Raw genomic sequence first — 288,358 nt, forward strand, 5'->3', positions numbered from 1 at the left:
CTGTGACAGCACATATTTCTTGCGTGAAAACCTGTATTTTTGGTAAAGAAACCTGGTTCTGTAGTGCTCAATATGGAGTCTGCAAACAAAGAGGTGAATAAAGGTGGCTGATTGGATTAAGAGGGCTGCTTGCATTTATTCTACCAGACAGAGATACGTGGTATCAGAAAGCAGTTTTCAGCCAAAGATGAAATCCTGATCCTGTGGAAATCAGTGAAGATTTTGCTCTTGAGTTTAATGAGACCAAATTCCTTGTGAAATTTCCAAGGGGATTTTAAATCAATCTATTATATAGTGTGCATTGGAAAGCAAGAATCCCATGTTCTTAAAAAAAAAAAAAAAAGCTGGTGTTTTCAGAACATTTGTCCATTCTCATTCAAAGCAAAAACAAGATTTTTCAATGTGAGGGGAAAAAAGCCTTCTACTCCTTATTGTAACTCATCTCAAAACGGAGTAGGAGCTCCGTATCAGGCTTCCCATGATGAGCATGTGCTCTAACCACAGTGCAATAGCGAAAGTTTCTCACTGTCTTGCCTGTTCAAGGGTTTGGGGTTGGTTTTATTTTTTTTGTTAGCTCCTTGGTTACTTTCAAAGTTGGGAAGAAAAAAAACGTGTGATCTGCCTTGTGGTGGTCGCTAAGTCACCTGCAAGACTGAGGTTCAGGTCCCTGCTGTATCTGAGTCATGCCAAGAACCTGAGCTTTCCCTTCCATTGCCCAAGCGCGTGTTTTACACCCGAGGGCTTTGCCAAGCTCCATATTTTTGTTCTCTCACGGCTTTGCTTTTCCAGCTCTGAATTTGAACTTGGATTTTTGCAAGCACAGTAATTTGGACTTCTGAAAAACAAATATCGTTCCTAAAATGACAGGTGCAAATGAGTTGCCTAAAATAAATCACCCCAGGTTTAACTTCTATTATTCATATTCCTATTTATTAGTATTTACATGTTTTAAAAGGGCACCCAGCCACTTACTGGAGTTGCTTTTTAGATAACCCGAAAGCAAGACTTTGCTCTAACTAAGTTCTTCAATTTGGTCTTTATTAATGCGTAACTCTCTTTAATATTATTATTGCGCTATTTCTTCTCGTTATTGCCTAGCGGAGAGGAGGAGGTAAACAAGCGGGCCTGGTTTTCCAGCTGGTAAATATGTAAGCGGCACGACGGCTTCGAAGCAGAAGGTTTTAAAAGGCAACGGCATCAAACAAATGGCAGTCTGGGGGCACGCTGGAAACGACGTGAGGCAAAAAGAGGCAAAAGAGGGACAAGGCGGGTAATTGCTGCAGCAGTTGTGCTGCCCCGGGGGGAGGCGGGAGGAAGGGGCCGAGGCCCCGCGGTCCCCGGCCCCGGGGCAGCCGCATCCCGGCCCGGCGCGGCCCCGGCTGCCGCCGCGGCGGCTGCGGCGAGAGCTCCCCCTCCTGTTTTTCTCCTTCTCAACACGGTGGGAAACGCATCATGGAACCTCGGATCCCCAAATGTGTGTAAGCACAAGTCTGCGTGCCTTTATGCACGTATAAACACAGATGTGCACCCACGCAAAGAGGGAGAAGGCTGAAGGTAAAAAGGGGGCTCTCCTGGTTTTTTTCCCAAATAACAGCCGCAGACGTTGCAGGCCAAAATAAAGATGTGGCTCTTAACTGGTTTCTCCTAATATTGCTGATAATTTACCTTATTGTTCCCTGCTTGCCAAGGTGTTGCCAGCTCTCCATCAGGTTGCTTAGTAATGCCAGTCACTGTGGAAAACATATGTCTACGCAGCCTTTCACAAGCTAACCTCTTCTCATTTCACCTGTATCCAAGATGAAGCCTTAATAAACAGCAATTTAAATTCAGGTATTTGCTTTGCTGAAGTGTTTAATTAAACAAAGAAATTCATTATATGTGTTCATAGAAAAGTACCGTTATGCTGATTTTTTTTTTTTATTTGACTTGAAGTGGAAATGTTCCTTTGACTTTTTGTACAACAAGCTAAGGTGATAGATTATTTACGCCATCAGAAGCAAATAAATGCACTGAATAATTAAAATATTGGCTCCCGCTCTTTTTTTTTTTTTTTTAAGTATATCCAGCCATTTTCATACACATGGGAAACACGCATGTGGACTTCTCCCTCGCTTCAGTTCCACCCAATCCCCACTTCCACTTTAGTGATGTTATTTCACCCGTACCTTTGAGAAGGGGTACATTCCACTCGTTCCTGAGCTTGGACGAACGCCCGCAGCATTACTCACACACAGTAGTGTCTGTAGATTCCTTTCTGCTGTGGATACTAATCTCAATCCAGAGTTTCCTTAGACGATTCGAGGCTGTTCTGCAAAATGTCAGGAGGTAGCCTCTGCAAAGCAGACACAGTATGGCAGCTGAAATGGGAGTAGTGGCGGCTTTCCAAACACGAAGGTCTGGAAATGTTTGGAGGTATTGTAATATTGATGAATATTTCATTTTTTGTGCTGCTTTAGGGTATCAGTGTCAAATCCGTACAGATTAATGGCAAGATAGAGCCTTAATACTGTTAATGCTCTTCAAAGTTCTGGCAAACATAGAGAAACTTCATTTAACTTATTAAATCATTAGTTAATGATTGCTCTTCTTGCCTGAAACTTTACATAATTTGATAAACAGAAAGAAATGTTAACTTGTTTATCTGGCTCTTTGTTAAATGCTTCTGAGTCTTCGGTTAAAATGCCTTCTTGGTTTTTGTTTCATTTTTCACGTTTCCTACACCAAAAGTAAGCAAGGACAGGTCTTTTCTTGCTTCAGCATCAGAGAACACCCACATCATTAAAAATCAATCAACATTAAACCTTTAAAAAGGTATCAGCAGTGCATTAAAAAACAAATTAGTAAAATATGCCCCGGACACCAGTATTGACTTTGGGGAAAAATCTTTATCATCTGTCTACTGCTACACCCTATCTATCCACTACGGTTATTCAGTGACTGCTGTTACGCTTTCATATTGGACACAATGCCAAAGATTGGGTAGAGGAATATGAAGGACCTGTGGACGAGCAAGAAACTTAAGACACGTTACACCAGACTTGAACTTGGCTGTGACAAACTACGCATCTGCAACCTCGAGACTTCACTATGGTTAAGGACTGTACCTCAGAATGAAACTTGTGAATCTTTTAAAGTTTCGTTTGGTTCAAAACAGTGGTCTACTTGCTCTGTCATGCAGGTTGGTAAAAGCATATACCAAGCCCTACGTTCTTGAGGGCTTCTTGTTTCCTTGCAGCTGACACCCAAAATGCTGACCTCCAAAGGCTACTTTGGAGAAGGTCTGAGGTACCTGAGAGACCCTCCTACTCTCTATGCGTCCAGCCCCTGTTTCTCACATACCTTGAAAGCAGGGAACTGTCAAAGCCAGAAGCAAAACCGGTGAGGGATGGAGACTTGCGCTCGCTGCAGCTGTCCCACAGCTGTAAAGCTCCCTCCGAGGTGAACTGAGAATATTTACAACCAGGGCACACTCATTTCTTCACCTATCGTTTCTCAACACTGACCATTTCCGCCCCTTCCCATTCTTTTACTTCTCCACACAGAAGAAGGCAGGAGAGAGTCTTCTTATTTTCACTTCAATAAATGGGTAAGTCTCCCAGATGCTACAATGACAGGAGGGGAGGGGGAGAGGCTGTGTGGGACTGGGATACAGCAGAAAGTTCTCCCTTCTTTTTAACTTCATTGTTGGTTTTTTTTTTTAATATATCAATTGTGCTGAAACATTCCTGAAAATATTATTACAGTAATCTGCATCACGTTCTTCTTAAAAGGCATCCCTCCTTTCTTTGTCTTTCTGTGAAGAATAAAAGAATTTTTTACAATAAAGATATGGTTTATACATTTTCTCATAATCCTGTATTTCCCCTGTGAGCTTTGTTGCATGATATACTATGTCAGTTTAAGTAACATCTGTCAAGGGATGGAAAACAATTACAGGTTCTTTTCATTCATAAAAGTCATTCTGGAGTTTCTTCATCCTTTATTTTCTTGTCATGCTTTCAAAAACATTACATCATTTTGTCCAAATTACCCCCTGCATTGCATATACAAGATACAGTGGGTTATTCATTTCTTTCCTGGACCCAAAGAAACATGTCAAAGTATCTACAGTGACATATACTAAATGATTTAGACTTGGGTAAAGTTGGGCTTTGACATGTCATTATTTGACAATTACTCTTCTGCTGCAATGCTTGCTTTCCTGCCAGCACCTCACCAGAATCCTACATGACATGTGATTCAATCTCTTGATCTTCTCAGTTATATTTACATGAATTTTACACATCCTGATATATAATGGCAATGCATTCACATCGCTGTGGCTAAAAGTCTGTCAAAAAAACCCCAAACATATCTTAGAAATACATAACAGAAATTTATTCAGGACTAGGATGCGGCATGTATTTTCAGCATAGGAGAATGTTCTTTATTCAGCGAATCAAAGAATAATTGAGATTGGAAAGGACTTCTGGAGATCACACAGTCCAACCTCCCTGCTCAAAGCAGAGTCGGTTGGCTCTGTGTCCAGTCATGTTTTGAATATGTCCAAGGATGGAGACTCCACAGTGCCTCTGGGCGACCTTTTGCAGTGTTTGACCACCTTCACAGTAAAAAGGCTTTTTCTTATGCTTCTTATTTGCTGCAAGGGTGCACTGCTGGCTCATGTTCAGCTTGTTGAATGCCAGGGTCCCCAAGGTCTTCCCTGCAAAGCTGCTTTCTAGCTGGTCCCCCACCTGTATTACTGCAAGCATTATTCCTCTCCAGGTGCAGGACTTGCATTTCTTTGCTGAATGTCATGAGATTCTTGTTGGCCCACTTCTCCTGCAATTTATTCAATTTGCTTTGATTTATAATCTTTTAGGCAATTAGTATAACTATTATCTGGAAAGATTTTGTTTTCCTGAACTGTGTTGCTTTTTCTAATTAAATCATGCATGTAACATTAATGATAATAATCTATGTCTCTTACTGCCATAACCAAAAATAGATTCTGCTCAAATGCAGTCCTGAGAATCCTTCTCTACACAGGTAGGATTGTTTGCCTTAGGACAGGGCTAATGTATGCATCCATCTCCATCCGAGATTCTTGAAGTCACGTGTGTTTATCAATTTCTTTTCACAACACTACCAGTTAAAACAGAATTGACGTGTCCCCACTACTCCCTTTCAGATCACCGGAGGGTGCTGATGAGAGATGGTCACATACAACTTCCATACCACCCAGCTGGCATGGCAAAGGCTTGCCACAGGACTTCAGCTTTGGATAACTTCCAGGAGTCAAGGTTCAAGAACTCGGTGCATATCTCAGTTAGCATGGATTGGAATCCTGCTCCTACCACAGATATACCCCTGCCATGCTGTGGTTTATTTTGAGTATCACTCGAGGTCCCCAGGCACACCATCACTCCTGAAAGCTCAGGCAGCAATTCAGTTGGCTTGCAGAGCCAAGGGTCTGTATTGCTTCCTCTCACCCCTCTGGACAACGTGAGAAATTGCCTCTTGCGTATTGTAAGTGTGTGACAACTAGAGCTTCTTAAGCCCCGGTGTGAGGAGCTGTAGACTGAGGTTTGTTGGCTTTACCTGAACTGTCAACACCAAAACCAGGTCCAAGGCCAACTTCAAAACCTAGCCACCCATATGATTAGTTGGGGTCTTCTTGTCTGCTGTTAACTAATATTACAACTACCAGTTAGTATTACAGCTATTTTGCAGATGAGAAATCATCGGGAGAGAGATAAAGTGACAAAACACATGTACTTGAAGAGTCTCGCAGCCTCAACTAGAACCCAGCTCTTATGTCTTGTAGGACAGTCCTGTCACCATTAGAACATGTAATCTAACTTTCTTGGAAAAAAACGAAATGTGAGCCTCCCTTTGAATCAGCTTGACTTTGAGCTCACTCATGAAACACCAACGACCTTTGAAAGAATACGGCGATGGCACCATTGACAGATTTTGCCTCAGTTGGCTGCAAATAAAGTTATTTGAAATAACTGCCAAAGCTGTAATTTATCAGACTTTTTCACAGATTCCACAAAGGCAAGGAAATTCAAAGTCGAAAGGCTTTCTCCAGGCAGCACATGCCAGGCATTTGTGCATGAATTGCAGGAGGGGAAATGATATGTTTCTTTTAGAGCTGTTGTTGCCATCATGGAAAGCGAACAAGCATCTGTGCTTCGGAAATCAATGGAAGGAAGGTGTTCCGTGAAAGGGAGCATGTGGGAAAGTGGCTTAAAATGGTGAGAGTGTATGAAAGTAGCAGGAGTTCTGAATGCCATTGGGGAGAAGAACTGGAACAAGGCTGACACATAGAAGGGTGGTGAGAAAGCAAAAAGAAATGCAAAGAGGAGTACACTGAAGGAAAAAAAAAGACACTTTTGGCTAGAGAATAGGTCTGAGCAAATTCCAAGAGTGAGAGAGGAACAGAGAAAGAGGAAAAACTGTAGGGCAGATGGAAAGTGTATCTATTGGATGATTGTGCAGGTGAATGTGTAAGTTAAAGTTTTGGTGTGTTTTACTGTGGAAACGGATATAAAGCTGAAAATCAGATGTCCAAGCAGGACTCCTGATACAGCAATGATACACACATTTACACCGCACAAAGTCTGTAAGATGACTGCACTGTAGCGTTTGCCACTGATCCTGAGAAAATGGGAAGATTCACATTTAGTAATATTTAATTCAAGAGGACTGCTTACCTTAAATCACCAGTAGTAAGGGTTGCACCGCCAGTCCTAAGGTTCTTAATTTCACTCTGGGGCTGACGATTTCCTGTGTCACTACACTGTGGAGCTGAATCCAGAATAACAATTTAATACTTGAGTGCCCAGAGCCAGGCAGATGCTTTACCTAAAAGTGTTCTCTTGTGTGCCTGCAGCTCCCCCTGGGAGGTGGTGGGTGCTAAGCACCTCCGAAAACCAGGTCACCGTCACCCGGGATCTCAGAAAGGAACCGAGGTGCCAAAATTTAAGACTACACTTACAAGTAAGTGACATCATCATGGAAGAGTGTGCCTCTGAAGGACTGCCACGCTTTTGGTCATTTGAATTTTGGTTCGTAATAGGCATGCGTTTGTAAATCAGACGCCTGCGTAGCTTGTAACACCCTCCAGAGATGAGGATAAAAGAAAGAGGGATTGAGAGAGAAAAAAGGAAGATGGGGGGAATTAATAAAACAGAAAGGGATGGAGATGTTGTTCAAGGCTTCTTTTAGACTAGCTTGGGCATGCCTCATTGACTCTGAATGCAAACTATTGGTTAGAAGGCTTAAAATAAACATAATGAAGTGGAGTTTATTCCACACAAAACTGTGGAACACATGTCCACAGGATGTTCAGGGGAGCAAAAGTCTGAACAGCTTCAAAGAAAAGCTTAAAAGAGCCAGACTTGGAAGTTCTGGAAAATAGATCCATTTTGGTTTATTAAACATGATAGAGCATCTGGCTGAAGAAGTCTCTAAAGTGCGGTCAGGTGGAAGCTGGGCGGACATGCCACAGGACATACTTCTCCGTACTTGCTCAATTTCTCATTCTCTTCCCTTAAGCATTTCATACTGGCTCTTATCAGAGACAGGGTATACTACCTTAGATGCTCCTTTCATCTGACTTAATACTCTTATATTCTCTTTTGCATTAGTAGCTTATGATTTCCCTTCTATAGCTTACTTAACTGTGTTGGCCTCTATCAGTTGTTCTTCCTCTTGTACAGCGGCAGTAACTCTGACTGCTATAATGTTCAAATTTTAATCATTTTAGAGCATGTACTGAAGTGGCAGGCAAGCATTTTAATTACAGGGATTAAAAGGAGAACAGATGCAAGTGAGTCAAGTGCTAGGTAAAAATAAATGCATCGCCCCTTGTACCCTGAGGGTCATCACTCTTTGTCTCCAATAGATTGACATCAAGATAAATTCAAAAGCAGAGGGAATCATACTGAAAAACTCCTACATTGACTAGAAGGGTTTACATAGACCGGGGGAAAGTATATAGATAGTACAGTATAATATAGATGAATACCTTTGTTTATCTTGGTTTAATTTCCCCAAAGCCATTTAGTCAGTGATAGTCAGAATACGTTATTTTGTTCAGACACAGAATTACAAGGATGGATTCAAATGATTTTGTTTAACTTGAGTTTTCTAACTCAAATTTTAAAACCATTTTCTCTATCATCCAGGTTGGCTTTCATATATCGAGACTTGGTTCCCAGACAGACGTTACTCTCCACCTGGTAGCGAGGCAGCAAGTGGGCACAGAGGGAGAGGAGCCCCTTGGAAAACCATGTCCTCGAGTGTTCTGGGCTTTAAAGTTGATCAGTAAACAGCAAGCCAGTGCCGAGTCTCTGGTGCGGAGTGCTCGTGCGCAGGGAGTGGGTAGTGGCTTTCTTGGGAACTGGATCTTTCAGGCACGCTTCAAAGGGGACTCATAAATAGAACGGTACAGAAACCCAGGTGGAGGTAACAAAGGCACCGGAGCCTTCTGGAAAGTGTACTTCAGAGGAAATGTGCAGCCAGCCTTGGTGGAGAATACATAGCTTCCCGTCTAAGTAAAAAAAGAGAGAAAGACAGAAAAAGGTGTACAGATCTTCTCCCCTCAAACCCAGGATTACTAGCAGAAAGACCATTTAATATTGTGTCTATATTTTAATTATGCATGTGAATAGCAAGCAGCAAAATATAAATAACACTTCATAAATTACACATATTTAGTCCCTGAGAAATAAGCATTTTAACTGAGAAATGCTTCCATTTATTTATTTAAATCCATATAAAACCTGTATGTTGTATATGTTTGCCAGTTTCCTGCTATACTCTGACTTTAATCCCCGAGTTGTATCACTACCTAGTAATTGTGGAATGATTTAGATAGAGTTTTTCAATCTATTTTTCACCTAACATACAAAATCCCATTTTTTTTCTGCTGGACCCTCCCAAATCGCATCATCTTCTGTGCTTTTAAGGGATGCTGAGATGGAACTCACTGGAAAAAAAAATCCATAGAAAATCTATAGATTTGTGGGGCGGGGAGTTTAATAGAGGGCATGTGAGTAAGCCTTTGTTCAGCATGGCTGTCATTTCCTCTTTGCTGCATTTCACTCTTGCCCAGACCATGAACTCCTTAGGCAAGGGACCATCTCCTTTGTTCCGGTTTTGACATGTGTCTGGTTGGAGTTTTTCACTGCTACTGGAGTTCAATTAAATACAAATAATAAATAGTTAATGGGTTGCCAAGCTGCAGAGGTGGGGCTAATCAGCTGAGGCTTCATGGGGTGCTTAATGATGGATTAGGAATGGGGGAACTGATAAAGCTGAATATTTAAAGGCTAATATTGTACAGGATGATGGATGCTTTGTCAGCTTCGATTGCATATGACCAGAACTAACATTGTGCTTATCTTTCTCCTCCTTCTTCTGTAGATTACTCGGCTCCAAAACACTGCTGTTTTGAGAGTCTCCATCCAAATTCCCCTGAGTGGAGCACTGCCCGCCAGAGGAGACGGCCTAAGAGGCTGACTTACAATTGAAATTGGGTTGGGAGGTGAAAAAACAGTGACTCTACAAAGGAGGGGCGTTATCAGCCGTGCATTTGTCTGCTCCTGTTCCTACTCGGCTTGCTGAAATGGAGGGATTTCAATTGATTTTGTTTTCTTTGCAGTGCTGGCTGACGAGCCAGTGAGAAGGGAGCTGTGCTCTGCGACCGTGCGGCACGGCAGGGGCAGGTCCCACTGCCTGCGCAGCGCTGCTGAGAGCTACCAGGAGCTCTGGCTTCTTATCCGTGCTGCGCACCGATCAGCTACTGTATCACTGCGTTTTGTGCGCAGAGTGAAAAGGGTAACATACGCCTACTCATACAAAGGATCCCTATATATCACAGCTATATTTATTTATTTGTTAAATAAAATAATTATGCATTTATTATCTTAACCATCATGTTCTGGTATTGGTAACTCAGTAGGTATATTTAGGCTTAAAAATTAATACCTTTTAGTGCCAAATTCTGTCCAAGGCACGTGACTCCTACTGAAATCAACTGATGCTAAATGATGCTGTTTTTTCAGCGTCTAACTATAGGATCAATACGGCCTTCGTCCTTCTCGGTAGTCTGTCAGCTAGTAGGAAGACAGGCAGCCTTGTAGACAAGACACAGACAACGAGGTCAAAAGAAGTGGATTCTTTTCTCAGTTTGCCTTAGGGGTTTTGCAAAGCCTTGGACAAATCACACAACCTCTGTGTTAAACCTCCTGACTTCCAAAATGGAAGTGATCATAACTGTCTGCTTCCCCAGGATGCTATGGAGTAAATCAGTTCTCTGTACGCAGGGCCGGGGGGAACAACTACCTGGATGCTTTGGAAGGACAGACGTATTTCTGTCAGCTTTCGTTTTTGTAAACAGCCTTAGAGGACACCTAAGCTTTAACGTATTAAAAAATTAAGCAACATCTAGAAGAAGATAAGGTTATATAGGCAGGGTATAGTAAGTATAATATATTAACATTGCTAGTCTCATTCTCCTATGGACATCATTTATTTTGGATAAGGCCAGAGTAACTGTGAAAGATTGAAAGGTCAAATGTTCCCAATCAAACGAGCGCGCTTTGCAATTGTTTTACTTTAAATGGTAGTCAGGAAAATATTTCCACATTTCATTTGTTAGAAAAGATATCCAGAGCTGGCATTAGTGGTGGCTTTGATGCATTCTCTGGTACATTAGTCCAGAGCATGCTGATGTAAACAGAAGTGTCTCTTCACCTTTCGTCTTTGTTCTTCAACTTTGATACTGGCCCCCTGCAGTGGCTTCTTTCTCCTCCTGGGGAGGCTTAACAAAGTCAATTGATAGAGAAAAAAAGAGCTTCATTTTTCGTCTCTACTTATGACTCTAAAGAAATAGACACATCTATTGTACAGTCGCCGAAGCTCTTGAAATAGTGTTCCCCTCTCGAATCCTGAGGGGAAATGAGCCAAGGAGGGGAAAAAACAAACAAAAAAAGCACGCGTTTTTGTCCACAACTTAAAATATTGTAAGTACATCACACTTTTGCTTCTGATAATTCTTTGGAGAGAAAAACTGAGCAACTCTAAATTACAGGCAGTGCAAGCAGCAATGCCTATGGGTAAGCTGGTCCATCATTACCCATTGTAAGACCCTGGCTTTTGATGCCTGTAACTGTCAAATATTAACTAATTTGTAATTATTTTTTCTGCGATTGGTGTGTCAGCCTGAAGCTGATTTTTAAAATAGTTCAGTCAGTTTGCAAAATGAGGTTGGCAAAAAATACGTTTTGCTTGTGTTAAAAAATAGTTGGACTGCATGACTGGGAAACTCTCCTATCTCCATGCTCTAAAACTGAAATTTTGCGAAGGATTTGCCAAGGATTTCATGGGTGGGGAGTGTCTCAGACCGTTTCCATTAAAAAATGTAAATACGGACCTCTGGTCAGAATGGTCTTTCCACATTCCACTGTCTCAAAAGTCCAACAGCAATGGACATCTGCTGTAGGTTTACTGGGAATGGGCAAGGCTTTCCAGCAATGGCTCTTCCCAGCAACAGAGGCCTTTGTGGAGGTGAGTACAAGAACTGAGAAAGGGTTCTGCTATTGCTCCCCACAGTCCCACCCATAAACGTGTATGAAAAGAAGAGCCCATGATTAGGATGCAGGCTGTGCAGACAAGAGGGTGATTGGAACTTAATGAGAAAAAGATGAGGAGGCTGTGACAAGAATGTAAGAACAGTAGCCGGTAGGGATGGTGTGCGGGACTGAGGCGAAGAAGTGAGGAGGTTCTGAGAAAGAAACCATGAACTTGGACCAGGAGGCGAAAATGGACTACTGAAGTAAGACTGTTGTTACACTGCTAAGAGAAGGGAAAGGGATGAAGGCATTGGGCTGGGAGTGAGAGACAGAGGGTCCTTGGGTATTACAGTATAATCTTTTCAAAAGAGTCTCCGTGTTCAAAAAAATAGCTGTGAAACTCACTGACAAAATGTATGCTTTATTTCTCCAGCGATTGCTGCATTTAAAGAACATCAACCTAATGCTGGTGAATCCTGAGGAAACCCTAGTGGCAGTGTGTGGCGTTGTGGATATCCAGGGTCTTGCCCTAGTTCTAAACCATTTGGACTTAGGAGAATTCTATGTAAAGGGGGCAGAGGTGTTCAGTTTCTTAGACTGTAACATAAAGAACAGTGATTTTGAAAAGCTAAAGTCTCACATGTTAGGAGATGGTAGGTTTACTGCCCATAGAACCCTAATTCTCCTCAGTTTATATGTATTATTTTAAGCAGACTTTAATTGCATAATCATGTTAGTTTTTCGCAGAACACTTACCACATTAAGCGCAAGAATGGATATGGCTCAGGAAATGAATCAAGGAACTTGTCACCATTAAAGGATGAGGTGCCTTGGTAGCTCCTCTTAAGTGCATCCCTCCGGCAATTTTCATTAACTTAGCCTTTCTGCACAGAAACATGCCATTGCATGCTGTCATTTTTAGACCGTGTTTATGAGATGAAACTCCCTATTTAGCAACAGTTTGTTCTGTGACGCTAGCTAACTAAACTGACTCAATGGCAGCTCCTTCAAAGCAAAGCTTTATTCTCTCGGAGACAGGCCGCACAGAAAGCAAAGATTTGACACCAGAACCTTAACTCTCCTGTCATCTTTCCAGTTTTTGCAGGTTCTCTCCATTCTAGTTTTTCCCCTCTCCAGTTTGGGAGAGGCCGCTTACGAGATGCCACAGCCATGTCCAGCCCTTATTGACTCCACAGCCAAACCCCCTTCCTTAGGACAGGAGCTTTTACAGTTTTGGTGCCCATTTTGAGTCGTCTCAGGCCTAAGAACAATAAACACCTTGCCATTGTCACTGGAAACAGGTAAGGGTGTTCCTTTTTAGCAGCTTCCCCCTTGACACTTCAAGAGTTCCTGGACTGCACCTTTCTTTGCGATGAAGTTGTTTTCTATTTGCACCTTTTTTTACAGTATGCTTCAATGTAACTCTTTTTAATCACATGGAATAACACAAACAAAATAAAGTGACCTGTATCTTGTATTTGTAAAGATAAGAAATGTAACACCCTCATTTTTCATGTCAATGTTGTCAATGGGACTCTTTTCTCATCAGAGCTCTGCCCTATTTGTTGCAACAAAGCCTGGAAGTTATAGAAGGAACGGATGTAAGTGATTGTAAAGACAGTAGACCATATTCTTGCTGACGCATTTGTGGAATTGAGGAAGTCACTTAAATCCAATTTCTGAAGATGGCCAGTGAATTTTCCTCCTCTGGGGTACAGAAAATCTGTTCTCTGAATTCACAAAAGCTTTGGGTGCAGGTAGCTGCAAAGAGGCATCAGTGACGGCTGTGCTCAGAATAAGCGAAAGACTACATAACATACAGTAAACCACACTCTAGAATGGCAGGACCCAGAAGTCTTCAGCTGGGCACTCAAAATTACTTGTCACTTTTTACATCGTTTGGTTGAAAGTACCTCTCCAGCTCACAAGGAGGCTGTTTGTAAACCCCTCAGCTGCATCACAGCCGAGCACCATAGGACAAACCTACAAGGAAAGGCAGGGCATGCAGTAAATACGGCCTGCTGGTGCCACATCCCGAACAACTACGGGAAAAGACAAAAAAGAATGCCCGTACACTGCAATTATGAAAATGGAAAACATGACTGTGTAGCTAAAGGCTACACGTTGAACACTTTATGTGGGAACTTGAACTCTCTTCCCCGTTGGTCTCTGTATGCAGCACCGGGAGCAGGCAGCGCACATCCCCTTCTGTGGGGCATCCCCAGGCGGCCAAGAGCCTCTGCCCTGGCCAGGCTGGCAAGGCCGGCCCGCACACGCCGCTCTGGCAGCCGGCAAGCACAGCGTGAGGAAGAGAGGCGGCAGCCCTTTACCCAGTGCAAGGGCTAAGGGTGAAGAAAAAGGGGAGAGGGACCCTGTAGGCACCAGAGCCCCTTCCCCAGGAGCCCACCTCCCTCACCCAGGACCCCGCAACCGCGACGCCGCTACTCCTGCCCAACCGCCACAGCCGTCAGGCGCGGAAGCCGGGTGGGAGGGGGAAGGGAGAGCCCTGCCGCCCTCGCTTTACGGCTCGGCGTGTTTTGCGACGCCTAAGATGGCTGCCCCCAGGGCACAATGAGCCCGCTCCGGCCGCCGCCGCGGCGCCCCGGGGGACGCGGGCAGGCAGCGCGGCCGCCGCGGTGTCCCGCCGCCCGGGGCTGAGCTGGCCGCTGACGGCGGGGTGTGGGGAGGTCTTCCGGCCGCAGCGAGCGAGAAGGGGGACTCGTCCACGGCCGCTTGATCTGTGGGGCCCCGCCGGGGCGAGTACCGGGAGAGAGCAGCCGGCGACGGGGGCCTCCCCAGGGCGGCGGGGGGAGGGATGTGGGGCGCCTTGTTGCGGCGCGGGGGCCGCGGCGCCGGCGGCCTCCGGGGTCTGGCGTCGGTCGGCCCCCCCTGGAGCCAGGTGGTGTCGGAGGCCGAGAAGATCGTGGGGTACCCGACGTCCTTCATGAGCCTGCGGTGCCTGCTGAGCGACGAGCTCAGCAACATCGCCATGCAGGTCCGCAAGCTGGTGGGCACCAAGCACCCGCTGCTCGACACCGCCCGGTAAGCACCCGGCCCGCCGGGGAGACGCTGCCCGCCGGCCCGCCCGCCGCCTGGGGTGGCCCGGGGGTGCTGGGGCCTCGGCCCCGGCCTCGGCAGTGGAAACCGCCGGCAGCCCTCGGGAGGCTTGGCAAAACTCGGGGGAAGTTTTGGGCTTCGCTAGTTGTCAGGAGTTGAGGCATGGATCGGTGGCGGTGGTCGGTATCGGCGGTCGGTGGTGCGTCGGCCGTGGCCGGTGCGGTGACGGAGAGCCACCGTGGAAGTGACATAACTGGCGTGTCCCTCGGGAAACCTTGCCTCCAGCCCCGAGGTTTGGTGCGGGCGGGTAGCTCTCCACCCTGGGATCTTCATTTCCTGGCCGCAACAGGTTTTTCCCTTCGGTTATCCTCCGTCATTTGGAAGTTGCTTCGTTGTAACGCCACGTGCGATGAATGAGTTTCCCCGTGCGATGTGCAAAAAAAAATCCCTTGATAACGGAAGAACTATGGCTGTCTCACTAACTGTTACATATTTTTTAATATTAAGGGCTATATTGCGAGGAAACCAGTGGAAAAAAAGGAGGAACTAATCAACTTAAAAGCTCAAAATGACACTGCTCTGAATTGTGTGTTTTGTTACTAAGAGCTTTCGAAAACATTGTCTGTTTTGGAATATCCACTTGGGAGCTGTGAGGTTTTGTATATTGTTGAGATCTTAAGGGTTGCTAAGCTGATTATCCACTCTTTCATTTTTAAGGCAAACTGATGGAAGACTCGCATTCCTGCTAATAAGCAGAAGCTAGGATTGTTGGGCAGTGTTTTCTTTGACTGTAAAACAAGAAGGCAGGGTTTTTTTTAAACAATAAAATGCCAGAGGCTTAACAAAATTTAAAAAAAAAAAAAGAGTGCAATTTTCCAAGGGCATTGGGTTGCGGGTTTGGGTTTTTTTGGAGGGTTTTTTTTGGGGTGGTTTTTGTTTATGGAACTGTGTTTGCTATAACTGCAAATATAGCAATGTTAATAGAACCCAAGTTTAATGTGCACAGTATTTTTGAACAGGTGTAAAACAAAAATTAGCATTTGTTCAAAACAAATGTTCTGCTTTTCTTTTAAAGAATAAAAATTGTAGCTGTGTAGTGGTCCTTGGCAATGCCACAATTATGGTATAATGATATAAAAACAAGATTTGTTTTTCAAGCTCTCTGTCTCTAAATCTGGTTGTCTTGAGTGAACAAAATGAGTACAGGGACAAACATAGCTTTTAAAGAAACATTATTTTGGGGGAGGGAGATTTAGATATTGGCTTTAAGTAGACTTTTCTGGAAGAAACAAATCAACTTGCTAATAAAAATGGAAGATACCTGACTTCAGAAAACACTGGTGGAGGGGATTTTGTTGAATTGTTTATAAATGTAGGTTGTGATATTATGATAAGCTTAGCAAAGATTTTTGTTTTTCTTTTTTAAGAGGGGGGGGACAAGCAGAACATGTTTTTCTGCCTTTGGATACAACTTTAAGGTCAGTTGATGGAATGCAGGGAGTAGGAGGACCAAAGCGCAATGTATTTGGGCTCTTAAGCTTCCACTGCAGTCGTAGAAGTATCACAGAGACCTGCAGTGCTAAAGTTGGGACTTCAGTGTTAGCTTTAGAGAGTCTGTTCAATGTGTAGTGGTTGCTGTTTTATTTGTGAATTAAGTTCAAATACAGTATTTTGAGGCATGGTTGGAGGTTTTGTGGTGGAGCTGTGATGTGTGGGGTTTTTTTGTTGTTGTTTTAAGCGGGCTGCTTTGGGCTTAATTCTGTAAGCCTGTGGCTTGTGGAACACCAGTAGCAATATAATCATGCACAGAGTCAGCAGGATTGAATCCATTAATTTTTTAAATTCATATATGAGTACACTACGAACCTGATGTGTCGTGGTGGAAACAGAAGTCTGTATTTACTGACATAAAACTGAAACCGTGTGCCCTTATTTTGGTTATTCTTATTTGGCTTCACTGGTATTTCCAAAGGCTTCGTTGCAGATGCATTTCCAATGGCCTTGACCTTTGTATTAGAAGAAGAGTTAACTTCCTGCTGACAAGTTTTAGTACACCTGGAGCAATGCACAGATTGTACCTCACCTTGTTTTACGGTATGATTTTACAATAAGGTGGATTTTGACCTTGTTCTTTCTTGGTAATCTTAATAATCTCTTTCTGAAATTTGACTGTTCTATGTTTGACTGTAAATGTGATTGATTTTAGTTATGGGTCTGAAATCTATGCTCTGACTTACCAGAGCTGTTTAGGAAACAGGTCTTGATTTTTCAATAGTAGGTACATGTTTTAAATCTCTGGCTTGTTACCCATTCTTATAAAGTAACATAGGTTTCCTGTTGTGTGTTCAGGCAAATGTTTTAAAGCATGGGTATCTAGAATATGTTCTTTGGTGATTTCTTGAAAAATTTAAATGATTGATATGATCTGCAACTCTAATCTTTCGGACTGTGAGTGCATAAATACTGTATATGTCTATTAAGTACTTCTACACTCAAAGAGATTTTTCTGTTTGTGGGAACATCTGAAAAATCTGTGCAGTAAATGTTTTAATTGCATGTGCTGTTTCTCAAGTCTCTACTAATTTATTTTTGAGATTATAAGTGGTGACAATCAAATTATGATTGCTTGCTGTCATCTCTAAGCGATATTAATTGTCTTTAAGCTTCTTTGGTGGCATTTTGTCATCGGTGTTTTTGCATCTATGCTCCCTTCCTGTCTAAATGCTTTGCTAGCCTTTGAAGTCTTCCTTTGACCATTAGGGGTTTCTTAATCATTGGTAGAAAACCCTCTGCCTTATCTGCGCAGAGTAGGTTCTGAGCCGAGACAGCATAAGACATAACTGTCGCCACACTGAAAGCCTTTAGTGTAACAAGAGTACTGATGAGCATTTTTAACCTTTTGCTGAGCTTTGGGTCACTGGGCCATTGCAACACATAGCCTGTGCTGAGAGCCTTAAAGAAGGCAACTTAAAGATAACTGTCCATGTGAGACAGGACATGTGGAGGAACAGCTGTTGGGGCAGTATACATTGCTCTGATGATCCCATTCGTTTCTTCCTCTCGTTTGGATGCGGTGGCGGCAGCTCCTGGGTGTAAGTGCCTGCCATGAATCAGGACTGCAGCAGGTGTTCTTCGGGGATGATGTGCGACCCTGATACCTCCTACCAAGCCTGTGCCTGGCCAGCAGCTTTAAATCTGTGAGCTATTGCTGACTCTGCTCTTGGGAGGGCAGAGACGGGTAACTGAGTCCTACAGTGAGGGATTTGGGAGTTCTGTAATCCGTGTGGTAAAGTCGAGTTTATCTTTTTCCCCTTTTTTTTTTATTTTTAAGTTTTTGGGTTCTTAAAAGTCGGCCACATCAAGGGAACATCCTCAGTACTAGCTTTGCCAGACTTGTTAGAAAGAGGGCGAGATGTGAGGGAAAGGTTACATTTCATTTTAGAAGGGCTAATGTTTAGTGGTTAACAGATCATTGGAAGTTGGGGTATCTGGATTATATTCACAGCTGTGCTTTTGGCTCTCTGACTAGGACAAGTCACTTAATTTTTCATACTTGCATTTACTTATCTGTAAAATGAATAACATAGCGTCTGTTTTGTGCAGGTGTTACACTTCATTTGTTACAGCCTGTATCAGTCACTGTGATCTTTGAGTGGAAAATGGTGTATAAGCAATATTAATAAAGAATACTTTAAACAAATGCTATCATTAAAATATTCACCTCTAATGGATACTCTGCAAACAAAATTGCAATCTGACTACTGCTGGATCTTTCTGTTTGTAGTCCTGTGAGTCATTGTGTGGTTCTTCAGAGCTTTCAGTCTTTTTTTCCCTGTAAGGAAGTGTTTTCAGCAGCTACTCAAAACTAACATTTAAAATTTTTTGCTCTTCAGGCTTTGTTAGACTAAATGAAATTTTTTTTCAGTGCATGAATGTATAACCTCCGTTTTGGTTGGGAAGCAAACACATCTTCAGTCTTCTCTGTTCTCTTTCCCCATCCTTTCTAGGCTAGCATACATCCTTCTTAACATAGGAAAGAATCTGTAATTGGCACAGCAATCTACTTTTCTCAAATACATAGTGTGAATAACGTTTGCTTGATTATTTAATCTCCCTTGAGAAGGGTCTAGCTTGCTGCAGATTGTAAACAGTAAACGTTATGGCCAATGCATCACTTTTATAATATCGCTAAATGAAATGGAACACTTCATACACGTAAAATTATTATGGGATACCATTTAGCTCTAGCCATTCTGTCATTAGCATGTGGGAGGAATGATGATATTTTAGTTCTGTCAGAATTGTTTGTTGGTGATAAATGCTTAAGTAGACTTAGTTACAGTTTTCCTGGATTATTACAGAAATAAAAAGCCTCGATAGCCCAGATTTTGTTCTGTTGCAGCCCACTCCATGTAGATTTCTAGCCATTTTAAGTACTGAACATAAAATCAATCCAGAGTAGCTTCAAGATTACATGCTTTTTGGTTAAAATGTCCGATAACGTTTGTTTCCTGGTAGTTCTGTTTCTCTGTCAGCTTGAAATGACTTAGTTCAGTAACACTTATCTTGTAACTTCAGATGCATTTGCCCTCCTATGTAGGTGACTGATTTCAGCGTAGACCTAGGGATTTGTCCCAACCTGGTGTTGATGGAATTGTTATGACCAATTTATATTTTGTTTTAACAGAATGCTGACTTTAAAACTATCATTTTTTATAATTGTAAATGCTGTGATTGAGTAAGAGTAGCTTTTTAGCAACTTGTTTCAAATGTTAATTATTTTTTTTTTTCTGGGATAGAAAAATGAAAGTGTCTACTTAATTGGCAGTGGGTAATGTAGTAACTTTCTCCGAAAATAGCCAGCAGCTGGATACTCAAAGTGACAAGCAGAGGGTCTGGTCAGCTTACAGCTTCTAAAACTAAAAATTACTGCAGTCTTTTAAGTTTTACCAAATTGCTTATTCTCTAACGGACCTTGGGGGCACAAAGTCCGTCTCCTGCTGTTGCTGGATCAGAAGTTAAAGCACATTTGCATTCACTAAATTTTATTATTTTTTCAGCCTGCTGTAACACTTAACAAAAAAAAAAAGTAGTAGAGAGATGTGATTTTTTTTTTTTTTTTTTTTTTTATAATCGTGGTCAGAATGCCTGTGAAGTTAGCTATGAGGTAGCGGTTATGTCATTTCCTATGTTTACCGCAAAGATCTCTCGGACTTCGTGGAAGCACTGGCCATCAAAGCTAGCATAGAGAGCACCTGTGCATGAAGTCTCAGTAGCGACGTCAGAAATGTAGAAATATTTTTCCTGCTTAATATGTTTGATACTATTTGCAAAATTACTGAAATACTGGTGGTTATAGGTAGTTTGCCTTTGTCTGGGAAGACTGTTTCCCAAAGAATTCTGTATAGCTGATGGAAACAAGCGTGCTTTTGGGAGAGCACCAGTTGAAGCACTGGTGTTAAATTCTTGCTTTGACTCACCCCATCAGGAAACTTCTCTCTTTCAAGAAAGGCTGGTCTCTCTAAGTTAGGTTTTGTGAATATCTTTCAGTCTGTTTTGATAGACTTGAGTAGTAACTTCAAAAACCTTGTCATATTACATGTCTTACAAATGTTGCTGCTCCCTAGGGCTTTCTGTTACCATGCTCACCATCAAGTAAACCATTCTTAAAACTAAAAAAATAAAACCAAAACAAACCCAACCATTAAAACCAAAAATCAGTTTCTTGTGTGTTTTGGCTGAATGAACTCACAAAGAGTGGAAAAGTTAACTTTGGCAGGTAAAAAGCTATGGAGGAAATTAAACCGTTGTAGGTTGATATATGGACTGAAACTTCCTTCCGTATCTGATTCCTTCCATGTTCTTCCTTGTACGTGTGGCCTTCACTATGGTTTTCAGTTAGCCGCCACTTAATATTGTCTTCTAGAGTGAAGGGGAAGAGAGAATCCATTTTTGTAGGTTACACTCATCCTTTATGCTGTAGTAAGGTGGAACGGGAAGAATAGATGGGTGCTGTTTGTTCTTTCTCCCAAATTTTGTTTTTTGTTTCTCACCCTGTGTAAGTTTCACCAGTGTATGGTTTTTATTATTTTTTTCCACCAGCAATATTACATTCGTATATATAACTGCTCATATCTGTCAGTTATTACTGCTTTTTTGAAGAGCTGTCAGCAGGCTCCAGAAGATGAGAGTTGCAACAGAATTTGTATGCTTGGGCTTGAGGTTCACAGTTCACGTTTAAGGGGCCTTAACTTTCTTTTTTTCTTTTTTTGTAAAACATTACATTTTTGTTGGGTTTGGCAGTGAGAATCTCATTCTTGAAGGTAAAGCTTATTAGCCAGTTGTGTGTGTGTGGAGAGAGATTAAAAAAAACAATTGGGAACCTAAGCTAAAAAAATCTGACATATGTACAATGGTATTCTGAGGGAGATAAGTTGACAGTCTTAAGTTGTAGTGGCCTTCCTGTTTGGCACCTCTGTAAGTGGCCAAACTGTAGTATAGTGATGAAGATGTCCTGAAGGAGTAAAAATGTGTTTACTCATCTTTGGTGCTTTTATTCTCAAAGATTTTTTTTTTTTTTCTCTGTATTAATAAACCCTAGCTCAAGAAGTAAAAGCAGTCATCATCGTGATCATGGGTTTACTACAAATGTTGGTAGAGGCTGAACTGATGAATAAGCAGCTAGTTTTCAGCTGTAGTGGTGCTGAGTTCTTGTCTTGTCAGTCACTGATAGTATTTGTGTGGAAGAATTTATGCAAAGGATGTTTAATTGTATGGTACAATACCCAGTTTTGCTGAATATTTTGCCACCGTAAGCAAAGTAGGATCGAGTAGCAAATTTGCAGTATGGATGTGCAAAAGCTAGGCTGCCAATTAAATTCTCTTGCATTTGAATAATTGTTTTTTGCAGTGATTCTCATTTAAATATCTATGTTGAATCCAGGTTTCTGTGCTTATGAGGAATGTATTATTTCAGCATGTAGGGTGGTCTTAGTAAATGAAGGGTGTTTAGTAGGTGATGATGCTGTTTGGGATTTTCTAAGAGAATTATTTACAGTGAAAACTAATGTGCTGTCCTGATATTGATAATTTCTAGTATGTTTTCTAGGGAATATGAGTCTTAAGATTTCAGCAGAATTTCATGTACAACTCTTTCTGATTAAATGAAAGACCTTGGGATTTCTTAAGCTTGGGTTTCAAGTGTGTGAAAAAGAAACTAAATGTATAATGAACAGATCCAAGTGCCAGTCAGTCTTGAAAGGACGTGTATCATACCTAGAGCAAACTTGGCTCTACTTTAGGCACACAGCAGCCTAAGCATCTTTTTAAAATAAAGGTAATTTTTAAAGTTCACATCTGTTCTTTTCTGCTTTCAAGTACAATTGATTCATAACTCGTGTATATTGAATATCAAGTTTAATGTACCAGCGAGCGACTGTTATGTCAATGTTTGCTTTACACAGGAAAAGAGTACTGAATAAGTGGAAATAGTTTCAAAATAATTCTTTCTGTAACCCAGAAGAGGGTTACTAAATATGCCTTTATATAAAGTGCAAATGAGAACCCATGTCATAGAGTAATCAAAATCCATATTTGGGTCACTGGGAACGGTTTTCAGTCGGCGGATCTGCTATTTGGCTATGATAAGTTAACTTCCTTGCCTTACAAGTATAAGGGAAAATTACTATTCCTAGGGCGTTTACTCTTTCTAAGGTCTATATTTTGTAGCTTGCAAAAAGTGTTCTTTCCTATTCGAGATATTTCCCCCCTCCATCACCTTTTTTGTTGATGCTGCTTCCCAGCTGACTTCTCTTCTTGTTTTGGAGGCCCTGGCAGCGGCAGGAGACCCCATTAACAAGTCACCCCGAGCATTTTCAGAACTCCTCCAAAAACCATGGGTAACATTGTATCCTCTACAGCACTTCGTAAATCTATTCAGGAAAATACAAAATTCACAAAGGACAAAAGTAAGCTGGGGAGTTAGATGTTTCCGTACTTACACTATTGCTTTCTCCTAGGGGTGGCGGACCATTGTCTTAAATTATTAATATCTTTCCTTTACCCCACATCTGAGTGTCTTAGTTTCCCTCCGGGTAGGCAGACTGTCTGCAGTGCTTGCCCTAAAGGAACTACTGCTAGCGACAAACCTGACAGACTATAAAGGAACACCATGAATTTAAAAATTGGATCTATTACAAAAATTAAGTTTAAAATCTGTAGCAGCTGCTTTGCTGTCCTTGAATTGTCCCTGCCAATTCTCTGGCATTGACAATCACTTTAGCTTAATTTTTTTTTCTTCTCTCTTGCTGTGTGAAAGATTCATTGAAGGAAAGAAAAACTGATCATATAGGAAAAACTGGTGAGACTCATTATACATGAGCTTTTATCAAACGCATGCTGTGAACTAGCTATATTTTATGTATAATGATAGGTAGGGCTTAGAAATTTGCCTCAATACCTGGCTTAACTGAGAAACTCTAGGACCTGTTCAGCCTGCTGGAGGTTCTTCAGGTGAGCCACGGTCATCTTTTCTTCAGTTCTCAGCTATTCCTAAAGAAGCATCAGGGGCTCCAGCTTTTGCATTCATCTTTCTCATTTCTCTTCCACTTAAATGACAAGTGATGGTTGTTCCCGTTTTGCTTTCTCGTTCTTCCAGTTCCTTTGTTCAAAATAGCACTAGCTGGTTCTTCTCCGTGGCTGCTCTTCCATCTTGGGGGGGAAAAAAAAAAAAAAAAAAAGAAAAGCCTACAGGTAATCCTCTGTTTCTTAATAGAATGGAAGTGCATAGTAAGTATCTAGTTCTTTTTGTTCCCCTTTTTTCCTTCCCAGCCAGGGAAAGAAGTCATACCTAGGAACTACTGATTCAGATTTATTTTTCTAGTTAAAAAATATGAACAAGCAAACCCTATAGCCTTCACCTCCAATTTGTTTCAAAAAGTACTTCCTTTAGAAGGAACTTTCTTCAAGATGAAGTAGGAATTATTTTTGATTATAGGACTTAAACAGTCCTATAAACATGAATTGGTTGGCTTGGTAGCTGCCACTAAGTATGATCAAAACTAATTCATTTTATAGAATTTGAGCTTTTTTTAAAAAAAAAAAATCATTTCCCCTAACAACTTCCATTATTTTTTTCTAGGTCTTCACCCTCATGGTGCAAACTTGCTGGGCTGACAGCTATCTTTTTCATTAACTGCCTGTTAAGCACACCCCACAAAATAATCATAATCAAAGGGTTAATACATCTGTATGCTGTCACTGGTCCTTGAAATAGCTTACATATTGCACCTTTTTAAAAAAAAAAAAAAAAAGAAAAATTCTGTATTTCTGTCACAAAGTACGTCTGGGTCTGTAACAGGATGTGCTGGTGTAGACCCATCCTGCAAATGCATAGTCCCGATGAAGGCAATTTGAGGGTAATGGTCCGTGCTAACACGCTTTGTGTCTGGTTGTCATTGGAATGATTAGCCAGTAGCAGAAGCACCGTAATTAGTTGATTTGGTAAGACTGCTTTTAATCAAACTTAATAGAAAGTTCAAGTTGTTAAGAGCTCAATGAAATACTTGTTAGGTCAAATACAGAAGGCAAAGCTTTGTGATCAGAAGTGGAAAATCATCTCTCTTTTGCATGTTTGAAAAATGATTGTGCTAGCATATATGTTTGCTAGTGATTATTTTTTTTTCCCAAAGATGCATTGTGTTCATGTTAAATTAGTGTTGAACTTTGAGACTGAATGTGACAGAGCCACTGCATTTTCATAGTATGAAAATTCATATATTTTCATAGGCTAGAAAATGAAGGTTCCTATGATATATCAGTGCAGCCTGTGTGCGTGTTTGTTATACAGGGGAAAGTTTTTTATCCCAGTAACCTTCCTGTCTCTGATTTCCAACTGCTTTTCATTTAATGTGGTTTGTGAAGATGAAGGTATACTGTGTGCATATTTTAAAAGGACTTCAGTGATGTTAATGCTACATTATGAAGTTCATATTTGAGTCATTCTTTTAGAAGTTGACTTCTGAATGTGAATCTGTCTGGTATGACATATTTCAGTAATTAAAAATTAATCTACAGGAAAAACGTCTTTCCCAAACCTGTGTTGCCTTGTGGAGGTGAAGCTGAAGTGTGAAGGGCTGAGAGCAATTCATCATCTGTTCTTGATCCCCAGTTGTTAAAGCCAGAAATACCAGGGAGGGTGTATACTCCATGTTTTATTTTCCACAGGAAGAATTTGTTGCTTTCTGATTATTTGTAAGTTTAGATAGTATGGGAGTCATTGACATGCTCTGCAAGAAATCAGATGTCATCTATCAGTAGGAGTAATAATGCAAAAAGACTGTTTTCAGAAATAAGGCTCAGAAGACTCGAGGAAGCTGGAAGTACGGAGACCTTTGGGGTAATTGTGGGGGAAGCCCTTCTTCCAATACACGTTTATTCAAGGAATGGAAGGCATTAAAGGAGTTTCTACTATTAGAATTTACAGTATATTTTATGTGTCTTTTGACCATAATATAACTTCATAAAACTGAAACAAATAGTCTTGCCAGTTGGAAAGTAGGAAATGAATCCGTGTAATGACTATAATGTGTCGTAGCAACCGAGTTTTAAAATAGTCAAATTCCAAAACAATGTTATAAAAATGACATCAGAGGAAAAAAAGTATTATGTTATGTTACAGCAACAGAAACATAGGCTTTTTTTTTTGTTTGTGAATCACTTGGGATCCTATTGCTGCCTGTGGATTTTGGGGGAGCAGGAGGGGGAAGCTTATGTCCTAACACGTAGTGCATGTTTGGGAGCAGGGGGGAATATATTTTTTGGCCATCCTTGTTCCTGTGACACTTGGAAAGAGCTGAAGTTCTGTTAGGCTTTCCTGTTTTGAATTTTTTTTTTTTTTTTTAATAAAATGCCAACTGAATGTTCATCTTCTCCTTTGCTTTTCTACTTTTAAGTCTTTAGGAGTTCCCTTGAATCTTTTGGGCCTTTTACCAGGGCTTGTCAGAGAACAATTAAGCTTTAGTAGCAGAACATTACGAATGAAACTTCAAGAGGTTGGTGGTTTTTTGTGTTGTTTTTTGTTTGTTTGTTTGTTTGTTTTAAATTAACACGAGCATAGCATTATTGGCAGATGCCAGCCTGCAGTGTGAAGTTTCAGGGCATCCTAGATCAACGGTGAGAGTCGCAGGGGGTGTACGCGCATCCCTCTGCTGCCTCGTGTGTGCGCACCAGGCTCGGAGCCGGGAGGAGCTACCTGGGTGGTGAGGCAGGCTCGCTCTCGACATCTTCTTACCCGAGTGCCAGCCGAGACTAGGGAGATCTATTGTAAGGAATCAGCTTGCGACCACAATGCGTGTCTAATAGCTGTGAATACAAATGGCTCGCAGCATAGCTCTGTGTCGGATTCAAAGTGTGGGCCCAGAAATGGGTTATATCTTGCTGTACTTGCACAGATGTTATGCTTTATAGGATTAGTGTATGCAGTTAGCTCCTCTGAATATGTTTTCGCTTTAGGGCTTTGATTTCTAATTTTGACAGGCCTCATCCTCAGTCCACAGCCATCTTCCTAATAGTTAATTTATCAAAAAAAAATCCTTTTTCAGATAACTGCTAAGAATTAAACATCCATTGCAACCAGAAGTTGAGGTGTCTTCACAACTAGAATCATTCCTCTCTCCTTCCCTCTTCTGTTGTAATTGCCAGGTGACTGACTTGCTAGAAATATCAAGTCTGGATTAATATATTGTCCCTGGGTGGTACTACTGCTTAAGATTACCTTGATGTGCGTGTAGGTATTAAATATTGAAAGCTGTTTTCATGTTCTCGTGTGTTGAAACTCTGTGTAAACAAGTCTTATTTACTGAGGAGTTTGGGAAGCATGTACACACCAGTATGCCTTAGGAAATCTGCCATTTAAGCCTTTGTCCTGATTTTCTCTGGCTATGATAAATGGAGTGGTAGACAAGGAACGATAATAGTGAGTGTTCTTGAGAGGAAGAAGCATTGTCCTGAGAATGTGAAGAAAATCTGTTTAAGCTCATGAATAATTTAAATGCTTACCAACTACTGTCACTAGACCTCATGAAACATTTTTCAATCTGTTTTTCAAAGGAATTTGAAAGCGAAAGTCTCTGATGTTGTATGAAATAGTATCTTTATGCTTAGAAGATTTGTACCCCATGTGTTAAATCTGGAGACAAACAAATATAAGCCCTTCTTATGAATATAATTATTAGGAAAGCAAGAAAATACATTGAAGAAGATTGAAGATGTATTAATACTTTAAATCTACATGGAATGAATGTTGCCATGTTATAGAATGTAATGCAAACATATGAAACCTGTGAATGGCGTTGCTAATTACTGAGAGAGTGTAGCTGTACACTTCACATTTAAAACAACCAACCAACCAACCAAAAAAAAAACCCCACTTTGGGAAGTGATGATGTGCAAGTTTTCTTTGTTTTCCACCTCCAAACGTGTATCGTTAAAGGTAGCAGATGCTCAAACCTTGTATATGTTTGACCCTTGCCTTATGAGTAACTTGGAGAGGTTTTTGCACTTCTGTATCAGGAATGGGAAATCCTTTCCTTCTTTGCTGAGTGCTAAATAAACCTTTCAGAGCTGGTATAGCTCTAGAAAGAGAGTTGGAAGAAGAAAGAGAGCTAGCTCTCTTTTAGCTCTAAATTCCCTATTTATGATTTTTATGAATTCACAAACCATTGAATATTTATTTTTACTACTGGGACACAAAAGGAAGAAATGTGCAGACTTGTTATGGTGAAAGGAAGTGTAACTGTGGGTAGCCTATTGTGTTCCCATACCCGATGTAATTTTATTTCAAAATGGAATTTTGCATTAGATTACCTCAAAAATGTCATCATTTGTTGATACGAATAATTTTAAATTCTTCCCTCCCCTGTGAATGATTAATTATTCTTTCATGAGAGATCTAGATTATTTTAATTCATTACTTCGGGGTTTAAATCTTTAAATTTTAAATTAAGTTACAGGTGAGTTGAGCTCTTCCCTGAGGAGCTTTTACTATGTTAGCAGTGGAGAAGGATAATATTTGCTGCATAATTCTCTAATAGGCTGTTGTATGCTGCTCTGTTGAAGAAGGCTTCTGTTTTGCTTTTGATTTCTGGTTGGTGTCCAGCATTTCAGGGAACAACTTGGACAATTAGAAGATATCACCAGAAACATATTTTCCTGTCAGCTGTGGAACAGAAAGATTAAGACCCATTGAAATATATTGCTTTGGGAAGTTGTTGAGGACTGCAGAAATTTAATGTAAAACTAAATGAGGCACTGATAATCACATATATGAAATTTTTGTAGACAATGGGACAAATACAGAGGCGGGTTTATTGGTGTTAATTTCATATCCTGATTTCTGTAGGTATTCCCCTTGCTTAAACTATTTTTCATGCGTATATATAACTATATACAATTCTAAAAAGGTAACCTTATCAGTTGCTTATGTGCTATGGGGATTGAACCAATGCTTATTTTCCTGTTCTCGAGTATGATTACTTGTTGAAGGTGTGATAAATTTAGGTCACATTTGGCATGCGTTTAAACTGCGCCTGAGACTGATTTATGAAAAAGAGGGAATAGCAAACCTAAATTGTGTGTTTTCCCTTGTGTGGCTATTGCAGCCGAGCTGCAATTTATTTTGTAGTGTCTTAAATTATGATAAAAGATAGATTCATAAAAAAAGTAGGGTAAAGAGTCCTTTAAACCTTTTTTTTTTTTTTTTTTAAGTTAGCTTTCATCATTGTGCCTTTAATTGTGTTAATTACTTCAAAGAATTTTCTTGGAGGCTAGTTGAAGAGCAGAATCAAAGGGGAGGGAAAATTGCCTTAAGCAAAGACTTTTTTGTGAGAACGTTCTTACAGTAACTTACGGGAGAGACATCACTAAAACAGTAACTTTTAAAATCCCCCCCTCCACATGCTTTTTTTCAAATCTTAATATTTTTTATTTCCTAATGATCTTCCAGAATACCATATTTCAGTGCTTACAGCCAATGGTAGAGAGCAAAGTGTTTGTCCTGTAATTAAAATTTTCTCATATATTTTAATTTTGGGTATCTGTTGAGGACAGGATACTAAGTTAAATTAATTTAGTTGTTGAATTTGGTGTGGTCTCTGGGCTACTTCTCCCTCCCCCCCCCCCACCCCAGTATTCAATGGTTAGGGTGCTAGCCTCTCATGTAAGAGGCCCAGATTGGGTTCTTCATTCTGCCTGTGTGACTGTCAGCAAGTCTCTTTTTCTGGGCAAGTATTGGCAACTTTATGTGCGCAGCACCATTTAGGAATGTGTACTCGGAACCCTGGCAGAAGCATATTGACATCCCTGTCTCCTAGTGTACAAACTTTATGTTAGTTCCTTATTTTCCTGAGCTAAACTGGTTATCATAGATTCATAGAATCGTTAAGGTTGGAAAGGACCTCTGAGATCATCGAGTCCAACCTGTTAACCTAACTGCCAGGTCCACCTCTAAACCATGTCCCTAAGCACCACATCCACATGTTTTTTTAAATACTTCCAGGGACCGTGATTGCACCACTTCCCTGGGCAGTCTGTTCAAATGCCTAACCACTCTCTCCTTGAAGAAATTTTTCCTGATATCTAATCTGAATCTCCCCTGGTGCAACTTGAGGCCATTGCCTCTTGTCCTATCACTTGTTACTTGGGAAGAGACCGACCCCCACCTGGCTACAACCTCCTTTCAGGTAGCTGTAGAGAGCAATAAGGTCTCCCCTCAGCCTCTTCTTCTCCAAACTAAACAACCCCAGCTCCCTCAGCTGCTCCTCATAAGACTTGTGCTCCAAACCCTTCACCAGCTTCGTTGCCCTTCTTTGGACATGCTCCAGCACCTCCATGTCCTTCTTGGAGTGAGGGGCCCAAAACTGAACCCAGTACTTGAGGTGGGGCCTCACCAGTGCCGAGTACAGGGGCACTATCACCTCCCTGGTCCTGCTGGCCACACTCTTCCTGATACAAGCCAGGATGCCATTGGCCCTCTTGGCCACCTGGGCACACTGCCAGCTCATGTTCAGGTGGCTGTCAACCAACACCCCCAGGTCCTTTTCTGCCAGGCAGCTCTCCAGCCACTCCTCCCCCAGCCTGTAGCGTTGCATGGGGTTGTTGTGACGCAGGTGCAGGACCCGGCACTTGGCCTTGTTGAATCTCATGCAGTTGGCCCCAGCCCATCGATCCAGCCTGTCCAGGTCCCTCTGTAGGGCCTTCCTACCCTCCAGCAGATCGACACTTCCACCCAGCTTGGTGTCATCTGCAAACTTACTGAGGGTGCACTCAATCCCCTCATCCAGATCATTGATAAAAATATTAAACAGAACCTATGTGCAGGACTCCCGAAAACGCGGTATAGGCAGAGGCAGTGTGAAGAAGATGCTCCTGGATACCTTGAGGTCAGAACACCTGTGCATTCTGCTTCTCACCTCATTGTGCTGTGGACATCCCCCCTAAGGAGGCAAAAAAAGGTGCCCTAGCCTGGGGCCCCTGCTTGCCAGGGTGCAAGAGCTAGAATATTAGCAGAAAAGTTTGTGAGAAATTTAAATGTGGGTAATTGCATTTTGTGAAGTTGCGTATCCTAGGAGGCAAGTGGTTGGAATTCACCCATGAAGTTTTGCAATTGAATTACTTCAGTTTTGTTGTTGTTATTGGTTTGGTTTTTTTGTTTGGGTTTGTTTGGTTTTTTTTTAATATTTTTGCCATCAGCTATTGTGAAGTCCTCCATTCAAACACTACTTGCAGTTAACTCGGAAAATGCTTAATTTTTGTTTTTACTACAAATGATGTACGATTGCTTTGGTTGTTACAAATTCAGTATAACTGTAAATTATTAATATTGAAATACAGTAACAGTTTGTGATGTCAAATAGCAAAAACGTTATTTACAGAAAATGTTGAAATTCATGATGCCAAGTAAATGAGAGCTTATTATTGGCATCCTGTGATACTAAAAAAAAAAAGTCTTTCTTATTTCATATGTAAAGAAAGTTACATGCACCTGATTTATTTATTTTTTGCTTCATGCACAAGTAGTCCTAACACATTTTTACATTGAGGCAGAAAGTAATCTCCAGGTAACAATATTCTGTGCTATTTTAAGGATGTATGCCCTACTGATGATTTTTTAAAGCACGAAATAATGATGACATACCATGCAGAGGTCTTGCTTGCCTGAGGCGAATGGTCTGAATGCACTAGATGCAGACTTCTGTTTGCTGATGAAAGTATTGAAAAGGAGCTGGGTTTTATTGTTTGTGGTTGTTTTTTGTGTTGTTTGGTTGTTTTTTTTTTAAGTGACATTTATCTCTCTTAATTTGATAGTAATTGTACTGCATTCAATTAGCACCTGAAATATTTTACACAGAATAAGAAAAGAAACATAAGGGCTTCTGGGAAAGAGGTTTGGAGCTCAGTTTTGGCAAAAGTAGGGTTCAGTTGATTGCCCTATAATGGCAAGAAGAACGCCAGGCAGTTCAGACGAAGCGTGCCAAGCCAGAGGCAAGGTTTTTCAAGCATAGGATAAGGGTCCTGACGGATTTCCTAGCAAGTGGGGAATAGGAGTGTTACCACTAAATTATTAGAGTAACAGCTAATGAGAGAGAAAGGAGTCAAGAAGGCTGAGAAACCCATGGATTTCAAGAAGGAAAAGTAAGAGGAGTATGTTACAGAAGTCAGATTAAAGAGGAGTCAGGTGGAGTTTGTGCATGCTAAGGGCTGACGACGGTGAGGTTGTTAGAGGTACGTACGAAACGATTCCAGTTTGCATCCAGAGCATTCCAGTGGTTTCAGGAGGTTTTCAGCTGTGTAGTGCTTTTAAAAGCTAAGCACCGTGTATGCTCTTTTCATCACTTTAAATTGAAAACAACAGAAAGATGTAGTTCAGCGGACTAGCAGCTCCCCTTAAGGACAGCAGTTCATGAACTTCATTTGTCTTGCAGCGCATGTTTGTATTGTGCATACGTGGTCTGACAGCCTTTTGTCAGCATCAGTGTATACCTGTCAAGTAAAATTGGAAATACTTAGCATTTTTCACACTAATCTTCAGAGACCATATGATACATAAAGGAATGCAACGTGGCTTTTTTTAATTGAAGAGGTATGTGAATAATATACTAGATGAACTATAGGGAAGGAGAACCTTTACTAATTAAAACTTTGCTGTAATACAGAAGTGATGGTGGTGTCTGAGTGTGCAAATGACAAAGCATTAGCTTATTGCAAATGTATCTGGACACAGGAAGTGCTTTCCTATTCTGTTGGGACTTACAAATATTTAGTGTAATAACTTCCTATTTTGTAGTGAAGTAACTTCAATTTTAGTTTCATGATTTGCTGAGGGATTTAATAGTTTATCTGAAATCTTGTATTGACTCTTGTAACAACTCTTGCAATTTGAATCTCTGGAATAGAGGTATTACAACTCTGCAAAGCTTTTCCTTTGGCAAGGGAAGTTCTCTGAAAAGTTTTACTCCTGTTGGCTTAGTCATTGCATTCTTGCTTCTCAATCGTCTGATTCAAAAGAGCTCTAAGGAGGAGAAAAAAATCTGTAGCAAAATGGGAGAGAGCAAGAAAATCCCTAAGAAATGTGAATCTCCTTTTCCTGGAGGACAAATGAAGGCTGTACTGAAATTGAGGAATATTGTGGAAAATGAGGTTTGTATCAGACTACTGTCTCCGAAATTATAAACCCATATAGTCACCAGAGTTGAGAAATAAATCAAACCAAATCTTTTTTTTTTTTTTTCTTTTCCCAATTTAGTATCAAGAACATTTGTTCTGTATAGGATAAGTACATAAGATATATTTATAATTGCCATATTATTGTTATTTGAGTTTTAATTGCCTGTTTTGGGGAGGAAAATTTTTTAAGGTGGAAGGAAAAAAATCTTTGCACCTACACGAAAATTACTAATACTTCTGCAAACTTCTAAATACTTGTATTTTTAATGATTCAGGGAAAACTACTTGCAGTTAAACAGTTTTATTAACTGAAAATCATCTTTCTGGATCTATTGAATAGTTTAGTTCTGAAAGCATGCAAGCAATCTTTTTGTTTCGGTTGGCTGCTAAGTGCCGCAGTAGGATAGTTTTAACAAGTGTCTTAAGGCTTATTGTGTTGAGTGGCAGAAGCAGAATTGGCCGGAGAGGTCTTGGATTGTGGTTTCACAAGCAGCTGAGTTGCTTTGATGGCTATTGCTGCTGGAGGGGAGAGATCGCGCTCTTCCCTGCTCTTGCCTGTGCAGGTCTACCCCTTCCGTGCATCAGCTACGGTGTTGGTGTGGCCTTTCTGTGAACTACTGTAATTTGTTCCTCCAGGAAAAGAAGAAAAACAGGTGTTCTCTTAATTTTGGATTTGTTTTTTGTTGGGCTAGTCTGATTCACTGGTGGAAGTGGTTTAATGCGTACTCGCTTTCAATGCATGATATTTAGGTTCCTTAGTAGGAAAGGATGTGTTTGTATTTCATAGGCTGTCTAGCCTTGTGAGGTGGCGAATAGGTGTCAAATATGCCTTGAGTATTTTAACAACTAGTTTTGTCTCACCCATAAAAAGAGAAGATTACAGATCTATTTTCTTCTTAAGGATAGCCAAGGTCATGCCCAGTCACCTCTAGGTTTTCTGAAGTTTAAGTTGCCTTAGGAACTAAATGCATTTGAATGCTATTTTTTAAATACCTTGTCTGAAGAACCTCAGATAAGCTGAGATGAGAATGGCTACCCTCCCAGACAGGGTAAGTGGGATGCTTAAAATCTTCCAGCTGTTTGTCAGATACTTAACTCTCTGCTCTGAAACTGCTGTACCATCTGTCTAGCTAAAAAAGGTGCACTGAGCAAGAAGAAAAGCATCTTTCCAATTCAGATGAGTCTACTGCATCCTGTGAGATAATCAAGTCACAGATGATTACGGGAACAGTGAATTTTAAATTTTGTAGGAATAGCTTCATAAAAGACATGAAAGGTGAAGTTTGAATGAATTCAGCTTCTGGATATCTCAAAGGAGCAACATCATACCGTCCTGAGTTTAAAGTCACGTTTTTGTCTGCTACGTGAATTTATTTGTTATGCAACCTTGCATGTAGGTAATAGGTTTTGTTTCCGCTGTAAAATGTGCCATTTTATTTAAATTAATGATATTAGCTATCCATTATTTTACATTATCTATTACAAATGCCTTATATTTGATGAATAAAGATAATTTTTCTCTGAATTTTTTGAAGAGGTCTGAAAGGTGCAGCAGGAGGACAGGGTAAATTTTATAAACTTGAAATAATCAAGTTGCTTAAAAGATGAATTCTACAGTACAATTCAATGAACATGAAATGAAGGAAGTGTAAGAGGCCTCCAACAAGAAAAACATGAAAGAAATTTCATAGCCACTAGTGCCGTCTGCAGCATTACCACTGGAACAGGCAGGGAAAGCAGGGGAGCAGAAATTTGGGTGGCAGTTTGCAGTGTCTGATAAGAAAACAAGAAAGTGTCACCTCCAACAAAACCTGATGAAGAGTGCTTTCTTTGTCATGCTGAGTTTCGTAACAATGTATATGTCCATTTGTTTTCAGCTTGTGAGCGGCATTAGATTTGTTGGGTAGGGAATACACTGCGTTATGAGGTTTCTCCATACATTTTGTTTTTTGCTTCTGCAATAGCAGGTGGCTGAACCAAGCTTGCTTTCTTTAGGCTTCTTGAAAGAAATACCAATTATATAAAATCATACTTCCACTGTGAGCATTTTTGGGATGACTGGCCCTTTGGCCCTGCTTCCTTTTTGAAAGCTGTCTCCTCAGAGAGAGGTAATGGACCCTAAATATTTTCCTAATATTCCTTCCATTGGCATGCATTTAAAGGTGCATCTCAGAAATAATGACGTAAATCTGCAGCTCCCTGGCTAGGTCTGTTTTTTGTGGTATTAGAAAAGAATTATTTTCTCCACAGACCAGCGGGGAAAGCTGAGTGTAGACACACATGCTAGCAGTAGGCAGATGATATATACATGAAAGGATATAAATAATAACCAAGAAGAATCAAAGTTGGGGTTTTGGGAGGGGGGGAGTGTAAGCTGAAACCAAATGCAGGTAAGATGGAGGTGATAATGGTGATGGTATCTGGAAAATTGTTAAGCCTTACGAAGGTGCCATTGGTTAAGACTACATACCCGCTGTTGGCATGTGGCCTCAGCAGTATGTCTGGGAGCATTCCCATCTGCTCTGCGAGAGCTTAGCATTCACAAAGAATGTTTTCTCTTGCCTCTAGCTGACGGGGAAACTCTCCCTTGTCAGAAGCTGACCTGACCTCAATTACTTACCTATTCATCACTTTCCTCCTGACTATTGTAATGTGATGCTCCTGGGCACGAAGCCTGCAGTTCCTCAGAAGCTCCAGCTGGTTTAGGGTCTTGTTGTGTGTCATCTCGGCAGCACTGGCTGCCACAAGTTGAATCTGACTTTCCTCTCTATGTTGACTTTCTGCAGAACAGCAAGTTAAGGTATTGGCCCTTAATTTTTAGGGTACTTGTTGACTGGAGTTCAGGATGCGTGAAAAGCTGCAGGAAGTTGCAAGGGGAAAGCTGTGCCTGCTTGCTGTGCTTTCTGGCATACTGGAGCCCTTTAGGGTGAAAATGGTGTGTGGCAGAAAGTTCTCCGGGACTGGTCTGTCACCAGAGAAGTAGGTCCCTCTGGGACTGAGGACCTCTTCAGCCTGCATTGGGCAGTTTTCTGATAGGTGTCTGTACACAGAAAGTTAACTGTGTAGATTTCTTGAGTATTTTGGACCTGGGACAGTTTACATGTCTATCAGGAGTTAATTTTTGCTATGTCAATGTCTGTATCTGAGCTTGTTGCTGTGGACAACCTTTATAATGAGCATAGGGAAATGAATGTTTCAGAAAGCACAATCTGTGGCATCCTGTGCTGTGTTACTAAAGTAAGTTTGATGGATGTCTTTTTAAGGAGCTATGCAGGAGGAACGTGAATGATGCGTGCTGACAAGTGTTTCAGGTCTACAGGCATCATGACTTCAGCTAAAACTGTGTGAATCTCTAAAATTCACTAGTCACTTTATTTGAAGGAGTCATTGGGCAATGTAGGGAAGTGGATATGGGAGGGAAAGATTTCAAACTGAGATCAGAGGTCCATTGAGGACTTTGTTGCTGCAGAAGTGGAGATCAGACATATGATGGTAAGTCAGGCATACAGGGTTGGTCCTGTAGTTTTGTCTTGTGAAATCCTGAATCAAGAGGGATTGTCTTAATCCCAGCAGAGCAGATTTTTTTTCCCAGATATGTGCATTACCACAGAAGGGACACCAAGACTTGCATAACAGAAGCTGGGTTAGTAAAGCAGCTTCAGTACTGAAAGAGTATCTTTTCTCGTGAGGCTGTTCTGATGATCTTCTGAAGGCGAGAAAGAAGCACTCCAGCAGGACCAGGGATAGGAAGAGGCAAAGGCCTTACTTTGTAAGGACTTTCTTTGTAAGTAAGCTTTTGCTTGTTTTAAAAAAAGAAAAAAGCTGTCGTAGAACTATGGGTGCACGTGATTGAAAGACTATGCCTCTCTGGCCTGATTAACCTAGCATTATGCTTCAGAATTGTAAGAAGCTTGCATTTTCTGAATCAGTTCTTTGCTTGGACCAGACCAAAACTAATGTTCTGAAGTGAATTACTGCTCCTGCAGGCCAACAGAGGAAAGAAAACAGAAAAGCTTAGCTGTATTGTCAGTGCATAGTCTTTGTCAAGATGCACGTTAAACAAGTAGACTGCTGGCCTTGAGTTCTCCTAGGAATGCTAAGCCTTTTTATTCTGTCCTTTTTTTGATGAAAAATAAAATATGGAAGTGAACTTCTGATGTAAATTAGACATTATCAAAAAGCAAAGGTGTGTAGAAATGGTGCTGATGCTAAATGAACAAATTATGGGAGGGTTGCCATTGGGCACTTACTCATTCTGCACATTTGAAAGGCAAGTGTCTGCTCATACGAGAGCATCTGGAATGAGATGTTTCCATACAGAAGCATCAGTCCATTTCTTGTGACAGTAGTATTTTAATCTGCAGGACAATGCTGGCTTTCATTGTAATTTTTGTCCTCTTTATTTTGGTTCCATCTTGGTTTAGAATATTACTGGTGTTTAGAAAGCATGCAGGGATAAAGAAAAGTCTCAAACAGCAGATTATAGTATGTGACATCAGTTCTGCTTCATTAAAAAAAAATTGTCCATTCAAATCTTTTAAAAGTCTAGCAGAAATCGGTATTTATTTGCTGTTGCTTATAAGAACTAAGTAGGAAACATAAACAGTTTGAGATCAGTGGAGCAGTCTGGGCAGAGCAGAAGATGTTTCATTGTTTAGAGGTGGATGCTAAACAAGTGTTGTGTACTGTTCTTCAGCTGAAGGTGTATGTGTATAAGCTCTCTGTCAATAACTGATTTCCAAGGGCCTGTGGAGAAGAGAATAATTCCATTAGTCAAGTTCTTGTAATGAAAACATACAGTACTTTTGGCCCAAGTTCTCCTCTGATGTGAGTGATTTTCTTCAAAAAGAATTTGCCTATGAATGCATGCACACCGAAAAGCGAAGGTTAGCATTAGCATGAAAGAGTAAAAGCAGATGCCAAAGTGATCCTCGATTAGAAGCGCTTTCCTCTTTTTTTTGCATGTTTTAAGTTTTTTCGTGTTTTTTTTATGTGTTAAGTGACATGATTAGTCCTTCACAATGACACAGTGGGGAAGGTTTTCGGTGCAGCCTGCAAGAGTGCAACAATGAGTGCCTGTTCGCAGTGAGAATGGCATAGTGAAATCCTCAGGCGCCGTGCTGAACGTCTGTCACATCATGTCAGTTATTAAGATATGAACCTACTGGGCAAACCAAAGAGCAAAACTTAAAACACTTCTCAGGATAGTATTTTTACAGCTATTGGAAACTTTTATATTAGCAGGGCACCAAATTTATGTTCAGGTATTTGTGTGAATGTTTTTCTTTCTATGTCCCTTTATATGCAAGAACTTCAGAGCTCTACTGTAGAAGTTATTAGGACCAATAATTAGTTTTGTAAGTTAGCTATACATATATAGTCATGACTTGTTCTGTACTGTGCTTGGATTGTAATGAATAAAGTGGAATTTAAAAAAATCCATACAGTAGGGTGCTTGTGCCCTTGCAGCTTAAGTAGTCAACATTTTGATATTTCTATTCAAAAGCAAGAACATAGAGGGAGATAGAAGATTTTACTCTTTAACTCTTCTGAGATAATTTGACAAAAAAACAATTATTCTTCCTTTGATGGCAGTGAAAGAGCCTGCCTGGACTGTGCAAACTTTGGGTTCAGGGTTTTGGTTTCATCTCCTACCTTCTTTGAGGCTTTTCTCCCTTCTTTGTCTTTTCTTGTTAAAGAAAGAACTAACTAGCTGAGGCCTTTTTTTTTTTTTTTTGTGTTATTTTAACTCTATTCATGGCTGCAGGAATCCTGCTGGTAGTGAAAGACCTGAAACTGAATTTGTTTTTCTAGTATAGGGCAACTGTCCAGACACAAAGCTTTCACTGGGCTAAAGAGGGAAGCACCAAGTGGAAGATTGCTCTGTGGCCAGGAATCAAGAAAAGCCCTGGAGCCAGAGGGAACAGGGAGCTATCCCTGTATGGATTCCCTGTTAAAATGTAAATTAAGGCACTCCGGTTTCCTCTTACTTTCTCTAGAGCCCTCCAAGAAACCCTGTACCTTGGAATTGTGGCCTGGTGGGATGGGGTTTTGCTGCCTTTTTGAGAAAAGAGATCACTTCCACCTGAAGCCAAGTGCCTTATGCAGAGGAGGAATCGATTCTGTTAGGACACCTTTTAATCTGTCTCATCACTTTTTTTTCCTCTCTCTCTCTCCTTCAGTTCATCTTCCCTTCTTTCTGCAGCACTTCCCATTGTTCAAGAGTTGCATGTTGTTCAAAAGGTTTGTGCAACAGCTTTCCAAAAGGAAAAAGTGAAGAGCTCTGACTGGGAGCAGAGGAGAGATTCCTGGTTGTGGACTACTGTGCTTGGAAACTCCAAAGACATCTATGGATCTGTATAGATTAAAACACTTATAAAATGGACTTTTGGATCTAGTAGAGTTGAAGGATGCTTTTATGGGGAAATTTCTGTTCTATGTAAGTAACTGGATCTTTCTAAGCTTTCATGAAATTAATTTGGGTGTTAATTTTGGTGCAGGTTGTAGAAATATCTCACTTTAAATGGTAATCTACACTTAGAAAAATGGTGTCATTTTTGTGTCCCACTTAATAATAAAAAAGTTAAAATCCTGCATGAGGAGAGGTGAGTAAATATTAAACACAGACCCACAGTGGCCCTTACAGTGAAAATTCTGTAAATTCCTTCTGTGATTTTATCGCATATTTAGCTGCACAATAGTGTCTTTTTTCTTGGGACCACAAAAGCAAAACCGTGTGCTAAATTTTCAGGATCTGTCTTTTGTATTGCTAGTGGTAGCATACTGTAACTGTACAACATTATCTCAACACATGTAATTGAGTCTTAAAACCAGAATTGTTTATTATGGGTTTGCAGTCGGGTTACTGCTCATAAGATGAGCTCTGAACACTGAATAATGTGCATTCACGTAGCCCAAAGCAAATGCAAAATAATGCAATGTAGCTTGACCTTTTCTCATTGCAGGTTAACCTGAGTCTAATTATCTTGGATTTGCCTCAGGCTAAGAGTGGACAGGAATCACAGCTTGGCTGAGTAGTAACTTCTTAACTCTTAGTAACTTGCTGTTGTGTTTACATCCTGTGCTACTGAGGAGGAGGCAAGGAATTCGGGGAACAAAGGAGGACAAATGAAAAGTGCTTGTAGCAGCAGTGGTAATAGCCAGCTAGAAATCTTAACTGAAGTTCAGGCCCTGTCTACTAGGTGTTGTGCTATAGAGTCTTCAGTAACTTATGGTCCAAACAGCTTTAGGACCAATCCCAAAAATAAAAAGGGATCAGTAACTTTGTATCAGCAGCACTGTTGTTTTTTCTTTTTTTTTCTTTTTTTTTTCTTTTAGACATTGTGAGAAAATGAAGCTGAATTGTAAATGTGCAATGTTGAAGCTTATAAAAGTGTCTAAAGTGACGTTTTTAAGTTCTGATTTTGTTTGGCTTTGCGATATTGGGGAAACTACATCTTAAGTATCACAAGTTTAAACTTACATAATTTTTATTAACAATTATGAAAGTAGTTTCATTTCATAAGTCTTCACCGACTCCAAATGAGGCCACTGAAGTGGCGAAAGTCAATCATCTCCTGTGCCTCCAGGTTTAAAAGTAAAACTGGATATTTTTTTATTCTAAAGAGATCCTTGGTTTTTCTGTATTTTGTCTAATTATGCCCTGTAAATTCATAATTTTGGTACTTTTCTCTGAAAGTACCCTAGATAGGGTTAATGAAGTAAGCTCTCAGTCATGTGATGAGGTAGCTGTGCGCTATCAGAACTTTCCCTTTCAAAATGCCGGTAGGAGCTTTTTTCTTTTTTGAATGGTAAGTGCTTTCCTTGCTGTGTGTTCTGCAGTGAGATCTTGGTCGTCACAGCTTGAGACAGCTTATGCTATCAAGTCACTTCCAGAAGTTAATAAAAATTTTTGAAGGTCATATTTGTACCAGTATAGCTGAAAACCAGGAATTTCACTACATCGTTGCAATTAATGTGTAAGGTCATGAAACTGAGAAATACATGACTACATTCTGAATTTGCGAAGTGCCATATAGCTCAGCATGAAATTCTGTTTCACAAGTTATCAAAAAAGTTCACTGTGTAAAGCTTAAAAACCCACACTTACAAATATCTTTAGTTAAGCCAGTGATGGTATGTGCCAGGTATTCTCAATGTGTTTATGTCTTTATTTTGAGTGTGGTTCAAAATCTCCAACACTTCAGTCTAGTTTTTGTAGCTAGGAATACATATACCAAATAAGCAGCTTCCAAATGGGAATGGATTTATGCCATAGTTTTTCATGTAGCCATAGCAAAATGAGAAGTGAGGTAGGGAAGTCTTGACTGATGAATTGGACTTCAAAACTATCTTAGCAGGCTTGCCATGAATTATTTGAAAATGCTGTGTATCTCTGGACACACGAGACTTTTCATAACATGATATGGACAATTTAATGTTATACTTGCCGTGCATGCAGCAGCTACAACATCCCTGGGGAATTGTTGAAAAGATTCAGAAAAACATTCTAGCTTTATTTTGAAGAAACAGTAGCCTTTTTTTCTTGTTAAGAATATGGCCAGCATCCACGTTATCCTGTTTCTTGACTTTGCTTTGAAAAAAATAGTTTTGGTCTGGAAAATGACCAGTTTTACTCTGAAGAAAAATGTTTCTGTAAAACTGTAGGAAAAAGAGTGAAGTCTGAATTACGGTACACTTGCAGTTTTGTTGCATTTTTTTCCTTTTAACTCAAAAAAACAGCCTTCTGTTTTCATTTGAGACAGCTTTACTTGAAAGTATTTTCAGCATCTCTTCAGACTTATGTAGGGTCTATAGTATAGACAGTGTGTGTATATATATATATATATACTGTATAAATAGTATAAGCCCATTCATTGATACTTACAATAATAATTTTGAGCCAAATTCTGCTCATGCTTTTTGATATCAGGAAAAACTTCTATTGTACTTTGCAATTGACATAGCAATGTACAGTACATCTAGTAATAGGCAATATTTTGCCGTTGACGTAGGAGACAGAAGGATCAGCCTATTGATCACTTAAATGAAAAACTAACCTATTCACAACCCTTGCTCCCTACGTAAAACTAACACACTAGACCATGTGCATGTTTTGTTGGTGGTGGATTTTTGGTGTTTTTTTTTTTAAATAGGAACCTACCTAGCAATGGTGCTTTTTCTATGCACAGAATTGACTGGCGCAACTGTAGCACAAGAAGTTATTCCGGAATAGGGTGTAGACTCTCTTACAGAATCGAAGTGGCTTTATTCCAGAACAATTGTGGCCCTTTCTGAACAGTGCAATTATTTAAAATTGCTTTCTTAAGTGGCGTTCGCCTATAGTTGCTCTCATGAGTAGTTTAAAGACTTGTAGCAGTGGTCCCCAAGCAGCATCTTGTGAACAACATCTTGCTTATGTGATTCTTTGTAGCCCTGGGAAAGAAGAAGTCAAAACTGAAGCTGCCACTGCTATATTGACATGGAGAGCAAGTTACTGTGATAACACTTTGCAGGCCAGCTTGCTGAACATTTTCCCTGGGTCAGCAAATGTTTTGTATCACTGCTCTCTAGCTATTGCTGATAAACTTCATCCTTAATTTCCTCTGTTTTCTTGTAAGAGAGAAAACAGTTGTCATCTTTTCAGTTGATGCCTGGCCGATGCTCAGGATGTGGTATGTAGTTCCCTACACCTAACTGAATTTATCCTTTCTGCATATGCTTGGGTATAAGAAGCCTTGATGAATGGTGGAGTCTGTGAATAGGGTTCAGGCCTCTTGAGGAGGAAAGCAAGGAAAGCCAGTGAACATCAGCTGTGCCCACTGGTAATGGATATTTTGTTCTTGCCCTGAAAGAAATCTATTTGTATGACTCCTTGAACAGTGCAGTAGACCACCTCATCCCACATGTCACTGGTAGTGCTTAAGGACACACTTAACTGCTGCCCAGTCTCTAAAGTTTTAATTATTTTGCACAGAAATGGCTTTGCTGATCACTGACCTGCAGTAGCATGTAGCATTCGCCAAATCATTGGATATTCATAACCCTCAGGTTTAGATGAGGACGCATTTCTAGAGGCATTCAAAATGATTAAATGGCTATGAAATCATGCGAGAGCTTAGTGCCTATAGTGCTTATATCTGTCCATAACTTTGTGAAGGGTTATTCAGCTGGCCGGTGGTGGTATACCAGGAGTGAACGACCCAGCACTGTGGTAACTCTGATCCTCTTTCTTCAGCAGAACCCAGCACAATGAGATAAAAACAGTTATTCGCCTGCACTGGGCGCTCCAAGGATAGCTTCTGAGCTCTCCCAGAATAATGTGCTTCTTGGAGAGATATGTGAAAAATGGAAACCAAATATTGTTAGATGAAGTATTCTTGCTCTGGATCTTCTGGGACTTCCATTCCAGTGGAGATTTAGGGAAGTTTTGCAGTTTTGTTGTTCCTAGATAATAGCAAAAACATCTGTTAAAAGATCCTTCCACTGAAAGAATATTATAACCATCATCTTTCACTAACCTTAATAGCCAGTGGGGAAAACCTACCTCTAAGTCAGTTGAAAGCAAGGTATATTAATTGGAAAAGGAAAATAAAGCTTTTATTAAGCTAAGTTTTACCCTAAAATGTAACAGATGCCAGGGACTGAGTGTACTAAAATACAGAATTTTCTGTTGGTTTCATGTGAGAGGTACAAGAAGTAGGGATGGACCTCAGTCAATTATATCCCAGGGTTACTAAAAGAAAAGAATGCAATTTTAAGAGTTAATTAACATTTTTGCCTTTCACTGTTTTCCAGTGTGCAATGTTTTTTTTCCTTCCCTACATGCTCGATGGAATCATTTTGACCGTAAAACTTAATTGGCTTAATGCAGTTTGGCATGACTGTCACCTTTTCTGAGATGAGATAGGAGATTGCCTCTTCAGTGCTGCTTCTGCAGCCAACCTCCTCCTCCTTCGTTTCCAGCTTGTGCGGAGCTGGGCTGTTTCTGGGGAAGGAGTTGGTGATTAATCCACCTACATGTAACCTCTGCCACAAGAGCAGCAGCTTCATTGGGTGCTGTGGCCTGTGGCACAGCCGCCAGCCTAGCTCTGTCCTTTCTTTTTGCTTTCCTTTCAGTCCTGCCCCCCTCCTTGGGCTATAAGAGCAAGGACAGGAGCTTTAGCATGTGCGTAATAATGTAATAGCAGCACGGTGCAGGCAGAAGAAGGGGAGGCTGTGAGCCAGCGCTGCTGCAGGATGCACTGGAGAAAGGTCAGTGATGGAGTAGCCCAGAGCTGTAGTCCAACCACAGAAGCTGCCAAGATTGCGTTTTGCGAGGGCCTCCAAAAAGTCTCTATAGCCTAGATTAAGAAGTTGTTAACCTTAAACTATATTGTATTCTTTCGTAGGGATTGAGGATAGTGGTGATGGAAAACAGTTCTAACTTCTGAAATAAAACAATAATAACAATTTAAAAAAATCAATTAAACACTGAGTCACATTCCCCAGAACAACAGCTTCTTGGTGTTGATGGCAATACTACCTTGGATTACACGGCAGACCTGTATGTTCCATTGTGTACATGATGCTGCATTAGCTGTAATTCTTTTATTAGGTGAAGATTGTGCTGGGAGAGATCTAATTTGAATTGCTGTGTGCTTTACTATGTATCATTTACAAGGACAGTATCTTGGTGATGTCTGGTTAAAGAAGTCGTTCTTCTCCCTTCTCCTCTATCTCACCCTTCAAGAAAACTCTATGCAAAAACTGTTTGTTTAAAAGAACGAGTAAATAGTAAGATACAGGGCTGGACCTTCAACATTCAGGAAATGCTGATGTTGTGTTTGTAGTCTTGTGTATATTCTTGGAATAGTCATGGTGCCCTCTTAGATGAAAAAATAAAATGCAACAGATGTTTTTGGTTTTCTTTTTAGCTGCAGACTAATAGTAGGATTGTAGCAGATCCCCAAGAATAAGAGAGTGTACCAGAGGCACCAAGCCCGTGCAATTGACATAAGAGCTAATTTTCTTTTATTAGTGGTACTTTATCCTTTAGTTAAATCAGTCCTGGAAAGAAGTACAATCATACAGGCTTCATCACTTTGTTAGAGTTACAGGATGCAGCTACTCTCTCTGCAAAATTGGAAGGAAATACAAGGTTGGCAAGGGAGTATTTGTTCCCATCTCTGTTCACCTCGTAAGTTACATTGAAAACTTCTCTAAAAAGAGAGATAATTCTAAGAGACTGTCAGAATAACTTTATTTGCCCAGTCCTAGAACTGGGAAGTTAGTATTCACTGCAAACCATTATCACATGAAATTGATGGAAGATCATGACTCAAAGGAACAATGAAAGTCCCAAGACAAGTCCTTTTTGTATTAGACATTGTATATTTACTACAGTGGTTTTAATAAGAGAATATAATGCAAGGGTAAAACTCTATTCTGAGTGTTTATGTTCATAGCTACTATTATATTTGAATATAACAAGCATAATCTATGTAGATATAAAAGTGCTGCATAATTTCTATGTGAGGAAAGAGGGAAATTATTTGAAAAGAAAGACTTTGTGCTGTTTTATAAATTGTTGGCTTGAAGTAATTTAAGTCAACAGAGTCTGACATTTCGATAACTTTGGATATACCTGTAATTACAGATTATGTATGTTACTTGTCATTTATACTAGCTAACTTGGATTTTCTGCTTGATGCACTGTCTCAAATACTCCTCTTCTTCAGAGCTAAATTGAAGTGTTAAAAATTCCTAAGTCTTTGTTTTTGTGGATTTTGAAGATACGTTTGGTAAATTTGGCGCAGCATCATTGACTGACAAAAAAGAATTTAGATGTTCCATGTTTAGGTGTTATATAAATGCTATTATACACTTCTTGTATTATTTTACAGAAAGAATGTTTTAAAATGGTGGTTTGATTCTTCTGCAAGCATAATAGGCTTGATAAGACTGGAACACCAGTACTACAAAGTCATTGTCACACATGGTAGTAAGAACTTGCACGTATAAGTTAAAGACAGTGGGATATTGGGCTTATCTTAATATGGAGTCTTTGAAAGAGGGATTGTCCTAATACCTGAATGTGCACTGGAACCCTGGTGAAGTGCAGTATATTCTAGTAAATCTAATATTAAAGTTAGCAGATGAAACACCAAGAATTAGCATGTCTGTCCTCCCTTTATTGCCTGGAAGAAGCATTTCCATTAAATCATGACATTGTCGTTCACGTCTCTAGATTGCATTAGCAATGTCCTCTGACACAGTCACCAAAATTCTATCTAACATGAAGACTGAATACACTGTTTTTAGTCTTTTATCAAAACAGGCTCCGTGGAGTCAATTCTAAAAAGGTCAATAAGGGGAGCTAATTAAACTTTACTTGTTGGGTGTATGCACCAGGATTGACATTTTCTATATACAGTCTATTAACATTTACAAGTTCTTATTTTTAGATTTCTGACTTATCTATAACTTTCAGATGCGCCCTTGACAGTTGAATTATTTTCAGTCATTAAATCTAGAGAACCAGAATCCGATTACTTAAAGACTACAGACTTTGATTTGATCTGAAGTTCTGCTCAGTGAATATAACGAGTAACTACTGTTGTCATTTAGTTACATGCGTCGTTCTAGATCCTGCCATAGTGTTAGTGCCCTCAGAAGTTGCTGTGTTTTCAAAGCAGTGACTTCAGTATGTGAAGAGAAAGGACTTATCGTGAATGAGTGTTTCTGTATGTATTTGCAGTCGTTGAGAATGTGAAATACTTCTGCTTATGGACATCATTCTCTGTATGTTTGTTCTGTGTAAGTTAATGAAACCATATAGTCTTCTCTGTGAGATAACAGGCTATCAGTAATTTGAAGTTTATTCTCTATCCAAGATGGGCAAAACTGCGGCTCTCTCCAAAGATGTTATTGTTGGAAGTTATCCTGTTTATTGAGAAGCGTCATCGTGGTACTATCATTCTGTTTTGTAGCACTGGTCAGTAGAAGTGTATTTCTGTAGAGAGGGCAGTGGTCTTCCAAAAGCGTGCAGATCCAAAAAGTGGACCTGAAGGATTGCATTTGATTTTTATCTGCTTCCCTCTCTTCCTAGTCCTGAAAGAATAGGAACTCTGATTCACAACTGATTTCAAAGTTTGGGGGTTTGAGGTTTGGTTTATGTTTTGGTTTTGTTTTGTTTTTTTTTTTCTTGTGGCCTGCTGGTAAGAGCCTGCCCTCCTTGAGGTTATAATGTGGTGAAGGAGGAAGTAAGTTGGGGAGCTTGTTGAGGCTGAGGAGGGCACTGCCTGCTCTCTGGTCTGCTCTTGCAAGTCTGCTTTCGGAGTGGAGCCCGTTCGGAGTGAGCATGTGTGCAAAGAACCTGTCGTGTTCTTTCAGGTTCTAAAATTTGTGAAAGTTAGGGAGGATGGTAAGCATAAAATCCAGAAGGAATTTTTCTGTCAAGGTATCAGTCTATAATTAAAGTTGTACTTCAGTACCTTTTAGTGTTTTGGGGGCTGAACTGAAAGCTTGCCTAGCAGGTTGGACAGAAAAGTCTGCCTAAGCATCAGTATATGTTGATGGCCTTTTTTCATCACTGGCTTTTGTAGGTTTATCTGAAGAATTATCCATGTTATAAAAACCAGCGTGTGTGTTTTGGGTGTGTTTTTCCTTCTGAGAGACTGAATAACGTTTGTGGCAGGAGGTGGTAGATCCACAATTGTCTTTCCACATAGACACCTCTCCTGAGGTTCAGCTATTAAGGAACAGTGTAGATGGGCAGGAGTGCATATACAGATGTCTTTTTCCGAATTATGTCTTGCCTCTGGGTCAGACTGTTCATTGTGTCTGGAGATTTTTGTACAATTTCTACTTTCTTCCAACAGAGTGAAGTGTTTTCAGTTTCCTCACAGCAGGGTTGCATGTCTCTGCAGAAATTTGTCATGAGAGGGAGGACCTTTATGATTTTTATTTTTTCTTGAGAAATGAGTAGCCAAAATAGAATAAAACATAGAAACAGATACTGGTTTTTAGGGGAGAATCCAATTTCTTTGTTTTCTGCCTTTTCTTTATTTCTGATCACTGACACTTCACCACAAAATACTAACCACATTTCATTTTAGAAACCTCAGGATCCACTGTGGCTGGCCTCATCGGCAGAAAGGAGACATCTGAGCACAAACACAGAGGCACCAAAAGGTTCTAGCATTCTAGCTGGCTACCTCGTAGTCTGGTGAAGAGAGAAAATGAAATCTTTGAAATTTTTTTGGAATGGCATCTAACAACGCTGAAAGCGGTATTTGCCAACTGGCAAAAGCAAAGTTGATAGGTAAAGAAAATTGTTGAGAACACTGTGTATTATAATTGTAGTGGTACTGTTTTGTTTTTTTTTTTTAAAGCTCTAATATATAATTCGAGTGACATGCTTCTTAGATATCCGTACATTTTTCATTTACATTTTGACATTTAAATTTACATCGTTTTATGATCCTGTAATTTTACAGCTCATCTTACATACGCTTTTTTCAATGGCAAATTGAAATCACAGATGAAGTGCGCTTAACTTGAGTAAAGAAGAAAAAAATGTTTAGTGGGATGGGGAAAAAAAAAAGTTGTAGCACACAAACATATTCCTTGGCTGCAAGCTTGTATGTGCAAATTAGGCTCACTTATGAGAGCGACCTTTTTCTTTTTTTCTTGTGCTAACAAATCCCAAGGAAAGTGCATATGGTTCCTCAAAGTATTAAAATGTGTCCCGCTGTTGGCATGGTAGGGAACACAGTTTGTAATACTCAAGAACTTGCCAGCAAACTGCAGTAAAAATATAACTGGACTATTGGATTTTTGGTGAACATTTAGCAAGTTTGCTAGAAGTACTTTGACTGTGATCCAAGGTTAAGTTCTATCCTTCAGATGTAAGATGATATAGGAGGGGAAAAAAAAAAAATCTTTGTTTAACTCTTGTCATGCTCTATCTCTTAGTTTTTTTAAAATGTGTTACTTTTGTAAATCGTGTATCTTGGAAGCATTTTCTGCTGAAATATTCGCCCTAATGTTTGTCTTCTGAAAGAAACTTAATAATTACACATCTATATATTAGAGATAATAAACAGCACCATTATATGCAGTGTAATGGTGAGAAAATTTTATTTGAATGCATGGTAGTGTTTTGACCAAAGATAGCCAAACAGAAGAATAGAACAGGCTGGCACTCATCATAAATTTAAAATCTTGAGTAATGCTTAATGTTTTTTCCCCAGACTGAAATTGTATAGGGAGTATTTCATTCATCATATCAGGCTTAAGCTCCTCAATTAATCGAATGATTTTATGTGTAAGTAGTACAAAATGGCTATGTCTAAAATCTAATAGAATGATGTAGAAGTCGAAGTGAGAGTTTCAAGGCTGTTCAGTTGTGCTGAGATGGTAGTGCTCTCCTCAGATTCATTCAGATTTACTTACAGGAACATTTGTAGTTGCGTGTCATAAGCAGAATGTAGTTAGCATCATTGTAATGATTAATCAAGTCACGGCACATCAGGCAATGTGTATATTGAATTTTGTCTTTTCCACTGTCTCATGTGAACTAAGTTAAGTCAGGCATAGTTGGTGTTTAGCTAAAGTAACAGCTGGAGAACTGGTGGAGGGAAAACCAGTGTTAACAGGTAACTTGTTAAATTGTTTCTGCAAGTCAGCACTCTACTAATATTGACAAAGTATCATTTGGGAAAACTGTTTCACAGAAGCTGCTGAATTTGGAGTGAAAGCTTAAAAAGATCCTGAAATCTGAGATTTGATTTTTGTATAATTTTTTCTGCAGATGAGACGTAGCACTGCCAGTTCTGTGCAATAGTTGTTGCAGGTTTTCTGGAGCATTTTTGGTTTTTCAGAAGGTGGTGGTGATTTGTCTGAACCACTTTTTTTTTTTTTTTTTTTTTCTTAAGGTCTTGCTTTAGTTTTTTGAGTGTATTGCTAGAGGTAATCCTGAAATGGTATTTGTATTTAATTCCAGAGGTGGCTTATATAACAGAACAAAACAAAACAAACAAACAAAAAAAGGAATACTAGAAATCATAGTCTTTTTTTGATAATTGTATTTGCTGATCTTAATTTTTTTTCTGAAATGTCAGTACACTTGAGAGAATAAAAAGCCTGGGAGTTGTCATAGTTTTCAGTGAGTTATATCTTTACGTGGGTTTCTTTTCCCATTGACAATAGTAACAGTTTGCTTTTGGTATAATGAAAGAATATTTGAAATAAATGTAGAATTACTTTCAGAAGCATTTGACATCTTTTGTCAGTAGGGTGTTGTTGGTTTGGATAACATTGCATTGTATGGCTGCAGGCCATGTTGATCTTCATTCCAGACAAATTAGAAACCTTTTCTTTTTTTTAGGATAAAGTTGAATTGTAGTTTATGTGAATGAAAGTATTTATTAAGCAGAAATATTCTTTCAGATCTTTAAAGAAGAAATAGGTATTCTTCAAAATAAGCTGGACTTTCTGTAGCAATTTGAGTTCATGTTTTGCATGTAACACAAATTCTATCATGATTTGCCTAAGATGAAGGTACTGCTGAAAATGTCAATCCTATTCTGAGTTACTGTCTAATGGAAACTTAGTGTTGTGAGCTACGTGGCAAGATGTGTGCCAGGTTAGAAAAAAATATCAGGTACACTTGGATAATCTAAATAGTTTTATAAATAATGTAAAAAAAATAGTTATCTTTCTGCATGTCAGAGCTAAAGGTTTCTCTCTCTTCACTCCCACTCCACTTTGTATCAGCAAAGGTTTAATATCAGTGCTGTATTCCTTTGTCAGAGCCTGGCATTTCTTTTTTATTTGCCTCTGTATCTCTTGGAGGCAAGGTCAGATCAGTGACTTAAATTTCCTTCCTTGTGACTCCTAAGTCTGGGGTAGGTTTGCTTCTGGCAGCTTCACCTTGAGCTCTCTTCAGTTTTCCCTAGGTGGTGGACCTCAAAAAAATCTTTATTTTCAGATTGCCTGAAGAAGATTCCTCTATTTTCACCTTTCCTGTTACAATGTTTGTCTTGGAAATTTTTCCAAGGTTGCCTGACTGGTATAGTGAATAACAGTTTTCCTTGTATGTAGGCACCTGAAGTGGTAGATACACTTCTTTAAAGCAAATTGACAAGTCTGGCATGTCATTCATTTTCCATTTTTCTTTTCATTCTTGCTTCTGCTCCAAGAATGACATTTCTAGTAAGGTGCCCTCCTTTTTGGCAGTTCTGGAGTGGTTCTTTTTTCCCCTCTGTTAGCAGTGCTGCTTTCCACTTGTTTGCCATGCAGTTGAGGTCACTCTGGTGGGGAGGATCGAGGTTCTTGCTTCATATTCCAGCATTGCTTCATCTTGCCAGGTTTTTCTCATGGACTCCAGTAATTCCTACAGACTGTGTTCGTTAACTTTGCCCTCCAGACTCAGGCACCAGGCAGTCCAGGAAAAATTGAGGTGGTCAATACCACCAACGCCTTTCCTGAATAACTACGTAACTTTAGTACAGAAGCTCCATCTCTCCTCTATTTGTGTTGGTGTACTGTTTTGAAATTGTGGTCCATCTTTTTGTATTATGTCTTATGTAAATAAAACAGTCAGTGTGAGGGCTGTGTAGTCTTATGTTACGCATGAAGCCTAGAATCCTTTTTAATGATACAAAACATGTTTTTGCCTTTCACTCCCCATCCCATTCCAAATTTGGTGGTGTTCTGCATACTTATCAAACTGAAGTTCAGGCCCTTCATACAACGCTTGTTCTGGTTTGCCACCCGTTTTAAAAGGGCTCTGACAAATTGAAGTCTCATTTATCTGGAATGCTAGTTAAAGGTTTTAACCCTACCTGTGTACCTCCGGCCATCTTTGTAGCTTTAGTTGCATTTTCTGATCGTTCTTAAATGTATTTTTTCTTGTGCAAAAAGAGAGGCCACACTTAATGCAGTCCTATTAATTTTAAAGTCCAAATAATTTATTCTTTCAGTCTCTGTCAGCTGTAGAAATTTCAGGTTTTTCAAAAATAATCCTTAAAACATTTGGACAAAAATAAATAGGTAAGCCATAGGTGGTGAAATAGAGGATGAAAGAAAAAGCTTATACTCAAACTCAATAGTCCTCCTGTTTAGGATGGTTTTACCAATTCACTCTGAAACTGCTATCCCCATGCAGTTGTAACACAGATACCTGTGTTGTGCTTATTCAAAGAAGAATGAGATTAAATATTCTGTTGTCTTTATTCCCTCCCATCGACTGTTTATGCACATTGATTCCCTGAGCTTTCTCTCCTGGAGGCTAAACAGCTCTCTCAACCTTTCCCCTATGAGAAACATTCCAATCCCATAATCATCTTTGTGGCCACTCACACCAGTGTATCTATGTCTGCTGTACTGGGGACCCCAGACGTGGTCTCACCAGTGCTGAGGAGAGGGGAAGGATCACCTCCCTCAACCTGCTGGCAATGCTCTGCCTAATCCTGCCCAGGCGGCTGCTGGCCGCCTTTGCTGCAAGGGCACATTTGCTGGCTCATGTTCATCTTGGTGTTCACTGGGACCCCTTCTTTGCAAAGCTGTTTGGTCCTCTACCTATACTGGTGCCTGGGGTTATTCCTCCCCAGGTGCAGGACTTTGCATCTCCCTTAGTGGGACTTCCTGAGATTTCTGTTTGATCACTTATCCAACCTGTCTGCATCCCTCTGAATGGCAGAACCACCCTCTGGTGTATTAGTCACTCATCCCAGGTTTGTATCGTCTGCAAACTCGCTGAAGGTGCACTCTGTCCCATCATCCAGGCCATTAATGAAGATATTAAACAATATTAGCCCCAATATCAATCTCTGGGGTACACCAGTAATGACTAACCTACAGCTGGACTTCATGCAGCTGATCACAACCCTTTGAACACAGCCATTCAGCTGGTTTCCAATCCACCTCATTGTCCACTTATTTGTATTTCATCAGTTTATCTATGGGGATGTTATGGGAGACAGTGTTGAAAGTCTTGTTAAAGCTGAGACAAACAGTATCTGCTGCTCTCCCCTCATTCACTGACTTAGTCATCTCACTGTAGAAGGCTATCAGGTTGGTCAGGCATGATTTCCCCTTCATAATCCATGCTGACTACTGCTGATCATCGTCTTGTCCCTCGTGTTTTCAAAATTGTTTCCAGGGTTACTTGCTCCATTATTTTCACAGGGATTGAATCTGACCAGCCCGCAGTCTCTCAGCTTCTTCCCTGCCCTTCTTGAGGGTAGGAGTGACACTTGCTTTCTGCCAGTCCTTGGGAACCTCCCCTGACCACCATGACTTTTTAAAGATTATGGAGTGACCTGGCAATGATATCAGGTAGTTTCTTCAGCACTTATCGATGTGTCCCATTTACTTGTATTGGGTTTGCATGGCAAGGTTTTGGTGGCGGGGGGGACGACGACAATGACGACCCTGTGACCCTGTGGGAAACCCACGCTGGAGCAGGCTTCTGGCAGGACCTGTGGACCTGTGGGGAGAGGAGCCCACGCTGGAGCAGATTTGCTGGCAGGGCTTGTGACCCTGTGGGGGACCCATGCTGGAACAGGCTGTTCCTGAAGGACTGCACCCCGTGGAAGGGACCCATGCTGGAGCAGTTCGTGAAGAACTGCAGCCTGTAGGAAGGACTCATGTTGGAGAAGTTCATGGAGGACTGTCTCCCGTGGGAGGGACCCCACACTGGAGCAGGGGAAGAGTGTGAGGAGCCCTTCCCTGAGGAGGGAGGAGCGACAGAAACGTGTGATGAACTGACCGCAACCCCCATTCCCCATCCCCCTGAGCCTCTGGGAGCGAGAAGGTAGAGAAGTCAGGAGTAAAGTTAAGCCTGGGAAGAAGGGAGGTGTGGGGTGTTTTTAAGATTTGCTTTTATTTCTCATTATCCTACTCTGATTTGGTTGGCAATAAATTAAATTAATTTTCCCCAAGTCGAGTCTGTTTTACCTGTGACAGTGATTGCTGCTGAGTGATCTCCCTGCCCTTATCTCGACCCACGAGCCTTTCATTATATTTTCTCTCCCCTGTCCAGCTGAGGAGGGGAGTGATAGAGTGACTTTGGTGGGCACCTGGCGTCCAGCCAGGGTCCACCCACCACACTTGTGCATGTGTGATTTGTTTAAATGTTCCCTAACCTCATCCTCCTCCACCTGATATTGATCAAGTTTATATATCAAACATAAAGATTAACACTGGATTTATCTTATGGTGGAGCTAAATCACCTGGAGCATGGAAATGGTGGGTTTTGGTGTAGCCAGCAGGTGAACAACAATATCCTAAAATGACAAAAGTGTATTGGGATTGCTGGAATGTTGATCCCGGCAGTGGGCAGTGGCTTGATGCTGAAGGCAAAGTCAACAACAGGGACTTCTTGCCATCTGAATGTGGACTTCTGACTGGGCTTGTGCCACCAAACCGAGCTAGGAATTATATGCTAAGTAGTATTAGGTATATACAGTTTAAGCACTATTGGAAACTGTTGGGATTTTGGCAGAACGGACCCTACCGTTAAATTGTACTTGTGTATCGTTTGCCTGGTATCAAACAGATAAATATAAAACTAGCAACACAAAAATTGTGTGTGATTATCTGTCTGTTGAACTTGTTGCTTAATGCAGTCCCATTTGATGCGCAGGAAGATTTCTCATCCATACCCTAGCACATTTCTGGCTGCTCTGTGCATATTGAATGCTTGTTATCCTCTTGATCTTTGCCAAACATATTCACATCTTTAGTAGTTCACACTTTTCCTAAATGTATTATTGGTTGTTTTATGAAGTTGAGTGGGTTTTTAGAGCTTTGGGTTGTGTGGGGATTTTTGTGAATCTCAAGCTTATCAGTGATAACTGCTGTGATATTGGTAGCAGATTGCATAGGAGCAAACCTGGAAATTTGTATTTCGGGTAAAGAAAAGATAACTTTTTAGGTATTACATTTGTCCTTGAGGTGCTACTGCTTATCGGAAAAACCATTAGGCATTACAAATTCTCCATTGTTTATTTTTGTTAACTGTTTTGTGGGGATTTATGTGCAAGCACTGATTGAAACTGGAAAATGGCATGCATTTCAGTGGGAGCTGGATCAGAATTACTGATATTTTGAATAGTTTGATAATAAAGTAATTCGTAATCTTGTTAGAATAGAGGTGATACTTTGATCTAAAGTGTGTAATTTGGACTCCTGATGTGCAGTCAGTAAACCCGATGGGAGTTTTGCTTCTGCCTTTCTTCTACTTTATTTTTTTTTTCCAGTTTATGGCATGAAACCTATTAGCTAAACCACTGGAGGAGTAAGTTGAATGCAATGGCAAGAATCTATGCTAGCTTGTACTGCTAGTAGTTAGTGCTTCAAACTTTTCCAGGGACGTACCAAATCAAATGCTGTACCAAGTCAAATTCTCTTGATACTTCCAGCCATCTATAAAACAAGAACACTTGCACATGTTGTAACATAGCTACAGTTGAAAGATTAAAATGCGACAAATTGCCTGCAAGAATAACCTCTGCTTGTTATGACTTGACGAAGGTGAGTTTACAGTTTGCTACATCTTCTCTGAATAATTCCAAATGTAATACAACAAAAACGTAATTCTAAAGCACACTTCTATATCAGTGGGTGTAAATGTAGTCACATTTCTATTTCCTGTCGAATTCATTATTTTAATCCATGTCAGATTCATATTTGTGGTAGTAATGTACCCTGCACGGCAAGTGCTGAGAAAACATTTATAAAAAGCTTTGCCAAAGAAATCTGACTATATAGACTACAGTGACTTTACTGTTGAGAATCTTCATGTGTTTATGGAAAAAAAGGTACTAGTTAAGCATGTCTGATTTGTAGATTTTGTTGCTCAAATACCCAAGTTACTTAATAACTCTAATACATGAGATAGAGTAGTACAGCAGTTCTATTGATATGCTGGCAAAGAAGCAAACATGACCGGTCTTTACCATCTGTTTATAATGCTATATAAAGAAGACCTTACTGGTTGCCATGGAAACCAGCATTTCCAAAACCACAAGTGTTTGCTTAAAATCTCAAGCCTTCTAAAGTCTTGTCTTTTCTGAGGGAAAAAGAATAGAAAATCTCTAAAGTTTTCCAGTGATGTTTTTTTTTTTCCCCAACAGTTGCTTCACTGTAAAACGCTTTCAGCATTTTTGTGCTCTATCTCGTTTCATGACTTTATAAATTCAAAGCATGCCGCTGGTAACTTAATGAGCTTATTTGATGCTTAGCAATTGTCCAAGAAAAGGGAGCAGATATTTGTTGTGGTTTGTGTTTATAAAAGGAGGTTTTCCTGTTCAGACAAACTTGCCTGATTGTGACATTGACACAGTGGAGTGAAAACTATGGAATTTGGGTGGAGGTCACATTGAAAATACTTCTTACCTGAGTAAAAGCCCAGATTCATCTTAATTATCAGTGTCAGCCACCTGGGTCTCACTGAGAAGAGACTCTCTAGAATCAGTAACCTAGAGAAAAACATCAAAATGAAGATTATACTGATTAAGAGTTATGGTCTAGGTTTGTCTGTATTCTCCACTGTTGGCTTAAAATTGATTTTTTTACTTGAAATAAACCCTTGAAAGGCCCTCGGTGTACAGTATTTGGAAGTATATACATTTGTCATAGTGTCTGGAAGTATTTATATTTCTTCCCATTTGTGACTGTAGGTACATATTGCTGCCTTGCATTCTGTCCTAATTCTCTACTGTGTTTTAAGGTGGTTTTTTTCCCCCACTAGTTTATGAAAGGCTTCTGCTGTGTATGCCACTTAACTTCAGTAGGTAGTGACAAATCTGTAGAGTCTTTAGAAGAGGTGCTGCATTTGGACTAATGGCGGTGGTTGATTTTCAACCACTTAAACCAATTTCTATCCCTTTTTTTTTAAAAGGGAGATTTGTATTTACATGACTCTCAGTGTGTATTTGACTTAAGCTACTTACTTTAAGTGAAAACAATCCATTGAAGCACAGAACTTGGAACCTCTTTTTCACTACTTGTAAAGAGCCTTCAGTGTTTTTAAGGAATAAATATTTGCAATAAATTAATCTGAATAATGCTGAAGATCATTTAAGCTGTTACTTAAATATTGTTGGATACAGAAGGTTAAAAGAACTTTCTAGGGCATTCTGTAATGACAATACATATCCTAACATTTTTGCCTTTTTATGTTTCATCCATTTGTAAAACATGCTGTGAGCATTTTCAGTGCGAGATAATGGCCAGGAGTTGACCTATTTCATTGTTGCATTTCCCTGGTAGGGTTGTTTAATGCAAAATACATTTTTATGACAGGCTGTACAATTACAATATTGCTGAAGTGACACTGGACCTCCAGAGGTGTCTGAATTCATTAGCCTTGTGAAGCTAATCATATTTCTGTCATTCACAGAACTCTTCAAAAATATTTGTATTGCTTTCACTTAGCAGAATATTCCTGCGTCTGAGAAAGCCTGTTTTCAGAAAGGTAGTCTTGTGCTTGAGTAGACCTGTTGATATTGGTCAACAGTGGGGTGCTAGACCTCCCACAAAGTTTAAATAAAGTAAATATTGGTGGAGAAATCAGACACAGAAAAATTAGGCTTCTGTCTAAGTATTTGTGGTTAGAAAAATAAGGGTGCCAGACCTGCAAGCTACTGCTGGTCAGAGTAATTGCACTCAGACAGTAACTGCATTTTTTGGTATTAGCTTGCCTGTTATCCACATCACATTCCAAGATCAAGTCAAACACTGACCAGGAAAAACAGCAGAGGCTGGCAGTTGGTTTAAAAATACAGTTTGGTGGTTTGTTTTCTGTGTGGTGTCTTTAGTGTCATCCTTAAGGTAGTCCTTTTTGCCCTGCCGCTACTGCTTGTAAGATCTGATGGGTGGAGGGTAGAATTATTAAAAAAAAAAAAAAAAAAAAAAAAAAAATTCTGAATAATCAATATCTTTGAGATAAATGTCTGATTGTAGCTGCCCTTTATTTTTTATAGTGGGTTTTTTCCGTGTCCATAGTAGGCTGTTTTCAGATCTTAAATGACCTGAAACCAGCCCTTTTGAAACTTTTTAGTTTCAAATTCTTGCTGTTGATCTTCAGTCAAGTGAAAAAGTTGGTGGTCCCCTTCTCTGACCAAGCACAACTTGTTCCTCTTCATCCTCAGCTGGTCATAAGTTTTGCAGTTTTTTTCTTTCAAGAATTTGAAGGCTGTATTGCTTTTTAGGAGCTGTAAATTCTCAACGACAATGAACTGCAAGTAACCAAGGCCAAGTATCAGTATTTGCTTTGCACCTGCCCAAAAACCTGTAGTTTCTTAAACTTCATCTTTACGGTAAGACTTGATTTTTGTGGGATCTTGCCCATTTGAAACTCCACAACTTTATTTAACGTTCTGACTTTTATAGTTTCCTAGAAGGGTCCATCTTTTGTGATTGTTGCTGTGTTTAAAAGGTTGTTGAAATTTTCTTCTTGAAAGTACTACAGTATGTGGGATATATACTAAAGTCTGAAGAAATAGGTACATGTGGCAACTCCAGAAAGAGATCAGTCTCTCTTCTGATCTTGAAGGGTGCTCTGACTTTTCCTAGAAATCCGTCAAAAAGTTATGTCTTAAGACTTTCTCTTGTGATAAATTAGTTCTGGGAACGATGCAGTTGACCTCAAGTTCTGTGTGCCTCCTGCCATTCTAAGCATAGTTTTCTACACTCCCAGTCCCTGCGAAGATCACATTTAATAAGCAATGGAGTGATGAAACTTTGCATGGAATTTTTCACCTTTAGTTAAGAAATGTTTCTCTTTGTAAGCAAAATCCTGTGAGAACTGAGCAGCTATTTTCTGCTCTCATGGAGTCACTCAAGTTGGTAAGGACCTTAGGAGCTCTCCTGCAGAAGCTTCCTGTTCTAGAAGGTATGCTCCTGCAACCTTCTTCCAAGATAAAGCAACTAAGATATTCTTTGTTATGTTTCTATGCGGTTTGTGAAGAATATATTTAATATTTTTAAGACACACCTTAGGTGAATTTCTGGGTTGAATACTTGAATACCTAAATTTTATACAAGCCGTATTTTAAGTGTATGTTGAGTGGTCTTTAGTCACTCTCTCCAGATGAGTAGGTGTCTGAGACTTCATAAGTGCAAAAAAGTTACCTAAATCTATAAAGTTCTTTGCATCCAAAAAACGCTGCAGCTTTTGTGGAACTGAGCATTTTGAGGCCTGTTTTTCACTGAAGGCCGTGGTTGTGATTTGTGAAGTAGTCTTAAGACTAAGAGTAGCCAAATGGAAGCACAGATACAACACTGTCTGTATAAGTTATTCAGCGACTATGCCTATAGAGGTGCAGCTGTGAACCTGTAACTTTCAGGCAAGTGCTTTCTCACCGGGCCACAACCATTCTTCTTTTGCACATGAGCAGGTTACCATCTTGGCTTAGTCTTAACTATCCAAATGTCACACCATGTGGTGGTCAGAGTTATTCAAAAGTTGCTTTGTATCATAAGTGAAGGCCACAGTACTTCTAAATTGCCTTTTTTTATTATTTTTTTTGGCTTTGGTTGAAGAGCCAGTGCAAAGACAGGCCTCTGTCGTCTTCACATCAGAGTCCTGTTTGGTTTTTGTGTGTGAAATCTTGTGTTTCTTTGTGATTGGCTTCACAAAGCTAAGGGGTTGAGATCCCTTGTTTGTTCAGAGGCAGGGAGAGCAGGAGTGCTGTTAGAAAGATCTCCCTTGTAACCTGCTATAAGAGCACCTTCCCGCAAAGTGGGACGGGAACATCAAATCCCCCAAGCCTGGCCTGACCCATTACACAGGTCTGCTCTTACTGGATAAACCCTTTAATTACTAGACAGTTACATAACAGTAATGAGCCCCATCCCCATCACAACCCTGTTTTTTCAGGTAAAGAAATTCCCCCAACGCCCAAACTTATTTTCCTTACGCAAAGAGTTGTTTAGTTGTCCAAGGCCAGGGATAAGTTTCTGAAACGCACGTGTTCTCATCTGCAGCTTCCAGTGGGCTTTGGAGTCGAGATGGCTCGTGGGTTTCAGAGCATCCCTCCTTCTATCATTTCCTATCAGTTGGATGTTTAATTTGAATCCTATTTTTAAATTCTATTCTCCCCATGTGAAGTAAGTTTGTCTTCTCCTTGTCTTCTTCCTCCCCCTGCTGAACTGTGCTCAAAACGAGTGTCGTGACAAGGCTGATCCCCCTGTACAGGTCTGGCCGTGGATGTTGGAGTGGACCAGGGTTTTTAATGTGTTTTGAAGATACGTGTGCAGAAGGGTATTTAATATATACATGAAACTTGAGTAACAGGTGAAAATAAGTTGCTATAGACTGCCATTAGCATACACCCAATATATGAAACTGAATGCTCTGAGTATTTACATGTATGTATGTTTGAGTGTAATCATACAGTCATATGGTGAATCCTATGATTTGGATAAGTGCATCTATAATACAGCGGTTCAACATCCATTTAAAAAATGAGTATGTCAGAGAGTTTTCTCTTATTTACTTCTGACAAGTCATTAATAAAGCAAATAGGATAAAAGCCCTGAGGCTGGTAGAACTCTTGCATTTCTAATAAAGAAGCCGACGATCTTGCTGAATAGCTCCATGCCTTACCTCTAGCACTAGAGATAGAATTGTCAGTTTTATAATTAATTTTGAAAAAGTGTGGTGGTTTTTTTTTTTCAAATGTACCTGCACCTGTAACCATGAATGCATCCTGATAACCCTTCTATATTGAGCAAAATAGATGTTACTTTCCCGAGATGTTACAGATTTAAAACTGTTTATATTGTCACATCTGGGATTGTCAGTTTGAATAGAGGGGTTCCTTTTTCAGAACAGTTTGTATTTCAGCCTAAAACTAGCCTGTGTTTTCAATGACATTGTCCTAGGCTTATAAATCTTCATCAGCATAATTGATTTTGGTTGTGTTGCAGACTTTCCCAGCTGCTTTTTATTAGAGCTGTGTGAACAGGTGATTTTTTTTTTTTTTCCTCCTTTTGTTCGACATCTGAAGTGGGAAGGTAGAGGAATGGCTGATCACCACCTCATATCTCTCCCTGTTTTCCTTCCCCTTGTAGCTAAACAGAGCTCATGTATGACCTGAAACAAAACGATAGATCTTGCCAGTGGGACACCTTCAATAAAATGCATGGAAAGGAAGGGCAAAATCGCCAGTGGAGGTGAGGAGGACGGGGATCTGTTCACTTCAGCCCCTACTAGCAGGCCAGTGGCTAGAGCACACGCCTGGGCGGTGGTGGAGGGGCTCCGCTGGCCTGCTGGGATAACTGGTGAAAGGGCTGCAAATCCCGCACCTCTTGTGTCCTTTGGTCATGAGCAGAATATTTGGGAAATACTAAACACATTTGACTAAACATTTAACAAACCCTTTTTGACCCTTCCAAAATACCTTAGCACGTCTGTTTTGATTGAAAGTTTGTTCTGTATTCTTAGTGGTTAAATTTGAACTAGGACTACTACCCATAAGTATGCTCTCTTCTGCTGCACCCACTTGCAGAGTCAGTTGACTTCACAGTTGCCTGTCCTTTTTTTTTTTTTTTTTTTTTTTTAAAAACTCCCATTTGGTACCATGAAATTTCCCCCGTGTCCATCTCTTCCTTGCAGTAACTGTTGTATTTGCCGTATTTTCTCTCTATTGTTTAATTTCAGAGTTTAATGAAAAAAGTGGTAAGAGCATTAGCTGGTTTTGTCTCAAGCAAATAATTTAAAATCTTTGCAGTATTTAAACAAGATTGCCCAAAAATACGAATGGTGCTTGCAATAAATAGTCCATTTTTTTTTTTTTTCAATGAAAGTGTAAATTACTGATGAAGTTAAACCTGACAGTTACTGGAAGTTAATATTTTAACTGCAAAGTCTACTGAAATGGCTGCACATGTGGAGAAATACACAAAGCATTAAGTGAAATGCTCATGTTTGCTTGATTTATTCTCTGCAGCAGACGGACTCTGGTAGTAGGAGGTGTAATTTGCAGCACATTAGCTATTAGCCAGTGTCATTGCTTGAGTGGGTGGTGTGAGTCTCTTGTGCCTGTACACCGCCATACTGCGCATGTGTCAGAGCTAGGCGCTTTTCCCCTGTGCTGTAAGAGGAATTTTTTGTGAACAGTGTTCTGTATTTAAAACGGTGAATCTGCCAGTTTTCAAATGGGTTATTCTGTCACGTGGATAATATCTAGAGTAAATGCCTGCCTTCTCCCCCTCCCCGTGCCAAATTCTCAATGTTTTGTGAAACTGAATTGTAGAAGGGTTTGACTTACCTACCTTTTTTGGTATGCGCTCCCCTGAGGAAGAAGTATGTAATTTGCCAGACACCCAGCCTGTAAGAGCAAGCAAAATTGTGGTAATGTTTCTTTTTTGGGTACCCTGTGCATGTACTTGTGGTGTTCAGCAGAGGTTTTTCCGAAAAAGTCTCAGCTTGACGCATCTTTTTTTGTGGGCACAATTTCACTTGGGTTGCTTTTAGTTCACTTTTTTTCCCTAGAGGCACCTGTCTCCTGCCACATACCCATCAAGACTAATTGCACCATCTGGAAGACTTTTGTGTAGCTGTTACTCGTGCAGAATCTCTCTTGGGAGCTTAATTCAGAATGTGAATGTGACCCCTGAAGCCATGTCAAGTAGCTGCAGTAGTTTCTAGTGCCTAAAGGATGATCACCGTAGGCTTTATTTGTTTCAAGTCTAATGCGGTTTGCTTTACTGTGGATATGCTACATGTCAGGAGCACAACTTCAGTCATGTTTTGAATGGAATTAGACTTTGACTACTGGTTTGGTAATTCATAAAAAATAACATCCAAACCATATGTAACATATAGGCTATATGATTAGGTGTAGAAATGACGGACATGTTGCTCCTTATTATTACACTATTTAATTTTTATGTCCTGTTCTTCCTCCGCCCCACACATCTGCGCTTCTCATTAATAGTCTTCTGCTAAGAATGCAAGGCATTCATTCCTACTGGTGGTGCAACCCCCTGAACAGCTCTGAACACTTGTTTTTGTTACTGCTATGAAACTGTGTGAGTATTTTCAGCACAGGTAACTTTTTGCTTCTGTTCCTCACCTAGTCTGAATCAGGTAAAAGCACTGTAGTGCTTCACTTCTAATGGTGTCTATCTAGGCAGAGGCCTAGTGCTTTATAATCCTGTGGTGAATACCTTTCTCCTCGACTTCTGTAATATCCTGTCCCTTGGCAAGCTGTAGAGCACTGGGCATGAAAAACCAAAGTGTTCCGATTGTTAAAAGTATCATCATAATTTCTTTTTTTTAAGCGTTATTCATTTCTCATGGGATCCTGTATTTAGTAAGGCACTCTGATTTTACCAGCATACATATGTGGAAAAAAGCAATTTTTTCCTAGAACCACTTTTTTCTTTAAAAATGATGGAATTGGAAATAGCGTTGAGGAAGTATATTTGAATGTAATTGCATCATCTGTGTAACTTGTGTGCTTCTGAGTAATGTGGTCAACTGAAGTTCAAGCCAGAAGTACTTACACCACCACAAACAGTTACGAATTCTGTATACAGGAAACATACACACTATATATTATTCATTATATGTATTTTCTGTTTTTTTCCTGGGTAGTTTAATGTTCATTGTGGCTCTGACTTTGGAAATCTATAGAGTTTTAGGTGGTTAACTGTCTTGGCTGCATTCTGTTAACTGTATATTGGAACCTGGTAAGAACAGTTATTTATTTGTGTGCTTGGTGAAGAATAAAGGTATGCAAGTTATAAATTCACAGAATACTGAAGGCAAGCAGCTGTCCCCTCCTTTTTAAAATCCCTCACTACGTGTACCCGGTAAGAAAAACAAAGGTGGACGTTGCGGGACTGCAGCGTGTGCTCTCAGGGAGAGGTCTGAGCTGCACAAGCTTTCCTGGGTTTGAGTGGTTGGGAAGTACCATGGACTGGTTTGCAAAAGAAATCATTGTCTGCTCTGGGAAGTTATATAGTATCTTCCTTTCAGTGATTCTTATGCTGTTCTATTCAGGGATTCGGTTGTTTTTTTAAAGAATCTTTGAGGATGGAAGAAGTGAGAGCTGGTGGCTCTGTGGCATGGTTTCTCCTCAGAAAGTTATGTTTGGATCTCGTGCTAAAATCTGTGCTGAATGTCTTCCACTAAAATAGTGATTACCCATGGTCTCCTAATTTTCAGAAACATTTTAATTGGTTTATTTTAAGATAGCTAGCAAGGTAATGTGTTAATTGCTATTTGCATTTTACTGCTCTGTTAAGAGAGACTAACATTTAATTGCATCATTGCAGATTAAGATTGGTGGCTAGTGCTTGCCTTTGGTGACATTTCAGCTTTGGCTGTAGATGTTTGTTACTCAACTTAGTTGAACCAAATTCTGTTACTGTCTGAGGCCATACACACTTGCTCTCTTTTTTGGAAATTTAGCAAAAGTTGATACCTTCTCTAGCACCACAGCTGCCCGCGTTGCTGAGAGTGTGGGGTGTAGTGCCGCCAGGCTCGCTGCACCTCACCCCTAACTTGTCCTGGGTGCACCACCCTGTTAGTCTACAGGTGAAGCAAGTGGGATCTGGGCATATTAGAAAGGCACAGAACAAAACCCCATGGCCTCATTTGGCTCATTAGACCCCAACAGAGTTAAAAACGTTGTGGGTTGTGGTAGAAAGCCATATGAGCTATACCGGCTTCCTCTTATGTTAATCGTTAGTGGCGATTGTAGGCTGTAGCTGCACTGAGTGTGAGCTCAGGGCTTCTCTGGAGGGGGAAGCGTTGGCCTGGAATCAGTGCAGGTGTCAAGGTCAAGCCCAGTAGCTGTCTAGTACCAGCTACGGGGCAGACCCTCTCATTCTTCTCCTAGAGCTTTTTGAGACATGTATTTTGGGCCATTTCTCCATCGCTGTAGGAAAGGTTGTAAAGACTCAAGAAAAGAAGTCAAATTTTTTTTTTTTTTTTTTTTTGCAGTAGCACAAGAGCTTTCACACAGCAGGGTGCTATTTAGTTTTTTTTTATGTTTATGTGTCTGTGTAAATGAAATGGTACACTAAAGATATTCTTGTGTTGTGAAGTGGTGTAAATGTAATGAAAAAAATCCAAATGAAACTTTAAGTTGCATCCACTGTTTTCTTTATTCAAAAGTACTTCCAAGATCAACATCTTAGATTTTCATTCAGATGTTTTAAAGACAGTTCTGTTTTGATTTCCTTCAGTTGTTAGGGATAAAATTGTACTCTGGAAAAGCAATCTGTGATGTAGTTCTTCATATGATTTATTTAACAAATATTTTAGATGGTATCAGAGATATGGGCTCTTATTTATTGGAAATGAGTTTACAAATTTAATAGCATCTGGAATGTACTATCCTTTCTTCTAGCTATTTACCCTTATTGGTGAACATAGGAAGTAGAAAGCAGCTTGACAAGGACAGGAAGAATACAATTGGAGACATTGCAGTCAAAAAGGAAAGCTAAGCTTGCTTTAAAACAAGTTAATTTCTGAGATGGTGTATCTAAGTGGTCATTTAGAATTGCTTTCAACAGATATGTTTTTGGGGACAGCTTCCTTCTGACCCCAAATTTAAAGGTGCAGCACTTGAAACAGTTCTTTTGTTAAACACAGCCCATCTCTACTTCATTTATCTCTAACTTTTACTTTTACACCTTTCATCAGGTTCTGCAAAGTCTATTCCTAATATACTTAGGCATGTTGTATCTGTTGTGCAATCTGTCTATAACCACTGTGATCTAAACAGTTCTCTTTCAGCTGGTTATGGATTTTGTTGTACCTTTCCTCCTTTCCCTTTCTTCTCTTGACGTACGAGGCTTCTTTTGGCTTTTTTGTACTTCAAACAACAAACTGCAAGCTCTTATGTTCCTGTTACAGTAGATCACATTGAATTATTCTGAAATACTCCTTTCATGACATGACATGAAATGCAGGACATAAGCTGCTCCTTGGAAATAAGCAAGATTTAATCCTGAATACTTGCTTTTCTCTGCAATAGTAGTATTTCAATGTAAGTGTCAAGTAAAGGATGACAAAAAATCATGATTAATAATTGCAGCTTATTTCCACGCAAACGTGAATATTAAAGACTTGAAGAAATGATGGCAGCCTGAGGTCTGAGTCTTTCTTTCCACTTTGGTATGACCAGTGAAAATGGATGGTGAAAACATGCTTTTTTTTTTTTTTCTTTTGCAGGGGTTTTGTGTACGATAGCCGAAATAATTTACAGATGCGAGGTTTGGTCGTATTGCTTATTTCCAAAGCTGCTGGACCCAGCACAGCAGAACTCTCTTTCCAGCACAACATGGTCAGTGGAATTTATTCCAGGTATGTAGTAACTTATTTTAGCAAGATACACCAAGATACGTTTGATGGGCAACTTCATGGTGGTATCCAAGCATCTTAAGTGGCCTGCTCTGCTGTTAAGGAAAATCAGTACTTACCTAATTACAAAACTTTGTTCCTCAGGGTTATTATAAGCTTTCCACGGTGAAAATTATTTCCTACTCTTTGTATAGCTCTTATAATATCCACACCTATATCTTAATTGTGGCTTTTGGGCACAACCAAATTAAAAACATTTGGATCAAGACAGTTATTTGAAAGTTTATGTTGAGAGATACTTGGAATCGAAAAAGTAAGGATGGTATAAAATATTCTTTAATGGAGTATTTTCATTTTTAGTTACTCAGGTGTTACTCGCGTACGCCTACTTACTAGAAATCTCAGAGTCAGATTGCCGGTCTTGTGGAATACCAGTTGGTTTCACTGAGCATGTAAGTTTTGCTATAGTCCCTTTGAAGGGTATTTTCCCATGAAACAGCAGTGTAGAATAAAGTTTTTACCTGCCGCGTGTCACAGCAAAGTTACTGAGCCTACCATTAAGGTTCCTGACGCTGAGATAATTCAGCTTCATCAAGTTCCTAAATATTTTTTTAAGTATTTAAACTAAATTACTTAATACTAGTAACAACAGTAATCAAAAATAGTGGTTGCTCTCCTTTGTATATTTGACGGTTAACTGTTCCACCTAAGTAATAAGTGGTTCTGGTTGAAAAATTGTAAAATTTGAATTTTTTAAATATTTTTGAAAAAGTTGAGTGTTGGTTGGTTGAGGGAACAGACTGTCGTATTTTCAGTTAATTGTGTTTCTGACCACTGTGATGTACTAAATGAAGATACACAAACTTAGTGTGACATGTTTATATCCTGATTTGTTTTAAAAGTGCAGAGACAGCATTGTAAAATTGAAAAGACCAGTCAAATAAAGATGTTAAAATATACATAGTATCTTAAAATAACAGAGAAGGAAAATATGTATGAATGGGTACAGACGGAAATAACAATAAGCAAGAAAAAAGACAAGGCTATAAAAGAGGCTTGTTATGGAGGGCTGTATTGTCCCTTTAGCTGTTTAATTCCATTCTTGTTTTGTTTCGTCCTCAATGTCCCCTTAGGGTTGTAAAATTTTTATATTTATATGCAAATGATGCTGTATGAAAGCATAATTCTAGTTAGTTAATTATGGCACAGGAGGTATTCTAGTTTGTTTTGTAAATGATTAAAAAAGTTTACCTCTAAGTATGCCTCATAAAAGGAGAGAAAAAGCATTATTTTTTGATAAGTAAGTTCTTGAGTATGATGATTCTGACCATGGAGGTAACGTTTGAGCATTTAAAGCTGCCGTTGGGAAGGTGACTAGTGGAAGTATTCATTAAGGAGCAAATAAGACCTTGAATTAATAATGAGCCAGTTGGTGTAAATGGACATCATTGGAACTATGCCAGTTCAACCAGCTGAAAATCTAGCTTAATAATCTAAGTTTGAGCAAGTCAATAGCCATTATATTCAGTTCAGAGTTACAAAGGTACTCCAAAAATGAAGCAGTTTCGAATACGCCCACACAGGTTCACTTAAGGTTCATTACTGTCTGCAAAAGTGATAACTATGGAGTTGTTAATTTAAATGGATTTTCAATGAGACTTTAAGGCTGTAGCATGGTGTAAATACGAGCAAACTGATGCACGCTAGGAGAATGCTGATGCGTTTTTTCATTTTGTGCCATAGTGGCCAGTTCTTGCCCTCCACTGAAGTCACTGTGGGCTTTGCCTGTGACTTTGGACTCCTTTCTTTATTTAACATACTTTTCCAAATACACTCTTAAATGTGAGTCTAATTTCTGATTTTGATTTCTCCATTGTATAAAGCTAAGAGAACAGGCAGCTTGTAAAATTGTGATCTTAAAGGGCTTTTGTGATTGCTTTATGTATTACAAATAGTGTTTTACAAACTGCTTTCTCCTGAGTAAGAACAAAAGGACATCGCTTTCCATTAGTACATTTTTGTCTGCTATCTTGGTTACAGTGTAATTATATATGGTGCGTATATTAGACATACATATCAAAGGCAAAGTATATCCCTCAGTGATATGAAGTGAAGAAATATGCTTAATCCTTTATTGTTCATATATGTCTTCAGCTTTGGAAAATATTTTTTGGAAATAGATTCTTAGAGATTTTCAGCTCAGCTGTAAACTATACAGCTCTTTTTGTTGCCATGCCATATAATTACTTCATCTTTATATATAATATTTTGCTGGAAATATTATTTCTGGCACTGTAATGAGCATCTTCATTGCCTGATACTTACGTGCTGTGAATGTTATATTCTGGACTATTAGCTGGGATATGGTCACTTGATTTTAGGGTACTTAGTAGTGATTAATTAATTGCATTCCTGAAACCCGAGCATGAGCTAAGTTGTTCCAGTACTTGTCAGCGATTGCACCAGCCCAGTCTTTCTTTTCCCACTGTTTGTATTGGAACCAGCTCTTGTGCTCTCTTTAAATATTCAGTCCCACAGTGGATAGCCAGGTTACATCAGTCCGCTCTATCTGGTACTACGCTAAATGTACAATCTGTGACCAGGAAGATGTAAGAGTGTGATAGTTATTTAACTTAGAAAAGCACAAAAAAACATGGCGGACTTTTTTATCCTCGAATCTGGCGTGTTCTGCATAACCTCTTCTCCCTATTTCAGATTCTTGAATCACAATATAAGCAAGCAATACAATAACTATAATTAAAACAGAAAGACACTAAGAGCTGAATTTGGAATAGCAAACATTTTTTTTTTTTATTCTATTCTCCTGTTGTCTAGATTTGTCAATTCATGGTACAATTGACCTAAATGTATAAAAATAGTTTAGCTAGCTGCTTAGCTGGCATCTGTGTTTTTTACTGGTACACAATGGAACAAAACTGATGCCTGCTACCAGAGAGCAATCTTTTCCAGAATAATGAGGATTACAATTTAGGTAGTTACAGGAACAGGGCTAGCGTAGTTATATGGTGCTGCCTCTGGCCAGCATTGCCTCCAGCTTTAGCACTTCATAATTTGCAGGAGACAAGTTCTGCCTGCATTAAGCTGAGGGTGTGGGGGTCATTGTATGCAAGGATATCATAGTAACTGCTGGTTGCCTTATGAGCCATGCTGAAGATAAGGGCGGGTGGGGGGGAAGTGTTATGAAAGTCTGCTTGGCATGCTTTACTCTGTACAGCCACCTCCCTATCATGTTGCCAGCAACCTGACTTTATTCCTGTTGGCAGGGAAAAGAACCTGGCTTTACTTTCAGCTCAGCACCAGTGATCCCAAAAGAGGATGAAGAGGAGAAGCAGCATGATAAACAGCTCTATTTCAGCTGCTGGACAGATTCCTAAAGTTGAAACTTTCTGCTGGTCTCTTAGCCTTTAGGAAAATATTTTCTTGGCTACAGAAGCATTGCAAATGTAATGATGAAGTGCAGTGCTCACTACAGAGTATGCAAGCAGTATCATGTCAGGGTTGATGTCATTGCCTGTACTCAAGCAAAGCATGCATCCTGTATTCCCTTGAAACTCCTTCGTACTCCTGTGCTGAAGAGAAAGCAGAACTCGCATTTCGGTTTAGGCACAATCTAAGTAATGATCATTTATCGTGCTAATAGTATCAGAGAACACCTTAGACCTGACACAGGAGCCTAGGCCTTCATGAGAGCTTCATAAGAGCTTCGAGACGCATTTCCTAACTGGTGATTATACTAGACTCTGACACTCCTCTCTGTTGCCTTTTTTCAGAGCAAAACTCACTTGGGTAGTCAAGTATGCAGCTTACTGTTCTTTTACTTTGCTGCTGGAAGTGAGGTTTCTAATTGAAGCTCCAGGATTGTATGGTTTCTGAACACTTACAGCTTTATGCTTCATAGTTGGAGCTAGATCTTTACAGTTGACGATACCAAGACTGGCTTGGGCCCTCTCACTAAATACCCAAAGGGGTATCTTTTTCTGTTCACATCTGGCACTGCTAGACACTACTGGCTGGAGACTGAGGAATCTCCTTGGATTTATATTGAGTAACGAATTTCTCACATAGCCTCTATGTTGCAGCTTAAAATACAAGTGACACCAAAGAACAAACTTACACCATCTCTTCAGGCCTCAGTATCCTTGGCTCTAATACAGCAAGCTATTTTCTTCTCTCTCATGTTTTGTGTCTTTTTTTTTTTTTTGCCATTAGTGCCAGTTTCAAAAATACCCTCTAGCACTGACATCCATTGAGTCAGCTTTGCAGATTTCCTTGGATGCTTGTCAGCAGTTTAAAAGAAAAAAAAATATCCTTTTTTCAGTCAACTCTGCCTGTACATTCACACTGGTTGATCCTATGGTCATTGACAAGCAAAGACCTTTTTATTCTACCAAACTCAGCAAGTGTGTGTCCGTGTGTGTAGAGTGGAATATAAAAAGTACTATTTCAGATCTGTACTAAAACCTCATAAATCTAGCAAACAGATTGCTGGATTGGTACTATCAATACTGGGCTCTGTCCCTACCTCTTCTCCCTCAAAGTGATGCAGCTGACCTTTAAGGCTCACGAATTCATCTCTTGCAAGATGAACATGCTTTCCTACAAGAAGAAGGTACTCACTGGATGAACTTCTCTCTGAATCAGAATTCTTCCTGCTGCTTGGAAGAGTGGTGGTAATACTGTAGTGACAGTGATCATGAACGTACACTCCTTTTACTAGGTGTTTTAGTAATGATTTTGGAACCAGCATTGATGCTGCTTCCAACAGAAGCCCAATTTAAGTCAAAGTTAGCAGCACCTTGTTATGGTGATGGGTCCTTTGCTCATTGGGTTCCAGTAGTAATTCTTACTAAGTGCCCTGGGTACCCTTTTTTAGAGACACACACACACGGGTCACAGTTCAACACAGATTTCACATGCTCTTTGTCATTGTGGCTATGCCAAAGTCATCTTATTCTCACCTTCTCTAAAGGAACATTCATTTGCAACTTAAAGGTCTCCAAGAAATACCAGATCTTAACCAGAGGGTTCGTTAATCCATTGGTTGCTTTTCCTCTGAAAGTTTCTTCGGTTGCAAAGAAGTCAGGAGCGGGTAGGCGTCATTCTAAGGACCCTAAGAACAGAGGACATACTGCGCTGTCCCTTTGCAGTTCCATCTAGCTTACTCCCAGCTTTTCTTTGCTAGATATGGCAACACAGCTTTGTCTTAACTTCCTTCTCCTGGATTCCAAAGAGCTTTACATCATCTTCAGAGAAAGTTCAACCTTCCATTACCCTCCTTTCAGCGTGAACCAGATGCTGCTGATAGTACATATAGGTTCATAGGATAATTCAAGTTGGAAGGGATCTCAGGAGGTCTGTAGGCCAATCTCCTGCTCAAAGCGGAGTCAGCAATGAGGTCAGACTCATCGTGCTTTCTTCATGAAGGTCAGGTCTTTCAAGAACGTGGTCTTCTTCACAAGGTGATAATCAAAAAGTGTTTTAAACAGATGAGTGAACTTTCTACCCCCTGCCTTTAGCCTCATGCTCTGTGTTTAATGCTGTAGTTAGTGTGGATTCATGAATATGTAGAGGCCACACTGACGTTGGCGTTGTCTAGCTTGTTAGGTGTCTTTAAGGTCATTTGAGAGCTGAAATAGCCAAAAAAGTTTCCATCCCAAGATTTTCAGAATTAGTAATGTGGGTTGTGTCAAGGCCTATTATGAGAACACAAGCGTAAATGTCTTATCTGTCTTAGGGACATGCCACCAAAAGTTGCTACGTATTAGTGGGGATGGTAGGAATCTCTTCCATTTCTCATAGGTGACAGCTTGACATCTGCAGCTCTATCTGTTCTTTCTCCAAAACCCATGCCATGGCAGGCATAAGAGAGGTGATGCTGTGCTTGTTAGAGCAGTCTTTGCCTTTCATGCATATGGTAATTAATCAGGCTGCCTCCAGGGAATTGAAGCTATGTGAATGATGGTCCTTGGACAACTTCAGTCTGTAAAGGTAAATATGGACTAGCGTAGTCAAAAGTGTAGAGGTTATATACTTGTTATGGTATGCTTTTGAGACTTGCATTCTGCACAAATTTACACAAATGGACACTGATTTTTTGACTTTACTACTGCATGTGTCCTGGCCTGCTGTTGAACTGGGATTTTATGGTTGACAGGGATCTGAAATGGCAATACTCCGCTTTGTGTATTTAGTGTAATAGCGTAAGAGGTGTGAGCACACCTTCTCTGGAAATTGAGAAAATGTAAAAGGAGTTCGAGTGATAAACTTCGAGTGATAAACAGAATAAATACTCCATGAGGATGTACACCTTGGGCTCTGCATTCCCTGACAGCTTCAATTACTGGCAAGTAGCCTCTGTCCTGTCCTTGTGAATGCGACCAAACAGCTGAGAGATGATAATGCTGTTCTTGACTCAGAAGAGTGCCACATCTCCAATTGGAGTAGGTGACTACAATAGCAAAGGGCTACCTTCTGGTTTAGGAACAGGTAAACGTTATTCTGGCAAAGGAGGTCTTTTACTGTGTAAGCTGTATCTTCACTTGCTCAGCTCACCAGTAAAGTTTTGCCAGCAAATTGTTTCTGCTGTAGACAATCTTAAGGATATTTGTAATTTTTAATAATTGTTTAAATGCTTTCCAACTGAAATGTGAGTGTCTCCACATAAATTTATATTCGATTAATTAATAGTTCTACACAAAGAAATCAGATAGTCTCTCTTTAAAAGGAAGAAAGGAAAATGCAAATCCATTACAAAGCCTCTTGGCTAATAAGCCATGGCAAACATGAGTAAATTTTGGTGAAGGTGAGATTAATTGTATTGTTACAGTGTAGGTGACACTTAGAGGTTGCCTTGACCTTTTTGCTACTAAATTTTGTAAAAGCCTTCTTTCATCTTCAGACTTTGCCCTTCTTTCAGTTTCTGTACGCTGAACTGTATAGTGTATTCACTTGGGAGATTGGATTTGACTGTTTTTTACCTTCATATTTTGAAGTAAATAAATGATGCCTAACTTTATTATGGACTCCTGTCATGTGAAGAGTACTTCTGTATTTGTCAGAAGTTTGTTTTTGTTTTTGGTTTTTTTCCCCGTTACTACTTGTCTGAGTTTACTAGTAATGGAAAACTAAATTAGATTTACCCTGACCTGGTACAATGCAGAGGGAGTGGCTGTGAACCAGAGTTTGGGAGACTTCATGCTGCATTGCACCTATTGCCACCAATGATGTAAATCATGATAGAACATGTTTAAACAAAATAAGAAGCAAGAAATAAGAAAGATGTAGTAAGACCAATAGTGTATGTAGGAACTCAAAACAGGCAGAGCTTTTTTCTTTTGTCTGGTGTGAGTATTCAAACTGGGAGTTTTAGTGCAGAGTAGCTGTTGCACTTTAAATTCACACTGGCTTATTGCACACAAGCCCTGGGTCTCAGCTGCAGATATTGCAGAGATTAATCTTATTAATGGAACTGCTAATTGGTGTTTGACTTCTAATTATAGTAACAATAGGCCATAACAATCAATCCTCACCTTTACTGGGGCACATTAGGACTCTTTATCATAAAAATTATTTCCTTTGGGACTTACTGTTCTTATTCCTATCTTCTGGAAGGCTGGCTTTCAGCGAAGGTGCAGTATCCCAACTAGCATGTACTTCGAAAGCTTAGCTAATTGACTGGTAGAGAAAGTGCATGGTCCTAAAATATTCGATATCTAAGTACATTAAGAAGTACGATGCTTTTGACAAAATTATTTGTTTGAAAGATAATGGGAAAAGTATCTCATAATATGAGCAGTGGTGTCTTTTATAATCTTTAAGAAAGGTATAATTTTGTTTCCCAATCCTTGGTAGCTTTCCCTTAGCTTTTAGTGTGAGGAAATCTAAGCGATTATTCTAAATTATTCTATTTAGGTTTTGCTCTCCAGGATAAATCCTGTGAGATTCTTCCTCTCATTTACAAGGCGAGTCTCAGGAGATGAAAAGCACATACAACTTGATTACATATCCCTATTGATCATCTTCAACCCACAACAATAAAAATCAACTCCAAATACAAATCTAACAATATTACTAATTCATTACAACCACTACTTTTCTTCATTAACTTTTTATTGTTTTCAGCATACACAGCATGTGCAAATACAGCAATTATGTGTTGAATAAGAAAAGGTCCTCTCCATACGCCGTAGAATAAATCAGAAGGCACTGCATTAAAGCTAATCAAAGACTGTGCGAGATACGGACTCAAACCTTGTTCAAAATAAGGCTGCTTAGCCCTAGACAGCTGAACAAGGTAAACTCAGTGTGTATATTACAAAGGGGTTTTGTTTTTTAAAAAGGAAGTAATTTTCAGTATCACAAAGCAGTGTAGGGATGGCTTACCTTGGAGAAACCACACCGCTGCCTGCTGTCTGTCTGTCCAGCCCACCCTTTTCCTGGAGCTTCCTCCTCCCACTGCTTGTGAAGTGGGTACTGGACTGCCACGATGTGCAGCATAGCATACAAAACCAGAGCAGCACTGATGAAATTCTGCAGTGGGTCAGGAGCAGCTGTGGCAGCAACAAAGTCCTGCCTTCACCCTGGTGGGAGCTTTTCAAGGAAAGGCCAGCTGACCTGTGGGTAACCAGACCTAGTACAGCCTTCCTGGGCATGACAGATCCATGTACCAGAGCACTTTGCCAGCACTGTTCTTTGGTGGTTTGCTGTAAAATCTTTCCCTATCAACAAATTTCTGCTTGAGAACTTTCACATTAAAGGAGGAAAAAAAAAAAAAAAAAAAAAAAAAAAAAAAAGAAATAGTATTTGCGAAGAGAAATTTCCAGCCATCACTTAAGTGCAATCCAGTGCTGTGATGAAAGCACCCAGCATCTCTGGGGACTGCTTATCCCTCAGAACTATGATGTCAATATGACCAATTGCTTCACAGCAAGTTCTTAAGTAACTGTGTTTATGTAATTTATTTGTCCTACAGTCCCAAAATATCTCCCATGCTTTCCCATCTGCTGAAGTACCAGCTGTCCTCTTCCCAGGCACAACCTATTAACTTCTCCCTTGACAAATTTTACAATGCAATTATGCAGTTTCAATACAAATTTCTGCAATACTTGGAAAATTGTAGCAATATGAAGTATTACAAGGCTTACTGTACCAATTAATTTATTTTCTTAATATGATTCAGTCAGTACTATGATATAATGTAACTGAAGATATTACAAAATTTTTCATCTGCTGGGGTGGAGTTGAGGAGGTCGTCTTCATTACACTCCACAAGTATATGTATATAAAAAATATGTACTGATCTTCAGCATATTTTGATAGGTATGGGGACTGTGTTGTTTCTGTGGTGGTAACAGATTGGTTTAGGGTTGAGCATAAATAAGAGTGGGCCTGACTGCTAATGAATGATGCCCTCCTAGCTCAGAAGGTATCTTTTTTTGCTTAGAGTTCATGAGACTGTGTAAAGACTATACAACATCCATTCCCTTCCACTTGAAATAATGGCATGTTCTGGACTCTGATCCTGTTATATATTAAGTGAATGAATATTTCTTATCACTTATCTAGCCTTTAACTTTAAGTAGATTATTGTGTGGAGTTCGACAGCTCTGAGATGCTTCTCAAGCAAACAATAAAAAAAAAAAGCAGCATATTATTGCAGGTGGTGTAGACAGGGCATTGTGTTGCTGGACAGAGAAGCTTGGTTATTTGTGATATATTCCAATATAAAGGTGGGCATGTGAGTACATACAGAAAGCAAGTAGATAAGAGAAATACAAGGAAAGAGAGAGAAGTTACCACTTGTAGTGCTATAGCCAGGATTGTTCAAGGTAATAAGAAATTTTCTTTGGCATGAAAAACAGGAAGAGAGGCAAGAGAAGATTGCCTAAGAACCTTTCATGTGGGTGGTTTTATTGTTGTTATTGTGTTGTTTTGTTTTCTTTTTGAAGGTGGGCAGAAAGGGTTCCGAGTTGAATTCTGGTATAAAAATGTCAAATCAAGAATTCCTTATTTCAGAAAATGAATTTTCTTCAGGGGGTGACAGCTGGATTGGGAAAAACAAATTTTTATACTGACTCCTTTTTAGGTAGACGTTGACTGTGAAATGAAAGTGCATGCTGACATCTTCATATGGTAGATCTTCATCTTTACAAGCAAAGTGTTTTTTTATTTGATGCAGTAGTGGAAGAGAAATTACTAAGGAACAATAGCAAGAATTAACCTGATGGAAGTGACTCATTAATAAAAATGAATCATCTTTGCAGAAATATTTTCAATGGGCATGAGATGATGTTTCAGTAAGACTGGAATTCAAATTGGAATGGAGAACGTTAGTCCTTGTTATGTTGCACTTTGGCTATTAGGTTAAGAGGAAAGTTAAATTGTTACTTAGGTTAATAAAAGGTATGGATGGATTGCAAGACTAGCAAGTCCAGTTTTGGGGATAATGGTTGCATTCGAAGTTACTAGAAATATGTATGATGAGAGTGATCAGTGATTTGAGAAGAGGAATAAGGAGTTAGAGAATTAGGGATAAAGATTTCAAGAATATGAATACAACATGGTATTCTAACCATGTTGTATTTGAGAAGGTGCTTAGGCAGTCAAAAGAGAAATCAGGAAGATGATGTTTGTTTCTAGAGTTTGCAGCAATTGGGAACTTCTGATCAGCACTGACAGCGTGATTATGGAGCATGTTCAGTGCATGTGAGATTTTGGGAGCTCGATTGCCCAACTCTTGAAGTCCATTAAAGTATTTGCAGTTGTAGTTTTTAATTTTTCCGAAGACTCGGCCAAATTTGTGTAAATTTTTGTGGAAAGAAAAGATGCAGCCAAATAAATTATGCATCTAATATTTCTAGAAAGGGAAGAAATGTAAGAAAGTTTCAGATACTTACTGTACAGTATTTCTGATTTCTTTCTCGTAATTGTTACGTTTCACCAAAACAATGTTCTGTGGAAAGCTTACTTGAGTCTCTTATAGCTGAAATGTCATTCTGGCTTCTGATATCCATGCAACAAAAGCAGTAGAAAAAGTTCAGCTAAATGCATGTGCTGTTCCAGTCAGCAAATTGAATTTTAGCAAAACTACAGCAGTGGCTGCAATCAATAAATGATCCTATTTTGTGGACTCAGGTAGGAATTCTGCAGAAATTTTGTTCTTGGAGGTGGTTTATTAGCATATAGCTCTCTCTCCACCATCACTCACTTGGGGTTAATGTTCCTTGAATTGGTTGATGTCATTTTTACCCCTTATTAAAATGTGTAGATTGAATCATTCTGGGATGAAAGGACCAAAACATGAAAACATGAGGTTTTCAGATACCTTATAGAACTGCTGTAAATAAGGTAAAAATAGATGGAAATTATGCCAATGGTATAATAGTAGGTAGAGTTTTTTCATCAAAAGACACATTTTCTCAATGTCACGCGATACTCCATTTGCATAAAATATATACTAATAATAATGATAAAACTTTGCAGACATCAACAGCCCCAAATGCTTGTTACTATGCTGATGTGGTCCCAGAAGCAGCAGTCGGTGCCTTGCTCCAAAAGGTTTATTATCCTTTCCCTGCTGGCAATTCTGTCAACACACCTGGTGTAAGGGGCAAGGTCTCAGAGAAGTCTGCTGTCTCCCTTTAGCTATTAGTCTCATTCCTTGTACATGGCAGGCAATATCCATCTGCTGCATACTTCTGCTTTGTGAAAAGCAAAACCATTCCTATAATAAACCATTTTAATATATGGTATTAATCTCCCTATCCAATTCTGAACATTGAAAGTTCAGGAGGGGAGAGGAGAGCAGGTGTGATAACCATACTTTTAATTGCTGACTAACATAAGTGTAGTTACAGCTGTTCAGAATAGGACAAGTTACCTTCATAGTATGAGGTATCTGTGGCTGTGCAAGCAGTGTATGTTTTGATTTTTTTTTTCCCTCTGTGAGTTGGATATTTATAGGTATTTCAGAATATACAGTATGTTTTATATAAGCATGCTAAAAAAATATTTATATATATATAAAATAAACCCCAACTCTGTCTGGTACGCTGTATTCTGGTGATTCACATTTTATTTTTTAATGCCTTTTTCCTGTGCAGTTAGAAATACGAACAATCTATTCTCTTAACAGTACTGCTCATTTATCAGGTGTTTGTTCCTCACTGCATAAAAAAGGTTACCTTCTTTTCTTTTACATAAAAAGGTTCTGTGTATTTCAAGTGTCATTAGTAGCAGAGCTTTAATGTCAAGGTTACTGCACCTTAACTTTCAGCTACATTGAATACAATTATAGACAAACTCTTCAGAGATATTTCAGAGAAACACTTGGAGTGATAAGTCATGCTGGTGCTCTCTGCATAGTTGACAGTACACAGTAATGGGAATTTCTGTTATGTTGGTTCAAAGAGTCTCCCATAGTCATTGCAAATAAGATGATAGCTGTGCTTCAAAGTCTTGGAGGGCTGAGAAACAACTAATATAAGGTAAGAGAAAGTATGGTCATAAAATTAATTGTTAGTAGTCTGTTTCTTCCATTTACCCGTAAGTGAGACCTTTTATTTCCCTTCCTATCCTTGCAGTTGGTTTTAGTGCAAGTATTTAAATGTTTCAGTTAAATAAAACACAGAATAGTCAAAACGATTTTTAAACCATGATGTGAAATTTGTTATGGAATAGGTGCATCAGATATGATTGGAGGATAGTTGTTGTTGAGGGCTTATAGAGCAAATCTGGGTAATCCTGGAGGGATGGATATCCTGGGTGGTGCCTAGTTGTTCTGTAAGCAGTCTAGCTGGCACATGCTGCCATCATAAGGGAAGGAATCTTAGTCATTTCCATAACAAAATATGTGATTTTCTCCATCATCATGTTCCTTTTGATTTCTGCTTTGGTGACAGCACTGTCATCCAATCCACAAATTAATCCTTTAGATGATACCTCATCTTTTGAATTTTTTTCATCAACATACCTTATTCAGTTCTGAGTTTTACTGTCTTTCCTTTCATTGTGTATCCTACCATCCCATTTTTCCAAGCCCATGCTACAGCAGCTGTTGCCAAAGCTTTTGATCACCTCCTATCTTGTCTTTTTTAGACTTCCGTTTACAATACCTGCAACTTGTTTACTTCAGTAAGCCAAAAAGAAGACCTTTTATGCTAGCTCCATTTTAAACTCTTCTTCTGGCTTGCTCTTCTTCCACCCCATCGGGTTCAAATATCTTACTTTTACCTTCAGGTTTTAAAAACATAGTACTGCTGTTTTAAGGTAACAGTGGTGGTTCTGTTGTTTCTAGACCACTGGTAGTGGTGCAGAGGTGGGCTTGCTTGTGATCAGCTTTCTTGGAATTGGCCACTGGTCTTCCATTTTTAAATCAACATTAGAGAATTTAAACCTACCCTGAATTGTCTGGAAACTTAGCGTGAAAATAACTATATAAAACTTCTGCGTAATGTTTGCTATGTTCTGCTTAGACCTTTAAATTAGCCTGATGACCTTTGGATTTTATAATGAATTAGGGGCTTGTGTTCGTTTCACGTTGCACAGGTTCCATATTTGTTTCATAGCTGCTTGTGTCTGCCTGCAATAATGCCACCTTGTTGGGGTAAGTAGTTTTGTCAGTAATAAAATGAACTGTACAAATGGCAGGTAGTAGAATGAACTTGATGCAAAATATTGTTGTTGACAGAAAACTGTTTACTGTGTTTAGTTATCAGAGTGACTGTTCAGTTATCGTAGACTTGCATTGCCTGGAATTAATGGAGTTCTCAATTTTGTAAGCTTTTTTTTAAGACCCTATTAAATAAGACATGCTTTTTATCTTTCAAACAATTGCAAAACACAGGTAAGATTTGTTGGCTAGTTTAACTAGGAGAAATGATCTAGCTGGGATTCCCAGACTGGAGATGTGCTGTTAACGCTGCTCCTCATTCTTTAGCCACTGACGAAGCATTCACTGAGGATGCAGGATGTCCAGGTATGGGTCCCTAAAGTATTTGAAAGGATGCAAATCCCCAGTACTCCTCTGTCTGAATTTTCAGAAAAATCCTCTTCACACAGGGATATAGGACACCTAGGTCAGGAATGCCCGAGTATGTAATGTTGTTTCCCTCCCAGTAACTTTGTGGAGCAGAAACTGGAGTCCAGGTGTCCCACCTTTCTCTCCCATAATCTCCTGGAGACTAACTGACTTTTTTCACTCTTTTGCCATCTGGCTGAATGAATAATTCAGCATTTTGTGTAAGCGCAGAATAGCTCAGCAGGAGTGGCTGAGGAAGGAGGTCTAAGGACACCCTGGCCTTGTGAGCCGGGTAGCTGCCTGATGCGAGACCCAGATTTCCGAGTGATGCTCTGCATGCTTCAAAAGAGGAGCTTGGAGCTTGGACTGAAAAGCCTGTTCTCTGCAGTCGTGTTGTCAGGTGGCACGTCCAGTGCTCAAGTCCTCCCTCCCCCCCCCCCCCCTCTGTCAGTTTTTTGACTTCCAAATGCTGGCTATCACTTGGAGTTTGGGGGACATCCGCATGTTTTTAAGCGATAAACATATCCTTGCTTGTGCTGACAAATATTCACATTTGCCCCGTTACATCTTTTCACCCATATACCTTCTGTCAACACAGAAAGGCAGGAAAATAAATGTCTCCAACATTCATTTTCTAGCTGGAAGTCAACATACGCAGCTGGGTAGAAAGGTACTTTAAATCATATCTTATAGGTGTTTTCTCAGAGATGGCACTCTAGTTACTTGAGACAACTGTTTTTCCAACCTGCTGTGAAAGATGAGTTGCCTTTTGGACACTTAAATATTTCCGTGCTGTTAAAACAGCAAATTGAAGTGCAGATGAGAAAGTTCAAAGCCAAGACTGAAGGTTCAGTTTCAACTTTTAGTTTTATGACTTTTGGCACTTTGTGTCACAACCTAACTGTTGTTTTCACTTAGTGTTATTAATTAAGTAATATAGAGTTTGCTCATTGAAAATAGGCTATCTTTCTTCATGGCAAATGACAGTGAATTTCATTCTTTTTAGTATCCTGTGTTAGATAATAGTTGAGAGAATAATAGATTCCAGGGACCTTTGATCCACCATTACTGTAAAATAAAAATACAACTTAATTTTTTTCCCTCTGACCATAATGATTTTAACCTTGTGTACTAATTTGAATGGGCTTGTGGGGGCAGAGTCTTAAATGAGACACAAATGAAGGAAAAATTGCTAATGCTGCCGCTGTATATCTAATGAGCACTGTGTAATAAACCATAACCTCTTCAACATTTCTGTGGAAAATGGTGTGATTATTTTGGATGGCTGGCCCTTTGTGTATGGCTCATTACCATCTGGCATAATGTGTATTGATATAGCCTGTAATTGTCAACTCTTATTTGACATGCTGCCTTTAATAAATGTGACTTGCATGGCTAGAACCCCCTAATGGTTATATGGAAAACTGTAATTAAAGAAAATATGTATACTTAGGTAAAATACACACCCTTATATACATAAAATAATTTTGTAGATTGTCTCTGTTTTTCTTGATCTCCTGTTCTTTGTGGGAATACTTGCATGTATTCCCGGGTTAGTACAGCGCCAAATACATTGCATTACCAATGTGGATACCTAAATTTGTGAAGACAGACATGAATCCTGAATGTAGGTTGTTTCCTCCTGCAGGACTTGCTTAAAATGAATTTTGAAATGTTTATTCTCTACTTGCAGTAAGATAGAATTAAACTCAATATACCTGTAGTTCCCAGCCTGCTGGTGGCTTTAGATGCTCCTGTGCTGGGAATGGGAGGTAACCGTAATGGAGAAAGTGGCTCTGCTTTTGATGTGTCTCCTGAATAAGGTGGCCGAAATAAATGCATTCGGAAATCCCAATGCTGAAAGCATCTATACCTCCTTAAAAGAAAATGGGCTGCTGGCCAACGGTAAGTTTTCAGATACAGGGACAGCATTAACTGCTGCCAAATCTGAAGTTGTCTTTTGTTTATTTTCTGAAAAGTTTCCTTCCTTTGGCTTTACAGTTCATGAATACATGAATAACTAAGAGAGATCATTTTGCTAGTCAGATTGGCTTACAATACAAAACAACTTTAATCAGCTCTAATACTTGTGCTTAAGTGGGATTTCATCAGGTGTTGTCTTCAATTTTGTCAGTGTTGGAGAGTCCATCCATTACTCTTTGTAATAGATTTTGGAAAGTGCCTTCACCTGGATCTTATTTTATATTTGATTGATAATCTTGAGTATTTTCTTCTCTTGGATTTGTTTTCTATAGTGTAGATAGTTAAACCTTCTTGAAATGGCTATGACCAAGTCAATCTACAGATTCAGTATCAGTCTTCTCCTTACATTAAACAGATTTAGTTTCTCGCTTTGTGTGTTTTCTGTTACTCTGATTGTTAGTGTAACTCTTCTCTAAACTTTTTCTTGCTTTCCCAAATTCTTCCTGAGTGAAGTCTCCTAGTAATGATTTTTACTGGCGTTGGAAACCCAGGGTTGACAGAAGCACTACTTTTGCTAGTATTCTTCCCTTAAATCATCCATGGATCCTATTAGCCTTTTTGACCACAGTGGTATCCTGTATCTTAGCTGATGATCTGGGATGATCTGTTCCTTCACCCTCATTCCACCCTTTTCCAAACCTTGAGTGTTCTCTTCCCAAAAGAGTCCCTTGGTGTCCTGTATGTATATGGTCTGCTTTCTGTAATTCTAGCTCAGATCTTTTAATTGATCTTTTTTTGCAATGTGTATTTTCACTTGAGTAAAGCATATTGAACCAGCTCAGTTGACTCTGTATTGAGGATGATTCATTCTCTTTGCTGTTTATCAGCTATGTCGTTTCTTTTTTGTTGCCTTCCCTCCTGACTGCAAGTTCTCCGGACCTACTGATTATAAAATCGTAAGCACCACTGCTGTTCATGAGCATTATTATTCACTACTGGGCTAGAAGATATTTATATCTGGTCGTGTAAATATATTGCTTAAAAATATAACAGGCTTTCTAAAATCCCTTGCCTTCGTGTTGTTATGTTTCTGCCAACCCTTACCTAATGGACCAATGCAGTTCTTAAAATTCCTTGTGGCTTTGAGGGTTTTTTAGTATATCCTTTTTAAATTGCCTTTGCTCAGCTTCCTGTCCATCTCTGCATTTTCTCATTCGTTCCTTTATCAGTTTTCTTTCTTGCCCAGTTTCTCTGATTTGCATTTGTTGCTATCAGTTTTCCAGTTTGTTTGAGTTAGAGAGGGAGGGAATTCTAGCTGGTTTGGCTTTGTCGAAGCCATGATTTTTTGGCTTTTTATTTTGTTTTTAATCAGCTTAGTCTTATTAACTGGGGAATTGTGGCTTTTTGGTCATATAGCAAAATATTCTTGGAATAGCTTCTAAAAACTATTCATGTTTTTCTGTTTAATTTATCTAACCGATTCAGTTTGGTTTATCATTGAAAATATCGCTTATGTATAGTATTATATACTTATGAATATTATATGTCATTTTTACAAAGAACGTTTGTATACTGCTATGGTTTTGATTATATTGTTTTCATATCACAAATGGATTGAGATCATGTTCACTTGTACCTAAATTTTTAGTTCTGATATGAACTCTTTGTAGCAAATTAAAATTTTAATAGAGAATTCAAGTTGAATGCAACGTTTTTTGAGCTAGGAAATTTCCTTTTAGAAATTCAAGATAGTGACAATACATTATATTGCCAATATACATTATTCAAAGTGAATTCTCATGTAGTATCTGCATCTTTATTTACATAATGAGAGAAGTAGCTCTTTAAAGAAGTAAACATCTTAGCCTTTGATATGACTTGATATAGTACTTAATATGGTCTACATAGCTGTTAATATAATCTATAGCAGACACCAACTAGAATTTAAGCTTGTCTTTTATTTATTAGAAGTTTAAGTCTTGACAATTGCCTTATAAAAAGACAATATTGCATTTGACAGCTTTACTTCATTTTGGAAATGTGAATCTTCCCATTGGGATAGCCAGTGATTTTAAAATGGGAATTATGGTATGTGATTTTAATAATGCCAAATTTTAATAAATTTGCCAATATGCTTATAAATCAGTTGTTCAAATTTTTGTTACTGATTTCTTAGCATCAGTGTTCAAGTAATCCAGGAAATCTCTTTTTCCAGATATCTTATTAATTTTTTTTTTCTTTACATCTTCAGATGTATACTCTTCTTTTTTCTTTGGTTTGATTTGTTAAGTTAAGCTAGCCAGCCCTCCTTTAAAAAAAAAAAAGGCCACGAAAACTAAACTGTAAAGCCACCTTTTTTAGTAATATTTATGTAAATACTGGCTCATGTCTAGAGTCTACTTTTCTTCCCTAGCAGTGTAGAAAGGGTCTCTTAAGAAAAGGAAAATTAATTGATGTCTCCCTTTTTAACACTTTCTAGTGTGTATGAAATCTGTAATAACTGAAATAGGATGTGAAGCTATTTAAGTTTCTCATATCCTTGTCTATGTGGCTTAAAAAACATAGCTAGGCTTGCCACCACATCTCACGTCTGGTTTGAGCAATGCAAATGTTCTTTTAATACCTGTCCCTTGCAGAATCTCCTTTGCATCCTTCTTGCTATGAAAGCCCCAACATGACAAGGGCTGTCTTTAAGGTGAGTGTTGTCGGGATTCTTACCTTGTCAGCCCAGCCCGCCTGCTCCTGGTCCGTTCACCTAGCTGAATTGTTACTGGTTTTCTGGACCTTACAATGGTGAGATACTTCTTACTGTGCAGGCTTCCTCTTGATGTTCTCTTCTTTATTGGTCCCAGCCTGCATGCCTGTCTCCAAGTCCTGGAAAAATCAGTTTGACTTATTCATGCTGGTGGTATTCTTCTGCTGGCTGCTCTGATTAACACTTTCTTTTTAAACTGAACTTGGGGTAGTGATTCTTACCAGATCTTTGTCTAGATTCTCTCACCTGCTTCCCAGAATTGATGCTTTTGCTTCCAGGCTGGGAATATTTTTCTTTTAGCCTGTGTCCTTTGAAAGGAGAATTGCTGTGATGGTGCCATCCAGCACAAGAAAAATGTGCTGTGCTGTAGCTTGTGATCACTGTTACTTTGGGTGGCCACTGACGCCAAACATAGAAGTAAGCCAGACAGAGCCTTCAGACTCTGAAGTTCACCAGTTAGGGCTTCATTTTGCTGGGAGATGATGATGCAAATGTGGATCGCTTGCAGTTCGGTGCAGGCAGCTGGCTCCAGGGCTTGAGGGCTCCGAGCTACACTGTAATGACACAGTAGTGGCTGCCTTTGCACATCAGTGGCACTAGTTTGGAAACTGATAAATAGTGGTTAAGTTTCACGTTGCTGTCTGGAGTACAAAGGGAGAATTGGTTGTTCTGTAGTAGATGTAAATTAATTATCAGTGAAGTCAAGACTGCCAAACCCCTTCTTCGTAATTCCTGCATTAAAAAAAGGAACAGGAGCCTGACTTCGTGCCCCTTTCCCGCCCTGCTGACCACCCACAATGCTTAGGGAAACTGGCTTGCTGAATTCAGGTGAACGTCTGCCTGCTAAAAATTGGAAAACATTTTCAAACCCTATAGTGGGCTGAGGGAAGAGCCTACTAAGACAAATCAGGGAGAAAAGAAATTAAGCAATATTCAGTGGTGGGGAGAGACAGAATGAAAATGTAAGATCTTTTCAGGAATAAGGAAGGAAAAATACATGAAGGAGTATAGGTAGAAGTTCTACTTCAAAAACTTTGTGAAGCTAGGAAGGGAAGAGATGAAAGAGGTAACATACGTAGCCGGTTTAAAAATAAATTGATTGACAGGAATGCAATTAAACAGCATACTCAATAAACTTGATAGAATTCATGTCTTTCAACTTCATTTATCCCTCAGGTGGAAGATGCCCCTACAGTAGCTTAGTGACCAAGATAGGAGGAACCACAGAAGTTTTAGTCTCTGACCTTGTTAAAGGACAACAGTGGGTAGATATTTTCTGCTGGATAACAGATACATGAGTCATGGTCATGCAGTGAATATTTGGTGCTGTGCTTAAGTCTGCTGCTTTACCCTGAACGTTTTTCCTATCAGTGAAACCACAGCACTTGCCGTACATGTTGACTGGTTTAAACACCTCATCCCCGCCCTTTAATTTCTTGTAACAGAGACTATACACAGAATATGAGAATGAGATTTTCCATCACCATGACGCTATTTGTTACTCACTATACACTGTTCCTTTAGTCATGGTTTTATTAACCATAGCATTGACTTTGACAAGTGAATGGAAAAAAGAACTACAAAAATCGCTGCCCTTCCTTGCTGTGTAACTAAATGGGTTATCTTGGTGCAGCACAATGACCAGACCATACAGGTTGAATCTGAATTTAGTGTGTGCACCTTCTTGTCTTTACAAAAGTTTTTCTTTTTGTTTATTGGTCACAAAAAAAAGTAAAATCAAATACCAAGTTCTGCCTAAATACATTGTCTGTGCTTAAGATTATTACTTTAATTCTTTAGTTAGTGCTTTTTCATATGTAATTTTCCACTGAAGAACTATTTAATTTTTCAGATCATAGGTATATATAGATTATTATAGTTGTCACTAAAGTGGAATTGATGCTGGTATTCTTTAATACATTTATTTTTTTAAAAAATCCTGAATGTAAGGCTATTCATCCAGTTAATCCTTTGTGTTTTGAAGGGAAGCTATTGGGTTGACAGTCACAGAGAAAATGTTCAAGTCTTGGGTGTATACTTTAGTTGCTTTAATTCAAAGGTTCAGTTATAAGAGTTCTTTAAGAATTTTTGATTTATCGATTTTATTGTCTGTGTTCATTGCAGTTAGTTTCATTGCTGAAAATTTTAGAATATGGATTCCAGTGGCTAACGTAAGTCTTTGGTCCGTTTCTGTGAAATATTGTGCCTAATATTAACATTTTAAATTATTAAATGGTTCTTTGCATAACCTATCATCCTTTGAGAGGGCCAGTGTATTTCTGATGGCTAGCCGATAATGAAGGTAAACTGACTCGAGTTTTCTTACTGTTACTGAGAGCTTGAGTTTCCATCACAAATATTGCAGAGGAATATTTAAGCTGAAGTACTCTTTTGTTCACAGCAATACAATTGAGCTATTTAATGTTTCTATTTTATCATATGTTTTGCAAAATGCTATTATTTCTTTTTAGAGTAGGGCTTGAAATTAAAGGACTGAAGTCACTTGTAAGAACTCTTAAAGAGATTGTACTGGCTAATGTTTCATAGCTGCAAGCCTTTAAAGATAACACAAACAGCAAAGACTGTTCAGGATGACAGGAAGGAACACTGCAAAATTAATTTTAAAAGGTTGCATAGGAAATTTGCTATCAAAATCTATTTTATTTCCACAGAATTTTGCCTCAATGTTTTGCCAGTCCCCCTTGCCATTTCATATAGTTTTGTGTGGGCTTTAAAATTTACGTTGAAATCTGCACGAGATGTTCATCTCTGTAATAAGACCACTAGCAATGGTGATACTGTGATGAGGCAGACTCCCAGGCATACAAATAGGAAATTTTAATCCAAAACAAAATTATGAAATACATTTTTTGAGATAGAAGCATATTCACAAAGTTTCTCTGTTAGTTCTTTATTTTTCTCTGTAGATGTGGTGTCTGTATGAGTGTGGGGTTTCTACAATACCTGTATTCCTTACTTTGGTGTCGCAGCAGCAGGATGTTGCAGCTACTGTGTTTGTTTATAAGGGCAGATATAAAAGATTTCTTGAAGTCTGCTCAGCAGTTTTATCAAAGTTCACCAAAACATAGTTGAATGTCAGTGATCTGTGTGAGTTCATTGAGGGAGGGGAGCAAAGAGGAAGAATAGAAATTGCACTTGTTTTTCTTGTTGCAGGATCTAATTGCCTATATAACTTAATTTTGCATTTTTCTAGTATTTTCCTGAAAGCTGGTGTTCCAGAGTCCTAGAGTCAATATAGTTCCAATTGACCTTGCTGAAGAGTTTTTTAATTACTTGTGAAGTTAGTGTTTCCTTTGTACTTTCCAGGATGACATTTGCAGCTTGAGGAGCTTATAACCTAAGGGATACTTTATAGCAAGCATTTTACAGAAATTTAGGTTAGTTACACTGGTACTAAAAGTGCAGAAACAAGGAGGGAAGAGCAGAAAAACAAGAGGCAACTTACATGCTGCTCGCTTTTACATGCCACAGGCAAGAAAAGTCTGTGAATTAAGATATTCATGCAGTAAAGAGTAGGGCGAAAAAAGAAGAGAGCCAAGAACAAGTCTGAGGATCTTAACAAAGACTGGAAGGGCGGGGGGGAAGTATTTGCTGAAGCGGTAGATAGTAATTGACTTGAAAGGCTAATGAGCCAATATGTCTCATTGTCCTGTTTACAGAAACAGAGGTTGTGGAGTCTTCATCCTTGGAGATACTAAAAAGCCGCCTGGACATGGTCCTGGGCAGCTGTGCCTAGGTGCCCCTGCTTGAACAGCAGGGTTGGACCAGATGACCTCCAGAGGTCCCTTCCAACCTCAACTGTTCTGGTATCCTCCTAGTTGAGGAGGGGAGGGGGGGGCTGTGTCTCACAGTTAACTCTGCTTAAATAACGCACCTAACAGCAGAACTTGTGCCTGTTTGACTGTGACCCATCAAAACTTCTTAGTAAGGTCCCCCAGGTGCTGTCCAAGCCTCTGTACCACCCTCTTTGGAACAGTGGTACTGCATGGGGGTTGATTTTTGGAAGGAGAGAAAGAAAAGGAGATTAAGGGATGCATGGAGCTCAAAACAGTGTCGTATCTTGAAACACGATGTCTGTAAGTGGAGTCTCTGGGGCAGTTGGTGGTGGTTTGCAGGGAGTTCTTCCTTCAGTGGCGAAAGCCATGAAAGACGGCTGGAAGCATTTTGGCATTTTGTGAAAAAGCGTTCCTTATTCTTAGCCTGCTTCCACTTAGAGACTTCATGTGTTTTAAAAATGTTGACTATTTTTCTTAGTACTACCTTGCTACGTAAGTAATTCTTGTGGCAACCGCTTCTTTGTTGTGTGAACGTGGGCTCTGGAGTGGGAACAGGATGGAAGCAGGAGGAGTTCATAATCCTGTTGCCCTGTTATTTCCGCTTTTATACTCTGTCGTGTATTGTTTTAAGTCCAGCATTGCATAAACATTTTTTTTTTTCTATTTTGGGATTAGCTGCTTTCAAATACAAAATTATTTAATCACTGAATTGTGCTTCAGATCAAGAAAGCTGCATATAGTATTGCTTTAGCCATTCAATAGTACCTTAATAACAGTAGGGAGGTTTTTTGTTGGATGCTTTACAGAGTCGTGTCAAGAACCCTCCTGTATCCGTAGCAGCACTGTGGACTTCTTAGTTGCACCTGGATATTATGGGGGGTTATCACAAAAAAAAAAAGTAAGAAATCTATTGCCTTGGATTTCTGCAATAGCTTTGTTTCTTATATTTTCAGTTTGCTAGAGAGAAAGGGTGGAAGAGCGGTGTATAAAACCAGAATTGGATGCCGATTATCTGCCTAATATGGTTCTTGTTAGCACAAATAATATGAATACCGTTTGGAGAACAAACGGATTACAGAAAAAGAAATGAAAACATCCAGATCCTGAGCATTTGGAAAGCATGGCACTGATGTATTTGTGTAACCTTTTCATGAAGAGCGATGCTGAAGTCAAAGAGGGGATTTTGATTTCCTTCATTAAAAGCTTATTAAATGAAGAAATAGGACAGTCATTGTTTTGCTTCAATAGTTGGGGGTCACAGAGGCGGGCCTGATCTCCTCAGGATATTAATGCCTGCTTTCAGCTGGGGGAAATGAGCCGTCGCTTGAGTTAGCTGCAGCTTTATGTGCTCGTCACTAGGGATCCCCATATGTCCTGGGATCTGCGGCAGTCGGAAATGGCAAAGCTCGGCAGCAGGGAGCAGAGGGCTCTCATTGCTATTCATAACAGGTAGCTCGGCTCAATCTGCCCAGAGCAAGTCTGTTTAATGTTGATCAGCTGTCCATCTGATAAACCGAATTGATATGGACATTTCCTCCAAGGGCTGCCCTGACAATGACAGCAGAGCATCGGGATGTCTTGTTAGTCTTTTTCTCCAAGCTTGAAATTTTATTAACCCTTTGTTAGAGCCAAGCCAAGTGTGATTACAATACTGTGGCTGTAGGTTGTGCAAGTTTCTCCCTCGCCTCTTGGAAAAACAGCATCAACCTTCAATTTTGTTGTTCACATGGAGAATGGCTAGCTGTTTTGTTTCCAGATTGTTTTTCTCTGCATGGAGCAAAGAATGTCAATTATAAAGGCAGCTGTTAAAGCAGCTTAGGTTTTTTTGTATGACAAAATATGTTGGGAACCTCTGTTTATCGTCTCCCCTCAGCTCATCTACCTTTTGCGTGCCTGCACAGGCTGTGTGGCTCTACTAGCTCTTCTTGCTTGCTAATTGGCACGGATCACTGGCCCCAAACAGTTGCTGCTGAGGCTCTTCACAGGTCAGATATATTTGGGGCAGAAGGTTACTTTAGATAAATATCGTTCGGGGTGGGTGCAACACACCTGCACTGTCCAGAGGAAACAGTATTAATTTACTCAGTACTGTGCCAGTACTGAGGCAGAATCTAACCTGAGCATGTACCAGCAGGTGTATGTGAAGGTATGGAGCAGTTTGGTTAGTCAGTGAATCAGTGCTTGGCCACTGTTGAATAAGCACAGGTAGCACAACATGCCTTTGTACTAGGTTGCAATTTAATTTGAACTTTAAGGCCTTTTAGTCATCTGTCTAGTTGAGGGCATGCATTGCGTTTTTGCTGATACGTGAACTCTCCATGACATAAAGGGAACTGCTTGAGTCAGAAAAGATGTGAATGTGCTGAAGATTTCATAAGAGGGGGGCCTGTGTGTATCTAGGTTTGCAGTGTTCAGAGGATGCTCCGATGCGTTGCTCTATTCCCCCCTCCCCTTGTCCCTGCTCAGTTATTATGTCTGTTCATCGCCCTGTTGTAGTTCTGAGCTAAGGTGACATCTCTGGGCTCCTTGGAGTGACAGTCGCTAACTATCGGGGGCTACGGGGTTGAATTGTGGGAGGAGGGGAGGAGAGGGCTGTGTTAATGACTCTTTTCATGCCTTTTCCAAAAAATGAAAATAAATAGAGGGCAAGCCTCTATGGGATAACCTCTGTGGCAAGCCTCTCACAGGGATTTGAAACCCCGGAATTCGGAATGTAGCACACTGTGTGTTGGAATAAGAAGTGATTTGTAAACCTATCCAAATACAATTGGGTCTGCCCTTTTGCTGGACCATCACCTTTGCTGCTTCTGACTAAAACAACCAGTGACATATCATTAGTACACAGTTTTAAAATGTTCAGCTGTTTCTCCTCTCCCCCCTACGCCCTTCCCTTTTTGTATTATTGAACTGCAAGGTATCCTGTTATTAATTTAACTCTAATTTGAGCAGTCATTGACTGCAGCATTCTTATGGCGTTCGGATCGGCTTGCTCACGACTCCCCTGCTGAGACATCCTTTGTTCCTTCCCATCGGTACTTTCTGCTTGGCGTTTTCTTCATGTCAGTGTCCCTCAAGCTTCTAGAAGACAAAACAAAAAAAGAAAGCACCATGAGGACTGTATTGATTACTTAGGGTTTTTTGTGAAAGAATTCAAACAAAGGACACCGTTCCTCCAAATGGAATCTGTGGTACCCACAGCTTACCTGGAAATACATAGGGGCCTGACGAGATACTTCTCTCTGCTTAACACTTTCCAGTTGTGGCTTCTAGAAGTAAATAGAAGAGCTACACGGTAATTCATAAAATATCTGTTTAGTACATAGCGCGACCTGTGGGTTTTTTCCCCCTAAGAATCTATATTTTTGTTCACAGCATCAAAAATAATTGTACTTTTTCTTTGCTTTCAGTCAACGAAGTCTGGCCGAGATTACGGAACTGATCCACACTGCCTTTTTGGTGCATCGTGGCATAGTAAATATTGGTGAGCTCAAGTCGTGTGATGGCCCGCTGAAGGATATGCAGTTTGGAAATAAAATGGCTGTTTTGAGTGGAGATTTTCTTCTAGCAAATGCTTGCACAAGCCTTGCACAGTTGCAGAATACCAAGGTAAAAAGGAAAAAATTCTTCTACTGTCAGAACAAGTAACTATTAGTGAGTCTTCCAAAGAGAGGTCCTTTAAAAAATCAGCAGTTATGATATGTATGTATATATGGGGCATCCTTAAAAATCAGCATACTTCCATTGTAGCTGTAGATGGATTGACAGGCTGCTGCTGCTGTGAACATGTTTACCACTGTCCTATACAATTACTGCGGTGAGGCCTTTAGTATACATTCTGAAGCAATGTAGCCATAGGTAGTAATGGATGAATGGTTAATTTGGTGAATTTAACGTATACGCAGCGGCATCCTCATGACATGTCGGAGTACAACACCTCTGGCAGACTGCCAGCTGAAGACATGATTGGTTAGTTATTCTGTTTTACCTTGTGCTTTGTGAAAGGTTTGTCTGTCTTAGGGAATTCTTGGGGGAAAAGGCTTCATTTCTTTGTCTATGCAGTGCTCAGGTGACTTTTTAGTCTTAATGAAATTATTTTGTTAGGCATTTGGATGCCCCTGAGTATTGGATTGCCCTATTAACGTGGATGTACTGGCTTCTAAAGGGCAGCTGCAATCCAGATGCTTAGCCAAACTGAAACTTTAGAGGGAAATGTTTTTCATGACAAATGAATTGTATGTATCTTAGAAAATGAGACTGATGGAGACCTTAAGAGATCATCTCTGTATCGGTTCTTCTTTTCCCCAGACAGGATCAGCTACACCAAATCCCTCTTGACACATGTTTTTCTAGCTTGTTCTTAAAACCTCCCATGGTGGAGAGAGATTCCTGGGCATCCCTGTGCCAGTCTAGTGTAATACCTTACTACGTGTATGGCTGAAGAGCTTAGTGTGCCATTCCAGAACAATTCTTCTTTGCAGGGGTACTTTTTATATGTCTGAAGATTGCTGAAGATCATAATGTAAAATCAATGTTTGTCATGCGTGCAGTTGTCAATAATCAACATAGTTTTAATCCTGAACTTAAGGAGTCTATTGTTTTTAGATTCTCATGCTAAAGCTCCTTGTGGTGGTAGTTGAGTATTTCTGTGCTGCTTTGATCATAAGTGTGACAGTTTCTCTCAAAAGTGGTGTCGTTTTGTAACATAGAGCTGAGATTCAGGAGAAGACGCAGAAAATTAGATGTCAATCTGCTGCAATAGTGGGTTAAACTGGTAGTAAGTATTAAAAAAAAAGTTTTAAATAGTGCAAAATTTTAGTCATAACGTAACCAAAATGGGGTGCAATTGATTTTACTGATTACTGTTGACTCGTATCCATTCATTTTTTTTACACTTAGTAAGATTCTCAAGACAGACCAAAGGATTTAATGCTACATCAAATTTTTGTTTCAACGTAAGAGGAAACTTTTATAAAATGTAGCACCTATTACTTTGCATTTAGTACATCATTAAGTATTGCAGCAGCAATGTATAATCCCTGAAGACTTGCCAGGAAACAAGCCTACAGTGAAATGAAGCACAAGTGCAAAGAAATACTTTTTTTTTTTTTTTTTTTTAAGCCATCATTATACTGCATGTCGGAAAATTCTGCCAAAACATTTTAGCACTTTTTTTCATTTTTCTGACATCTAAATACTTTCATAGCTTCTACATACGATAAGTGGGATGCCATTATGGAAACTGATTGACTTAGTAAATTATTCTTTTTCATACGTCTAACCCTACTAGCGAAGTTAGAAAAATTGAAGTACAAGCTATAGAAATCTCTTGACAGGTGCAATGATTTAAACATACTGTATTTATTCTTTTGTAAATGATGAATTTTCAAATCTGGCATCTGTTTTTCAGCAGTGTGAAATAACTGTGACTTTTTTCCTTCATAATGTTTTGTTTTCTTTGATGTACAAAGTAAAAATCACAGTACTGCTTTTTTGCTGGCATTTATTTGGTAGCTCAGCAAACTGGCTAATGAAATGGGCAGCATTGTATTGTACATGGTACTGACCATGGTAGGCTATAACCTCTATAGACATGCATAGCTGTTGTATAGATTAGAATTTAAACTAAAGGGGTTTTTAACATTAACTGAAACCCACTGCTAGCAAGATAATTGTATTGTGCTGTTAAACTCTTGTCTAAGCTTGTGTATGATGCATTTATCTCTGTGCTTCTCTTGGGGCTGACAATTAGATGTGAAATTCTGTAGTTGTAATGAAATGCAGAGCTATTTTATAATTGCCAAGGGTAAAATTAGCAAAGTCAATTATTTTCCCTTAGGCTTTTCCCTGTAGATATTAAAAGGCTGCAAGGTAATTGCCTTAGGTAACACTTTGATTTTTAAATAACATTAAATATAGGAATTGTTGTTGTTAATTCGTAGTAATTTTCCTCTTCTTGCTACTGTTGTAGAATATAACTGTAGTGATGTTAACAAGATTCAAGGCTCAGGGTTTGTTTTTCGTGGGTTTCTTTTAAACTAGTGCTCATACTTCTCATATGCTTGCTAAAGTTACTCAAGAGAAGGGTTTTCAGGTGTTTTGGGTTTGTTTTTTTTTTTAATATCTGAGGTACAAGGACTCAAGATTTCTTGAAATGTCAATTAGGAAGCCTCCTGTAAAATAAATTCTGCTGTTGTGCTATTAAAAAGTGGTCTAAAATTTTGGTTTTTGAACATACACAATAATTCAGAAGAAAGCATTCTCATTTTCTACTTTGTGAAATTGTGAGACATTAATTATGATTACAAAGTTGGTATTGACTGAGGCTTAAAATAAAGTACTGAAGGGCAGATGCAACTGCGTGCTACATTTTTATAGTCATGGCAAAGTTCTACATTTATTCAGATAATAAAAACTTTAACAGTAATTCCTTCAAAAAACTTTTACAGCTACAAAGCATTAGATTGATCAGATCACATGTATTTACAATTCTTTTGTACATTCATGTTAACTTTTTGATCAGCTTCTAGAAACTATCCTCTTTTTTTTTTGTCTACTTTGTATTTTGGATTCTGGCTTTTCTTGGCCTGCTGATTGCGGTGATAAATTGTTGTTGTTTGAAGATAATATAGATATAACCTTGCTTCAGAACTGCATCCTGTAGTAGACTGGACATTGCTAATCCATGGATTTTAGAACAGAATTGAGCCTGAAGTGGAACTGGGTTGGGATATTTTAGTAGTTGGTATATCAGCACTGGGTATAGGAATGGTGAACCTTGGACAAGGAAGGGCATGGTTGGTTTTTGCTACTCAAATAACAACACGGTAATGCCTGGTAATGTGCTGATTTATTGGACTGGTGTGCGTTTACATGGGATGATGGGGTTATTTTGATAGATTTTCTCATTGTGAGGTTGCAGTGTTTTGGTAGGAGGATTGTGGTAAGATACTTGTAAAAGTCATCATAAATATGTAGATGTGGGAGAGATGGAAAGGTAAATGATGTTTACCTAACAAAATAAGGTACCTCCCAACTATCATGTGGGATATGTGACCATATGCAGTTTTAAATAAATAAGTGAATAAATTATTAAGAAGTGTAAAAGGATATATTTAACGGTTGGTTCTTCATTGCCATCTGAAGGTAATACATCTTCAGCATTTGTTGTCTTGCTTTGCCTAGCCAAGGATGTGGGGATGAAACTGCTAACAGCAAGTTTTGTTGCATGGAAGTGCTTCTTTGACTCTGGTAGCAAAAAGTGTTAGTTTTGTCTTTGATTTCTGCTTAAGCAACTTTCACTTCTTGTAATATTTTTAGGGTGGTGTTCAGATGCAAGCATAGCTAAAGTAACAAGCATTAATTGGCATTTTTGTCACCTGTCAGCCAGATACATGATACGGACATTTTAACACAAGTGATGTGTGAATGTTGGCCATGATATTATCAAATAACATGCTTTTTCATGGTATATCACAACTAAGTTGCAAGAAACCTGTTGCAGCATTAAAGCTGGAGCTTCCTAGAACATCTGAATCATCAGTTGCCTTAGGAAACTATAGAGAGGGTGTATAAAAGGTGTAATTGTGACCAGTTTTGATCCTCCCACACTCTGAACACAGCAATACATAAAACTTTGGAAGGATGAAATGATGCATTTTAATGCAATGCCTACTGTAATGTGCTGATGACTAAAGAAAACGATAAAATAATCTGCAAATTCATTGCTTGCAACTCCATAAACTGATAGGCAGGCATCCCTTTGTATAAAAAACCCAAACAAACAACAAACCCACAAAAAACCCAACCAACCAAAACCAAACCAAACCACCAAAAACCATCATATCCAAAACAAAAAAATAAAAATAAAAAATAAATAAAGAAAGAAAGAAAAGCCTAGCCCCAAAACCTGAAATATATGTAATGATAGTGTTCTCTGTAGTTCTTACTGAAATCTTAAGAACGACTCTATTTTTCCCACTCTAATTCAGTGAGCTCCTGTTGGAATGATTTAACTGTTCACAGAAGTGCTTCAAAATCTACAGCCTGAAAGCTTGGAATTGAATTTAAGAATCTTGTCTGTCAATGCAGAGCTCTGCCAGAAGACCACATTATAGAGCATTGTTTTATTAAGCATTATTTGTTTATAAATAAACAGTAGCACAGATGTAGTACTTATATAGTGGATGCATTTCCTTATGTTAAGTTTATGCATTCCTAAAGGCATAAATGTGTTGTTGACAAAATAGGCCTTGTGTTTGCATAAACATCAACAAGTTATTCATGTAAGTCTTCCTAAGTCTTCCTGTTGCAACAATCTGAACGTACACTGTGCTTCATAAAAGAACTGCTTATCTTGAAGTATGGTTTCTACTTCTGTAGCATCAGTTGTGGTCCTGTGGGGAAGGTTTAAGCTTGAACTTGAGCAACTTGGTTTCTTGCTGACTAGTGAAGGATAATGGAGAATATCCCCTTTCTGGAATTACAGTCATGGAATCATTTAGGTTGGAAAAGACCCTTAAGATGATCGGTCCCAACCGTTAACCTAACACTGCCAAGTCCACCACTAAACCATGTCCCTAAGCACTACATCTACACGGTTTTGAATACCTCCAGGGATGGGCACTCGACCACGTTCCAATGCTTGATAACCCTTTCGGTGAAGAAATTTTTCCTAATATCCAATCTAAGCCTGGCACAACTTGAGGCCATTTCTTCTCGTCCTATCACTTGTTACCTGGGAGAAGAGACCGACCCCCACCTCACTACAACCTCCTTTCAGGTAGTTGTAGAGAGCAATAAGGTCTCCCCTCAGCCTCCTCTTCTCCAAACTAAACAACCCCAGCTCCCTCAGCCGCTCCTCATAAGACTTGTGCTCTAGATCCTTCACCAGCTTCGTTGCCCTTCTCTGGACACGCTCCAGCACCTCCATGTCCTTTTTGTAGTGAGGGGCCCAAAACTGAGCACAGTACTCGAGGTGTGGCCTCACCAGTGCTGAGTACAGGGACACTATCGCTTCCCTAGTCCTGCTGGCCACGCTATTTCTGATTCTGCCATTGGCCTTGGCCACCTGGGCACACTGCTGGCTCACAATTCAGCTGGCTATCAACCAACACCCCCAGGTCCTTTTCCGCCAGGCAGCTCTCCAGCCGCTCTTCCCCAAGCCTGTAGCGTTGCAAGGGGTTGTTGTGACCCAAGTGCAGGACCCAGCACTTCGCCTTGTTGAATCTCATGCAGTTGGCCTCAGCCCATCGATCCAGCCTGTCCAGGTCCCTCTGTAGGGCCTTCCTACCCTCAAGCAGAGCAACACTCCTGCCCCAACTTGGTGTCATCTGCAAACTTACTGAGGGTGCACTCCATCCCCTCGTCCAGATCATCAATAAAGATATTAAAGAGAACTGGCCCCAACACTGAGCCCTGGGGAACACCACTTGTGACCGACCACCAACTGGATTTCACTCCATTCACCACCACTCATTGGGCCCAGCCATCCAGACAGTTTTTTTACCCAGTGAAGCATATGCCCGTCCAAGCCATGAACAGCCAGTTTCTCCAGGAGAATGCTGTGGGAAACCATGTCAAAGGCCTTACTAAAGTCCAAGTAGACAACATCCACAGCCTTTCCCTCATCCACTAAGTGGGTCACCTTGTCATAGAAGATCTGGTTAGTGAAGCAGGACCTGCCTTTCATAAACCCATGCTGACTGGGCCTGATCCCCTTGTTGTCCCGTATGTGCCCTGTAATGGCACTCAGGATGATCTGCTCCATAACATTCCTCAGCACTGAGGTCAGGCTGACAGGCCTGTACTTCCCCAGACCCTCCTTCCAGCCCTTCTTGTAGATGGGCATCACATCTGCTAACCTCCAGTCAACTGGAACCTCCCCAGTTATGGCGAGGTTGGTTATGGCAGTTGCTCTTTCGAAGTAAATTGATATTTTTGAGAACTGACAAACAAGTCAGCTAGAATCTACAATTGTAATTTTTAAATGTCTTTTAAGAAAGATAGTACTTGTGTCAGGCTTTTTCTTTTCCTGAAAGATGTCAAGAGAAGAACATAAACTTTTCAAAAAAAGTATTTAAAAAAAAAAGTATTAAAACAGTGAAAAATCATAGATTGGCTAAGGAAATGATTCTGAGGATCCGTGGCAATTTTCTGGCCCTCTCTTCAAAACTGAAAACTTACTCTAAAGAACATGAGGAGTGCATACCAACCAAGAATCCTGTAAGAAGTATCCTTTATAAAAGCATATGTCTTGTTGCCTCTGTAAGGGCAGCCATTAGCAGCCACTGACTTGTAATAGGTCCAAATTAGTGTCCCTCGGAACAGTGCTTTTCAGTTTGTTTGCGGTGAGTAGAACGGCTTCTTGGTAAATGTAGTTGTGAGATGAGTTATTTTGAGAGCAATGGAAGTTATTTTGAAAGACCTATTCTTCATTGTTTTCCTCTGGTAGAAAATCTTAACCATAAGTACCCGCTAAGTATATTTACATTATATCTTGCATAAAATAAACAAAGACCCTTAATCTGAATTTTCCTTCTGAGATTCAGTAGCTATATTGATCAGAGAAGGCAGGATGAAAAGATCATGGAGGAAAGGTGAGAACCAGAAGTAATGTTTGCTCCCAGTTACAGTGTTAATATAGAAAACTGAAGCCCATGATACAACCATTTTCAAATTGTGTGTATATTTTTAACTATTCTTAACTCTTCACCTCTGCTTACTTGTCGCCTTCCTTTTTCTTCCCTGATACAAGCTGCTGTTAGAGATGAGTACCTTAAAAATGGTCAGCTCACAGAGCAGCTAGGTGACACTGAGGCAGGAACTTGGTAAGAAACAGAGATCAGACTGAATTGAGATCCAGGTTATAAAATTTAGTAGTGAAGTTGAGTTCTTGAGAGAAAAAAAAATGAAGAAAAACAACCTTCAAATTTTTTTCTAGGGAGCAGGATAAAGAACTTTTCTGAAGTACATTATCATGTCTGTCTTGCTGTACCTTCCCCTGAGGTTTGATGGTGATGTACTGGACTAGATAGGGAGTAGGGTAATATCTGTAATGCTCAGTATTTTTATTCTGATTTAGTATTTTAGAGTGCCACAGGGGCATGTCTCAAAACCAGACACCACTGAAAAATATAGATAAGTTTAAAGAGCTCTAAACTGATTTATGGAAAAGTACACTTAAGGAACACTGTTTAAATTTAATCTGTAATTGTGGTAATGGGTTAGAAACAGTCTCCTTTTTGATCTGTAAGAGTTCTATTGCAGTGGATGTCGGTTTTGAGATTACACCTGCTTAACTTTGTTTTGATTCCTAATCAGTGCATTCCTCAAATAGGTTTATCCTTTACCTTAGTGGCCTTTTGCACCTGTACTGGTTTTTAAAGCTAATGCTTATGTTAAGCTTTCCTAAAGCTAGACTCCACTGGGGTTAGTATAGGTCTGTATTGAAAGAGTTTATTTTTCTGTGGTTCTTGGCCATAGCAGTGCTGGAAAATTTTATGTTTAGATTTCAGTCTGTTTTCTGTCCTCCCACTTCTGCATGAAAAAATAGTTTTGTTTTGTTTTGTTTTTTTAAAAAAGGGGGGTGGGGGGGAAGAGTGATTTCTGCCACTTCCCTTATGGACATGTGTGACTTGTAACCAGTGCCTTGTAGCAGAATGACTGCTGCAGAACATGGAAGGACTGAGACTCATATCAAAATACGTAGTCATAGGTATCACTGTGAATCATCAAGTCTAAGACTGAAGCTCTTTCCCGAAAATATACTGCAAGAACGTTTTGAAAGCATTGAGGCATGGAGCTATCAAGAACAGAATTGTGAGTGTTTGAGATTCTGTCTCAATGTTACATTGACTGAGCAATTAACAGCCTCAGGAAAAAGTTATCCACTCAGTTCTGATGAATTTTCAATAGAATACTGAAGATATTCATACTGGTTTGCACAAAGTCCATTTAGTGTTCTTGCTTCTGAGTAGTCTTACTAAGAATTTCCTCAATTTGCATCTGAATTTGTCTTCCTTATAGTAGCGATCAGACATGTCTTTCTGCTTCTCTGGTGTGCCCAGCAGACCAAAGTCAATGTTTACTGGTTGAGTTCCTGAACCAAATACCTGTCATCACTCCAGATAAATATTGTCTTCCTCAGTGGTAAAGCACACAGCTACATCTAACACCTGGTTAAGTAGTTCTTTTTCTGATAGAACTACTGTATGGCTTGTTCTAATTAACAGAATGGTCTGGAAAATACTAACATGCTATCTATACATGAAAGAGAGAGGGCTTTTCAGAGATGACTCTTGAGCATCAATGAGGAAGAAAGTGAAAACTCATTTGAAGAAACTGAAGAAAAAGCTGATGTTGAGAGGAAAGTCAGAGGTTATCCAAGATCTCAAGATAATCGCTATACTTGCGAAATGTGTTCTGGATAGTTGGAGTAGCAGTGTCTGTCCCTCTGTTGTTTGCTACCTTAATGTATGACACTGAATTGGCAGCTGTCTAGTGGTGAAGACAAATGGTTTAGGAGTCAAAAATACTTGCAGGCTTTGAGATATATATGCATATCATGTGTGTGTATATATAAAAAATCCATTTTATTGAACGTTAAGGCCAAATTATGGAAGAAAGGTTCTTATTATATTTTTTTAAAAAGGCAAACCCCTCCACTTTTCAAGGAAGAAATTGCCTTTCAAAGATTTGAGGAAAACATTAAAAAGTGGCTATGTTTGATATTTCCTTAACTGTTAACAAGAAACTGTATCCAAGATGTTGATCTCTGCCAGAATATGTAGGAAATGGATATTCAAAAGAAAACAGAATTTATTCTAAGAAATTGAAGTAATGAAAACTTGTGGGTATGTGATGTTTTCTTCTGCATGAGATGCACACTGTGAGAAAGGACTCTCAAGAGCTAGCAGTTCTGCTGCTTCATTCACCACCTATTTAGAATAGGTATTGCTGCTGTCTGGGTTTCTTGAAGCAGAGATGTTGATTACAGCTCTTTCTTTCACAACCATGAATAATCATCATGGGGGAATTCATTGCTAAATAGCTTTAACTCATACACAATATAAAATGAAAATGGATTTTCATAAAGTTGCAGAAGGTGATGTCCTCCACTAGTGATATTTGTGATGCCAGCTTTCATTCTTTTCATAGCTGAAGCAGTGGAAGATCACAAGTTCTGTTTTCTTGGCTTTATTTAAAGTCTGTTTCTTAAACATAATAAGATTCATATTGAGAGTGCGTAGTAGAATAAAAAGCAATCAAATCTGTTTCTGGTGAAATACTGTCTTAACATTATTTCAAACAGCTTTTTTTTTTTTGACTGAGGACTTAATATGTATTAACATTCATTTTTGGGTGGGTGGGATCTTAGGACATATTTGGTTCTAGAGGTGGACTTTCATGACAAGACGGTTAATAAACAATTTTGCAGGACTGGAGATCACGGTGGTTAGTATATAGTCAGCTGTCCACCTGGAGTACAACTTCAACAGAGAATACACTTTTAAGAAGTGAAAATAGATTTTTGTGATGATTCAGTTGCAATTCAAAGCTGTTAGCAATAGTGATAAGAATCTAAAATTTGTCTGTATGGCGTTTCTTAGTCTCCCAAGAACATTAACTATTCGTAGACGGGAAATCTGTTCCCAGTACAATCAGTAAACTTAACCCTTCCCTAGGAGAGTATTTGGCACCAGTTGTAGCCTTGGTTTTATTATTGCAAAGAGGATAAAAGTTATTATTACTGGTGCTGTGGATGTGAGTATGCAAAATCAGCTGTGGTCCTCCTCCATGAGCTGCTAGTATGACAGAATGGTTGAGGTTGGAAGGGACCTCTTGAGATCATCTAGTCCAAACCCCCTGCTCAAGCAGGGTCAGCTAGAGCAGGTTGCCCAGGACCACATCCAGATGGCTTTTGAATATCTCCACAGATGGAGACTTCACAACCCCTTTGGGGAACCTGTTCCATTGCTTGATGCCCTCACAGTAAAGTGTTTTCATATGTCCAGATGGAATTTCATGTTTTAATTTGTGCCCATTTCCTCATCCTGTCAGTGGGCACCACTGAGAAGAATTTGGCTCCCTCTTCATTCCTTCCCAGCAGGTGTTTATACACACTGTACTACTGAGAGGTTAAAAATATATGTCTTGTAAATCGGGTGATAGATTATGTATCCTCCCCTCTTTTTGCACTGCAGTAAAGCTCATCTTTAAAATGAACCTTCCCAGGGTCAAATTTTTAGTAAAACTGCCTTTACATCTGGAGTGCCTTCAGTGCAATAATACAGTATAGTGCATAAAATTATAGCAATTATGTAGATGAGTTAATTGTATTTTTAAACAAAATGCTGAGGTATTTGACATCTTATTGGCTAGCATGAAGATTGAATCTTTGGATAGACTGGAACTGTTGGTTAATATTAGCGTTTTGAAATTCAGCAGCGTTTTGCTTGGAGTCTAGAATCTGATTGCTGCTACTCCTGGTACAGGGGGCTGTTGATTTGCTAGTTTAACAAACATCTGCAGCTTCGTTTAGTTGATTCCATCTGTCAGATGCTAAATGATACTACTTCTGATTCACATTTATTCAGATACCTGCAAGTGGTATTAACTATTTTGTATAGATGGTATAATTTCTGTCAGCTTGGAGCTGATCAGATTTTTTTTTTTTATTCAGTTTAATCCGCAATTGATTTGTGATCATATCCCAGTTCAACAGAGGTCTGCTCCAGCATGACTGGAAATAGTGGTTTATAGCCATGCTCTATGAGGAGGGTTTTGTAGCAACAGAGCCCTGTAGTCACGATACTTTCTTTGTTCACTGTTTTATATAAAAGAAAGATACGCAATGGAATTATCCTGTCCAAAAGGGTCAGGCTGAAGAAATCTCATACTTCTCTAACCTGAGCCACCCATCAGCAGTTGGTTGAGTGCTTCAGTGCAAGGGTCTGCTGCATTGGATGTACTAAGATATAATACACTGTGTAAGGTACCATGTGGAGGCAAAGAAAGGAAAACGATATTTCTTCTGTTGGTTATGTTATCGTTAAGGAAAATGACTGAATTATGCACTAGAAGTCTTTATACTAGTAAAACCCCCTTCTGTGGATAGTGTTGCGTCAGCATAAAAAGGGTAACTTAACACTGTTGAAAATCCTTAAGACAGACTGACCTTAAGGTAGGTATTTGACAATACTAACAATATTCAAATTAACTGCTGCTAATTATTTTGAAGAGGGTTTTTTTTATGTCTAGGAAGTACCTTTTTATCAAGTAGTGGGTTTGGGTGATGTGTTTACATTGCACATTGTATTTTGCTACTAATTCATCATTAACAGTGAGAAAAAAAACATACGTGTGTTTTCCAAGAGCATTTAAAACTTGCTAGAAAGCGAATCACTGTGAGAAGTCCTTTCTGTGTGTTTCAAGTGAGAGAGGGACAGCTTCAGAAAAACAGTGAAGCTCAAGATGATTTCAAATAGTAAATCCAATAGGATCCAATAAACATTACATTAAAAAAAAAAACTGTAGACTGGCACACTTAGGTACCTGTATGACTAATGATGTTTGAGGAGATTACCAGGAAAGAAAATTGAATTCCAGTGTTCTTGGAACTCCTTAGAGTTTTTGCTCCCTTTTTTTAGGTATTATTGAACAATCAAAATCCAATTTCAGCTGTTTACTGAGTTTTGTCTTTAGCTTCCTAGTGTTGCAATGTTTCTGTGTCAAATGCAGGAGAATATTTAATTTTAATAACTTTCTGTGGAATTTAAGTGTGGAAATATTTCCAAAAATTAACACTTGAGGGTGGGGGAGTTAAATGCAAGTTGAAGGAACTTTTATCTGTATATTTAATGTTTCCTGACTCTCTAATTTTCTTCTTTGCATGTATGGAGAAGTCTTACTATGTTTTCAAGCCTACGCATCAGCAGCAAGGAGTAGGGTCTGTCATAGCAGATGTGTGAGGAAAGGATATTGTTTCAAGACCAGCAGCCCAAAGAGACAGAAAGACAAAGACTAAGAAAGGAAGGAATTACTTGTGGTCCGTCTTGAAAGGAATTTGGCAAAGCTAAACAAGTTTGTCAAATAGAAATCGGGAAGGATGAGGAACAAAGATCTATCTATTGCTGTGTTCTTCCTAGTGCTGTTTCCTGTCTTCCTGCAAGAGCTTCATCCTTTCCCTGATGTTCCCCTTGAAAATATCCGGTAGAGTCTGGAGAGAGACTGTATTACTACTCTGAAATAGTGGCCTGTGTAATCAATTCCATTTCAGCTGCTGAATTTAAAATAAAACCACTACACATTGAATGGAGCTCAAATTCATTCCTTTTTTTAAACTAGAAGGAAGAACAGGAAAAAAATGCATATGCAGTGTTATGTTGCAGTGAACTTTAAACAAAATATTTCGAAGACAAGTAAAGGGAACAAAGTGCTTGAGTTGCTAAACTGATGGCAGCAATGTCTACTTTTCATCCAGGGTGTTTAGAAATCTCGTGAAGGATGAGCGGGGCCCAGAATTCATTCTTTTACTGTGTTTGAAGGAGTCTGAATCATATCTTCTAACTTGGAAGAAAGTGTTCCACCAAAACGTCTTACATTCTGTGATTTCCCTGCAGTCCTTCTAGCTTTAAAGTTTCACTTCTAATTAAAATACATGGCTGTTTTTTATAGACAGAGCTGGATTTCCCAGGGCAGTCAACTGCAGGCAAGAACTGGGCTGCTGTACCCATGAGAGTGAACGCATGGCCGTAGTCTGTGTCGTTGTGTGCACTGAATGTTTTGGGAGTTCTGAACCCTGAGTTATCTTATAGATGGGTCCTGAGTAAACTACCTGAAAGATTTAGCCTGAGTTCAGGAAAAGGAGGGAGGAAATTCCATGTGTGGATGGTTGAATGTCCCAACTAATTTTCTGAACCACTAAGAAAATTACTACTGCTTTGTTTTATTTCTTCAATCAATATTTAGAACATCTGAGCTTGAGAAACTAGAGTCAAAGTAAATTTAAAGAACCTTGAAGGGCTAAAGCTGTGCATTTTTGACAAATAAGTTACTATACTAGAAAAAGGCAGATTAAGTTTCACCAAGCTTCTGATCTTCCAAACCTACAGAGCTCTTCTGGCATTGAAACCTAGCACAGGCTTCTGGACTATTTCATATTTGCATAAATCGGAGAGGTCAGAGCGTGGACTCTTATCTTGCTGTGGAATCAGGCATCGCATGCTTGTGTCCAGAATTTACACCATGTCACGCATATAGTCTGCCTAAATAGTAGGAGAGATTTTAGCTTTAATGATCCATGTCTTTTCCCCATGTTCATTGTAAATTGATGGCCTTTGTGTTGACCTTTTAAAAGCAGAAGACATCACATCTCTACAAAAGGTGTTGAAGTAATACCTCCTTAGGAAAAAAAGAAAGAAATCCAAATCCTGGCAGAACTGTTGCAGAACATGTGTTTAAAGGGCGTGAAATTATTTGCATGTGCACTTGTCACCTGCAGGGAACGGGTCATCCCCTGGGCTGCTCCTAGCCCTGCGGACGCTCCGGGGGAGGAGAAAACAGAGTGCTTTGGAAGATGCTGATGCAGAGTGGAAAATGAAAAATAGAGTGGAAGTTTGTTTTCTCTCAATGTGATGTTACTCCTGCTCATCTCGAGTACCTAAGAGGTACCAGGCTTCTCAAAAATGTGTAGAGAAGTGGAAAAATAGTGGGAAGAGAGATTATGAATAGGCTGCCTTTGGTCTCTTTTGAGATGCTGTTGTTTTCAAGAACTAATTCTGGCAGTTGTTTCTTCCCTTTCCCTGTCTTTGCACCTGTGTAAAATGGACCTCAACCTTCAAATGAGAAGAGAAGAAAAGCAGTTGGGAGCATGTGATTTTTTCGTCTACCTTTCCTGCTCTTCAAACTTGCTTATCAGAAGCATCAGCGAGTGGAACAGGGCACTGGTCAGGCAGAAAGGCACTGATGAGAATAGAGATGATTTGGGTACTGTTTTCTGCTCTTCCACTGCCATGCTGCACGATTTTGGAGAAAATCAGTTCCCTGACACTGTTTTCCCCTTATATAAAACAGGAAGGAATAAATTTTACAGGGGATGTTGATTGCTTTCAAATTTTCTGACGAAGAGTGCTGCATAAGAACTAGTCAGTGTATCATTGACTGCATGAATCTGTAATAATTTTTCTTCCTCTATGTCAGTTTGGGATACAGAGGAAAATTACCTGGTTTCCTCGTTTTTCATTGCTTTCCCCAGCACTCAGGACCCCAGGCCACCGATGTTATGCAGCAGATGCTTTTCATAGATCAGATTAAGGGTTGATGAAGTAACAGAGCCTCATGCAAGCATCCTGCTGTGCTCTTGAAACTGGAATTTCATTCCTGGTAGTGATCTGTATGGCCTTGCATTTACCTTAGAAAAATATTATTTAAAAAAAAAAAAAAAAAAAAGGAGATACTTGGAAAGAAGGGAGGTAATATCAATGCTAAATTCTTGCTAACATAGTGTTCAGTATGTCACTAAAGGCCTAATGGTATTTAATAGATGGATTCTTCTAAATAGTGGATGTGTAATTCTCCTAAGATGTTTTACAAACTATAAGAGGAAGAGGTACAATTGTTCACAAATGTTTCACCGAGATTGTTTTTAAGTCAGTTAAAATTGCCTTTGAGAGTAGAGTTGCACTAAAAAGAGAGAGGAGAGATGGAAAAAAGAAACCCCAAAACAGGGTCCTGCTCAGTCTAGAATTTCAGGCGAGAGAGGAAAAGGTCTAGTTATCCAGAGCCAGATGCATTGTTAAAAGTTCATGCTATCACTTTGACATTTAGAGTAGGACTCAGTGTCTTTGTAAATTCCTCTTCGTATTACCAGTGTAGGTCTCTGAGCTCAGACCATTTCACAAACCATAACATTTTTTAGTGAGTGATTGATCTGTATTATGTGTCCTAGCCATCAGAAGAATCTTGGGATGTTGCTTGTATAAACTGTAATACAATCTGATCCTGGGCATTTAGTTACAGACTTTCATAGACCTATTGGCGATACTCAATCCTCCTGGATTTGGTAATAGGGCTTATCTGATACCTCAAAAAAAAAAAAAAAAAAAAGGAGAAAAAAAAAAAGGAGGAAAAAAAAAGCCCCTCATTTTCTCTGTTCCCCACTTAAATAACTCAACACATCTGGCAACACTGTAGGATCATTGTCCTTTCAGTTCCTCTGCAGCTCATATTGCTACAATATTTCTTCGGTATCTAGTTTCCTAAAGGGCAACGTGATTTTTTTTTTTTTTTAGGCTGTTTTTATAGATCTTGCAAATTAACCCATATGCATTGCAAGAAAAAACATGACTTTTAATCAGCACCATTTCTAAAGTTAGCGCTTTCTCTGTGTATATGAATATGTATATGAACCAGTGTTTAAAAAAAAAAAAGAAAACACACAACCTTTCTGCTAGTACTCAAAACTAGCATACGAATGTGTTTTTATTATCAAATAAAGTATGCCTAAATGTTAAAATATCTGTCTGCTAGGGGTTTTATCATTTGACTTCTTGTCTTCAGTTACAAGAATGATAAAAGTTGAAACTAAATCTTTTAATTCAATAAGAACTACATTGAATTTTAGGAAGCAAAAAGAGGAATCAGATATAGACTTATATGCATAGGAAATTAAACATTCAATAAATTAAAACTTTGTGTGTAACTAAAGGGCTAGCCTTAAGGTGTGCTTATTTGAAATGCCTGCATTTAATTTTACAATAAATCTGAGTATTTTGTTCCAATTAAGACAGTTCATGTGCACGACTTTAAATTGTACAGTAGTTCCAGGGAGATCGTGGACTGCTTGTTTTACATTCTGGATCAAGTTCAGATTTTTAGGCTTCGCTTGAATAAAATAAAAAGTCTGAACCCTGAAGATAATACAGATTGATAAATCTGATTTAAACATTCCCGTGTTGCAGACTTTCAGTGTATGTGGTACAGCTGAGCCTCAGGCCATGCACTAAATACATCCACAGTGCATTCCCAGGGCACCCGAATACCAAATGATCACATTTGAAAGGTTACCTTTCTATGGATTCTGACTTTTCTGTATTAGGCATGAAGATTAGAATTTTAACAGCTCCCAATGAGAGGTATTGTGAAGTATTTACTTGGCAGGAAAAAGCCAAAACAAAACAAAGCCCATATGAGATACCGTCTCATATTCATGAACTGGGATTTATTAGTTCCGTGAACGTCCTTGTGAGAATACACTCCATAGTTCACACTTTAGGAAAAAAAAAAAAAGTCTTGTTTTTCATTTATATTAACTCAAAACTTTGATAGAAGAGTTACTGTAGTAGAGGTGTTAGCAGAGAGACAGGATCATGCTTGTGCAGAATATATCCCAGTAAATCTTGCAGTCTTTCACCACTAGCTGTCTGCAAGGAAAGTTATGACCATTTATCTCTCTGGAAATCTGGCAGTAGCTTTGTTAGTAAATTTGGTGACAATTAAAGATGTAAGGCTTTTTTTCCTTTTCTTTTACAGGTTGTGGAACTCATTTCCAGTGCTATTGGTGACTTAGTTCAAGGTATATATTATGAAAACTCAAAATCATCTGAGGTAAGAATTTCAGTAGTTTTACGTACCCAAGAAGTTTGGTGATATTAATGTGTGACTACAGTAAATGTGATGACTTTCTCATCTTTTTAAAAGGAGAAGGGAGAGGGAGGAAGAGAATTAGCTGCAGTCGTAGTGAGCTTCAGCAGTAACATCGTTATGACACCTGTGAACTCTGATGGAAGTTTCTAGAAATGCTCAAAGAGGGACTATTTCATTTCTGTGAGTGCTTAATAAAATAATATTATGTGTCATTACCAGGAACTCTAGACATGTTTTGCTATGGGCTTTCCAAACACGTCCAGAGATTTCTAGTCAAGGTTCTGTTAGAGGCATTTATTATGATGTTGTTGACATCATTAATACTTTAATGTTAAATCTCTCATTTCCAAGCCCAAAGATGTTTACAAAATGCTTTATCCCAAACTTATATCGGGTCCTTTCTTCTTCTGAGTGTTCATCTTCTAATAGTATAAACATGAGTTTTGTCCTGAAGCGGTAGGAGTGTAGCCCTGTACTCTTCTCCACCAAAAGTCACCGTGCACACATTGCAGGAATTGGCATGGGCAAAGACAATGGCTGCCAGCGTTTCACACCAAATAATTTTATATTTCTTCAAGGGCAATTACAGATATACTGTGTTATTGTGTGGCAAGAACTGTAATGAAAAGTGGTCAAATTAGATCTAGGTATTTTTATCTTTACTATAATATTTAAGAAAACTTGTAGAGATACTTCTTGAAGTAAGCTTGGTTCAGCAGGATTTGGAGCAAAAAAGAGTTCTTTCTTTCATTTGCTATGACTGTATCTCAGCACATGCAAAAAATTGGTCATTTAAAGTTGCCATGGCCTCTACAGGTTTTATGATAACAAATTTTCACTGTATGGGAATGAAAAGCACTATGTCTACGTGAATATCTGTCTTGAAATCTACTGAGGTAGATAGATTTACTTACAGTGATGTTGTCTCATGTGCCTAGTTTGCCTCAGAGACCTGAATCTTAAGGTTCAGTAGGTGAAATGGCTTGAAGATTGCAGAAGTATATTAATTCATTTATATTTGTTGTGTATTTAGATTGCAGCTCTGGTTTACTATTGCCGTGTGTTGTAGTACATAGCAAAATTAATACCTTAGTGGAAGCCCTGATCGCATGGCTTACTGCTACAGTAGATACCTGCACCGATGGCTCTGCACCAGCCAAACCACGGTGGGCAAGCGGAGAGCGCTGTCAGCTAACAGCGGCTGGCTCGGGAGGGTGCTGCGGCACCCAGCGACTCCACTGGTCTGTCTCTCCTGCTCTGCAGCTTCAAAGACGTTACTAAAACTAACCTCGTTTAAGCTTATCCCTCTCATTTTGATTGAAACCGGTTAGGCTGGAAGTGATCACGCTGAGGAGCTGAGCTCTTCCCTCGGAGAAAGTGAGAGCCTCTAGCAGGAAAGCAGCCATGGCAGGCTCGGGAGACGCCTGGGGCCGCGGGCTCGCCAAGCGGCACGGGTGCGTGCAGAGGACGACATGCACAGAGCCTCCTCTGGCACCCCTCTCAGGGGGGACCCTGGGTGGAAGCGTGGCAGCAATGCAGCGCTGGGAACTTCGCGGTCCTTCTGCACCTGCTGTGTTTAACCCATGGATAAAAAACAGACTGCAGCCTTTGGGGTTGCTCCCAGATACTGTGCTCAGGGTTATGTGTTAAAATAGATGGCGTCTTTTGAGATTTTTGCAAAGAATGTTTAAAATTTTATTTTCTGTATTCAAGCAGGTTTCTGAATACAAGTAGATCCCAGATATATCATGTTTTAAAAAACAACTACTCTTTTGTGTGTAGAAGTAAAGCTTTACAAGTTCATCTCAGCAATAAAACTGCATTTTATTTTAACCATGGCCCCTGTATAAACGGGAAATGTTGTGGACTCTTTTGGGTTCCTGCCACTGCAGAAGGTCTTAATCTTCTTTTTCTTAGTTTTTCTTTTTCTCTTTTTTTTTCTGTTGTGTTACTGAAGCAGTCCATATCTGTATATTGCAAGGGAAGTGTGAGATAAACTAAGCACAGCTGCATGGTGTTTACCCTCCCCTGGTCCAGTTACAAATAGAAAACACTTATTTTGTTTTCAGTGACTTTTTCTGTCTAAGGAGAGCTGGAAGTAGAGTATACCCTTCCTAAGGGGAACCCAGTTAACTCAAAACACAATTAGGATGGGGCATAATAGATACTGAAAATTACATGACAGTGTCTGAAATTTAGTCTTTGTAATGGGTAGTGCACGGCTTCTGATGAGACCTAGAACAAACAAGCATGTGATCTACTTTTTTTTTTTTTTTGTCTTGTTCTCTGAGAAGTTTGGTTGTGTATGAGATATATGGGATATGTATGAGACATATCCCTGCTGCTTTCCTCGCAGTATTCTTTTGAGGCAGTGTCCCATTTGTGTCCTGAACATCTCTTTAGCAAAGATTGCCAAATGGACTGGATCAGTTGTTGGTCTGTCTTATTTGTATCCTCTCTGCATCTTCCCTCCATCCCTAATTGCAATTTAACTGAAACAAAAATGTGAACTACATTTCCTAGAGGTAAGACAAATGCTTTAGTCTACTCCGCAACTAAATCTCAAATGTCAAACTTTATTTCTTTTTAAGAGTAGGGCATAGGGATGTTAGTAATGGCATTTTCATTGCTGGGAATGTCTTAAATTTGGAAAAGCAGAAGGATATCTTCTCACCTTTTCTTTTTTTTTTCCTTTTTGAGGCAAGAAAACTGTACTTCATATGTTAAATGTCTTTAATGCAGTTGTTATAAAGCTCCTCAGTACCATAAAATAGACTAATTTAGCACAAGGTTGTCTTGAGCTTTGCTAGATGTCTACCTAAATGGTTTTATCTTTTACTTTAGACAAAAATAACTCTGCAAAATTCACCTTTCTCCTCTGAGACCCTAAGTTCATGTTTACCCAAAAAAGAAATGTTTCAGATTGCTTCATTTGGATGACCCAGTAGGAAAACTGAAAGAATCATTTGACCTAACAAGACTGACCTTATTTACTCCTGAAGACATATAATGGATATAATTATTTGACAGCTCTCGCTACCATTTTTTTTTCTCTGTAAACCACATGCAATCCTACAGCCATCCCATTTTAGTACGTTCTGTTTGGTCATTCTTCATCTTGTCTGCATAGTGAGTCATTAGATCTGTGTGAAATGGGGAAAATAAAGATAATATTTAACTTTTCATCTTTATTTGAAGTGACAACCCAAACTACAAAGTGTAGGCTTTGGTTGCAAAGACAGCCTAAAGGTTAGGGCTGCCACTCATGCTCAAAGTAGCAAATAGCTGCTGTGGTTTAAGACATTGCATTAGTGGCTTAAGCTAATATTTTGGACTGTAAGCTGGAGCAGAAAGGGGTGATGTGATAAATCTCTGCAGCTTTGTGTGCTAAATCCCCTCTCAACCCAAAATTCTGTGCGTGAAGGACACTCTTCCTAGTTCCAGTCTGTCTCCCCTAAATCTAGATCTAACTTGGGAGTAAAAATTTGTGCCTTCAGTGAGTGCAAAGATGAAAGTTGTCTAATCTGGCCTTCAGTCATGATCGTGGTATCTATTTTTAACAGAAAAACATTGCCCTGAGTTTCTGTTTCCTACTTTTAGGAGACTGAAGTCTTCTAAAATGTTTGCTAACTCCCAGAATACTGTCGCATTTTTAGAAACCTTCTGTCTTAATATCCTAGATCATTTAACAAATATTAATGAAGAATGTTTTAACATCCCTGTCAGTTCACTGAGCAGGGACAAGAGATACAGGGAAGCTCAAGGTCAAACAGCAGAATGAAGAGCAGGACTTGAGTGTGTTGGCTCTTGTGCTTTACCTGCCAGACCATTCTTGCAATCTTAAAGTATTAGGGACTTCCATGGAAAACTGTTTTGTTGGTGGTTTTTTCCCTCACCTCCAGAATATCTAGCTGATGCTAAAGGTGCATTACCAAAACTCATTTTTAGTGCTAGAATGGGACTGTTACGTAAGACAAGACCATTTCCAACATGTTCCACTGATGGCTAGAAAAGCTGTTAGGTATTTTTGGAATTTTCAGTGCAATTGTGCATAACTAATATGTAAAACAAGTTTTTTAAAAAGAAATACGTTAAAGGCAAGTACTCATTGTACCAAATAGTGAATTAACAGTTATTTGTTTTACACCAATGTAGGGTTTTTTTAATGAAAATAAGTTTATTTTCTGGCCAAGCACAGACTACATCCAGTGAGTTGTACCAGTTCTTCTTTGATGTTTGGTCACCAGTCCTGCTTTCAGGAGTAATGTTTTGGGGTACTGCAGGTGTCCATCAACTGGACTGCTATGAATCTACGTTACAAGTAAAGAATTTGCTTATAAATTTTACCGTAGGAGGTAAATCAAATGTATTTTGAGGCATGTAAACCACCTTTTAGCAGGGCAGCAGAGTCAGCTTTCACTTTTTTTTTAAACAAATGTTTCTGTTGCAAGACAAAAGGGAAGGATAAAATATGGAATTTGAGTAAAGAGCATCTGTGAAAAGAATGGGTAAATGTGTCAGAGGGGAAAAAAAAAGGATAGCTAGAAAGAAGGCCAATGTTATTTGTTTACTGCTTTTGTTCTTTTAAATGCTAAGCTTTTCCAGAGAGGTTTAAAAGTAACAGATGTGGAGAGATATTTAAATTTATTTTAAGTTTTCAAACTTTTTTTTTTTTTTAAATCATGTGTTGCTTTTTTTACAGTGTCACGATAAAAGTATCGGGTAGTCAGTGGCATGCTTTATTGACCCATTTGCAGACACCCTTGTTCCTCCAAAAGCAGTGGAGACGTGTATTAATAGGCCAATAAAACATGCCCTGTCGTGTTAAGCAAGCGGGAATACATCTGTTGAAAGCTTATGTGAACCATGTGCAAGATGTTTTGCAGGGTCTTGCTACTGGTAGAGAGATTCATAGTTGCATTGCATTTTATTTATGTAAAATAGAAGTTCTTGAACTACCTAATTTAAAACTTTAAAATGCTATTTAAAAATATTTCTGTGCGTTTCTGTGGATTATTTGCCCATTGAGAACTGAACTAAAGTTTTATATAAGTGGTTCAGACATTTCGATCATTTTGTGCAACAGCAGATGGCTAAGAAAGAGCTTAACCATGGTATGGAAATAAAATAAAGGCTTCCTTACAAACTATAGCTGAAGTTTTCCATTGAAAAGTCTCTGACTTCTACTCCTTCCTGGCTTTGCAAATGGTTTTGTGCACTTTTAAGACACAGTTTTCATTCATATTTTCCTTAATATGTTTTCAACTGAACTGTGTATAAGCATCTTCTTCGGTGTGACAAATCAGAGTTATTTTAAGTGCCACTTTTGTACTGGGGATCCTTGTTACCATCACTAAGGGCTGCCCTTCTTGATGGTTATGATTGCATATTTTGTCCTGCAATTTCATTTTCTAAAAGTTTTTTGTTTCCTGTTGCCTGAGATGATTGTTTCAAACCCAATTTAAATTATGGAAGTAGCTTAACAAAAAAATCTCAGCTAGCCAATTTCTTTCTAACAAAACAGTGACCGACCTTGCCATTAGTAAAATGGAAGCACCCTCAGCTGTTCTTAATTTCCCATAGGAAATTATGATCGACAGAGCTGGATTCGGATGTTTTCCCTGTACTCCCATGCCAACATTATCCAAACTGTATCTGGAGTTGGCTGCTTTCCTCCAGGGATGGTGAGGGGTTCGGCTCTCATCACCCAGCTTGTGCTACCCAGACAGCATCAGGGTTGGTTGTGAGCTGGACCCATTTCTTGGTGACAGAACTTGTGAATGAGGTCACTCTATAGGCATTAGTTAATGAAATGTCTGAACATTGTCAACTACAGCTAGAATTAATTTGAGTTTAAAAAGGCTGCTAGGAGTCTTCTGGGCCAGCTAATGTCCACTTCTATATTTATCCTTTGAAATATCCACTGCTGACAAAACAAAGCTTACAAAAAAGTGAAAATTGCTCTAAAAGTAATAAGTGCTGTCATGATGTCAGATTTCACAGACTTTGCAATCTAGAACTATTTTCATTTTTCCCTTGATGTTTTAAAATAGTGTTTAGATCTTGTCATACGTACCCTTGTTGTAAGAATGCAGTGTGGTTGGTGGACAGTTTATATATAACATGAGAGTTAAGCTGGGGAAAAAATGGCGTTTGGATTGTTGGAAAACTTTGATGAAGAAAGGTTGTGTCTGCCTCTGCCTTCTTAAGCAGCAGAAGCTTTAGGGGTATGTGGTCATAAGACATTGTGTGATTAACATCAGCTATATTTTGGCTTGCAAGCTCATATGCTAAAGCACATCCATATGGGCATAATGCCTTTTTACAGCTGGCTTCTTTCTGTAACCCAGAGATTCACAATACCTATGTTTTTAAGATTTCAATACCGTATCTTCAAATATGTCTTAAATTTTTGTCTTTTTTTTTAAGTTAGATGTCCATTTTAGATGCTTGAAGTTCCTACATGATGTTCATGTAGTGGACAGTAATTTCTTGTGACATCATTTTCAATCCTGTGATGAAATTCAAACTTGTTTAAGAAGAATATATTTTTGTAACAAATCGTAGACTTAATTTCCTTGTATGCATTGAGTTCCAATGACTGTTTAAGCTTCTTCAGTTCCTGCCGTTGACATTTGATAATGTCCGCATTTCTATTACTGCTCAAAGGCTCCAGTAAGCAAACGTTTTCAACTTACAGGTCTTCTGAAAGATTTTTTAACTTCATAAATTGTTTCAGGGTACCTTTCTAGAATATTTTTGTCTTGGTTGGATTTAAAACAAATAATTATAAAAATCACTGCCAATTTTCAATATCATCCAGCAAATTTTAGTAAATACTGTTTTTTCGCTGAGCAGATTGGTTGTTAAGGAAAAGATTGTGTTGCGTCTTCCAACAGCTCCTGATTTTAAATTTAAAATAAATTGTTCTATATCTGAGTGGAAAAAAAAGACTTGATATATAGGAAACTACTTGAATTAAATGCTCATTTTGACATTTTGCCAGTCATGGGAATTTGCACATGCTGTGGGCTGAGTTAAGATATTAAAACAAAAATACTACAGTAAAATGAAACATGAGGAAAGTTTAGGCTTGACTTTGTAAGTTGTCGTATGCATAATAGCAAACATGTGGTTTCTCTGTTCTTCACTTTCCTTGTATAAGTTAATAGTATGTCTGAAAGCAAAGGCATTTTGATACAGCTCTGTGTTACTTGGCATTGCAGAATTCTCCTACTTTTTCCATTAGTCTCAAATTATCCTCTCCCTTGTAACGCAGCACTTCTGGGTGATATCCATAAGGGAGGAAAATTAGAGCTGAATGGATGGATTCTATTTCATTTGTTACCGATTTCATGACAGATAATACCTTGCTAGAAAACTATAGGGTCACACAGAATTACTTCTTGCTCATTTCTAAGTAATTTAATTGACGTCACTTTGAGGGAAAAGGCTTGTTATATAAGAGGGTTTTTTATGTTACTCTTTTAAAGAATGCCTTTTGGCTTAGAGTCCACTACAGATTTGGCTGAACTGAGAAATTACAAACTTTTTAACATTTATATGCTTGTAATTTTTTCTGTAGCTTCTCATTACTAATTTTAGTTTTTTCTAAGCAAAACATCTTTGGTCTTTTCTGGTTTTGTTTTTTTCCTCTTTAGAGAATACCTAAAGGTATGACAGTAACATGTCTATGTGAGAAAGATTACATCTAGCTTTGAAGACCCATTAGTAAAATAGTGGCATATTGACACCTTGTGAGCCAAAGGAGTTGCAGTTGAATTTGGGCTTGGGGAGGAAGGATTGGATTTGTGTTAATTAAAACACTTTGTGGAAAGTAATCCAAATTAATATTTTGGATACAAAGGATTTTGAGAAGTGTGGAGCATCTCTGACCTTACAGTCAAGGTGATAAAGTTCACTAGAGGCATCACTGAGATCTCTATCAGTCCCCTGGGAAAGTTAATACCTGACATTTCTAGATCACGGTGTTATTTATTTATTTTTGAATACTTTCATTCATGCCTCATCCTTAATATGGGAGTGGAAGAGGTACAAGTCCTCCATCACAGCCCTTCATTTTTCCAATGCAGTTCTATAAGTATTTTTAATACCTTTTGTAATTATTTTTTTCCTGACTACAAAGGAGAAATTGCAGGGACTTCTCAAGTTTGTTTGGGATTGTTTGTTCTTGGTAACTGGCAAGGGGCTGAAGTGCCAATGTACTCTGGGTTTTTTTTGTTGGGTTTGTTGTCTTTTTTCTTTTCTTTTTTTTCTCCCCAGTACCTCAGGAGGAATATAATCGGCTCTTAATGTGTTCAGTGTAATGATACAGTCGTTAAGAAAAGGATCTACATGGAATCTGTTGACAGCTCCACATATTTTGCATTGTTCTTTTTGAGCAGAAAATGAAAATGTTTGTTGAAGCTGCTAGTATATTTATTCTGATACTTTTCTCTAATCTTCCCCAAAAGAATGCCTTTCTGTATTTGGCGCCTTGGCACCAGGAGTTTTGTTACTCACCACATGGCGCATTATCCTGTGCCACACTGTTAACTTCTGCAAGCTGACGCAGCTTCAGTTTTGGTGTTTTCATGTTAGCCTTTGTTTCATTTCCAGGAGAACTGTCTTACAGATGATATCGGCATATCTACATGGAAGGAGCAGGTTTTCCTGTCACATAGTGCCTTGCTGGCAAAGAGCTGCCAGGCTGCAATGGAGCTAGCAAAGCACAGCGCTGAGATTCAGGACATGGCATTTCAATATGGAAAGCACATGTCTATGAGTCATAAGGTACGCCTTTTCCTTTCGTTCTGGGATCTTAAATACAGAAAGACTTGTAAGATGCGTTGCTCTTGAGCTCTGTCGTATACTGCCACTATGCTGTAGACTTTTGCCAGCAGGTCAGTGATGTTGAGAGGTTTGACTGCTGCCTGGTGTAAAGACGTTTGCAGAAACTGCTGGTACGAACATTGCTTATGAACTGGCAAAATTGCATTCTTGGCAATGTAGCTTATTTCATTCAAGGCTCTGTTAACATCCCTCTAGCTCATCTTTCTGTAGCAGCTTGAAACTTTACCTTCTCTGCTCCTACGTTCTTCCTAAAGCCACTGTCCCAGTAGCAGGAGTTGCAGGAGGAGGCATGTGTTGGGTCTCAGCTGCCACCATGCAGAGATTTGTACCAAGAGGCTCAACTGCCTGCAGCAGCGCACAAGGCTGAGGCATGAGCTGCAGTGACTGAAGGACCTGCATATGTTCCCTTCTGAATAATCTGCTGTGGAGGTAACTTCCAGAGGGGGTAGCTGGGGGATAAGGAGGGAGGTCACCAGATATGGACAGGAGCGGCCTACGTCTCTGCAGCAGTAGGATTTCCCAGAGAAGGCCTCTGACCCCCATTAGAAGTCTTTCAGTCCACAGCTAGAGTTAGTCCAAAGGAAAACACACACAGTGTGGAACTCGGATCCTTGGCCCTCTTGTTTTGCCCTAAAGATCTGCTCCTACTGTATTGCACTACTTGCAAGTACAGATGTAGCTTGAGACAGGCAGACAGACCTCTCATCCTTTTCAGTTGAGTTCGTTTAGATGGTTTCTAGTTCCTCCGGGAGAAGGAAGTGGTTTTATAAAGCACAGTTTTACTGCCATAGAAATGCCACTATATGCTATTACTAGGTACAACTCTGCCAGTATATTGCTTCTAGTGCGGACTATAGCCTTAATATTTTGTGTATGCTTTAATATTAATACATTCACCATTGACATATAGTTGTGTATAAAGGATTGCATAATTTTCATAGAAAGCTCCTAGCTATGTAACATTTCCTTTGTCAGGAGGAGGGTCGTATTGTATCAGCTTCCTCGGGTACTGAAAAAAATCCCTTCACAGATTAAAAACTGATATTCTTCCCACCAAAGACTGGATCATTCTTTCCTTTATATTTTTTTCTCCTTCCTGCCACTCACACCTGGCTGTGTCCCATCACTTGCCCAGCTCTGCAAGCCATCCTTTACCCGTTTCTTTGCAGATTCTCTACATGCTTCTCTACCACAACTTTCTGCCACTGCAGTGTTTTCCCCCTCTTCCTCTCCCTTCCCCAAACTTGAAAAAGTGCAGCCAAAGTACAGGTGTCAAAGCAGAAAGTGGCGAGTAGGTATAGGATCAGAATACGGACCTTGATTTGGTGAGTGGGTGGATATGCATAGACTGTTCCTGGGAACTGAAGAAAGATGTTCTTCTCTTTCAGCTACATTCGGACCTTCAGCCATTTGTTAAAGAAAGTTCTAGTGACACCATGGCCTTCAGTTTGAATTCTGCTCCTGCAGTCCTGCATCAGGAATTCCTTGGAAGGGAGGCATGGATTAAACAGATCAGAGAGGTAAATTAAAGCATTGTTTAGAATTTCCTACTTTTGCTATTTGTATCTCTCTTCCTATCTGTACTTTCAATCTGCAAAGAAACTTAGAAACTAACAACAGACAAGACGATATAGAGGTTACCTCTGCTCTCCAATGCTTAACACCTCTCTCTTCCACGCTTTCAAGAGTGGGAAATCTAGGGACCTGACAGTCGAGCTCTGTCAAACTTCTGTGTGTCAGTGTAACGAGCGGATTCATTTGCGTGGAGCATATGTCTGTTCCTCTGCACTACTTGTGCAGTCCCACGTCTTAGCTTAAAGCTACTTTCACTGACAGCTTAAAGCAGAAAACTTTGCATTACAGTGGTTGAAAGGTAGGCACACATTTGCTTCTGCCAACTTGGCTCTGGGAGCAGTAATTTTGGATGGGGGGAAAAGATCTGGGGGACTTGGCTTCCTGACCACTACAAAATATTTGTGACATCTAGCTGGCTGATGTCCTTATTCTCAGTTCTCTTAATTCAGCTATCTTTTCCTCTAACCCTTAGATGAAGAAGACAGTAAGAATAAGATAGCTGTGTGGTGTAGATCTGTTTTACGTACCACGTAGCACTGCAGGGTTCAGGTCCGTGAATAGCTTCCTGGCTGTTGTTGAAACACAAATAGGTAACTGTACAAGACAGCAGGGAGAGAAAGGGAGAGAAACACCAAAAATGGCCAAAATTAAGCATTCTGTTGAGTTCCTGCATCAGTCAGACATGTTTTGTCTGTTTAAACAACTGTGATGAGTATCGTTTGGAAATTCCTGCAGTTCTTATACAGGTTTTTCAGTAGAAAGGCTGCTGCCTTCAGTAAGAAGCTAGCTCTGTGCAAGCATATTAATTCAAGATGTGCTTGCCAACAGCTCCTTTCCTTGCTATTTGAAAGCAGGACTCTTGGGCAGAAGGTGTGGAGTCCAAGCCTCTGCCTAGTTCTGGGTTCATGATGGCCAGGCTGCAGCCTGCCTTCACATACCGCAAGCAAAGAGGCATAGTCTCTTCAGCAGTGAAATTTTGGGAAGCATATGCAGAATCTACAACCTTACAGTGATATGGAGTTGGGGGATCTTAAAGTGAAGCAAACCTTTTGTCATTTTGAAATTAGGGGCTGGTAGTTTATAATGTGTGACAAGGAATTTTGGAATTCTACAATCTCAACACAAGGCTCATATGCGAGTTGAATGTAAATGGATTTGGATGATTGCAGTTGGAGAATAATGGTATTACCACAGCACAGTGTATAAAAGCTTTGAAACAATTTCCCATCTGCAGAATCTAGAGGAAGCTGCAGGACTCCAGGAGTGCCGTCTGTCTGCTTGTTAATTCTCATACCGAAAATGGGCATTATAGAAACAATGAAGCAGTTCTCTCTGAAGGGAGGAGGGGTGGAAAAAGTGACATGCACTATGCAGAAGTATCTACTAACGACTACTTTAGCTCATTACAAAGTGGAATACCTCATCCAGGAGCCTTTATTGGCTTGTGTTGATTTAGAAAGGAAAATTACCTTTCATTAACTAAAGGCTCTTTGAGGTACCATCCATAGTCACATTCACTATGTGGCATTGAGTGTAGGCCAAGCACTCAAACCAGAGGCTTTCTCATGTTGGCAGTACTCATAAGAGTACGCTCATAAGCCACCCTCTTGCGCAGTGTCCTTTGCGTGGTTTAACTGGGCAAAGCACACACCGTGCACTCAGTCCCTGTCAGGCAGAATTTTTCTTAGTAGCTGAGTTTATGACTAGGCATATGGAAATCACGTTATGGACCTTTACTGCTAAGTAATCTGGCTTTCTCCTTTGATTGTTTGCCCATATAAGCATTCATACGATGGACTGAAGGCAGCACCTCCCCTCAGCAGCTTCCTGCTCCTGCAGGAAGGTCTTGGAGTTCAGAGAGCAGAGAGCCCCATTGCACCTAGTAGCCTCCACAGTGGTATACTGCTCAGAAAGCACGTGGCTGGGACTCAGTGCCTGTTGTGCATATCTTAGATGAAAACAGTCTTCAGAGAGGTCATGAAAGATGCCTGAACTGCCGTGCAGTGCCCAGAACTTGTGTGATTGTCTCACCACAGTTCTCTTGTCAGATGTCCGGATGCAGTTGCTGTTCCCAAGGTAGCCTTTGAGTGGAGACAGCCATGTGCACCTTTCTGCTGCTGAGCTGAAGACCTTTTAAAAGTCCCCTTGTCTCTTCATTTGGAAAGAGCAAAACATATCAGATATCCAGGTGTGGAAGGTTGCATCAATGCTAAATATATGTGTTTTAACAAGATTAGATTCTGATTTGGATGAAATTTAGAGACTGCCTTAAAGGGGACTTGGGATGTATATAGGAGGAAGCCTTGTCATAGGAGGAAAAAAATGTGTAGGTATGTGTGTGTGTGTATACATGGAGATAGATAGACAGATATACATGAATGAATGATCCATAAAGACCCGAGCCTCTCCTGTTCTCACTGACCTCACCACCAACACCCTCCACCTTTGTGCATTTAAAACTAAAATGCCCAATGAATTATTTGGTCAAGTGTCTATTTTAAAAGGAGTATGGGTTGGAGTCAAGTCCTGAAATGTTTAAGAAAAAAAATAAAAAACAAATGACCCAACCTTAAATGGTTCCTAGGAGACACTGTGATAGACAGACAAAGAAATGCTTAAATGCTCTTCTTCAGAGAAAGTGTTGTAATAGTTGGTGAATGCAGTCCCACTGAGCTTTTGGAAAGCCCTGTATTCTTAAAACTTAGCAGATAATCCAGGATTATAGGATGGAGGATTTCCTAAAGGTCAAAAGACAGAAGAGTTAGTCACTTATAGTGACTTACAGATACCTCTCACTAGACAAGAGCAAAAATTCTCTGGGTTAAACAGGCATCCAACATCTAAGCAGTGGGGTACAAAAGATCAAAGTCTGAGTGAAGAAATTAAGCGGAATCCCTCAAGAATAGGTCTAGAATCCATCTCAGCTCATAGCATTTGTAATTTGAAAAAGGAATAAGTCAGAAACTAGCACTATCTCATCTAGGCCAAGGTTATCCATGTGCCTTTCACCATATCTTTCTGAGCCTTCTCAGGAGAAGCAGGGCTGGAAGAGAAGCATTTATCAAATGCTTTATCAAGCATTTCTCAAGCACAGGTTTTAGACATGTAAAAGGGACCATCTCATCTGAGAAAGAAAAGTCAATCTTGGAAAACATCCTGAAAACCTGCTCCAAAAGCATTGTCTTAAACCATCCACTTGTGGTCTGCTTATCTGATGCATTTTGAACACTTCCAAATCCCCCCCTGTACTCAGCACTGGTGAGGCCGCACCTCGAGTACTGTGCTCAGTTTTGGGCCCCTCACTACAAAAAGGACATGGAGGTGCTGGAGTGTGTCCAGAGAAGGGCAACGAAACTGGTGAAGGATCTAGAGCACAAGTCTTATGAGGAGTGGCTGAGGGAGCTGGGGTTGTTTAGTTTGGAGAAAAGGAGGCCAAGGGGAGACCTACAACTACCTGAAAGGAGGTTGTAGCAAAGCAGGTGTTGGTCTCTTCTCCCAAGTAACAAGTGATAGGACAAGAGGAAATGGCCTCAAGTTGTGCCAGGCTTAGACTGGATATTAGGAAAAATTTCTTCACCGAAAGGGTTATCAGGCATTGGAACAGGCTGCCCAGGGACGTGGTCGAGTGCCCATCCCTGGAGGTATTCAAAACCATGTAGATGTGGTGCTTAGGGACATGGTTTAGTGGTGGACTTGGCAGTGCTAGGTTAACAGTTGGGACTGATCATCTTAAGGGTCTTTTCCAACCTAAATGATTCTATGATTCTATAGGGGATTCAGGGATCCTTCTTCTTGCAAGGTGAGTTGATTTCATACCACCTCATTTATTAATGAAGAATATCATGGTATTTTTGTCCCTCACTACTGGCACGTGGTGATCTTTGGTGTTCAGGAGGAAGGCTGAGCTGAGTTGGCTGTTCATGTCTCTAATGTGCTGGTGGCAGGATGCTTTTCTTTGAGGGCCCAGAGCCCAAACATTCAGCGGCTGAGCTCCCGAGCCAGGCAGTGAGACCTAGAAAGTTATCCAAGTTTGACAAGAGTGCATACCTTTTGCAAATCAGGCTTAATACCTTTGAGGAAGCTAAACCAGATGCAGAAGTCTGATGTAAAAGGAAAAAAAGATCTGTGTGTCTGAGATCAGGGTCAGTAAAAAGTCAAAGAGCCAAACTACTGTGAGAATAAAAAGAAAGAAAAAAAAAAAAACCCAAAGGTGCAGTTGTAGTAAAGAAGGCTTAGGAAACAGATTAGATAAGGTTGGTGCTTGGAGAAGCACAACTGCCATTGGCTTGCATGCTTGAGAGGAACAGAGCGTGAGAAAGTGTTCTTGCTGTTTGTAATGTGTATTAGACGCAGGAGGAGGCAGGCTGAGCGCGCCTCTTCTGGTACGGCTAAGACTAAAAAGCATCTTCCTCAAACATGTTGGCAAATTCTCCACTGCAGTGTGAATCTGCATATAGGCAATCATTTGTTAAAGGACATATTTCTGGTGTGTTCTGATACACAATATAACTACTAGATACATTTTGAAGATGCCATAAGATCCAACCGGTATCAATAAAAGTTGGCAAATGAAAGAGATGGGAATACACAAATACGGAAGCCGTTATTGGCAGTGGTTTTGCTACTCCCAAATGCTATCAGGCTGTTTTCTTAATATGCATTCCAGAAAAGCTGACTCTAAAGAAGCTTAAAGAGAGTAGTAAAGAGGTTTTGTGGATCAGTCCCCTTTCTCCTTCAGAGAAATCAGTTTTGTTATCTATTGTTTTCCTTCCTGTTCTGCTTGCTTAGTCTCTCGTCATTTTTTTTCTCTATTTTATTTTTCCTCCCTTACAAAAATTAATTTATTTCCCAAATCTGTGCCATCTCGGCAACATCTCTTCAAAGCTGTGCTTGCCGCATAGTGTTCCTCTTCAGTGCAGGCCTCAGCGCTTCTTATGCCAGTTGACCTGCTCCTCTTGGCTGCTCTCTGAAGTCCCCACGGAGGACATGGAGAGGCAGTGGTCCTAATCTACATCTTTTCAGGAGACACATTGCAGAAGAACTGAGGTTTGTGGTCTTCCCTTGTGGAGGCTAGAGGGAAAGAAATAGGTGATTTTTTTATTTATTTTTTTTCCCTCAATGTGCCTGAAAGGAGAAGAGCTGGAGTTGGATGAGGTGATAATGATACAGCTGGATCTGACCTAAGGGAAGGGCTTCAGGCTGGTTAAGCAGGAATGCTCTGGATCTGGCAGAGCACTGCCACTGGGTGAGAAAGACATAGACATCTTCTCTTCTACATTGTCCTGTGACAAAATTGAGGAATGCGGACTATGTACTTTTCTGGGTCCGGGCAAGAAGAAATTTAAAATTTATTCGTACTTCTTTCTGAATGTGTTAGGAGTTATAGGTTGTATGTATCTGCTGCTTAATTAAAGGGCGATGCTGATACTTAAATGCAATTCTAAACCAAAAGCACCTCTAACCTAGGTCTGATAGCACTGACATGGTCCTGACATCCCCTTTTGAGAGCTCTAGACTATTACCTGTATGCAAATCACCACAGATATACAGAGAGTTCCCTTTTAAGAAAATAAATTCTGCTATTGCTGATATGAAGTATAGTTTCGTTCAGAATCTCATGGGAGAGATTAATTAATGCAAACAGCAAGATTTCTTAAGACCAAAACATTTTGGATTCAACAAATGTTTAACTACAAGTCATAATAAAAAAACTAAAAATTACATTGAGTATCTGCAGCTCTCGTCTGAAACAGAACCATGTTGTATAAGCTGGTAACACATTTGGTTGTATTTTAGGTTTTTCCGTATCGGATTCCTAAAGAAAGTTGGTTATGTTTAAAGTAGTAGCTATTTTAACTGCATTCTTTATTCTTGCAACTCTAGTTTGTAGTATGTAATGTCTTATATAAAATCTCTCTTTCTCTTTAAGGCACAAGGAAAAGGAAATATAATGGACTACAAGAAGGTTGGTAAATTACATTTAAATCTCCTTATTATTTTTAATGGTTTTTGTAATATTTTCAAGGATAGTCTTGACAGTTGAGAGAAACTTCCTTATTGAAGTCAGGTTACAGTTTGTGCGTGTGTATATGGAGGGAGAGAGAATGGCTTGTGCAATTTCTTGATTTTAAAAAGCCAGTAATAGTCAGCTGTACTGTAAGTATCAAATGTAGCTATTTAATAATAATATTTGCCGTTATTCATCCCATTTACTTCCCCAAACTTGGTTTTGAAACCAGGCTTCTGATGGCTTTTGCTGTCATCCTTTTCTGCAGCCATTTGCAGGTTAGCTCCCATCAGTGGTCTCTGTATATTGATAGAGTATGCTGTTACTTTTTTTTTTAATCTCACCTTAATGCCATGCCATCTGTTAAAAAATATACGTACACATGTTTTATAATAATTTGTGTTTCTTGCAGTCCCCATTTCAACTTTTAGCTAAGTCACCACTGTATTTGCTACTGGGACTGCTCTATAGTAAAAGCAGGCCTGAACTAACTAGCTTATCTACTGAAAGTAGCTGAAACACCATAAAGCTCTTGGGGAGCTGCAGGAGATGGCGGAGAAGGTTCCCCTGGTTAAATACTGGAGTACAGTGTGCTTGTGGTAGAGACAGAAGACGACGTTGTGTCCCCAGCTCACTCACTGAGCATGAACCTGACTTGGTCCAAGTCTTAAGTAGATCATGAGGGTCCAGTTAGTTATCCCTAGCATCAGTGGGAAATAATATATAAATTATTGAGCCACATGCGTGATTGAGAATTGCTTCTTGAACCGCGGTCTGGAGAGTGTTACAGCTATGACTGATTGCTGCTAGTACAGAAGGCTAACACGCAGGTACAGGTCAGACTTTTATTATAATTATTCTGTATTAAGAAAATTTGTAAATTGGATTATTAAAAAAAGATCTCTGTCCTTCCTTCCTCTTAGGACATAAAAAGGATCTCAGCCTTAGCTTGCTCTTTAATATCATTGTGCTTTTAGTGTTTTTCTACAATAGAAGAAAACTGATACATCGGTGACTTTCTAAATCACCACTGAGAGCACTAAATTTCTTCTTCAAATATATCTGAGTATGTGAGACACTTCTGTGAATGTCTAAGCTAGGCTACTTGCTTTTGTAAGTCCAGAATGGGTTTTCTCCTTTTAATTGTTACAATTGTGGTCCGCCTGATGTCATTTTCATAGTTTAAAGGGGGCGGGGGGGGAGAAAAGGATCTAAAATTGCTTTACTGAATTAAATATTTGTCAGTGTGTTTTGTATTTTGACTGAAATTATTTCATACCTTGGATCCTTCCCATGAAATTTAAAAACTTACAGTGTGCTTAGGCAACTTAGACACTTGAATAAAGGGAAAGCCCTTCAAGTTTTGTATTTTGAGTGATTGACTTCAGCCAGAAAGCACGTGATTTTACTAGTTCCGGGTAATCGTCTCTTATACAAGCACAGATATTATGAGTTTAGTAATGATAGTGAAAAATTCTCCATGGTTTTTGTGAGCTCAAACAATAATCAGCTTTGGTTTTTGTAGAAGTCAGTTTCAAAACTATGATGTCGCATCCCTCTCTTCTACGTTTCTTCATTTAAAAGAAAAGTGGTAATTAGTTACATCCATGCTAAACGAACCCAGTAACCTGTAGCTCACCCTAGCATACTAGCTTGGCCAGCACTTGCACACAGCCAATTAGAAGGCATGTTGTGCAGTACAAATTAGTATTTCTTTTTTGCTCTTTGCTGTGTTGCCTTTATTTCTACATCACTAGAGTCAGTGTTTTGTACATGGCTCAGTCTTTCCTTCTCAGCGCCAAGGTCCCCTCTCATCTTTCTATTCATTGCTAGAATTACGTTAACGTTCCTAATCAAGTTTGGGGCTTGTTTCTCGGAGAGTCTCCAAAATATCTCCTCTTTAATTTTGTAAAAGTGAAGGTCATCAAATCTATCTGTAGAACTTCTGAAAGTTTGTATTATTTTTGTTCTCTTAATTTTTATTATGAACTTCAGTGTGCCACTTAGTTGAGATAAAAATGTTATTCCTTTAGTTGAATTCATAAATATATGTATAAAAAATTGTTAGCTGTTTATCCTGCTTAAGAATATTTTACCTTACTCGCTGTGGCTTTCAATTAACACAATGAATGAAGGTAAATTTGAGAAATTGAGATCTACCCGTTTAACATGCCTCCTTAAAAGGCAAAGGTCTTATTTCAATTTTGAGACTGCTCAAGAATTTTGAGTTGTTCTTTTGATGCATGTTATATTAAAATGGTATCCCTGATTTTTTTCACTGACAAAAAATATCTAGATGGTACTAGTAAATTGAGTGAGGGCTCTGACATAAATATAGACGTGAAATACTTTCTATTAATTTAATTAGGTCTGAGACTGTCATGTCAATAAGGTCACTCTGTTCTGCAAAATTTTTTAGTATTCCTTTTTCTCCCGGCTTTTCTCAGTCTTTTTATCAGAAAGACTTTGATATCACAAAAGGCTTATTTTAAGGCCTGTGTTTCTGAATATATTTTCTCACATTAGTATCTGAATGTTTCGCTTTTGTTTTCGTACACCATCCCACCACATCCAGACAAATTATTGATCCATCATTGTGGTGTTGGAAAGTCTCTTCCAGAGATGAAAAGGTAGTTTCGACTCTGTTTTAGTGGTGTTTCTCACATAACAAAAGAGAAAGTACCAACATATGGCAGGGACAAAATTCATGTATGTCATTGAAAGAGACAGCAACTTTCCTGTCACCCTCATTTGTATGTGGGATTTTGGCAAAAATCTCAAGACTTTTCAAAATCAAAAAGCTTTTATCCATTTTGCATCTACTTTGCATGCAAGAGAAGCTGTGTAATTCTAAAACAACAAACTGAGATTCTCAATTTAACTGTTACTATTTTATAATATTGATTAAAAACTCTCCATTGAAGTCAAGGCCTTGGTGGTGCTTGGCATTATACAGACTTGTTAAATGAGTGTAACAAAGGCACAACCAGCAGCAGAAATGAGTAAGACAGGAATAATTCTTGTTTTCTGGCCAAGGCTCTAGAAAAATTATAAGGTGAGGCTAAATAAAGAAATAAATCCTGTATTTTGCAGCCAATGAGCATGCTACTGCAAGGATTTGTTGTTCTCTTAAATGCAATAGTCAGAAAAGATAAATTAAATCAAGTGAAAGAGGACGTAGCAAAACTTCGGGTTTTTGCTGTAGCCCTGTCCATTTCCTCTGCTGTCTGTTATAGAGGCCCTTCGTCCAAACTGGCATGGGAAACAGGGAACATCAGTATAGTATGCTGTGACATACTTTGTTGGTTTGGATATGAAACACTGTTCATGATGTTAACACAGGGAGCAGATCTTGTTCAGTACTGGAAGTAGCATGAGTCAAGAAGTGGTAGATCCAGCCATTCATACACTGCATGGCACTAATGTCTTGACTTCCCATATGGTAGGAAAGAGAGAAGAAAACCGGGAAAGGTCACATTCGGAAACAAGGAGGTGTCTCAGTGACAGTAGCCTACTGTCATACAACTAATAAATAACAATAACACGGTGCCATCCAGTTGCGTTAGCAAGAGTCGCGTGGCTCCCCTTCCCCAGCTCACCGCTGACTGCCGCGGTTAGTGCATCCATCCTGCTGCAGTGCTGCCTGCAGAGCGGTTTTCCGGTCCCATGGTGTAAATGACAGTGGTCCCATGGTTCTGTTTGTTTAAATGCCAGGGACTCATCATGAGATGTGTCGTTGGACTACAGGCCATAGACTATTCGCTCTCTTGCTCCTGAAATGCAGCAAAGAGTTAGAAACAGAGGGTTGTTGTTTGTAGATGCTTATGACCTGTGGCGGTTTTCCATGAAAATTTGTCTTGTTTGTTTTGGAGCAGCCACTGCCATTAGTTCCTTTTGTTACGTGTATTAAAAAAACAGAATGGTCAGTGATTTAATGAATATAGGTTTTTTTAGATGTGTTAGTAATATTACAAAAGCAGCCAAAACCATTCAGAAGAAGCAGTTTTCTCCTTTGTTGGAATTAACCATATGTGAATTATCAAGGTGTATATCCAGTACCAAAAACCAGTTGCATCTTTGTTTTTAATCAGTGGGTATTTTCCATGGCTTCTTTGGGGTGAGAATCCAGCACAACTTTCGTTTCATTAAAGCAAACAACTATCACATCTCTTAACATAAATATCAAGTTAATTGCTTGTGAATGCTAAGATGACAATTAACAATCACTATTTGCATTAATGCGCTTTAAGAAAGTCATGCTTTTTGGTAAAAAGGCGTCACTTGACTACCATCGTTTAGATTTTAAAGCTCATGGGCCTCGTTAAGTTCATTGTGAAAGACATGGAAAGGCGTAAGGAGGAGGAGTTGGTGTCTCTTCTAAAATATTAAAGGCTCTGTACAATCAATCAGTGTCTCGGGATGACTTGTAATTTTTTGGCAAAGTGTACTACAAGAACTGCGTAGCAGCTGGAGTAGCAGTGTTCTCTGTAAGCAGGCCATCTTTCCTCTGCTGCTGGGCGTGACTCTCTCCAGATTTGGTTTCTTCCTAGGTAAGGTGGTTTTGAGTTTTAAGTAAAAAGAGAATTTTTCTGTTTGTCAGATGAGTAGTACTAACTAACAGAAGTTTCTACAGGGTGTTTATGCCCTTTAAAGATGCATTTCTTTACCTTTTGTATAGAAAAAGTTTCTACGAAAATATTGGATAAACACATCTACTGCTCCAATTTCAAGTGGCGTATCATTCTACATATATAGCCAACAAAGATTTTTAAAAAATAAATATATCTTATGACATTATGAAGTGAGGCATGTAAATTATTGTCCAGCCCATTTTGAAAAGGAAGAGCATAACCCTGTGTCCAGCCACAAAAACTGTAAGAAAGGATGCTGAGACATTCCAAGGTACTTAAAAAACAAAGGAAAAATTTTGCAAAGTTGATCTACTAGCTGTGAAACACGTCAGTGCCTTTTCAAGATAACGTTTCAGCAGTCTAAAACATCAGTGCTTATTGAGCATGGTGTTCCCACAAAAGAGAAAACAAATTTAGAAAAGCTAGTGCAGAACACTGCAAACACTTAGAGCATTATTCAGTCACTCAGCCACAGATCAATTTAAATTTTGTGTTTTGGGGTTTCTTTTTGTTTCAGTGAGTACTGTGCACTTCAGAAATGTAGAATGTTTTGGCTCACTTCAGAGAGAATTCGTGACATTTGAAGATTTCAGTGTATAGGAAATGTAGCTGTTTAGGATCATTCTTCTAAAACAACAAAAAAATTCTGAAGTTACTTGTTGATATCTTATCACTTAAATAATTAATCCTAAACTTGACCATTGGAAAAAAAAAAAAAAATTAAGAATTTCAGTGTTCACATCCTCCCTTTGCACATATATAGTACAGCCAAAATATTCGCCGCCTATTCAGGGAGTTTTCTCCCCGCCCCAAACTTGTTCCCTACAGGTAGAGCTATCTGAAAGGAATCTTCTTTCCTTTGGCTAGGAAATAAGGCAGAAATACCTCAGCAGAGAAGATTTGAAGTTACTTGGCTTTGTACTTGAACACCTGCTTAGTTTTTGTCTCATTTAATGCTTCAGTCTCCAAAATCCAGAGCCCGCAGCTTGCCTCTTTGCTCTCTCGCTGCCCTCAGATGAGCCATTCTGTCCAGCAGCAATCCAGAACAGTTGGTCTGAAAGGGAAGTACTTAGCTGCTGTGGTATGGATGAGAAATTTTCTCTTTGCCTTTTTAAAACAAAGAGACTGGGAAACATAGTACTTTGAACTCTACTTTATTCACAGAATCATACAATAATTTAAGTTGGAAGGGGCCTCTGGGGCATGTCTGGTGCAACCTCTCGCTCAAAGCAGAGGTGGTATGGGTTTGCTCAGTTGAAGTCTTGAGTATCTGCAAGGACAGAGATTTCACAGCCAACCTGAGCAAGCTGTTCCAGTGCTTGATCTCCCTCCCGGTGGAAAAGAATTTCCTTGGGTCTAATCAGCACTGACCATGCTGGAGCCGGTGCCTGTTGCCTCTCATCCATTCCCCATACACATCTGAAAAGAGTCCAGTTCTGACTCTTCTGCCAGTGCCCATGAGGTGCTTGATGCTACAAAGTAGGAGCAGGAATGCAAATTCGCTACAGTTATATACAGTATGACCTAGACAACACCGGTTTTCTTTTCATTATTCACTTGTGCTCTACTGCAGGAAATAAGTCCTTAGTTTTAATGTCTTACTAGCTCATAAGCAGAGACATGGGACACACCAGTATACTCTTGTGGTTTTATGGTGGACTTAGAAGGGTAAGTCAGTGAACAGAGAAGTAAAGTTCTCGTCTGTAACCATCCTTCTCTTCCCACATGTAGGGCCAGAACCATGAATGGACATTGCTCCAAAACTGCCTCTATTTTGTCCAGTAGTTTTTAAAATGAGGCATGGAAGCAGTCCTGAGACCAAGGTCTTGAACTCAGATCCCCCTTTTCATAGTAAGGGGCTGCTGTTCTGGGTTTTGGATCTGTTCTTGGCCCAGTTAACCTCAGAGGGTTGAGCAGAAAATGCCCCCACTCCAACTGTTTGGTGCCCGTGGTTGTCTCCTGAAGGATAGGAAATGGAAGCTTGAAACCAAGGTGCTGATATAGAACTCTCCGTTCCAGTAGGCAATCTCTTTTCCAAGGGGCAATCTTCAAGGAACGATCAGTGGCTTGCTACCATTTATTTGCAGGGCATGCCTAGAGCATGTGGGTGCAGAGGGAGATAGTGGAAAGCAGCCTTAAAGTTGGAAGGGCTCAGAAAGCATCCCTTTCTTCTCCTCTTGGTTTGCTGGTATGAGATGACTGAAGAGAAGGAAATGACGAGAAGGGAAGGAGGAAGGAAGATGGAGAAATAGAGCCCAGTCTCTCCCTCAGCAGTTTGTCCTCCTGTGTGTGTTCAGAGCATTCAGAATGAGAAACCCTCACCACTTCCCTCCTTCCATATCTATTTTCTTTCGCTCTTTCTGTAACTCTTGATCAGAGCCATCCTTCCTTCCAGCCAAAGACTAGGCAATGAGAAGAAATGAAAATAAATTAATTGCAGGTCGAATGGGTGAGGCTGGGCTTAGCGCAGATGGAGCAGGGTGAATGGAGCAAGACTCTTGATGTGCTCTGTTCTCAGTGCTCAGCCAAGCATCTTTTTTCCCAGACTGGGAAGGTAATGATGTTGCTGTTGCTTTTTCTTAGAACAAACCTTCAGACATAAAACTTTGGGGTTCTGAGCTTCATGTGTATCAGGCAAAACTGTCAAGCCTGGTCAATATCTGAATATATTGAGGAAAACAGAAGGTGCTGAAGGAAAACAGTGCTGGTGCGTTGCGGGGGCATCACTTCTCATCTGAGTCTTAACTTGGCTACGCTAATGCAAGACTATTCTTTAAGCTGAATTTAAATAACCAAAACCCAGACGGTGATTTTTTCAGATTCTTGGCACCTTTAGAATGAAGTAGGGCTTTAGTGCCAATGGTCTGAACAAAAGCTTAAAAGTTAAAATGCAGTATTCCAGCATATCTAGCAGTTCAACAGGAGGAAAGTGTGTCGAAGCAATCTGTAGTTTGACTTGTATTCAGTTTTAATTATTGAATGCCACTCTGAAGAAGGTTGTGTTTTAATGATGGATGAAATTGTTCCTACAAGTGGAAATATGTTTGATGCACAAAATGATGCCACGTAAGTAGAGACTTAAAGAGCAGATTCCTTTATTTAGAAGAAATTAATGAGGGAGCTTAATTAAAGTTTATAAAGTAACAAATAAAAGCAGTTCATTTTGCTTTTCTGTTTATTTGCCTCAAAAATTAGCTGCTACTATCCAAATGAAATTAAAAAAATAATGCCTCTAAACTGGATACATAGATTTTTTTTTTTTCTATGTACTTAGTTTGTGAAGCTAATTACATAAAACCATTGAAGCTCAAAAATTGAGACAGAGTGTGAAAGTGTAACTGTAATACAACTAACAGTACAGCTAAAGTCTTAAATTAGGGTTTTTTGCATACAGGAGGGCTATTGAAGCCTGGTTTTCTATGGATTTATATCCTGTATTTCTTTAATAACTATCCCACTACAGGAAGCCCAATTTGTACTCTTTTTTTTTTTTTTTTTTTTTTTTTCCTCTTCTCCCTTTTACAACCCCAACTGAGCTAGAGGTAACATGCAGTCTGGTGAATCTAGATTGGTTTGCCTCAGTGTTTGCCTCAGTTTGAGTTGACCAGATGATTCTGCAAATGGAATATAAAACAGGAAAGTTTTTGAGGACTGTAAATTGTTCATTACATCAGATGATCTCTAACTGAAAAGCTGAGGAAGGAGCTTGCCGTATGAGCAGGTATTTTTCATTTTGACGTTCCTTCAACTTTGCTTGGAAACATTCAGTAGTGGATTAGTCTGATTTTTGTATAGTGATTCCTCTGCGTACAGTTTGACACGAGCTTTGCAATTGTTTTGGCTTCAAGGCACTACGTGTGTCTAAGGGCTTACACAAGACAAGCGTGTAAATGGATTGTGTCCTTGCGTTAGAATTCTCCCCCTTCCCAGATTTTGGTGTTACGAGTAAGTCATAGTACATATACGCAATCATATATGCTTAAGCTAAGCTCCTCTGACCTTTGACGAGTTTGAAGTCTTTTTAGGAGCTATTTTCTTTCCTGTTTACATCTCAATATATACTTACATGAGTGTTACAAGGTATGCCAAACCTTTTTAATGAGCTTTGGCAAATCAGCAGAGTTTGCTTCAAGGTGTGTGGGTTCTACCATCTCGCAAAGTCGTGCCTCAAGGAAGGGGGAAGAAACACCTTTTCACGCTGCTAGCGTACCTCGTCTCACCTATCCCCACCTTTGCTGTAGAGCTGTGGTGATACGGCTGATTCCCATTCGTTAGAAGAGGTGTTGAATTAGCTATGCAATGCATTTCTGCCTCAGGGCAAGTTCCTTTCCAGCGCACAGTGCAGGAAGATTCTAACTGAAGTGGAGAATAAAATTTTTATGAACTGGGACTTGAACACTCAAGTGCTGTAATATGCTTTCAGCTAATTTCATCTTTAAATACAGATAATGAATCCACTTCCGTTTGTATTCGGATAAGAAATGTCATTCGTTCCGTATGAATGCAAGTATCTATATAAAATGGGTGGCTTCTACAATTTGGTCATAGCTTAGATTTTTTTTTTTACGTGATCTAAACTAGATAGATAAGGTTATACTGATGCAAATTAATTGAGGAATTGGGCTGTGTATTGAAGGAAAACATAATTTATAAACCCCTGTATAAGGAGTTAGTCTTAAGTATCTGTGTTCAAGAAAAGCCCTTTTTTTAAAAGCGGATACAGTGATGTAACCCACCTATGAAAGCCAGGTGGGACACATTAAAGATCACGAAATGCTGTCATGCTTTTGGAATAATCAAATCCTCAAGATCCACCTGGTCTTGGTTCTCAGGCTCTGGCATGAGGCATCAGGAGTTGGTCTGGGGACACCTGTATTTTAGGGTGAAAAAACCTAACAGTGTTTCATGACAGTCTCATGATGCTGTTCAGGAAAAAAACAATAATAATAATAAAAAAAGCCCTTAATAAATGTGATTACTGTTTAGGGCTTCAGCTAAATTGAGGTACTGGGAAACAACAACATGTTTTGTTGCACATATTTGTTCGTATTATTTCATAGCAATTTAACCAGTCATTTACCCAAGTTTTTTAGGTGCCAAATCTTGCCAGCAGCTTGCCATGAAATGTCTGTTATTCCATGAAAATATTTTCTTTCTCATATGATGTATCCCCAAACCATTGTCAAATTCCCTAGCCTTACTGAGATTGAATTTGCGTGGATATAGCTCAATACGATAAAGTTTAACACATCCCATTTTACTGACAAAATTTGCTTTTGTCCACTGTAACAAATGTAATCATATGGTGTATAAATAGAAACCTATATTACAAAAGACAAGAGTCCAAGATGTGTCATCCTGTGCCTGTTTCCAAAAACAGGGAATGGAATGGGTGTTCATAAAATCCAGTTTTTGACTGCAGAAAACGAGAGCACGAGTGAGCGGCTGGTCTGCCAGTTCTGCACAAAAGCTCTCAGGCAGTGGCTTAGGTATGAAATGCCCAGATATTTAAAAAAAAAAATTTTTTTTTTTTTAAATTAAGTGTGCCCTTTGGAGAGCCAGCATCTTTCAGGTGATGAAGTAATGGGTGACGTAGTTTAAATTACCCGCAGTTTTGCTGTAGTGGGGAGCCAAAATGGAGCAGCTGAGAGTATTTAAGAGCTTCGTCTGATGGCTTCAGTGCTTGTTTTTGCCTCGGGAAGGGGCGGTGGGAGCCCTGTGCTCTCAGGGATGATTGTGCACACCGGCACCGCCGAAACCCACCCCGTTGTGCCTGTGTTTTCTGACAGCTGCAGGAAGCGATCAAGGCTGGCAAAGGTGTGACTTCTGCCATCGACCTCTGCCGCTGCCACGGAAACAGAGCACTGGCGGCCCTGGAGCGCTTCCCTCCCTCCGAGGCCAGGGCCGCCTTGGCCAACATCGTCTACGCCGTGACCAGGTTTCCCTGACCCGTCGCCCCGGGAGGAGCTGCTCTCCCTCCGCGGGCGGGAGCAACCCGGCAGGAACGCCGCCGACATCCCACACCGCTGGTCACCTCATCGTCCCGTCCCGACAGAGGAACGCGCGCCGGCTGCTGCCACCACCGGCAAAATTCGGGAGGGGGAAGAAAAAAAGGTCACAGGCGGCTTTCGCTTGTTGTGCCAGAAGCACACTTGAGGCTGCACCGGTAGAAATAATTAATGAGTCCTGTTTCCGTGACCTCAGCAAATGGACAGGAAATAAGTCGGTATTGATTGGGCACCGGCGGGGACGGCGCCAGGGTGGAGGCCGGTGGTTTTCCTGCCCGAGGGAGGGATGGAGGGGTGTGAAGATCCAGGTGTCACAAGAAATGTGCTCAAACCTGCCCAGAGAGAGCGAGCTGCCGAAGCCAGGAATTAACATACCTGCTTATCAAGGGGAAGGGCAGTTCGAGGGATTAATGGGGGAAAATCCTCTCTCTGTCTGCATGCAGTCATGTCTCCTCACACTGTTTTTATGTATTCAAATGTAAAATTACCCTGTGCCTAATGCTTTCCGTATTTGAGAAACTTGCTGAGAAAATGTGTCAAGCATGGTAAGTAGGAGCTTTAAAATATTTAATCAAATATTAATTTGGCTCTGTTAAGGAAAGTGACTGCCTGGGTTTTATACTGTGTGTATAAAATATGTTGCTCTGGGTCAAAGAATGAGTTTTTTCCATCTCTCCTGGGGGAGGGAATATCCCTCCCTCAGATCAAGCAGTTTGTTTCAACACAGTCTTACACCAAAGAATTTCCTAGGTTTGTGACACTTGCCTTCATTTAAGCAAAATAAATGTTAATTTGTAAGGCTAGACATCGGCCTTTGGCAGAAAGGAAGAAGCAACGCTCTTCTGTGAGTACAGTCTTTCACCGCGCTGAATAAAATGCAGAAAATACTGGAGAAGTTTTGAACCTCGGCGTGTTGAATTTTAAAGTCCAATTACAGACAGCATATAAGGTGTATCAGAAGCCTGCAATTTGAGACCGTCTCTGTTTTGTTCATAGGAGATGATTTTTGTGGTTTGCATGCATGCAATCTGAGAACGCCGTTGACAAGAAGGCTGAGTTTACATAAATGATCTAGATTGAGACTCAGCTACCTTTCTTCCTTCTGTGGTGTAATTACAGCCCAATCTGGAGACAGCTAGCACAGCAAACAGATTTCATTACATCGCTCACTCAAACACTAAGTGGAGTTATTTCTGTTAAATTCTCTCCTCCCTCCTTCTCCCCCTGCACTCCTTCCCCCTGTCACACAGCTTGTTTGTCATAGACCAGCGTGTTGCATTCCACCGAATGCAAAATATAAATAAAAACTCTGTCCTCTAAAAATACACTGAAAATACATCCTGCATAATGTACATAATAGTCTGTGTAATATATGCCTATATTATACCATAATATTGTATGTATAATAAGCACCCTTGAGACACAATCTTTATATGGGAGCAGCATCTAGAACTCAGGACTCGCTTTGTTCTGGAGAATGGCTTCAACACCAGACCGCTTCTTGCTTGCACTTCTCATGCCTACCCTGGCATTTGCTGTCTTCCCAAGACTCTGGCACTTCTGCCTGAGTTAGCGCTGTTGCTGCAGCAGGAAGGCTGGAGACAGAAGAGGAGCACCAAGAAGCGTGGCCCAGGCAGTGGCAGTCACAGGCATCTGCCTTAGTTAACCACCATACATTTTCACCTGTGATGTTTCCTGAAGTTCTGCTAACGTAAAATATGTGCTTGAAAAAAATACCTAAACTCAACCAGAGTCATGCTTCAGCTTTAGGTGGCTCTGGTTAGGAGCCATACATCGTCTTCTCTTTGTCTTACATCTACGCTAAGGGGTTCATACTGATTTAAGGCTGCAAGAAGCTTGGGTCTGCTGGAGAGATTCTGAGCCATCTCACCTCAGTCACCTCAGTTGTGTGAAAGAAATGTCAAAGGTATTGCAAAACTGTGTAAGTCTGGTTTACTTTGTCATGAAAGTACAATTTTTAATTTGTACTTTTTACTAATAAAGGCAAATCAGCAAAAATTAATGACCTTTTTTTTGTATTTTGTCACCAGAAAGTTCTGATTGCTCTTAAAATATTCTTTAACCCTAATTTAAAAAAAAATTAATTGTCCCTTACCAATATTGTCAAGTAATCTTGTATTTAAGATATTTGCCTGTAATTATTGAGAAATTTTTGTTGTCTTGTTTATTCCAGGTAAACTACAAGCGAAGTATTATACCCCTCTGTCAACCTCTTGGTGCATGAATCACTGCTGTGTGTCGTCATATTCCCCACGCCTTATACAATTTCTGAGCAGTGGTGGAACCTTAAGGCTGTTCTATTTTTATTTCCTTGATTCCTTTTCCCCACCTGCTTCTGTAAGGAGGTCGGGGAGAGGGAGGCCTGTGGTCTGGGGGTGACTGAGGAAGGCACGCGCACCGTTTACTTCAGTCATCCAGCTACGCAACCAGACATACCCATCAGCTGCTCCGCTGAACTTAGCCCAGGTATCGGATTGCTGGACCACTGCACGGGTGCACAAAATACAGGACAAAGTCCCAATTGCTTTTTAAACCAAACTAAATTCATCTCTTACAAAGAGCACAGCTGCAGTGGCTAGAATGGCTGTTTCATAGGTCTGCGATGGAAAGTCATTTAACTGCCAGCCAAGTTATTTCCAGCTCCACGATTGTGATAACACTGTATAGGAAGGTTGTTTGGAACATGAGGTACTTAGAAGAATAGAAATGTTGGCTGGAAGGGACTGCTGAAAGTCATCTAGTCAAATCTCCCATTTGAAGTGGACTGTTGCCAACATGAAGTCTGCTCGTGGGAACCACCAGGGATGGAGCTTCCGCAGGTTCCCCATGCAACCTGTCCCAGTGCTGCTCTACCTTCTTTGTGAAGGAGTTTCCCTGATGTCCAGCGTAAACGGCCCTTCCCGTAGCTGGTGGCCTTTGCCCATTATTTATCACCTGCCACTGCCAAGAATTGTTCCGCTCTGCTGTCTTGCTAATTCCCTATCCTGCAGCTGTGTGCTGCCGTTCGATTGCCCGTTAGCCTCCTCTTACTGCCTGGAGCAGCCCCAGCTCTGCCAGCCTCTCCTGGTGGCCATGTGTGCTAGGCCCTGACTAACAGGGTTGCCCTCCAGTGACCTGCATGACTTTTGTATCATCCCTGTTGGGCTGCGAGCCCAAAACAGGCCAGTTCAGGAGCAGCCTCTCTGGGTACGGTAAGGAGGAGAACAAAAATTTACCCTGATGTACTGGGTCTTGCTGCAATGGAGTTAATTTTCTTCATAGCATCCCATATGGTGCTGTGTTTTGGATTTGTGACCAAAACAGTTGCTAACACACCAATGTTTTAGCGATTGCTCAACAGTGCTTGCACAGCGCCAAGGCTTTCTTTGCTCCTCACTCTGGTGCCCAGCGAGTGGGTTGGGGATGGGCAAGGTGCTGAGAGGGGGCACGACTGGGACAGCTGACCTGAACTGACCACAGAGATATTCCACACCATATAGAGCATGACTTTATGCCGGTTTATTTGTTCCCTTACCCTCTCTGTGTCATGCTCCCTCTCTTGCTGTACATCAAATTTGAGAGCTTATTAAAGGCTGGGTTTGGCTTTTGCAGTTTGCTGTGCCGTGTAGCACTCAGTTGTGTTTTGCCCAGGAGAACTATGATGAAAGCACTGGCCCTGAGCCTAATCTGGTATTTGAGCCCTGCATTGCTGCTGTCCCAGTACTTCGGGAACCATCTCGTGGAGACAATTAACAATTACACCTTTTCCCTCTTTTCTTCTGAGAGCCTGTTTGTGGAGGAAACAAAGAATGGCACCTTCCTCTTCATCTCCTGCAGGGTAGGTGCTTTCCACCTTGTTATAATGACTCTTCAGCATTTTGAACATCCCTGGGTAATCAGAATGCTCACATTGGTGTGTCTCAACAGTCTATTTCCAGGTTTTCCTAAGGCTAACTATTTAGGAATATCACACAGGGATGTGCCCTGAGGCAGCGTGGTCGTGGGTGGCAAGGTGCACGGAAGAATACGGGTGGGGTATCTAGAACAGTTTTCACCTCTGATGGTGTAGGACTTGACCCCCAAACAAGTGTGGGATCCTGACAGAGTGACAGAACAGTTGAGGCAAGGACGCCCTGGCTATGCTAACGGGACACAACTTCTCGCCCTGTGCTGGGCCTGGCCTACGCCTACCGAGCACTGTTCAGCACCCTCGGGGGAGAGGGGGTCTCTGGATCTGAAGACGTACCAATGGGCACCGTGGCTAAGCCAGAGACCCAACTCTCAACTATATCAGTCGCCCCTATAGTCAAGAAGAAACAGTGGAAGCAGAAGTCGGCTCATTCAGTCAGGAAGGAAGAAGCTTCTCCTAAGAGGGAGCCGGAGGAGGAATCAGAGAGGCCGCTCATTGTGCAGCAGAGCAGCCACAAGAACAGGGGGGGAAAGAGACAGAAATCGTAAACGAGTCAGAAACCACCCGCTCCCTATCCTTGCGTAAGCTGCCAGATACACACAAAGATTATAGCTGTCAACCTGGTGAGCTAATTATCAGCTGGTTGCTCCGATGCTGGGATACTGGGGCCAACAGTCAGGAATTAGAGGGCAAGGAAGCCCAGCAGCTAGGATCCCTCACGAGGGACTGGGGCATCAACAAAGGGACTGGAAAAGGGGCAACAAACAGCAGCCTCTGGAGGCAATTCGTGTCAAGCATGAAGGAAAGGTATCCCCTCAAGGAAGATCTTGTAAACTATCGAGGCAAGTGGACAACCATTGACAGTGGTATCCAGTATCTGAGGGAATTAGCAGTGGTAGAGGTGATCTGCAGCAACCTGGACAACAGCCAGGCCTCTAAAGACCCAGATGAAGTCCAGCGCACGTGGTCCACGCGACACAAGTTTGTATGGAGTGCACCGTTGTCGTACGCCAGCACCCTGGTGCTAATGAGTTGGCCAGACATCAAGGCCCCAGCTGTGGGTAGATTGGCCGGCCAGCTCCAGCAACTGAAAGAGAATCTCTCTTCCACCCCGACCCTACAGGCCTGTGTCTCGGCTAGGGAGAGACTGTCCCAACAGTTCCAGCTATTCAAAGACAGCACGTCTTCCTCCTCGCCCATAGCAGCCGTCATCTCGGCTATCAAGTGAGCTGTTCTCTGCTGAGGGGGAAGGGTACCATGGGCACATCTGCATGCCACCCTGTGGTTCGGTCTGCACGACCATGAGGAGGACATGAGGAAGTGGGGTGGGAAACCCACCTTGAAGCTAGAAGCTGGGGTATGTGAATTGCGAGGAAAAACAGCAGCCAAAAAGAGTCCATACAGGAAAACCGCTGCTCCAGTTGCTGTTGAGCAATTCCCCAGACAGAGTAGAAGGGCTGATCCTACTTCTGACCCAAATAAGGGATTTCTGGTTTGCAATTCCGAGAATCAGGTAATGAATACTCTGGCCAGGAATAGAGGGGCCCTGCCTCCGCCAGGTGGAGGAAAGGGACAACCAGGTTTGTTGGACTGCATGGATTTGATGGCCTGGCACACCTGGTCAGCTGGCTGTGCTTCTCCTGATGTAACCCAGCATGTGTCTTGCCGCATTTGCAATGAAGAGTGCACGCGTGGCTCATATTCGACTCAGCATCCAACTTGATGGAAGTTGCTAAAAGACTGAAAAGCTGGTTTTAGTTTAATGGAAACATTAAGGAAGCATTCTCTGGAGTGGCTGGGGAATGCTTCTTGCCCCAAGCGGTGTTAAAGATGCCAGACCAGCCTCCTCAGGGGTAAACCTGCTGGTGAGATCTCTCTGATGCTTTTTCTTCTGAGCAGATAGTGTTTGAATTTTCATAGATGCAAAAGGCTAACTCAAGCAACCGCGTCATGCTTCAGATTTATCAAGGAAGTGGCTTCTGGGTCAGAATCGCTAGCTGTCACTACTCCCATCAACTACTTCCATCTCACAGAAAAGTGAGGCATTAATTTTTTTTTTTTTTATTCTTTGTAGTCTTCAAAGTACTTTTACCTGCACAGTTTCTTATGAAAAATAAAGAGCTAAAGCTTTTCAGTCTCTCAAAGCAGTTCAAAGGAAAGAATATTTCCAGTTCTGGAAGTCATCTTTCTGATGGTCTTTGCATTAAATTATCTTCTTTTTTCCTTTCAGAAACCAATCCCTAAAATGTATTAATTATTTACATAATTAGCATTCACGTCTTTCTCTTTTAGGGTAAGCCTGTTTTTCTAAAGCTAAGAGAAAGTAGCCATTCAGCTAAAATTCTGATAGCAAGTTGGCAAATGCCTTTAAAATACCAAAGAGAGAAAGCGCAACGCTTGCCCTAAGTTGTGGTGGGGAGAAGAGGGTGGCAAACAAGTTGGCAATCGATACACCAGAGCTTCGTGCCATCACCTTTGTCCACCTCTTCAGGCATCTGTACTTGTGCTTGACTCTGCCCGCAGTTCCCGGCGTTGCTGCCAAATTCCCAGCCACCGGCATCAGCCAGAGGAATGCTCTGGCTCCCCCGTGTGTAGGACGTTCGTTCTCTGCCATGCTTGAAGTTCACTTTAATTCCTTCCTATTTCCAAAATGCTTTTGTCAGGGTACATCTCTTGAGGAAAGGGAGCCTTTTTCTCCAAAATAGAAACAGCGACAAGACAACTTACTTACTAAACTGGAAAGCAGTATTGTACCGACGCCACACGCTGAAATTGCAAGTCTGTCTGCAGTAGAAAAGAGGGATCGGATCATACGAGAATATTGCTCTTGGCTAATAGTGACGGACAGGTGTCAGAACTACTATAACAGTAGTTCTCAGATTCATCTGTTTTTTAAGAAATGTATTTATAAAATGCAATTTGAGGCATATTTTGATAGGATTGTATAGGAGAATTGCAATTTTACAGCAATGTTACAAAAAATATGCAGGGACAGGAGTTGGACTCGATGATCCTTTTGGGTCCCTTCCAACTCAGGACATTCTATGATTCTATGATTCTTTACCCTATTCCACTTTGTCTTCCTTCTCCCCTTCCCCCAGCTATCAAGGACTAAAAATATTCTGCTTTATTATTAGAACAATGGTCAACATGTTTAGTTTTAAAATGGTACACAAAAGTATTTTACTTGCACCAAAACCAGTATCTTAAACCCAGACTTTTTTTATGCCTTCGATATTTACAGCAAATGACTTGTGTCAGCTGCAAGGTTCAAATTTTAGCAGTTATGAATGTCAAATAAAAATGAAATGTTATGTAGAAGTAATTAGAAAAATCTAAAACAAGTACTGATAGATTAGATTACTTTTTTTTTTTTTCCTCCAGAAAAACATAAACATCCATTTTAAAAAGCTTTACTGTCCGCAGATGAGCGTGATGCTTTCTATATGTGACCGGCTTCTCCAAAACAGAGCGTGATTAGGAAATGAAGCATTTTTCCCTCTTGGCTAGCTTTGATGAAAGCTCTCCAACTTGCACATTGTGTCTGAACATTTCTTCATTCATAGCATGTGCCCATCGAAAACTGTTTTCTGTTTGCAGCATTTCAGCTGTACTATTTATAAGCTAGTTGAACAATGCTAACTAGAGGCAGTAAAAGGTGTGTATTTCATATGCAAATCACCAGCAATAATTTTCTACAATTACACTTAGTTGCTTGCATCATTATTTTCAGCACCAACATAAAAAAAAATGGGTTTAGCAGGAGAACATTACAGAAAAAATGTCTGTATTAGCACGGCTTATTTTTAATCAAACAATTTTGTTGCTTTTGTCAACCTATGGAAGTTAATATGTTAACATTTTATATCAACGTACAAAAACTATGAATATCCCTGCCACTGCTCAGATGCTGTATGCCCACAAGCTATAGATGGCTTTTAGATGTACATATGCTAAGATAAGATATCTTTGCAGGAAAATAAACAGGGTTTAAACATCTAGTGTTTCTTAAAGACAACTGCTGCTGCTAAAAATGGTCGCATTACTAATGACTGGAAATATTTCTTATATAAACTTTTATGAAAAGTAATTGCTTTCAATCACGTTCTATTGTAGTAATAACGACTAAGCACGAGTGGGTTTTTTCTGTTCTTCTTGTAAACCCAGGTCTCCACACCTATATTTTTTTATTAAAAAATCACTCCAGACTAAATTTTCCAATTTCAAAGGCAAATTTCTTTTCTGTTGGATAAAATGCATTTTTTTAAACATGAGGTTGTTCTCAAAGTCATTACTGTAGGGTGTGACTGGGTTATACTAGATGGGTTGAAGCATCTAGTAGCCATGAAGCAGAGATCCATGTTAATGCAAATTCAGAAGGGAAGGTTCCCCTCCACCCAAAGAGCAAGGTTCAGGAGTAGCTTCCCAGTCGTAGTGAGGGTAAAGACTGAAAAGCGAGAAAATCACTAGCTGCTTCTAAGACAGTGACTTGTTTCTGAAAGGGATCGTATAACGTGATGGCTGTGATAGAAGCAGCTGAGACTCAAAAAAACCTAGAAAGGCTGTTTCAGTTTCAGGTTCTGAAACAGAGAGTATTCCTTCCATAAGCATTTCTACAATCTGAATACTCCTACTTCCAATTAAAAAAAAAGAGAAGTGTTTACATGGAAAAAAAATACAGCAAATCAGCCAGCTGAGTTCTCAAAGAAGCCTAGTTTTCTACATTGCTAACCAAAATCTTATTTTTTTAAATATCGTTGCAAATATTTGAACTTACGTATCTTAATGAGGTATGAGACTACGCCACAGGATATGGAACGGAGTGTTAAGCGCACAAAGAAGCGTGTGCTGTTTGCACTTGATTGGGGGATGTGGATATCTTTGAGAGAAAGGACTTTTCAGGCTATATTTACCTCTTTTGGATGTAGCACAGAATTTTGACAACCAGACCTTTATGGGATAAATGTTTGATCATTCAGAGTTAGTTATGGTGCAGATAATACAATGACTGTGCATTAAGTGAGCATTACTTCTTTTTAAATGCAAAGCTGCGAGATAGCATACAATGGTGCAGTTCTTGGCTGAACTAACATAGAGTAAAGAGAACTGTGATTTCACTGCCAAGAGATTAAACGAGGCTTATGTTTCCAAGAGTGAAATTGCTCAGATTTGTCAGTTTTTAAACAGTTATGGATGCAACTGGTGTATAAGTAAACTGCTGCAGCACAGAAGGAGATTTTAGGTTGCTCACTGGGTTAGCTACTCTATTCTTGAAGCTCCTTTACATTTCTGTTCTACTCCATCCTCCACTGCAGCTTTGATCTGATTTTTATTTTAAGCTTTTATATCAAATTCTCCTTCCTCTGGTGCTCAACTGTTACATATCTGCTGTCTTGCCAGTATGCTCTGGTGCTACTGCAGGCTAGAAAAGGGTTTTTTTTACAATGAATGTTCATTTAATTGAAACTTTTTTTCTGTGAGCTAAACTCTAAGTGTAAGATTTCCAACCCACATGCACTTGGAGATGAACCGGCTTGTTTTTCAAATCCAGAGATGCCGTGTGGATTCTCTATTTTGATATCCTTGATTCAGCAAGCAATACAGTTAGTTACAATTATTTCTTGCCCATCTTCATGAAGTCTAGCTAAATAGCAATTTTGAGAAGTTTCCAAGAGCAGCTATCATTGTACCTAAGAACAAGATGCAGTGTTGTTATAAAATTAAATAGAGTATCATGTAACAATTTTGTTTCCGAGAAAAAAAATAAAACACCTGCAATTATATTAACTGGCACCCTAAACCACTGTTTCCCAACCAGTGTAATATGTTGCTGGCAGAACCCTCCAACACTGCTTGCAGCCATAGGAAGTTTAAAAATATAAATGAAGTTCAGGTGTCTGCCACTGTTCTTTTGTGCCTGGGATATAGCAATGTATGGATATTGCCCGCAGCATGTTACTTGTTCAGTATTGTTGCCTGTGGGCCAACAGAGCTTCTAAATATTACTGTGCAATGTGTCCATACACGTCCTTTCAGTCTGACTGGCAGTGAAGAGCATTAAGGTACGCGAAGTTGGTTATCATGTTGCCTTATTTGCCACTAAATATTTCAGTTTTTATAAACTTTGAATTCCAGACCACGTTTTACTGCAGATCAGATGAGTTATTTGGACTGATTTTTTTAATGGTGCCTTTCAGATTCTCCAGAACTCCTAAAAATCACTTTGGTTTTTAGCTTTAATCCAAGGTGGAAGATTTCAAAACCTGTGTGCTTTCTTTTTTTGGCAAACCTATTCGGTCTCTTTGAAGTTTATTTACATCAAACACACGCCTAAATAATTTAAGGTGAATTCCAAGCTGCCTAATTGAAGTGCCTGCCCAATTTCAGTGAGTCAGCGCCTGGCTCCTGACATGGCACACGCAGTTAGTGTAAGAAGTTCAGCTGGACACCGGCCGCGGGGGCAGGGGCCCAGCCTGCCCGGCTTCCCTCTAGAGGGCAATCCAGCCCATTTGACCCAGCCCATTTGAACCCCAGCGAGCGCGCAGGAATCCGCACTAAATATTAGCCTCCATCCACTCAGCAATCCCCAGGGCCAAGCACCCTTCCAGCGGCAGCTTTCAAACCGCGCTCAGGTAAAGCAATTGTGCCTGTATTCCAGAAGACAGCTGCTGGGCTCTGGGCTGCCTTGCAAGAGGGGGCACCCACCTCTGCCTGCTGGCAACACAGGAATCACTAAAAGTCATCCCGAGAGCAGAAGGAAGCCTGGTTACCTCTGGGGGCTTGTCTTTTGGGGCAAGGGGCTTGTTTTCCTATTAGGGTCTTAACTTAAAACACATACAGGTTGCAAGGAACTGGGTCCGCACACAGCAGCGTACTCACCGCTAAGGCTGTTTCTCATCTGCTTTCGTTCTGGACTCCGTGACTCTTGCGTCTGGCTGCAAGGTGGCCTAGTTTCAAGACGCGTGGCGGAGAAAAGTGATAGACGATGTACTGGTACCATAGCAATACTTTTTACAGAATCAAACTGCCAAAATTCGTTGGTGCCGAAAGTGCTTTTGACATCACATGCTGCATCTCTGCCTACTGAGTGCTGTCGGCTATTGCAAGGATCTACAAGAAAGAAGCCTTGCTGAAGGTTTCGGGTTGGATTCTTGCTTATTCCAAACGTATGCGGCACAGGAAGCAAAAAGACCTCTAAATTTAGGATCATTCTTCTGCTCCGTGTCGTCGTACCAACTTTCAGCATACTGAGCTGTTCTGACTCCCAGCTCGGGGCCTGCCGGGGTGAGGAGCACTGCCAGCTCTGCCGCCTCCCTGCCAGCCGCCGCGGCTCCTCAGGGCTGTCCGGGGGAATCTCTGGCTGACTACATCCTTTGAACTAACACAGAGAGGGCATTCTCCAGGGGGAGGGTCTGGCACCTTACAGTTTCTACGGGTCAACCTCTAAGAAGCCTCCGTAGCCCACCCTTATAAAACTCTGTACAACTGCAAACAGTGCTTTCAGCTTTCCAGGGGCTCTAAACACATTTTTTGTTGGTGGCAGTGGCTGAAGTCTACTTGCCGTTTGGTCAAGTGAGAAACGGCCTGTTGTACTCAAGAGCAATGGTGTTTTTTTCCTAAAGAGTTCTCTTGCTGGAGCACCACAACTCCCCTCCCCGGTGACCTGGAATTTTCCAGAGATTGCCGCAGTGTCACAGAGTGGCTTTTGAGCCAAAGGCATGAAGGGGAAAAAAAACGAACATTTGAATAAATGACTTGTGTAGCGCAAGTTCAAATGGTGAAAAAAATGGGACTTCTCTGGCTGGGAAGCCAATCTAAGCTTGCTACCTGCATTGCCTGGAGACAACTTGACTCGCTCCCTTTTCAATGAATGCTGTTATTGCAACAATATGCTCATGCTTCTTTATGCTTAGCTGAGGCCCTTCAGGTCTCCTCCTGGGCTTGGGTCCCTAGTAGCTACAATGCCTCGGGCCAGCACTATAGAGCAGAAATGAGGTGGAGTTCAAACCGGCAAGTATTTTCTCAAGGGCTCTGAAATTGAGTTTGGGATTCCACTGGCTTGCTCTTGCCGTATGGTTGCCTTTCCTTAATCCCACTAAGTAGAGCATTCAAGTAAAATCCAACTGAGATCTAGCACTACTTAGCAGCTGGGCCAGGTGTTAAAACATGGTACCCTTTAAGTAAACCTTCAATTAGCCTTACAATAAAGGGAGATGGCAAAGCATACTATAAACTTCGGTCTTCATAGTGCTAACAGACTCAGAAAAGTTATTGGGAAGTCCTCCTTATCTCTGAAGAGTGAACGAGTTGCTAACTGCAGAACACTCTTAATAAAATGTATCCTGCCTTCCAGTGATTCATCGGAGGAGTTATAATGCTGGTAGTTCCTGCTTTTAGGGGCTCCTTTAAACAGCTGTCTACTAATAACAATAATAAAAAGAGTAGTCAAAGTTAAAATCAACAAACTATTATCTGTTAGGATTATGCATGGAATATGACACTGTAAACATGCCAAAAGCCCTAAATTCCAAATTCAGAAGAGCAACATAAGTGGAAGAAGGAAATTTTAGAGAACCGCTTCTAAAGGAAGTGCCAAAAATCTGAAATGGTGAGGGTTTTTTATTTTAAGAGCCACTCTTTGTATTGTTCAGTTCTAAGGAAATAGGAAGCATCTAAGAGAGTGCTGTTACTCACGGGGCAGAAGATTTATCTGAGATTTTTTTCCAGTCAGTTATTTCTCAGTTGGCTTGCATGTTTTTATATTTGCTTTTACTAAATAATAAAAAAAAAAAAGTAGACTTCTTATAGTGAAACGTAGTTTCAGAGATAACAAACAAAAGATCGATCTGTTAAATTCCCAGCAGCGCTCAGAGCTCCTGTGTTCTACCTGCACATTCACTTGCCACTTGCCTGGTGTGTACTTGCTACTTCTATTCGATACGTCCTTCATGCTGGAATCCATCATTCTTCCTGGCAGGATCCATCCTCACCTATTTATTTTATAATAAAGTAACACCTTTAACTCATTTCACTCGGGAAAAAGTGAAAATTACAATGTAATTAGAGCACTTGGCTGTGTGCTTTTACTAAAAGGGAAAACGAATCTATTCAATAGGAACGGCAGCACCAGCCGAGTTTATTGTGTAAGTAAAACATTTCACGGAAAGCTGTCAAGTTGGATATGTTGCTCATTCTAGAGTTGTTACATATAGCCAAAAAATGTAACTGCCATAAGCGGTCATAGGTTACAAAACTGGACTTCCCTCTCCCACATTCATAATTTTTTTTTAATCTTCGGGAAACGGTTTGTTTTTCTACAAGCTGTTAGTAGAAAGGGCACGTACAATTTGCCAGACTAATGTAATGTCTTACGCGCTCCTGTCAAATTCAGGGAAGATAAAATCTACAAGGATACTTAATTAAAAAAGAATGCGATCTCTGTTTTATAAATCACTGCTGCCACCCGCCCCCCAAACGTGAAGCAAGAAACGGTCTCTTGTTCAACAACGGTGAAGGAGACAAGCATGAACTGCTTAAGCCTGGATGGGAATTAAACCAACTTACTGAATTAACCTTTTTTACGCATAGGCTTAAGCCTAAGACGCACCAAACGCCAGCCTTTCCTACTTGGCAATAAACACAGAAATCCACGCTGGCGTCCCACAAAGGCAGGCGGCCCTTCCACGGGAGCCGCCCGCCTGCCGCGGCGCGTCCGGCGGTGCCCGCAGCCCCGAGGGAGGCCTGACGGGCCGGGCCAGTGGCCGCGCAGGGGCGGCGGGCGAGTGCCACAGCCCGCTCGCGCGGCAGGCGCTCCTCGCCTTCCCCACGCACCACCCGCGGAGCTGCCCGCGGCCGACGCACGGGCGTTACGGCGTGGGGGCTGGTTTACAGGCTCCACAGCCGGCGCCCAGCGCCGGGCCAGGTGCGGCCGGGGGCTCGGGAGCCGCCGGGCGGCCCCTCCGCCCGCTCGCCCGGTCGGAGCCCGCCGCTGCCTCGGGATGACCCGGCTCGGCTGACCGGGCGCCCCGGCTCCCCCCCGCCCCAGCCCGCCGCGGGGCGGTGGGGCGGCCCGAGCGGCGGCGAGACGCGAGTGGGTGGGTGGCTGGGTGCGGCGCGGCCGCTTCCCTCAGGCCGCGGGGAGGGTAACGGCCGGCGCGCGCGGTCCGTGGCGGTGCCGGGCCGCGCGGCCACGTGCTCGCCGCCCGCCGTCACCGGCCGTGGCCACGCGGCGGGGACCGCCGGTCGCGCGCGGGCACGGCGTTCCCCCGCCCCACGCCGTCCTCCGCGCCTCGCGCCCGGCCGCGGGCAGCGCACGCGCACACCCGCTCCCACCGCCTCCCCGCGTGCACGTGCGCGGCGCCCGGCTGCGGGTGCCGGCGCCGCGGCCACGCGAGACCGCGGAACCACCCGGCCGCGCGAGGCCGGGAGCGCGCTTCCACGCGGCGGCTGCCTGCGGCGAGCGCGCCCCATCCCGGTCCCCGTCGCGGTCCCGGTCCCCGTCACGCCCGGTCGCGTCCCCGAGCTGCGGCCCACGTGCGGCCGTGCCCGCCGCGCCGCCCGCGGGCGCTGGGGGTCGGGGAGGGCGCGTGGCGGGGCGCGTGGCGGGGCGGGCGGCAGTGGGGCCGCCCGCGCGTCCCCGAGTGGGCGGCGGGGCGCGCGCGGCGGGCGCGGGGGCGCGCGGGGTCTCCAGTGGGAACCGCGCGTTCCCGGTGGCAGCGCCGGGGAGGGCGGGGGGTGGGGAGGAGGGGGAGGGGGGAGAGCGGCCTGCTCCTCCCCCCTCCCCTCCCGCCTCTGCCCCTGCCCCGGGGCGGCGGGTGGCGCTGGCCGCGGCGGCTCGGGGCTCAGTGTCCTTGTGCGGAAATGACACACGGTCACGTCACGTCACGCGAGAGCGCAGCGCGCGGACCCTCGCACACAAAGAGCGGGGGGGGAAACGCGGGCACCAGCGGCGGCCGCTCCAGCCCGCCCCCGCCGTCCCGGGGCTGCCGTGGCCCCCGCGCGGAGACGAGGTAAGTCCCGCTGCTGCTGCTGCTGCTGCCGCCGCCGCCGCCGCTGCCGCTCGCCCGGCCGGGCGGCGGGAGGGGGCGCCGCTCCGCGGAGCCCTCGGCGGGGAGCGCCGCCCCGGCGGGTAGGGGAGGAACGGGGAGGGGGGCCGCGCCAGCGAGGGAGCGAGCGGGGGAGCGGGAGGCGCGGGGCCGGCCCCTCCCCCCGGCCGCGGCTCCTGGCCCCGCCGCCACCGCCGCGGGGCGCGGGCCGGCGGGGCGGGGGGCTCTTTGTTCGCCGCTTGGAACGTTGCTATAGCGCTGCGGCCCGGCTGCCTCCGCCCGCGGGGCGGGGGGGGAGGCGAGGGAGCGGGGAGAGTGGAACGGTCACGCCGCCGTCACCTCCAGCCTCACCTTATCCCCGCCCCCCCCCCCCCCCCCCGGCGCCGGCCACATAGATCCGCCCGGGCAGGGTTCGGACCGGAAGCACCAACCGCCGCCGCCGCCGCCGCCGCGGGCTCGTGGGTCTGACCGCAGGAGCGGCCCCGGCCGCCGCGTGCGGGGCGCGCGGGGCGTCCTCGCCGCAGCCCCCGCCTCCGGGCGGGGCCTCCGCCGCTCCCACGTGGCGGCCGCCGCCGCCTCCGCCGCCCCTCGGCGGGGAGCCCCGGCGGTGCGGGGGGCGAAGGGGAGAGCCCGCGGGGCTGCGCGCCCTGCGAAAGCGAGGGCTGGGGCCGCGCCGCAAAAATGGTGGCGGCAGCGTCGAGGGGGGGGGGGGTGGTGGTGGTTCTGCGACGATTCCCGCCGGTTGCCGGTGGGTCGTGCCCCGCGGGGAGCGGAGAAGGCCGCCGCGGGGGGACCGTCCGCCTCTGCCCGGGTGGCCCGCCGCCTCTACCCTACTTTCCCCTGCGGTGTGTCCGCACAGCCTTTTGTAAACAGAAGGGAACAAACTCTGAAGCAGCAGAATGCGAGCCGGCGGCAGGCCAGCGGCCATGTGACGGCTTCCACAGAGCCTTGACGCAGTCCCACAGCTTTTTGGATTGAAGTGCGGGCAGAGTTTGTCGCTGCCACCTATAAAAAAACGGCGTATGCCCGACCCTTGGCGCAGAGACATTTAAACAGGGAAAGAAAAGCCTTTTCCCTGCTTCTGGCTGGTACCTTGTCATCCGATTATAGATTTACGTGAGTGATTGCATCTGATAAAACAAATAGTTGCCAGTATATGTGGATACATTTTCCTTTTCTCTCCTGCTCAATCAAACTCAGCGTTGGACCAACCACGCTTTTTACCTTTGCTAAGTATTTTCATAGCTTAGGTAAGTCCAGTGCATAAAAATAAAGGAGAGTTGAGTGCGGTTTGGAGGAGATTTTAAATTGTCTGTACAAAGTTCAGATGGAAGAGTATTTTAAAATAAAAGCAAAGAATGAGGGCAGAGAGAGTGAAGCATTGAGGAAAACAAAATGTTTCTAATAGACCAGGGGAAGACACCTAATTGAAGCAAAATGAAATTGATGCATTAATGCTGGAAATAAACTAGGTTAGTATTTTGCTGACCAGTGCAAGGTTAAATTGGTGTTTGATAAAGTGCGGGGGACAGGTTGAGAAAACTTCAGCTTTAGGCAACTTGTGGGAAAAGTGAGAAGAGTAGGGTTTTTTTTTATTTTTTTATTTAAACTGCATCCGCAGATGTAACCAAAATGAAATAAAAAAAGATCCAAGTTGAGAACATGCCCCGTAAGTCCTATTGGCAAAATGCCCTTGTTGCAGGCTGGCTTCAGTGGAGACTTGGGGCTTCCTGTCCTCCTCCACAGGGCAGCAGAGGAGGTTTTCAGACTATGTTAAGTATAGGGATTTTATTGTCCGTAAGGGTAGTGCTTCCAACAACATCTGCTGGTTCTTTTAAAAATATTTTTTCATAGCTTTAGAACTTGTTATACATGTATTTATAGTCGGAACATGATTGTAATGTTGGAATACTGTTTTGTAAGGTATTTAATATTTCAAGTGTCAGTACTGGATATCAAGAATAAATTTTACTCAAAAACTCCACTCTTGTGTCACTGGCAGCACCCTGCTATCTCAAAATTGATAGAATAGAAAGCACCTGCCTTGAGTATTCTTTATATTGTCTACTTGCATTTTGCTCATTGTTCAGGTATATGAGGAAACATTCTTATTTCACAGTTTCTTTAAGATGGGTAGTCAATTTTAAATCATTTTTTTTTTTTTTTAAATTAAGGTGGTTTCAGGTATCAGACTTCTTCAACCTGTTACCTTTTCAGGTAACTTCCCAAGCCTTTTCAAAATTTTTGCTCAGAAACATCACAAGTTATAAAGAAACTTGACTAAATACATGCAAAGTATAGTCAGGTGTACAAATCAAACAATACAGATTTCCCCCTCCCTCCCCAATTTCTGTCTGTTTCAGTAGTTTTAGGTGTAATTTGTAACATTAGTAAGTAACGTTGTTTCAGGCAGCATACTGACAGTCACTCTTTCTAGTTATTTGTTTATTCTGAACCTCATACCAATGAGTGTGGTGATGAGGTTTTCAGCAGTAGAAGGATACTTAAATAGAAAATAAAAATATTAAAGATAACACAAAAAAGTCCAGAAAAAAATTACATTGTTTTGGTTTTTGGTTTTTTTTTTGAGAAGGCCTTGTCAAAATTGTGTGATATTTAAAGTCAAATCACTGGCCCATGGAACTGAACAGAAGGCAAACATTGCCTCTAAGAAATACATTTTACAGCTCAATTTTGGAGTGGTATTTATGTGTAATTCAGTTGAATTGAATTTGAGTTGCATTGCTTTTTTACAAACTGGAGGAATCAAATGTACCCTGAGGATAATTGCAATATTGAAATTGTTGAACCCAGTGCCACAGCTAGGATGTAAAAGATGCAGATTAACTTGGCTCCGAAAGCAGAAGCCAGAACTCGCAGTTGTCTAGGTTTGCTTCTCCTGCAGCCCAGCAGGAGAGCTTTCCAAGAGACAGCCTGGAAAGCAACATGCGCCCTGAGCAGGAGGCAGCTCCTGGGCAGCCTGAGCAGAGGCGCCTGCCTTCGGTCCTGTCTCCTCCTGGGACTGCAGGGCTGCGTGTTGAGAACGGGTGTTTGCTCTCGTTACTTCAAAGCGTTATGCAGGAATCGTTCTTCTAAAACCTCACGAGGGACAGCCTTTCACACTGTCACCAGGCAGTTAGAGCAGCCCTCGCTCACCTGCTGCACGCGACGGGACTACTTCCACCTACCCATGCCAGCTTTCAAGACTGTGGGCTTCCCTTGGGAAGCATCGGTCGCTTTCTGTGTTTTATCCAGTGCATGTTCTACGTGAAATACAGACAGAGACCCAGAGACAGGGAGCAGGACCTCAGACACTTGACTGTCTGGTGAGTGTCTAACTACGAGACTGATTAATCATTGTCCCTTGCTGAGGATGAATATATGTACAATAGTTTTGGTTGGCTCTGGGTAAGCTGTACTCTAATTACGTAGCATAATACCATTGCAATTTTGTGATGAAGTCCTGTTACAGGAAGGCATGTGTAAGAGGAGATGCTACTTTTGGCTGTTAAACAGCAGTTCAATGTCCAGATCTTGTAAAATTTAGCCAATGTTACCTCTTTAGAATATCAGCTTTTTTGGTATTCCCATCATTTCCTTAACTTTACTAGGTTACCCATGCTTTAAGAGGAGTGTTGTATCTTTCACTGCATGCTGAAGGCAAAGAAATTGAGCAGCTTGTTCCACACACACTATTAAACACATATTTAATGTTACTAGCAAGCACGTGTATCATAACTTTTGACCAAAATGCAAAGAACAATTCAACTCTTCAGGAGCAAATGACGCTCAACTAGAATATTTTCATTGAAGCCTCTGAGTTTTATATATGAAGCAATGTACCACCATGAGGCTTGAAAAGGGATAAACATCTCCTAGTATACAATGTCTAAACCCCTGTATTTTTAATAACATTCTTATAATCGATGATGAAGAATTAGAGACGTTTCTTCCAACCTACATGAAGATGCTAAAATACTTAGTGGGATAGTGTGCATTCAAGAAGCAGCATCTACATGTTTACCATGTGTTAACGAACTGAACAGTACAGTGTTGTGCAAGCATTTAAATTATAAATAGCAGACTTCTATAAAACTGGTCATGGGCATTCTCATTATATTAGAGTATATTAGTTAAGATAATGATTCATTTACATTTGTAGTTATAATTAACAAGTGTTATGAAATCAGAATTGCTTTCCACGTGTAGCATGTGTGCACTTTTATATTTTTCTGCGTGGTTTTCACACTATTTTTTTTCAGTTGTCAGAACTTACTACATTAGATATGGGAGTTTGAAGAGTGAAGAGTTATTTTCTTAGTTATGAACAGCAGAACAACTATTTTTTTCTGGTGGACTTTATTTGTTTGGTTTTTTAAGTCAGAACTTGAAAGTGATCAATCGGGCTTTCTTTAAGAATCATTGCAAAGACAGAGAACTGCCTTGATCTTACGTTATCAGCAAGATCTTTTTTCTTTGCGTTGTGCTTTTACAGTGGTCACAATCATAAGACAGGTAGGGAAGGCATCCTCCAAGGCTAACACATGAGTAATTGTTAGGTGGTAAATAGGAGGAGGAGAATGCACATCATGGGATGATTTAACTTAGGCTTGTGATTCAATTCTGGTTTATAAATCAATAACTGGGTACACTTTTAAGCTACTTTTAAGTAGCATTATGCATTATACTAGATGATATGAGGCTGAAATATGTTTAGAGTATGATTTGCAATTTGCTCCCTTACTCATAAAATTTTGTGTACCTAAGTGCTTTAAATCCTTAAGGCTTCAGTGCATATTTCGGGTAGGCACATTTTTGATAAATGGATCCCATTTTTTGCTCTATTTGCAAAAGCAGCATCAGGGTGGTAGTTAGCACTAAATGCACAGAGAAACATTCCAAAACCTCGTTTTTAAGGTATTCTTCCGTGCTTTGGAACTCGCAGCATTGCGCTATGCATTGAGCTCCCCTGTTTAGCCACAGGTAATACCCTTTCGGTGTTGAATGTTGTTACCAAAATGGTACAATGATACAATTAAGTATCATAACCTGGTAAGTCTTTTGAATAGAGGCATGTGTCTAAGTGATACCAGTGGAAGTAGGGAGTGTTAAGTCCCTTCATTGATCTGTCTCATTCCTCGTCTAAATCTGATGAGAAGAAGGGAAGGCAGGGTCTGTGGGAAGGGGATTCGGCCAATAGTGACAGCCAAGGTGTGCTGGGACCCCCCTTCTTTCCCTGCCCCTCGTGCTCTGGCCCACCGCTCTTCTTCCCACATGCCCTCCAGCGTGCCATAATATGGTGATTAGATCGCTCTTCTAGGATTTAGGAACCTGAATTCTTGTCCCTGCTGCAAAATCAAGAGCAGGAAAGTTTTAAAAACAAACAAACAAACAAACAAACAAACAAACAAACAAAAAAACCCAACCCCCCCAGGTTTTTTCTGGCTCGCAGATACCTCTTTAAGCATTGTGCCGTTGGTAAGTGAAATACCCTACACTTATTTATGACTGTCCTCTATGAGAGTCCCGAAGTACTGAGCATGTTCTGAAAATGGCTGTTGAATCTTAGCCAGTAGGCCAGATGCAGAGGAGTTCCTAGTGCCGCAGTCCCAGCAGGGCTCAAAAAGTTTTGTGTATGTGGTCCACCAGAAACTTGGTATCTGTAACCACCTACAAGTTTAGCTGGTAGCTGAGTGGGATTTCTGGATCTTGCTGCAAATCATAAGATCGCAAATCATAAGATCACAAATCAAACACACTGAGATTGGTGTCTAGAGTTAGATTGTAATGCATATTCAATTTATTAGGAGTAGCTTAACTTGAAACAGGGGGACACAGTGCTGTATATCACATCTGTTCTCTGCAAATAGGCTCATCGTACATTAGTTTAAAACGAATAGGATCCTTGTTTACATGATTGCAAATCCAGGTATTTTTATTCACTTCTCTTAGAAGAACAAAGCTTTAATCCCTTTAAGGAAACCATCCTTTTTGGTTCATCTTTTTTAACTGTTTCAGAAGTGTCAGGATGCGTGGGTGAGTCTGGAGGGCTGAGCCCAAAGGAATGTTTCTGTCTTTCCAGGTGAGCGCTGGCATCACACAGGCTCCGTTGCATGACACCTAGCAGTGGCTCAGCACAGGTATCTGTACAGTACCAGCACTAGTAGCTATCAAGGCAGTTTAGATGGGAAGGTGAGTACACGCTGAAACGCCAGCAAGGTGTTTATTTTTGAGACCTTGATTATATAGAAGTTATAAACTACATACTGTTTTCAAGAAGACCATTCTCAGTAGATGAAATGTAGGCAGTAAAATCTAACGATTTATTGTTTGCGTTCTGAGGATGGGGTCCATTTATCTCTTCTTTGATTGTTGAATTTGTCCAAGTGCTACACATCTTACTGTTTATCCTACATTAGGTAGGTTTAGCTAATGACTGTACTAGAAGCAGACTGCCATTAATCAAAGGCAGAGTCTCTTGAAGAAAAAGTGAGAGTTCTAGCTATTCGCTTCATTTTTAGTGTTCAGAGGTGTAGGATCCATAATCAGGGTTATAAGAGTTATTCTTTCTGAGTTTTACCCATGTTTTAGCATAAGCATAAAACCCCAATATGTTCATTTACCTAAGGTAGGCCTGTTTTGTTAGGTGTTTCTGAACTGTTCACACATTCTTTGGAATTTGACTTTATACACAAGATAGAAACCAAAGAATCCATAGAAAATGCTTCTAAAATAACTTGGTTCACAAATTAAAATATTTACAAGCAAAATCCTAAAACTTGAAGTTTAAGGTTTATGTTCATATTCTGTAAAGCGTTATTTTTTTGATCAGTTCAGGTGGAAATATAAGAAGTTTCAGCTAAAATTCACACATACGGGTGCTTAGGCTACAGCTCCAATCAGCTTCATTAGGATCAAGATCTGGCTGTTGACGTAGCTGCTGTTGTAGGTGTTTGGTATGTTCTGGAATCCTCCTTCCAGATCCTCTTTTCACCAGAAAATAGGATGTACTGCGGCATCCGTCTGTATCCCAGCGAGATAAAGCTGCCAAGGCTGATTGCTCTGCCAGTCACGGCTGCAGACCCGGGCTCCCAAATTCAGCACAGGGTGTTCACTCCTTCCTAGAACTAGCTAACTGCTGTTCTGTAGATAGCATTGAGTCAGTATTAGGCTAAGGATGATAAATATATTCTGTTTTGAAAAAAGACATATAAGGTAACAATGAAATATGTTTGTATACTCAACATGACAAGGGACAACTGTCAGGTATTTGCTTTACTGGGTGGATTTCTCACTCGATCGCTTTTTGTGCTATTTTGTCCTAAGGTCTTTTAGGTCTTTTTTTACTCCATCTTTATTTATTCTCACAATCTGGGCCAGAATGCTACCTCAAAACAGGTTTTGACACTGCTGCCTCTTCTACGGAGTCAATAATTATTATTCATAAGTACCGATGCACTGCAAACAGTATTTTAAAGAATCTGAAATGTTTTATCTTTAGCAGACTTTAAACAATCGACACAATAATTGCTAACCTTACGTAGACAGGCATACATGCATGGACAAGCTCTCGTGCACACACAGACTTTCCCTCTCCCATGGGCCCTAATTTCATGTGGAAGCGATGGTACAGTTGCTTTGTTGCTATCTCTCTGTCCGCTCACGACTCACTTGTGAGTCCGTTGCTACCCAAATTTGAAGCAAGAGGGTGATGTAAATAGATGATAAGTGAAGTTTAATGAAATGATTGAACCAAGCCAGTGGCTTGCTGGTATGAGAGAGAGAGATTTTAATTCCTTCTTTCCGTCCCAAACCTCGTGCATACTCCTGAGCTGGGCCTGATTACTTGCCTTACCCTTTACCTCTCTGAATTACAAGAAAAGTAACCCAGCAAAGACAGAAGTGAATTGTTTTCTGTCAGTTTATCAAGCTGGAAGAGCTCGCTGAAGGTTAAGGTGGGCACCCATGCTTGACCAAGGGAGCAGGTGGGACTATGAGGCAGGAAATCAGAGGGGCAATTGAATCCTGTCTCTTGACAGAAGCTGTTATATATGCTTCATTTTCTCATAATACCTGAGTTCTTACAAATCTCATAAAGAAGACAGGAAACCAGATAAGGAGAGAGATATTACTAGGGCTCCCAAAAAGGAAGAGGTTGGAGCTCATGCTTTGTTTGGCACCAGAGAGTTCAAATATGAAACCCAGTCTTTCTAGGCCTCATTGATTCTGATGCTGTTTTTGACTATTCACTTTCAATTGTATGCTGGCAGTTTTCAAATTAGAAAAAAAAATCAAAATAAGTAATAACACTTTGTTTCAAATTTGTGAAACAGTGTTTTGACATAATGTTATTTGACTTGAGTTTGGGGTAGCTTTGGTCTTCCTGACGTTGCCTCCTTTAGAAAGTTAACTGTTAACCAGGATATGTGCTTTGCTTTAGTTTTCACTTTTTTCCAGTTTTGAAGAGTGGCTGCTCAGATCCTCATTTGTCTTCTCCTTCCAGTTTGCTTGTATTCTTTCAGAGGAGTTCTCCTAAAGCTTTCTTCCTATTTGAATAGCAGTAATAGCAGGAGTTAGAAGGAAAATATAATTCCCTGTATCCCCTCCTAAATATTGTGTGTCGTTCCGCCCACCGCCACCTCTATAGTTTTCCCTTCTGGCTCTGTGTTTACCATCTTTTAGCATTTTTCTCTGATAGAGCAGTCTAGGATTATCTGGAAAACCATTTTGATTTCCATTACAGAGTATTCTGTAGTGGTATCGTCTGATTTGCTCACTATCACCTCAGGCCCTCACAAAAAAACTGTGTCACACTTCTTGAGCACTGGCTCATGTTGGTCTTGTACCACATCCCTCAGAGCTAAGCCTAGTGCAGTGTGGGAAAGTATAGGAAAGATCTAGGCACTGAGTATCAATGTATCTGGGATATCAGGGCAAAATATGAACCTTTAGTACTATGTTGCTTTTCTTAAGGTCCAGCATAACTTTTTGATGGTGCTGTACCAAGTACACTGTCTTAGGATTTTTCATAAAGAGCTGTAGTGGCTGTGTCTAAATTCATAAATACTGTTGAGTCAGTAAGACCGGGCATTAACCCTCACCAGTGCTTATCAGGTGGTTTAGAAGTTGGCGTGGGCCACTAATTTTCACGCTGTTATGTCTCTACAGAGTTTGCAAAAGTTTAAGTGAAGTGATTATAGTACTGTTAAGATGACATAATTTATATGTGGATCAATTCATAAATGCAAGTCCTGAAATAGGAGATTATGGTGGGTAAAAGGAGTAGATATCTAAGGGGTTTGTAGTAGCTCTACATCCAACCGAGAGAGAGTTTTTCTGGTGACATGATGATGAAGACAATCTCACGTTATCCTCTTGAGGATGCCCTTTACAAGGCTATATATAGGGGCCATGTTGAAGATCAGCACATCAAAGAGTATTTTGGCTTCTAGAGTGGCCCAGTATGAGCTAATCTTATAACTCCATGCATCTTTTGTTTGGGTGTGTGTGTGCTACCCGTTACAGTGCAACCATACAAAATCTTATCCAGAATGGGATCTTATATTTACCGTTAACAGCCATCAGTTACTGACAAAGAAAAATTCATAGCTACACAGCATTCAAGTGTTTACAGAGTTTTTTAACAGTATTTTGAGATTAAAAAAAAAAATTCTGTTCAACACTATTCAGAAGAGAGGTAGAGACTTACCCCCCCCTCCAAAATAGATTCTCTATCTCTTTCTCTCCCCATCTCTCTTTTAAATTTCATTATAATTCCCACTCCTGGGCTGTACGTACACTTTTGATTGATTGGTTTTATTCACTTGCTCCAGCCAGAGAGAAGCCTGTCTTGATTTCAGACCTTGGCTAAAGGGTAGGCAGGAACAGTTGAAAGAAAACTATTTGAAAGAAGAATGTAACTGTGGAAAATGTAAAGTAATAATATTCTGGGGCCAAGTAAACATAATGCTGTGTGTAGATGAACATGAGCAGTGCGTGACAGTTAACCAGTCACTAGCTTACCAGTGTCAGTTTGCAGCTGTGTGCCCTGTAAAGTCACTGAGATCTGATTAGGTTGTTTGCTTTGTAGATCTCCAAAAGATTTAGAATATCTTTTAGGAACGTGTCCACAGATTGATGTTTGCCCCCAGGTAACTTGCAAAATTAGTTTTCAAGGAAACAGAAATACAGCTGTGTTTCATGTGAGAAGTAATGCTAAAATTATGCTAGAATAATACATATATTTGTTTTTCCTTACAAAAAACCTTCTTGCATTATTTCAAGGCTGACAGAAAACAAGTAGTTACTGTAGATCTGCAGATTGCTCTGCTTGAATTGACGCAATCCATATCAAAAGATCAAAGATTTTTAAATGAAAACTTACTCCAGCATGTATATTACAGTTTATGATGAGTTTTCCTTCTGTAATGACTTGGGGTCACCCACAATGACAATCTAAAAACATTTGACTGTAATAAGTAGTAGTGACTTGGTACAGGATGGAGAGTTTAATACAGTTAACTTCCATTTATATACTGCCAAGATACTTTATAGAGAAGGTTAAAATGACTGTTACTTTTCTCCATACCAGAAGAAGACATATAGTTTGAAATGCTTTCCTAGCTGTCATATGTTGTCTGCATGTTGAGAGGTCTATAGACAGTTTGCATGTTGACAGGTCTAGAGATGGCCATGAAATTTACTGAATATAGCTAGTTATTATAAATGTACAGACTGAAAATTATCTGTGGGCTGTTAATGCCCAATGGCTCTAGATTAAAAGGAGTTATAAAACCAGATGTAGATATTTCCTGATTCCAGAAGATGCTGATATTTATTTTTGTATTTTTGTTTTGTTCTTTAGTGAGATAGAAGATGAATTCAGCTGAAATCACTGATGATGATGAAGGTAAAATATTATACTTTGTGTAATTTATGATCAGGCAAAAATACTTGTTGAATTTGTAACCTGATAAAGAATGCACTTGGATCGAGACAAATTACATTAATGTTTTTTAAAAAGCTATTTAAAATACACCATTATCTTTGTTACTCATTATATTTTCTGCTCTACATCCTTCCTCCCCCTCCAAAAAAATCTTCCTACTGTAACTTTATTTGTTTATACTGTAGACTCTTCTCTGGGGAAGAAACTGTCGTTTACTGGATGACTGAATGGTTCCTAGCATAATAAAAACTTGACTTTGGGGTGGCCTCAGCATACACTTATCGTACAAGTCATAAAAAATAATGTTCTTCAAAACACATTTTCATAAATAGAAACAAACCACAAAAGATTATATTAAGGGTGTCATGGTTTTCTGGAGAGAGTGCTTTATCTTTCTAAACCTTCTCTTTTTCCAGTAAAAATTCCTAAAAAAAATGTTGTGAAAGTAGAAACAGAAGACGAAGCTGAAGCTCTAGACTGCTCAGTAACATCCAGATCTGCTGAGAAACACTCACTGGATGGCGCAGTTACTTGCCTACAGGATTCCAACAAACGGAAACAGACCTCACTTGCTTGTGATGGTTCAGGGAGCCAGCAAGATGTCTTAGCCAGTGTGAAGAAAAGACGCTATACACAAGAGGTGACTTCTCTATACATGACTGTGTGATTTTTCTGTTCATATTTCATAGGCTAAATTCCTTGCCGCTATAAGTGAAATGCAAGTCATTTAACTAGATTTGCATTAGTAACGAGTTTGAGGCAAATACGGCTAATCTTAACCCAGTTTGCACACATTACTTGTCTGGGTATTTCTTTAAATAACGTGGGAGCAATCATATCTGTGAAATACAGTTATAGGTTAATTCATTCATGTGAAGTATATTTTTGTTGTTTGTCAGAGAACATAGGAGCAGGTAGTGATTTGGATTAACTAAGCATGACTCTGATTACAGTCCCTCTCATGTCACACAGTCCTTCAGCTGGATCCTCAGTGGTAGAATCAGGGCTGTAATTCTTCCTTCCGTGACACAGATTTTGATGTCAGTGAGACAAGTATAAATTTGTATATTATTTGAAAGGTAAAAATGCAGGGATGCAGAAGACTTCAGCACATCAACAGCAGAATCTATTACAACTGCTGGTGCAGCATCTCACTTGTGACGATCCAGATGTTTGTCCAGCTGGTGAAGGAGATGCCCAGTCTCTTCCGTTATGCTGTTCTAGTGTGTCACCTCTCTAGCAATTGGAGATTTTCATTAATCTTTGCTGAAACTGAGCAAGTGTCTTTTTGTTCTTGTTCTTTTCAGTAGGGAGAGCAGTGATCATCTGTTTCTAGAAAAGTCTTCTGCACATGGGAAAATTGGTGTGATGTTGTCCACCCTCAGCCCTTTCTTTCCAAGACTAAAATTCTGTTTTTTCAGCTCTTCTTCAGGAGTCTCATTATATTTTTGTTGTTCTCTTTAGGATTCCTGAAAGGGTAGTGTCCGGTGTTGGGTAGTCATATCTCTTCTAACACCCTCTAGAGCAGTATAATGACCTCTTGTTCTTCATACTCAGCACTTCATTAAAATAACCTAGATTCAAATTCATCCTCTTTTGAATAACTTCAGGCCCTGGGTTATATTTAGTTTATGACCTACTCTAATGCACATATCCTTTTCTGCTGTTCTGCTACCTAGCCAGTTATTCCGTGTTGTATTTGTGCATTTCATTTCTCCTTTCTAGCCATAGCTCTTCATATTTCTTTTTCTTGACTGTCATCTCTCTGACTTCTTGGGGCTGTTTTTTTTCCCTGAATACCTGTGGTAGGTAGGTTTTAATCTTATTACAGGGTTTCTTTCTTTTCCTTTCTCTTTCTCTTTTTGCAATTTTTTCACTTACATTCAGATTCTTAAAAGAGCTTCATAATGGTCTCTGAACTGTGCTTGCTTTGGATTTTACTGTTTGCTGTTTGCCTTTAATACATTTTTAAATTTAATTTGAAATTAATTATAACTTTGGACTTATGATATCAGAAAGTGACCCAGTAACAATGATGAAAGTTCATTCTTGACTGACCCCAGTGAATCAGCATGTTTAGTTAAATAACCAACCAGAAATAGTCCTCAATCCTAGCAACATTTTTAAAGTTAATTACTTTTCTAGTACCAATATTTTGTTTTAGTTGACTTCATTAACTACTTCTGTTTAAACAGAGGACAAAATGTTAATTAATTTTGAGAATATTGTGCTTGTAGTATATTTTTACTACACATCACATAGGCATCTATGTATGATATAAGCAGAGCTGTATTTTTATGTTATATAACTGTACTATTGGGCTGGTGATTATATTACTAAATGACTTTCTATCAGAAGACATTTAGCTTTTTTTTTAATTCTGATTGTCACTTCATAACCAGAAATTCATTTTCCCTAATTTTCTTTAAAAAGAAGTATAGAAGGTTGTAAGTTTAAAAAATTTGTGTGCAAGACATTTCCAAGTTCTCATGTGTTTGATAGAATATTTTTATGTTTCTTGCTCAAATATTTATTCTTCTTTACTCATATGCTAGAATATTATGCTCTGTATTCTTACAGATATTTAGACTTCATTTATTAAGCATAATAAAGGTCATAAATTAGCTGGACTTTAGCACTGAACAGAGCAATAACTAAACAACTTTTAAAACTTGGCTTAGAGCTTCAAGAGATAATGTGAGAGACTATTTCACGATTACTTATATTGGCCAATGTTTACCAAAATACTGCATTTTGCAAATGTTCAAAGAATGTATATAATATAAAATCTTGCTGTGCAAATGTAGTATAAAAAGCAGCACTATCTTATGTACATTGAGTCTCATAGAACAATATCTTTGCTTATTTTTGATGGTACATTAAAACTGATCAACTTAAATGGGTGTAGTATTATCTGAAATACACTGATGTTTAAAGATCAATGTTACAGAAAACTAATTAAAAATCTTAATTACTAGTTTAATTGGAGAATTTACGAAAAGCCATGTATTTGTGCTGTGGATAGTGCTGTTCCCAGATGGAAACTGTAGAAAGCCAAGATAAAAGCAAAAGGAAAGAAAACGAGCATGCATCTGAAATAAAAAATCCTGAAGTGTAGGCCCAAATGTGTTGTCATCTGTTAGCAGAACACTGGCTATGTGTTTCTGAAATGCAGATAACCAAATCCATCCTGCAATCAGATCCAAACACTGTGAGCTGCGTTAGTGAAAGGGCAGAAGTTCTGCTGCCATCGCAGCAGAGATCTGCTGTAGTTCTTAGCGTGGACACTTCTCCTCCTCCAGAGCACGGCTTCCAAAACTGAGGATGCAAACTTTCACAATACTCACTGTCAAAGTGCAATAAGATACTTAAGACAATGAATTTGTGCTGTTTAATACACATTCTAATATTGCTTTGCCCTGGCTCTGTGTGCGAGGTGCGCATTAGTAGGAGTTACCCCTATATTGCCAAGGTTTATTATATAATTAGTTAGGAAAAAGGTACGGCAGGAGTTCTGATGAGAACTGTCAGGCAGCTGGTGGCCCATGGCAAGCTATTTAGTAGAGAAGGAATTGAATGAATTATACTCTGTATGTGAAGGAATATTTGGAATATTCTCTGTAAACAGGAGTGTTAATGGAAGAAGATGCTAATGCTACTTAGGTAGCAGCTATCACTGTATGTGTAAGAAATGTGTTCTCCAGAATTGCAGTTTTGTTTTGTTCTTTTGATCTAAAAGGGTAAAAGAAATTTATAATTCAGTCTAGGTCTCTGACTGGGGAGCAGAACTACGTTTATTGTCAGGGGAGATTTTCATGACCTGCTTTCAGATGATGTCTATTTCGGAGAGCTCTGTTACCATCTGGAAATACCTCTGTTTCTCCACTGACAAGTATAGGTGGGGTATGATGACTTCATTCCCAGCGTAGGGGCCTACAGTTAGGTGGGAGCAATGTGCCTCTCAGTCTGCTCACAATTCGGTCTCTTGTGTTCTGGTATTTTACAAGTCACAAAAAGCTGATTTAGTTAGGGTATATCATACCACTTGCTGGGGTAAAAGTCACCCTTTAATAGGTGGTGGTGTTACAGGACTCTGGTTCCTCACTGTCCTCAGAGCAAATGTGCTTTAATATGAGTGGGACTGGAGGGACAGTCTTCTAAATGGGACCTGGAAATCGGGTGTCCTAGGCACCGCCACAGCTTGGGATTCTGTGCGCTGTGAAATATATTGCCTTTGCATTATGCTTTCATTTTATCGTCTGTTCATCCACACAGCTTTGGATGTGAAAACACGAGGTTTGCTATGTAGGGCTGTATGATGTGAATGAGAGCAGAACTTGGAAACACAGCTTCAATTTAATTGAGTCTGCTGGTTTCTAAACTTGGAGTGGAAACGAGCTTGTTCTTTCTGAGCCTCTTTTGAGTATACATTGCATTAGAAATTAAAAAGTAATTAGATTCAATTTGTCATTGCAGTAAGCAGATGCCAAGTGTGAGTACACATAGGGACCAGATTAATTTAATGAGGGTTATAGTTCTGTTTCTTCAGAAACAGAAAGGAACCTTAATTCAAGTTCCTCACTGTAGGACGTGGTGGGGTTTTCACTAGAATTTCAAATTGCTTGTGGCTCTAGCTCAGACCTCAAGTCTGCATTCCATTTGTTTTAATACTTGAATGCAAATCCTGTGGTTTTTTTTTTTTTATCTAATTAATGTTCTGTGGAACAAGCCAAGCAAAATGTTTCAGTACAGTCTTCTCTAAAATCTGTGAATGTTTTCTCGTGTTTGAATTCTGTGTGTTGGATTTTGATTCTGTTGTATCTACTTAACTTCCTAAGAATTATTTGCAATATCCATGTGTTTGCAAAAAAACCCAACCCACCCAAGCCTTGTCTATTTGCTATGAGTTGATGAAAATGCTTGCTTCCAATTTCAAGCAATGAGGAAGAGTTAGAAATTATTGAGAACATTAATTCCTTAAGAGCTCATTACTGTTTTTGCTATAAATAATTTAGAAAATTAGAAACCCATGAATCTAAACTTCCCTGCCTTTCAGAAATAAAGAAATCTTAGGCTTCCCTTTTTAAAAAGACAATACCAAGGTACTTTTCACTTTGGTTTTAAGTTTTTATTATTTAAATAGAATACTTATTTAAAATTACAGTCATTCTTAGAACTTGTTTAGGAGTTGTACACTGTTATAAAGATTAAAAAAACCCTGTATAAACCTTTCACATCAGAAAGAAGAGATAAGCATAATTTTGTTGTCTTATAGCCTTTGTGGTATTTTCAAAAGCTAACCTAAAGAGAGTGCTGGAACATTAAATGCAGTTGTTGGAGGCAGTGGCAAGGTCACAGGACGAGGAGTCAGAAAATCTAGATTCTATTCTTGGCTCTGCTGCTGACTTGTTGCCACCCAAATTCTCTACAGCCCAAGATCCTCATATGCAAGGTGAAGCATGATGATACTTAATTTGGGAGAGTATTTAGAGCTCTGTGGGTGAAGAGTACTAAGGATTATTATTGCATTTCTATTCCATGGGGAAAGCCACGAGCCAAAATAAAAAAAATAAAAACCTAAATAATACTATACTGTATTTTTATTTTTCCCAGTGAATTTATTGATTTTGATGTATTTAACACAACTAAGTCCTCTGGAGAAAATTTTACTTTCTATATTTAGGTAACAATGCCTGCTTAAGGGGCACATATTTATAGCTTATATTTTTAAGGCAGTCTTACTAATACAATATTTATTCATTCAAAGGGCCCCCTTTCAAACATGAAGAACAGAGATACTGGCTCACCCACTCAGGTAAATGCAGAGCAGCCAAACAAGAACAAGAATCCTAACGTAACGTGGCTCTGTGAAGAAGAATCCTTCAGTGAAATAACCACTCCATCTTATAAAAAACCTCTCTATGGCATCTCACACAAAATCACAGAGAAGAAGAACCCACCAGGAGCAGAGCAGTTTGCTTCTTATGAGTTGTTTGAAAAAATCAACCCCAGCAGTCCCTCGCATCTTCGGACTTTGAACGACCAACGCAAAAGGGACTCAGCTGCAGCCATTGCCATAACAGCGGCCACCGCAGATTCTGACCCAAATATATATTCTTTGATACAGAAAATGTTTTATACACTTAACACCCTCAATACCAATATGACTCAGCTTCACAGTAAAGTTGACCTGTTGTCTCTGGAGGTTAGCAGAATTAAAAAGCAAGTCAGTCCAGCAGAGTCCGTTGCAGACTTCAAGCCTCCCCCGGAGTACCAGCTGACTTCTGCGGAGCTCAAACAAATCATGGATCAAAGCACGTCAGGCGGAGACCTAGCTTGCCGGTTGCTAGTGCAGCTCTTCCCAGAGCTCTTCAGCGACGATGAGTTCAGCAGAAGCTGCAGTGCATGTGGCTTTCTCAACAAAAGGAAACTTGAATCTCTTCATCTGCAGCTTATCCGTAACTATGTGGAAGTTTGTTATCCTTCTGTGAAGAATACAGCCGTGTGGCAGGTGGAGTGTTTGCCTCAAGTCAATGATTTTTTCAACAGGTTTTGGGCTCAAAGGGAAATGGAAAACAGTCAGCAGAATGGTCAGTCGTCCAGTTTTTATGAGACTGAGCAGGTCGAATCCTCTCATTTTATGGAGGATAAAGAGCAGGAGGAAGCTTTGTCCTTGGACAGGAGTAATGCCATTGCGTCAGATTACATGCTGGATGCTCAGGATCTCAATGAATTTTTAGATGAAGCTTCTTCTCCAGGGGAATTTTCTGTTTTTTTGTTACACAGATTGTTTCCGGAACTCTTCGACCACAGAAAGTTAGCTGAAAGGTACAGCTGCTTTGGAGACTCTGGAAAACAACTGCTGGATCCTCATCGGCTTCAAATAATCCGTAGGTACACTGAAATTTACTTCCCAGATGTGCAAGAAGAAGAAGCCTGGTTGCAGCAGTGTGTTCAGCGACTAAACGATGAGCTTGAAAATACGTACATGGATGGAAGTGAATGTGATCAGATGAGAGATGACTGTTACGATTCTTCTGGTTTACCAGATGATGTATCAATCATAAAAGTGGAAGACAGTTTTGAATACGAAAAACCTGGCAGACGCTCAAAAAAAATTTGGCTTGTACCCATAGACTTTGACAAACTTGACTTTCCCCCTCCCGATTTTGATGTCCCTGTGCCGGACTACCTGTTGAACAAAGAACAGATTAAAAGCATATATGAAAGCAGTCTTTCTATAGGCAACTTTGCCTCTCGATTGCTTGTTCTTTTATTTCCTGAACTGTTTACTCATGAAAACTTACGGAAGCAATACAACTGTAGTGGATCTTTAGGCAAGAAACAGCTCGACCCCACTAGAATTAAATTAATTCGACATTATGTGCAGATACTGTACCCCAGAGCAAAGAATGACAGAGTGTGGACATTGGAGTTTGTTGGGAAGCTTGACGAGAGGTGTCGACGAAGAGACACGGAGCAAAGGCGCACGTACCAACAGCAACGGAAAATCCATGTGCCAGGGCCCGACAGGAGGGAATTTCTCAGCTATGCAATAAACCCTGAGAGGTTTCGAGAGGAATTCGAAGGGCCGCCGCTGCCACCGGAAAGAAGCAGCAAGGATTTTTGCAAGATACCACTTGACGAACTCGTTGTTCCTAATCCAGACTTCCCTGTGCCTTCTCTGTATTTGCTGTCTGATAAGGAGGTAAGAGAGATAGTGCAGCAGAGCCTGTCAGTCGGCAACTTTGCTGCCAGGCTTCTCGTAAGACTCTTTCCCGAACTCTTTACTCCGGAGAATCTCAGACTGCAATACAACCATTCAGGTGCTTGTAACAAAAAACAGCTCGATCCTATCAGACTGAGACTGATCCGTCATTACGTGGAGGCAGTTTACCCTGTGGAGAAAATGGAAGAAGTATGGCATTATGAATGTATACCGAGCATTGATGAAAGATGCCGGCGTCCTAACAGAAAAAAGTGTGATATACTGAAAAAAGCAAAGAAAGCAAAAAAGTGACAGGCTCTTTAAATTCCTAAGACTTTGACCACTAAATTATTGTCAGGATTATGCTTTGGTTTAGACTGAGGGGCCTGTCGGGAGCTGAGGGTGCTCAGCATCTAGGACAGTCACGCACTAAGTTGGTTGCGTTTTAATGTGTGTGTTGCATCTCTGTGGGCACCGCAGCAGTGGGAAGTGGCTTACTACATTTGTACGTGGGTAAAGACCATAAGTCAACGGTGATAGAGCTATCCATGACTCGCTAAGAGCATGATTTTCACTGGTGCAAATACATGTATTGAAACTGTATTACCCCACTCCCCATTTCTGCATCTTCCTTTTTTATCACTTTCTAATAATAAGGAATTTTTTTTTAAATTGTTGTGCTCTTCAGGGGCAGTTTTTCATTATACCCTTATAAACAGGTTTTTTTTAGTTAATTCGGAGTTTGAAATTTAAACTTCATTTAAATTTGAAAGTGCCATGTTCATTGGAAATCATTGGAATATTAGACTTTGCTTCTACAGTAACTGCAGCTTCACATTTGTTTTGTTCTTGATGATACTGAGATACTGAAAATAATAATACCATGTCAAAGAACGGGTCAGAATGGTCTCATTTGCATTTTTGACTGTTACCTAGTTTTTTTATTTCTAAAACCAAGAATTAACTGTTGAAGAATTGAGACGTGAGCGTAGACACAATGTGAACGGTTTGGTGGTTTTTTTACATTGACACCACAAGCTTGATCCTGCCCCTGTGAGGTTTTTTTGTTTTGTCCAGTGTCACTGCTGGCGTGACTGCGGATGGCTCGTCTGATTAAAGCCAGCAGAACAGACCCAAGCCTATACCCGTGGAATGTCTTGCCACTGCCTGCTTGCCAATCTATTTGTGAAATAACAAAGACAACAACAACAACAAAAAGACCCGAAACAAGAACTTAGAAAAATATTAGACCTTACTGTCTCTCAAAATCATGATTCCAAAGGTTTCCAGTATTCATATTGAATTGCATATATAAAAAGTACGTGCCAGGATTGGTTTTGTGATGGAATCCAGTGTTTCAGGGTCCCCACGTATGAGCTGTGGTAATGTAACTTATTCTTTGCGTGAATGCAGCACCGTCTGGATATTTTGGGTGTAGGGATATTGAATTCTCTCACTTTGCCAAATTGATTTAGTGTAATTAGTAGCTGTTTGGAGGCATAACTGTGTGTGTATAACTTAGGTTCATACGGTCAAGTTTGCACCATTAATATGTTTAAGTCTAACAAAGACCACCCAGAACCCAATGTGAATTTGCTGTATGACTTGTCACTGGAGAGTGCTGCTTTAAAACTAGTTTTCCTCTTTTTTTTTTTTTTTTTTTTTCTTTTAATACTGATAGAAATGGTGAGAGAGAGTCACACATGGATTTTTAAGACAGTAAAGACAGCAATCGCTTACTGACCGTCGCTGGAACACCTTGGAGCAACTGTTGATGTTCTCTGTGGTCCTTTTTTGTTTGCTTAAATGGGTCATAGTATCAAATTTTAAGTCACTTCCAGTGTAATTTTCTATTTTAGCATTTGTAAGAAAGTATAAAATACTTGATATTTTTACTTCAGATTTTTAGAATTTGTTGTTCTTAGAGTCATATTGATCCCTTTCTTTTAAAAGCAAAACAAAATGTTTTTTCCTGATGGCAAGAACTAGTAAAAGTATTATGTTAAACCGGGAGTAAATCATAATAGACCGTAGCATTTGCTCATTTTCCCCATATGCTAGCAACATTCTCAAAGAATGTATGAAGAAAGTCATGAATGTACTAAATAATACACTGATACTGTTTATATCCATTTAAATGTTTCCTGTTGGTTTAAATAATAGCAGACCATGCACAAAATGGCTAATATGGCTATAATAAAATGAAAACATTTTACCAAAGATAAAGAACTGATACCACAATGTCTGCATCTTATCTTTCATTTTAGTGCATAAATTTAGCAAATTGAATGTATCGGAAACCAAGACTTTCTCTTGTAATTGTATGCTACCTAGCACCTCTGTGAAATTTTTTTTACATGCACTTTTATGGGAGATATAAAATGACAGAAATTATTAACAGCTGCTTAATTTGTTGTTGCAAATGGCTGGCCAGAAGGTAAGAAATATATTTTCTTATCTTTATGTCATACACGTTTCACCACTTAGTGATGTCGAAGCTCCCAGAAGTATTCCATATATATTAAACTTTTCTACAATTGACAGATGTTACTAGCTAGCATGCAAATTTGAGACATACTGGCTTTTACTGTAGATGTTGACATTACATCAAAAAATCAGTCCATTCATGTTATCTACTAAGTAGTGAAAAAACAGTTTTCACCTTTTAAAATTACGTTTTTGAAAGTGGGTATAGAAAGATTTTCATTGGTGTTTTTTTTTTCTCTTCTGTCTAATTGCTGTGTACATTCCTTTTATCTCATTCTTCACTACCCTTTCATGATTCGTTTGATTGTATGTTTTTATAACTGATATCAAGAAAATACAGACATATGACTAGTGACATCGTTCACTAATGAAAGCTCTGCAGTGCATCTGAAGTACAGCCACTTCATCCAGTTTTGTAAATAAATTAAAGGTATATTATTTTCATACAAGAGGAATGTTGTCTGGTGATTGTTTGAGTACGAGCAGGGATTTTTTTCCTATAAAGTCTGTTACTAAGATCTGAGACAACCTGAGCTAGTCAGACAATACATAGATGAAAATACCCTGGTTTGCTGCAGCCATTTAAAAAGATTTTTCTGTCTTTCCGACTTCTTTTGTTTAAAAGAATAAACTTGTCATTTCGAAAGTGAGGCTATGATAGGAAGATTGCTAGATATTGAAGTACTTGGAACGTACGTAGCCATGCACACACTGACTTCTGTAGATGAATGTTCCTTTCTACCTGCCACGTCAGTAAACCCTGTTAAGGTGAATATCAAGTGTCTCTATCTACTTCTTATAGTTTAAATAGATCAGCTTTGGATAAGCATTGAATAGCCCGCTTCTAACAGCTTTCTAAAAGAAACAGTGTAATATATCATAGCTCTATATTTTTGCATCTTACCCATTTTCTACAAATTAAAAACTTACTTAGAAGCTCTGTAAAAGATGTAAAACAGCACATCAAAAGGGAGATCAAGTATGCGTTCGTTTATTGCCTGTTAACTGTATTCAGCTGACAGAATCAACAAGTTTGCAAATGAGAAAAATCTGTACTTGAAGTCAACCACTTTGTTATGCTAATGCATTACAGCCACCAAAGTGTTCCATGTTCTAGGAAATGTTTGAGACTGGTTTTTCTTATCTTCAAAATGCATTTTTTTAAAAAAATCTGTCATTTGCCTCTTTTCAATTAGTGTTTGATATTTATATTATGTTATAGCAGTGAGAAACAGAGAATTGTGTGCTCAACACTCTACAACGGCACGCCAGGTCTCACTTCATGCTGGAAGGGGCTAACATGAATTCTACAGCCCCAAGAAGGACAGAAAATAATATGCAGGTTTTATTCATGATTTATTTTTATTCAGATTTTGTTTCACTGATTAAAGGGATGTGAAACAGCTGGGAAGTTCAGTGTCTTAAGCTTGCCTGGACTGAGGATGAGGCATAAATTGACAAGTGTTCTTACTTGCAATGCACATTTTATTTGATGGCAGTTAAAATCTATGGGAGAAAAGTGTGGTAGGTTCGTGCCGACGATTTTTCTGAGTAAATCAAACTCCGTCACTGCCATTGCCAAAATTTCTTCACTTCCTCGGTTTGATTTTCTGATTTTTTCCATTGTTACTGCAACTCAGTTGCCACCAACGTAGTCACGTTTTTTCTTTTTCTCAGGAACATGCTAAAAATATCTTTTTAAATGTGCTTGAAGTTGTTTAAAATGAATAGCTGAAGTGATGGTTTAATTCCCTCTCTTAATTCTCTCTTACGATTGTCTTTGCTAAGAAAGATAGAAAAAGAAAGCAATGCCCATTTGTTTGTCTTCATTCTTTCCTACCTACTTTTTTGTCCTAGTAAATATTAAGACAGATAAATTTCTAGTAGTAACAGTGCTTTTGAAATCCTCATTTTACCATCTCCATTATAGAAGTCATTCATCCAAACTTCTCACTGGTAGTGATAGTTCTCATTTCTTACAGAAATTTCTTACAGAACACATAATACTCATCATTATCTGTGTCACAGCTCATATAAATCCTGTTCTGAGAGGTCGTCTCTCCTGCAGCAGAGCGCTGGCTGAAGGAGCTGCCCTGGGTAGGCCAGTCCCAGTGCTGGAAGCAGATGACTCCTAACAAAATCAAGACTCGATCATATTCACAACATTTTCCTTATACCTCATCTGCCTGGCTGGAGACTAGCCCCTATGCTATTATTTTTATCCAGCATATTCCTTTTCATTTTTGTCATTTTCTAGATGTCATCTTGTCATGGTTTTACCCAAGTCAGCAACTAAGCACCTACGCAGCTGCTTGCTCACTCCCCCCCGGTGGGCTGGGGAAGAGAATCGGAAGAGTAAACGTGAGAAAACTCACGGGTTGAGATAAAGACAGTTTAATAGGGAAAGCAAAAGCCGCGCGCACAAGCAAAGCAAAACAGGGCCTTCATTCACTACTTCCCATCGGCAGGCAGGTGTTCAGCCATCCCCAGGAAAGCAGGGCTTCACCACACATAACAGTTACTTGGGAAGACAAACGCCATCACTCCAAATGTCCCCCCCTTCCTTCTTCTTCCCCCAGTTTTCTATGCTGAGCATGACATCATATGGTGTGGAATATCCCTTTGGTCAGTTGGGGTCAGCTGTCCCGGCTGTGTCCACTCCCAACTTCTTGTGCACCCCCAGCCCACTCGCTGGTGGGGTGGGGAGCAGAAAAGGCCTTGACGCTGTGTAAGCACTGCTCAGCAGTAACGAAAACATCCCTGTGTTACCAACACTGTCTTCTTTTCCCCCCCCACCAAAGGCAAACATGAATAGAGCAAACCTGTTCATTTTTTTTGCTAGGTTTTCCTTACCTTCTTTTTAAAAATTTAGCATGACTTCCCAGTCAAAAAATGGGCAAAATCACCGTGTATCCAATCACTAAAATTTGTGTTAATAAATGGAAACAAAATAAATTGTGATTGCTGAAGACTGGAGGAAGATCAGCTAGTTAGTATCTCCCCCGCCCCAAATGTCAAGTAATCATTCCCAAATTCCTCCACAAATTTCATTACGGCAAAACAACTGTTTGTCATTGTTTTCAGAGGCGTTTTGTAGTGGTGTGTGTTAGTGCTCGCTTCTCTGGGAGGCAAAATACTCCTTTAATCGTTACGCTTTCGGGAATGCACCACTCAATTGGGTACCTCATAAGGCAGTGTGTTAGCAAGGTCTACAAATGTTTTCTGTGAAAAGAAACTCCCGAGGTACCTGTCAGCAGTAGGAACAAGTCACTCAACAGGATCACGTCCTACAGTTGAGATTCGATCCCTTGCATAAAACCTAGGAGTTTGGGTTTATGTCATGTAATGCTGTACCTTGTCTTTCTTGCTCCCTAGCTCTCCTTGTTCCAAGAACTAAGAAAACCCAGGGTCTCCTTGAAGTGCTTGTCTATATGTGCATTGAATACGCAAGTGCTGAAAACTGAAGAATTGTTTAGCTTCAGCAGTACTCAGATTTCATGTCTCCCACACACTCTCCTTTTGCATGCTGTCCCCCATGCAGGCCATCGTAGAATGACCACCGCAATTGGCCTGCACAGCCTGTTGCGCACTGTAGTTTGGTGGGTGCTGAAGGTAGACTGCCCTGTTCTGACATGCCATTACAGAAAAAGAACAACCTCAAGAAACAAACCAAACCCAAACCAAACCCCAGAAACACTTTGGTGCTTTTCTGTTCTATGGAAAAAAGAATTGCCTATCATTTTAGGGGGCCAGAGGGGTCAGAGTATCTCTGTGCTGATCTGTAGGCAGCAGAACTCAAACCTCTTCAGGAGTGTCGCTATGTGCCTGCTTTAGTTGCCCAGGCTGACTCTTCTGGCAGACCTGAGTCCAACCCCTGTGTGAGCAATTCCCCGCTATTCCTTCACAGGAGCCTCCCGCGCCCTGCTCCGTAACGCGGGCTGGCCCACGCGCAGCAGATGCTGCAGCGTGTAACGGCGCTCCTGCGGCGGGTGGAACGCGCGAAGCTGTCAGATAATGCTGCGTGCTGCGCCAGCGACAACTGGGTCCTGTCCCCACAGCCTGGCGGTGCCTGCCTCTTACAGGACCGGGCAAAGTCTTCTGGATCAGGTCATCCCTCTGTGCAAGGCCGGCTGTTCTGGGCTCCGTGCCTGACAACCAGCGTAAGGTTGGATTCGTCTGTGGTTAATGCAGAGGTGGCTTGGACGGCAAAGTCATCTGGGCAGCCTCCAGTGAACTGGTCAGCCACTTCTCAAGCCATCCAAACCTCCCTTTCTGACCGCTCAGCAGTATCTCCGCGAGGAAGCCCTTTCGTGTAGTTCCTCCACCACGCAGCCCAAGAATGGCAGATGCCCATGTCCTGGAGCAGGAAATTCGTGACAGCAGTGACAGAAGGGCAGAAGCGGCGATCGCTCACCCAATTCACTCTCCATACCCTGAACTCTGGGCAGGAGGAAAAGCATCGCTGTGTCTCCCACCATTCAGTTCTCAGTGGCCCTGGAGATTTGGTAGCTAACTAGTGGCAGGTTTGCTGTTTTGGGAAGAGATGGTTAGAACTTTTGTTTGACCACTTCTTAATACTTTGCCGTGTCACCTGACCAGACACTTGACCATGTTATCAGCTGGACTCCATCACCTTAAATTCATGGCTGATGAAGGGAAGGTGCACAGCTGATTCCCAGATAAGTTTACATGTGCTTTACATACACACAGTCTGTGTGTGAGCCTACCCTGTCTAAAAGCCCCCTGAAGGTCCAGCAAAAACTATGGCTGTGATCTGCCTGTTCCTACACCTGCCAGAACGCATGCTGGCTCTGCTCGCCCGGCACTCGCGTCAGTCCTTAACCAAGCCTTGCCTTTCTTCAGCTCACAGTCGGAATGTTTAAAGGCTGCAGGGGAATGTTTAAAGGCTGCAGGAACAAGCGCAACCTGCTCAGCGATGCCAGGCCCCAGTAAAAAGGTCTGATCAATAGAGAAGCTTATCCAGGACAGATCAACGTAGTCGAGCGGAACAGCTGCTCACCTTCCTGCTGTCATGGTTTTCCTCTGAGATCACCCTGCCTGTGACTGAAGCTTTCTTTTCTGAAGCCAACGGGTACAGTTCTCCCTCCAACCATTTCAATCCTGAATCCACAGAGGCTGCTCTCACCCATCACGAGACTCCTTAGGAAGTCTGCCTTTCTTTTCCTTTACTTTGCTGATGCCGCTAGTGGATCAACATTTAAAACCTATGAAAGCCTGTTTCCACCTCTGTCTGTCAGTGAAGACCTGGTTTTTGGTGGCAGTCAAAGAATCATAGAATGGTTTGGGTTGGAAGAGACCTTAAAAATCATCTGGTTCCAACCCCCCTGCCACGGGCAGGGACACCTTCCACCAGACCAGGTTGCTCAAACCCCAGCCAACCTGGCCCTGAACACTTCCAGGGATGGGGCACCCACAGCTTCTCTGGGAAACCTCTTCCAGTGCCTCACCACCCTCACTGTAAAAAATTTCTTCCTTATATCCAATCTACATCTACCCTCTTTCACTTTAAAACCATTGCCCCTTGTTCTGTCACTACAGGCCCTCGTAAAAAGCCTCTCCCTGTCATCACTAGGAGTGAGCTAGGTCTTTATTGCAAGCTCTTGTCTACTTTACTTCCCAATAGGCTTTCCCAGAAGTTCAAATCTAAGGTTTTGGCCTAATGTTGTATTCATATTCTGTCCAACTCAAGAAATTACCCTGCCTGTGCTCTTTCTTATGTCAACGGCTTTCAGGGATGCGACTTGGATGCCAGGCAGGTGCTGGCTTTTTTGTTGCTCTTCGTTTTATCTTAGGCAGAACAGACCCTTTCAGAAAGTTCATTTCTTTGCACCTGTACCTTGGCTATCCCCAAGCCCCAAAGCATTCCTGAGGAGTGGGGTCCTATTCCGGCCCTGTAAGCTCTGGCGTGTAAGCTACTACTGCTGGAGGTCACAGGCAATGCGACGGTACATGCTGATAAGCACTTGACAGGTAACGAATGGCTGCTGACCAACAGCTGGGGCTCACAGACATATTCCTCGTAGCACGTCTTTCTGCTCATTTCTCTCAGCATCCCCGGAGATTGCGGGAGCCGCTTAGAATAGCAATGCTGCATGGAATTGGGGAACAGAGGATGCATCTCATCTCTTTATTTCCATTGCACTTGGCGCAAGCTCCAACAAATACAGCAGAGACAGCGATGCCCACAGTGAAGTACAGCCTGCCATGTTCCTCTGGGTGCTTGCTATGCTGAATCCCTTCATTTCTGCAGCATAAGGATCACCAAAATCCCCTAGGAAAGCTTTCCAGGATCATGTCCTCTTAAGAACCAATTTTTTAAAAGGTCACTATGCCTCTAAACCAGTAACTAGACATTTATCTGCATCTTTAAACATCTACACAGTCATAAAAAAAAAAGCCTCAAACAGCACAGATTCGTAGCTATGCCTGAAGCAAGCTAAAACTTATTTTAAATCCCGCACTCAGCTGTGGACAGCAGCAGGTACAGCCTGCTTAAACGCAGTCATTGAGTAGCTGTTGGCAGCTGAGCCCAGCGGCTCCCACATGCTCCTACCCAGGGGAGCACTGTTCCTTCCTCTCACCTCCCAGACATCTTCTGCAGCGGAAATCCAGTCGTCACTTTACCAGAGCTTTTATGTGTACCCGATAGCCTGATGCTTAACCAGAGCGCTAGGTTTGCTTTGTGAGCAACGGTTTCTTGACTGCCCATTCAGATTTCAGGAACACCAAAGAAAAAGGGTCCTGGAATACGCTCCTGCTGCCTCTTCTGGGCTATCTTCTTCCCTCTGGGCTCTCCAGACCAGGCAGGGAGCAGACCATGGACTGGGTGAACAGTAACTACCTGCTCCTACTGGCCAGCTTTCCTGTAGACACACACCTGCATGTGGCTGCCTGAATATATATAAACAGAATAAAAATTCTGTTTGCACTGCCGTTCCATCCAACAAGTTGCTTGTGTTGGGAGAAGGGTATGTTCAACATTACAAGTGTGAGAGGTGACTCCTGAGATGCCTGTCCTAAGCGACAGTATTTTCCTGTAGCAATACAGACATGAGCTTTTCATCACAGTATGGTCTGACCTTTCCTGAGATCTTTACACCACCTAAGTATTAAATACTCTCTTAAATGCCACCCTGAAATGAGTATGTTACAAACTGAGATTTCATTGTCCTCTACACGGTTACTTCAACGGTAAAAATCAGCAGTACGACACGCATCTCCTCACCGATCTGCCTTCTCCAGGAGAGCAGAGTATCGCTGCCATGATTCATTCTCTGTCACCGTGACGTTTCCTGCTTAGAAATACGCAGCTGTGATCAGTATCCTTCTGTATTCTTGGTCTAGCAGCGGTGTATGTAAGCACAGAGTTGGTATTGTTAACCAAGATCAAACGGATAATGAAAAAGGAAGCAATTTTACATAGTTGGGGGTTTTATCCCTATTATCCCTAACTACCTCACGAATCTAGAGAGAAAACTAAGAAAGCAGTTCTGCTTGTTGTGATGTCAGCTTTCATGTAACCTTTCTCATTAACAAAATTAGACAGCAATTAAACAGTGATCAAATTAGTCTTTATTGGTTCATTATTTGTAACATCTGTAAGGAAACTGCCTGGAAATGTAAGGGTTGGATCTTTTATCCCACAGTATCATGAAAGAAAACTAACAGCAAAACGTGACGGGCTTATTGCATGAATATTGATGTACACAGCAGAGGGAGATAACATTCTGAGACAAGCCCTTAAAAAAGGGTACTGTAATTTTGTTTAACCAAAATTCATATTTAACAACAAATATGGTTTTCTGCAAAAATCTTATGCTGCCACATGCAAGCCACTGTTACTTAAGCACATCTTGTTTGGGCACTTTTAAGTTTTTCCAGCGCCTCAAAATTACTTTGTATTTTTCACTTTCAGTTTTGTTAGATACTTTTTTTAAGGCTACCCGCATAACTACAGCAGTTCCTGTTTCTTTATCTTCACCTACTATGAGATCCAGCGTGTCACCAACCTTCACCTGGAAACAGAAAAAGAAGATGAGTGATTATAAACACTCCCTGGGGAAACCAAATCCCCGCAGCCTATGTCCAATTTTAGTTTTGTTCCTTTCTTTCCATTTACTATTCTGTCTCACAGGAGCAGGAGGGCAGGCAATACTAGACCCATTATGGACCCTCTAGCTATGAACTTCTAGGAAAGCCCTGGCAATAAGCAATGAAACGTCTCATGGCCTTCTCTGCCAAGAGCTTTACCCTTCCTGTTCTACAACCGACACCTAACTCTGTGAAAAAGGTGTAATGTAATTTTTTCCTGAAGGGTCTTTCCTGCCAATCTTTTTGTATCAACACAGACAACACACAGCAGCAAAATGCAAAGCTCTCCCTTCTGCCTTTAAAACAGTTTAAAGTGTTTTAAAGAACAGAATCCTGGTCAACTGCTTGTGCTTCTTTCAAAAGTCACAAAAGCAGCATGCCTCTCAAAAACCAGCCTTAACTTTAGGGGATCAGGAATTATAACTTCTCTTCTTATTGCCCTTTGATGACAGTAACCACCACCTGGGAACACCCTCACATAAAGGGTGGGTAGAAGTATGTTTGTCACCGTTCTGCTGAGCTCTGTTGTCAAACAGTATGGCCTGCAACCCTTCCGGCTCTTCTCCTAACCGTGTTCCTGTGTGCTCTGTTACAGGTACAGTAACCTCTCCTGAGCTACCTCAGTTTCAATCCCTTTCCATCATCAAACTTTCTTTAATCATGTGCCTGCTCCACCAAGATTTAATCATTCCTACTCCATCAACCTCACATCTCTCAGCAGTTCCTTCAGCAACTTGCAAAGCTCCGTCCTTGCTGCCACCTGCCTTCTCCTGCCTTTCAGCCTGTTTTTACTCTCTCGTACCACACGGCTCCCGTCTGCCTTAGGGAATAATGTCTTACCCAGGGAACTCATCACACGCACAAAGCTGGAAGTGGTGTTAGCCATGCTATTCATTCACCTTTGCGGAGCGATTTAGTGGTTAGCTTTTCTGACCCAAGTAAAAGGAGGGAGAAGAGGTCATGCCTTAGTTATTTTCTTGTACTGTATTAAAAGATTTAAATTTTAAAAAGTCTTACAGTTCTACTTTTCTTCCATAGTTTTTCTCCATTCAGCCTGAGTTCATTATTGTAGAATGCATCTTCTACTTTACTGAAGAAAAACAAGGTTTTATTGCATTTACAGTGTGCAGCAGACCAAATGCGATTGTTTCTTTGCAGATACAACAGAACAACATTCATGTGCAAGGCACATTTCCACAGCTCTAATTTGCACATAAAGGATACCTTTAAAGGTCAGGACAGACTTGAACTGGAAGTAAAGAAAAAGTCTTTCATATATATGAAATGAAATAATAGAGTACAGTTGCTCTGTGCCACAGGTGCAAGCAAGAAAAAGCCGTTTCTAAAGACCTGTCTCCTGTATACCAAGGAGTAACAGCCCCTGTCCTGCGCCAGCCAGTTTAATAATTTTTAACTGATCAAGTTATACTAATATTCTGTTCTAACAACATTGCAATATAAGGCTTCTGTAGGTTGCGTTAGATCAAACGTTGCGATATGTTTATAGAGTGCAGATTTACCTGGTTGACCTAGTTTGTTAAGTTTATACTTACCCTCACCTATTTCTACAGTCATTAAGTATTATTTTACTCCCTCAATCTCAAGTCAGATCTTTCTCTATTACTTAGTACAGGATTTTGTGGTTTCTTCACTTTAAATAAATAGTAATTGATAGAAAATGCCTCCTCAGCAATCTTAGAAATATTGCAGACAGCAAAAAGCAGAAAACGGGCTGTGTTAAGGGAGATAAGGTAGAACAAACAAGAACACCCATACATCCAAAACGTATTTTTAGACAGTCAAAACAGCTACATCAAAAGAAATCCCAAATACTGAGTTATTCCAGCAATAAAAGGGTATCAAAACTAAACTTTCAGATACATGACATCTTTCTCATCAGCAAGTTGTTTCTTCCATACTTACTTTCTGGCAATGTCTAGACCAGCTTTCATGATCACATCATATCGAAGAGACTGCACTACTTTTTCAAGATCCTTGTAATCTTTTACTACGTTGGGATCATTTTCAAATTCATCTTCCAAATCGCTTTCCTCTTCATCTTCATCCTCTTCTTCCTCTTCTTCTTGTACGGTTTGTCTGTTCCTTTTAGAGCTTTTGTTGCTTTTGTTCCGCAGAGAAAGTACCGAAATATGCTCTGGAGAAAGTCTTAGTGCACAGAGTTTTACTGGGGAAAAGCTGAAACACCTTCTGTAGTTTACGGTGCTTACTTGACAGCTACAGAATATGCTTCTCCTCCACGAGAGATACAGTTTATTAGAGGGGAATTTCTCCCACAGTCCAAACCAGACATTTAGTTTTCTAAAAGTCGTGATGGGGAGTCTGAAGCCAGTCATAGCATACCCCTAAAATAAAACAAACATTCATGTGTAAAAATGAGCAACTGCTTTGACTATTGGAAGGATTTCCACAGGTATGGCGTAAGAGTTACTACAAAAAGATGATTACCTAGTTCCCTATAGAGCAATGCATCATCTAAAAGCACAAGGCTGTACTGGCTTTACGTTCTGCCTTTCTCATACACTGTCCGCCATTACAAAGAGCTAACACACCAGAAAAACAAACACCAAAAACCCCAGTGGGATACTCCGTTCATAATTCCTTTTCTGACGTTTCATATTAACTATCCAAACATATTCGTGGCATTTTCCTCCCTACATCTGAAATACAATTCACAGAAGACACAGAAACAAAGTTAACTATGTCATAAAAAGCATAGGGAGACCTACATTTATCATGACTTAGTCTCAATAAAAGCAGCTTGCTCAACACCGCAAGCAAGTAAACCCAGCAGAGCCGAAAGCTGCTTAACTTTGGTCTCTGCTCAGACCACAACACTCCTGCATGGCAGAATGCTGCACAACGTTCCCCCCCTGTTCCTCCAAACGGCAAACAGCACCATGGCAGAGCTGAGGAGAAATAACACTGCTCCACGTACTGCAACAGGACCGACGCCAGCAAGAACAGCCTCGCGTGCAAGCTCCCCGGCACTGCTCCTTTCTGGAGCCATCTCTAACCCGGGACAAGTAGGTGGAAACACCCCAAAAAAACCCCAGATGTCTTTCGACACTCTTAGAAATTGATTTACAGTCCTTCCTAGCTAGGTGGAGCACTGGCTTTTATTATGGTCTTATACGTGTAGAAACATGTGAGACTTCATGAGACGGGAGCTTGTTTCCCTGCAGCCAAGTGAACTCTGCCGAAATCTGAACGAGGGGTTTTTCTTGTGGTTGGGAAAAAGCCCTGACCAATAAGCGCAATTATTTGCCATACAAAAATAACCCTTGGCTTTTTTTTTTTATTTATTTAAATACGTGAACTTAAAATATGTGACATACAGTTTAAAATTTAGGACGGTGCAATCCTCAGATAAGACTTGCGCCTCTCCTCAGTTCGGGGGCAAATTCCTCGAACAGTTATTTGAACGCGCAAAGAATTATTATTGCTTATTTTTAGTGCTCCACCTTACTTTGCCCGGCGCTGGCCGGCGGGAGCCAGCGGCGGCGGGGCAGCCCCGGGTCCGAAGGGCGGCCCCTTCCCCTCCCGAAGCCCGGACGGGGACAGGCTCCCCCCGCCAAGGCTGCACGCCGCCGGAGGCTGGAAGCCCGCTCAAAAGCACGCAGCCAGGACAACGGCCGCAGATCCCCCGCCCCGGGGTCGGTCCCTGAGCCGCCCCTGGGGCCCTCGGCGGCGGACCCGCCGCGGACGGAGGGCCCGGGGAGCCCCGGCTTGCTCTGGCCGCTGCCCCCAGCGGAGGCCGCGGCGCGCAGGCCTGGCCACCGCCCACCCCCGCCGCCCGGGGGAACCACGCCGGCCCCCGCGACCTTGGTGCCGCGGCGGGGCCCGCCGCTGCCCGCCCCCGCCGGAGGGGAGGCGCGGCGAGGCCCGGGGCGCAGCGGACCGCGGCCGAGGCGCGGTTACCTGCGTCCTCCAGGCGCCTCGGGCCCGGGCCTGCCGCTGCCGTCCCCGCGCCGCCGCTCGCAGGCCGGAGGCGGAGCCGCCTCAGCCCGGGCTCGGCGCCCTCTGCCGGGGCCCGGCGGACCGGCTGCGGGCGGGGGGGTTCCCCGCCCCGGGGCGGGACGGTGAGGGCAGGGAGCGGAGGCGCCTCTCCCTTCCTGCGCCCTCCGTGCCCGCCGGCGCGGGAGGGGTTTGGAGGCGGTTTGGGAGCGGCGGCCGGAGGGAGCTGGGAGGACGGCGGGAGGCGGCGGGCTGAAGCGACTTCCCTGCCGCCCCCTCCTCAGCCCCGGGGCGGGAGGTCGCCGGGGGGAGCTCCCAGCGCCTCCTCCGCCCGTCTGCCCCCCGCCCCCAGATTTGTCCGAGCTGTTTCCCGTTATAATTTCCCCCATCGTTATTTTGTCCAGCGTGCGCTTTCTCCGTGCCGGCTGGTTTTGCCTGTGCGGGAGCGGCAGACGGCGGGTTTGCCCGCGGGGGTGCCTCGGCAGCAGGGCTTTCCCTCCCTCGCCGCCCCTGCTGATCTCCAGATCTCACAGGCAAAGCGCTCGGGAGGAATGATGTTAATGCTCTTAACGTCGTTTTGATTTTACACACCGCTGACTTCCCCTTTGCAATACCTGTTGGGGTATTTTGCCTCTACGAGACCAAGCCTCCTGGACCTCATTGCCAAGGGCCAACCGGTGTTTTCGGCCCCTCGGGCTCTGCCCACATGCCCAAAACAGAAAACGGTGGAAACCTCTCACTGGGGAAATGCCTCCAGCAGATGTTAGAGTTTCCTGACCACAGATTCATTTGAAAGGCTTGGCCACGATGGCAATCTAATCCAAATCCCATTGTGGCCTGGGTTCCCCCGTCCTTATCTTTGTTACTTGCCTTCACATTACGTCTCCCTCTTTCACTCCACATCTCCATTAGCGGTGGTAATCCATAACCCCTTCTCTTTGGAGCTCAGGAACTAGGAGAGGTCCATCCCTCCTTCTGCCTTCTCCCAGCTCTCCCTCTGCCATGCACCAACCGCACCTCTCTTGGTGCTTCTGAATGCTCCGATGGCTCAGCGTTTGGGGAATCCTCTGTGTCCATACAAAATGGGTACGAAATGCAACACCATCAGACTGGCAGCACCTTGCCCTGATGTAAGTGGCTGTACAAGGTTCAGGGTAATTCTGGCAGATGGAAGAGCTCCTTAACTTTGAAGTTCTACTTTAAAACGCCCGTCACCTCACCTGACAGACCAGTCCTCCCTTGGAAAATTATCAGCAAATATGGCAAGTGATATAACTGTGGAGCTACTGCTGCGCAGCAGCTGTGCAATTAGCACAGGCATTACAAGTGATTGCTTAATTTTACATCTGTATAAACTTCATCATAAAACGTTTGAATGAGGAGTTTTTATGTCAGGGATATTTTGTAATGGAGCAGTTCCTTGGCAAAGCTATCTCCCTTCCTTAGAAACCTCCCTGGGAAGGAAGCTATGAACATCTTTATGTCTTTATGGATTTTGAATGTTCCAGTGTCCAGTTCTGTGAGATTCTGACCAATTTCTGTTGGGAATATAGCTGTTAGCTTTTTAGCAGTTTTCCCCCATATGCCTTAAAATATCCATTCATCCTTATTGAGGGAAAAAAAAGTTGGTAAAAGGAACTTTCTTGCATTCATAGCGGCACATAGTGAGTCAGAACAGAAAATGAATGTCTGAACAGGGGGGATTCTCTAAGCAGAAATGCTACCTCCTCTATGGGGGAAAAAACCCACACACAAAACTCAACAAAAAACCCCCAAACCTAGCTTTGCATACACCCCGTTCTTTTCAGAGCTCTTAGAATTTGATTTGTCTCACGTGGGATTAAAGTCATATTCTAACTTTGCTAAGGGTGAAGATAACTGACTCTTAGTAAGCAAAGATGTAAGTATTAGTGCCTTTCTAGGTTAGTCTGGCATTATACATCTTTATTGCACCTTCATATTGAAAGGCAAGGTAAAGAACGTGCCGAAAGTCACTCTGTCTTTCATATTCTTCAAATATGACGATACAGTGGCATCTTACAAAACCAGAAAGTGATCAATTCACCACTCGGTATCCTTTCCTGCAGGTCGTACAGTTTGCAGAAGGTTAATAGTGTGGCACTCAGACAGGTCCCTCTCCAGTCGTAGGGGAAATGTAACTTGGATGTCACAAATAGGCATCATGCATCTGATTTATCTCATCATTGTGCAACACCAAACAGAGACATCACCTCTGTCATGCTTGCTTCTTTTCCTAGTCCAGCTACACGGGTGACCGTTCTAGTTGTACTAGTTAGAAGGTACATCATGCTACTATTATGTCTTGGTCACAAAAGCAGATCCTTACCAAGGTTTTTGTCAGGATTCATTCAGCCCTGGACTGCAGAGGAACTTCAGTGTTGCACGGGTCTCCTTGTCATCAGATTCCCTCCGCGCCACAGAGTAAGAAGGGCCCTGAAAGCCCTCGACTTTAAGATTTGTAGTCCAGTTGTGTGAGGTCTTGGCAACTCCCAGCCTGGGTCACTAAGTGCATTTTTTAATGACCAAAAAGGCAAAAATGAAGTTAATATTCATTAGTCCTACTTCAATTACATCAAACTGTAATTATAACGAAAGCGTTCCGACGGGGTGAAGACCAGTCTGATTTTTCTCTTCTTCCAGTTTACCATTAGATGGCAGTGAATAGCTCCCTCTCACAGCTGCCTCAAGCTCCGGCTGTGCTCTCCAGAGGCTTTGCTCAAACGCAGGCTGGCCACACGTATATCTGACGAGGATGTTCCTTAAGCTTCAGCTTTGGTAAGAAACAGTGATCATTCATGTCCGGCAGATTAGTGGTGGTCTGTGTATCCTTTTGAAGTCTGGGTGAGAAGTTAGTCTGACCAAGATGTATCCTTCTTGCCATGGCTATTCTCATAGAATTGCTTCATTTTTTTCAGTGGAGTCATCTCCTGTCTAGGAAGGATAATTCCTCTCTTGTTTACGGTTTTCACTTTGTGTATTTCAATATACTCCCTATGATATTCACTCATAAGGAGATTAGTCTTTTAGTTTTGACAGATCAGAGAGAAAATTCTTATCAGCTTTTGACCTGTATGTTGGAATCTGTAATCGGGAATTCCCTCCCTAGGCAGTGGCCTAGGGTTTTTTGTTACCTTTATTTTCCTGCAAGGTCAGTGAAGTGACAGTAGTAGACTTGCTGACACTCGTTGCATCTCAAAATACAGGCAAGAGCACCATGTTGCCATTCTAGCCCTGTGAGTAGCTCTGACTAACATTCTGCAATGCACATCTCGCCAGATTACTTGTCACTGCAGATTTGGCTTGCTGGAACCACAGGCCTTGTAAATTATGCTGCTTATTTCAAGGTGTACCGAGAAGGTGACTGGGTGGTGTTCTATGCATATTTATGCAGCCTGGGAAAACACAGTGTCCCCGTGTAAGCATCGCCTTTAAGTTTGTCCATATTCATTTGAATAATGCACTAAAGCTCCCTGGCTGCTAATTCACCTCTTCCAGTGTCACACGTGTTGTAACTGCTTAAATGTTCTTTTTTCTTAGTCCGTAGTCTGGAGGAAATTCCTCTAGCTTGTTACTTGCATCCAGTCTGTGACCAAAAAATCCTACCATCTCTTTCTCTAAAGCCCATCTCTGAAAACTAATCTTTCACGCAGCAGAAGCTCCTTTTCTAGCCCTTCCAGTGTTGCCTTTTCAGTTGGCACGCTGCTCTAAACTGGTTTCCCTTTCTCACACATTTACCTGTATCATCTACTGTGCCATCTTTACTATAAAACATTGTTTTCATTCTCTTTAGGGTACCTTTAATGTCTCCAGCCCCCACGTGCACTGAAACTTGGCTCTGTCTCTCTCTCCTTACCAACTCTTTGCGTTGCCGTTTCATCTCTTGCAATAACAACTGCACGATGAACTTCCGTCCCTTTTTTCTGCAGCCACACTGGCATCCTGCAGAGAGAATCCAGAAGTGAGCGAGATCTCACAAAGCACCTTTGCTTGCAGCCTACTTGTTCCTTGTAAACTCATCTTAGACATCATAGATGGATAATTAGATGAGTAAGGTAAGCTGGATGAGTTTCAAGTATTGTTTTATATTTCTTTAAGTGATGGAGATACAGGCACTTGATAAAGTAACATTCTTTTTTTTTTTTAATCCCCATCCTTTTCACTACCTGACTACTTTGGCTTTTGTCTGCCTATTCTCTTTTACAGTAGAAGGCCACGTTGAGCCATAATGAGAAAGAAAATGGGGGCGGGCAGTGCAGACTGCTGTGACCAGCACTAAAGAAACTGATAAAGGCCACCCTAACAAGTCAAAGCATGGCGACCCACCTAAACCAGAAATACATAGATGCCTTGCCAGTGAAAATCCGTGTTACATCAGTGGTTAAGTAAATGGGAGGAAAACAGTGAGTAACTTCCTTCAGTCAGCCTGGTATTCAATCCAGCTACTCGGAGATTAAAGGCTCCACAGTTTCACTGCTAATTCTTCAACTCCCCAGTGTGATGAGAGGTTTGCAATTAGATTTGTTTGTTTGTTTTTCCCTCACTTTCTTGTTTGCCAGTTGTCTAAAACACAATAATTTTTTGTAGGAAAAGTTAATATACTGTTTCCTAAGCCAGGCTTTCAGACTTTCATTCATTCTGTAGTGAACATGCTCAGGTCCTGCCGGTTTTGGTTGCTGCTCTAGGATTTATCTAGCTACCGCTAACAGCGGGTGGCAAATGCAATAAAAAGGAAAAGCAATCAATTAAGCATTTGTTATTTGAACCTTACTTATTAGCCATAAAACTACACATTTCATGAGCAAATGTTAATCAGTTTTAATTATTTGTTTACTTCTGTGTTTCCTCTGTATTCTCCTCAGATTAATGGCTTTACTATTTAGAATATAATGTTCTCTTCTCTAATTGATAGTAACTAATTCAAGATATACACATGCAAGGCTAACATAATTAATTTCCAATGAGGAAATTTCGATTGTTCCTCCATCTGTGTACAATTAAAGTTTTCTTTTGTTTTAAATTACGTTTTGTGTCAGATTTGCTTTTAAAAGCAGAAAAAAGGCTGTTCAAAGCACTTCAGCTTTGATTGTGGCTAAGGGACAAAGTTGCCTTGATTAGCATTTATAAACATTACTGCTTTAGGAAAGAAAAAATTATCTGCAGGTTTCAATACACCTTTGATATAAAAAAAGAAAGAATATAAATAAGGGTGCAATAGGGAGGGATAGAATGTCAGAATAATCACATTGCTTGGTGTCAAGGCTGTCTCGTCCTTTCGCAGTGTCCAGCTGCAGAGGTATAAAAGATGTGTAAATCACATAGTAGGAAGATCTGGGATGATCTGTCTCCTAGGGAAGTGTGTCCTTGCAACACTTGCTATTAAAACTCTGGATGTTCTCATCACTACATGACCACTCCTTCTCTGCACCTTGCCTAATGATACCCTGTGACAAAGAGTTCACCATCTAAAAGATAGATGAAGCCTTAACACTCTTAGTGATACATGATACATATTTTCTTTCAGCAGTTCATCTTTTAAAATCCTAGACTGGTCCCTTTTTCTATTATGAAATGGGAAGAAGAGCTGATCTGCCTTCTAGAACTTGTCCGTTTACACACCTTTTAATCATATTTGTTCTTATTTTGTCTTCTAAAATGAACAGTTCCAACTTTCTCTGTTTCTGTTTATCATGTTTCTGCATGGTTCATTTTCATTACCCTGTTACCTCTGCCTGTCCCATACTCAAACTAGAAATTACCCAGACAAGGTTACAAAAGAATAAGCCTTTCAGGATGCCATGCAGCAGCCGTGACTAGGAATGAATCCTGAAACTGACTGCTCCGTAAGGCAGCTTCCTTTTTATACAGAGTGTCTTTTTGATAACAGTGGGTAAAAATCTGCCCTGTCTAGTGGCAAAGAGAAGGCAGTAAGTAAAGATAAAAAATAAGCAAACAATAACAAACAAAAAAGGGAATGGAAGAATACTAGATTAAAATTGCAAGATACGGATTTTCAACACTTCTCAAGAGAAGATAAAGACTTCCAGTGTTACCAGAAAAAAATGCTTGGTACTCAGGGCTAAAAACATAGGTCTTGAAATGTGTCAGAGATAGAAGAAATCCCAACAGTTGTAAACTAATGATAATGATTAAACTGACTAATCAGGATGCAGAGATTTTCAGTGAACATTTTTTCATTTGTTTGGAAAGAGGCAGAATGAAGTAGTAGTATAATATCAGGATAACTAACTTTTCATCCACTGGTAAAGAGAGGCAATGCAGAATATCATATCCAATGGGAGAAATCACAGACTTAGAGAGCTAGCGCTCAAGCTAATGGTGAGAAGAACTTGGTTGCGCTAAGTGCAATTAGTAATAAGTCTTATCATAGAAGGAAAATTCAAGGAGATGGTAAAAGTGCTAACATTGCACTATTGTTCAAGAAATGGAGCAAGAGAATCTCAAAATTGCATCAGACCACAAACATTATGAAGCTGCTGCTGCAAAAAAGACAAACAAATTTCGTTCTAAGCTGCATCAACAGAGCTGTTGAATGCTGAACTCTCAGCTTGAGTAGAGCGTGCTACTTTGGCCAACATGATCTAATGAAGACAGATTTGAGAGAGCACAAAAGAAAGCGATAAAAAATGCATAGAAATCCTGTGAAGAAAGGTTGAAGGAACTGAACCTGTTCCTCAAAATAAGGGAAAATATAGTGGCAAACATCTGAGCTAATCATCTATACTCTTTTGATGGTCAGTGAGGAGAGGTAGGCATCTCCAGGATGTGATGAATCTGTTTCAGATGTCTATGTTGAAATGAGATGAATTACATCATAGAAGCACTGATTTCCCTTCATCATCTATCAAGGGTTTCCAGGGAGACTCACTTAGATGTAGACAGCTGCTGTCACGCGACCCTTCCTTCCTCCTCTCAATACAAAGTGCTTGAAATCTTTTCAACTGGTAAACACTTTGTTACAAATCTGGCCATCATTATTATCTATGCGCTTTACTATGGTGATGTAATAAATCATTACTTTAAATTTGCAGCAAGGAAGACTTTGTATTAAGAGAAATATTCTGCAAAGATAGTTTGGCAAAGAAACCGGAGGCCTATGGGCTGTGGAATACCCTTCACTGTTTTTTTCTGAGAATTATGTTTAAACCTGCCTCAAATCAGAAGACGGAGAAAATGACCTTTGATCATTTTTACTTCTTCATTTCTGTAGACCTGTTATCTGACATTATGCCTCATGAGTTGAAGGAAAGCCCTGTCCTGGTTTTGTCCCATACCAGGTAGCATGATCCCAAACACTTCCTGAGCATGATGCAGGGGTTGGCCCAGGCCAGGAACAACGACCTACCAATAGGCAGTTTAGATTCAGCCTCCATTTTCTGGAGTCCAGGAGAGTTTAATAGTATGGACATGGCCAGACATGTCAGTTGGCCTCAAGGCCCAAGAACAGGCTCTGCTACCATTTAATTTGTTTGTATTGATGTCACCCAAGAGTTTGTTTGACTTAGGAGAAAAGTGTGCTCTCAAGCAGATCTGAAGCCACACCTAATTGTGTAAGCTGACAATCATCTCTTGAAGTCTGCCCAGAAGTCAAAAGATCCGTGGGTATTAGGGCAGCAACTCCTAAACATTTCTTCTTGAGACTATTTCTGGAATCACAATTTCACTTCTGCTCAAACTTCCAGGCTTATGATTCCAGGGCTGGAAATCATGGCTTTGTTCACTTCCATAACTATATACCTCTAATTAAGCAGCCCGATGCTTTTTGCCTCAGATCAACATAGAAGGGAAACAGAGGCGCTGATGGAATCCTGGTGTAAGGAGGGTCTGGATCATGGCAGCAAGGCCCATGTCTGAAGACATGCGTAGTTGAATCCAATCAACATTTATTACTAAGTGGAGATTTACAGTACCACCAATCATGCCTTCTGTTAAAAGCTCTACTAACACAAATTTAATATAAACCCTCCACTGGAAGAGGGAATGTAATCCTCAATATCTGTGCCAAGTTCTTACCCAAGATACATGCCAAACAGCTTTGTCCAGTTGTCTAAAATCAGTTTCAACCAGCCAGCTCCCATCAGTTTTTCAATCTTGTTCTGCAATGATAGTGAATGTGCAACTGTAAGTAAGAGTGCTTCAAAAAAGCTGGCAAATTTTGATTACATGGCTGGAGCTTTGATGCTGCTGCAAGATAGGTCCTTTCCACTAAACAAGTAGCAAAACAAGGGCCAGCCTAGCTTATGAAAAGATAGCGTTCCTATATATTAGAAAATATTGACCTGTGAGTTTCTCAAGGCAAAATCCATACGGCAAAAATGGACATCAAAGAAACTTATCACCAGATGATGTCAGCATAGATCAGCATATACAGGCTAGCCGATGCACACTGCAAAGCTGGATTTCTCTCTTCAAAGTTGTCCTTTGAAGCACGGGATCCAATGATTTTCACTGGCAATTGATGCTCCTAAAATATTTAAGTTTAGATGGATCAAGATTGGCAGCTAAAAGGCAAGAGTAAATTAATGGTTAAGTCAAAATTAGTTCTCATGAATTCCACTCAATGCTCTGGCTACACCTATTTTGCTAAAGCTTGTCCAAATTTAAATACATTACTTATATGTCTTGGAGATTACTTCTCTGTTTCCTTTTATAGATGACTAATTTTTTTTCTGCCAGTCATTTTAGCTAATCTTGTTTGCTAATGCATTATACAAAGCAGCACAAGTTTTGCTTCTGATCACTAGATTGAAAATTATGCCCATTGCACAGTCCAATCAACTTAAAAGTCACCAGCGGAATATACAGATGAACTTACATTTAACCCAAAAGATCAAAGTAGTTTTCTCCCTTCTCTTTGTTAAACTTTCTCATCACATATTATGTATCTGACTGGGAGAGGTGCTGAGTACTATTCTGACCTAGAAAAAAATAAAGAAGCAGAACAACAGGGGTTTAACAATAATATTTAACACCATATCTCAGCATCATTAAAGCTTTTAGAATACACTGCTATCAAAGGATGGTTGATTGAGAGAGTATATTGTCTTTTCTGACAGAAAAAATCAGAAGTGCCTTTTGGCCACCAGATAGCAGTGCTTCACTTTGTACAGTTCTCAAATCAATTACAGTGTTTCTTGCCTCGTAGAAAAATCCATATGTTGGGTCCTGGTCTCTGCTCAGATACATCTTTTGCAGACTTCATTATAGACTTCAGCTGAAAAAAGTAAAGATTTTGGAATTAGGAGTGCAGGTGATTTATGTGTTCAGGAGGAATCAAGAATATTGCAGCTTTCCTGAATGGGGAGAGTTGGTTGTAGAAATTTAATGGAGCGTAGGCATTATAATTATAATTTCCAATGACAAAAGTTTCAAAGAAAACCTGGGGCTTAAAATATTTTCAGCGCTTCTCCCTTGCTGCCAGTACATTTCCTTATTTGCATTAGTATTTCAGGAATATTTCAGAAAGGCATGTTTTTTGGCCTCAGAACATAAACTTAACATAGTTTTATTTCAGTAATTTATCATTTCTGCCAAATGTTTTAAAACCTCTGTATTTTTCTTTATTTTTAAATAAAGAAAGGAACAGACTTTATGATATTTTTAGCAAAAAGAAAGATATCCCCATTTACACTGAAACTTGTTAAAATGCCAAAAGCGCAATACACTATATAATAGTAATTAGCAGTTGTATAATGCTGTGTTGGTTCATATCACCTTACAGGAACTGTGTGTCATCCTCATTTTTCACAGACACAGTTCCAGACCTCAGGTAAGATGCACTGGCTAGGGAGAATGGGAAAGGCTGTCTGATAGTTACTCCCTCATTCTCGTCTGTCCCAGCTTTGACATTAACGTGCCCCAGCTGCTGCTTTAACCTGCAACAGCCAGTTATGATCCCTACGGGATCATGCAACAGCTGTATCGCTTCCTTTTCTCCCAAACAAGGTGGGAGAGATTATAATGGAAACCATCTCTGTCAGCTTTACACTAGAATATTCTTCGCTTTGGCCATCGTAGAGCCCTAACTGGATTCCCTTCCTTTCGCATCCCCTCCAGGGGATCTGGTGTCAGAATAGCGTGAGCCCTCACTTTATTGCTGTGATTCACATGACTTTTCTCACAGGGAATTTCAGTTTTCTGTAACGTTAGGCATGTCTACTGAGTGAAAAGGTGACCTTCCCTCCCGTTTGTGATTTCATTTAACTGTGACAACTAAAGAAAACTCTTTGCAAGGAAAAATAGTAATAGGGAAGTTTTCAGCTCTGTCACCCCTCTTTTATTTTAAATCAATCATAGTTTCCTTTTTTCTCTTCTTATATCTCTGTAATGATGAAAACCCATCTTCTGGTAACCAGCTTTCAGCAGACAACCAGGAAATATTCAGAGACATAAGACCCTCAATTTGATGACTATTCCCGTAGTTACTCTACAGGTAGACTATGCCTCTAATACTTAGGAACTGGACCCTGGCTGTGATCAGGGATGTATAAAAACCAGGGAAATATTACTTCAAGAGTGCTTCAGGCTTAGTGTACCTCTGAGAAGATCTTTCATCTTGGTATAGAATACGGATTGATATCTTGGGTGGTACAGCTTGCAAAATGCCTTTGTTCCTGGAAAAACAAAATAACTATAGCTTTGTCAGGCATTCTGAAGCAACCAGTGTGGGACTGGGTTTAGAATTATGTATTTTGCTTAACACAAGTCCCAGCATCCAGTTCTGTGGCACGTCTCCACGTCTCCTGTGCGTCAGGACCGAGTCCTAGCAGTGCCCTCGAAAACTCTGAAAAGCAATCCTGCCCCTGGGGACGGCAAATGAGTTACGCAGTGCTGAATGTGGATATCTTCTCACACTTTGTTCTGAGATAAACACAAACATATACAATTTTGAAATCCATTGATTAGTCTGAGCGAACAGGACATGCTCCTCTTCTTTTAAATGGAAGTAACCACTTTGTCACAATAAAATCAGCACACCAGTGTCTCTTTTTGTAGTTTATGAAGTGGACACAGACTATTTTTGTTAATTTGTCTGTACACGGAGATACCTGACTGATTTGGTGAGGCACTGGCGCAATCTATCTTCAGGCTATTAAGGGAGGACATACAATATAACTACAGTATTTACTGTGCCAGAAGCTAGAACCTTACATATGCACAGGCTACAGCTGGAAGAACCTTCTGTTCCACTTGTTACACAGCTTTCCTACTGTTTAAGAAATAATGGTAATAATAAAATATTTAGATCCAAAGAGTGCTTGAAATTGCAACCTGTGGTCTGAAGCCTGAGCACTAGTGGCAAGGCAGCTCTGAGCAAGATGGGATCTTAACTCCTCAGCCTTTTACCCACCGTTCCCATCATTTGGAAAGGTGTACAGCCTTCTTTACCTGTCCTTCTCTCACCCATGATTTGATTTTTTTTTTTTTAATTAATAAAAAAGCCTGATGTTTTTATAAACGTAAGCGTTTCTCCAGAGTGACTGCAACTCAACCTCTGCAGCCCTGCGCCAGTCCCTCAGTGCCAGAATGGGACGCCGGCGCTAGACAAAGGCACCACCGCCCCCAGGACCTCGGCGGGGGGAAACAAAACCCTCGGCTCTGCCGAAGGGCGGCCAGCAGCACCTCGCAGCAGCTGCCCCCGCAGCCCGGCCCGGCGAGGGGAAGCGGAGCCCCCCGGGGAGCGGGGACAGGGACCGAGGCGGGGAACAGCGACTCGCGGGGCGGCGGACGTGGAAGGCGGGAGCGGAGGTGTGGAGCGAAGGCGGGGGAAGGCGGCGGCGGGGCGTCACGGGAGCCCGCGCTGCCATAAAAAGGCCGGGCGCGGCTGAGCGGCGCATCCCTCTCGCCCGCAGCCCCAGCGGCGGCGGCAGCAGCAGCAGCAGCAGCAGCAGCAGCAGCAGCAGCAGCAGCAGCAGCAGCAGCAGCAGCAGCAGCAGCAGCAGCGCGGAGGGACAGCAGCAGCAGACGGGCATGGGGACGGCGCTGGCGGCGCGGCTCGGCCTGGGGCTCCTGCTCCTGGCCCTCCTCCTACCCACGCAGGTGAGCCCCGGAGCGGCTCGGCGCTTCCCCACCGGCGGCCCGAGATGCGTGGGACTGGAAAGCAGCCGCGCCGAGACCCTCCCTCGGCCTCCCCGCCCGCGACGGCGCCCCGCAGCCCCGGCGGTCGCCTCAGGAGGGGCGGGTGGCCGTTGAGCGCCTGGCCGTTAGGGCTTCTGCCGCCATCTCGCCGCCCGGAGCCCGCCGTGGCGCCCCACCGGGCGGCCGCGGGTGGCGGGCGGCTCCTCTGCCCCGGGGCGACGGCGGCGGGGCGAGGGAAGCGAGCCCGGGCAGCCCCGGCGGAGGAGGCGCCGCGCCGCCTGCGGGTGGGCTCGGGCCGCAGCCCTCCTGGCGGCGGGGGACGGGGGCAGGGACGGGCTCGGGCGGGCGGCGGGGACGAGCCCAGCGCCCTGGGGCGGCGGCGGCGGTGCCGTGGGTTACCCCGGGCAGATTAACAAAACTGAAGCTGGAGTTCGCCGCCTTTCTTCCCGTGGGATCCTCGAGGGAAGGCCGCGGAGCCGTGGCGTGAGTGGCGGAGGAGGAGCGCTCATTCCCCCGCTGAAAAGAAGGGGAACGGTGCCCGCAAACCCGACTTAGCTCCGAGTTTTACAGCTGGAGGGCAGCGAGAGCGGGGTTTGAATCCCCCCCAAAGCGTGTGGGGCTTTGGGTCCGGTCCTCGGGCCCGGGTCGTGGCAGGAGTGGGAGCTGTGGGGGCTTGAAGCAAAGGCGGCGGCCTCCTGCTGCTGGGCTGGCCGGGTCGCACCCTTGGTGCGAAGGAAACCAATGCCGTAGTAATTTGTCTTTCTGGAAGCGGGCAAGCCAAGCGGGGGCCCCAGGTACCGCATCGATGTGTTCTTCCGAGAGACCACCTTTTGAAAAGGGTCAATAACACAATATCATAAAGATAAACAGCAAAGGGATTGCTGGAGATGGTTTTCAATATTCTCCCCCCCCCCCCCCGCCTTTTTTGTAAGGAAGGGCATTATCCCTTCTCCATTGCGCTCAGTGGAGTCTTGCCCTCGGCAGTGATGAGAGCAGGATCAGGCCCTTTGGGTTACCGGTACTTGGCACATGCTTGTTAAGAAGATCTGTCTGGGGTCCAGTCTACCGTGATGTTGTGGATGTTGGCTCTTAAGCCCTTCCTCTTCCACAAAAAAAATAAAAATCCAGAAACTAGGTTTTCTGTTTAAAACTAAGAAAACCTCAAAAATATAACCAAGTGTGAAACAGCAGTGGAGACTTTGTACGAAGACTGAAAAAATTCCAGGGTGGGTTGGGACTTGCCTCGTATCCAGCTTGTAGGTTATTAACTCTGCAACTCATTATTGATCACTTTCAGACTGGTTTCAGCAGAAACTTCCACACAGTGATTTTTATCCCGCAGTCCTGAATTGCTTCCAGCATGTTACTGATTGCCAAAAAGCCCTGACTACCAGAAACTTTGCGCTATCCTGATATTTTTCTATGATGTGCCTTTTTTTTTTTTTTCCAGTAGACAATAATTAAAGAAAATGCTCATGCAATTTTCTAATAAATTTAACATTGACTTCATGGCTTCAGCATTGAGGGACTCTAATTATTTTTTCTGCTAAAGAAAATTAATTTTCTCAGCAGCACTAGAAATATGAGACAATAAGGACACCTTTTATGGAGAGTATTATTCCTTAAACTAACTGCTCTTGTTTAAAAGATATTTGGTTTTACTTCAGCTAACTCAGTCAGAGCTTACCAGAAGGCTCTGGTGTAATACAAGTTTGCTGCCACAGAGCTGAAGCCAAGCTTGCTAAACTGTGCTCATTTTTGGGGAGCAGATATGTGATTCTTGCCCTTGCTTTTCATCCTCATGTATCGCATGCTTTTTTTTTTTTCCACTGGAAGAAAAGAACACATTAGCTTAGCTTTGAAAGTTTTCCAGTGCATGTATAGGAAATAGCTTGATACTGAAGTTACACAGGGTGCAAATTTTTATGTTCTGTTCCTGTAATGCAGAGTTATGGGGGAAAAATTGTATTTTTTTTTATTTTGCTTTCTGTCAGCATTTTTTAAATTTGCTAATATTGCATGCTCTTTCCACTGCATTTCCTACTTGTATGCTCTAGCATGCTGATAGGTTACAGTTTAATCAGTATATTCCATTGTGTTAAGTTCTGCAGTTCAGTACTGCCACGGCAAGACAGGAGACGAGAGAGGCTGAAATATTAGGTCCACTCACATAAGCCCCACCATTGCTTGAAAGGAATCTCCAAACCAGCCCAGAACCAGTACCAATAGGTTCTTTACTGTTTTTTGTTCATACTTTTGTTTGTGGCTTAGTCTGCAAAGACAATGAATTCATGCAGTTGTCTGAAAGTCTTTTTTTTTTTTTTTTTATCCTAAGATTTGTCATTGCATAGCATTACATTTGCATTTTTTTTTGGTGTGAGGTTTTTTTGAAACCTACTTCTCTATTCTATCTTTTGTTTTAGTGCAGGGTTTTGATAAAGTGATAGTTATGTAACAACAGGAAAACATTTAGAAAAATGTAAGATTTATTTGTTTAACAAATCCCATGCATGTGATTCAAAATGTCTTTGTCCTTAACCGCACAGTGAGATGCATGAGCAATTGTGTGTATCGTATCCGAGTATTGTGACTGAGTGGTGCTATACATTGTTCATTACTACTAATTTGTCTTCTGATTTAAAAAACAAACAACCCCCCCCAAAAAAAAACTCCTTTTTGTTATTTCCCCCCCCCCTTGCATTCTAGATCTACTGCGATCCCAATGGAACAAGTCCAACACCTTCAAACAATTCTTCAGCAAGTTCCATTTCTCTGTCAACTGTCACAAATTCAGTGAACAATACCACCCCTCAGGGACATGGAAATTCCCTTCACTCAACCACAAGTCTTCTTTTCATTCTCTCAGTTTCTCTTCTGTATTTTTGCTGTTAAGAGACTCTGGCATGGAAATGGCTACCACTCCCCACCCAGTTTCCTGAACCATCTGAGATGGCTAGATCTCCGACCCAGCATGAAAACAAATCAGTCCAAAGTCTACATCAAACCAGCTTGGTTCCACTCCATACTCAAATCAGTACCAGTCTGACCTAGAGAAGCACTCAGTATTCTGACTTTCCAAAGCTGACCAGGGTGAAAAGACCGACTTCAGCAAGGAGGTAAAACGACAAGCTCTTTCACCAAATGAGTTGGAATTTGAAAAACAAGATGGAAGCAAAAAGAGACAGTATTGACAACCCCTGAGTTAAAGCTGAGAAGAAATGCAGTATCTTATAATAAGGATGGATGATTACACTCCACCAAGAAAAAAGGCTAGAGGGTTTATCTACCATTCAGAATAAGGACTTGAAGAGATTTTATTTGCCATTTAAATTTGTTAAAGTCAATAGGCTCTTAGAACCACTAGAAAACACAGAAAAGCTCAAGTCGTTCTGTTTCTCACACAGCCTATATGGTTATAACCCATGGGTAGTAGGATGTATACAAAAGAAAAAATAAAGTGAAAAGGGTTTCTTCTAGATTTCGTTTGTATGAAATTGTTACAAGGCTAAAGTAGAATACCAATTTTTTGTAACAATCCTCTTATTTAACTTCTGAGTCCTAACCAAAGGGCTAGCCAGGCAGGGCTAGCTTTGAAATAGCTAAAAACCACCAGTTTTCATGAGAGTTGAATTATTTACAGTGGGAATTTGCATTTGACATTTTATTTAAATTGTTTGTATATTAAACCGTATGTGCCAGAGGACGGAGGTGTGGAAACATTGGGAAAAGTACCAGGAGCTTTTTGTAAAAAGTTCAGACAAAACAAAAAAAGTCAAGGGATAAATGTCTCCTCTTTCCCCTATTTCTCCTCCCAAGTTCTACAAGTGGTATAAGTTTTTTTGCTCCTGGAACTTTCCTTAATTATGAAGGATTTATGGAATCTTTTGAGTAACGGTCTAGTGCTGCTTTTTTTTTTTTTTGGCACAAGGTGAATAACTTACTGTTTGTTTTTTTGAAGAGTTTTAATTGTGATAGTTTACTTTAAACATGGGCTAATATTTGCATTGGGGAGAAGGAATGGGGAGAGGAGAGCAAAACACCAAAAATAAGAAATTAAATGATGAGGTGTTTGGAATATGAAGACTGGAGTCTTAATTTAATTACTGAATTTACAAGTTACCTTTGTAAATACTACTTTTTTAAAATTTTCTGAATCAAAATTGCTATACTTGCACAGATTGTTTCTGTATCATCCACCACTTTAGATAATAGTATCTGGTACTTGATCAAAGCAAGCTTTGTTGAGGAGGTTCAACTACCTTGATGATAATATCTTGTCAGAAAAAAATAATGTCGATATGATCACATGGGAGTATACATGATCATATCACTGTGTATAGATATTTATCTCAGTATAAGATCATGTCAAACATGAGTGGCTCTCTAATTTTTTTTTTTAAATACACGTCTTTCAGTTATGTTACCACCAATCCAGAGTATCATATTAATAGCAAACTAACGCAAATTCATGTCAGTGAGTGTACATGGACATTTCCTTATGCTTATCATTTGTATCCAGTAAAATGTTAGTGATTGTATTTTTGTGTTTGTGTAATTATGCTTTGATTTATTAGCTACTGATTTTCATTGGAAAAAAGCTGTAAATAAAACAGTGGACAGGCAATGCATTCTAGATGCACTTCCAGAAACTTCTACAAAAACTTGTAATTTGCCTGCCTAAAGTGAATGAACTGTTAAGCAAGACAGTATATGTGATTAAAAACCTCAAGGTCTAGAAATGCTGAAGTGTAATTAGTCTTATTTCTCTGTAAGGTTTAGTGACACTGGGAGTCTGGATTCCACTCTGAAATCAGTAGGTGAGATTTGATTAACGTCTCTAGTAACTGTAGTAAGTTTTCCATATTTATTACAACCTCTTCCCTTTCAAAGTAGTATTATGCTTTCATTTTAGACGAACGGTGCTTAAGCAGAGTTTTCCTTTGTTTCTGACTGTGGCAATGAGTTGTTTTCCTTACAACGGCTAAAGCTGTTTTTCAGCTTCTGGTTATCAGGTATGTGAATTAACTGCTTGAGGTTTCTGACTCCCACAGACTACATTAATATAATAAGAATATCTTAATAATGCAAGTTTCACCGTGCTTGATGAAGGACAGAGCCTGGAAGAGGTAGGAATTTGTGCAATAGTTTGCTGAAAAGCAAAAATTGACTGGATGAGGATTCGAAACCAAATAGTTATAGTTCATGACATTCCAAAGTTGTATCTTTGTTGTTTTTCAGGTGTGCTCCTTTCTAATAGCCCTTAAAGGCCCAGCGATATTCTGAGTGATTATCTTTACTCCCTGGATGTGGGGAAATGCCTGGCTACTTAGGCATGCCGCACGGCGGTCTGCATTTTTCAGTGGGAAAGAGGCCCCCGGCGAGGCCTCCCGAGGCTCCGGAGGGAATGCAGCGCGGCAGGCCTTTGATTGTGTTCCTTTACTTTTCCAGTAGGCTGAACAAACCCGAGGAGCGCGATGAGTTTATCAAAGCTCGCCATTTGAATCTATCTTGGAATCTGTGGGGAGCGTCAGAGCGTGTTGTTCCCTTGTTTAGCTTCTCTCTGAATGCTCCAGAAGAAAGCACGAAGATAAAATATTGCACCAACCATTACCTGGCTGTGTATGTTTTTTAAAAACATAAACCTGGAAATAGAGAGACTCTCTCCAAAGAGAGACAGAGAACAAGAAAGGCTGCAACAATGGCCCTTAATTCTATGATGTACCAGTAAAATAAATGAAGTATAGGAATACGTTCGAAGTTAAGTTCTTGCTAAATATTCAAATGAATTGGGATGGTTGGCTTAATTGGTGGCATGCCTTTTTTTTCTTCTTTTTTTTTTTTTGAAGAAATAGGTCCAAATTGCTTTTTAATAGCATCTAAGCGTATTTAAACTTCCTTGAGTTTTTGAGTTTTCACCAGACCAGATGAGCGATTTAGAAAAACGATCTGGTAACCTTTGTTCCGTTCCATTCCATCACAGAACAATGGCATCAGTGATGAAGAAATCCACCCGGGGATAGGGGACGTGATGGATTTATTTAAAGAAATGGGAAGGTGGGAGGGAAGGGAGGAGAATGGAGCCTATGCACTTCACAGCTATTTAATTTTTCAAAGCGACACCTATAATAACTGGAACCAGCTCTCACCTATGCCTCTCACTTTCACGAATCTGTCCAGCTGGAGCATGTCTGGATAATGTATATTGCAATGACTCTGAAACAATTCTGCTTCTGTTTGATGCATGGCACTACTTTCGTTGTAAACATGTGCTAGCCACATATTTCCCAAATAAAGTATAGTGTTATTATTTGAATGAAATAGCCTAAAACGAGCACTTACAGTTTGTGTGCAGCCTACTGTTCCTTCCTTCGCAACATCGTATTCTGAATAGCCCTTAAGTTTTTTTCAAATTGCAGTTTTCAGTTGGCTTAGAAATCTGCAGGGACTTTGAATGAACAACTTTCATTCAACAAAAATCTCCACAAGGTGAAGTATTTTGGGCCGGATCCAGTGCTGTTACACCCACAAGCTTCTGCTCGTGGCTTCCTTGTTTTCAGCAAGACGAAATCACGTACCCCCAGCCCTTCTCTGCACGTGACAGGCAGCGTGCGCGGTGCTGCCCTATTGTGCTAAGGATAGCCCCGCTTTGTCTACGTGGAGACGTGACATTATTAATGTCTCAATAAATGACTTTTCAAATGAACTCATGACTCCTTTGACAAGCCATTCCCAGCTTTAAGCCTAATCCCTCAAACACTTAGGATTTGTCTGTACGATGCAAATACTCTCAAGCTGGCTCGAGACAGCAGCGTAGCCCCTAATGTCATTAGTACGGTATTTCACATGGGGTCATTTCTCCCGAGAGGAGTTCTTACGCGGCCCGTGGGCCCGTGGAAGGGCTCACGAGAAGGAGCGCTTGCAGGGGCTGGCTCTTTGTCGCGCGTCTTTCCAAGTCAGCGTTGCCCTACGCTCGGGTTACCTCGGGCTCCACAGCAGACCTCACAATGACACCTTGTATCTGGAAGCGAGGACGTATATAAACGTGCATATATTAGAGGCAGTTTGGAGTGATTTGCATTTTGTGTGCATTCAGGCTTCATAGGGATTTGATTTCCCATACATGACTGAAATGATTTAGGCAGCAGGCTTTATCATCCAGCAGCTTTATTGTAATGGATACAATTGGGAAGGTTTCTTGTTTTTGCATTAAAGATAACTTTGAAATAGGAGCTGACAAGCTCTGCCTCTTGGCAGCACAAAGCTCTTCATTATAGAGCGCACGTTATGTTTTAGGCACTGTACAGGTCTACCGTGCCCCAACAGATGAAGAGGCTAGTTATTTTAAATCCATCATTTTACCTGCAGCAGTTTGAAGAGCAGCACTAGGCTTTCTGCAATACGTGCTTTAAGATGTGGTGTATTCACCATTATGCAGTAGCCTTGGGAAAGATATTTGATCCTTACTTTGGTTATCAGCCTTCAGTTTTCCAAGTGAAGCCCTCAGCATCCTGCTCATGAATGCATAATTGCTCTGGTTTAGTCTTCATCAAAATGTCCGGAATGAATGACCTGGAGCTGAAGAAAAAACATCATCAATTTTATACAGCCCAACCAAAATCCAAAAGTAACAAAATCTCATCTATGAAGGGTCGTTCAATTCTCTCTTGAATCCAGCAATACACCCTGCAATGTATGTGCTACAAATACATGAATAAAATATTTTCAAGCTTTTCAGAAGCAACCCGAGACTCTTTCTTTTACGTTTTCAGCTTAGCAGGAGCCATGCTTTAACAACTGATGGGTTCACAATATAAAAATTGAGCATGCAGCAGAATTAAATTGTGGTAGCTTGGTTTTGCTGCATAAACTGAACGATCACATTCCACCAAAATCCCTCTTAATGGCCTAGTGTGAAAAGTATTCTTTATGTGGCACAAATTATTAAAGGAAACAAGGCCTCTGTAAAGCAATTGTTCTGTTTCCCTCTTTTCAACAACTCTCACTGAAAACACAGCGTGGACTTTTCAGATCGCTTAGTGTGCATAATTTGGACTTAAAGTCTGTGTTCATTATACTGAAATATGGAAACTTCACACGACAAAACCTGTATTTTTTTTCTACTCGATTATATGAAATGCAAATGTGTTTTGAGGGGTAAGACTGAGCTTTGAGACTGAAGGGATATATGCACCAAACTACAACAACAAATGCATATTGTCTGACTGATTAGACAGATAGGATTCGAAGCTGATTGAGTACATACAGCTAACTAGAGCATTCAGAGCCATAATAGCAAGGATTAAAAAACAATTTAATATGGATAGAAGATGACCCTCATTGTTTTAGGAGTGAAGGAGAATTTCCTCTGCAAGCAGATTACCTGGTAGCTGTTTAGTGCACTTTCCCTTAAGAAGCCGGTCGGGGACATGTTAATAGCATGAAAATAGACTCAATGGAGTCTTTGCTCGAACATGGCACTTTCAGTGTTTTGATGCTTAAGTACAAAGAAGTTTTTAAATAATGAGCAAGAAGAATCCTTTGGCAGGACTGTGAGAGCAATGCAAAGATGAGATGGCAGCACTATCCTGAGACATGATGATGACATTTGCTGTCATGTATCTACTGATGATGACATTTGCTGTCATTTATCTGCTGTATCTACTATCTACAATTTTTTATATGTTTTCTAAAACTTGCTGGCATTTAGTGTCTTTTTATAAGTTTCCAATAGTATCTTCAAATTCCTTTTTAAGGCTATTCTCACTACTCTGATTTTGTTATCTTTTCTGTTTCAGGAAACTAATGGAAAACTACAGGCAATGCAGCAGATTTTTTCAACTTGGAATTAGTCATTGCCTCCATTCCAAAATTCTCAGGCTTCCGTAAGGTGTGCCCTCTTGCAAAGTACTGCCAGTAACTGAGTCGATGTGAAGCATTACCGGGATGACAGACTTGTTTTTTTTTCCTGCCAGTCTGTGTTTTTACTAAAATTAAAATATCAAAACAACACTCAGTCATTTTTGGGACACAATGCAAACTCCACACTAATTTAGCCCTGTTAATCTGGCACTGATCTAAGCCCTCTGCCACAGTTTCACAGTAAGCAAAAGCACATTGCTAACATGGTGGAGGAACTGGATGACAGGTAAAGAAAGCACCTACACAAACCCCTGCGACCTGTCCGAGATGTCAGCTTTGATCCCAAAATGTGTGACCTAATACGCTAGGGATTTGTGGATCTTGCTAGGTAGCTGATAGGGGTCTGTGACTTTAATTAGTATTTCAGTGTGTTTACATTTAGCGGGTCTGTTCTTACTCAGCAATGCAGGCTGACACCATTGTTCAACTTCTGCTTCACTCTTTTTTTCCCTCCATTCTTATATCACATGTTCCTCAGAGCCGAGACAGTCAGTGCTGAGTGTCTGCAAAACTCCTGCTAGGCATTAGCTATTCGTCAGCAGGTTTTACACTGCTTTCCGTAACAGCAGTAATTAAAGCACAGATCTTCAAAGGCAATTTGGTGCCTGACTTCTAATTCCTATTGAAATAAGTGTCCTTGTGGGTTGTAGTCTGACTGCCTTGTGTGTAAAATTAGTATATAATACTGAAAGCTTTTACGGACCTCATGGGAGCTCTGCTTATTTTTCAGGGAAACGACAACTAAGCCCCTCTCTTTTTTGTTTTGCTTGCCCGCTTGCTTGTTTTCTATAGTATAGAACCTGTGATTCCTGTGGCAGAAGGAGCGTTTGGAAATATCTTTCCATCTAGGAAATATCTTTCCGTCAAGGTGGTGACGTTCATCCCTGCTACAGCAGGATGGAAGGTTTTCCGGAGTTCGGTGCTGCCTGGTCTCCGCAGCCTGCCCACACTCCTTCCATGAGGAAAGGCCTGTCCCAGGCTCTCACACGCAGGGGTCAGTGCCATCCCAGAGCAGCCACGCTCCCTTGGTGGTTCAGCCCAGGGATAGCTGGGAGCCTCAGTCAAGCCCTAGGTTTGGGATTGAACCAGTCATTGCACTGAAGACCTGAATGATGGGTTTATTCTGATTTCTGAGAAGACAGAGGGGCTGAGTGAGAGGCTAATGAACTGGGAATCTGCAAAATGGCATTCTCTTCTGGCTGGACCCTTCACATTTGATTTCCAGTAACACTGAAATACTGTATTTACTCTTACTTATAATTTATGTTATTGTAATGCTACAGCTAAGTGCCTTGAAATGGTCTCGGCCCTGAAGAGCCTGCAGTCATATCACAGAATCATAAAATCATAGAATGGTTTGGGTTGGAAGGGACCTTAAAGGTCATCTGGTTCCAACCCCCCTGCCATGGGCAGGGACACTGTCCACCAGACCAGGTTGCTCAAAGCCCCATCCAACCTGGCCCTGAACACTTCCAGGGATGGGGCACAACTTCTCTGGGCAACCTCTTCCAGTGTCTCACCACCCTCATAGTGAAGAATTTCTTCCGTATATCTAATCTAAATCTACCGTCTTTCAGTTTAAAGCCATTACCCCTTGTCCTACCACTACACGCCCTTGTAAAAAGTCCCTCTCCAGCTTTCTTGTAGGCCCCCTTCAGGTACTGGAAGGCTGCTATCAGGTCTCCCCGGAACCTTCTCTTCTCCAGGCTGAACAACCCCAACTCTCTCAGTCTGTTCTTATAGAAGAGGCGCTCCAGCCTTCTGGTCATCTCCGTGGCCCTCCTCTGGACTCACTCCAACAGGTCCATGTCCTTCTTATGTTGAGGGCCCCAGAGCTGAACGCAGTACTCCAGGTGGGGTCTCACAAGGGCAGAGTAGAGGGGGAGAATCACCTCCCTCAACCTGCTGGTCACACTTCCTTTGATGCAGCCCAGGATGCATCAGGATGGCTTTCTGGGCTGCAAGTGCACATTGTTGGCTCATGTTGAGCTTCTCATCAACCAACACCCGCAAGTCCTTCTCCTCAGGGCTGCGCTTAATCCATTCTCCACCCAGCCTGTATTTGTGCTTGGGATTGCCCTGACCCATGTGCAGAACCTTGCACTTGGCCTTGTTGAACTTCATGAAGTTCACACAGGCCCACCCCTCCATCCTGTCAATGTCTTACTTCAAGAAAAGACACAGCAGATGTGTAGACAAGGAAAAATGTGAGTCCTCATAACCTCAGCACACCCCAGCCTTGGGGACGTGGGGGCAACAAGTGTCCTCTCTGCTCCTCACCTCCTATCTGGAGCAGGCAAGGCTCCCTTGCCCTGCAAGCCACCCTGAGGCGAGAGGGAGCTGCTGACTGCAGATAAGGAACAGGGCAAATGCCTGGATTGGGATCACAGCAGCAGGTGTCACCCCAGGGCAGAAGCTGAAGACCCCTGGCTGTGCGCCCGTGGGGAAGCGGGGGCCCACGGTCATGGCACGCACTTGTGAGCTCCCCGGCTCACGAGCATAGCCAGCAGGTTGTGAGCAGGGTGAGGGAAATGATCGCTATCCTTTATTCACCTCCCGTGTGACCACGTTTGCAATACAGTGTGCAGTTTGGGGACCCCCAGTACAAGAGTAGACTGAGAGAGGCCAGAGGACAGCCACAGCGGTGGTCTTGGTTCTGGGGCATGTAACACGGGAGGAGAGGCTTGGGGAGTTGGGTTTGTTCTGCCTGGGAAAGGGAGGAAAAATTGGGATTTAATTGCTGTCTTGCATGACCTAAACGGTGGGGTGAGGGGGCTAGGGAGGTTGGGGAGAGGGCAGGGCTGGGATGGCAGGTAGTGTGATCGGGTGGGGAAAAGGGCAGCATCATGAAGGGTCTGAAAAAAGAAAGAAAAGTCTGAAAAATGCTCACAGCAAACCCTCCAAAAGAAACCTTGCAAACCCCAAAGAAGAAGTCCTGTGTCCAGTTTTGGACACTGCAATTAGCAGGTATGAACTGGTGAAGTTCAGAGTAGAGCAATGAAAATCATGAGAAGTGTCGATGGAAAAAAGTAGAAAGAGTGGAGCATATTCAGTTGCTAAAAGAGAAATGGGAAGCGTAATGAAACCTGCACGTAGAAGACAGTTACTAAGACATGGAGAATAGCCTGTCCTTCCTGCATGCTCTGAAGAGAACAAGCCACACACTGAAGCATTGAGCTAAATTGCTGGGGGAGCGTGTGGATGTTTCTGAAAGCAGGTTAGATAAACATCATTCAGGAATAGTTCAGATCTAGCTGATCATACCTTTGGGCAAGTGGAGGGCTGGATGGCCTCTCACAGCCCTTTTTCCCCCCTCTGATTCTAGGATAATAGTGTTGATGCAATCCTAGAGCATGAAGAGCACAGGTTAAGAATCCTGCCTTTCCTCTCAACAGAAATTTTCTTCTGTGCAAAATGTCCCTTTAAAATAAATAATCTGAATGCATAATGCTGAGTCGCTCTCGTTTCCCACTTTTGTGAGTGCTGCATCCCTGAATCAGTTGCTTGGGTATTGAAAATTCACATGGATCCTCTGAGGTTTAATAAAGGTCTTGGCAGGTGGGTAACACAAACCGGCTTCAATGCGGTGTCTGAGTGAGACTTTACCTTTCTGTGTGCCCAGTATAGAGACAGGCTCTTTGTTTCCACTGTGTTAACATAATAAATATAGCCACAGCTTTCTCCAGGCTTGTAGTTTTATTATGTCAATTTTGTCCCTTTTGGTGTCCGTTGTCAGCAGTCAAGGGAGGTTTGGAAGTATCTCTCCTCAGCTGGTGATGACAAGACTTGTGTGTATCTCCAACTCCAACCCATGCCTCGAGTTAGCAAATCCTAATAACTAGATTGTCCATTCAAGAGCTTGGAGTAGTCCTATGTTGGGTGGGTTTGAAAAAGGGCTAACACAGCTCTGCCACAGCCCTAACCATGGGAGCTGGAAGGTGTGAAGCCGTGTGTCTCTTGCACAAGCAGACTTGGTCTTCTAAGGCAGGAGGATAAACTTCACCTTGCACAGCACTCCTTGGAGATCTGCAAATCATATGTCAAAGAGGCTAGTGTCTCCATAGCCAATGGTAATGGATGCTGCCTTTACCTCAGGTCTGGAGAGAAACTTGTGTAGTGGGAGACAAAAGGGCAGAGCAGCCACGGATTTGGGGGACATGGGGAAGTGATATGGCGTGGTTATGTGGGACTGGCAGCATCATTATAAGGACAAGGGGAAACAAAGAAAGGTAGGCAGCTTGCATGAGTAAAGGTCAGATAATTTTAATGATGCTGCAGGGTGGGCATAAGGAATTGTTATCAAATTACTGTTTCGCTGCTTTTGAACAACCCCATGAACACTGAAGCTAAGGAAATTCTGGTGTCTAACTTCCATGTGAGCTGAGCCTTTAGAAAGGCTCACTGTCCCTCACATGAAACAAGTGTATGTTGTTCCCAATTTCTTAACTGGGGTTTTTAGAGGATGTTTCTCTTTTCCCCAGCTCTCTGTTTTCATGGGGTGAGTAGGAACTTAGTTCTGTTTGGGACTTCGACCATGCTGTTAAAGCCTGTTGAGATGGGCCAGTGGGTTTCAACATATGAATTAAAGAAATGTGAAGATGTACATGCACCTCATGGTCATGTAAGCTAAAAGTCAGTTAGCCAGGCTGGAAATTATGGGAGTTTTAAATAATAAAACCAACTATCATCCATTTGATGGCATGGGGGAGAGGGTAAGGAAGAGAAAAACAAGTTCAAAGAAGTCGGTTCTCAGCACATGTCTGCTTGAAATATGCTTCTGTATGTGGCAACACTTAAATAAAATGGTGATAAGGCGATTGGCAAACGGCCCAAATTTACTGTGCTTGAAATTGGAAGAGGAGTTACTGAAATTTTAGTAAATGCACAGGAGACCTGGAGCTCATAATATACTATGAAAGGTTTGTTTGTTTTGTCTAATTTACATCTTTCAACCTTTCATTTTCTGTAAAAGGAGATAGAGTATGAATTACTTTTTTAACACAGCAAAGATTCTCTAAAGGTTACTATAGTCTCTGTAGCCCATTCAGCATATTCAGAATGCAAATTAGTTCCACATCAGAGTCTTTTTGTGAGGCTTTTCATTACAGGGGGACAAGTAAAGCACTTAAATTTCTTTTTTAATTTTAGATAAAGGTGGATCAAAAAGTGGATAGATCTCTTTATTTGTATTTTTAAGAGTCTTTTTAATACTTTTTCCTATCAAACATGAAAAGGAAAATAGTTATGTTTCTAGGTATTTGGGGACCCCTTTGAAGCAGTGAGCAAAGAAATGCTTAATACTTTGAAACTATCTATTATTGAAACTATCAATTATTTTAACATTTTTTCAAAGGCTAAACAGGATCCTCACCAGACCGGCTTTGTGTCTTGTTTTTCTTGTTCTGACAGACTGTCTATCTGTAGTGTAATAAGAAGATGGTCAGACTAGCTTAATGTTTAGCACACGATACTTTTCATCTTCAAAATGCTTTGTGAACATCAAGCAAGCATATCAACTTTTGTTTCTCCAGTGAATACTTGTGTTGAATACAAGCAACAGATCATGACTTTCTGTAAAATCTTTTGGGAGTCATTACATACTGGTGTTAATTTAAAAATCTTTCACATATAAAGTAGGGCAAAATTAGACTTTTTTGGCGAGCTAAACTAAGTTGGATGTCTAGTGATTAGTAACATTGTCTGCTGAAGGTGTAGTATTACTGAGGTCTGATTTTGTAATTTTAACTCAGGTTTTTGTGAAATCAAAGACTGCAGCACTGAATTCTGATCAAAGCAATTGTTTTATTCTTTGCAACATGCAGGGGTTGATTAAAGCTTTTGTGACTCTTCTCATTCTTTTTGTTCTTGCTTACATTTTACTACCACTTTCAGGATGCATTAACAGAGGTGAAAAATCTGCCCAGAATACATGCTGGCCCTGACAATAAAGGCAGGGTATATACCATGAAACCCTTATATTTTAGAGGTTTGTTGTGAGAAAACTGTGTTGGGGGGTTGCTTATTCTCTAAAGAGCTCTAATTTTTCAGGGAATATATAAAGGTTGTGGTGCCAGGAAAGGTGATGGAGAAGAAGAAATGGACCAGTTAATTGTTCAGCTCTTGATATCAAATACTGCTAGATGCTTATTTAATAAGCCTTGACTCATGATGTGTGTGGTGGTTAGAAAAATGAAAACCTCTTCATCTCAAAGGAAGAAATAACTTGGGAACGTCAAGGAAACTGCACCTGGGAGGTTTCTAAGGAGGAGTGACAGCCTTGCACATGTTCATGTTGCTGAACTCTCAACGTTTGCACGTAAGAAAAATGCAATGATGCACAGAGGAATATAAAATGGGATATAAAATTCTCTGATTATATGTTATTTGGTTTATGTGACCTTTCTTATTTTCTTCTTATTTTCCATTAGAAACAATCTCCTTTTGCTCTTTCATCCATTTTCTTCTCTACTGTTCTGTTTTTAATGTTAATGATTTTTTTTTCCTTGTGGTATTCAGTGCATTAATCTGTGTCTGGTTTTGACTGTTTTGGAGCTAGCTATAATGCTCGCCCCTCCGCCTCCAGTCTTAAACTGTGCATATTTCTGAGAGGTGTTTTTATGACCTAGAAATTGGTACTATATCTTTAAGATTTGTTCCCCTTCCCTCCCAGGATTTGTTTTTTTCCCAATTTTTCCAAATTTGTTTTTTTTCCAAATTCTTACTTTTTAATACTCATGTAGAATTGATCCCTTTTACAGATCTCTGTAAAAATTATGTTATCTTCCTCTGTTTTAAAAATCTTAAATAGATAATGCAGATGTTGAAATATTCTGAAGTTGTTGAATCATGACAAAAGCTCTGTCATTAATTTATTATGAATGGTTTTCTTTAGTAAATTATTTGAGTTTACATTGGTCCTTTTATCCAAAAGGCTTATGGTACTATATATGTGGTACTATATATCCATTACATCTTAAAACATCCCTGGGAGATAAATGAGTCCTCGGATTTGTCCAGAGGTGTGAGAGAGGAACTGAGGCAAAGACTGCTTAGAAGACAGGAGTGGTGAGCCAGTGGCAGAAGGAAGAGTAATTTTCATGAGGCCTGAATTCTCCCCTTACATTTCAACCATCTGAGGGTTTTTGTGCAATTTTGAAAGAGCTGTTTCTACATCTCACAGCATCACAAGCACTGTTGCAGAGGGAGCAGCTTCCTTCTGCCCAGGAGAGAATGAGACAGCTGGAGAACAAGAAAACTGGGGATTTCTCTGGGCAGACCCTAAACAACGGGGCCTGGGGTCACAGAGGCTTGTGCTTAACACATGGTGTGCGTCTCCTTTTGCTCAGCTCCTGCTAGACCCGATTGCCAGAAGCTGGAGGCAGCGTTACTTGAATATGGACCTGAATTTCATTCTGAGTTTAGGCCCATGATACAGCTCTGCTTTGGCAGCACTCTCTGACCCCTTTGAAGGGAGAAGCATGCACTGTGGTACTAACATCAAATAGCCCTGATGAGTGACTAGAAAAAAGAGCCAGAAATGAAGTCACCAGAATGAATTGTGTCAGCTATCCCAGATGTACAATTTTTGCTTTTAATAAGAGAGAGAAAAGATGTTCACAAGACCTTGTTTAGTGCTTTCTACCCACCTTGGCACTGGAACTCTGAATAGGTTCCAGTTAATCACTAATTTGCTGGAGCTAGAGCAAAAATCAACATCTGCTGTTCTCGGGAAGTCAAATGCCTGAGCTATTTGTCATGAATGGCTTCTGTTAATGGCATGATATTTAATCTTACAAATAACCAGAAGTGTGCATTGATCCATGGGAGTAAGAGAGAAGGACAAGTTACATATTAGATACTGCACCTCACTGATGGACAGGTTAAACTTCTGCACATAGCACTCCCTTGCAATGCAGAGAATTTTTTTTTTGTTGGTGACTAATATCCTGGATGACAGCAAGAAGTCAGGTACTGACACCTGAATTGAGGATATAAAAGACTTCCTTTGGTGCATAGTTGCTTTTTGCACCTTCTAGACTGGAAGCTTCTGTTTTTTTTTTCAATTCATCATGTTAGAGCAGCTTGCCTCTGACGTTGGAGCTTAAGCAAAGGAGATAATACAGCCTTTGACTTGCTTTCCTCCCAGGAATCTCACTTTGCATCTGTTCATGGAGGAGGAGAAATTTCACTGTTGCTAATGGAGTCACTCGGCTTCAGGTGGGGGCAGAATTATTCATCTGCTGTTTCCTCCTGAGAGCAAGGTCCTTTGATCAGGTGAAATAACAGCAGCATTTCTCCAGGGCTTGGAAGTAGTGTTCTACAGGAATTGGACTATCTTCTAATGAACCTAACAATTTCTTTCACTTTCCAGGTGTGCCAGTGTTAAGACTGCAGCCATGCTACTTATCCAGTTCTGTTAGTAGTTGAGGTGGCACTAGGAGCGCTACACATGGATTATAACCCTGCTACCTGTTGCATAAACATCAAACAAAATGCCTCTGCTGCAAAGACCTTACACTTGAAGAAGCTACCATTTGTTGTTGCTGTTTTGGGGCAGATACTTGGCTTTTTGTACCTCACTGTTCATTTTCATTTTTTAATTTTAATCTCAGTTCTTCATATCTGACAGATTTTTCTGTCAAAATTATCAAATGATTATTCTTGATTTTTTTCCCCTTTAGGCTGACCATATTCCACCAAAAAGGTGGTATTGTGAATGGGAATTATCCCTTTGCTTTGAAAACTATGACATGTTCAGGTATCCACCTCAACTCTGGGCAGCATGAAAAGCCTCAAAAACTTTCAGCACCTTTTCAGTTGCTGCTTTCTTATATTTCATGTCTGGAATTGATTCCTTCTATCAGTGACATCCATCCATTTCTTTGTTTTCATGCAAATTGTTTGAGGATGCTAAAATTGATGAAGCCTTTATCTGACAGCTCTTCCCAGACATTTGCTGAGCATCATTCGCAGTAATCCCTTTTGGTTGTGCACACGTACTTAAATATGCAGTGCTACCTAAACTGAAGGAGGATGTAGAAATCATTCCAGAATACTTCTTCTGCAGTGCTCCCAGCTGGGGCAGCTCCAGGTGTGGGGCTGGAGCACCTACAAGTGTGGGAGCAGATCTGAGTGTGCGCAGCAGGCTCAGAGGCCTCTCTGGCCTGTTGTAGCCGTGCCTGAGCTGCGTGACTCCCTTCTGGAGGTGGATGCTCTTGGCTTGGCTACGGTGTTACTGAACTACAGGAGCTTCCTCTCCCTGCACCCGTGCTAGAGTACGTGCATGCATCTGGTAACGGGAACTGAGAGGCCAATACATCTGAACAGTGGCAGAATAAAGGGAAAGCTTTTCCAGAAATGCTCTCCTACCTGTTTTCTGCCTGTTTGAGGCAGAGCCCAAAGAGGACTTTACACATACAAGACCTAGAGGGGAAGGAAGAGGCCATCAAATTGTACCAACCCGATTAAGTCTGACCTTCCTTTATTCTTAAGGAAAATTATTTGGCTTTCATTGTTTTGATAGAGTAATTTCTTATCAATTCCTTCTGCTCAATTTGTTTCCCTGTTCTCAATCTCACTACTTCAAGTGGAAAATCTTTTTACAATAAATCAACAATATACGAGGTACAAAATAATCTATTTTTGCATCATCTTTGTCTTGAAACTATAAATAATTTTCTCTTGGAATCTAGCTTCACCCTTTTTGGCTGAAATAATCCAACATGCCATTCATTCCCGTTGGTCACTTGGATACAAACAAGCACAAAGCTATTGATGATTCAGCAGATTAATAAGTTCAGGAGACTTAAAATGAAACAGTTTCATTATATTGACAGCAATTTCATATGACCCCATGAACTGGCTGCAGTGTAATGAGGAATTGGGAGAGTAACACAAGGGCCCACCTGGCAGAAGAGTAACATGAGATCTATTTAAAAGGAAAAAATGGCAGCATCTGCCTATACTCTGTCCTGATTTCAAATGCAAATTACACTCAAAAAATGCGAAAGGCCGAAAGGTAGACAGAAAATGAAAATTCTTTCTTTGTTCCTGAGAGTGCACATCATGCAAAGGCAACATTTCCTGAATCTTATTCACACTTTTGACTCTAATCATATCAGTTTCCAAGGCAAATAATTTATTTTTCAGAATAGTCTATAGTTCTTGTGATTGACAAAACAGACACCTAAAGTGGTGGGAATCATCACCCAACAGAGGGACTGTGAGATACTCTTAGTCTGAAAAGTTCCCAGCCAATAAGAGACTAAATTGTGTGAACTAGATTGACCGTAAGAAAAACTGAGTCCTGACAGTAAATGTCAGGAAATATATATTAATATACAGTAATGGAGCTAGAAGATAGCCTTTTTTTTTTCTCTATTGCGACTTCAATAATTACTTGCACAAAATGTCTACTAAGTGTCTTTTAAAAAGACATAAACCAAGCTAGACTATTCCTTATATGAAAGCTTGAGGTAAACTATTTAAAGACTAATTGGACATGTGTAGGAAAAGAAATTGATGCAAGAGGTTCCCAGACACTTTGTAATCATGAAATATGTTTTAATACAGTGATTATTAATTTTTTCTTTTGGCTTTTTAGGAGAATTATACAAAATGTTCAGTGAATTCTTACCTTTTTTATTGCGATTTTTTGAAAGAAAACAAGGAGGAGAACATGCACCATGCTTCCAGACACTCTTTCTTGAGCGACCAACGTGGTTGACATGAACGCACCTACCTCTCCTGTGAAGTGTTAGAGCAGAACTGGATGAAGAACAGTCATTCCATCCCATGGAGAGGTCTTGAGGTTTTTGAAGTCTTTCTATATCTTTTGTGGGAACAAAATACAAAGCAGCCCCTTTCAAATTGCTTTGTGAAAGAGATCTGTGTTGAAATGCCTAGTTTGAGATCAAAGACCTCAGGTATCCAATTGGGGGTTTTCATTTTGGTCACAAGCGAAACTCTGTTGAAATGTTCATGTTCCTCTGAGATGTTTCATCTTTGATGTAGAGGGATATTTAACTAAATACCTTTCAAAATGTTCTGACCAGGTCTATGGCTTTGGTGCTGTTGTGCTAGGAGCAGAGGAACTTAGGCGGGGCGAGCTGATAGACAAGGAGCTATGAAAGGCCTGGAAAAGGTACATGAACACTTAATAAGGCATTAGATCTGTGCAGGATCCAGCCTGCTTAAATTGAGACTTAGGTGCCTAAAGCCTAAGGCTCAGAGAATAATCCAGTCTGTCTGCTTCTTGCACTGCAAGGCATCTCTATACCGCACTTGAAAATTTCCTGGCCACTTACTGTAGTCGCCTATTCATGCCTAAAAGCACCTGTTAGACAGGAGAGGTATCTCTCGCTCCCCAGAGCTGTCATAGTTCAGGCAGGCAGGCACCTAAATGGGGTGACCGCTCTGAGGTGGCCTGAAGGCCTGGATGGGGCTGGGGCTGTGACTCCCTGATGGGTTAGTGTGGTGGAGGGACCGGACAACCGGCTCCTGAGGAAGCATCAGACTTAGATGTGGTGCCCTAGTTCTCATGCTGTGTGCCTGTGCACAGCGACCCACAGAGGGAGGGATGAAGGCTTTCTCCCAAATTCTCTAAGGCCCAGGGGTTAGAGAGCTGTCTTCAGTGTGGAAAGTCCAAATGCAGTCTTTCTTGGGCTCAGCAGAGTTTAGAAAGCATGTTTCTTACCTTATTAAATACTCTCATCATGAGGGGTTGGAAACACCTAGCACTTCCCATCAGTTCACCTCACTTGCAGCAGAAAGAAGCAGCTTCGTACACAGAAAACCTCCCTGCACATCTCTGGAGACCATGCTGGGAATTCATGCCGTTAGGGCAGGCAGGTTGACCAGTGTCCTGCCGAGGGATCTAAAGCACGTGGGATTTTTGCAAGGCAGTGAGTAAAATGAGCACTGAAGTCAGGTCTGTATTGCAGCTCTGTTCCTATGTTCTCCAGCCTCCAGCATCAGTGATGGTAAGATCAGGCTTTTAGCATGCTGCTGCCTCGCACGTATGTTGATGTGTATTGGTAATTGTAGGTGATGTGATATGCAGTGCAAGTGACACCTCATCTTGTTGCAGGTGGTGGGTGTGGAAAGCAGTGATTGTTTTAAGAGAGATCTGCATTTGTGTAGATTATACTATTTTTGTATTATACAGGTAAGTGGAATGGAGAAAGTACAGTCTTGTGGAAATGGAGGTGAAAATCAAATTAAATGCTGGATGGGAGAATTTTCATGTTCTGGTCTAGTGCAATTACAATACTTGCTCAGTACTAGGTGCAAAAAAAGTGGCAAAGCTGGTAAGGAACCCAGAAATAAGCTTATTTAAGATGTTGCATCACACACTAACAAAAATGGAGCATCTGGATGTGAATGCCACTCTCTGTGGTGTGTCCTCCCCTATAGAGGCTAAAAATATTTCACTTTTCACCACATGGACAGACAGATATAAACGTTCAATTAATCTTGTAGATTCATCTGTAGTAAACTGGGCAATAAGGAATTGGTCTTCAGAAAGAATTACACACAGAGATGGAATTTGTGGATCCTGGACATCCTCACAAAATCTTTCAGTTTTGTCCCAGAGTTTGTCTTAGAAAGATGGCTTAGTGCAAATATTAACGGTAACCCGGTTCCAGCTCTACCCCACACACTCTTTATTACATCTTTGGTTGAATTATTATTTCTGTATCCCGTTCCTCATCTGTAGAATAGATGTCATATATCTTTTTTCCTCCTAGAATGTAAGTTCCTCTGCTCTGGTACTGTCTCTTATGATGAGTATAGAGGAGGCAATCTTGTTTAGTGCCTCTGAGCTGCCACAGTATGCAATTATCAATGTTAATGTCTTCAAATTGAGGGAGTGATTGGATCTAGCAGACTGCTTTGTTGTTTGTGTGTTGTGTAATTATCAGCATTCATTACAAACAGGTATGTCTAATTTTTCCAGCTCTCAGCAAGCTGACTACAATGATGGTATTATGGGTTGGGTTAAACTGACTGGAACTGGTGAGTGAAATGGCTGCCCTTCTGTTATGAGTAAATGCAGCAAACACAGAGCGAGGCAGATTTAAAAAAGGGAGGAAAAAAAGACTTGTTCAATACATGAGATGTGGATTTGAACTGCTCACCGAGGAGTTGAAAGCATGGAGCTTTGGTGGGATTTCCCAGGGTATTGTTTAACTATCTATCTGCACACAGCTCTCTTCAGTGAGCAAACAGCAGGCGAGAGAGAGGAGCAGAAAACAGCAAAATTGGACGTATGTTCTCAGAAAACTTATGCAGGAGAGAAAGCACTTAAGCAGCGTGGCTAGAAACTGAAAGCAAGGAGCAAAGAAACACCTGCTGTGCCCAGAGCTACTGGGTTTTGCCCAGCCTGTATGAATACACAGGGTTGTAGCAAAGAGTCTGTCCTCAGCTGAAGGGCTCCAGCAGTTTTATTTCATCACGAAAAGTGTTGTTGGTGCTCGAGCACACTGCTGTCTGTCTTCTCTGTGGTGCAAACGGGAGGCTGAAGCTGCACTGGTGGGCTGCTTGTCAAACTGCTTGCAAGTAAGTTTATAATCAGTGAAAAATAACACTGAATAAGGGAACATATTAAAAAAAAAAGAAAAGCCTCTCATTCCTAGACATATCTAGAGGTGCTAATATTTAGAAGAGCAATATCGTTGTTGAAGAGGATACCTGGCCGTTGCTTCTCCTTTTTCTTTATTTTCCCTGCTTTGCTTTGGCACAGGTGTTACAGCTTGCCAAAGAAATGTGACGTGCTTAGAAGCCCAAAATCATAGCCTGTGTTTTCAGCCGTGCATGCAAATCACCTGGATCCAGAGCAGCCTGTACCACCCTGGGCAGCTGCCAGTTTACAAAAAGTTGCGGTTACCGTGTGGTGGGAGGCCCTGGGGATGCGGGGAGGGAAGTCAGCCGTGCGTGTCTCGGGTGCCGGTGTGTTGGGAGCCGGCAGGGACTGGGTGCATTCCCCAGGGGACCAACAGCTCGAAAACAAGCCCTGCTGCTTGGTGCAGGCACAATCGCACCTTTGTTCGCTGCGGTGGGAAGGAGGGTAGCTCGGTGCGGAGGATGCCGTGGGGAGGGCTGCCAGGTGGCAGGCAGGGCCGCCGCGATGCCCTGCCCGGTGCAGAGCTGCTGCCATCGCTGAGCGTAGGAAAGAGAAAAAATCAGAATTGAAAAGCTCTTTTGAAAGAAATTCTCCAGGAAAATGTGCGAAAACAGGCACTGGCACTGTTTTGAAATCCAGGGCAATGTTTCACTTGATCTCGATAGTAAGACGAGAAAGCAGAAAGTGTTAATTCTTCATTCATACGCTGGGGGTGGTTTGGCTATGGGGGAGGTAGAACCATGCTCTGCACAAGTTTGTATAGGTTGCTGTGCCAAGAGAAATTACGAGGTGTCGCAGAAGGGCAGTTAGGAGAAATGTAATACTCCTGCTAATAAAGGCAGATGTTACTTGTGTGCCACTACATGCCCCTAATTTTGAAGCTCAGAGCAAAATAAAGTTCAGCCAGCTAAAGTATTACCTGGGAATATACAGCAGGTAATCTTTGTTACAGAGTTATTCAGCTGAAGTGGGTTTAAGCACTTCACACGGAGTAGACACCAGTCTTGACATTTGCACACACCAAAGAAAAAACATCTTGTTCACACACTTCCTAAGTTTGATATAAGAAAAATAACATCACAACTATGGATTGGTCATGCAGTTCAAGGTCTGAACTGCAGGAAAAAACATCGAATTTTCAAATCGTCACTGGTAATGCAGAGTAGCCATCCAAAAGCACGAGCGAGAATGAATTTCAAAGTTTCCTTGGCTGCAAACAGAATAAATAAGTTGTGGGGAGTTTGAGGAAGTATTTGGTGTTGGACTTAGTTTGGCCCCACTAACGTTTTGTTTGATCACTGCAGTCATTTCAAAAATTGTATCCTAGGCACAGGGCAGATGATAGAGAGAAGAATGCCCCAGTTCATCCTACAGAAATGTTACCAAGGCTGTAACAAGGGTGCTGAGACAGGTGTTTGACTGTTAGAAAAAGTCCGAAGGGGTATTTCCCCTGCAAGTTTCATTCTGCAATTTATTTGTGTTTCTGCATGCCGTTAGTGCCAAAGAGCACTGGCCATATCAGGGTGTTACAAATTCCTCCCTCCTTAACCCCAGCGAGTGTCTTTAAGTCTGGTTGGTGCTCTGGGACCAGCTTCTGATCTCTGTTGCAATGAAGGAAATGCAGGGAGGATTTACTGCACTGCCCAGGGTTTGCTCCTGCACAAGCGAAAGGAGGAGTGGGAGGCTGATGGGCAGAGGCAGCCAAAGAAACAGCTACTGGGCAGGGACAGTTAAAAAAAAAAAAAAAGGGCAAGAAGAAAATGTACAACAATACTTCTTATGCATAATGTTTTATTTAAGTCTCTTGAAGACGTTTTGCGGGTGCTTTGGTTCTTATTTTTTAGTCTATTATCATAAGAGCAGGTTGTGTAAGGTTTTCAGGTCTCTCTGATACAGGCACTGCTTAAAAAGATGACTGAATATTCTGCCCTGTGCTTCTGTATATTTTGCTCCTCTGCACACACTTTGCTCTGTGGATAGTAGTTAAAATTCTAGTGGGCTGCCCTCCTATTAAAATACCTTTAATGTTTTATTGGGATACCTCCCACTTGAAAATGGTTTAGCACATAAAGGTGCTTTGCTCATCTGAGAAAAAATTAAACTATATTTCTGATGCAGAGGCAGGATTGTTTGGGCAGCTCTCCTGTAGATGGCTCTTTATGCAAATGGTGCCTTGGGAACGGGCAGATGAAAGTATTTCAGGGCAGGATGGCGATGCAAATGTTTCATCTACCTGCCTGGGAGTGCTCTGCTGCAGGAAGGGAAACAAGCTCTCCTGCACGTTGCTGACTTACCTCTGCTTCGGTACCAGGCTTCACGCCTCAATTCAACACTGTCTATGCTCCATGGAGATGTCTGCAAGGGGTTGACTGAGCAAACTTCGTTTTTCATGCCAGCATTTCAAGGTGACAAAGGAGGGAATGGCACCTGGGAGTGACATCTGTGGATAATTCGAACGTAGGGGAGTGTGTATAAAAACCTTGTTGTAGCTACCAGTAACCATGGCATTCATTTTCTGTTTGCCATCTTTACACAGCATTTTCTTTGTCATGGAATTAGTCTCCAAACAACTTGCTGCTATCCTGGTTGTCAGTGTACCCACAGCATGCAGCAGGAGATTAAGGGAGGCACTGTGAAAGACTGAGACACCACGGGTACTGCAAAGAGCTAATGGGACTTTCTCCATTGGAAAGAAAATCCTTTTACTTCCTCATAGAAATAAAAACCTTTTACCTCTCTGCAAGGAGTAAGATGTTGACAGCATCTGTTCAGAATGTATAACCCCAACTGGTGTCTGTAAACCAGACCCCTGCCACTACTATTTTGGAATGTCTGCGTAATAAATATCTTTCCAGCAATATAATTGAAATATTACTGCTGCTTCTCTCACGACCTTAGTTAACAGCCTGCTGCAAAACCAGAGTAAACTTGCAATTCCAGTGCTATGGTACAGACCTGCTACGTTTACCTAATTTAATCAAAATGTCTGGAAAACAGTCAGCATCTGAAGGACAAAATGCCTTTTGCTATTGTGCAATGACTCTTACTGGAATGTCTTTAAGTACTGCTGAAAGAGTGCAGATATTCACCTCTTCCATTTCCCCTCCGTCTCATCCATCCAGGGGAAGAGAGTCCATTTCCTCCACTGATATAATTAAGGACTGAAAATGCAATTTGAAAAGGAAGAGTGGAACTGAAGATGTATTTTGATATGCAAAAATCTGGGGGTTTGCTTGTTGGTTTGCTTTTTTTTTTTTTTTCTCATGTCTGGATGAGGAGGGTCCTCTGAGGGGTGATGGCTACTTGGAGCAAGATTTGGCAGATGCATACTGTCTGTCTTCCAGGCTGGAGAACCGATGAGGCAGACAGGGAATATGATGGCTTGAGTGCTGCAAAGGGGGTAAAAGTAATTGTGCCTGGAATGAACAGGCGATCAGTCCCAAACAGAAATAGGTCTCCACATTTTGTGCAAAGCACTATTCAGAAAAGTAAATGGAAAAAATAAGAGGGAAGGGAATACTGCTCATACTTACAAATGAATTCCACTGTCAGTACCCATTTTCTACTTGAATTAAATTTTCAGGGCAGAAAAATGGGAGGGGAGACAAAAATTATGGAAGTATGGCACATTATATTAGTTACATCAGAAATAATGAGTGATCAGATCTGAACTGTTGAGGAAAGTTAAAGGAGAAAGTTATTAGCAGAGCACCAAGGGAAGTGTCTTTGAACCAAAATGTTGAGGCCTTGCTGAAAGGTATTACACAGGGTATTAAATACAAGTTAATGTGCTCAATAGAGAAGCCTCAGGGTGGAAGTATTTAGTGTGAGAACACTCTGGAAGTTGAATAAGATGATTGTGTCATTCTTTCCCAGCCTTCAAATTTCAAAGAGATCAATTTTTTCGTAATTAAGAACCAAAGGCACCAAAAAGGCGGCTGGTAGCTCTCTGTAGTCGTGCGGGGGTGAAACTAATTCCAAGCCAGCTGTAAGGAGGAAGAAGAGACCGAGGTGCCTGGGGCAGGTGGACACACCAGTCAGTCTGCTGTTTTGGTGGCAAGTGAAGTTGCAGCTGTGACTTGCATGCTGCCTCTCAAATGCTGTCAGAAGCACTGCAGTCCTAGTTCAGCCGACTGTAAACCGTGTTTTAAAGGGGCTTTCAGGTAGGAAGAAAAGAGTCCTAAACATGAACGCATTCCTGTGGCCGGCAGACATCTCATGATGACTGAAGATGTTAATGACTTCTCCAAAGAAGTGGGGATGATGAAGTGAAGCAGTACATTCATGGCCACCCTGTGAGCTGTCAGGGTACCAAACATCACCTGCAGCACAGCTTAGGATCAAGACTTCTGAACCGGGAATTTGCAAGCCAACTCAGCTGTCAGTTTAAAATGAAACTAAATGAAGCTGCTGCCTGTGAAAAAGGCCAAACAAGCACATTCTGAAAGGTGGGAATAAAAAACTAGTGTTAAAATTGTAGGGGTTTTTTTTGTTTTGCCTTTTTTTTCCCCTAGTATTAAACAAGAAAGCCACTACAAGAGGTAATTTATTTTTGATCTTCTTAAAACTATCCCTGTTTGCACTGGCAATGTTCTTGTTACCTGAAAGCCCAGCCTGAACAAGACTTCACACAGAAGATGGTTACAAAAATGACTCCAGAGGTGGCAGTATCCTTTAGGCTGCAGGGAGGGAAGGTAATGCTTACACCTCCCTTGCACCTGGCTCATATGTCAGCGATCAGGGAAGCCTGGGACAGTGTTTCTTATTAGGTTTCTGTAACATGATGCACACTCAGATAAGTAAGCCGCTTCTTTTTTTTTGTCTGCATCTGTTGTGAGAAAGAAAGGGGGAAGTCTGGGTGAGTCTGATGGGTTTCTGTCCTCTCCTTTTAAGGCTAGAGGCTAAGAAGAGAAGACTGTGATGGCTACAGGGGGGCAGTGACCAAGAGCAGTCAAAGGTACTTCTGTAAGCAGTGGTTCTGCCGTGTGTACTACCTTAGCGTGAGTCTCTGACAAGATCTACTTACTGATAGAATTCAGCCTTCTGCATGTCTTAAAAGGGAAGATCAGAGAATTAGGCATGCTGCTGGAGGCAAAGGTGGAGTTCAAATGGAGGTGTGTAGATGTTCTGAAGGAAAGGAAAGAGCAGCTGCATAGGCTGCTCAAAATTTGCCCAGCAAGAACACCTAGTGCATGAACTGCTTAATAAGGAGGGTGAGCATCCAAGAAAGAGGAAGATACCATCTAGTGGAGCAGAGTAATCTTGAAATATGGACAATCACAAAAACAGGGAAGTGGTGGTGGAAGAGGGATAACACAATGCACGTGAAGAAGACACGTAATTCCCATCAAAGGTCCAAAGTTACGTAGAGTTTGTGAAGAGAAAAAGGCTAACCATGAAGGTTGCTAGAGCAAACTGAGCGTCTCTTAAAAAACCCCACCCAAACCCCTAGGCAGAAGATGGAGAGCTTTTGAGGAGTGAAGCAGTGGCTGTTCAGCAAAGTGAAGTTCCATTTTGCAAGTTGAAAAGTGTAGTGATGAATTGAGACTTGATGAAAATCAAGCCAAGACTTGCAAAGGATATTAAAAATAAACCATGAAGGATCCTACAGCTATACAAGTAGAGGGGAGACAAAAGAAGTTAAGCCTTCCTATTAGCATAATATTAGGAATGTGCTAATGAAACTTGTTTATGTTGTGAAGTTAGGAAGTACTGGTAGTGTGAAGGAGAATGAGAATGTCATGCATAAAACATTAGATGACAGTAAAAACTAAAGAAATAGCAATACAATGATATTTAGTAGAATGAGGTCAAATTAATGAATGGTGACTGCTAATAGCACTTTATGCTATAGGATAGGGCTGCACAAAACAAAAGAAAGAACAAGACAGGTTGTCTGTGTAGTACAGCTATGAGAGAAAGAGGAAGGGCATCCCAAATTTGTCACAGGGAGTATTTTTCCTTTCATGTAGAAAATATGAATGTTGTTGTAGAAAGTACTTGCAACACCTCCTTTGCATAGTGTCTGAAATTCTCGCTGCTCAGAAGCATGAATTCAAGTGGAACAGTCACCAAAAAGGGCTAAGAGAACAACTAGAGAGTCTGTAATGTGAAAGAAGTTCACAAGATCCCAATGAAATAGCAGTGGAGATGACTATTGGTGTACACTATGTGTACTGTAAACTTTTATGGTGCATATGCACACTATGCACTATAAACTTTAGTGGAAAGGACAAGGCTGAAACTGAAAGAAGAGTAAACTAATCACAAATAACTTTGATTATTTATAATCAGTAAGTCATAGCTGTTTATAAGCAACATTAATATTTTTAACACTTATGCAGTGAATAGGCTAGGGATAGGATTATGAATTTCTAACTGTCTGAGGAAGGAGATTCTGGGATGACTCTCCAACAGGAGCAGCGAGGACAGAAATTGTAGCTAGTTCTGTGATGGAGCTTGAACATCCTACAGAAGAGTATTACATGATATCATGCCCTGCAGGAACTGGGAACTGGATATAATAGCCTTGTAGTCTTCCATTTCTAGGAAAAAAGATAAAAAAGAGGTAGAGGGAAGCAAAATACCAAGGTTGAAGCACAACAGAGAACTATTCAGGAACTGGGAATCCTGGTGGTTTCTCAGAGTAAGGATCATTTCTGGAGTCCAGGCTGAAATGCATGTCTACAAAATGCAGATAAATGTGTGCTTGGGAACCAGTAATGAGTGGGATGAGAATGGATTTCCCTGGTACTTGCTTTTCCCTTTTCATTGCCACTTGACTACAGAAGGGCTTTCAGCTTCAGAACTATACCATATTTTGGTAGCTTCTTATCTCTGGAGAACATTTTAGAGCAGCCTCTGCAAGTAGGCTAATGCCCCAAAATGGTAATTCTCTTGAATTCATAACAGGTTCAGATTTGACCCTGCTTACTTATTAGCCAGTGGTTTTATTCACAGCAGAGTGTGAGGAATGACTGTTCTTCACTTGCATACAGGTATTTATCTGTGTCCCGGGCTCAGGCCTGGGTAGAAAACCTGGATGTAAAAGTACGTCACGTTGATGCTTACATACCCAAGAGCTGGGCCACTGAAGAACATCAAAACAACCAGCAGGTGGATCAGGCTGCTAAGATTGAAGTGACTCAGGTGGTTCTGAACTGGCAACATAAGGGTGAATTATTTCTAGTTCAGTGGGCCCATGACACCTCAGGCCATCAAGGAAGAGATGCAACACATAGATAAGTGTGTGATTGAGGGGTGGACTTGACCATAGACACTATTGCACAGATTATCCATGAATGTGAAACGTGCACTGCAATCAAGCAAGCCAAGCAGTTAAAGCCTCTCTGGTATGGAGGATGTTGGCTGAAATATCAATATGGGGAGGCCTGGCAGGTTGATTGTATCACACTCCCACAAACCCGCCAAGGCAATCACCATGTGCTTGCCATGGTGGAAGCAACCACTGGATGGCTGGAAACATCCCATGCCACCACCTGGAACAGTCCTGGGCCTTGAAAAGCAAATCCTATGGCGACATGATGCCCCAGAAAGGATTGAATTAGACAATGGGACTCATTTCCAAAACAACCTCATGGACACCTGGGCCAAAGAGCATGGCATTGAGTGGGTATAGCACACCCCCTGTCATGCACCAGCCTCTGGGAAAATCGAATGATACAATGGACTGTTAAAGACTTCGCTGAGAGCAATGGGACATTCAAACACTGGGACACACATTTAGCAAAAGCCACCTGGTTAGTCAACACTAGGGGATCTCCCAATCCAGCTGGCCCTGCCCAGTCAAAACTTTTACATACTGTAGAAGGGGATAAAGTCCCTGTAGTGCACGTAAAAAGACAGTCTGGGTTGTTCCTGCCTCAGGGAAAGGCAGACCCATTTGTGGGATTGCTTTTGCTCCGGGAGCTGGGTGCACTTGCTGGGTGACACAGGAGGATGGGGAAGTCCAATGTGTACTTCAAGGGGATTTGATTTTGGGTGCGAATAGCCAATGATTTGAATTGTATGACATTAATTGCTGTATAATACTATATATCATCACTTCTATGGTGCCTATATGCCATATTAACAGTATTACAGTAAAAATCACCTAGATTAATGAGGAATGAACTTTGATGAAATCGAGCAAAGTGCAGTGATGATAGAACCAGACAAGCACAGCGATAATGGAACCAGAACTGGCTTCAGTATGCAACAATCCAACACCACACGCCATCTCTCCTGCCCTGAAGGACTGTTATGATAGATGGAGCCCAAAGTCATGGACTAAATTAACTCAATGAACATTTTATAGGGATGGCCCATAGACTAAGGGAATGATATTTGCGTGTATATATCAAAAGACAGGAGAAGTGGTGGTGATTAATTGAAATGCATTGGAAAGTGTGGGACCTGGGCATGATGTAGATGGTATAGAATAAGGGATGGATACTGTCCTGGTTTTGGCTGGGATAGAGTTGATTTTCTTCCTAGTAGCTGGTATAGTGCCGTGGTTTGGACTTAGGATAAGAATAATGTTGATAACACACTGATGTTTTAGTTGTTGCTAAGTAGTGCTTACACTAGTCAAGGACTTTTCAGCTTCCCATGCTCTACCAGCGAGAAACTGGGAGGGGGCACAGCCAGGACAGCTGACCCAAACTGGCCAAAGGGCTATTCCATACTGTATGATGTCATGCTCAGTATATAAACTGGGGGGAGTTGGCCAGGGGGGCGACGACTGCTGCTCAGGAGCTGGCTGGGCATTGGTTGGCAGGTGGTGAGCAATTGCTATGTGCATCACTTGTTTTGTATATTCTTTTATCACTATTATTATTTTCCCTTCCTTTTCTGTCCTACTAAACTGTCTTATTCTCAGCCCACAAATTGTACTATTTTTTTTCCCGATTCTCTCCTCCATCCCACTGCGGGGGGAGTGAGTGAACAGTTGTGTGGTGTTTAGCTGCCTGCTGGGTTAAACCACACAATCTGCACACCAAATCTGTAACTTGTTCTATTTAGCCCAGAAAAATGAGCAATAGCGTGTGATTTTAGGTGACTGATTACATATAGTAGATGGTGAAATGAGCTGGGCACACTTGAACACTTTGTGAAAATCTATAGTGTCAATACCCTCCAATTTGTGTTGGTTTACTCAAACAGAGAAAAAATCTAAGCCCATCAGATACACGATTTGTAGTGAACTGGTTAAGACAGCTATGACATTTGCCTTTCTGCTTGTGGTTATTCAGCCTATCTACCTCACCAAGCTAAGCACATCCAAGTCGGTCTAGATGGGTTTTATGTCAGAAGCAAGCTGGGGATGATAACTTTCCCTTTGGCATACACGGAAAGCAACTTGTGTTTCTGAAGCAGCTGCCTTGAGATGCTCTAGTGGATGCTAGTAGGAAAGCAAAAGTGCTGTTGCTGCCCTTCTGTTTTATTATATTTGCCTTTGGAAGTAGACTGAGTTTGAGAAATGATGCAATGGGGCTTGAGGTGTTATCTTGGATTTTCTGGGATTGCCTTCATGAACCTCACCCTTTATTTTCATGCGTGCTCTAGGGAAAAGTTTGTCACCTGCTGCTTTTGTTGCTACCACTGCTGGGGCAGCATGGCTTGATCTTGTCCCAGCACTGCTCCGTGCCAACTGCTGCGCAAAGGTCCTTAGACCAGTGGCAATGGATAGGGGAGTAGAAGGATGCCCAGCAGACAGCCTCATAGACGATAGCAGCAGCGCAACGACAGCTGATGTGCGTGCTCAGCAATCTCTGTGACAAAGGACAGCCTGACAAAGAAGGAAGGAGATTTCTAGGGGTTTGTAAGGAGCTGCTGTCCCCAACATGAAAGCCAGCAGGGTAGCAAAATCTAAGAAAGTATGTGAAATTTCAGAGGTGGGTAAGAGTGGCATTGGAAATGTAAGCCAAAATCTTGGTAAATGGAACATGGGAATCTTTATGGGCTACTTCATCTGGGCTGCTCCAATGGCTCACATGCCACATGGCTCACATGGCTGACCTGAAAGAGGAAAGGGGAACCTATTGAGAAGCAGGGAGACTGAGTGTGTGTAGGAAAGAGTATTCATGCATAGAAACTCTCCCTGGGTGAGAGTTTTGGTGCCTAGAAAAGGGAGCCATGTCCTGGAGACACTGGGAGAGGCAGCATGGTTTGATAAAGCTTGTGAAGTGACGTGCAGGTTTCAGGTGTGGATGCTGGGCAGGCGGTGGGGCAATTCATGCTGACCAGATGTGGTGACAATAAGGAGCTGGTGGAGTTCAAGATATCTGTATTCTGCCACATGCTGAGTATCATCCCTGTGCTATACACAGCAGTGATTTCGAGGGTATCTGTTGCCTCTGCTTCCTGTAATTATCATGAAAAGTCAGCAAGCACTCTGGCTTTTACTTTTGCAAATGAAAAGTCCATCTGTTACTGCAGTTATGGGATCACTTTCACTTTGGTTCTCCTCTGAAAACTGCTCCACAGATGTGATCACCTCTCTTAAAACTGTAGGCTTTTATCCTTTTGTAACAGAAGTAACTGTCTCCTGCTCTATTACACTCCTGCTGCCTGCCTAGGATGGTGTTTTGGTGCTGGCCAGAAATGCTGTTCCAGTGCTTGAAAACATCTACAATGACTGCAAGGTTTGCTCAGTCATAAAGGACAGTTTTGTTAGTGTAATTTCTTCCTTCTGTCACTTGAAACATGAACTTGAACTCTTCAGCGTGTTCATAACAACACTGATGTCAAATTCAGGTATGCTAGATTACACGAGAGACACTTCTGACTGTTCTCAGTTTATCTCAGCGTGTCCCTCTCTGTTATCCCAGGGAACAGGAGGATGAGGGAGAAGCGGGATAACCTGGGTAAAGCAAAATCAAGAATAATGCAAAACCTTTGTACATTAAGAAAATATTTACTCGGCTTCTGCTGACTATAATCCTGCTCCTCGGATTCATGTTCTACCTATCTGAATTAGGTGAAATAAGGGTTAAAAACTGCTTCTGTTCTGGAATCACTGCTTGGGGCATCCCAGGAATGCTGAATCTCATTTATATTTGTACCACACCTGGCCACAACTCAGTCATGGTCTGGTTAAAGCCTGTAGATGGTGCCTGATAGACCTGACTGCGGTGGTGTGATATTCACACAGTACGTTTCTGTCCTTGAGATGGAGGCAGTGTGGAAATGAAGGAATGCGCCCTGGTCTTCCTCTGGTGTAAATGTAAAATATTTCCATTTAGAAAATGTAACCTTGCAATTGAAATGAGACATTAATTTAGAAAAACATCAATTTGCAAGTTGCCCATGGGCAACCACTCGGCAAAAGTAGTTGCGAAGGTGGTACCACTTTCCATTTGACTGTGGATCTTGTGTGTGTGCTGGAGCTCTGCTCCCAGGAGGGCTCACACCCACCACCCCGGATTATTTTGGGATGTGGTGAGGGAAGGCTGGAGACTGGTGAGAGCCTGCTGAACACAGAGGAGCTCTCTCCTCCCTCCAGCTGGAAATGCATTCCCACAATAAAATGTTTAATTAGAAACCTTTTGCCTCAGGAGTGAGTATACACGGAGCTAATCTTACTTCCTGGCTTCAGTGAAGTTTCGCTTTCTTCCCTAATTATTTATTATTTTCTTTCTTCAAACAGGTGCTAGGTACACTCCCTTTTCATACGTCTAAATTGTGTCTCATCAGCACAGGTGAACTAATTGCCTGTAAGGCACAGTCCAGTGCTATGCTGCCTTTTCAATGTGGTAATTGGACTGGTGAAATTTGTGGAAGTGTAGGGGAGGTTTTTTCATTCCTGCTTTTCTATGATACAGTACATTTTTCTTAGATTAAACATTTACTGGAGAAAAGTTGGGTTACTGTTGTAGGGAACAGTACACCTACTAACCTTAGCAAACTGTAGTCTGGACAAGCCTGGCAAGCGTCACCAACCTTGATGAGAACCAGGAGCCACACAACTGTGTTCCAGCCCTTGGATTTCTGTGACCCGAGCGCACCTTCTTCACAGTTCTTTGGGGATTTAATTTGATTTTTGCTGTTGGCTTTACTGCAGTGTTAAAGTGCAGGGATTCCTCTGGCATGCAGATCTAATTAGGCAGAAATGTAGAAAAATCAGGAATAAATCCTCTTTTCCCTGAAACCCAACAGTCCAATGAGTGGCATATAATCAAGTGATATTTAGAAAGTCTTAGATGGAAAGGAGAAGCTAGCTGAATGGCTGTCACATTTGCAATCTGTATATCAGGCCACGTGAAAGAGAAATTTGGGAAAAAGCCTGGACTGTGCATATTCAGTTTCCTTCTTTTGATAGAAAATTTGCAGGTACCAGCTTTTCACATAGACAATGGCAACATCATTGATACACACTCAGATTGGAACTTTATCTATGCTATTTCTTTTTTTTTAAAGCCTAGTATTTATGAGGATTAACTGCAACACGTATCGGACAATTAGCTTATAATCAGAATTGTACATTCAAGTATTACCAAGCATCTGCATACAGACAGAAACTGCAGCTGATTGACTACTGTCCCTTCCCAAACAATGGAACTGTTTCATGTAATAAAGAAGGAAAATTAAATCTGCTGTCTAGCGAAATGTGGTTTTTGTTAAAATTACAAGAGAGAAAATTAGATATCCAGACATCACCTCATTTATGAACATACAGACATTTCTGGCAGTTTAGTAAGTGATGCAATGTTTATTCTTTCAATAAACTGTTTTAAATTGGTTCTTAAGCCATAGTTGTAATTCACACGAACTACAGGGAAAATCAGAATGGCTGCAGCACCTCTTCAGTACCAGGCCTTTTAATTGTGCCTACTGCTCTGCAGGGCATGCAGCTCACACCAGTGCTTCACGTTGTGCTTGTACGTTGCACAACAGAGGTAGGAGAAATGATGTGACAATTTTCAGATCGCTGCAATGCTTAACTTTGAGTGATCTGCAAGTCTACCTGCTGAAACCTGCAAATGCCACGTCCCTCTAGGTGCTACGGGCCAAACCCAGAGGGTGATATGTATATCCAAATGATATCAGCACGGCCTCCCTGGCTCACTGTGCTGATGGCAGTGGCTCACTCTGCCGTGGTACCAAACACAGACCTGTTGCTCTACTTACCAAGGCATCTTCACAACTTAAGCTGTTTCTAAATTGTAAGGCTGGAAGAGCTATCCCAGGCAAACTCGAAGCAAGGCAAGCTAACACTGAATAGAAGGGACTTAATTTTTTATCAGAAAAATAAATTGTTCTTCAGGAGGACACTAATTATTTTGGAAAATAAGTGAATATTTTCTTCCAGAATCTTCCACTCACCCAGAGAAATCCTCATCTCTGTGCTGTTGGTTTTGGCTAGTGCTCCCAGTTCTCCTCGGCCACCCTTCTCTTCTCCAAGCTGGACAGTGTTGCCGTTCAAGGGACTGCTTGTGTCCGGGCAGTTCCTCGTGCCCCATCTGCAGGCTTTTTCCCAATGGTTTATTCTCATGCAGAGAGGTAAGCTATTTTTTTCCCATGCAAAAGAGAAGAGCCTGTGCGTGGGCTGCTGCGTGTGTCACGGCAGAGCAGTTGGCAGGTGGGAACTTGTTTCTCCGCAAGAAAGAGAGCTGCTCCTGAACCTTCCCTGCCTCCCTAGCTACACCTAGGCTGGGGCTTGCCTGTGGAAACAGGGCAGGAGTCAGAGGTTTGGGAACTGGAGGCTGTCAGGGGAGAGAGGTAGAGTGGGCAAGGATGGGTCCAGGCTGTCATGAAGCACTTGGGATGTGCAGGACTGTGAGGATTTGTGGGAGAGATAAAAAGGGGGGGTTGAAACAGCATGTGTTGGTTTGGGTAAACCAGTGTAGAGAGACTGAGGGAACAGAGGACAGGCAAACTCATTACTCTTCAGAATAATTTCCAGCCCTGCCTCAGGCTGACCCTGCTCCTAGAGCTACTCCTCTGCATTTGGAAGAAGGCACGAACCACATCGCGACTGCCTCCCGCTCCCTCGCACCCGTCCCCACAAGCTGCCGTCACTGCCTGCTCACCTCCGCTAGGCAAGCAGTGAGCTACAGAAACCTCTGCCACGCTTGGGCTGCCCATGCTGCCTGTTTCCCATTCAAATGTCAGAAAGAGCTGGAGCCTTCACATTCTCCTAGGGACAGATGTGTGTTTAGACCCTGACTGGGTATACATTAAAGTGGGATTTTCACGGAGCAGGAGACATATCGCCATTGCCCCTTTGGTCTGCTTGGGGGAGTGAAGTCCCAAGAAACATTCAAGGACAAGCTGGATGGGGCTCTGAGCAACCTGATCTAGTTGAAGATGTCCCTGCCCATTGCAGGGGGGTTGGACTAGATGGCCTTTAAAGGTCCCTTCCGTCCCAAAGCAGTCTATGATTCTGTGATTTATTTCTGAGGTCTTTATGAGAGTATAATGTTTTTCTTACTGCTAGTAGTAGCTGGAAAATTGGAGTTGCTGTCACAATCAGCGGGAGTTGGAGATACTCAGCACTTCTCTGGATTGACTCTGAGGGGTGGGACACCTAACTAGGGAGTCTGGAAGTTAGATATCTGAGCCTGAGCCCTAGTCACTTATTTATACTTTAGATGAAGCTCTCACTTCACATGTTTGCTGTGGCACAGAAGGCCAGTGTGTTTCAGCTATTAAGTGATTTAAACTGCAGCTACTAGTGAGTCAAAATCTTTCAGAGATGATGAGTTTGGCAAAATTGACTTCTGATCCTTCATCGGTCTGATAAATTACCTTTACAAGGAAGGTCAGCCTCACAGTTAGATGCTCAGGTGTATGTTGCACTAAATTGCTTCTGCTCTTTACTGGGAGGTGACCTCCGCTTTGGCTTCCCCAGTTGCACCAGGCCCTACTAGTCCTTTTAGATTACAGGAGCTGAGTTTTTTGATGTTGCTACTTGTGGGTTTGGTTTGCTCTGAGTTTTTAACTCTTCTGGAAGGCTCCAGTCAGTTTCTACCCAGACTACAAGAGCTGGGATTTCCTCAGCAACCTTCCTCTCCCTCTCAACAGATCCTTCCTTCTTCAGGCAGGAAAGACAATAGGTTTGCTTGGCAGCGTCTGAATGTTTATCAGGTATTCTAAGTTCATTAAATAAAATGGAATGGGGCTTTTAGCAGTATTATTAGCAAGATGAATATAATTGAAGAGAGTAGGAGAGTGCTTCATTTCCTACCTTTAGCAATAAACTGAAAATAAAATGTAAATGTCAAGTGGTAATGTGGCAGTGTGCTTAGCAACCAGATGATCAAATGTTATGAAAATGCCAACAGCAGTAACTCAGAGCTGCATGCTTGTGTGTTTGTGTGCATGTAAATAATCTTCCTTCTCTTCCTAGGACCTAAGTGCTGGCAAAAGTTATTTTGCTCCTTTCCACTTCTCCATTTGAGTGATAATTAGCTTAACGAGATTAACAGATATCAGAGAGCCAATATAACTGATAGTAAGGCAGGCCCAAAATCTCCAGATACAATAATATGCCTTTACATTAGTGTGGCAATCAAAGTGGTATTAGGCTGGATAGAAATGTGACAGACTTTTCAGACTCTTCAGAAAGCCGAAGTTGCTACGAAGAGTGGATATCTGATAAGCATGACATTATAAGAGGTGCCCTCAGGCTTTGAGATAAAGGTCAGCTATGTTTATGGGGATTTAGATTAAAAAGGTATGTAAAGGGACAGCCTCCCACCTTAGGATGTTTGTGAACCCTTCACGTCCATTGGAAAATCTTGAGAGACAAAGAGAAGGCACTCCTAGGCTTTGGGATAAACTTGTTTAACCCATCATGAGGAAACAAGGGAATTACTTCACAAGTTATCCAAGCTTTTGTGCCAGGTATTAGTATGGGCTCACTGACCACCATTTCCCTGCCTTCATGTTTTCCTGATTACACCATATTACGTTTCTTTCCTTTCTCAAGTATTTGCAGAGTGTTACCAGTCCTTGCTCATATGCTCTTAAGGGTTTTTCTTGCTTTTTCTGTTAAATCAGACCCTCTAGGGCATTATGCATTTTTTGTTGCTTTTCACTGAACTACCTGTATTTTATCAATACCTTTTTGTGAATAAGTTACCAAGTCTCACTGTGCTATCTGAAGAATGATCTCATGAGAGCTGTAACTATTGCTCCTAGCTCTGGAACAGCTGAATTTTATAAAGCAAAGAGATTTTTTTTTTTTTCCCTTCAAGCCACTTCAAGCAGCCTGCAAACACCAAAGGGCTGAGCTACTCCACAAGAAAGCTCTTCCCGTGGCACTGGTGATGTGTAAGTTTTATCCACGAACACACAGCTAGATGTGGTGCTAGGAAACTATGAACATCTATGGGCATCACTAGCGGAAAAGGGCCCTGAGGTTTTTCCCAGATGATAGCATGGAGATTTTTGGAAAACCTGTTATAAATGTAACGTGGATGGAGTGCCTGCTACTGCACAGCTTCCCAGTGCAGCCGCTCACTGGTTTGAAGGGTTTATAGGCTGAAAGACAGGTCCTGGATAAATATAGTGCCTTGTTTAGCTCTTTGTAACTGTTGGACTGATTAAATTTTACTCAGCACGTTCTGCTTTGCCCTGCCCCTCCTCCTGTATTGATTTTCTTCATGTGGGGTAGGAAAGCTTTGTTAACCTGAGAGCGATAACCCTGGCCTCCTGCTGTCCTCCCATGCGTTGTCTGTCTCCTTCCCATTTCGGTCCCTCTTCCTCAAAAGAAAGGCCATGGGTGGAGCAATGATGTTTTGTGTTGTTATTTATCACCAAAATAAACAAAAGCCAAAGCTCTCACTGACTTCACTGAACCCAGAAATTCATGTTATTTTGGGGCTAGGATCTTTTTTCCTTTTTTTTTTTTAACAGAAAACATATGATTGGATATATTGTGTCACTGGTGTTATCTATACATCCAGTTGGATCCAAATGATGCTTTGGGTCGTGAAAGTACAGTTATCATCAGTTAACCCAAAACAGAGGCTGAGACCATGAATATCTAACATCTTTTTCAGTCTTTCATCTCCCCTGTGCCTATGCTCCAGGGCTGTACTGTTTGGTAATGACTAGATCTAGGCAAGAGCTGGATTATTTCTCTCGTGAGAAATTCCAGGAATTCCCAAACCTTCTCTTTGTTACAAAATTGACTAGAATAATAATAATAAAATAATCCTTTTTTCTGTGGAAAAAAATCTGAAAGCAATCAACAGGAAATAAAAATGAAATTGTCCTGATTTTGATGGTTGCCTTAAAAATTTTGAACGTTTGAATTTTAAAAGCTTGGAAAAGCTTTATGAGTCTTTTTGCAATGGTAAATGAAAGAGCATATGCTAAAAAAATTAAGCAGATGCTACTTCTAAAGACAGTATTTACATTCCAACTTTCTCTCAACAAATCTGCCTTTCCCTTTAAAAAACATTTACTGAAGAAAAGTCTCTTGCAAAGTAAGTGGCTGATGTCAGGTAGCTCACTTTTCCCACCTGTGTTTTGGTTTGCTTAGCTCAGCTCCTCTAAAGCCTTCTGGGGTGCAATAGCCTCCAGAAATATCATGTACATGGCATATGTGGACTTACTTTTGTAAGTCACTGCCATGAAACCGTTGGTAGGGATTTTGTAAGCTGAAGATCACTCGTGCAGCTGGCTCCAGGCTGTGCAGGCAGTGACAGCCACCTTGGCATGATCCTCACTGAAGAAGTAGCATGTTGGCTTGCTTGCTAGAAACCAGAGAGGGATTGGTTTTTAATGAATGTTATTACTAAAAATATCAGACCTTTAGAGAAAAGGTAGGTTTTGAAATCTAATTAACTTCTTCCACTGAGTTAATGAAGGGAAAATAACTGTAGCTCTCCTCTTTCACTGTCACTGCTGTTTAATACCAGATCACCAGCAATAGAGGACTCTGCAGAAATTCTGCTTTCCTGTGTTGACTGCTATTTAAAATGTTCATATCAATATAACGACCAATTTAAGTCACAATGATCTGAAAATAGCAAATATAGCTGACTAACAGAATGACTATCTATCTGAGCAAAAGGAGATCGGTTGACAGCGCTTAAAAACTACTCTCAAGTCTTTGACTTTGGCTGTGTAACTATGTCATCACTAGCATCCTTTTAGGGTCTCCTATGTATAAGAGTTGGTAACTAGTGCAGCATACATACAGTTCTGTGTAATGCTACAGTGTTCTGCCGCCTTATGTTAAGTGAATTTTTGGCCCTGGCGGTACTGATGCAAATCTGGTCTGAGCTATAATGCTGCAATTCCATCACCTTCACAAAGCTGCACTGGGTGCAGACCTGGGTCCACAGCCCAGAGGGTAGTTTTGTTCTGTGTAATTGATTTGTTAAATACCAGCAGGGCACAAATCTCTGTATAGCCTCCAGTTTGCTGGAAGAACTGGGATCCAAGGAGGAAAAGTGAGCTAAACAGGGAGCTTGGAAATTTTGCCCAGACATCAAAGTTGGGAAGAAGTTAAAGCATCAGAATATCTGGACAGCTGATATAAGAGAGGTTCCTGGAGGCCTGAACACCGCTGCTTTCTGCAACAATGCAAATTACTTTTGCTGGCATTTTTGCCGCTTAATGCCACTTGCATTCAATTGATAGCGCTTATGTGCATAATATAAGTAAAACTGAATTAGGCAAGAACATAATAATGAGTTTGCTTGCTCTCTCTGTTCCCAACAATGAAATAATGCAAGCCATTAGTTTCTCCTTGATGATTTGAAAACCCAGATAGCACATTTGTACACTCTGTGTGTGTTTGTGTGTATTAAATTATAAAATTTATATTAGGTGGATGTTTATGAAATTGTATTTTAAGGATTCATAATGGATTTTGTCATTTTTTCCAAAATTTCTGTAGCTTTGATTATTTTCTTTTTGAATATAGGAACACCTTTTTTAGGGATAAGATTCAGCATCACAGCCTGGGGACTTTTTTTTAATGTGCTTGCTGGTTCACGCTTCACAGCTCTTTTTTTTTTTTTTTTTTCCAGAAGGTTTAGCGTGAACACAACTGATACCAGACTTCTCAGTGGCAGTAAATGAGTTCAGTGCAGTTGTTTTCTGTCATTAATTTTAGCCGGTCATATTTTTACCAAGACCCCTCTTCACTGCTCTCTAAATTGCAATTACTCTCCTGACCGGGAATAAATGTTGCCTACCCAAATTCTTCTGTATGATTTTATGTAGACTTAATTTAACATATTGATCTCATCTGACTCCAGGCTAGAAGCAGAGCATCTCACATGTTCTCACATTTTAAAATTAGTTCTGCCAGATTCACTGTGATTAATTTTTCAAGATAATTTAACTTTCAGAAATCGGGGAACTATCAGAGGGTTTGTCTTAATGAAGCTGTTTCCATTCTGCTCCTCCATGACTGATAGGTTTTATCTTACCTTGTTAAACAAAAATGCTGCAATGAAAAAGGAACTTTAGAGAGAAATAATCTCTTAGATATTCAGTGTACCAGAATTAGCTCTCTTCTCTAGAAGGCTGAGTTTGTGACTATATACCTATAATATTTTTTCAGTTTTTTTGTCTTATTACAATGTTTTGCACAGAACACTTTAACTGTCATTTAACTGGTTTGAAATACTTTCTTAGGAAGATTAATAGATTTGCAAAGTTCCTAAGAGGATTTAGATACATTACTAATCACAAAGCTAGGAGTCTGGCAGTAGTTAGCTTTTAGAAACCCAATTTAACAATTTAATGAGATTGCAAACATAGTTCTGAAGAGTTTGCTCTCTTTTGTATGTGAGGAGAGAAAGAAAACATTTTCTACCAAAATCTCTGTGAAGCTGCTCACTGTGTACATGGTACATGGGCTGCATCTTGGATGTCAAGTCCAGTGTCTGGCCCTATGGTCTTTTTAATGGGATGGGGTACATGTGATGGGTGCCGTGAACCCAGGACCAGCAATGGGCAATTCACAGCGAGCGCCCACAGCAAGTTATGGAATGTTTTTCAACCTGTTTGGTCAACTCTTTGGAAAAAAATCTATTAGCATTGTGAAATAGAAAAGCCTTACAATTAAATGTCAAAAAACATCGCTCCTGTTGGTTCCTTTGATTGCACTGACACATCCAGCCAGGTTGGAGCGCAGCATTAATGGACTCCTCTGCTGGTACCCACCTTAAAGGCAGGCATCTGGTGTTCAGTGTCGATTCTTCTTTCCTCTAACTTTTTACCATATGAAAATACCTTATATATACACCTGAAGGTATTATATCAGTGCTATTACTTCAACAACCAAACTTGTAATATCACAGAAAGGTAATCAATTTATTGGGCAAAATTGATTTTCTGTAAATCTGTATTAACTGGCATTAGTTGTCTCATTTACTTCTAATTTCTATTAATTGTCTCTCCTTTCAGCTATTCAATTATATTGACTAGGATTGTTGCCCAGCTGATAAGGCAATATTTATTTATTTTAACTTCCTTTAAAAAGTCTTGGCACAATACTACGTCTCTTTCCAACCTTTGGAACTTCTCTAATATTCAATGAGTTACTGAAAATTGACATTGTCTGATTTGTAGAACTCCTTGACCAACTCCTTTTGATATTTGGATGCAGTTTTACAGGATCAGAGTTTTTAAAAAATGTTTTTATTTTGTTTAGATTTTACTATTCATCATCCTTCTCAGTTACAGATCAAATAAAAATCTTCTTAGCAGCCTCTGATTTAACTACACCATCTGGCTTTTTTGCAAATTGAAACTTAGCAAGGAACTTTTGAACAATAACTTCCTAAATAAAAGATGCAAAAACATTCTGAAAACCTGTTGTGGTTTAACCCCAGTTGGCAACTGAACACCACAGAGCCGCTCGCTCACCAAGTTAGAAAATGGAGCTGTAAGTCAAATAAAGTTATCTGATTAGAAGGTGTAAACAGAATATTTGGATAATCCCACAGAGGGATAATGAGTCTCCAGAAGTCCTGTACTTCCAGAGTCATCTGGTTGAAATCTGCTCATACAGCCTTGAAGAGATTTAAACATAGCCTTATATTTCAGAAACTTATTCATCAGGTTAGTGGAAATACAAAATACCCAACTTGCCTAGTGACAAACGTGGATTAAGGCAGAGAGAGTCTTTGCTCTCAGACAGCCTTTCGAATGAGAGAGAGAGAGAAGTGCCAGCAGGAGGGAAGGGTGGGAGAGGTTGCACTTGATTTTAGAAGCTGCGGTCTTGCCTGCCTGGGAGGGAGAGGGGTCCCGAGGTCCCTATCCAGCAACAACAGGCAGGCATGAGAGGATCTTAGGAAATACTCCAGCCTCGTGGCTGACTTCCCACCGAGAATCGGGTGTCACGAACAACCAGCCTTGCAAGGAAGGGTGAATGACGGTATTGCGAGCACCGAGAAGCCCTCAGGGTGCATTGCAGCCTGCAATTCTTTGGATCAGCAGTGTGGGAACTGTGCTACTCTACTGCCACGTAGCCATGGTGGTAAACGAGCATATCTAAAAATGAAATCATGCAGTACTTGGAGGGGAAGTATGTCACGTTGCGTGGCTCTTTCCCAGGCCCTCGGACGTGCTGCTTGCAGGTCAGGTGTATAGCATAGAGGGATAAATAGGTGGTGAGGCAGAGAGACAGAGCATCCTTTACGGCGCTCTCTCTTCTCCATATGGCATTTCCTCACCTTCCTCACCTAGACCAGGCAACAAAGGAAAGAGCATACTAAAAGCCTTGTTTTCCAGAGAAGTTTTGTGTTTTCTACCTAGTAACAGCACACTAGACGAATAAAACTTCTGCAGCCTAAGGTAAATTTGCTTTTGTAATAAAAATGGTTTTACAGAGGTATTCAGAAAACAGGAAATGAGACTCCTCCTGTCAGTCAGCCCTGTCCTTCTCTTGCCCCAGATAACTTTTTTTTTTTAACACATTGACTAATTCCATCCATGCCTGACAGAAAGATATGAGGTATTAGGCTCCTACTGACTTCATCAAAAGAGATGCTGCGAGGTGGTGAGGAACCACCCCAGGTTTGATGGAAGGTGCAGCATGTGTTCAACCCTTGTTAGCCATCAGAGAGTCCACGCTGTTGCTTACCTTTAGAACGTGAACCGCAGGACCTCAAGTTTCCATGTAGCTCTGCGGTCTGTTGCTTTAGTTGTTTATTCTACATCCCTGTAATTCTTAATCAAAAGCATTCATGGCAGAACGATTTCCTGTTTGTACCCTTATTTATATCATTACCTGGACCTGAAAATAAACCTGCATTGACCCTTTTTCAGTAAAGCAGAGCTTTTTCTTGATAAAGATTCCTGGAAGTGTGTAGCTCAGTTTGTCTGTAAACACTTTTGGCACTTGTTGATGTTTATGCTATAGCACTTGACCCTTAAATGCTCTTGGTGAGGTGAGTTGGTCACTCGTCTGCTCCATCAATGACCCTTTTTGGCATAAAGTGGGGGAGTTGGTTTTACTGATCAAAAGCTAATCTACCACCTGCAAGATTTCAGAAAAAATACTGTTCTGCAGTGTCACAAATCTGTTACAGTCTCTTTTTTAGGACCCATTTGCATCCCAAAAAAGACGACAAAAAAAGGGAGTTTAGATCACATGAATCACAGTCCCAAACACCCTCATGGAGACAAGCTGATTCAGTGTGTTTTCCAGGAAAAGTGTTTATCTAGGTTTATTTCTTCAATTGCATTGAAACTCTGATACAAATATATCTCTGCGGAGCGGTTATAGAAGTCCTGTGAGCAAACACAAGCCACCCTTTATCCAGGTGCATTGTTAAAATGATAGCAGGGTCACCTGGGCACCGTTTTAAAGGCAGTGAATTGGTGTGAATTACCAATATTGTGTGCAGACCTTCTCTCTCCGGCTGTGCAGATGAGAGGAGAAAAGAGGGGGCTGAAGCGACCCTCTACAAGGGCTGTGCTCCTCTCAGGGCTGAGCCCGAGTCCACTGCTATCCTGCGCCTGCCACAGACACTGCTGCGTTGGAATAGCATCGCCTTTGGTCACACCACGTTCATCACATCTCAAGCGCTACTGAAGTTCATATGCAAATGGATAAGTTAGTTAAGCAAGAGCCCCATTAAAAATATTTTCTTACTCTCTGTATAACTTATTTAAGGGAAAGTGACATTTCTTTTTATTTCAATGTAACAACTTCACTTAAACCCTCAGGTACGTTGCTCCCAATTTACTAAAACTTCTGCATATGCCTAATGTCTTCTTGCAAGGATAACTTTTTCAAAGTGTAAAGTCAGCTTAGTTACCATCAAAGCAGCAAAATCCAGTATTTCAATTTTCCTGTTAAGGCTTTATTAACTCATTAATTGTGCTAGTGCCAGTAGGGTATCCTTGCAAATTTAAAGAACAAAGGCAGTTATTTTGTAATATGCACATCCCAGGACATTTAAATTATTGACCAAGTATGTAAATAATTGATGGCTCACAAATGCATCAGTGTAAGAGCCCTGGAAAGCATCGCATTCATTTGCCAGGGAGATGGTGGGGTCGGGACTTGTGTAGCAAATAATGATGCATTCTTTCCTTCCGGACTGGAATGCTATTACCGTGCTCAGCTGCGTGAACAATACGTTTAGGCTCAAACCAAGGAATAAACCCTTGGCGCATGCACTAAGTACGAGGAACATTGTGTAAAGGTGCCTTTTAGTGATAAACATGTGAGTCTGTTCTCATTTCTGTTCTGGCTCCAAGCTAAATTGGCCTTGGAAATGAGGAAGCCCTGTGAATTTCTCGAAGTATGAGCTGCCAAAAAGAAAACAACTGTGTCTATTAAGGAAAACTGACCCCTACATGTCACCATCTCGCTGCCACCACTCTGTGCCATGCCTCCTACGGACCTGGCAGCTCTGCCCTGGCACAGCCATCACGGGCAGGACCCCACTCTGGGCAGTGCCACGGCTGCTCGGGACAGCACAGAGACGTCAGCTCCTGGGGGAGGGTGTGGGAACATGCTCCATACCCAGCCTGTGTGGAGTACAGGAACAGAGGTGCTTTGGGCTGTCGGCATTTGCTGGCTGTAACGCCAGGCTCTCCCTATCAAGGGACAGCAAACCATCAATGGCATGGGACCAAATAGCAGTCCCTAGGCAGTGCCTTGCACAGGCAGGCTGAGTTCCCATCCCCACATCGTGGCCTTGGCACAGGGCTTGCCAGGTCTGCGTGCGTGGCTGTCGTTTGAGTCTCCTTTGGAGCCAGCCGAGGGAGGAACGTGGCTGTGAGCCAGCCAGCACCCGGGGTGGTCCCCCCTGAGGTGTGGGGGGACATGGTGTGGGAAGCAGCATTGATGAGCTACAGCTCCACAGCACCATACGTGAGCAAAGTTTGTGCTGCACAATTTAGAAACATGCAAATATTTATGAAGTTGACAAGCAGGATGTAATATCCAAAAGCATATATGTCACTTGAGAGGCAAAAGCCCTCTGTCCAGCCTCTGGAGTGGGAAATTCATCCCTTTTCCTAATAGCTCATAGCTGCTGTTGGAGCCATGCCCACATAAATATTGAAACATTTTTTTACTTCAGTTTAAGTCATCAGTCTTTGAGGCTGGTGCTTTTCCTCACCTGGCTATTGCCACAGGCTTGCTGACCCTTTTTTCATACACCAGGTTTAGCCTGATGCCTAAGACAGAAGAAGGGCAGCACTGAAACATGAGAGGCGATGGGTGACCTAGAAGTAGAGGTGCAAGAGCACGACGAAAGGTGACCTGAGCTCACTCTGGGCAGTGGGGTGCTCCAGCAAAGGGTGAGAAGAGTGAGGAAAAGCCAGTGGGAAGCCCAGAGGAGAGAACATCAAACAAGGCTAGAAACCCTTCATTAGGAGGAGGATATAGTGTGTCCTTCCTCACCAAATGAGAAAAAGGAACAATTTAAAGGTCAGGAACGGTGTAGGAAGGTGAAGGGTGAAGAAAGAGCCATAGACTCTGCTGGAAGGAGACAGTACCTGAGCGGACCAGCAGCTGCAGCAGCCTGGGTCAGCGCTCACCCAGGGCAAAGGAGCGTCACCATGTACCTTCCTCATTGGGTCAGATTTTCTCAGGACTATTTATTCCCCTCTTAAATCTCTCCAGGTTGGCCTCCCCTTTGTCTTTTAAGCGCAACACTCCAAAAGGCACTTAATATAGTACCTTAGGGCTGAAAAGAGTGAAATTGTGCTTCCTGTCTCTCACAAATGGTACCCCTCTCAACATGCCCCAAGCTTACACATCTTCATGCTACTGATACATAAGAAAGTTTAGACCCATTTTACCCTGCAGGTCTCTTGCCAGTCAGGTGCTCCTCATTTTGTACTTGATTTTTTTCTCCTTCTGCAGTGTAGCATTAGCACTCACCTTTGCTGAATTTCTTCAGAGTGATTTCATACCCTTCCTCCAAGTTATTATAGATCACTTTTATTTGTAACTCTGTCCTCTAAAGCATTTAGAACTTACAGTTTTGTGTCATCCACTCTGTGTGTCGTCATTCAGTTGTTAATGAAAATATTGAGCACAAGAGAGCAGATGGCACAAGGTCTCTGCCTGGCAGTCTCTCTCCCCATCTGACAGTGACTCCTCAATAACCCCTGTGCTAAAGCAGGTTTTCAACTCCTTGTGCCCACACCTGAGGCTGGTTACAGCTAGGCTGTGTTTCTAAAGCTTGTTTATGAGGATGTCATGTGAGACAATTGCAAGTCATGTATACAGCTTCCCCCTTGGTCTACAAGACTGGTTACCTCATCAGAGAAGGACACTAGATTTGTCTGGTGTAAGTTTTTGACAACACCAAACTATTTGGGCTGTTTGCTTAATCCTTTGTCATCTTTTGGGTATATGTGGACTGCTTATTTCCTTGTTTTCCTGTGACCCTCATTAATCTGTTCTGTAATTCCCACATCCTCTTTCTGCAGACCTCTCCCACAAACTATTGAAAATAATCGGTAGTGATTTGAAGGCTTTGCTGGCATAGTGTTGTTATAATGACATACTCCCACGCACACCCACCCACCTGGGGAAGGGCTGGGTCTCTCAGCCAGAGTCTTGTGAGAGTTTCGACAATTGCCAGAACTTCCCCATCTTTGGGAAGGACAGTGATCGCTCGGAGCAGGCAATCCAGTTATAGGTGAGAAATAACCTCAGGCAGCTGGATGTGAGAAATGGGGAGGGGAGAATTAGGCCTCTTAATGACAGCAGTGTTCTTGACTAGCTGATGATAGCATGGTATATAGGGAAAGCCATTTGAAAAACCTGCTGTTGTGAGAAGGTGGGTCTTTCTGGTAGTCTCTTTTTGCTAGCAGCTGTTTGCAGGCACAAAATGAGAAGTGTGATTTAAACCTTCCTTTCCAGAGATGTTTAGTTTTGGGTGATCCCGAATCTCTCTGTTCTTCAGGGGGTTATTTACTTAGTCCTGGTTACGGATGATGTCCAGAAATTCCTCAAAGTCAGGGAAAGTGATGGCATTTGTGTTCGCTCTGGGACTTTGATTCCTCCTAGACGTAGGGATTCAGCTGGAGGCAGACATTACTGTAAGAGTATCAGGAAGGGAGATAATAATATAATTAAAATATTTAAAGAGATTGAGGTAATAAGCAAATGTGAAGCCAGCTAGCTCTCCTATGCTTCTGAAGATCTTACATATATCATACATATTTTCAGAAAAAAAGGAAAATAGATGTCACCAAATGTGTGTATCTTAACATCACCTTGCTAAGTCTAAGCTAGTCACCCTAAGTGTTATTTATATCAATGGAGAGAAATAGGCCCCTCTAGAAGGTAATTCATCAGATCTGCTTTGTTTACATCTCTTCATGACTCATTCTCATGAAGTACCTATAGCTCTCTATTGAGTACAAGTGGAGCCCAGGATGGCTTGGATAACTTCAAGATGTCCATGTTAGGTAAGAAAACTATTCATCAAGCATGCCTGAACTAGTTTTAACAAATACTAAGAGGTTTTGGGTTATTTCAGTCTTTACCTTAAAAAGATACAGTACCAGCACTAATAGAGGAGCCTTAGAAAGCAAGTTAATACACTTTAGCTGGAGGCTGTTGAGCCCAGGAGGATTCAGGAATATTCAAATTTCGTTGTTCTGGAAGGCAAACTAATTACCATCATCAATTTTCATGTTACAAAGCTTCAAGCAAATGCAAAACCATTCAAAGATCAGCCATTTATGCTTTGCATTCAGTACAGAAGTAGCTGAACATTTGTTTTCCTAATCTTTTATGCCTACTTTATTGTCATATGTTGTTTGACATTCAGGAAATAACACAATGTTTTAATCAACAGTGTAGGATTGCATTAAAACTTGATGGCCCATGGCTTAATGGCAAAACTGAGTAATTAAAGCTGTGGCGTAAGTAATAGTTGGAGGCAAGCTCTGGTAAGATTTCTTCTGCAAACAAGGGAACTTCCAGGACTTACCCACCCACGTCCAGGGACACAGAGGTGGAGGAGCCACTTGGATTGCTTTCCTCTGTCTTGGGCTCTGTAGTGAGCCCACCAGTAACTAGACCTCCAAATAGTCATGCACAATGTAGTACAGGGCTCTTTCTGAGGTGCAGCCCATGGTGATGATAGTAGTGAGACCATTGCCTAGCTTGCCAGACACGCTACCCGTTGGGATGGTAGTCCTATAATTGGAATAAACAACAGTGAAAATACCGTTATTGCTAAATATCGAAGCTGCTTCTGATGCAAGCAGAGGAGGAAAACTCTGCCCTGACCAGCCGCACATAGATGTCATGTGTCTCTGACAAGTTAATGGAAGCATTTTGTTTACAACCAAGAAGAAAATCCATGCTGAAACAGCCTGGTATGAGATAGGTTTCCTATTGTGTCCTGGAGGCCTTTTCTTCCTCTCTCACTGTCACAGGTCATCTAATATGTCAAGTATGAAAGATGCCTTAAACTTTACCTCTGCTGTCATGTCCGATATAAAGCATGTTTTAAAACTCATGTCTAGGGTGTCTCATTTGTAACATCTTCCAGACATACATAATAAAGTAAAAACCAGTTCTGGTATCTTAGAAGAACATTGCCTTCCTGGAAATGTTTGTCATCTGCACACTCACACCCTGCAGGACTCTCGGGTTTGCTTATGGTACATAGCAGTTAGAAATGAGAGCGTCATGGGAAGGAAGAGGGTGACACCATTTTCTCTCTGCCAGGTCTGCTTTTCGTAATGCTATCATCTCGTAGGTTTGGAAGTGTTTGAAAATGAAAGCTTTGAAACAAATGCCCATGTGGCAAAGTCCTTTGAAGGAGTCGGGGAGTGAGATGACATAAACATGAGGATATGTGTGTCACAGAGCCATGAAACTTGGCTGGATCTTAGGAAGAAGAGGGAGAAGTGAGGCTACATGGATGCCTCACACATCTTTGGGGCTGCATTTCCAGCAGCAAATTGAACAGAGCGCTTAGAGCTCTTCCTTTGTGAAATGTAATCATATTACTTAATAGAAAAGCACTCTCTGTAATGATTTTAATCACCCTATAGAATTCAATATGCATTCATTTTGCTTCTAAAAAACAGCTTTTAAAAACTGTAAAGGTAAGACATGCTTATGGTTTGTAGCACAGAGGCTGTAGCATCCTGTGGGTTCTGTCCCTTTTCCATAGGGCATTTCCTCGGAGCAGTTTCTGAAGGAGTTCACTCATTTCTGTTAGTTTTCAGAATGATTTGGACTTGAGTAGGGATTGCAGGGATCGTTAAGGAAAAAATAAAATCCTGAGCAAAGTGCGCTCTTGTTCATACAGTGTTTGCTTCCAGTCATACCTTCCTCATATAGACTGAATTAAGTTTTTGGGTTTTTTAAAAGGAATAATGTGATTGCAGTAGCAGTACAATGGCAGGGAAAAGGAAACCTGCAATCCATATCCCTTTTGCTGTTCAGTGTAGAATGATTAAGAGCAGAGGAGCAGATATTTATCACTGCACCCAAACCTGACCTATTGTATTTGCTTTGGGAACTAGAAAAACTTTCTTAAAGTATTCTTTTAAGATACTGTTCTTGGTCCAGAGATAAATTAAGTGAATTTAGGTCCTACATGGTACTTCTCAGCTGTCTTGTAAAAATAGTATTTTTCTGTGTTATAGCATAATAACTATTCTAAGCAGTGAAAATAATGTGGTCCCTCTTCTTCCATCTTCTTCTTTTCTTTGTGGGATGTAGCTTTGCCCTCTGTCTATCTGGCTATTTCTGCTGGTTAATAAATAGGGAAGGAAGAATCACATATCTGATCTTTATGGGCTTTCTCTTAGAGGCTCAGCCCTGAGCAGAGGTTCCTAGTGTCCCTCAGAAAAGGAGCTTAATTGTTGTTCTCTTCACATATGCACTAGAGATACTCCACAGTCAGTCTTCAATTTCTGTATTTCATATGAGATGGACAGAAGAGAGAAAGAAATTATGCACTGAAATTTAAAGTGCAGTTCACCTCATCAGTCTGTAGCAGCAGAAATGAGAAGCAGCCCACACTTACCTGAATAAAAAGATTGCCCTGGCTGTAATAGCATTCATTTGTTCATCCATACTGCTCCTTGTACAGAAAGATCATCCAGGAAAGAAAAAGCAGATTTAGAAGACAAAAATAAATGCATTTACCTAGCAACTAACTGGACATATTCCAGTGCATGCTGAAACCCCTGTGGAGCAATTCCTATTGCTTTGTAATGGAACCTATCAAAAGACCTTTTTCAACTGTAGATGCGCTGTCTATGAGACTGAAACTGGTGAACTGTACCATGCTCTGTTCCTGGAAACCTTTCTGCCCCTGAGATCAAAAGAAAAATTAAAGTGTTTTATTATTTTCCTGTCCTTTTCATATGCCGGTATCTCTTAGCTCGAATAATTGAGATGCTTCTCAAGTGAAGTTGGCAAAGGCTTCAGACTGGGAGAAATTATTTACTTGTGTGTACAGGTTTGCTACCAGGAGGTATTCCAAAAAAATAACCATGCTAATTATGGGCTGAGATAAGGTCTACATAGTCTGGCTTAAGTTAATCATAAACTGGGTTCTATTGGGTTGATTTCTGCCTTTCACAACACTATTAAAAACAAACGAACAAAAAACCCCAACAAAAAAACCCATCCTCTTTTGTAATTCAGACCAAAGTTTCAACAGGAAAGGATTAAAGGTCCTTGTACTGAGAATGGCTGTACCACTGACTGCTTCTGTGCGTGCAGAACTGTGGTCAGGTTTTGCCTAATGATCTCAGAAGGCTGTCTTGTAATGGCCTGATAGCATCAATTTTTGCTCTGAGACCATTTAGATGTCCATACTGATAAGTAAGCAGATTCCAGGAAAGGCAACCCCTCCTCCCCTGCCACAGTAGTATTTGGAGAGTTATTCAACTAAGAATGGGAAAAACACACTGAGAGCATAGCTAGAAGAATATTGAATGATCTAATTGAGAGAGAGAGAGAGTGAGCAGTAATACTGATGTAACAGAAATAATGGGAATAGACATGTCTGAAAATACTTGAAATTTATGGTGTTCTCACTTTTTTTATATACTCAAGAGCATCACTATTCACATTCAAACAGCCTGGTAGGTTTAAATTTTAAATGAACCTGGCTTAGAATTATGAATAAGGCCATTAAGTATTGCCTTAATAACCTTTTATTGCATGGAACAACTTCTGTAATTGCAGAGGGGAAAAGAACTTCAAGCATTTGCATTTGAGTAATTGATGGGCAATTTACAATGTTTGTTTTCTGTTTTCTGGGGAGAAGTGAAAGGGCTTTAATTCTGTTGTTGATATTTGTTTTTCTCTAATGGGATTTTCAGAATCCAGTCACATTGATCTGGGGTAGTGTGCAGAGCTTATAGAAGCAGCCAGCCAGTTTGAACCTCGGAAGAGGGAGAGGCCAGATTTTCATGGGATGAGAAGTGTGGCTGTAGTTTGGGCGAAGTACTTTGTGCACACTTACTGCTGCTCTGTAGGGCTGTCACCTTCACCGGTCTTACTAGAGTTGCGTGATGTGCTTCATTCTAAGGGTGCAACAACCCACTCACAAACCCTGAATAACAGATATTCCCCAGGGATTAAGAAGTGAGAAATAGGACTGAGAAAGAGTTTTTCAGAAAAACATGCTTCAATATCTGTCCTTTACAGGGGGAAATACACAGTCCCACTGGTAAGTGTGACTGTTGAATCAGAGCAAGTACTACACAGAATAGGAGGGTCAAATTGAATGGCATCATCCTGGCGTTGCAAAGTGGCATTCAAATGCAGCAGCAAAGATTACAAGATTGTAGTGAATCAGAACCTCGGTTGAGCTGAGTTATGCTAAAAGTTTATTTTGATCCTTATAATGCTGGCTTTAAAAATCTCTTGATGGATTTCACTTTCCGCTCCAGGTTTCTTCGGGTCAAGGCTAAGTTGTGTTTTATTGGTGCTGCCTATGCAGTCCTTGTTTGTGGATAAATATTATGAGTGTTCTTAGCCTGGCAGTTTTCACAAGCACTAAATAGTTCTTAATGTTTTAATTGATTTTGGCCAACAAATGAGGAAAGCGGAAAAGAAACTAGAAGCATGAGGCAGCTCAAGACAGAAGTACCAGTATTCAGATTCCCCTAATGTAGATGAATTTCTTAGAAAAAATACTCTGGTCAAATAGGAGCTTGAAATATTCCAATGTGGAAGTGGCAGAAAGTGAAGAACACCTAATGAAAGGCATCCACAGCGACAGAAATTATATTTGGTAAGGCACAAAGCAGAAACTTCAAATTCTTCTGAAATGTCCACGTGTCAGGAGCTTGGGAGCTTACTTTTATTAATAACACATTGTGTTTTCTAAAGGAGCTCAGAAATTAATTAACTGTGATGTATGACCTCTTGTTTATAACCTCATCGGTATTTGAAGAACTGAAGGTTTAAACTGTGCACCAACTTTTGAAGGTGTTTCAGAGGAGATCTGGGAAACTACAGATAAATACATCTCCTGTGTCTGTACCAGGCAAATCGCTAGGAACTGCACAAAAGAAAATAGTGTACACATGGGTGAATATGATATAGAGGGGAAAAGCAAACACTGCAAAAGCTTATTTCTCAGAAATGTATCAGAGCTTTTTTTCTGAAGAGGTCAGCAGGGATGTTGATATAGGAGATGCAGCTGCTTAGACTACCAAAAGGCATGCAACAAAGCTTTAAACTAGGCTGCTGTGGACATTCATTGCTGCAGCTAAATAAAGATGGAAGAGAAGTTAGGAGTCTTGGATAGTTTCCACATTGAATGCCAACCAGTGGAGGCTTATATGACTTTATGTTGGGTCATTGAAGGGTCTGAACAGGCAAGGTGACCAAACTAGCAGTAAGATATAAGTAAAGGTAAAGGCTAAATGTGAAGTATCTCAATATAAAGTAAGGGCAAAAACCACTTCTAATTTTACGATGTTGGAATCTGAGCTGCCCTTTTTCATGCAGAAATGAGACATTGGGGTTATTGCAGACATTGCTAGGAAACTTTGGAAGAGGGAACTAAACAGATTTTTTTTTTTTTTGTAATTATGTTGTTGCACACTACTGTTGTGCTCCAGCAACCCTGGTTCAGCTCCCAGAAAAGGTATAATAGAACTGGGAAAGGCAGAGAAGAGGGAGTGAAGGGCTGAAACCAAACAAGGAATGACTGAATAGCCATGGACTTTTCAGCCTGGAAACCAGATAACTGAGGGAGAATCTGGCAGTGGGTATGAGGAAGAAGGCTAAGAAAAAGCTGCTTGTTGTATCTTGCAGCACAATAGCCAAGAGACCTCAAACAAAACTTGTGTGGCATGTTCCAAACAAAGAAACCATATGATTTTTAGGAAACATGCAAATAAACGAGGAACTTTTGACACAGGACATTGTGGAAGTCAGACGTTTATATTTGTTCAAAATACAACTGGATAAATTCTGGGGAAAAAAAATGCAAAGATGCCAGCTTTGACCCTAGAAGCCCTTGAGTAGGTGACTGGGACATGTACCAAGGAGGCATCCAGCTACAAATACTGCTGCTCTTGGGCATCAGCATGGGCCAGTGATGGCAATGGAGCAATGGAGAATGTGAACCTGTGGGCTCCCCCAGTATGACTGTTCTTCTGCTCTTCAGATAATGAATGTCTTTTGCCTCTGGTTCTCACTAGAGATTAGACCTGATGGAAAACAAAACTTGGATGAGAGTGCATCCAGACTATGTGACCTCTAGTTATGACTTGCTGGGACTGGAGTCACCCCAGCAGACATTATACAGAATGCTGTTAAAAAAATAATTGCCCCGTGATTGCCATGGCATTCTATTTGACAAGTACTGCGCAGCGTGTCTCTGGCACTGAAATTTTAATATATGCACTTTAAATGTCCATCAGTTTTCACAGGCTGAGTCTGAGGAAGCTCAGCGTTTTTGTTTTTCTCCCTACTAAAGCTAGGAGGTTATAGCATATAAATTCAGGTGATAAATAGCTTCTGGGAAAGTGTACAACAAGGTAAGATATGAAGCTGAATAAGAAAACATAGTTTTAAATGGCTTTTGTTTTCCCTCTTACAAATCTGTGGTGAGTTGCCTTCTTATACGTTCAGGTGCGGAAGAACAAAAAACTTCAGCAGTCCTTTAAAAAGATAACCTCAGACCTGTATTTTACACTAAACCGATTTTGAGCTACAGCAACCAGTATTTGAGCTAGACTTATTATTTACATGCCACCATATTACATGTCGGAGTGCTTCTTGCGAAGCAGCCTGCTACAGCCGTGGTCATTGTTTCCAAGTTTGTCTTAAATGTGCATTTCCTTTCCAGCAGATGCTATCTGAGTGCAGCAGCGTGAAGTTCAGCCTGCACCTACTGTAGCCTGTGCTTGCTGGCGACTCCCTGTACACACAAGCTACACCAAGTTGAACTCTGCACCCGTGTTCCTTCTAGTACCTAAACCAGCTCATTTAAAGCTTCCTTGGGCATCTCTGTTTCTTGGAAGCCTTAATCATAGCTGTAATCTCAACTGAAAAAAAACATAACTGGAAATGAAAGCCATATCCCAGGGAAAACTGCAGCCTTTCTCCTTTAGTGTCCCCATATACAGCCAAGCTTTGCTGCAGGAGTAGCACCCTGGGATTAAAATCCTGGTTCACTGGGAGGGCCACAACTTCAGTGGCTGTGGCAGATGGCTCAGGTGTGTTATGTAGACCATTGCTGCAGAGGGAAAGAGGAGGATGCTTGGTGCTGTACGGCAGGACTGGAGATTGAGAAGGTGCTCATCTTCCCGCTGGAGTGGCAGAAGAGAGGCAGTGCTGGCTAGGCGTTAAGTGCAGTTTTCCTTGTAAAAGCAAAAAGGTTTTCACTACGAATGTTTGTGTGACTTCCAGCAATCCAAGAAGATGGCAGAAAACACCTGAGAATGGGGATTTTAAAGCTCGGTACAGAGCTGTCATCTGCAAATGATAGTCACAGACTGTGCTGGAACATAGATCCACTTGTGACATATTTTTGCCTTTTATCTTTGCTTCTCCAGTGTTTTATATGAGATCGTTGTTACCCTGAGATGCCTGCTAAGATCCTGTATAGAGCTCATTTTTTATAAAGGAGCATAAGGGAAGATTTTTTGGTTGGCTGTTTCCCACCTCCCACCCCACCCCTTTTTATATAAAAAGAAACTGTGGCACAAAGGTTGATGAACTTGCACACAGTAAGAAATAGGTACAGGTCCAGTTTTGCTCATTTCCCCCTACCTTGGCATCTTATCTGCTGACTTACATTTGCTCTCATACAATAAACAGCATAGCTAATGCCAAATTTAGCTCTGTGCATCAAGGCTTACCATGGACTGCTGCGCTCTTCATACCCACTAGCCACTTCATTCAAAGCTCTTATCCATCCATCATTTCCTAGAGGTCAGTTCTTGTGTTTGCCATACAAAGGCTGGCATATTCTCTTTGTTATTTACTTTCACAGTTGGATATTCATGGCTGTGACATGTTATTCCAGTCACTTTCTGGATGCCTGTTCAGGTAGAATGAAGGTGTCTTCTTCATTGTCATTGCCATCACCAGGACCAGCAAAGACACCAGGTAGGGATAGGGCAGGAGATACTGTGAGGCTGTGTCTTTTTCTGTTTCCTTAATGGTGCAGAAACACTTATTGTATTCTTTTGCTCCATGTTAGAAAATTCCTATCAAGCAATCTCTTTGGAGTAACAGTAAATACTCACTTAGGGAGTGTGACCCACGTTGCAGTTGGTCAGAAAGATGGGTTGCTGTGCAGTGTGCATGACTGAAAATCTCTTCTGATGCCTCCACTTCCCTTATTCCCCTACCCATTTTAGTAATAAATAAGTCACACACTGAGCACAGAAATATTTTCCTATTATTTGACTCCCTTCTGTTCATAGCAGTGCCACTCTATACGCCTCACTCTATGCCCTCCCATGACTGCAGAAGGCTTTTTTCAATAAAATATGCTCAAGCTAAAACTAAAAGTCAATACATCATGGGTCTTAAAAAAATTATTAGTAACATTAATGGAAGCAAATTGCTTCCACCACTTACCATCACTTCCTACGTTCTAAACCACATCTTAAGAACACACCATTGATGCTGCTCTTTTTTCAGTTCAGCATTGGCAAATGTCACTGAAATAAATGTCTTGACAAGCAGTTGTCATAACTTTTTTTCCTCCTTCTTTAGATAGTAACTGACTACAGAAATGCCAGGTTTTCCACACAGTGTCATATGTTTAGAATGCATTATGTATTAAATTACTTTGAAATAGTTGGTACAAACTAGCTGGCATCTCTCTGATAACTCCTGAGGAAGCCAAACACAATATGCATGTACTTTTAAATTATCTATAAGCAGTTCTGTTCTGTTTTCAAGGATGACTGCTCAACTGTATTTCACTTCCAATGCATTTTGTTTAAAGCTCATATTTAAATGTGAATGTAGTAGTACATGGGGAAAAAAGGAAACTAATGTATGTTGTTAGCCTTTCCACAAATTTGAATAGTTTCGGGTTTTATACTTCAAGTAAGGGAACGAAGCATAGAGCTAATTAAAACAACAACAACAAATTTCAAAGGAATTTTAAAGTGGGATCTAAAACTACATAGTTTTAAAACTATATTATTTTGAAAGTGAATGTGAATTCTGTCTTTTAATGGCATTTTGCCACTTTGCCTTTGAGCACTGCTTTTTGTCTATCAACACCCAAAAGACTTTGGTAAGAAAGGAGAAATGGAGAAACTATCTATCTCTACAATCAGAGCTCTGCTTTCTAATCATGAATTGCGCCTGTGTCCATGAACAAAAGTTGACAAGACTTTTTTGAGTTTGAAAATGACACTACTTACTAAACTCTTTTGTTATTAAAATGAGACTTGAAAAAGACCTAGGTGAATAACTATGATAAAGCTTATAGCATCAAGTTGGGGAAATACTTTTACATGAAAGAAGTTCCTAACATAGCTGCATAGGCCAAAGAAAAATATGAATAAGGGACCTGAAGCATGGCCCTGCAGAAATGGTCCCCGGTGATGTGAGGGGACCAACTGTTGTGTTTATCCAAACATCTGTCAATAGAGACATGGCAGCGTAAGTGGTTATGAAACTATCAAATAATTATGTCCCCCAGTATGACTGCCACAATATGTCTTAAAAAGGTTGTAGATGGCTGTTTTTCTGATTATTATCCAGGCAAGAGTTTGGGAGACACATTATCAAAGCTATGCCTTGAATAAACTGCAGATTAGCATGATTCAAGGGCAAGGGGAAGATTTGCAAACAGAGTTTCAGGGAAATCCCAAGAAAGGACCTGGAAATTGAAAAGAAAATAAATAACAGGCTTGAGAAGCTGAGACTCTCTCCTGAGCTCATATCTTGAGGGATGCAAGAAAATGACAAATACTCAGGTACAGCTGGTCTGATAGATACATAGAGATTAATTAAGTAGGTTAAATATGTGTTTCTTTCATTTCTGTCTTTAAAAAGCTTTTGAACTGCCTTATTACTTTTGGCTTCTGCAAATGAACATAAAAGCAAATGAAAGTATTTATCCTGGCTTGTGCTAAGAGTGATTTTTAGATATTAGTTAACATCAAGTTATTCCATGGTTATCATGATAATCTCTGGACCACACAGGGACCCTGGCACTTCAGTGCTTTTCACCAAAGCAGGGCAACTGGAATGGAGTGCATTCACTGAAGATATTGCCAAGCCTGTTTGAAAGCTGGTTGCATGGAGTTTTAGTAGAAGGTGCCTCTTCAGATGGCTGTGTGAAACAAAGAGAACCAGCTGAACCCCAAGCAAATCTGTAATCAGGACTTGCCTTGAAAATTATAATCAACATTTTGTAAAAAAATGATTGGGAAACTGCATCGTGGAGAAAGTAATAACCTGCTACTTCAGTACTTGCTCTAAATCAAAATGTTTGTTATCATGACCTGATTATGGTAACTTAATTTCCATCGTACACAGAATAAAACAGAGAAGTGATTTGCTGATGGGTCTTGGGCACAAAGAAAAATCTAGGTCTATATAACTAGTGCGACACTTTAGTCTACTTAGACCTAACTCTAAAGATATTTCATAGTCTATATAATATGGTAGACAATCTGGAGGATGCTTCAGAGCAGCTCTGTCTGAGGACTACTTCCCATACGCTGTTCAGGCTCCGTTTATAGAAGGGAAGCAGGATTTCCCTTTGCAGCCCAGACCTTTGTCAGTCACTTATATTCAAGGCTTTTTCCTCTTCTCACTTCCACTTCACCACTCACTGACCCATAGAAGAAGTGCCCCAGCCCCTCTCCTCACCCATCATTGATTGCTGCCATACAGCTCTAGGAGGGTCTGGAATCCTTAAGCATCACCCAAACTCTAGGTGGAAATATACATTTTTTTATTCCTTTTTGTTCTTGTATATTTGCTCCTACAAACTGTTCACCTCTATTGTTTGTTTGGATTTTGTAAACAGATGCTTTTATTTGCTTTTAGTTTAACTTTGCTTGCCTTAGAGTGGTTTTAAAGTAATTATCTGAAATCTTTTAATCCCTCTGGCAATCTTAAAAAAATAAGATACTGGCTGCTTTTCAGGTTCACAAGCTCTGTACTATATTCCACAGGTTATCTACATTCAAAGAGCCCATGTCTCTACCTGTCTACAGAGGATAGTTTGAGAGTTGGTTAAAAAGGGAAGAAGAAAGAAGTTTGGGAAGAAGAAATGTTTCCCACTTGCCATTGTCAGCCAGGAAAGATCTCTTGCATGTAGCAAACAAGGAGAAGCATGCCTCATCTCCAAGGGCACTTTAAATTTCTCCTTAATAGATTGATTTCTCTTCTGAAGGGAACATCATGTGTGTTTTGAATATAGGACAACAGTTCCTCAATAAGTATTGGCCGTGATTTAAAAGTGCATGAACAGTTCGATTCTTTTAGTTCATCTTTTCTTCATTTACTTCATTTAAACTAGAAAAAAGAGACGAGAAGGCTGTGATAGGAAGTCAGAAACGAGATAAATACAGCTTTAGGCTAGCTAATTGGGCATAGCTGATAGTATAACTGTGGCAGCACGGCATCGAAGTAAGAGCATTTACCTCTGGTCTAAGGAGGATTTGCAGCCTGTGCTGTGCTCAATATTAATTCAGGTACTTCACGTGCAGCACCCGAGCCAGCCAGCTTAGGCTCATCTACTCAAGCTGCACTGTAGCAACTCACATAGTCGTAGCACTCATTTAATGGGTAGAGTTTTGAATATTCATATGGAGCTAATTCTGCTTCCTGGAAAATAAATGGAGTGTGACTCTCAGTTCCAATGACAGGCAATCACTCACCCCCCTTGAATATTCAGTAAGATAGTATGGCTTGGAGTATTGTATATGACAATTTTAAAATATTTGGAGGGGGTGTGGATTTTTAATTGGTAACAAAGTAAGCAAAAAGCTGTGGCAGGGCACTAAAGACTAAGTGAAAATACAGTTGTCTAGCTTAATTGTCATTCACAGAGAAACTGCATGCCTTTGGTAGTACGATAGAATTGAAATATCACTACATTACATATACTTATTACTGGGAATCAGCCTCCTGACTGGTCCACGGCAAATGAACAGGCACCAAGTCTATAGTTAGAAACCATTCGCTCTCACAGCTGCATGGCCCATAATCAGACACTGTGGAAGGAGGGGAAGTCAGTGCTCCCCCCATACATTATACTGAATCTCATCATTTAACCAACCATGGCTGGGAAAGGATGAGCGTTAAAAAAAAAGTTTCTCCCTTTCTAAGTATCAGCTGAGAAACCCTTATCCTAGTGTTGCAGATGGCTCTTTTCATCTAAGTAATTAAGTATAATATGTAAGAAGTAGGTATTATATACAGCAGCTGACTAAACCCTAGTAAAGAGTAGAGGAACATTTTTACAATTCCCAGAAGCTGGACTATTTGTTTTGAAGCATTCCCCGAAGGTGACTTTATGAAACGTAGCAACTCCTGGTAGTGGAGATTGTCTAGTTTCCTTCCTCTTGTTCTTGTGAGGTGGGAGGAAAGAGATCCCAGGCCAGATGCTCATATGCCATAAATTGCCACTGCTCTGCTGAGTCTCAGCCTCGCTAGGCCAGTCTTTGCCTCCTGACCAGCAGACCTAAAAGGATTTTGTAATTATTACAAACACTTAATTATACTGGATTCTCCTGTTTCATAGATGGATTTAATTCTGAAGTGAAGATAATAAAGAAATATTCCTTAGAATAGATACAAGAAATCCCATGTTATGTTATGCCCTTGAAAGTCCTTTTCATGAAGCTATAAATCATGATGCCATAAAGGCAGCATGTATGGAAATTTGCTGATTATTCAAGATCCTGATCTTGCAGGTTAGTAAGCAAGTTTAAAAGATTTATCTGACTAAATGTAGATGTCTACATCTGAGCTACTCACCTTCAGCTGTCTTCATAGTGACAGAGATATAGTTGATGATGAAAAGATTCATGATGAATAAGATTCATGTCGTCTCAGAGTTGATTTCTAAATTTAACGCAGAGGAATTGCTCCTTCAAATTACCCGTTTCCCTCCATCAGATATAAAGGAGTTCCAGAGTGTCTAGACATCTGCAGTATAATTATCTACATCTGACCTAGAGTGAAATGTCCCCCATCATCAGTGACTTCAGGTTTTTGCCTGCAGTCACTGTAACAAAATTGATTTGCAATCCATATAGGTGAAGATACCAAAACTGCCGAAACTGTGATACGGCTGAGATGCCCTGGGATACTGTCTATATTTGTATTGCAAAATCAAGAGAAGCAAAACGAGTTTGTGAAACCCTGCAATACCCCTTTTCCTTCAAATGTTAAGTTAGCCTCAACCATACGTAAGTGCAAGAGACCCCTCTAGTAGGCAACTGTGTTGACTTCTATTTCCTCAGCATTCCCCCCAAGAAACCTAAGTTATTTTCCAGGAAGCCTCATTTGGAGCATGCCTTTTGTGAGGGGTCTCTGGCTATGTTAATGCTAGTATTGGGTTTGAGTTTTTTAAATATGAAGTACTGAATGCTCGGCTTTATTGCTTACCCTGCAAAACTCACTGGCCTATGACTGAAGGTGATGCTGAGACAGTATCACAGATTTATGCTTTGTTTTGGTGCAAATGGGAATCTGACAGCTTCCATCATCTAGTTTATAGCATCTTCATAATCCAAAAATATTGTCAGTCTATGGCTCTGGATGTCTGGGACTGAATAGTTTGTTTCTGCTAGTAGACTTTGCAAGGTTTACAGTGATGCATCTAGGGTTGGTTCTAGGAGGCAACAAATATTAAAAAACTCTTCTGAAGATGTTAGCAGTCACTGAGTTTTATTTGGTGCCAGGGTTGGAACTGAGAGCAGGATTCAGGTTTGGGAGATGGAGATGTGAAGAGTTAATTTTATTACTGGGTCTTGCCAGGTAATCATGTGTAGAACTGAAAAATGGTAACTGAAAAGACAGATTAATAATGTAGAGTGCTCTGTAGGGTAGGGCGCGCTTGGGGTGTAGTTAAGGCTATGCTTTGGCTTCATTTACTGTTCAGATCAGTCAGAGCTACAAATGTTAGATATTTCTGGATGACAAAAAATGACTTTTGGAGGGAGGCTGGAGTGGGGCACCAATGGCAGTTTCAGGGGTTATAGTTAAGTTTGGGGTCAGTGCTTGGCCTCTCTTTAAGGTGATGGACATTTGGGTTGGACAACTAGGCTTTTAGCTGTAGAAGGAATATTGCTCTGGCCTAGGTTATGAGCTGGTTTCATAAAAGAAGACTATTTTGTGTCTTTCTGTGGCCTGCAGCTAAGGCGGACGTTATGGTTAGCAGGGCCTGATGGAAAGTAGATATCTAAGTGGCAATTTAGGGTCAGGACTGGTAGCCAGAGGGGAACAGCTCATTCTTTTTTCAAGCTGTGATAAGTATCTTGGGACTGTAACTATGTCCAGACATCAGGTTAGTGTAACAGACAGCAGGGCCAGAAGAGCAATGTTTAAAGATGCAATATAGAAGGCACCGTGGACTAAGATACGGGCTTGTGCCAGGAGGCAAGACTATTTTGTGCTTCTCTACAGCCTGCATAAGGCTTTCAAAGATATAATCAATTTTAAGGTCAGAAACAGCAGAGCCTGAAATACTAGTTTGACTATTTGGATCCTTAAAGGTGCCACGTCTAGGAATCAGGGAGGTATAGATTTTGTAGACTCATAATCCAGTCTCTAACTATACCAACTGGAGTTTGGATTTTTCAGTACCAGGCCCTTACAAGTTTGCCTTAATCCAAGAACATGCAGACTCTGTCTAGGATGAAGGGCCATGTAAGAGGTGAAGAATGGTCTTCATATTACTTCAGCCTCCTCCAGAAGGCTATACACACATATATAAATGATGCATGTGTGTGTGTACTTTATTTTCTGTGTTTGGGTAAAGTGTTAATAATCTGCCTTGTGCTAGGGCTGGTAGAGTTATTAACAGCAGGACCTGAAGACATATATTCATGGCTACGGTCTTCAAGGCTTGATCTCTTACAATGAGGACCATTACTAGAAGGGAAAAATAGCTTACAGTTTGGTTTTTTTCCAGCTAGGTTTCTCTGTGTTAAGAGTAAAGGCAAACTTTATGGGTGGGAATAAAGTTATAGTATGCAGAACTATATACATTTAGTATATAGGACTAGCCTAAGACAAAGTCTTGTCAATGGGTCTTGTAAAACACTCAAATTGAGAATGAATAGTAGAGAGGAATTGTTTCCCCACCACTATTGTCCGGTAGCCACACACTAACCATGCTCCTAATGCTAGCTGTACCAAGAGACACGTCCCAGAAGCAAATGTATTCGTAAGGAGTTGGCTTCCTTTTGGTACCAGTCCTCATCTTAATCTGCTAGGCCTGACAAGATCCAAGTCCTTCGGTGTCTGCTCTCTATAACCCAGCCTTAACTGTAAACATAACCACAATCCTAGCCACAGGCTTAATAATAATAATTTATCCAAACAAGAAGATCATACTTCCCTATTGGTAGCAGTCCACTCCACAGGCATTTCAGTATCTGTAAATCAAACTAGCTCTTCAGCTGAATCTTGGCTTAATTATATAGCCCAGAGCTTCCTCTTCCCTTCAGTTCTCCCTTGAACTTAGAGTAACAACGAAACCGTTCTCGCACATGGCCCCACATCTCATCCTCTGACATTGAACGTTGCACCACTAAATTGAGATCTTCAGCCCCTTTTCCATAGCTCGTATCCCCTCTCCAGTCTTAATCTTAGGTGTAAATAATTGTTCAAGAGACATAAAAATCAGTTTAGCTACTGAGATGGACTTGTCATGACTAGCTTTAAGCCAGTTTCTATTTTCAGCATGAATCTCCATTCCACTCCTCTTCATATGACAGACCCATGACAAAGCTGTTCCTGCTCTCAGTAATTGTAACCCTAAGGAGTACCCTAACCTTTCTTCACAAGCATTCTGGAAGTCTGAAACTAAAGGAAAAACAAGCAGGACCCAGCAAAATTCCTAGCAATTTGATCTCTCCAATCCAGAGCCTCACTTCTAAGCCCATCCTGAACTTAGACTTGCCTACGGCTGGAGAGATCCCTGTTACAGCAAGAACAATTTAATTTCAGCATTGGCCCTTATTCCAGCTCAGTGCCTTGTATTTTACTTTGACCTTCAGTTGCCTGCTCTTTACAACCCTATCTCCAGCAGCAGTTCTAGCTGTAAACCTAACAATAGCCCAGAAATATTTACCTGGACAAGAAAAAAAAAGTATAAGTTATTCTGTCCTTCTCTTGGTCACATTTGCTTTCCATATCAGTGCACCATGCAGAAATGAGCCTTGCCTCCACTGCTGCCTGTGTTCATACCTTATCTCTGTTCCAGCTCATTCTCCTCCTGTTCTACAAGTGACACCATGGTTACTGCTCCACCTTTGAGTTTGGTCTTTGGCCAAAGACACTGCTGTGGGAGAATGGTGGGCCTAATCTTACAAATACAGCAGCTGCTCCAGGAAAACACCTCAGATGAACTGCTTGCAGACTGCCTGGACATCCTTTTGTTTCGGGAAGAAGACATGGACAATGAGTTCCTGGGAGTCTTTGTGCCCATGGCTTCTTTGCTGCTGGCCAGCTGGAGGATCTGGGCCCAGGAGAGAAGTTTGGTCTGGTGGGATCACATTTTCCTTGAGACAAGGTATGATCAGCAAGGGGTGCAAAACTGCAAAGGCCACAGGCAAGGTTCCTTGCTGGTGTTACAATTTCATTGTAGGCTTGACATCTGCGTCTGTGCTCCAGAGAGTGGCTATTTCCCCATAAAACCTCATGGCCACTGACTTTTATCAAGGGTGTCTCTTGAGCAGGCAGGGGTAGGCAAATCCACTCTCAACAAAGTTACGTTAAAGATCTCTGAAGCTATTGTCCAAACTCTGTACTGGGTAATGAGAGTGGAAAATGAATATGAACTCATCCATATGTTTGCTTTCCTTGAGTTCTTGGAAAATACTGGTGCTTTTCATGGGATCCAGTCCAGTCAGTGCCTGGCTGGGGGCAGGCAGAGCTGCATCAGCCTCCACATGTGCTGCAGCCTCTGTGGCTCACAAGCTGGGCCAGCCAGACAAGGAGAGAGCTGCCAGCTCTTTGGGGAGGGGGCAAGTGAATCCCTACAGTGGAGGAATAGTTGTTGTGGTCTACCATCACACTCAAAGTGCAAATATAGTGACACAAAGTCACTGGTCAGCTAGGGTGTAAGTTTATTATCAATTATGGGACATGTTAGATTAACTTTGTATCTGTTACAAATAAGCAAAACTGTGGTTAAATGAGAGCTGATCAGATTTTGCACATCACCATAGAGCATCCCAGGTTCTTGTGTTGTTTCTCAGGTCCTGGTAATGCTCCTTGACATTGGATCCTGATCTTCTCTCTTTAGTTTTCTTCTCCACTCATCTCTCCTAATTAATCACTCTTTACAAGCTCCTGTGTGCTATGCAAAACTGTTTTTTACATCCAGTCAGAGGTTTTATCACATCTGCTATGGATATCTTACTCTCACTTGGCATTTCTTTTCACTTACTACAGTCTCCGAACTGCCTCTATCCAGTTTATGTTCTTACTGAGCTAGGTTAAATACAAGCAAGACCTTTTCTGTTACAAGGTCAGCTTTTTCTCAGGTCCTTGCATAGCAGTTTATCTGGCCAGGTTGTTTTGGGACCCACAATACTATCTGAATAACAATGCCTCCCATTGCAGCTTGTGACTGCTAAAACCTGTTTAGGAATCATCTCCAAGAACAGACTGTTCTGCAGACCTTGATGCATTAGCAAGACAGGATTACAGATCCACATGTCCGCTTTGAGGGTGGGAGTACACTTGGAGAGGGCCTTTCAGGTTTGTTTTGTCTGCAAGGAGTCTATTTACATGCACCAAAGCTGCGTGCAGTGCAGCCCAGTGCATAGTAAGTGGGAATGATTAGAGGATTAACTTTAAAAGTACGTTGTAGCTCTGATTTAAAAAGCTATTGTAGACTCACACAGTAATATCCTTAGACCTACTCCAGTAAGCCCTACCTGGATGAACAAAAATATAAGCCATTCTCCATCCTGATAATGCTGCTACTTTAGGGCAGCAGACAATGCTTGTGCAAAGCATTTGACACTGTCCTGCACGACATCCTTGTCTCTAAACTGGAGAGACATGGATTTGATGGATGGACGACTCGGTGGATAAGGAATTGGCTGGATGATCTCGCTCAAAGAGTTGCGGTCAACAGCTCGATGTCCAAATGGAGACCAGGGACGAGTGGCGTTCCTCAGGGGCTGGTATTGGGGCTGGCACTGTTTAACATCTTTGTCGGCAACATGGACAGTTGGATTGAGTGCATCCTCAGCAAGTTTGCTGATGACACCAAGCTGTGTGGTGCAGTCGACACGTTGGAAGGTAGGGATGCCATCCAGAGGAACCTAGACAGGCTTGAGAGGTGGGCCTGTGCAAACCTCATGAAGTTCAACAAGGCCAAGTGCAAGGTCCTGCACGTGGGTTGGGGCAATCCCAAGCACAAATACAGGCTGGGCGGAGAATGGATTGAGCGCAGCCCTGAGGAGGACTTGGGGGTGTTGGTTGATGAGAAGCTCAACATGAGCCAACAATGTGCACTTGCAGCCCAGAAAGCCAACTGTATCCTGGGCTGCCTCAAAAGAAGCGTGACCAGCAGGTCGAGGGAAGTGATTCTCCCCCTCTACTCTGCTCTCATGAGACCCCACCTGGACTACTGTGTTCAGGTCTGGAACCCCAACATAAGAAGGACATTCACACGGGAGGTGAATAAAGGATATCGATCATTTCCCTCACCCTGCTCACAACCTGCTGGCTATGCTCGTGAGCCGGGGAGCTCAGAAGTGCGTGCCATGACCGTGGGCCCCCACTTCCCCACGGGCGCACAGCCAGGGGTCTTCAGCTTCTGCCCTGGGGTGACACCTGCTGCTGTGATCCCAATCCAGGCATTTGCCCTGTTCCTTATCTGCAGTCAGCAGCTCCCTCTCGCCTCAGGGTGGCTTGCAGGGCAAGGGAGCCTTGCCTGCTCCAGATAGGAGGTGAGGAGCAGAGAGGACACTTGTTGCCCCCACGTCCCCAAGGCTGGGGTGTGCTGAGGTTATGAGGACTCACATTTTTCCTTGTCTACACATCTGCTGTGTCTTTTCTTGAAGTAAGACATTGACAGGATGGAGGGGTGGGCCTGTGTGAACTTCATGAAGTTCAACAAGGCCAAGTGCAAGGTTCTGCACATGGGTCAGGGCAATCCCAAGCACAAATACAGGCTGGGTGGAGAATGGATTAAGCGCAGCCCTGAGGAGAAGGACTTGCGGGTGTTGGTTGATGAGAAGCTCAACATGAGCCAACAATGTGCACTTACAGCCCAGAAAGCCATCCTGATGCATCCTGGGCTGCATCAAAGGAAGTGTGACCAGCAGGTTGAGGGAGGTGATTCTCCCCCTCTACTCTGCCCTTGTGAGACCCCACCTGGAGTACTGCGTTCAGCTCTAGGGCCCTCAACATAAGAAGGACGTGGACCTGTTGGAGTGAGTCCAGAGGAGGGCCACGGAGATGACCAGAAGGCTGGAGCGCCTCTTCTATAAGGACAGACTGAGAGAGTTGGGGTTGTTCAGCCTGGAGAAGAGAAGGTTCCGGGGAGACCTGATAGCAGCCTTCCAGTACCTGAAGGGGGCCTACAAGAAAGCTGGAGAGGGACTTTTTATAAGGGCGTGTAGTGGTAGGACAAGGGGTAATGGCTTTAAACTGAAAGACGGTAGATTTAGATTAGATATACGGAAGAAATTCTTCACTATGAGGGTGGTGAGACACTGGAAGAGGTTGCCCAGAGAAGTTGTGCCCCATCCCTGGAAGTGTTCAGGGCCAGGTTGGATGGGGCTTTGAGCAACCTGGTCTGGTGGACAGTGTCCCTGCCCATGGCAGGGGGGTTGGAACCAGATGATCTTTAAGGTCCCTTCCAACCCAAACCATTCTATGATTCTAAGAATATAGCCACCTACTCCATCTTCTACACTCTACATTTTGAACCTTCCGTTTCCCCCCCCAGCAGCCCTCTCACCCCCCCCATGAACATTAACAGTTTTCTCCCGTTTCTCATCCTAACTGTACATGTCCCTGCTGTCCAGCCCCTGTTATCTCATGCCAACCCATAGGCAAATGAGCCCTGCTCATACCTGAGCTAAGCTTTAGTCCTCACACACAAGTCTTTCTCTAGCCCTAACCCCAGTGCAGGCAGTAATCCTGTTACCCCAGCATGATCTGGTGTTGGCTTTATGCCAACTGACTGTGAATCTTTTTGGAGCCTGGTGCTTAATTTTTTTTAAAAGTGCACTGTAAGTCATTGTATTCAGCACCATTTCTTTTCTCATCTGTTGCCAATTATCTTACTGATGCTAATGAGCAAATAAAAAGCACATGTGGTGTGGGCTAGTAGTCAGGTTATGGTCATGGCAGGGACTAAGCGTTGGGGTGTTTTATCATTCAAGGCCAACAGAACTAGAATCTGGGGGTGGAATTAGGTGTCAAAGTAGGGCGGAAAGGTTTGTCTTTAACACTGGTTGTACAGGTGTCTCTGGGCAGCACTGAGGGTATCGGGGAAGTTTGGATTTGGAGTTAAGCTGTTATGTGCTGAAGAGATTGGTTTGCTGCTGGATCCCACAGAGCCTGCATGAGTGGTCCAGAAAAGGCTCTCCCTGCAAAGATACTGCCCACACCAGCACCCAGAGCTCTCCTGTGAGTATTGAAAGGACCTCGTGCTTCCTTCCTTTGGTTGAGCTTGGGGTGGCAGATTGGTCAGAGGGCCGCTGTGCCTGGCATACCCCAGGGCTCTGGGGTGGACCATTGGGACTGGTAGCAGTGGGCAGCATATGGATTTAGAACCTGCTATGAATCCCACTGCAGTGTTTTTATTGCAGAAGCTTGTCTGAGAGCAGATGAGGTGAACACCTCCTTAGAGAGGTGTGGTAATCAAGATTTTAACTCATAGAGAATTAATGTTTATGCCATGGTAGTGTCATCAGCGAAACGCAGGCTCTAATAGCCTTATTCCCACAAGGGCTGGAGAGAGTTAAAGTACCAATACCTCCTTCATCATCCCTGTTAATTTAAGTGAGCACCAGAAACTCTCACATCATGCTGGCAGACCTGAGCCAGTGTAACAGGTTCTACTTACAGTTGCTGTAGCATCTTGTTTAACCTAAAAAACAACAGAACCTGAAATTTTCTTGATGTGGTAAGAGGCTAATTTTGGTGAGCCAAAGGGCCTGCAGATAAGCAGGGGTCCCATGACAAAGATAAAGTGGCATTTGCAATGATGGAGGTCCTTAAAAATGGTCCCCATCTCTGCTGGGGCTTGTATAAGAAAAAAATTATATAAGCATATTAACATGATACCTTTAAAAACTGAATGTAAGTCTTGTTGAAACATGTCATATTGGCAAGCCTAGAAAATTAATTCACCAGTTATGTAGGGCTAGCAACAATTTATTTACCACAATTTACAATGCAGGCCTGTGTGAAGGCTGAATTCATCGTGGTGGGCTTAAAGGGAGACTGCATACATCTCAGGAGCAGTTGGATTTTTCTGAGTGATGATGAAATCGAGGACTTAAAAGGCAACTTCCGTTCACTTTTTTTTTTTTAATATTTGTATTTCCGAATCTCTCAGCTGCTGATGGAGAGAGGGTAGAAGGGCTGTGCTGTGTGGCTGGGTTTCAGCCATGTGCGGGGTGTGTGGCTGCATCTCAGCCTGAGACATTACATACAGTGTCTAATCCCGTAAACCATAAAATCTCACGTGAATAGTGCTATTGATGAAGCTTGCAGGTAAGGGCTGCTTGTATGAATGACTGCTTGAAGGACCCAGCCCTCTAATTTCAGTCTGTAGGAAACTTTCCTAGCTGTGTTTTGTGTAAAAACACCTAAAAATCAGATCCTAATAACATTCCTGGCAGACTTGCTGCTGCGGTGTAGAAGGTATTGCTGATATTTAGCTGACTGCTATGACTGTGAAAAACGATGAACGGATTAAGGCCCTGGCCAGGCTCCCAGCAGAGCCGATCGGTTGCACTGGGAGCAGAAGCCGCTCCCAAACGTTGGTGAGGCTGAACCCTGGGGCTGGGGATAGAAGAGAGAGGTGATTCCTGAAAACACTGTGAAACGTAGTGAAGCCGACCTTCCAGTCTTAGTCTTATGACCAAAAGAGAAGAAGGTGGGAGGCTGGGAAGGGGAAAAGACTGTAGTTAATAAACTTGTGTTAATGATGTGAGTCATTCCTCCAGTGTCTGCAAAGAAGCAGTTAATTTATCTGCCAGGAATAAATTAACACTGTAACTGCTTTGCCAGTCTAATTACCTCTCAAGCTGAAAGGAAATGAGGGCTTGTTGTTCCTTAATAGCTTTTTCTTCAATGAACTGCTTTAAACATTTGCACTAAAAATAATGGAGATGAGGAGGTGTGCTCTAAGTAGCAGGGTTTGTTCATTCTTACAAAAATTGGAGGGAGGACAGTTTGATGCTCTAAGCTAAACAGATATATTAGATATATGTGGCAGACAACTGGCTCGGAGTAAGATACTTGGAGAGAGAGTCCTCTTCCTTGCCAAGGCTGCTCTGTTCCATACAAGGAAGATCTCATTCTCCTAAATATTTTACACAAATATGAACTATTGATTATTCAAGCTAACATGTATAGTCATTGGATTTGTTTGTTTGTTTAACATTCAATATCCTCTTTTGTGCAAGGCATAAGTAGAGAGGTAATTCACTTCACATAATCATTCGGACTCATATTCCAATACAGTACTAATTTTTTTTTGTCATTCAACACTTTTTTTTTCTGGTGCACCTAAGGAAGGAAATATTAAAACCAATATATTCCTGGGAAAGCGAATATGAAGGTTCCAGGTACCCCAAACTCAAATTCTGTGTCTATTTGCTCTTCTCTGGACATTTCAAATGATGCCACAAGTGTGGTTGTGGATGGTAGCTGTGGAATGTGTCACTGGCTATAGCATATGCAACTTGATTTGAGGGAAGTTGATAGGTAGTCATTTATCACGCAATAACCTTATTCCTAGACACTTCTCTAGGCAGAATCAAACACTTTAGTATGATTATAAAGACCTATGAATGATAATAAAGACCTCTGCAGGCAAGTATTGTGGGATTTAATATTTTAGGCTGAAAATCTCACAGGATGAAAATGTCACAGAACTAAAATGTTGCAATGTACGTAAAGGAGAGATGAGCTTATTTGGAGGCAATAGTTGAAGAAGAAAGAATCAAGAAACGCACACTGGGAATATTTGTACCTGCAACTCCCCACTCAAAACGAGTATTTACAGTGAACAGGCTTTCAGACACTGTCTAATGTGACAGTTGGCTGGATTAAGTGCCAATTATTCATTATTTAGTCACTGAAATGTCTGACAGTGCATCAGTTTCTTAGCAATTGTGCAGCTGGTTAGGAAAAAAAAAAATCAATAGAACACCTACTCAGCAGAATTTATTGATTTTTGTCGAAATTAAAATGTTATGTGGAGATGGCTCTGATTCAGTGGAAGCCACAAACAGATATCTTCTCCCAGGACCACTGTGCTTGATGAAAGGGCTTGTTGCAGCTCCTCTGCCATAGGCTGCCTCCCCAGGTGAGCTCCTGGCCAAGTGCTCCCTAATGCCTGTCTTGCAAAATCAGTCCTGGCAAATCAAAGGGGTGGATGGAGAATAATGGGCTTGATTGTTTAAATTTGGTTTAAATGAATGAGGGAGCACTCAGATAGGAAAATCATGGGAAAGAGTAACCTCTTCCACATGTATGGCTGGGTCTGGAGAGGACATCCAGAAGCCTGAGTGCCTGTGACTCTTGGGTCCACATGAACCACTTTCACCTCTTTTTTAACTCCAGATAGCTTGTTTTCCTGGTTCCTCCAGCAGGTGCTTGGGGGTTTCCAAGCTCCACAGCTGTGGGGCACTTGGCCAAGCAGAGGCTCTTTGGTGGTATTTGGTGGAGATGCTATGTATTTTTATACTGACAGAGAGTTTTGAATTCTGCTGGGGACAAAACTGTTTTGAAAGGCTGAAGTCTTCTGCACAGAGGAGTTTCATCTCTTAAGATGTCTCTGTTTCAAAATTACAATGACATTTTTGAATGAAAGTACATGAAAAGGCAGGCTCAGAGATATAAAGGTGGTTCCTGTGCAAAAAGGGCAATCCTATTAGCTGACATGGGATTGCAGGAAACTGAAAGGATGGTGAAATTAGTTTGGAAACTCTCTTCAGGGAGAAATAATTTCAGCAGGCTTTTGAAAATCTTATGGGCATTTAGAGTAGCCTCTATCACCACCATTCTTCCCTTGTTATGTCTCCGAAGTAGAAATAGTAGGACAGAAGAAGGTTCAGTATGCAGTAATCTTCACAAAACCTGCATGAAGAATGTACTTTGGGGCAAAGAATTGAATGGAAGCAATAGAAAACTAGTTTGCCACAAAATGGCTGGAAATATAGTTATGGTATTTCTCTGTATTGCTTTCTCACTGAAGAGTCTCTTTGAAATACAGAGCCTTCCTGTGCTACAACAGTAAGGCAACGAGTCATATAGTTTCTAAAACAATGTTTGTTGATTTTGAATCAATTGGCCAGGAGAGAGTAAGGAATCACAGGAAAAGTAAGGGTTTTCTTGATGGAGAAGAAATTTGTCTGCTGGATTTTCTACAAGAGAACTAAAATGGCCCAAGAAAGCAGGGGATGAAAACTTTGATTTGTAGTTAGAATTTTACTGACAATGTTCTTGTGCATTGGTTTTGTTTCCTGGCAAATTCTACATTGGTCAGACATGACCCAAAGTATCTCCTGTTGATTTTGAATTTGCTAGAGATTTTTATAATCATCCCTACATTTGGGGAGAGGGGGAGAAGAAGATAGAGTGCTAGAGGATTAAATTTATAACTGAGTATGATTGATTATATCTGTATCTTTTTTCTCTTTGTTTATAACATATTTTTCTCTTAGAATAGTTTGTCTTATGTGCCAAGACGTCAGGAAGATGTTTAGTTATAAACAGTAATATATTAGTAGTAGTTACAGTAGTTATAAATCTTATTTTAAGCCTAGAAAAGGAGATGAATAAGTAATACCAAATCTGTCTTAACTTTTTATACACCTTCACAGTTACTGAGGACTTCCATACAATGTTAGATCTTTTCATACCTCCAGGATACATTGGTGTATTATACTTTTAACCTTGTTATCTGTCTCTAGTACAGGAGTAGGTGTTCAGTAGTTCACACGCACAAACATTTTGAAGCTTGCCCTGCAAGTATTAGACCATTCTACTCATCTGTGGAGCTGCTTTTTGCGTACATTCAGTAACTCGTTCCTCAAAAGACAGGAATAGTCACAGACTCTAGAGTGTAACAGGAGAGCCACTGAATTGACTGCTTAGTGTCACTGAAATGCAGGGCTGCTTGCTCAAAGGTTTTGTCTCCAAATGCAAGCATTTGCATGCACATGCAATCTGTATGCACATGTGTGTGGTTTGTTGTGGGTTTTTTTATAATTACTAGAATCTGAAGATCTCTGGATAGATACACAGGGTTTAAAAAGGTGGTATATTTATGGGGTGAATTGTTAAATTTTGGATGCTGGAAAAAAATTCTTTCCTCAGCTGCAGCTTCACGTAAGCTAAAATGATTATATAGGCTTGAGTGAGAGCAGAGGCTGACATGTAGGTCTATTATTAGGCATGACATAGGAGCAAAAAGCCCAGGGTGAGTTTCTATGACTGCCTTGTGATGACCTCCAAGGGTTATCACTCTTGCGTGCAGGCAGAATTCTGTCACCAGGAGACATTTGCCACTAAACCAGGGCAAGGAAGCTCTGGAGAACCTCATCTGGGTGTTGTGCTGGGAGCTAAGAGACATCTCCTCATCCTTCTTGGAGGAGGATGTTGTCCTCCAGGTGATAGCAAAGGATCTCCATGGGGTCCTCTGCAGGAACTCCCTTCCATCGGGAGAGACTGCGTGGGGACACCTTTGTATCCACTTTAACACAAGGGCCAAGATGTGCATCAGCTGATCAGTTCTCTTGGGGAAATGGGAGGAGTAAAAAAAAAAAAAAAAAAAAAATTGAATGAAACTAGAAGATAATGTTAGTAAAGTTGGTCAAAACTCAGTAATTCACTACCACTGCCTACAATATTTGTGGCATTGCACCTGGCACACTGGTTTTAACAAGTGTGCTGTCCAGAAAACTTCATTACCTTGTGGTGACAAGTGTTCTTATAATAGAGAGTTCTTCAGCCTACAAGGTGGTCATAAGAAAGTTTAGTGCTGAAACTAGAAGAATTATACCAGAAATGAAATGTGTAAGGCCATTGAAAATGCTTACATAAGCATGAGTGGTTATTCCGTTATAAAAAGCCTTTAATTTAGTAAAATATCTGCTGTTTAGGAAAGGCTGGAATTCATATAAAGGTTGCTTTGGGATTTAAAATCTATTAAAAAGACTTGTGAATGATTACTTGCAGTAAATGTTACTGACCTCAACTCATAAGACCTGATGTACATTGGCTTAATATTCCTAATAACAGGTCTTAAAATCCAGATTCTTCTACTTTCAAATGTCCATAATATCCTGCGAAATGAAGTCCTAGATTAAGACGTTGTTGAATTAAGATAATCCAATATCTGCTTTAGAATCTGCATGAATCTTACTATGTCAGCTATGCTTTTCCAGAAAAGCGCTACAGAAGTAATTTAAAAATTTTAAAAAGTAATGATGCATTTTGGAAGACAGAAATAATCTGGAGTCTTACTTTCTCATGACCTCTGAAAAATAGATTAGTTTTTCTTCTTTCGGCTTTTTCTTTCTTCTTGTAACATCATTCCCTCTTTGCTCACAGAACCAATGTTGCTGTGCAAAGATGGGTGTAGGGTATTTGTTTGTCTTTAGCTCAGGACATGGGCAGCTGTTGTTGCAGTGCATGGAGAGAGCAGAGCAGGAGAACCTGGCTGGAAGGGCTCAGACATACGCTGGGATAGAGGGCTGCCACTCTCTGCCAGGCTTTGTGAATACGCGGCACTTCCTCTGTAACAGAGAGAGAGAAAGACAGACAAACCTTGCAGAAAAAGGGACTGTGGTGCTAAGTGCTAATGTGATTGCTCTGCATGAGGAATGGTGCAGTACACAGAGGTCCTCAGCATAGCAAGCACGGGGGAGGTCCCTCACATGCAGATGGCAAGTGACAGATCAATGAAGAGGCTATATTTGCACGTCATAGGTAAGCAGGTTGACGAACCCTCATACGCACAGCTGAACAAAAGACAGAGCTGTGTGACAGGAGGGCTGGCAGAGTCTGTTAGGGCTGATCTGGGCTCAGTGGGAGAAGGTACTTCTATGTATGGAGGGTGTGTGATCAGCCACTGCTTATTTTCAGGGTCATCCCTTGCTCCACTTTTGTGGTGTAAGTGAGAGTGGACCAAATCAGCCTGTGAAACTCTGTCTAAGGTATGCTGTAGTTATGGGTTAAGGATCTATCTTCAGTGTGATCTGTCTTCTCTGAAGGCACTTGTCTTAAGTCTGAGGAGTCCCAGTCTTTGGATAAAACCAAGAAAATCTGTCTTCTAAAGAAAAAGCTATTAAACCACAGCTGAGGATGACAGGCTTTACCCATGAAATTATTACACTATGCATTAAGTGTTGTACGTGTACCTCAGGTAAAGAAATCTTCTGTGAGGAGGAGAACTTCTGAGAAATTAATGTTAGTGACTATGTAAATGCAATATGCTTTATTGCAAAAGTTAATTCAGCATTTCACGAAGTGTGTTGTGCTAGAGTGTGATGGCATGCCAATTCACTCAGGCATGGCATGGAAATTTCTGCGCAGAAGTCATAACAAGGCCCTCTGGAAATGTTCATCTCGCAGCCTATAAATAGGTGAGGCCCCCAGCCCATAAGAGTTACTACGTTACTGGCACTTTCTGAGCAGGGAGGGAAGTCGTAAAACGAGGGTTTCACAACTTGGTCATGGAACTGGAAAGAGAAAAACATTGCTTTCAGAGCTGGGGAGAAGAACTGAGTGAGAGGTCAGAAAAGACATGAAGAGGAGGATGCCTTCAGAAGACCTGGAGTGGATGCTCCATGGACATTGTTCAAAGGCTTGTGCTTGAAGGCTGAAGAGCCTGGCTGGGCAAAAGACAGAGAAGGGTTTTACCTCTCTGGAAAAGTTCTTTGACTTTCTGTCACAGACAGTGCCAGAAGGCTGGGTGCCCCCTCCTTGTTGTGACACCAAGTCCTTTGACTTTGATCAAACAACAGTTTACATTGCAAAGGATCTGAAACATCATTAATTCCACACCGAAATATGCTTTAAATTTACTTTCATCTCTAAAATAGCTATAGCCTATGTAAAAGACCAGAACTTCTGATTATGCTTAAAAGCTCAAGCTTCCGGGATCTAGGGGTGACTTTAATCCCATTTTTCATTACTTAAATATTGACTAAATAGAGTACACCCATGGCCTGCAGGCTGATTGTGAAACAAGACCAGTTTGAAATACTAGTCATGTGTCATCGGTTTGACTGGTCTCCATGGATCATGACCATGAGTACGATGGTAGCGTTTCCCCCAACGTGTCCGCTCCTGGTTGTGTTGGAAGAAATGCTCTGCATTGCCTTCCTGAGTGGAGGAATGACTTTGCATGCATCAGTTCAGGTGCATGGACATAAGGCTTCTAAGCACATGCAGAAAACAGTTCTTTGTCACTGATGGGGTACTGTCAGATGTAAGCAGGCAGGAAAATGGAGCAGATTAGAAAAAATAATTGCAATATAGCTTCTACAAAAAAAATCTCAATAGGTTTTTAGAGAGAACAACAAAAATTAGCATTGTAAAAGCGGCAAACGCAATTGTACTCTCTGCAACCATTCATATAAATCTCTTGACTATGACAGCAAATTCAATAACATTTTCTACCCATTTCTGAAGCAGTCTAGCTTTTTAGAGTGAGAGCTTCATTTACTGTGAATAACATGATCCTCTTTCAATTTAGAAAGCAATTAAAGATTGTGGCTCCTGATGCCTCAAAACTCTGGAAATATCCAAATGTTTTCAACATTTAATGTTGGGTAGGTAGAAAAGAATTGTGTGCTTGCTAAACAAATATTTTCAAGACCTCAGTGAAACAGCATTATGAATATCTAAAAATGTAAAAATTGCACTAGAGACAGATGGTTTGAGCTTTACTGGTGTACAACTGCTTGCAGTTGCTACAGCTAATGTTACTATTTAGAAAAAGACATTTTGTCTGCAGATTAGTAGACAATAAGAAGCAATACTTGCTTCCAGCTACTTTTCTAGATCATAGGCAGCTTAAATCAGGGGACAAATGTACTCCCGAAGTTGATATAGCAAAACTGTTTGATTGCTTTTCTGCACATCCTAAGAAAAAATTTGGGAATCATTCTGTCAGCTCCCAATGCATGGAAATGTTGAGGTACACCCTAGTAAGATATTTATCTCTCTAGCCTGCAGTGAACAGATCTTAAAATATTTTACAGCTCCTATAAGTTACTTCTGTACATTGTGTAAGTCTACAATAATTAAATTTTGTTTATTAAGGATGATGAAGAGAATCTTTCAGTAATTGCATAATGCTTCTCTTTAACAACATACCAAATGTTTTATGATAGCCTTAAAAATCAAAATAACCACATCTTGACTGTGATATGTTGGAAGAACTGCTATAAAGAAATTAGATCATTAAAGAACTGATGATAAATATTTTGGCTATAAGTGTACACATACAGAAACACAGTAAGATACAAACATGTTTTATGTGACAGTCTGTACTAGCTCTGAAATACCTGACTTCCTTCCGATTTCAGAAAACAATTGTCTAGTTTAATTCAACCACTTTCTCTGGAAAAACAGTGTAGAGTTCAGGCCATTCTACTGCTTATTAGAGCTTACAGACTTGACAGAAGGTTGGACACTGTGTTGGTGTGAGGGGTATTATGTACTGAGGGACCAAGGAGTATGTGTTGACATGCTATGGGAGTATTGATTTCAGAAATGGTATAATTTTCTATCTATCTCATAAAAGCTCATTTTCTTGGTTACTCAATAAAGTCTACAAATACTACATCCGTATCTACTCCTGATGTAATAGCTGAAAGAATATTTCCCTTGGGTAAACTGACTTGGACATACTGTGGAAAACTGATAAATAATGGTTGTACTGAGGCTAACTTTGAACTAATTTATATTGCATGTATAAGGAATGGATTTTTTAAAAATCTAAAATGGATAAATGTTACTTCAAATCACAGATAATTGTATTTGAATGCATAAAATGCACACTTGCCAGAAAAGTACCTGATCTGTTGAGAAACATTTTCCTAAAATCCCTCTTAAATTAAACTTTGTCAATGAAAAAGACTTTTACAAAGAGGAATGAATAGCTTATTCTGTCTGGTGGTGGATATGACAAGAAAGATGTCCCGCCTTACAGCAAGGTTAGGCAATGGGAAAAGCTTTCCAATGGTAAAACTAGTGAAGTAGTGGAGCAGATTACCTGAGAAGTCCATCAAAATTTCTAGACTTCCAGTGTAGAGCAGATTTAGACTTCCAGTGTAGAGCAGATTAGACAAGTCTCAGGAATTAAATACATGTACTGGGTTTAACTTTGAAGGAGGGCTGGTAAATTATTTCCTGGGATCCTTTTAGCTTTGGGATTTATTTTGTTCTTTCTGGGGGGTGTGTGTGTTGGTGTTTTGTGGTTTTGGTTTGGTTTTTTTTTTTTTGTCCTTTGCCCTCTCCCCCTCAATAGGTTGGTCTTTAGTCCTTTTCAAAAAAGGAGTGAGCCTTCATAGCAATCCATGAAAAATCTGTGCCACCTGGGTAATAGCCCTGAGGTTTCTGTATCACTAGCAATGAGTGAACTATTAAACCACACTCCAAGGCACCTCATGGAGCTGCTGCTTGTCAAGGCCTTTGTTTGTGGACATGCTTTCTTCTCACTCTCACACTGAGTGTGGAAATAACCAAATGTGGGCTTTCCTCCGTGGCCCGACTGCGGAGTCAAAGCAACTCTAAAAGTGGCCTTCACCCTCTGGAGGCAAATTGGGCAACCACCAGTGGCTTATTCCCAGGGAAAGCAGATTCATAAAACCAGCCTCACACGGCCATCTGGACTAGAGGTGGGCCAGAATAACCAGGGTGAATTCAGCTCTCTCTTAAATATCAAAAGAAATACATATGCCACAGAGTTACATGGAGTCTTACAAGCCCGTCTTAAAGCAACTTGTCTTTGTGTGATTTTTCATTTCAAGCAGAGAAGTGCTCATGGCTGACAGTCAATGTCTCGTGTTGAGATGTTCACTGTCTTTGGCAAGATGTCATTCTCAGAGTCATCGTCTCCTGCCTCAGGATCAGGTTTCAATCCATTTGTTTCTTTCTTTCAAAGAGCGTGCAAAAAAAGATGGGGTAACTGGGTCAAGTACATTAATTTTAAAATACATTCTAAAGCATTTTTATGATATTCATAGTAATAGGTCCTGTGCTTCACCCACGCTTCACCAGGTGGCATCTAGCTTTACTGACAGTGTTCTGTCAACTTCTAGTTATCTTGTGATTTGCTGGACACTTTAGATTTTGAAATTATGCTGAGTGGTCTATAACTTTCTCAGGTCATACTTGGTAGCCTTCTTTGGCAATCAAGTCATTCACTTGCTGACGTTGTTTCAGTGCTTGGTGCAATCTTGTTGCAATTTCTGTTGCATTTATCTAGTGACAACTGCAAGATTGACTTTGTTCCTATACGCTGTAAGCTAATTCCCAATAACACTAGTGATATAGTAACTAGCTTGCAAAGACAGAAAGAGAGCAGTCTCTTTGAAAACACCAGTATGAGTGAGAATGAATGAAAGTTTACTGATTGATTTATAAATGGGGAAATTAAAGTTAATTTATAATGGCTTATTTAATCTCTAACTGAATGTAGGCAGTAACCTTCTAACGAGAACAAATATGCATATTAATATAAAGTTAAAAATATAGTACAGATGTTTAGGGATTTGTTCGTTGACCAGGCTGGCTTTTTTAACCAGTGGCTCAAAACTAATAACAAAATAAGCGTGTTATACAATGTTACAGCTGTAGGACTTTTAATGCTGGCAGGGAAGTGCTTAAAGAGATGAAGGAAGAAGTTGCTTTTGCCTTCAGACTGGCTGCAGGCTGTAGTGTGGGTAACACAAGGACTTCGGCAACTGCTGCCAGTGTGGTCTTAATGGGAGGCTGCCATGAAGCAGAAATTCAAGTCAGTTTGGATTTATATTGTATTTTCTCTCTCTCCTGAGTATTCATGCTGGAATCTGGCACTGCGTCTGAGAGGACAGACTCTGTCTGAAGGACTCAAGATACGTATAGGGATCAATCAGATAAAATACAGGATGCAGAAACAATTCACTGAAAATTAGTTATTTGAACTACAGCCACATCAAGCCTTTCTCCTTATAGGCAACCATAAATCTATAAACATTAAACTATCCTTCCCTTCTCGAGTTTTGCCAAGAAGTTACACAAAACTTGCTGATCAGCATTTTTCTCAATGCTTTCGCAAGGCTTGGTGTTATAACTCATCTTTATTAAAGCCTGGAATAGTGCCAGAAATGGGACTGAAGAATTGTGCCTTGGTCATTTCAGAAGGCAATGCCTGACTTTTGCCCAGAGCAAAAGAAAAACTTCCAAAAAGATTTATTTGCAACAACTAGATCATTCCTTGTGACTGTAGCCGTTGCACTGGAGAGTATGGAGTCTGCATCCTCCTGGTGCTTCCAGGAGGGCACGTCCTCCCAAAGATGCAGGGAGGAACTGGAGCTGAGGTGGCACTGTCTCCCTCAGCATTAACGCAGGGAGTTGGCTGGCCTTCAAAGGAGGGAATAACACTTTACTGAAGCAGATGGCAAAGCCCAGCTTCTCCTGCTCTGCTCCTCTATACCTCCTGCAGGTGTACCTGCATCCTTTGATATCCTTAAAATCAAAGGGAGCTGTCAAAGTCTGCCTTGGACTTTCGAAAATCCTCATCAGCAGTCCTTGCAGGTCAGGTAAGATTGATAGTTGAGTATGCCCCTGGTTTCATCTTTTTTTGATCAATACAATTGCCTCAGAGGCTGCTGGTGCCCGGAGGTAGGGAGCTGGGTGCAGTACAGCGCATGCTCACGCATCCAAATGAGCTGTGTGACCAGAATACAACAGCGCGGTGTGTTTGGGATACACAAACCCTTCGAAACAAAGACTAACAGTGTTGAAAAGGATCTAATTGTTGATAAGTACAAGCCAAACAGCTCTGCAGCTTTTTGGAGGTTGTGTTTCCAAGCTCTTATGTTTTATGAGCGATGCCTAGGCACGGTAGAAGTGGCCAGGATGTGAAAAGAATAAACAGTTCAATGTCAAGAGCAAATCATGTGGCTGCAAGTCAGCCTGTTTGCTTGCCGCACTAAAAGTGCAGCCAGGTTACGGCTGGAAATTCCCACTCGGGACATTAAATTGGAAACTGTTTTGCACTGAAAATAGCAGGGGCATGGGGGGAGACAGCCACCCACTACAGCAGGGAAACTCCCGTGTTCTCAAGAGTATTTCAATAAGATGGAAAACCAGATTTCGGGATAAAGGTGAAGTAGCAAAGGTACCTTGAGACTTCGCTGCAGTCCACTGAAAACCTTGACTCTGCTATGCTGCCCATGCCTGCCTCCAGGCTTCCTCTGGCAGCAGCTGCTCTCCCATTTGGGCACCCCAGTCCTGCTGGCTGTGCCCACTGCCCCGCTGCCTCCGGGCAGCCGCTGGCATGCAGGGGACAGTCACAGCGGCACCCGGTCAGGCAAAGTCTGTGGGGACTTGCTGCCAAAGCCCAATACACACAGGCGTGTGCCGGCAGAGGAAAGCCAAAAAGGCGTGGGGAGGGTTTTTTCTGTAGAAGTAGTCTCACCCTGCTTGCTTATTTTTGGCAAATATATTCCTTAGGCTCGCTTTAGCAGAGGATTGACGATATGTAGCAATTCCTTTTTGACTTTATGCTGTTCGCAGGGCAGTGGGACTCGCTTCTGCTTTCTCTCCCTGTTTAACAATTAATGATGCGGAAAAAGAAATGAGGGGTAAGGTGACATTGGCAGCTCTGCAGCTCCGGGGGGAGACGAGCTCTCTGTGGGAGCTGGTGCCCTGTCTGAACATCACTGGCCAGTCGTGCCACACAGTGCGTGTGCCAGGGAGGCATGTCTCTCCCCAGGGCCACCTACGCCAGGGTCTGTGCTGGCCCCACAGCACCCTGGCAGCTTGGCTGGGACAGTTAAGGGATGGTGGGGTGCTGGCACAACCCAGCTGGCAGGGCATGGGCCGGACATCCTGGGCAGAAGGGGTTGTAGCCAGAGAAGATGGCAAAGGGATCTCTCCGAGTGGGTAGCAAATTGGGAACAGAGTTCAGGTGGTAGCAAATGTGGGGAGAGATGCAAAGGGAACTTGAACTGTGCATGTTGCAAATGTAAGCCTGTAAGAGCAGCCACACTGAGAGGTCAGCATTGCCCCAGGTGGCCCCAAACCAGGGTCGACACTTTTGTATTAGTCGTGGCTGAACTTTTCTTCCAGGAATGTGTCCCATTGCAGTAATGGGCTGGTAAAACTGCAGTGCACCATTAGGAGCTCTCATAAGCCTGTGTTGCATGCTCAGAGAAGAAAAAGGCTATTAAGATGCCAAGGCTGCTGTCTGAGCAGGGGCTGAAAACACTCCAGCCAGCAAGGTATCATCTCACTGGCAGCACTGAGTTGGACACAGCCCAGCCTGCCAGTCCATTTAGTGCAAGTGGTCACAACGCCAGTGTCTATACACTCCTCCTTGCCTTTGGCTCACAAATGCCCTTTTTGCTGCAGCAAATAGTTTAAACGAATGTCAGAATGTTTATTCTTGTGGTAGGGACAGCAACAGCGAACGGTTGCATCTCCTGACGAACACACACATGCGTGTGACACATCACCTGTGTAGGTGTGGGGGGGGGTGTGTGTGTGTGGGCATCATGTTGCAAGGAAGGGGCTGGTGCCTCCATGGAATTGTTTGCCCTTCAGCGGGGCTCCAGGCATGGGGGTAATCCAGGAGCACCCCCCCGGGAGGAAGCTCCAGCCCAAAGAGGGCTCAGTCCTGGCATTTTTTGCCTTCGTAAGAAATGACAATAACAGCAGTGAGGAAGAAAGGGGCCTGTACAAGTTGCTTTTGGTGGTAGATGCCTCTGCACATTTCCAGCCTTTGCTACATGAGCTTTAGCATGTCTTGCCTTGCAGAGCAGCCCCGCTGTTTGCTACGGAGGTACAGCTTCCCACGAACAGCACGTCTGCACACACCAGCCTGGACTTGGGGCACAAGACAGGCAGAGAAAGATTTTGAAGGTTGAAACAGTAAAGGCTGGTGGTGGAGAGCAGCCCTTCTGTGGGATGCAGGCAGAGGCAGCTCTCCCATGAAAACGGCCTCTTTCTGCTGATAGTACAGCAGCAAGTGTGGCAACAGGGGTGTGGAGGACTCCAAGAAAGCAGCAAATGGTGACTGCTGAACTTGCTGCAGCAGCTAATAATTACCAGCGAAGTGCTAATTCAAATGAAATTAAAATACGCTTGATGTAGTTACCTGGTGAAGTTGCTATCCACGTCATGGAGAGTCGAAGCTGCTTCAGCACCTACAGGAAGAGCTGTGAGAAGCACGTTGGGTCTTGCAGTGAAACCCAAATCTGGACAGACCCTGGGATGTGAGAGGAAAAGTCTTACAGTGCAGTAGCAGGAGTTCAGCTGGTTCCCATCACATCTCTTATCCTTGAGACTGGGATGCGAAGGCAGTACTGGGAACTGCAGAATATCTGCTTTGAAAACCATTGCTGGACCAAGCTTGACTTTGTTGACCATCCTGGACTTTCAGAAGATACATTTTCAGAAAGAAAACTATATATGTTTGTGAGATACAAACAGCCAGCTGCTGTTTAAAAATTGGCAACGCATCACGGCTGCTCAGGTATCAAGAACATCAGCAACACAGCAGGGCAATCAGAGCAAGGGATTTTACCTCCTGTCTTGGATTAAAATACCATCATATTATAATCACAGTCATAATATTCTGATTCTTCAGTTTATAGCTGAGAACAGAATCGGAGGTGGCAAGAAAGCATATTTCAGTTTTACGCTCTCAAAAATATTTCCAGTATATTTGTATTTTTTAGTTCAGTGAACTGCTGGAAGACTAAAGGCTTTGTTTCTTCCCTGAATCCAAGTAAATGTGAAGCATTGATTTAAGAATAAATAAGCATTAATCCCTTTAGTCATTGTCACTTTAAAACTCACAGTGGCAGTGCTGCTCAGAGAAGGTGAATGATGTGTTTTGTTGGCTTTTCAGTTGCACAGCAGAGGAGACGAAGCTCTTCCTGCTCAAATTCTTGATGGTGCACTGCAAAAAGAGATGATAATTGCATCACATCAAGTGCACGTTCACAAACTCAGCAGCTCAGTTTTGCTTAGCTTGCAGCATGCAGTGGGTGCTTAGGGATGCTTTTCCATTTGCCGGTGGGATGGGATGTTTTGCACGGCAGTGTGGCTTTGGGACTTTAGTCTGGAGATAATCAGAAGATATCTGCATGGTATTTTCAGTTAGACCTGCTTCTGTTCCTTCAGCCAAATCATACCTGTATGCTCTCAATACTAATATTTCTGGTTTGGTGTCAGTCTTTTTTGTTCTCGGTTTGTTTCTGTGAAGAACAGTTCTACTGCATTTTTTTTTTGAAGAGATGATCAAAAAATGCAGGTCCCCAGGCTTCAGAAGCATAAAAATGTCATTGGTTCAGGTGCTTCACTTTAGAAAGGTGAAACCATAGCAGTTCAGACTTCTCAATTTCCCTGCGTCCCATCATGTGAGATACCTTAGGTCAGGTTATTTGATCTGGAAGGGCAAAATTCTTGCACAACCGATCACGTGCAGGAGAATGCGATGAGGACTGCCCAGGCACAAGGACACATAGGCTGGTATGTCTGCGTCGCCGCGCCCCTGGGGAAGGACCTGGGGCTCAGTGATTTGTGATGCTGCAGTGGGACAAAGAGAGGCTGTGGCACAGCGCTGCTGCTGAGGGTACCATTGGGCAGGTCTGACCTCTGAACATGGAGCTGAGTGGGCCTGGGGGATGCGGTGTCAGATTTGGGGACAAAACTTCCTTACAGCACGCGTGGTACTTTCTAAGTGACGAGCTCTTCGCTTGCCAAGCGGAGTAATTCATTCCAAATAACCATGATCCCAGTTCAGGAATGGCATCTGTGGAGGCTGCTGGGGACTGGCTGCATCCTCATCACCCATGGCAGCAGGTTTCCTCATGTGAGTGGTCCCCAGTAACTTTGGTAAAGAATGTGGGTAAGGCAGGCTGATCAGAACAGCTCTTTGGAAACCATTAAAAGCTTTAGGAAAGAAATTGCCCTGTCTGTGGGCTAGCCACAAAGGAGGTGGGGAGTAACTGTTGCTTAAAATGCAGCTCCAAAATGCAGCAACCTGTTCTAGTTTCACCTTTCAAGCTCCTTAGGACATGCCTACAGAGTACAGTGTGTTCCACTGTGGCCTGTCATGGTAGATAAAGTGGCACAAGCTCATTAATGTGGATACAGTATAAAGCAAGCAAGGTTTGCAAAGAAAAGTAATAGCCCTTCTAAGAGCAACTGGCACGCTGGAAAAAACAGAGGAGATTTCAGGTATTGGGGCCTTTTTGCAGATTGTCTGCTCCTTACGCAGCCACAGATACAGACGTGGTTACTACAACACTGTACAGGTGTTCTGTAATATATAGCTGTTCCCATGCAGAAAAGGAAATGTACACAAACTTGCACGCAAACTTACACACAACAGGTAGCAAGTCCTGCAGTGGGTTGTTTATATTTAAAAAAAAAACCAAAACAAAACCACACAAAAAAAACCCAAAAAACAAAAAAATCCAAACAAACAAAAAAAGCCAAAACCAAAACAAACCACACTAATACAATTGAACCCTTCCCAACTCAGTCTGGCTTTAAATCAGGCTTTAAAAACTTTAAGGTCATCCCACCACATATTACTAACAGGTGACTTTGCAAACAAATCCGGCTTCTCTGTCTCCACTCCTGCACAGCAGACAAAAGCATAAGCTTTTTCTTTGAAATGTAAAGCTAATCATTTCTTTTGCTGACAGACCAGTTTACACAAGGCAGGTACACCTGGATGCTTGATGACAAGCAGGATCTGAAGGTTGCTTCAAGGCTCTTTGACGCGAGGTCAGGGCAGGCTGGGAAGTCCAAGCAGCCGCTCTGAAGGTTGATGAGTTTCTGCACAGTTGTGAACAACGTCTGTACATTTGCTTTCCTGATGCTTTTTGCATATTTGCTGTTTTGCGCCATGTCTGGGTTTCATGCTGCCTAAAAGGTCCACGTTGCCAGTTCATCGGTGTGCCATAGGTGTTGCGAAGGATGGACCTGGAGGGTTTTGACCACTGGCTAGAAAGCAACCGGCATACAGGGAGGAATATGTTTTCTCAATGGTTTTGGTAGCACAATCAGTGATGAAACAGCTAAAAAACTCATTATCCAAATAGCTGTCTGCAGCTTGGTGACCAGGCAACCCATTGAAATGCGTGAGGCAATTCACGCTTTCCGAATGCCATTGATTTAGTCTGGCTGCCAACTTTGGGAATTAACGCCATAGCGATTTGCACTTGTTTCATGTTTTTGTAGCCATAGATCTGGAGACATAGATCCAAAAACAAAACCAAGCCCTTAAATTTTGGAGGACTGGGGGATCCTGAGCTCCATGGAGTATTGATGAAAGAGTATAAAATCCCAGATGTCATTCAGTCATGCTTGTTAATGCAGCCTGTACCTTTGTTCTTGGTGGCTATTTTCTAGACTTTTTTTTTATTTATTTCTTTTTCTTTCTTCCAACAGACTTGCAAGGAAATATTTTAGACCTATAATAGCCTTGCAGTGGTGTTGGCTTTGAATTGAATCAAGTTTCTCTAGGCATTTGAAATGATGAGGTCATTAAATGTGAGTTTTGTATTAAGCTAAGCAAACTGAGTAAGAAGTGGTTACAGAGAATGCAGTAAACATCTCCTAAGTAAGAAAATGCTTCAGATGTGGGAGGATAAAAAGTCATGGCTTTTAAAGTGGCTGTATAGACAATAGTTCCTTTAGGACACTCAACTGAAAAGTTGCTTATTTGATCTCCCAAGAAGATGTAAGATCTCTCAGCACAAAATGCTGAGCCATTAGGAGATTTGGATTAGGAAGGAATCATTTCTGTTCTGAGAGTAAGGGAATACTGCAGCTGAGATTTTTATTCTACAAAGACATATAAAGGGCTAGCAGCAGAACATTGTGCTACTGTACTGGCAAGATGACAAGATTTGAAAGTGGCAAACGTTAAATAAATAGGTGGAAGTGCAATTACTTTGAATAAATTGCTTTTTCTCTCTTTTTCTTTCACTATTTTTCTCACTTTCTTTCATTATTGCTGTTAAGTACTAATTACACTACGATTTGTATTACAATCTGTAAGAATAATTGGTCCTGTTTTAAAGCACATCCTGTAAAAGGACCATTTTACAAGGCGTTGACAGGAGATTGCTAAAGCTGTTCTCATTCGGTGTCCAGTACATCTCTGATAAGACGCAGCACTGATTTCAAGAACGAGCTTCTGCGGTTTTGGTTATTTGTGCAGGATAACCATCCTGATGAAATTTGGTATCGTACTAGAAATCAAAGGACAGGACTGCATCATTAATGCCTGAATTTATGCACCATAAAACAACTTCAACCTTTAACTGACCTCTGATGTTTTTAACGCCATGTTTCCTATAAAACAACAAAAGCTAAGAGCAAGGATATGGATACACACAAAGAATGATTTTTGCTTTAAAGGTTCATTCCTGTCTACGCTCCTCTGAAGTGCAAAACTACTCACAGGGCAATGCTTTGGTTTTTTGTTTTTTTTTTTTAAGGGGGGGGTAGGGGAGGCAAAGCAACACATAGTCGAGTATTAACCAGAGTAACACAGAAACCACTTGTGCACGCCAAAGAAAGGAGGCTGCAGGCATAAATTTGTCTAATGTCTCCTGCCTTTGGCTGTGGGGGAGAAGGGAGGCTCCTCTTCTTGGAGGGTTTCTGGTGAGCGGGCAGCCCCTGAGCCGGCCGGGGGAAACTCCGCTGCTTCTGCGCCTTTGTGAGAAAGGGACCGACAGCAAAGAGTGTGGGCCCTCTGGCAGCCCTGGCACTAGGAAAAAGTGAGAAGGGAAAACAAAGGAGCACCTATTTAACCCCAAACCATGCTGTGGTGAATAAAACCAACCCAAATGCCCAAGGACATGATAAGGAGAAATTATTTAGTTGCTTAAACCAATGTGAGGGTGCTAGATAATAAACAGAGGAACTGGAATTGCTCATTTGTGAGCATAAATTCAATAGAGATGGCATTGCTGGAACTTGATGGGAAATTTCTGGTGACTGAAATCTTTAAATCACTGGTTATAATCTCTTAAGAAAGGTTTAGTGGACAGAAGGGGATGAGAAATGGCACACTATGACCAAAAAAAAAAAAAGACATGATTTATCTACTAGTGACAAATGACAAAGAAATGATCTCATGGATTGATTTCCCACCATGAAAAGTGCAAAATGGAGTACGAGTTGCTGTCTGTGAAAGAGCAGCCATTTTTATGGAGGAACAGATGACTGGCTCCTTCAGCTACTATCTATAACGTATAGGAGGAAAAAGAAAGTTGCATTTTCGTGGGGGACATTAATCCAAATGACATATGCCGGCAGTCTCCTACTGCCAGCACTGAGGCATCTTCAGAATCACTAAATAACATTCTTAATTTTCTTGCTTAAAAGGTATTGCACCAGAGACCAGAGAAACTCTAGATTAGACTTTTGCCTCAGCAGAGGGGAGGAGCCACAGTACTAAAAATTAGCAGTACAATAAATAAAAAAAATGTTCATAACTTGATTACATTTGTTGAAGGCAAACAAAATGCAAATCAGTAGCTTTAGCCGATACAATTTCACAAAGCGGAAAACAATTCTGAACTAAGTCAGTTGGGGGGGGGGAAATGTAAACGATAATTGGAAAATGTCTAAGAATATTTTACAGGTTGCCTAATAAGCCATAACTGGGAAAAAATAAGGGTACATTAGTTTCAAGAAAAACAACAACAATATCCTGGCTGAGAGGGAGCTGTTAAAATAATAATCTTCCTCTCCGTGAATATATAATAAGTAGAAGAATAGGGAAGCTGAGAGTGACAAATATAAGACAGAAACTTCTAACTGGAAAAGCGGATACAGCTATTTTCATAGGGTGAGATACTAAACACTTGAGATAAGGTAAGATATTAAACACTTGAGCCCTAAGCTTTCTTAAGAATAAAAATCGACCTTCCCTTCTCTGCCCAGCTGTCTGCCAGCTCAGTCCTGGTCACCATTGGTGAAACAAAAGCTTTGTCACTAACAGCAGAGGAAGGACTTAAAGATATTTATAGATACAAAACAGGGATGTTATAGCCCTGGTATATGATTGTATGATATCTTCCCCTATGGTAATAATTTGGGAGAATGCTAAATTGCAGCTAAATTTTTGAAAACATGTAACTTCCCTCCAGGAAACTGAGGCTGAGAGGCTGTTGTGAGCATTGGCATGGCCACTGGGGAAGCCCCAAGGAAGGAGGGGAGGAAGCTAAGGTGTTAAACCTGTTAGCATTTCAATGAACGCAGCCAATCATAAGTCTGTTGGGTCTTAGTCACAGGAAAAATAATAGAAACCTTGATGGGGGGACTGGACTGATAACGCTTTGAAAATAATACAATGAGTGTAAACAGACTTGTAGAAAAATGCTTCCCGTCAAACTAACCTGAGAGCTTTGTAATGTCGTTATAAGAGGTGGCTGATAAGTAGAGACCTGACAATGTTTGCCTTATAGAAACAGATATCTACAAAGGCTATTCATGAGTAATGAAACTCATTTTCAGATTTCATCTTCATGTTCGGAGAGTTCATAATTTTTCAAGACTGTTTCTTGCCAGTGTTCCTTAATGGTAATTGCAGGTAAAGGGTTGTGCTTGCAGCAGGTCCTAGAAAAAAAGGCTTAAAAATGGAATAGATCAACACGATAATTAAGCAGTATTTAGTCTCCCTGTCCCCCACCCAACCACTGTGCTAACTGATACTTAGGCAATGACAGAAATTTCTGACTATGAGAACTGGAGTTTGAGATGAGTTAAATTCTTGTCTCTTAAATAAGGTTGAAATATGTTCTAAAATGGCTTCAAAGTGTTGTTGATTCAATAGCGCTTTTGCTCCGGTAATACTAGACTGCACGGAAATGTGACATTTGTTTAGTGAGTTTGCTCATGAAAGCCACAGGTGATGGTTTAGGGAATGTCTGTGCTTTCAGAGTGAAGAATGGCAGGAGAAGGAAGTTTTGGACACCTTTGTTAGGCTAGCACACACATTACTATGTTTATTGATTTCTCTTGACAACAGCACATCTATTCCATTTACAGCAAGTAGAACGAGTTTTCTTCTCACCTTCGAAAGGTTTCCTCCACCATCTCCA

General features: G+C 41.3%; 4 protein-coding genes across 9 annotated transcripts; 3 read left to right on the plus strand and 1 right to left on the minus strand.

Annotated features, from left to right (window-relative positions):
- Positions 1-14,124: 14,124 nt before the first annotated feature.
- PDSS2 (decaprenyl diphosphate synthase subunit 2) lies at positions 14,125-137,915 on the plus strand. Its single transcript, XM_087777202.1, has 8 exons — positions 14,125-14,606; positions 65,534-65,665; positions 91,583-91,781; positions 108,705-108,779; positions 117,438-117,611; positions 119,060-119,191; positions 125,176-125,211; positions 135,674-137,915. The coding sequence occupies exons 1-8, from the start codon at positions 14,380-14,382 to the stop codon at positions 135,830-135,832; spliced, it is 1,134 nt and encodes a 377-aa protein (XP_087633328.1). The 5' UTR covers positions 14,125-14,379; the 3' UTR covers positions 135,833-137,915.
- A 12,702-nt stretch (positions 137,916-150,617) lies between these two features.
- On the plus strand, positions 150,618-172,385 carry BEND3 (BEN domain containing 3). Of its 6 annotated transcripts, XM_087777243.1 has the most exons (6): positions 150,618-150,811; positions 156,930-157,039; positions 161,712-161,756; positions 162,212-162,435; positions 167,563-169,503; positions 171,185-172,385. In XM_087777243.1, exons 3-6 carry the CDS (start codon positions 161,723-161,725, stop codon positions 171,191-171,193), a joined length of 2,208 nt encoding a protein of 735 aa, XP_087633369.1. In that variant the 5' UTR covers positions 150,618-150,811; positions 156,930-157,039; positions 161,712-161,722; the 3' UTR covers positions 171,194-172,385. The 6 variants fall into 6 exon arrangements, with proteins under 6 accessions (XP_087633369.1, XP_087633363.1, XP_087633367.1 ...); XM_087777237.1 differs by having other exon boundaries at positions 167,563-172,385; XM_087777240.1 differs by lacking the exon at positions 150,618-150,811 and adding an exon at positions 154,004-154,173 and having other exon boundaries at positions 167,563-172,385.
- Positions 172,386-179,560: 7,175 nt separating this feature from the next.
- MTRES1 (mitochondrial transcription rescue factor 1) lies at positions 179,561-184,172 on the minus strand. The gene is made up of 4 exons (XM_087775440.1): positions 184,042-184,172; positions 182,026-182,465; positions 181,120-181,192; positions 179,561-180,026 (listed from the first exon to the last, which is right to left on the minus strand). The coding sequence occupies exons 2-4, from the start codon at positions 182,454-182,456 to the stop codon at positions 179,850-179,852; spliced, it is 681 nt and encodes a 226-aa protein (XP_087631566.1). The 5' UTR covers positions 182,457-182,465; positions 184,042-184,172; the 3' UTR covers positions 179,561-179,849.
- An 11,767-nt stretch (positions 184,173-195,939) lies between these two features.
- CD24 (CD24 molecule) lies at positions 195,940-200,933 on the plus strand. The gene is made up of 2 exons (XM_087776662.1): positions 195,940-196,155; positions 198,901-200,933. Exons 1-2 carry the CDS (start codon positions 196,087-196,089, stop codon positions 199,084-199,086), a joined length of 255 nt encoding a protein of 84 aa, XP_087632788.1. The 5' UTR covers positions 195,940-196,086; the 3' UTR covers positions 199,087-200,933.
- The last annotated feature ends 87,425 nt before the right edge of the window (positions 200,934-288,358 follow it).

This window comes from Nipponia nippon, unplaced genomic scaffold (genome assembly GCF_047370975.1).
Source record: "Nipponia nippon isolate SJK-2023a ecotype South Korea unplaced genomic scaffold, ASM4737097v1 scaffold_4, whole genome shotgun sequence".
Classification (NCBI taxonomy): domain Eukaryota; kingdom Metazoa; phylum Chordata; class Aves; order Pelecaniformes; family Threskiornithidae; genus Nipponia; species Nipponia nippon.

Coding starts and splice junctions, on each gene's coding strand:
- MTRES1 (XM_087775440.1), bottom strand. CDS start 182,456: ATGACTGGCTTCAGACTCCCCATCACGACTTTTAGAAAACTAAATGTC. Junction 181,193..182,025: donor GGTCTAGACATTGCCAGAAA/GTAAGTATGGAA, acceptor GTTTTTCTTCAG/TAAAGTAGAAGATGCATTCT. Junction 180,027..181,119: donor TATGGAAGAAAAGTAGAACT/GTAAGACTTTTT, acceptor TTCTGTTTCCAG/GTGAAGGTTGGTGACACGCT.
- BEND3 (XM_087777237.1), top strand. CDS start 161,723: ATGAATTCAGCTGAAATCACTGATGATGATGAAG. Junction 161,757..162,211: donor AATCACTGATGATGATGAAG/GTAAAATATTAT, acceptor CTCTTTTTCCAG/TAAAAATTCCTAAAAAAAAT. Junction 162,436..167,562: donor AAAGACGCTATACACAAGAG/GTGACTTCTCTA, acceptor ATTCATTCAAAG/GGCCCCCTTTCAAACATGAA.
- PDSS2 (XM_087777202.1), top strand. CDS start 14,380: ATGTGGGGCGCCTTGTTGCGGCGCGGGGGCCGCGGCGCCGGCGGCCTC. Junction 14,607..65,533: donor CCGCTGCTCGACACCGCCCG/GTAAGCACCCGG, acceptor TTTCTTTTGCAG/GGGTTTTGTGTACGATAGCC. Junction 108,780..117,437: donor AAAACTCAAAATCATCTGAG/GTAAGAATTTCA, acceptor TTTCATTTCCAG/GAGAACTGTCTTACAGATGA.
- CD24 (XM_087776662.1), top strand. CDS start 196,087: ATGGGGACGGCGCTGGCGGCGCGGCTCGGCCTGGGGCTCCTGCTCCTG. Junction 196,156..198,900: donor CCCTCCTCCTACCCACGCAG/GTGAGCCCCGGA, acceptor CTTGCATTCTAG/ATCTACTGCGATCCCAATGG.